At 39.6% G+C, this 288,358-nt stretch overlaps 1 protein-coding gene across 8 annotated transcripts; it reads left to right on the forward strand.

The window, feature by feature from the left end:
* The first annotated feature begins 29,349 nt into the window (after positions 1-29,349).
* Positions 29,350-226,983, forward strand: adgrb1a (adhesion G protein-coupled receptor B1a). Of its 8 annotated transcripts, none has more exons than XM_063488506.1 (32): positions 29,350-29,918; positions 79,508-80,411; positions 124,529-124,687; positions 125,401-125,505; positions 127,570-127,737; positions 128,124-128,288; positions 128,915-129,079; positions 129,614-129,778; positions 129,906-130,007; positions 130,120-130,226; positions 130,466-130,660; positions 132,720-132,788; positions 134,059-134,167; positions 137,793-137,936; positions 154,640-154,715; positions 157,775-157,877; positions 157,970-158,013; positions 170,766-170,892; positions 184,501-184,604; positions 188,851-188,953; positions 189,165-189,315; positions 189,650-189,719; positions 189,968-190,034; positions 198,464-198,549; positions 201,343-201,402; positions 212,640-212,811; positions 214,037-214,132; positions 214,903-214,942; positions 216,778-217,439; positions 219,462-219,497; positions 219,638-219,796; positions 225,173-226,983. In XM_063488506.1, exons 2-32 carry the CDS (start codon positions 79,676-79,678, stop codon positions 225,365-225,367), a joined length of 4,740 nt encoding a protein of 1,579 aa, XP_063344576.1. In that variant the 5' UTR covers positions 29,350-29,918; positions 79,508-79,675; the 3' UTR covers positions 225,368-226,983. The 8 variants fall into 8 exon arrangements, with proteins under 8 accessions (XP_063344576.1, XP_063344574.1, XP_063344575.1 ...); XM_063488504.1 differs by lacking the exon at positions 201,343-201,402 and adding an exon at positions 206,641-206,739; XM_063488505.1 differs by lacking the exon at positions 201,343-201,402 and adding an exon at positions 206,641-206,739 and having other exon boundaries at positions 127,573-127,737.
* Positions 226,984-288,358: the final 61,375 nt, after the last annotated feature.

The raw sequence follows: 288,358 nt of genomic DNA on the forward strand, positions 1-288,358 counted from the left end.
TGTGCTTCTGAGTTTTTACGTGTTTTGGAGTTTGTACGTGCTTTGGAGTTTTTATGTGTTTTGGAGTTTTTACGTGTTTTGGAGTTTGTACGTGCTTCAGAGTTCGTACGTGTTTTGAAGTTTGTACGTGCTTTGTCTGTAGGGGCCACCGTAAATATACTTTTATTTATTCACTCCACATAAAATGTAATAAATAAATCATATAATACAAAAACCAACTATTCACATTTCAACTTTTAACTATTTAAATTTTCAGCTTTTTCCTTTTACAAATTTAAAGTGAAACAACACAAAACACTGCAAACCACAAAACAATTAAATATAAATTAAAATATGAAAACAAAAAGAAGATGCATATTCTCTGTCATATGGGCCTGCATGAATAAACTTTCTGAATCCTTTATCATCTGCAACTGAAAATAGTTGTGGATGATTACTATACCTCTTTCTAATGTGACGTTGTTGTCCCTGGCTCTCTTTCTCTCTCTCTCTCCCTCCCGCTCTGTTCCTGTGCTACTTCGAGTGTAACTACCGCCCCTCCCCCCTCTGCCCAGCGCAAAGCACAACGCTCGCGTGCGGAGTGAAGCGGAAAAAAAGTGCGAGAGAGAGGGTGAGAGAAAGGGAAAAAAAACTCGCGTCGTTCACGTCAAAGATCCGGCTCTAAGAGCCATTTCGTTCGTGACCGACACATCACTATTGTACATTAGGCACTAAGCATGATAGGTGCATCACTTCATCTCTTCTTACCTTGATGCACCCATCACTCTGGAACAGGGTAAATCTGGACTCATCAGACCACATGACCTTCTGCCATTGCTCCAGAGTCCAATCTTTATGCTCCTAGCAAATTGAAGCCTTTTTTTCCGCTTTGCCTCATTGATTAGTGGTTTTCTTATGGCTACACACCTGTTCAGTCCCAATTTCTTGAGTTCCCTTCGCATTGTGCGTGTGGAAATGATCTTACCTTCACTATTAAACATAGCCCTGAGTTCTACAGTTGCTTTTCTTCGATTTGATTTCACCAAACGTTTAAGTAATCGCCGATCACGATCATTCAGGATTTTTTTCTGGCCACATTTCTTCCTCGAAGACGATGGGCCCTCACTATCCTTCAACTTTTTAATAATGCGTTGGACAGTTCTTAACTCAGTTTTAGTAGTTTCTGCAATCTCCTTAGATGTTTTCTTTGCTTGATGCATGCCAATGATTTGACCCTTCTCAAACACACTAACATCTTTTCCACGGCCACGAGATGTGTCTTTCGACATGGTTGTTTATGAAATGACAAGCAACTCATTGCACCAGTTGGGGTTAAATAACTTGTTGCCAGCTGGAAGATAATCACCCATGCAGCAATTATCCAATAGGAGGCTCGTACATATTTGCTTAGCATAGCTGAATATGTTTCCAAACCAACTTCCCTTCAAGCCAAGCCAAATACTAGAAAATATGGTGAAGCATATCCTGCCTTTGGCTTCACCTGCACAAGTGACAAGGTAGGTATCCCCGACAGAATTAGTTTCCCCTGCGTTAGGAGCACGTGCTGGGCTGTCCAAATCAGGGACAACCAGTATCCCACATTCTTGATTTTTAGTTCACAAACACTTCTTACTTCTTGACTAACTACTCCTGAAATTTTCGAGATGTTAGCTCTTTATACACTAAAGTTACAGTGGGATACAAATAATATCAGTCTGCAACAGTTTGTTCCCCCTGTCCAAATCAGGGACAAACTGTCATGGTCCGGAGTCTGTGATTCCGTGTTTATGTTTAAGTTTATTATTATTCTGTGGTTTTGTTTATTCTGGGGTTTTGTACTGTCCTTTTTCATGTTTCATGCTCCTATGTTCTGTGTCCCCCAGTCTGTGTTTAGTTTGTGTGTGCTGCCATTGTAGAAATTCTTCTCATTCTCATATAAACAACGTGGCACACAGCGTGACGTGAAAAAAGGCACATACCTTTGACGTTGTGTGACAAACTCCGTATTCCTCGTCCACACGTAAACGCAAAAACTGAGTTTAAAAAAATCTCAGTTTTCGGTGATTCGAAGATTTTCTTGTAAAACAAAGGGGGGCCTAGCAAAAAAAGTTTGGAACCACTGCTATATGCTGTCCTTATTTTCTCCCCCCCCCCCTTCAACAGGTAGTGGCAGATGGCTGCCCCTCCAGGGGTTTTTTCCTGTGCTTTCTCATAGGGGTTCATCTGATTATTGGGCTTTTTCACTGTAATACAGATTTTTACCTTGCTACATAAAGCACCTCGACCTTGTTTGAAATTGGCTTTATATGAATAAAATTGAACTAAAAATTCAATTGAACTGAAATCTTGGGTGTCTGGGTGACTCTAGATCACACAGTGCATCAGGTTGCTGCTTACTCTGATTAGAACCTTTCTGCAATGAAAGTAAACTGGCACACAGGCATTAACGCGACAATTGCAGTAGTCAGTAATATTTATTTAATCATGGCAGAATTGAATGATTAGTGTTCAAATGGGCTCATTGATCGCCAGCCAAAACCAAATGGTCTGCTCTGCCAGGATTTTTCAGACAAGACTGTTGTCATTCGATGAGACACCTGCTGTGGCTGTATATTCTGCAGAGATCCCTGGGTGTTGTTGTCAGAGCTTTCTGATTATAAATACTGGGTAGTAAATGTCAAACTATTTTGGTTACTCCATGCAGTGATGAGCCAGTAGGCAATGACCGCCTATGACAACCAGTGGCACCACTACCAAAACTATTTTCATTTACATGCCATCAATGCACTTTGGAACGTATCAGATGTTTATGATTATTCTTCGCTATATCATTAAAACATGCAAAACACAATCTAAATACAATCCCATTTCCAAAGAAGTTGAGATGCTGTTGAAAATGTAAATATAAACTGAAAGCAATCATTTACAAATGTCATAAACCCATATGTTATTCATAATCAACATATTAAATTATTTAAATGAGAAAATGAATCATGTTATGGAAAAAATAGTAATTTTGATTTTCACATGAACAGGCCACATTTACCAGTGTAGGGGAAAGGTCTATTGGTGAAAGGTCTGGACTGCAGGCAGACTCTTCTGCTACAAAGCCATACTGTTATAGTGGATGCAATATGCAGCTTAGCATTGTCTTGCTGCACAAAGCCTTCCTGCAAAATGATGTTGATTCGATGGGAGTTTGATATTGCTCTAAAACTTGTATATAATTTTCAGCACTGATGGTACCTTTTCAGATGTGCAAGCTGCAGGCTTTTAAACCAAGTTCTGATTAAAAAGTGTAATGGACAGGTACTATAGGGTCTTATGAGAAGCTCATATGGGAAAAATATGGTCTCTAGTTTCAGTCCAAGTACTTTTGCTAAAGCATTCTGGATCAACTAAAACATTTTTAGGTAGATTTTAGAACAACCTGATAATAAATTTAATAGTCCAGCCTAGAAGTAATAAATACATGAATTCGTTTAACAACGTCACTTTGAGACAAGATGTTTCTAATTGTAGAGATACTGCTCAAATGCAAGACAATAGTCATACATATTTGGTTAATATTCTAGTCAAAAATGACTCCAAGATTCCTCACAGTGTTCCTGAAGGCCAAGGTAATGTCATCCCAAGTAAGTATCTGGCTGGACAACATATTTCTAAAACTTTTAGGAAAGAGTGCAATAACCTCAGTTGTGAAAAGGCAGGAAATGTAAGGTCATCAGGCCTTTGCGTCTTTAAGATATTGCACTTCAGAAAATTACTTGCCAACCACTTTCTTGGTTTTGGCATTTCTTTATTAAACATCACTGATCATAAATGCCGTGTTTATGTCAGTGTGAAACTTGCTGCCTGTTCTGATATTGTTTCCTTTCTCTAGTTCCTGTCAGTGGAGGAAGCTCTTATTCCCCTGATATCACCCCACAGAATGCTTGCTTGTAGCTGAGCACTGGGCCTCATCAATGGAGCCATTGTCAACTGACAGCCTGTGCACATGCTGTAAAACCCGAAGTGCCAAAGAGATAAAAATACGATAAAATACTTGTAGTGAAAACCTTTGTCCACAATTCTATGAATTTGTTGTGTTTGGTGACAACATGACTGCTCCACATAATCTGCTACCAAAGTGTTATAGTAGCAGTAACTTCAGACAACACAATATGGATATGCAAAAGAGGCCACCTGAAAATTGCTTTATTACTATTATTATTATTATCATCCATTAACGCTTGTGTTGTGTCTGGAAACCAGTCACGGTTCACCACAATCTCTATTTAGAAATTTATTTTTATTGCATTTTCATAATTGCTGAAAAACGGTTACAGTCTTTGTCAAAGTCACTTTGGAAACACCTTGTTAAATGTCTTAGGCAGTTCAGATACCTTTGTCCTAGTTACTGCTAAAATTAGCATTATTTTTTTCCTATTATTTCCACATAAGGAGCATTTTTTTGTTACACCGTTTTAAGATGCATACGATTTTTCGTTTGTAGCTTATAGCAACAGTGGAACAATTGTTACTGTAGTAAAGGCAACATTTCCTCTGCTATGTAGGCTTTTACAAGCTTCACCTCATGTCACTAGCTTGATGAAGAAGCTGGAACAATACAAAAATTAGATCTTTCGTATTTAAAATTTTTAATATGAAACAAGTCTGAAATGATTTCAACAAAGGTGAAAAAGCAGAGGGAGAAAAATAGTTGCACATCCTGTACCTCTGTACTTTAGCTCAGTCATCATCTCTTAAAATGATTCTTCTTAGGACAGATGATGGTAATTTCTTCTTTTGGGAAACCAGGATAAAGTAGAATAGAATAGTCCGTTAAATAAGGTAAAAGAGTTTTTCCCTATATACGTAATCTATCCACCAGAAATAGTTATGCCTTTTTTACAAGAGCCAGCAACTTGATGTTCACTACTGATATAACATTTGATAAAAAAAAAAAATTAAAAAAAAATGGAGGCCAAAATGAAAAGCAGCAGGGAATTAAATACCTAGAAATTAAGTTGCCCTTGAAGCCTTATACATATATTATATATGATGAATATGATGATGAAGAAAGTAACCATGAAAGAAGAATGTAACACATCAGGATTCAGGAGCAGCGACATAGATCAGGAGCAGAGTTTGTGGAGGTTGCTTTCATGCAAGATGTTCTCCAAGTGGTTGTGTGAAGTCTTCACAAGGGAGTTTGAGATAACCTGACATGTTCCTCAGCAAGTCTCTCATATTCACTTATGTTTACTGTTTTGTCTTATTTTTATCTTGTCCATGGGGTTTGTGTATACAATGCAGCTCTCCAGACCTTGACATATCTCACTTACATCTCTCCAGTCTCCAGAAACTAGAAAAGATGCAGTCAAATGTGTCAGTTTACTGCAGGGGTAGGCAACTCCAGGCCTTGAGTGCTGGTGTCCTGCAAGTTTTAGATATCACCCTGGGTCAACAGACCTGAATCAAATGATTAGTTCATTACCAGGCCTCTGGAGAACTTCAAGTTGCCTACCCCAGTTTATTGTTATGTTAGCTGTTGGGCTGCTGCAACTGCACCATCAATAGCATTACCAGCAACAACTAATAGAATAGAATGCCTTTATTGTCACTATACAGATGTACAATGAGATACAGATTTGGATACTATAACCTGGCAGTTCCGAGACACTGCTGCTGGTAGCACTTGCAATGGAGAAGTGCATCCGTGCAAAAACTGAGTGAGGAAGAGATGGAGAAAGGTTTAATTATCATGGACAGATTTAAGTAAAAATCATATGACGACATAAAAAAAACCCGTCTTCCCCTCGGTCTATCCCTCAAGCTTGGATCCTCTACCACAGGCCTGGGAGCTTAAGGGTCTCGCACAGTATCTTTGCTGTTCCTAGGATTGCGCTCTTCTGGACAAAGATCTCAGATGTCGCTCCTGGGATCTGCTGGAGCCACTCACCCAGTTTGGGGATCACTGCACCAAGCACTCCGATTACCACTGGGACCACTCTTACCTTCACCCTCCGCATCTTCTTGAGCTCTTCTCTGAGCTCTTCCTTGGTACTTTTCCAGCTTCTTGTGTTCCTTCTTCCTGATTTTGCTGTCATTCGGTATTGCTATGTCTATCCCTACAGCCGTCTTCCGGTTGGTTAGCCATGACCGTTTTGTCCATCTGTATCTGGAAGTCCCACGGGATCTTAGCTCGGTCATTCTCAACCACCCTAGGCGGCGTCTCCCATTTTGACCTCGGGACTTCCAGGCCATACGCGGAACAGATGTTTCTGTATACAACGCCGGCCACTTGGTTATGGCATTCCATGTATGCTACCATCTTGCACCCTGCTATTATGTGCTGGATTGTCCCAGGGGCATCTTTACACAGCCTGCACTTGGGGTCTTGTCTGGTGTGGTAGACCCCACCCTCTATGGATCTTGTGCTCAGTAGTGATGGGATTTCCGGCTCTTTTTAGAGAACCGGCTCTTTCGGCTCGGCTCACTAAAAAGAGCCGGCTCTTTCGGCTCCGAACCGGCTCTTCAGGTTGTTTTGTTGCTTTAATTAGTTTAATATTACAATAATATAAAATTATGCACAAAAGGAATTACTAATGTGAAAAAAGTGGTTTTATTTATATATGTTTATATATAAATATATACAGTGGCACCTAGAGACAAAACACGTACAAACTCCAAAAAGCACGTACAAACTCTAAAAAACATTTCTAGCGTTAACTGAACTTCCAAAACAGAGCTACCTAGATCACTTAAATTACACAGTTGAAAGCATATGTGTATTGTTTGTGTATTTATACACAAGCACTCATATATATTCAAATAATTAAAAAAAAAGTTCATTTACCTCTTACTACCACACACCAGTCGTTGGTACTTGCTGGCTTGTGTAGCCTCTAGGTAACAAAAGCTCAACACTGCGCCTAGCATTCTGGAGCACTTCTGTTGTCTTTTGTACATGTTTTGGATTTTATACGTGCTTCTGAGGCTACGTCCACACGTACACGGGTATTTTTGAAAACAGAGATTTTCCGTTTTCGTTTTAAAAAATAATCCCATCCACATGTAAATGCAGAAATGAAGGAAAACGCTGCTAGGAGCATGCCAAAGCAACAGGTGCCGATATATTCCTAAACGTGTAGAAATGTTGGCCAATCAGAAGTCTAGAAGCCTCGGTCGGAAATAGTAAACAAAGATGGGGCGTAGAAGCAGAACCGAGTCGTATGTGTGGAGGGACAGTAACTGTGTGTGTATATGTAACCATTTAAACACTGCAGAGAGTACAATTAACAGTAACAGTATTGTAGAAATTCATTTCACCGAAACAAAACGTGGCGCACAGTGTGACGTCAAAAAAGGCGCACATCTTTGACGCTGCGTTTTCTCCGTTTTCCTCATCCACGCGTAAATGCAAAAACAGAGTTTTCAAAAATATCCACCCTGACAGTCGTTTTTAGAAATCTCCATTTTCAGTGACCGAAAACGCCGTTTACGTGTGGATGAAAGGCACAAACGCATAGAAAAATCTCAGTTTTCAAAAATACCCGGGTACGTGTGGCCGTAGCCTGAGTTTTTATGTGTTTTGGAGTTTTTACGTGGTTCTGAGTTTTTACGTGTTTTGGAGTATGTACTCTAGGGGCCACCGTAAATATACTTTTATTTATTCACTCCACATAAAATGTAATAAATAAATCATATAATACAAAAACCAACTAGTCACAGTTCAACTTTTAACTATTTAAATTTTCAGCTTTTTTCTTTTAAACTAATTTAAAATGAAACAAAACAAAACACTGCAAACAACAACACAATTAAATATAAATTAAAATATGAAAACAAAAAGAAGATGCATATTCTCTGTCATTTGGGCCTGCATGAATAAACTTTCTGAATCCTTTATCATCTGCAACTGAAAATAGTTGTGGATGATTACTATACCTTTCTAATGTGACGTTGTTGTCCCTGGCTCTCTTTCTCTCTCTCTCCCTCCCTCCCGCTCTGTTCCTGTGCTACTGTGAGTGTAACTACCGCCCCTCCCCCCTCTGCCCAGCGCAAAGCACAAGGCTCGCGTGCGGAGTGAAGCGGAAAAAAAGTGCGAGAGAGAGAGAGAGAAAAAAAAAAAAAAACAGGCTCGCGATAAGGAGCCGGCTCGCGTCGTTCACGTCAAAGATCCGGCTCTAAGAGCCATTTCGTTCGCGACCGACCCATCACTAGTGCACAGGTTGGTTAGCCTAGTTCTGCAATCTTGGCTGATTGCTCAGTCTACCAGTAGCTGGTGTTTTGCGCCTCTGGTATTCTGTGCCCCACTCATGTATTGACCCATGTTCCTGTTCATCTTAGCTGCTATAATGTCTGACAGGAGCTTCCATGCAGTACTAGGGCAGGTTATTGGCCAGTAGTTGGATGGGACTGGTCCCTTCTGGAGGCCCTTGAGGATCAGAACTGTCTGGCCTTCAGTTAGCCATTCCGGCTGTCTCTGGTCAACTAGCAGCTGGTTCATTTGATTTCAAGATTCAAGATCTTTTATTTTTCACGTGTATAGTTATACAAGTACAACACACAGTGAAATTTGTCCTGATACGCTCCTCGACTGTGCAAAAAGCGTGAGAAAACATTATATACAGTAAGTACATATATACAAAGAGGACATTATGTGCAGTAAGTGAGTGAATTATATACATTAAGTAAATAAAATAAAATAACACAATCTGGAAATTTACACTTTGAAATTCAAGAATGTACATTGTGTTAAACGCTCGTGGAGTGCAGTCAGGTTCTTCAGCCAGGAGGCGTGAATCATGTCGGGGCCTGGTGCTATTCAACTCTTCATACTGTAGACCCTTTCTTGGATGTCTGCCACTGTGATGGTTACTGGACCCTGTTCATAGATGACAGTAGCCACGTTTCTAGCTCCTGCCGTTTTGTTAACGGCCATTATACAGTACAAAACTGAGCTTAAAACTGCTCAGTGCTGGCTAGTCACATCATGGAGTGAGTAGGAGGTATTGTCTAGCAAATGTAGGAATAAGGCAAAATATAAACACAGATATTCCAAATGATTTAAGGTCACTTAGGACGAGTATAGATAGAAGTGATTTGAGTATAGCTAGCATGTTGGGAGCTGTGGTCAGCTGATGCCTGGAAAAACGTGGCCTGGTCTGATTAATCTGAATTACTGCTGAGGCTGACAGTTTGGGACCAACAGCATATATTCATGGACACAGCTAGCCTTGAGTCAACAGGCCAGCCTGCTCCTGCTTCTGGTATAATGGTTTGGGGGATGTTTTCCTGTCATGCTTTAGGCTCTTAATATCAATGCATTGTTACATAATTTCCTTAGGGATTATTAAAGTATTCTGATTCTGATATCATAGTTTGTAAAGCACGGCCTGACCATATGCTCTCCTTAGTTTGCTCTCCTTAGTTCTAACAGCCACTTGCAGGTAAATAATTCACCATGATGTAATAAAAAGTAATCTCAAGGTTTTGTGAACATACAAGTACATTTGTGATATGGTAGAACGAGAGACTGACAGCTTGAATTTGGAAACAATGAAGAAATGCATGTGATTGTAAAATTCCAAGCTTGGACTGTTAAAATTTGCATATTTACAGTGTGATTCAAAAACTGTTTGGTCTCTGTTGCTAATTCCACCTTCCATAGCAACTGCACAAGCGTAATGTTTTGTTTTTTTTTAATTAGGGGTGGGACTCATTAAAAAATAATCTAATTAATTAGAGACCTTGTAATTAATTAAACTTGATTAATTGCATTTAATTGCGCGAGAAAATTTGCCCCAAAGTGCAAATGCTTTTTTATTTTATTTTAAAGGGTTTTAGTAGGCGACAGAATAAATAATAGAAATGTACATGAATATTTTAAACTCAAGCTCTTTTAATTTATGGGAAAAAAGCATTTAAATTGCATTTCAATGCAAAAAAGAGAAAAAAAATCCATGGGCAAAATTGGGCAGACTTAAAAAAAAAGTGTTATTTTAAGTACTTTAAGTACATTTTCAAAATGGTATTGTCTTTAAATGTTAATAATAATAAAGCCTTCAACATAAAGTCAAATTCAAATTTTATTTAGCACACACACAACCATACACAGTGGTGTGTGGTGAAATGCTTATTGCTGTGCAATGCCCAACCATTAAATGACAGTAAGAATGACAGTAAGATTTACAGATTTCAAGATTACAAAATTTACAGATTTTAACTAGTGCTGTCAGCGTTAATCTTGTTAAAATGACGTTAACGCCATAACTGCATTAACGCGGCAAATCTCCGTTAGTGAGTTAACGCAGATCGCCCTGTGCATTAGGGCTGCACAGCGCTAATGTGTTAATGAACCGTGCTAACGCGTTGACGCCGTGCAGCCCCACGTTTGTCCACCCATGGCTTCTGGTTGGGAAACGTTCGGATGATAGTTCTTTCCACTGTGTCATCCACTAGTTTCCCGATAAATCCCACAACCGCTTCCGTAAACATGTTGATATAATCAGAACTGTGCCGAAACATGCCCCAGTGTGCGTCATCCAGTGTGTCCTGCAGCATGGTCACTGAGTGGTCCGTCCAGCATGCGACCTCCCTCCTGATTGGTGCTTGCTGCTTTAGCCTAAGGCATAAGGAAGATGGCAGCATGGTCCGATTTTCCAAATGCCAGCAGAGGCTGAGCCTTGTAGCAGTCCTGTGCAGTTTTTCTTCTTAAAAGAAAGAAACATAAAAGGTTTTTTGACCAGCTTCACCTTTAAACTCTGAGTAACCTTAGCCAACATTATTTTGTGCATGACGCTATAACAGTGTGATCATCAAACATTTTAGTGCAAAAAATAACAAGCCCATTGGAATCATAATACCTCCATTCTTATTTACTGTCTGTCTCTTTCAGCCAGTCACTTAGACAAACTAGCCTGTTCACATTTTCAGAGCTCAAGGCAGCTCTCTTTTTTGTTACTATGCAACCTGCAAGTGAGAACAGTCTCTCACATGGGACAGAAGTGACAGGACTAATCAAGTACTTGCAGACCAGGACAGACAGCTGTGGGTGGGTCCCTGCTCGACTGGACCACCACTGCAGCGCGCAGTCTATCTTGCTGATGGTGGATTCTGCTCTGTACAAACTCAGGGGATTAGAAAATGTGCTACAGATTCAGATGAAGAAGCCTTGTGTAACAGGGCCCTATCTTCTACAACTGATAGTGGTCTACAGTCCAAAGCAATCCACTTTGCAAGAGAATTTGTGAGTTTTTCCAATGTTGGCGTACTAATTTTGGTCCTGAAGCCAGTCATTTCATCAAGTCTGCCCTGCCGACACCTTTTGTTGGTACTCGAACTGCTAGCTCTAACAGCTCCCACAGTTTCTGTGCCCGCTGCAACATGTTTTGCATTTAGATGGTACCGTAAGGTTGAAGTGCTTCGGTGGTATGCAAACTCCTTTTTGCACAGTTTGCACAAAACCACGGGTAGTCTTTAGAAGTGAAATTTTTATATAAAACACCCATTTGAACTTGAAGTCTTCTACTTTTTCAGGGCATTGTCACTTTCATTGACAGGTTCCTCACACAGGCAGTAATAGTAACCAGTTAGGGCTAGGTATCGTCACTGATTTCTAGAATCCCGATTCAATTTGATCCACGATTTGATTCGATTCAAATCAATTTTGACTCAGACAGTCAGAAATATTATAATTCTGATAATTTATCAGTACTGACACTTGTGAGACTTCATCAGAGTGTAAGCATCACAGCAGATGCCTTTGTATCAAAGTAATTGAGAATAAAACAGAGAAAAACATGAAAGAGATTTTCCTGGCCTGGCTTTTTATAGCAGACAACCTTATAAATATTGCGCAGTAGATCAAAAACTGTACATATGTACATTACCTGATGCTGCTAAAGTGAAGCAGAGCAATGTTACAAAGGTTTTGTTAGAGAAGGGTTTTGCCATTTGGCATAGTTTAAAGTTTAAATTTCTTCGGTATTAAACAGCAGAAATGAGGCTTTCTTGAAGAAATAAAATAAAAAAACAGTGGCTGACAGCGCTGTAAACAATGGTAGACTGGTGGGTAATAAGCAAGCGAATAATGCAGAAAACAGAGATTTGAGATGGGAAACTGTTCTTGAACTACACTGAGAGAGAGAGAAAGAGCTGTGCAGGAAGTGTGATTTTATCGTGGTGGAAGCAAAACAGCAAAAGTAAGAGGGAATTCATGACAATATTTATGTGAAGCATCGTTTGGATCTTCTTTTGCTGCTGGTTCAGTAGTTAATTTTGGTTGGAGAGAGACAAAACCTGGAGCTTCAGAATATGTCAGATGTCAGCTTTCTTACCCGATAGCATGTACACAGACACGCCATCGGTGCTAAAAGTTGACAGATGTGTCGGGTCCTCGCTTTGTATTTACGTGTTTTTGCAGAATCCATTTACCTGCTCTCATTTACTGTTTTAGCTGTTTGGTGGTTGTTGAAACAGTTTTGTGAGATTTGTGAGATTCTGGCGTTTCTGGCAAAATACATTTGTATTTAAAAATCGATTCCGGATTTTAATGAATCAATATCACTTTATTCAAGCTAAAATTGATTTTAATTGGAGAATCAATTATCAAAACCCACCCCTATAACCAGTTGCCTGCTAGGCATCGCCTCTGTTAATTAATGCCAGTTAACTAGACTTCCACTGAAATGCTTTTAAGGGCATTAAGAAAGAGGGGAAGTAGTATCTGATAAATAACATGGTGCTTTATGTTGTATGGCCCATCCAGGAAGTTTGTGCTTCAGTTTTGGTGAAATGAGCAGATATGTGTCTGTGCCCTGTGTGTGGGTGTTGTATATAAATGACACACAACGACCTATACTTTAAAAACGTTCCTTTAAACTGTCTCACTGACAAATCTGCATTAATACAGGCCCAAGCAAATGTCAAGCCAAATAAAAACAAACTGATGGTGTATGTCTGTACAGTGTATGTGTGAACTTTGGTTCTAATAATCAAAAGTCAACACTGCAGGACTGATGTTTGTCTGAAGTCTGGCTTTTATCCTGCAGACTGGTGGAAAAGCTGGGAAGTCTATCATCATGGGTCAAGTATAGGTTAATATCTAAAAATAGAAAATGCAACTATGAAAGCTGAAAAGTGGGTGAAGCCATTCCAAGGCACTTCTCACAGTTCTTTACATTTATTTTGACATTATTATTGTATTGGTCAACAGTTTCAACACTTATTGGGATAAAAAAAAAGAAAAACAAACAAATTTCAGCTTCCTTTTTTGCTTTGTTTTTACATAGACATGGAGTTGGTCAAGTTGCGTTCAAATAAAATATTATAGTAATATTATAATATAGTTGTATACAGGTAAATATGTCATGACCACTTCTCAGCATCGGTAATAGCTCTTAGATTATCCCACACAAACATACTCTATCCCAAATGTAGTTTGGTGGAATTTGCTCACCTGGAATTTGTGACTCTGCATAATTATAAATATATCACTGGTGCAATTTAAATGAGAGCATGCGTTGACATCACAACCTGCAGAGGAAACACCATTTTTGCTACATGTAACACATGACATTGTGTTCTGTGCAGCGTCAAAAATGAAATGATTTATTACAGCAGCAGCAGAATATAGTTTGAGTTTGGCCCCTAGTTTTTTTTTATTTATTTTTTTTACCATGGGAGTCTATGGGGATTTACAAGCTTTGCCACTTAGTCTCAAGTGGCCCTTACAGGAAGAGGTGGGAAATTTTAGGAAATGGATAACCAAACTGAGAGCGTTTTGTTATATGAGAGGAGGTGAGCGAACCATGTTCTGTGAGTATACCTGTCTGCCACTGTATAACTGGATAATGAGATTAAAGGTTTGATGGTGAGTAAGTGTACCAAATCATAGGACTGTTTTGAATGACATGGCAGCTGGAATCAAATGTTTTCCACATACTGTAGCTTTAGGGAAGCTGTTCCTAACTGGGTGAAATCGTACATATGCTGTTTTTGTATGCATATGTGTTATGTGTGTGTACAAAAGCTAATATTAATGTGTGTGGAGTCAACTAAATTTGGGTATTTTTTCCAGTTTGTTATTCCTGTGTGAGCACCACCTCCAGGCACACTGACATGAACACATGAAGCACATGTTTAGTTCCTGGGGTCATAACCTGGGGGGTCGTTTACAGAACGGTTCATGATCGAGTCCGCTTCTCAAATATGCAGTAAGGAAAACATTAAATGGGGCACAGCAAAGAGTCAGCTGACTGACAAATTCAGCATATGTCAAGAGTGAGGAAGTAAACAAGCTCAACTCTGCACTTAATTTTGACCTCTGAGTGTTCTGCATCCACACCAGGTATAGGAAAATGAGCTTTTGACTTTTTGCCTAATACTTACTGAATTTGCCCACAGAAAGCAATACTGAGCCCTGAAAGTGCTTTGGGATCAACAATCGTGTATTTCTTTGGCTTTAGCTTTTTAAGATGAGGGAGCATTTAAGGATGACCATTGTTTCCAAAAGTACTGATATTTTGGACTGATTCAGAATAAGACTTACAGCGAGCAATCTTTAAAAAGTTTAGTTTCCATTCATACTTGCTGTCTGTTGGTATTGCATTTCTTTTTAAAAATTTATTTTTATGGTTTATCTTGCACCCCCACCCCGCCACCCCCCGTGTTCCCTCTGTCTTGTTATTTTGTTACTCATTTACTGTTTTATGTTGCTAGTTAGTTCTCTCCTGTTTTACTTCTGCTGCCTTGCTGTCATTGATTTGCTTCACCTGTTCCTTATTGTCCCCTGCTGCGATGCTTTCCACACATTAGTCTCCAGTATATTTAAAGCCTTAGTTTGCGTGTTTTCATTGTTGTGTTGTACTGTTTTGCCTCCTACCTCTTGCCCTGTGTGTCCTCTTTGGCTGTTAGATTTTTGTTATTCTGCTCCCAGGACTCTCTTTTTGATTTCTGTTTGGACTTCTTTCAGCCTAATAAATGGCTTGTCTCTTGTTGTTTGAATGCTGCCTCTGTGTCCTGCACTCTGGGTGCTCTTTCCTCACACTCCACCACATGACGGAACAACACGACCAGACAATGAACCCAGCAGATTCAGTGTGCGGTGATTTATGAGGGGTTTTCACTTCGAGTTGTTGGGCTTTATGGACAATGGTATTCTGTGCTTGTGTCTGTGCAGAATTGGGTAAAATAGTTCATTTCTGCCAACCAAAATTTTTTCGTGTAATTACCTAATATTACGAGGGACTTTGGTGCAGCTGACCATATTACTACCACACCACCCAATTTACTTCTCAAGTCAGCTCAAGCAAGACAGCTCTGTTTCCCCTCCTTTCCTCCATCTGAAGCTCTGGTGATGTGGGTGGTCTAGCTAGGCCCACTGGGAATGCATTGACCAAACCCACCACCAGCCAGCTCCAACCATCACTGCAGTAGCAGCCCAGTATCCAGCAGCAGCAGCTACAGACTGCCTATTTCTACCATTGCCCCAGCCAAAGACTGAACATGACCCACCACCCCTAGAGTTCAAGGACCTCACGCAACCTAAGGAGCCAACGCCAGCCTCTAAGGCTGCATGTCTGGCAGGGGGCGTGGTCTGTGGAGTGGCTGTGGCGAAGGCAGACACACCCTGTATTAAAAGACTGAACTAGGTCCTGACTGTTATTGTTGTTATGGTAAATGGACTGGTTCTTATATAGCGCTTTTCTACTCTTCTGAGCACTCAAAGCGCTTTACACAACTTGTGCATTCACACCCATATTTTCTTCATGCTTTCTGACTAACATTCACACACACATTGATACACTGATGGATGCATCGGAGAGCAATTTGGGGTTAGTATCTTGCCCAAGCATGCAGACTAGGGGAAGCCAGGAATTGAACGACCAACCTTCCAATCAGTAGATGACCTGCTCTACCGCCTGAGCTACAGCCACCAGTGTGTGTGGATGTGAGCTGCAAAGCTGCAGCCAGTGTGTAAATAGCAGCTGTAAGAAATAAAGTGTGTGAAATACTGAAAAGCGTAGAGGTGTGGGCAGTTCCGTCATTCTCCTGTCACAGCGCTGTATAGTATAATCATGATCAAACTATAAATGCACCCTGCCTCTGCATAATGCATTCTGGGTCAGTGCTCACACTTCACCTCACATGACAACATGATTATCCTATATGATATTGTATATAGCAACTTGTGTTATAATGTTACTTTGTAAATTTGTTTATCAGGAAAATGACAACCAAAATGACTGACAAAATAATTTCTGTACACAACTGTACAAACAAGTCTCCTGAAGTGAAGAGCAAGCGCCTTGAAATGACAGAAAATTCCCTTCCATTCGACGAGACCTTCAAAGCACCTTGGAAAAGGATCATCTGTTCAGAAGTGATGTTACAGTATCCTGATGGGAAGCAGACACTAAAAAAAACCCACAGAGGTAAAAGAGGAAAAACTCTCAAGGACATCTACAGCTTACCTAATATGACCCAGCAGGCACTGGGAGTGAATGTGCAAGAATGAGTCAGAATTGTTGTAGTCCCAGTACCAGTCCAAATAGTATTACTGCTCTTAAACTTTCACAAGAAACCACAAAACTGAAAATCAGGGAGGTTTTTTGACACTTTATCACATCTATTGGATTTAAATGAAAGAGGAACTATTATCAGCTTCATACTTCTGGACTGAGGTAGCTATGCTTTGCTTTGTTTTGCTTTTATGTTTCAGTTGAAAATAATTATTGTTCGTCTACTGGGCCTTAGGGGCACAGCCCCTAAGTTTATCCTCTGTCTATCTTTCTTTAACTATCTTTTCACTTTGTTAAATTGTTGCCTTTTACAGAAACAACAAATGCCTGGGGCTTCGGCACTCACACCCAAAGCTGTGTGCCTAAATATACCCATACCAGTATACCCACTGCTTTGGTCGCTTATTGCTGCGCTGATCACACAGCGGAGCGTTTACAGTGACGACACAAGCAACCACAGCAGTATTGTGCTGAACAATCGGTGTCGCCACTCACTCGCCAAATCATCTACTTCAGTGCTGATTTCAAACTGTTAACATTTCCTTTTGTGTCATCTGTGAATTGGTGATGTTGTATCAACATATCAATAAATCTGTGGTAAAAAAGTGGCACAATTCTACACTTACATCTTCAACTCAACCATTCACCTAGCACTGTCTGGCAGGTATAATGGCACCCTAATGGCTCAGTCATAGTAGAGTGAAAATAGGACTGCTGCCTCCAAGGTGATTGTCCAGCTCAAATGTTTTGGTGTTGGAAACTTGACTTGAATTAGTTGTGGTGACCAAATGGTCACTCAGAAGCAGAGTGTGCAACACCCACAAATTTTGAATGAAATGCTGAACTGCAAGTTGAAAGTGGTTGCTAAAGTGACTCTGTGAGACAGAATTCAGTCATGAGAGCACCTCATCGGCTATACATCTCTTTGCAATATGGAACTGGTATTCTGGTTATATGCTTACATAAAAATTAAGGTTGCTTAGCACTTATGTCATTTTGCAGTTAAATTGCAATCCTGCAGGAATATTTACACTGTTTGTAGAGAAATGTTTTTATTTCCGTTTTAAAATTCATGAAGTTCTGGGTGGACTCTGGATTTAAGTAGTTGTAGTGCAATCATTCATTTCTACTTATTTGAATTTCTATTTATATAGACAGCAACAGAGCACAAATTATAAACTTTCTTTCAGTTAATGCATAAGTGTTATGCATCTTTCAGTTAATGCATAAGCCACAATCTTTCTGCACGCATGCATACACTGGTGCAATCACATTACTCACTGTATGCTTCATAAACTGACACATATTCACATCTCTGTAGTGCTTTCTTACGCTCTCAGCAGAAACACGACTGGGGGGTTGAGATGTGAGCCGTCATGATTTCTCTGGCACTCAAAGTCCCAGCCTCGGCTGCACAGTTAACACTCCAGCCACAGCGGAACTGGACCAGCGCCAGGTTCCAGCTCAGCACGCTGGGCTCGGCGGGGCCTGAATGCACCCGGTCACTGAGGATCAATGTATCACTTAAAATAAGCCAGCATGTACAAAAGCCGGCCTTTTAAAAATAGCACCATGTGATGTGTGATTAAAGACATGGGGAAAGGAGCTGGAGCCAAATGTGGAAGGTTATTAGGTTTGTGTTAGGTTTGGACACTCTGCCCTGCATTAGAGGGGCTCTAAAGCTAATTTATAAGCAGCTACTGAGCAGACTCATGAGGAGATCCTCACAATGAATGTGGCTGCCTTTTTCTGCTAGATGAAAGCAGCAAAAAAGGTCACACTCAAAATGGGGTTTAATGTGCCCGACAGCGTTATCCAGCATGAGCTGTACAAATCCAAATGACATGGGACTGCATCCCCAGATTAGATAGCAGTTAAAGTTCACACAAAACAAACAATTTAGGCAAAAGAAGATTATTTGTGTTCACCAAGAGATGTGAGCCGCACTGGTTCTCTGTATAAAGTTCACATTCAATTATTAAGTCCTTGTGGACCCTTGTCAGATCTGACCTGGGGCACATCTCAAAGATGGCAAGGAACGAGAGCTACACTGAGCACAGGTAAGGTTGGAGCCAGCTTTCATTGCCTTATGCATAAATACTGTGCAGTGGTTAGTGTGAGGTGGGTGGATGGTCTATGCCCTTATTAAATATTCAATTACACATTTGGACTCTTTTGGCCATGTGCTGAATTAGTCATGTCTGATAATGGTGTGCAATGCAGATGACAGAGCTCTGCAGCCTCCAGAATCCTGCCGCCCGGCCTGCTTGTCCACATTACTGAAGAGAAAATAGACCTTCAATGTGCTAGAAAACAGTCTGATGACTGGTTGTAGTTGCATTTAAAGGAAATATGCTTGTGTGATGTAAAACCTGGTACCAAAAGGGAAAAAAAATCAATATCAATTTTGTTTTTGTGTGTCCAGCAGAGAGACACCTCCAGGATGTTTAGACCAATGGAGCCTAGCAAACAAAGCTGGAGGCAGAGACAACAGCTATTCATGCTCTGTCAGATCCTAACGTTGTGCCTTACGAGGACAGAAAATCAGATTTAGTCACATAATGAAATTATGTTTCCAGAGTCCATCAAAAAAACTTTATCCGCTGCATCAAAGTATTCAAACCTGCCAGAATATGCGGCCCATTCTCATTCACATCGGTGCACAATTTACGTATAATTTCATTTGTTTAATGTCATTGGAGGGCAAACAGGAACGCGTGTAGATAGTCTTTTATGTAGTGAAGTGGAACGAGATGGAATGAGGATGTGTTTGAGAATGCTGAGAGGATAGATTTCCTTTAACTGCAATGCCACTTTCAACTTTGCTTCTGGAGACTTCAGTCGATGCTTCATTTCAGATACGATTGGTCTTGGCTTTTTGACCTCTTAACACTCCCTCAGCCAAGTGAAATCTCTCCTACTATAATTTCAATAGCACTGGCACATCTTGAATCACACTGACAAACAACATATTGCTTAAAAGCACAAAGCATCATAATTCAAATTGTGTAAATCATTTTAATGAAAGTTTGTACAGAACCAAAACTGTACCTCGTGTCAAAGAAGCAAGAGTAAAAAAGCCTTGGACCTGCAGATGCATCTGACTAAAAGGACAACTAACGTATAATGTCTAACTGCTTAATTTATGGTATAGTGGTTGCATCTGTTTGTGTAGATATTTTTCTTTGCATAGTCTACAGAGAGGGCTTTTATACCTAAGTAACTGTGCTTGGAAGCACAAAGTGTAGGTGACTAACTCCACTGAAGGAAATAAAAGATTTTTATTTCCATGTACACTAATTTCTTTGATGGAAATATGGAAAGCCTGCAGGATAACTGTTCTTAAACTTTCGTACCAGAACAACTCTTTTCCATTCATCAGACCTAACCGTCTAAGATTGTGTTAAATAATCTGGTTAAAAAGCCCACTGTCCTCTCTCCTAGATGTACATCCACACATACACCGTCTTGACCAACTGCCTTTCTATTTCTACTATTCACAGTTGTCCTTACTTCCTTGTGACCAATTGCCTGCACTTACTTAGTCACTCTTTCTTCTCCCGGTCCTCTGCTCATATATCGTTTCCTCAAACTCCCCTTTGATTTTACGTTAGCACATCATCATTGCATCTCTGTTCTTAATCACTTGGTGGCTTAATCACCTGATGTACATCCTTCCCTGTGTAATGTGTCCAGCTAATCAATGCAAGTGTCCAGCCTCAGTAATTCAATTACAATTATGTTGTGTTAAAAATGTTCTTCAGAGCAAAATAGCGGAACTATTTGAAAGTCTACAACTTTTTCAGGAGTGGAGATATGAAAATTACTTTTATTTTTATAGCACAAAATGAACAAAAGCATGATGATAAAATGCAAACAACGTTCAGGGCATAAACAACTGCACTATACTGCCAACACAACAAGCTCTTTGCAAGCATCTTCACAGATAGCTTTAACATCAACCTGGGATCATCATTAGCTCTGTTACCATCCTAAGTCCAGCCCGAGCCTGTTCTGCAGGTAATAAAGGCACTGAGCTCTTTACCATACAATATAAAGCAGCTAAGGCGACTGTTACTCTGATTTGGTGTTATATAAATAAAACTGAACTGACCTGATTTAAGCTTTGCATTTTGTTGTTGCATTTCATTTGTTGTTGTTGTTAGGCATGGCGGTGGGCCATTTAACAGTTACATCAAACAGAACTGATGCAGTAATAATAATCCTCACGATTATTCTGTAAAATCTATAACTTGGACACAGCTTGGTCTCTTAAGTGGGCAATGACCCTACAAAAAAATGAATAGCTTTTACAGTGTCCTGACCTCAAATCTTTAAAAAATTCAGACTATGCTTGAGAGTAAGGTCCCAGTCTGAAAGGAGGTGCTCAGGTATCCAACCATTATGTCAGAATCTTGTTATTGGCATCTGTTCAAAGTGCAGCTTGCTAAAATACATACATTACAATCAATATAATCATTTTGTTTCAGCAAAAGATCATTTTCTTTCTGGCATTGAACTTCAATCATGAGGGTTTTTTTAACCTAATGGGCCCCAAAGGGCACACACACACTCAAAATAAATATGCAACAACTGTGACTTACACAGATGTAAAAATATTACCACACCAATACACTGAGGTTATAAAATCATAAGCTCAGTTAAAGCCATTCTCTTCCCCTTATCAGGGTCACCTATCCTAGTGAACACAGAGCAAGAGGCAGCGTACACGCTGAATCTGAGGCATGAAAAACCACACAGAGAGAGACAACTATTCACACCTATGGTCACTAACCTAAACCCACTAAGGCTATGTCCACACTAATGCGTTTTTGTTTGAAAACACATCGTTTTCTCTCCCTTTTGGCCTCCCGTCCACACTTAGATGGCATTTTCCCCAAAGAAAAACGCAGCGTTTTGAAAATGCTCACGAAAACGCATACATTTGAAGACGGTGCTTTCCCATGCAGTGTTGACAGCGAAAACGGAGACTTTCGAAAACGATGACGCATGTTAGTCATATGATGCAGTCATGTGACCAACTAAACAAAGATAGCGGAGGGCATTATACAGGAGTTGTTTTGTTTGCTCTCAATTTTGACAGCCCTATTAAAGATTAATATCAGTTTGCACATGCTCCAGATAGCTTTTCTTCAAATTCTTTAATTCTCACTCGCTTTTGCAACTTTGTCCTTTTGTGTTACTCGCAGCAACAACTCCACCTCATTGTTAGTCCATTTAAAAAACTCGGTGCTTTTCCTCGACATTTTGCCGCGACGTTTCACCGAGCCGGAAAGTAAATAAGCGGCAGACAGAAATGAGGCAGGTCAAATCGTCTTGCGTTTCACGCATGCGGACTACTGGAACGTAAGCGTTTTTGGCCGTTTCAATGTGGACGCACAATTCTGTGAAAACGACTGAAAACGCTATGGACGCGGAGCGTTTTCAGACGTAAACGCCATTTTCAAATCTATCCGGGCTAGTGTGGACGTAGCCTAAGTGTATGTCTTTGGACCAGAGTATACAAAGAGAGCACGGGGAGAATATTGAAACTCGACACAGAAAGGCCCTGGTTAGATGGTAGATTTGAACTCAGAACTTCTTGCTGTGAGGCAACGGTGCTAACCGCCACGCCACCGTGCTGTGCCCAGTCAAAACTCGATGCTCCCAGAATTCCAGCATGGAAAAGCCAGTTGACAGGAAACATTTACATCTTGGCATTTGTATTAATTAAACATTAATGAAGTTCTCGTTAATGTCTCCATGTCACTATGAGGCATTAGGACAGGGGGTGTTGCTTTTAAATGCTCTTTTATGAGTTCAGCTGCTAACGCAGCTGCTTTCCCCTCGCACTCATCCCTGTGCTCTCCCTGTGCTCTTGGACTCTATCTGTTCATAATTCCAACACAAAGGGCCTCAGAAAATGCACTCTCAGCCTCCTGTAAATGCAATTCATGACGAGGCTGCATAAGACTTTGATTGTGCCAGGAATTGGATCGCTTCGTGGCTGCAGCAGAAAGAGGGAGTGTTGGCAAGCACATTGGGACACATCGCAGTAGTATTCTACAGCTTGAAGAGAAAATGACTGAAAAAGGCTTGCAAACATGATCAGACATCAGCAAAGAAAAGGTTTGGAAACATCAACGTTTCATTCATCCAGTTAAAAACCAACATCAAATATTCATATGTGATACAGCTTGCTCATATGTAACCAGAGAATGCTGTTTGCTAAGTGGTCTCGAGATGGATTTTTGCATCCGTGTGTCCTTATATGCACTTGCACATGCCTGTTTGTGTTTGACTGACGAGGAGACAATGAGGGTGATGGAGAAGACATATTTGTTTGTGCTTTCGCCTCTAGAAGCATCTCAGATCTCTCTGGGTTTCACATCAGAAGGGTTTCCCAGCTGTGTGGCCGAGCCCTGTGGCAAAACTAGCAATGCGTGTGCGCATATGTGGTGGGGGTGATTGAAAGGGTGACGCCTGAATACACATATCATCTGCAGCTTGAAGAAAGAGAGTGTGAGACTAAGGGGACAGAAACACACTGAAATATCACTGCTGTTTGTCTATGAGGATTCAGGGTCAGGGGACTTTATTGGACATCATCTACCGCTAACACGCACTGGCTGAGATCCAGAGATGTATATAGACTGCATCTTCAGACAGCTAAAACTCGCTTGAAGGATTCTTTACTATTAAAATCACAGCCAACCCAGCAAATACACAATGTTACATTGTTTTTGGTTCTCAGATGAGATGTTCCCCAAAGGATGTTTCATAATGAATTTCATGACTCAATGGGTTTGATCTGATACCTTCATCAGGCCACAGTTTCCCATTATCAGTTTTTTTATAGTAAAAAATAATTCAGCATTAACAGTAATGGTAGCAACTCTTTGAAATAGTCTTTGCCTAAATGAAGTAGTTAATTCATAAAGGGCCCCACATTTTTCTATATATTTTTTTCTTTTTTTCCCCTAAATTCTAATTCTAAACAAATTAACCTTAGATGACCATAGTTTAAGCAAAAAAAGGATAATAACTTAAAAAAAACACTGAGCTGGTCCTTTTATTTGTGGCTCCGGTGACAACTGTACCAGAATATTCAGCCTTTAAAAACCAGCCAGGTTGCCAGTGATCTGTGAAGTGTTAATTTCACTTCTACCCATTTAAATTTTCAGCTATTCAGCATACCAAAATCCCACAACAGAAGAACGGTAAGGCCCAAATACCTTAAGAAAACTTTGCCAGCGGATGTTAAGCGAATAAATGTGTACTACAAAAAAGGTCATCTGACGGCAATCCCTCCAAGTGCATGATGTCCATGGAAGGTGTTTTTCTGAGCTAGTCAGCCAGTCACTGCCTTCCAAAAGACGTCACTTTATATCAACATTTGTTTCCATAGTGATCAAAGGTAAAAAGTTGTCTTTTCAGGCTTATACAGAGTGTTTCAATGATTCACCAATTCATGGTTAACCACTGAGGCATTTTCTTTTGACTAGAGAATGGTACATAGCTTTCAGAGATAAGATTAGATTACATTTTTGTTGAAAGAAGAAAACAAAAAAGTTGAAGAAGAAAAACGTTACTTTTTTTTCTTCCACCATTTGACAAGATTTGGGGGGTAAATGGACTGATTCTTATATAGCTATTCTCCTGGAGTACTCAAAGCGCTCTCTACAACATGCTGCATTCACCCATGTACTCACACTCAGTGCTTTCTAACTAACATACACTCATTCAAACTCCAATGGATGCATCGGAGAGCAAGTGGGGGTTAATATCTTGCCCAAGGATATTTAGTATGCAGACTGGGGGAGGCAAGAATCAAACCACCATCCTTCCAATCAGCAGATGCCCTGCTCTACCTCCTGAGCTACAGCCACCCCACTAGGTCAGTTTTCAAAAGCCAGAAATCATATTGTGATAGCGTAAGGTCAGGCTTAGGGATTAGGGATTAAGGAGCTGTCAGATGTTGGAGAGTATTAAAAACACAGACATACCACTACAGGGAAATGTGTCATAGTGTTAAAGTATGTGATCACCAAGCCACTGTACATATACACATGAGAATAACAACAGCTGTTGTAAAGTGTTATGCAAGAGGTACTCATACACAGCTGAGAAGTCCTGAGATCATCTACTGGCAACGGAGAAAATTCATTTTTGTTTCAAGATTGTGAAGGTTTAACAGGCAAAATAAATTCTAATTTCTTAAAGAAAAGGTAGACTACGTTCAGTAACAGGCAGAGAGACAACATACATATGTGCCCAACTTGAGCTTTTTGAGAGGACATGACAGAATGATGGGAAATGGACTGTGAGGCAGGTGACAAGTTGTATTTTGGAAACACGGGGTTAGGGAAAAACAGGGAGGTGCTGAAATGAAAGGGAATAAAGACCAGGTGGCACACAATGGAGCTCTCCTTTGGTCCTGATCTATGGCTGTCTACAGCTCTCAAGTTATACTGGCTGTTCTTTCTAGAGCACTGCAGTCCTGGCCATTCACTTGCCTGATCCTTAACCTTTTCTTTCATTGCCTCAGATATGCAGTCCTGGACTGAGGATGTTGTCATAAAATGCCTTTAAAAGCATTTAAGTTAAACCAAAATTACATGTCCTGTTCTCTTTTTGGCTGAATACATGAGTATTATGAGTCTGGATAAATGTCTGGGCTTGTAGTCAAGGTCCAGAATGAACCTGAAAGCTTCCACAGGACTTACTCAGGTTAGTCTTAATTAAAACTTCTCTCTCACTGGGTCTTGAAGTTAAATAGGTAGGAGACTGGAAATCAGCACTGCAACACTGCAAAGCCCTTGAATAGTCTATTAACTGATAGTTCCAAACACAACAGCACTAACCGGTTAAAGTGACGATAAACTCAAAATCTGATCATTCATTTACAAAAAACAAACACACACACACACACACACACAAAAAAAACACTTTTAGAATTTGACCTGGACTTGACCCTGTTCCCGACTGACTGTCCTCACTTATAAACTGATAGAAGCCTTCCAACTATGCCAGTCTGTAACTGTTGAAGTGGAAAGTTTCTCACAGCATATTCAGATTTGTTAAATTAGAGGAGTGAATCATAGACGAGTGGGATCCTGCCAGTGAGTGGTTGAAGCCAATCTATAAAAACAGAGTATGTTGAAGCATGATGCACTTACTTAAAGGTAACCCATTCTGCTCATTTCCGGCTCCATACTTTTAATCTTAGTCTTTACTAATGTAACTTTGCATAATTCAGATGCCAAAATAATACATATTAATCCTATACGGAGCCTTGGTGCAGCCTTTCTTTTCACCCCAAAACCCACCCCAGTGCTTGAAGCCTCATGATGTTTTTTCTAAGCCAGAACTGACCATGTTTGGACCAAGCTAGTATGCAAAGTTATCTGCCTGTGCTAGCAAGATTGGCTGGCAAGCTGTATGCAAATGCTATACTGGTGCAAAGCACATCCAATTAGTGAGAGACTGAGATGGCCAAAAATGAAGCACAGACTTCTTGGATGGTCAGTGACAAAAAAAATATGGCCTACAGTGAGGTACATACTGTAGTTTCTTTAGAAATACTCTAAAAATCAAAGACAGCACAACTTTGGTAGAGACGTCTCTTTCACGTTCTCCAGTCAGACAGCAGTTGACTATAGCTCCATGATTCAGTTAAAATAGAACTTTATCCACCATCAGCTGTAACTGTGCCCTCAAAACTGTAGCTGAAAGAGCAGGGCTTTTCCCAACGAAGAGCGCTGCACAGTAATGTGTGTTTTCCATTTTCACCTCCATGTGGCAAAGCTTAATGTAATGCTGAGGACTGCCTCTTATGTCAGTGATCACACTTCTGTTCAAGGTGAGATTCAAATCACTGCATATTATTTACACTCCACTCTATCCCAATACGGTGAAATGACTTCAGCATGTGGTCAAAATTACACTGGTTATATAAAATGGGTATCAACAGGTTGCTCGACAATGCATGGAGGCGTCAATAACATAAGAGACTGTCAAGGATCAAGCATTCCAAGTCACATACACATACACAGTCTGTTAGATATATCGCATTTTAACATGGCTATTACATTTTACTGACAGGATTTCAGGGTTCATCAAAGGGTGGAGAGGCTTAAGCTAAAATTCAAAGACTCCAGCTCCATAAATTCTTGAGTTCTCAGAATATCTTAATTTTGAGGTTGATGTGTTTGTGGCTTCATCACAAGCTGTTTGCAGTTCAGTATAAAGAGTGAGATGAGTCTGCATCTCTGAGCCTGTAGCTATGGTCCCTGCCCCCAAGATCCAGTGTTTCCTCCAGTTAAATACATTTGTGTCACATGGACATTTTAACAAACGGGAGCATTAGACCCCATCAGAAGTAATGCATACATTATACCAAGCTGCTGTGTTAAAGACGTAGAAAACCAAAACTTTTAACTTTAACAGTCAACGAATGATCCGATCTTAATCTAAGGCTGCAAACTTTTGTAATGACTGAAAACTGAGATTATCAGCATCAATGGCTCTCTTCCACAGCATGTCTTTATCCTGTCTTCCTTCTCTCACCCCAACCAGTCACAGCAGATGGCCCCGCCCCTCCCTAAGCCTGTTTCTGTCGGAGATTTCTTCCTGTTAAAAGGGAGTTTTTCCTTTCCACTGTCGCCAAAGTGCTTGCTCATAGGGGGTCATATGATTGTTGGGTTTTTCTCTGTATGTATTATTGTAGGGTCTACCTTACAATATAAAGCGCCTTGAGGCGACTGTTGTTGTGATTTGGTGCTGTATAAGTAAAATTGAATTGAAACTGAAATTAAATTGAAAAAAACTAGGCTTACTGACACCTGCTCAGACATCCAAGAAAAGCTTAGAATACAACAGCTTTTTCCAGTTGAAAGCAGTTATTGGAGGTGTTTGGGGCATCTGACCAGGCATCCATAGAACGTTTTTTGGAGATGTTGTACAGCTATCCCAAAATATAACCCGAAATATACTCACTTGAGTTGGGGTCGTCACTGATGAGGAATGGATTTCCTCATTTTATCATGTTAGAATTTCTTTCTGTCAGCAATTTTTAGCACACTGTTGCCACTAATTGTTGTTTGCATTTCAGTATATATATGGGTGAGTAACTGTTGTCATTGTGCATTTCAGCTGATGGGTTCACATTCAGCTCAAGGCCTTGAAATTGCGTGGGTCAGAACTCTTTCAAATTATCCAATGTAGGTCAACACAATATCTTGCAGAAATGCACACAAACGTATTTCCTCTATGGAAATATAGCTGCACATAACACATAATACATGTTTTGCACAGTAAAACTGACCAAAACAGGCTGTCTAATTAATGTCTGTAATTACATTGTATTCCATGTATTCAGAACACAAGACAGATTAATAGTGAAAATAAAGAGAAAAATCACTGTTTTGATATTTATCTTTGAAATAACTGACACATTCTCATGGCTGGATTATCAACACCCTGGGGCCACAACTCCATGGAATCCCAGAAGCCATGTGGTACTATTACAAAAGCAAACTGCAACTAGGAGCATGAACTGAAATAATGTTTTTTTTAATAATTCCAGTTATTAACTTGCTTAATTTTTACTGTAAATATGTGGCACTCGAGCACATTATGAAAATATTAAGATAAAAGAAAGCAAACATCACACAAGGAACCAGTTCATTTTCTTAATATTGCAGCACTATAGCACTCGTTGTTTATGAGTTCACTGCAAAGAAAAACTAAAGTCGTGTCTCTTGGTAATAAACCTGTTACCATCTGCCAGGTCACCAGCAACCCAGTAAGGTTATGGAATATGTTCGGGTTTATTGTAGCCACAAGTTTAATATGCATATTTTTAGAAACTAGTATTTTAAATTTCTAATGACATCCCATAAATGTTGACATTACAGTTTGTTTTTTTTTTGTCTCAAATGCTTTTCAATGTAAGTATTCCAAACAGGTGAAAATTCTATGGAAAGCATAACCAAACACAAACAATACCCCTGATCCAGGTGTTAAGTGTGTTGATATTAAGAGGTTAAAGGCATAATTTCAAAGGGGCGGAAACTGAGATTTTCCCAGAGACTAATAGTAGCTGTAGATAGAGTGTGTCTGTGTGTGATGCGTCTATATTTATTGAATATATATAACCTGTTAAAAAAAAAGAAATGTATGGCCATTTATTAACATTCCCTCTCTGTGTGTTAATGTAGGTGGTGCCACTGCCCTGACACAACATCCAATTGAGGCTGTTTGACTCCAGAAGAGGGGGCTGATGGGTGAATTTTCTACTGAGTGACCCCCCACCCCACCCGTTCCCCCTCAGCTTTGAACACAGTAAAGACAGAATCTGGCAGGAAAGTGGATGCTTTTACCTTCAATATAAAAGCACTCCCATGGGGAAACCTCAGTTTATTGTAGGATTTAAAATTTTTTTTATAAAGGTACAGCTGTAGTGTGCAACAGAAACAAGATGTGTTTTGGGATTTCAGTATTGAAAATGCAATTTGGGAATGTGAAAATAATTGTGACTTTTTAAGTAAAGTCAGTAAAGTAGTTTTTTGAGTGTACTTAAGAATACTTATATCATACACACATACATCAGAAACATCCATCACAAACGCGCGCACACACACACACACACACACACACACACACACACACACACACACACATTCACACACACACACACGCGCGTGTGTATTAATCCAATCAACGTTTTCGCGTCTATTTATCTATTTTATTTTGAAAGACTTGCCTGGAAGTCATGTTAGTACAATTTCAAACCATTGACTGCAGCGCGAGCCCCGGGCTTCCAAATAAGGAATCCGGCTGTTGCTGCGCGCGGACACACAGGCAGGCAAGGACGCTCCAGAGCCGCGAGCTGGGGACGGCGGTTCCCGAGACACGCGCGAGCCCTCTTTGATGCGCCGCTCCATTCAGCGATCACATTCACCTGGAAGGCTGCGCGACCTGCGGACGAGAGAGAATTTCAGATTTGGAGAATAACTTTTTCTCAGAGGAAATCATAGAATTTGTGGAATTTAACTAAGTAAAATATCACTGTCTTAAAAAGAGGATTTTATTTTCACAGTTAATGAAGAGCGGGGGACGTTATCTATGGGAACAATGTAAGAAAATAACAGCGGCAGTCGGGATTTTTTGAACCTGTTTCGTGCATTGGGCGCGCAGTCGGAACTAGCAGACATTCAGAACTCCTGTCTGAGTTTTAACCTCCTCTTCATCCTAGTAACGTCACATGTATTGGGCTCATTATAGGAAGAGATTTCCGTTCATTATCATACGTTTTGTGGACTTATCTTAGGACTTACCGTCTTTTGGAATTGTCGAATCCCCCGTGAACGCACCGAGCTCTGACCATTGTCATTATGCATCAGAAGGACTGGTAACTTGCTCAAGGTAAAATCTTTCTCTGTCCTTTAAAAACATATAACTCTTGCTGCTAACTATGAAGTTTAAGGCACACATATGTCATCAGCACAGCTAGTTTCGACGTGTGTGCGCTTCTTGTTTTGTTTTGTGAATTCACATTAGGCGTTTTTTCCCCTTTTTTGTTGCCACAATAAAAGAAGAAAAAAAAAGATACCGAACTCGCAAAATACCTGTAGATTTATTGTGTGTTGCAACCCCCTGTACTGTCCAGTGTAGTTGAGGGTAGCGCTGTATGCTCAAGTCACACCCAACCGTGCTGCGCTCAGGGAGTCGCACCGCTGTGGACAGTCGCTGTCTGAGCTAGTTGGTGAGCCCCAGAGGATGGAAGAAGGCGCGTTCCTCTAGGGAGGAACCGCCACTTATCTCCATGTAATTTAACAACTGGTCGCTCATTCACAGAGGTTAAATTGGAGCCAGAGCCTCATTTAGGGAATTCCGAGAATGAGTAAGGACAGCTCTTATTCTGACGATTAATCTCAGCAAAATAAATTTTTTTTGTAAATATGCTTAACTTTACTTGACTCGTTGCACACGCGCGTTATTGAACACGTATTCTCAGTGTTATTTTTTAATGCATTTGTAGATACTGCGATGTTAGAACCACCAGCTGAAATACAAATCTTATGCATTTCCAAAGCAGTGTGAAGCTTTGTCAGTGATTTGAGTTTGACATTAATGTTTTCAAACAAACAAACAAAAACAAAATCCCCTGTACCTATCCACAGTGCTTACTGGAGTCTGCCTTCTTTTAACATTATGGTATGAATAAAGACACAACCGGTCTAATCATCTGCGTCCCCTTTTTGACATCATCTAGCCTATTTGTTTCCTCGAGCCAATTTTAATCCTGGATATAATAATGAATCTTTTTTATGCTTTATGGATTTTACTTGCAGTAAAACACAACATATGTGCTCAAACTGTGTTTAGTAATAGGTGATGATAAAGCAGGGTGAAATTCTAGCAGAGGTGAAAGCAGAGACGACGCAGGCACATGAGCACTTTGAGCCCATCTCTGTGGCAGTCAGCCTGCTATCACTCACTGACCGCCAGCAGTCCTATTTGCCAACAAAATGGGTTGTCATTCACTGTCCCCTTCTGGTGCAAGGAGCCTCCCTCATCTCTGCTACTGCTGCAATGTCCAGTCTTGGATATGCAGCATGAATGGTCGGATGCTGTTTCTGTAAAACTTCAGAAATTGCATTATTATTATTATTACCGTTATCACTGGATTTCCTTTACTTTAAAAATAGTTAAAGTGATAATTGCTCTTCTCTGGATATCAAAATATTAAACTCTGACATGTTAATTTTTCACATCATACTAATGGGGGGCGCTCTAAAACACAGCCCATCCTCGGATAAGACTTAAGTCATGAACCACACGACAGGGAACATATAACCCCCACCCTTATAAGTTCCCTGTCCCTGAAAAACTGTACTGTATATTTTAATTTAAAAAAAGTGTGGCATCTCAACAAGTGATCTAAGGTTGAATGACGTTATTGAAAAACAGCCAAAAAACTGTTGATACTGGGAATTCTTGAAGGCTTTGCACCTTCATATGTTTTATACTGAAATGTTGTTTCTACCCATGAAAATATCCGAACTCAGCGATTAATATGAAAGATTTGTATCAACATTTCTGAGCTTGAATCAATAACTGTTCAACAAGATATTGTGTAAAAGCCCTAAGGCAATAAAACACCATTAGAACTCAGAATAATGAAATTCTTGTTGGCTTTGAAAAGCCCGATGCTGCGTATGCATTCCAGGTCAGATGCAAACAGTAGGCTTGAAAAGGTCACATTATATTAAATACACCCTTGCCGTGTTGATTGCAAGTGTCCTCTGTGCATTATCATTTTAAACTCAACTCTCTGCTCTCCTTTATTGATGCATTTAACACATGTAAAATCCCCATCACTGTCAGGGACTTTAATTCAGCCCATGACCCCTCCAAGCTCACCAAACCTTACTTTGAACCCATGCCACTATGTCTGTTTAAGACATGTTGCATTCTCCAAAATCTCATGGTTGTTGTTTTAACACATTTTGACCTCTTCTTATTCTTGATTTTTAAGTTAAGTGTTCAGATGACTTAAATTTGTTGGCTCAGGTTAATAACCCTGGGAGGTCTATATCATGACTGCCAATGACGCCCAACCATTGCCACAACTATATGATTGGATAAAAGCAAAATATACTTTTTGGATTTTTTTTAAATGGGTCAGTTAGAATCATTATTAGTTGTGCCCTGATTGTCAAGGTTTGGAAGAAAAAAAGGGTTAGTAACAAAGCAAGCAATTTGTGACTGTGGAGAGGAAGAACTACCTTTTAACAGGAAAAGGCCTCCGTACACTACAGGGGCAAAGAAGCAGAATTGAGGGTCATATGTCAACACAGAATTAATTCCACTAAACAGTTTAACTACAAAAGAAACAAAATGGTTGTTTAGACCTTCCAAACACTGACTGTGTTTTTCTTTTGGTTTTGTCATTAAAAGACAAGTACGTGTTTATGTGACTGTGCCAACAAATCCTCCCAACAGGTGCCACAAAACTCAGCCGAGAGCCAAGTGTGTGATCCTTTGTAAGCATATGTATTTCTGAGACAGCGCCAGGTCTGAGAAGTCTTGTCCCACCCCCTCCCAGGTAGCGATATTAGCGGTCAGCTGTTTCTTCTTCGCGGGAAAGAGCGCAGATAACAGAAATAGACTCAACAGTAGTGCCCTGGCAGGCACGGCTGGCTCCGAGCCACAGGGATGAGACAAGGCAGCAACACAACGCAGGCCTTTTCAGAAGCATTCATGCATGTTTTTTTAGCCTACATGTCTTCCTTTGTTTCTGCATTTTAGAGTCTCCTGCAGCTTTGGAAAATAACCGCACTGTCGACTTGTTCCCCTTCCCTAGTTCTTCGCATCCACTGATCGCTGTCTTTTCAAACAAAGCTGCAGTGTCCAAGGGTGTGTGTTCTATCAGAGAAGCTCATATCTGAATTTGTGACATCAGAGGGATGAAGAGGAAATAGTGAGTCGAGGGGAACAGAGGGAGCCATTGAGAGGGGAGATGAATAGATGGGTGACGAGGAGACAGTCTGTGGGACGATAGAAGATGCATTAAAGGCGAACTAGAGACAGAGAGCTGTGTGACGTAGACACACAGTGCCTTTCTGCTGCCTCGGAGCTCCACAGATCACTTTTTGTGTGACACCCATTACGTTTTGGAGTAAATACACAGCAATCAGTCAGCAATGACAGGCTAGTCACACATGTCAGCATCCAATGTCCTGAAAGTTTCTAATGGCTTCTCAACAGTACTGTGGGGAGGATATCTTTGCTTGGAGTGACTTAGAGGTTGACCAGATCCTGCAAAACCATTGGTTCCCCTAATTAGGGACAAAATGAGGAGCTTGGGAAGGAGCTTAATGAGCCTTGGCCAATGTGTATGTGTGTGTGCGTGCGAGTGTGAGAGTGAAGGGGGAACTGGCTGACAACCATGTAACCGCCACACTGACTTAACACAACGTGTGAAGCAGGGCTTATAAAAATAGTTGGCTGACTTGGAGGTAGGTGTAGCTGTAGCTTGGAGGTCATGGCAGTGTGCTTTGTGGTCTGATGATTAGTTTGAGGCCAAATGCTGGCACTGACACCTTTCTCAGACACAATGTTTTTTTGTACATGATTCCTGACAAAAACAAGCACACTAAATAAAAACTTAGAGCAGGCATACACTCAGTGTATGACTTTTGACAAGCAGTGGGTATGCAGTCACAGACTCCGTTTTATGTGGTGGGGTCTGCCTGTTCTGAGGGAGATAATCACCTTACTTTTTGCACCTAAATTTAGCACCAAAATATAAATTGGATATAAACCATAAAAGGATGCTGTAAAATATTATTTTGATAGATATTTGCACTGTTTCTGCAAAGCTTCAACTGGTGATGTATTGAAATGATGAGAAAAAAACCAAAACAACAGCATGGTTTGTGATCTGAATCGAGAACCGCTTCTTACAGAAAACCAGTAGTCCAATTCCTTGGACTTGTCTGCCTGTCGATCCTGCTTATTGGTTCTTGCACTTGTGCTGCAATCAGCTGATTTCAGTTCACGTTTCACAGAAAAAAAAAGTGACAGTTTAAAGTGTGGATATGGACATTTATTTTTTTTAACTGCATCCAGAACACAAACAACCACATTATGCTGCTAACACAACTTTGGTTCTTTGCACAGGCAGCATGCTAATCCTAAGCTAGCCAAGAACCCAGAGTGAAAGCTGAGTGCATGCTGACCCAAGCAGCCAGACCCTGAACTTTAACAGGTAACAAGCCTGTTGAAGCAGTCTCCTGCTACAGCCTCTATTCATGTGTCTAAAGCAGAATCACTGTGGCGATCACTTTTTTATGCTGGTTTTGTTTCACATTTGTGTCTGTGGTCATAATTGTTGCTGCTGTGCAAAGTGTTTTAACATCACAGACTGTCAGACTGTGTGATTGGATATTGTTTTCAGGGTGAGAAAAGTCCTGCTTTTTAAATGATGAGTGTTTATACACTGTACCCCTGTTTATTTCTCTGCTCATTTACAGACAGAATGACAGCCATCTTTAAAGCAAAGGCAGCGTGTCGTAATCACTTAATCATTCCTGTGCTGAGGTGTAAAAGCAGGAAGAGGTATCTGTTGTCTGTAAACAAGTGTCTGAAGAACAGAAGAGCAAAACTGAACTTAACTAAACTTCACTCTTTATACCACGAAGGTCAGCATCGGTGCACTGGTCACCAAATTTGTAGATTTCCTGAGTTTTTTTAAAAGTGCGTGTTGAAATGACACAATGATACTACTAATATTAGTGATATTATTAGTATTATGATTACTACTACTAACAATAATAATAGTAGTAGGAGTACTATGCCCAGTCAAGGGCAAATGGCAGATACCTAAACTCCAATAACCAAAGAGGATAAGCAATGAACTAAAGAGAGAAGAAAACAGCATAGTACTGGTACCGCAGACTTAAAGGCGGTCAGTGGTATAATTAAGTCTTTGGTTAGGAAAGCATGTTTTGCAGTACTGGTTTATTGATTTATCCAAGGCATTTGACACTGCTCACCATTCCAAAGAAAGAAGGCTTCAGAGTATTGAGCTATCTGAACAAGCAACAGCATGATTTTACCACTGCCTTTCACACTGAGGATAGTGTTGTTGAAACAGATTAAGGGCACCTGAGGCTTCAGTCTAAGTGAAACACAAAGCTGACTGTCCTGGTGTTCTTTATTTTTAGGTCATTAGTTATATAATTGATGGGGAGAGACTCACGACTATGGAAGCCACCAAAAAAATTGATGAGGACTTTCTGAGTAAACTGTGAATTCTTTTTTGTGCCTAAATCCAACCAAACAATAAACAAAAGCAAAATTAATTAAGTGAAAATGAAATGTAAACAAAAAAACCCTCACTTTTGCAGAATCAGAACTTGAAGACCTGGAGACCGATTAGGTTAGGCAACTGAAACGATGAACTATATTTAAGTAAAATAAAACACAACCACAGGGACCTGTACGTGGTTCGATTTATTTTATTGGGAATGTTAATGATGACATGATTATACACTGCATATCCTCTGTAATTGGAGGCACTTCCTCAGTTGCTACAGTTAGACAAGAACAAGTTCAGTCTGTCCTTGAATCCAGTCAAAAGAAACTAAGTGCAGCTCTCAGGATATACAAAAGGCTGAATAACTGGTAGATTTTAACATTGCAAGCCAAACCAGCTGCTGCATGCTTTCTTAAACACTTAAAAATTCAAATGAATTTGCATTAAAGCGACTGGACTACTTTTTACATTTTTTGAAGATGTTTCCCTCTCATCCAAACACATTAAAACACATTTTTTCACAGGGTGAAATCTTCAGGTGCATTTTGAAAAAGTGCCACGCAGATTCAACACTGGTAGCAAATGTTTAACACATCACTGCCATTAATATACACTGGTTGGACATCTCTTTATATGCAGTAATAGGTTCACCCCCTACCAGTTATTTATAAGGCCATGCTGGAGTTGTCTAATTATGTGTCTGTTTCAGTCTATGCTTTCAGTGTGATTTAAGATTAAAAGACTCCTCTTATCTGTCAGAACAGAACAGTTTTGGGTTGTTGTTTTTTTTCAGATAATGCTGAGCTACATGGTGGCATTCTGTCCTGTCAGTGTTTGTTCTTCTTGCTTCCTTTGGCAGGCCTCTCCTTTAAATGAGTTTTGGAATCTTAGTAGACTTTTTCCATTTTTAGGCTTCATGCTCTTTAAACATTTAGGCAGCTCTCTGGAAAAGGTGTAGCCTTGAGGTGACTTTCAGTGTCTCTGTCCTAAAGGACATGCTGCTCATGAATACAGGAGCTGTTTTAGAAAGATGGGCAGTTTTTTTCATACACTGGGGGTAAAGTCAGACCAGTGCTACGCCCTAGACCTTGTTTGTTTTAGGCATTAAAATGATTCAATTTGACTTCTGGTTAACAGCCCATATTGGTGGAACCCTTGTGTAGTAGCAGTTACAGTATGTTGGATCTGCACTGCATAGCTGTGAGCTAAGGTCTTCAATTAGCACGATTCTCTTGGTTGATTGCTATTTTTATCTTCATGTTAGCAAGTGTGTAAGAGAAGCAGAGGAAACACCTTCACACCTCAGTCTGCTTCTTGGAAAACCTGTGGTGACAAAAAGACCCAGCAGACTCTGTTTAATCCACACACACACACACACACACACACACACACACACACACACACACACACACACACACACACATACAGATAGATAGTGTAAAAATAAAAAAATATTAATATTAAAGGCTTAGCATGAGAGTTTTTTCTGTTTAGTCATTTCAGGTCAGAGCTGCTTGATAACTTGTGTTAAAGCCATCATTTTTTCTGAATTTATATGTTTAAGTATGCTAATGAGGTATTATCCAAGTGTGTAAATGTGTAAATGAATAAAAATGCAATTTCTGGAAGTAAGTGTTGCTGAATTGAAGATTCTGTAGATTTTTACTAACAAAAAAAAAAGAAAAAAGAATTTGGTGATATCACAGTTGATTTCTCACATAAAAAGAGTTATTTTATAATATTTTTAAATATGCAAATTAGAAATGATTAAATGGCTGCGTAGTTACTAATTTGCACAAATATCCAACAAACTTAGTGTTATATATTAATGTAAATTTGTATTTTGGACATTTTATTTCCACTAATTAAAAAAAAAGAACAAAAAACAAACAGATGCCTTAAATAGGCAACACAAAACATCATAATGGACCAATGGAGAACGTGGACTTTGGACATACTGAGATTGTTACCCAACTGCATCAACATATATGCAAAAAATGTAGCATCCCACATGTGAAAAGTAAGTACAACAATGGGACATGCTTTTTGTGTGTCACAGTTTGATTTGAAACTGAATTTTCAGCTGCTCAGACATTAAGCTGGGGTTTGAATATTATTTTATAATGTGAGGCTTCTGTTTGCACTCTGAGACTTTGGGACGTTGTGAAATCAGAACATCGGTTTCTTCAATATTTCTCTGTTTTTATCAACCTTATTTCTTCGGTTTAACCTCTTGGGTAGTCGGGAATTCAGACATATGTGGCTCATTCTTAAAATGTCTGTTTTCAGTGTTTTAATCAATGCATGCCTTTTTTCATTCAAAAGGAAATCACAAAAATGTGAAGAAAAGCTTCTGGCAAAAATCTGCAGGTATTAGCTGAATGTTCAAAGGCTTCATTATAACTGAACAGACCAAGCTTTCAAAAGAAGCCCAACTTATCTTCATGACCACGGCATCTCTTTCCCTCTGTCGTGCTGCAAGTTAAAGAAATGCCACAGAAATGAGCCACATGCACGTAGGCCTGTTCATGGCATTTCCCCCCCACGCACATACTGCACATACAGACACCTTGCTTGTGAATTCACAGATGGTTCACTCTGCTTCCTCCACAGCTTTCTCAGCAGTAGTGTGACCCTCCTATTGGCTAAAAATATGAGTTCTTATCAACACATTATGCTGCAATTTCTGCACTTTCCAAAGTCCTGGCACTTCATTAATTAATTCATTAAATAATCATAGCTCCATGCGTAGTCTCAGAAGCATTTTCATAAGCGTTTTGTTTTATAAATCACCTCTCTGGCTCATTTTGTATAGCCACATATGAAATAATGATCATATGTCTGCACATATGCGTGTGTCTGATGTCTGTTTGCTTAAATGCAGACAGCTCTGCTGATCTTTTTCAGCATATCTCAAGAAAACAGGCACAGGTAGTTTCACAGCATGGGATGAAATGATCTTTTCTTCATCCTTTGTGATGAGACAGAGGGAAATCTTTGATCTGGAGTGGCTAGATAATCATCCGTAGCTAAGCCCTGATTTCCATCTCTATTCAACTCTCCCCTGGAAGCTCCACAAGCAGCCATCAACACTGGAACTAATCAGGGTTATTACCACTCTCCCCACTGAACGGCACACTTCTCCAGATGTAGGATCAGCTACGCAGCACTGAATAGCAGCGCTATTGTTTTTCACGTTGATGCTGTACAGCACATTGGCTATTTGCTGAACAGTCAGGCCGATAAGAAAACAAACAAAGAGGTAGACGATTTCTAAAATATGTTCTTCCTGCCTTGTTTGAACGTTTATATTTCTATTTATTACATCTGACATCTGATCCGAGAGTTCATTGTAGAGTAGTTTTACCTTCAGTGAAGATTTGCTCTGTTTTAAAACCTCCTTTAAGTCGAACTTTAAGGTCTGACCTCGAGTGATGGTTCTCCTTTTTTTTGTAGCTCGTGCCAGTATTATTTGTGTTTAGGGGTAAGGAATCCTAACAAACCGAGAGGAAAGGATGGCTTCCAAAGTGTAATTTAGATGTGAACTAATGTAAGGATATTTAGCAAGAGTCCACAGCATCAAAGTAGGCAAATTCAAGTTACATGATTGCTTAAGGCAGGTCACAAGTTTCAAGTTGGATTCAATTTACTCAGGTCTCTTCTACGAGTCCTCGTGATCAAAGGGTTTTACATAAAGGACAATCAGAGAGTGTCCCAGCTCATGTGTGGGATATGTTAGTGTATGCTTAAAGTCAGCTCTCGTGTTAGAAAAATATCATCTTTACATTTGTGTCCACCTCTCATATCTAAAGCTTTAGATTTACACTAGATTTATGCTCCTGTTTTGTGATGTCATTTCATGTGAATCTTGTTCATTTAATCAATATTAATAGTTTAATACAATAAAATGATACCCCAGCTATCCCACTCTATTCTGACCAAACTATGCCATCCTCATGGAGTCTATTTCTGACAAAGGCCCAGCATCCTTTAGCCCAGAACTACAATGTATGAAACGATTTTGGAAAATTAGAAACATATGTGTTAACTGATATGAAATTATCCATGCATTTAATATTTATTGTATCTTTTTAAAATATCTTAAGAATAAATCTATAGAGAATAGGCATTTCTATGAGTTTGACTTTTCTCTAATTTTACCAATTTTTGTCAATAATTTAAACAGATGGTTTAAAAAACTCTGTGAAATTATAGTAATTATTTGGAAAGTGTATTAATTCCTGTAAATGCTGTACTCTTTTTTTGTGGTGAAAACAATTAAATACATTTATGTAAAATCATAGAAACTATATTTACTGATATCTTTTTCTCATTGCATCAAAATTCACATATTGATATATACAGTATTAACTAATATTGTGAAATTACATATTTTTTTTACCTTTTTGTTTTGTTTTACAGCACAGGAAAAGCGCACAAGTTCTCCTAGCACACATTTAGAGGTCATCTGGCAGCAATTTGTCATCTTTGGAAACTTTTTTGTCTTTTCCAAAATGGAAAACATGTGGCCTTAAAGCGCTGACTTTCCAATCTGCCATTGTCAGCTGTGCTGTACAACAGCTCTGCTGAAATGAAGCATTTATTTGTGACCCCTCCACGTTTCACCTCATTACATCTACGATGTTGTTTTACTGCACTTACACGATGCTGCAGTTGGATACTGAGCTCAGCATATTTTGTCTACTTGAGCACTTGTTAATTTGCTGTTATGCCCCTTCATGTGGAGCTAACAGTGGGCTAAGAAAGACAATTAAGAAAACAGGCTAGATCAGTTTGAAAGAGCGCAAAATAACTGACATTTCTTATTTCACTTTTGTATTTACTTATTTTCCCTTATTTAATTTCTTATAAATCAATTTGTCCTTTTCCCCCACAAAATTTTTTTTTGTACAAATATCTCATTTTCTTTGCTTTCCTCTCTTGTCTTCTTAAATTTCTCTTCTCCTTTGTCTTACTTCTTTACTTTCCCTCTTCCCCATTTTTCTCTTAGATCTATAGTGCTTGATTTAGCTCTCCTCCTTTTTCATCATCTCCCTCTTCAACCTCACAAGTTTTCTCTTCTCAAATTTTGATCATCTGTGCTCTTTTCTTCTGAGAGCCATTGCTCTTAATGCTGCTTTCTCGTCCTCCCTTGCCCTTTCATCTTCTTCCAGCTCTTCTTCTCTTCCCTCCTTTCCTCTCCTCTCCTCTCCTCTCCTCTGCTCTCCTCTCTGTGTGATGGATGGTGTGGGTCAGCATGTATCCTCTGACAGTGATAGCCTCTGTCAACTGTTCAGTGTCTGTGGCCCTCAGTGTTTTCCCTCTTTCCCTCCACAACTTTATCGTAGGTCTTTTCAGGTCATTGACTTAAGAGAAGTGGGAGAAGAGTGTTATTTGCTACTGTCTCACTTCCGTCCCGAAGAAACGGGAGATTTAATCCTGAGGGATGGTACAGCCAGTGGCTATAGACTCGGCTTCTGTTACAGTAAAAGCTGCTCGCTGCAGCTCTTTCCTGTTTTCCCTGAACAATTCACATTAACTCCAGTGCGTCCAACGAGACCACAGTCTTTCAGAAAAAATGCAAATTTGAGAACAAACTGGTAAGATTGTTTTAAAATAAACAAACAGCAATTTGTGAAATTATGCTTGTAGAGATATTTAAGGGTTTCATAAGGTTAACTTTAAGTACCAACACCAGAAATATTAAATCTACTCTATTTATTTTGTTGGCTTAAAATAAGGAATACAGCGATTAAATCTAACTAAATAAAATTTAGTAACACTGGCGACCTGTAAAATAAAAAATAATTTTTAAAGAGTAAGTTCACCACAGCTGCAAATGTGAACAATTGTAAGAACCAGAAAATGTGTAATTTCATTTTACCTCAATAAAAATACGTAAAATAAAGTACACAGTGTTGTCAAACTGAACAGCTAACATCTTTCTCCCAGTATACCCAGTATCTCTCCGCCGCACATGTCCAAACCAGCTCAGTCTCTCCTACTTTAGCCCTTAACCATCCAACCTGAGCTGCCCCTCTGATATACTCCCTACTAATCCTGTCCATAATAGTGGCTGTCAGCAATGGAGCCAAAAGGTCACCCTGACTCTTCTTAACCATCTTGCCTGTCTTGCCTGTAGATATGAGGCCAGATGCTTTCAAGTTTAGGGCATGTGGTGACTGTGAATATGAAAAAATTGTGATGAAAATAGCATGTGTATGTATATGATTTTGTTACAGCTACTGATCTGAAAAAAAAGGCATAGTCATGATTTCCTGGACACATTCCTGGGGTAACAGAACTGCAAATAGTTCATGTAAGGCCATTAACAAATAACTTGAATTTATGTAACGTGAATAGAATTCATCTATTCATCTTGAAGACGCAAATTTACTATTTTTTTTGTGTGTGTGTTTTTGGTCTTTACCAGCTTGCTGGTGAACTATGATTCTCTAAGGCTGCTGAAGACTCTGTTAGTTTTAGCAGCTAGTCTCTAATGTTGCTGATGTTTGATGCAACATTTTTTAAGAGAATTTTCTCAGAGCCATCTGCCATTTGACATGAGGTTAATGAGAGCAGGCTGGAAACCAAAACAATCAACAAAAAGTAACTGTTAAAGCTCTTATAGAGTTATTGTTTTGTGCCCTGCAACACTTCACACAGTTTTCAGTTTTCCATTAGCACGTGTAAAACTGGCGGTCTTAGCTGTTGTCATGTTCAGTGACTAGTTAGTCAGTGTGTTTTAACAACCCTAGACTTCAGGGGGATGTGATTTAGATCATTTGTAAATAAAAATCTCAGATCCAACAGTCCTAAGTTAAAGGCTCTCTGCATAAATATCTGTAAAACTGTTGATGGCACCTGCAGGTAAAGTGCACCTGTGGTAGCTAGCATCATCCAGAACAGCTTGGTGTATTACATATTATTGTATACGTATGTTATTGAGGATTCATGTGGCGTCATGATAATGAGAAAAGAATTATACAAAAAACATCACATAAACTAAATATTTTGGTTGCTAGAAACAGAAAAGACTTCATTAAAGATTCAAATTTATTAATTGCTTTTAAATTTTTGTAACATTTAATATTATTTAGTAATATTCTATTAGCGTGCTATAATTAGTAGCTATATTTTACCATACTGGATTATCTAAAAAAGATATTAAAAGTAAAATAAAGGTCAGGTATATTAAATGTTCATTTTATAAATATTCTCAGCAAAATACAGATACTTAGTAAAACCCAGGCCATATTCACAACGTTAGTTAGCTCACAGTTTTTTGTGTTAGCTATCACTAACCAGAAGGAACCTAGCTTGGGGATGGTTCGATTCTAAATCCTCCGTAAATCATGCCCTTTTCCTGAAATTTGCTCATCAAAAAATAAATCAATCAGTTATCTTTGTCAACATGGAATAACAGAGAATTAGCATTGGGGGCTATATGAGATAGACTCCTTTGGGTCATGTTAGCTAGTGTGGCTGGTAGCTTTTATGCAGTGAAAGAGACACACTACAGAAAGAAGAGAAAGAAATCAACCTTGAAATCTAAGTGTAAATTGAAAATACACATAGAAAAATGGTAGTCAACAGCGACTCCTCTGTTTCTCTGAAAGAACATCTTGGCTAAGAAACTGCTCGTGTCTGCTATTCCACTGAGAATCTGCTGAGCTATTACATCTCTGCATGGTTCACCAGCTGCTCCTCAGTAGACAGGAGACACTCCAGAGGGTCATTTTCACTGCTCCAGAAAATTGTTGGCTGCCCACTTTTCTCCCTTGAGGACATTTACAGCTTTCAATGCCTCAGTAGCCAGGAGCATCTTTAAAGTCTTGTTTCACCTGGGACGTTACCTGTTTGAAATGTTGCCATACAACACTGGTCTATCCAATCAAATCGACTAGACTCAAACACAGCTTTTAATCTGAAGGGGTAAATATGCTGTAAATTTGCATTTACAGGTGAACAATATTGAAAAGAGCCTTCTTTTTTGATCAGTGTTGTAAACAGTGTGCCTCTGATCTCAGCTACAGTAGTGACAGCTCTGTTGGCTCCCCAGAGTTTTAGACACCAACCTTCTGTGGAGCAAAATATCAAATTGCAGTCGTGAGCATGACTCCAGGTCAAAGAGAGCACCGTGTGGGCAAAAAGTGACAAAAGGCACCAAATTAAGAATCTGTTGTCCCGCTTCCCCCTTCTCTGGTGTCTAATGAAGACTGAATGTGTTGGAAGTGATTTTTGTTGTTGGCCTTTATTTTACCCTCTCCACCATCTGCCCTCTCTGGAGTCGTCTCTGAATGCTTCATCTCTGCCTGTGCTGAATGAGCAGATTAGATTTTTTTTTAATGTTGATGAAGTTTGAGTTTCTGCAGCTGGCACTGTTTTCACTGTCTGTTCAGCCACTGCTCATGCTAACTACCCAAGTCTTTCATTTCTGCCAAAGAAATGGGAAACAACATGCCTCACTTGCTGCACACTCAATGATTTTTCTTGGTGAAAGAACCATTTTCAGAACACCAAATGTTAAAAGTTTTATGAGCTAGCTATACTTTCCATCAGCATAAGAGCAGCAAAACAGACTGTAATTTCAATGAAAATACCACAGCCCATTACTTTAATGTAGGGTCATGTAGCAGAAATAACACACGGACCAAAATAAGGGTTTTGTAAAAACGGAGAAACTGAAAGTTTGGGGCAGGAAACAGAGACGCAGCTCACTGTAAAAAGAAAGTGCTTTGTGAGTAAAAGAAGGGTGCAGGTAGCTGCCACAGGCTCACTATACATTGATGAAGTGGGCCTGTCAATGTGTGTAATCAGCCATGTACACCCTGGCCAGCCATCAGGGACACACAATCACAGAGTGATATAACACACACACACACACACACACACACACACACACACACACACACACACACACACACACACACACACACACACACACACAAAGCCATGCACAAATTCTCACTCAAGATCCATTAATTCACTGTAGATATTAAGCATCGGCAAGGCCTTATTACCAGCAGGGCAAAGTGCCCCGAAGCCTGTAGGAGCCCCAGGTTTGAGCTTTCTTGCTGCATAACTCGTCTATTCCCAGATTTCATAGACTTTATTTGGGTATGTCCACTCAAATATATTTACCAACTTACACAGACAGTACAAAAACCAATACTAACCACGTATTGATTACTGATGTTGTGTTATGAAGTCTGAACATTTCCACAGTCTCCGTCTTGGTGGATCCAACTAGCATGTCAGCTATGGATGTGGCCAGTGACCATATCACGGACAACACCCTGTCTTACAAAAATGAAAAAATAAATTTAAAAGAACTTACAACCCGTCTGTATGTTACGCATTTGGAAACATGAGAACTGTTTGGAATGAATCTACACATGTACATCTATTTGTACACCCTACATTTATTTTACTTTCTCATCATGAATCACTTTGGAAAGAACTATCTGATATGGTTAAGGTTGTGGTTAAGGTTAGGATTAATGTTAGGGTTAGGGCTGGAATACACGCCTGGAACCGTGTTACCGCTGGGAGCGTCACTTTTAGCGTTCCTATGGGACGCCTCGGGACGTTTCTGGGTTGCCCCTGCTGGCCAGTGGAAAGAATGCATGTTTAAGTGCTTTCATATTGGCATCAGTTTTCAGAACCTGAAGATATGCCACTGATTTTACACTGCCTATGCCAACTCATTTTCACTTTTTAAAATTTTTTATATGAAATAAAAATGTGAAACTGATTTAGTACCTGTCAATGAAAGCAGCCATACCTGTAGGGGAAGAGCTAAAAATAAACCCACGCCATATATTTGTTATGTAGGGGTAAATGATTGCATAGCTGCAAGCAATAAATATCTTTATTAATAGTGTTTAACATTTTTCAGTAAAAGTGAGTGATATTTCAGCCAGTTGTCAGTTCCAATGCTTCACATACTTTCTCAAGACTTGCTTGCTCCTCTGCCCAATGGTGTCGGTGGAGTGAGCCACAGGCTTCTGCAAAATCAAATGTCAAGAAAAAAATGTCCTACTTGAAGAGTGACAAAGCCCTGGAGTATCTTTTTTAAGCAACTATCATCAAGATCAAGATTAGACTTTCACGCTCAGATATATGAGTAGAAAGAGCCAAAGGACTACAGTAAGAATTAACAATATGCTTCAGGCAGAAGATAAGTTACTATTAATAGAGGCAGACATGGGAAGTTAACAGTGCAACACAAAATATCACAAAATAAATTACAAACTTGTGAGATGTTAGAAGGCAACGAATCTCATACAGTGTCAAGTAAATGTAGATTTTATATGAATGCCGTCAGTGTTATATACTGAATATTAAAAGTGTGCATGACCCTGTGTGAAATGCCTGTATGTTGTGGGACATGTTTGGTTAAATGAGTCAGGAGGTGCTCAGGGGGGTATGTGTGAGTTGTTTATGTATATTTAGCCAATGGGTCCATATGGAAGGTTGAGAGGGTATCATAAATCCATTACTTGGGGGAGGGATGTGCTGTGTGGACTTTCTATCCCCTTCCCTCAGGAAATGATTGTGGAAAAACTCCACAAATAGTAGCTGGCATTGGGTAATTGTGCCCTAAAGGCGTGTTGTGGTATTTTATTTTATTTTTTTATTTTATTTATTTATTTATTTACTTCTGCGCTGAAGAATCACACCAACAGGCCGCAGGCGTTTAAAATGAGCGCAGCATAGACAGCGACTGCAGGGGGATAGATAGAGGCAGAAGAAAAAGAGATGACAAAGACAGAAAGGAAAGCGGTGCTGAGAATCGTGTGACAGGTTTCCAGTGAAACTCAGTTGTCAGCTGGGGTGACGCATTCATTTCAGCCTACTAGTGGTAATTACAGGGAGGACATGCTGGGATTGAGGTGTCCTGATGTCTGCTGTTATCAACAATGAAGATGTGCAAACACAGTCACAGGGTGTCATTACCCTGTGGACACTTCTAAATTCCACTTTTAACCCCCAACTTTTAGTTTTAGTCCTCTATCAGCATCTGGGAATTGGCAATAACTGATACTCTGTAGTTCATCTTTAACTGTTAGTCTACCTTAAAAGTAAATACTACTTTGCAGTAAACATATCTGTACTTTCCTCCTTATGTTTTAAGGTGTTCTAACTCTGTAATGAATCTGTGGCCCAAATGTGCCCCTCACCTGTAGACCAGTGGTCCCCAACCTTTTTTACGTTACGGACTGGTTTATGTCCAACAATTTTTTCATGGCCTTTAAGGTGCTGCGGATAAATACAACAAAATAAAACCAGTACTGATACCACTAAAAAGAAGACTTATTCATAACACACGGGAAAAGACTCAGGGAAACCGAGTTAATGATAAAAACAATTAAAACGATAACAAAAAAACCAATAAAAAACCTGAAAACCATAAATTTCACACCCGGGCCTCAACTCTCGCGGCCCGGTACCAAACGTCTCACGAACCGGTCCCGGTCCATGGCCCGGGGGTTGGGGACCGCTGCTGTAGACCACCTTTGACCTTGACTGGCGGTGCTGATCCGGAGTAAGTGTGGCTGCCTTACAGGTCCACCTTATATTGCCAGTTGTGAAATCTGGCCAAATCAGGCCCAGACAGCAGTTACCATAAGCTATGAGCTGGGATATGGCAGTCTTAGCTTTAAAACACCCAAACTGGAAGAGTGGCTCCAGCGTATTTTAGACACAATCAAAGTCCTTGGAACAAATAAAATATTTCTCAGAACTTTCAAACTCCAAGGTCTGTGGAGGAGGACTCAAGTTCAATGCATAAAACATACCACCTCTTGGGAGGTGATAGGGAGTTCATAATATGTCCATCCACCTAACTAAGCATAACCACTTTGCAGTGGGGGGTTAAGGTGGGACTGGGCTGTATCCCAACTGTCATAGGTGGCACCTATGACAGCTGTTACACCTTGTACAGCTCACCAGTTCATCACATGCTCCACACAGAGATACAAACAAAGCTATTAATGCCCTTTTTATGTGCTTATGTATATATGTTTAGGTGTATATTCTAAAAGTTAAGGACAAATATACTTTAAAGATGAAAATATAACATTATTGCATTAATTATTACATTATGAAATATGGAAATCTGTGCTACAGTTTTTGAAATTTCTGTCCAGCTTAAATGTTTTCAAGAGACGACTGAGTAAATCAGAAAAAAACTGAAAAAGAGCAGAAGTTGTTTTTTTGCACTGACTACACTGAAAGGCAAAAGTTTCAACTACTAATCAAATGTATGAACAAATATTTAGGATTAGTTTATTTCAAGCCAAACAGGTAACCAGTGTTACTTTTCCAGATCTGTAGCTCTATTTGTGGTGGGGAGATATCTTTTTTCAAGCAAAATGTATTATTTGTCTCATTAGAAATGACTTCTTGTAAACCAGCATCCAATGGTCAGAGCCTGCCAAGTGCTTCACTCCAAGCTACAGCAAGATTACAAATACATTTTTCATTAAGCACTTTTTTTAAAGCTGTAAAAGTGATATAAAAACTAATTAAATGTTGTCAAAAGGTCACTAGGTTTACAAGAATGAGGTCAACTGAAATATGACTATCACAGCTGGGAATTAGAGGGACAAGCTGAAATACTTTTCATATTTAACAAATGCACAGCCTGTAATTACCTTGAACAAAGACACAAAGAACCTCAGACAACATGCTTGTGTCTAATTTTGTAACAGCAACAGAAAATGGCTTGAATGTGACTCTAGTTATATTTATATGTCAATTGATTACAGATTTAAAAAAAAAAAAAAAAAAAAAAGGTAGAAGCAACAGAAGATCTTCCTTTTTTCTCTCAGGTAGTCTATAGCTTTTGTGTGGGGAGCTCTGTTAGCAGTGTTTTCTGAAACAGGTTTATCAATGGGTCTGAAAAGTCACTAATGATGAACAAGTGTGATGATTATTATAACACAGATTCCATGCATTAAAATGAGATGGTAGATGTCTTTCACATGGTCCCTTCTGAGATATAGGTCATCATACTGTAGAGAAAGGTAGGGGTAAAACAGACCTTCTTGAGGGGAAAGACATTGGGAAAATAATTTAACATTGCCTAAGGTTAGAGACAAATTTGAGGCTGTAAACAATGATGAGGGTTAAAAGCCAAAAATAACGTATAGAACAGGGGTGTCCCAACTCTATTTTTATTGTGGGCTACATATAGTAAACCCTACTTTGATATTAAGTGGGCTAGATCAGTAAAAGTTACCTTTTTCTCAGTCTACAGATGTTTATTTGAACATTTAATCCTGGCGATCTTATAGGGAAAGAGACATGATAGATAAATAAATTCTGCTGTAGCTAATGAAAGAACTCTATCAGCATGACATTATAGGAAATAAGCAAAATTACATAAACAGTTCTGTTAGCTCATTGTCCAGACTGTCCTGTAATTATAAAACTGAAACTTTTTAATAGTACAGCAGATTGTTTTTTTAGACAAGGTGTAAAAAAAATCAGCCAGTAATTTTTATAATAGATAAAATAGTGAAAAAACAGGAACTTTTCTGTAATTTAATTGTTTATGTATTAATTACTTACTTTGGTGTGCTATGAATAACTGTGGGAGATGTCTCTACTTAAAGGAAAAGCAATAAAAGTCCAAAAGGAAGGAATACCCTTCCTTCGACGACTGATTCTGGCCCCTGGGCCCCTGAGCAAAAGAATATCCAATAGTTATACACCCTAGTATAAAAGCTACAGTGGTGACACACTGTTGTGGCATTGCACAGCATTTAGTTTAAGTTCCTGGGCAGTGAACTCAGCCCACAATATTTTTATAGCTGCCGTGTACAACATGCTTGCTAGTTAATTAAAAAAAATGCTATATAAATTCAGTTCATTTGCTTTTGCATTAACTTTAGTAGTTGCATTTTTCCTCAGATTTGAAACTATTCAAATAAAATTATCCACTTTTTTATTTATTTATTTATTTATTTTGCCTGAAACATATAGTATATGTTTTGCTTAATTGACATTTAATGAAAATACGCCGTATGTTGATTGCATTTAATTTTACACAAGGGGCGAATGTTGTTTCACCAGTTTTTATTTAGGAAATAAAAGTTGATGTGTCCTCTTCCCATTTCAGAAGAGGTGACAAAGGCCCAGTGTTCACTGTTAATGTGTTATAATAACTTAATTTGTCCCTTAATTATTAGGATTTAGATTAAGCAGGGCCAATGACCAATGGCAACATAGTCCCCATAAAGGTAAAACAGCCAGTCATGCACATTCCACTGTCTTTAAAGCAAACCTGCTGATTTTGATCATGCAAAGAAATGTAACAATGAAACACTGCAGTGTCCTCACAGAATGACAGAATGAATGAAGCACACAGCTACAGATCAAATCCACCAAGTCATTTATTTCTCTGTGCATATCCACTTCGTTTGGACTCTTGCTTCCACAGGTGCCAGCTATAAATTCAGCTCCACTGATTTGTAGTACATATGGATTTTTTTCTCTGCCCTAAAGCCCCAGCCTAAAATAAGCTTTGTTTGGCAGCCTGTGCAGTTGTAAATCTGTCTGTGACATTTTGATAGTGGGTGACATACTTGTGGGAGGGGGGGGGCGCAAATCTCATTCAAATGAGACTGGATTAAAACGTGTCACTCAAAGAGTCTATTATCGACAGAACCAGCATAAGACACACAGAGCCAGTGCTGATAGGAAGCTCAGTCAGAGGAGCGAAGGAAGAAGGAGAAAAAGGAGCAGCAGGGCGGGGGGGTGAAGTTTTAGGAAAAGAGAAGGGATGGGGGGGTGGGTCTGTCAGTCAGGACGTCCCTGTCAAACAGAGTGGTAAATATTTCAGCCGTCACAGCCGAGAGTAGGCAGCTGGTCCCCTTTGCATGGCAATGAGAGGAAAGGAGGCAAGCCCGTCTCAATGGAGCCCTTCAACCCTGGGAAACCTCCACACACAGAGACACACACACACACACACCAGCTGAGTGGGGATCACAGGACAGTGCAAGTCTGTATTCCCTCAGTCAGAGCCTAATAATCAGACACAACAATGACACAAATATGTTCTTAGTAACCCTCTGAGGTCTAAGTCATCGTCAATGATGACCCCATCCCTACATCCAAGCCCTAATCAAAAGTCTGTGTCCTAGAGAAATCCGAAAACTACTAAATGTTAATCATTTCTGATTTGTTTCCAGTGTTGGGAAGGTTACTTTTAAAATGAATTCCACTACAGATTACACAATACATGCCCCAAAATGTATTTTATAATGTATTCCGTTATGTTACTCAATGAGAGTAACGTATTCTGAATACTTTGGATTACTTAATATATTATCATGCTTTTTACAACTACATGAATGTACTATTGCTGTGTGATTTATTACTGTTACTGAAGGTTACTCGCCATACCAATAAAAACTAGATGTTTAAATCTTAATATAAATGAGTAACAGTAGGGTGGACATTAGGTAAGGCTGCACTTTTTGCAGCGATCTCGTATAGAAAACTATTCCGCGCGTATATAAAACAGGTCCACGACTCCAAACCATAGTAAAGGGACCTCTGGCTAGTACGTCGGGTTCGTGTCGGGCTCGTAGCCGAAAACTAGCTTTACTTTGTTGTTCGGGTCAACTTTGCTAGAGAGACAGAGAGAGGCGTTGAAAGGCTGCTCCAACTGAACTTATTGTTTCGGAGGAAAACACGAACACAATGTACAGTCGAGTCTTAATAGCTTACTTACAGCTGGGCTCGTCAGGCACTCTTTTTGGCTGCAGTGGTTATTATTATATTTACATGCTTCCAGCTCCCGTTTCTGCTCGATGACAGTTCGTACTTTTCCACTCTCCTTTTTCTCCCTCCTCGGGCTCACAGACACATAACGGGTATGACAGTCCATTCTTCCTGCAGCACAGACTACACTGCCTATCAGGCTACATTCTTTAGGGCGATGCCTGTAACACTCTGCCTATTGCCTTCATATTAAATCATTTTTTTAATAATTTTTAAAAATATTTCTTCACGTCATTATGCGGGCAGCAAGTAGAGGTGACATGGGTCGCGAGATTGAGACACAGACATTAGAGCCTCTTAATGCGTGTTCTGTTTGGGTTTCCACCAGCGTGGAATTACCAAAAATAGAGAGGGCATAGCCTAACATATGAAACAGGAAAAGACCGCCGTGTAATCCATTTATTTCAACAAAGTAACTGTATTCTGAATACCACCCTTTTAAAAGGTAACTGTAACGCAATACAGTTACTCATATTTTGTATTTTAAATACGTAACGCCGGTACATGTACTCCGTTACTCCCCAGCACTGTTTTTTTCACTTGGAATGATTGATTTATTTTTGGGTTTTTTTTAATTTATTGTATGTTTTTTTCTTATGAAAGACTTAGGAAAACATGAAAAAAACATTAGGGTTGGGGGTCATCACTGATGGGGATTAATCCACTGAACTACACAGGCCTGGATAATAAAAGAGGCCTAACTGGCTCTGACTTCCATCCATTCTCTTCTGCTCATCCAGTTCAGAGTCACGGGGGGGCTGGAGCATATCGCAGCTACCACAGGGGGAGAGGCTACACCCTGGACAACTCAGCAGCGTGTTGCAGGGCTAACACAGAGAGACAGACAACCATTTACACTCATATTCACACCTATGGGCAATTTAGGATCCCAACCTTTTTGTTTTGAGGCAACAGTGTTAATCACTGCACCAGTGTGCTGGCTCTAACCTGTAGGGAATGATATCTTTTTACAGATCCTTATTCTATTTATTTACAGTATAATACTTTTGTGGCCAGTAGTGCTTTAGTAAAGAAAGTGAGGTCTAGTCACCTTAGACTGGATAAGCAATAACAAATTAATGGATGGATGGTTTAGGAACTTTGTCAGCAAAGACCAAGTTGAGGTTTTTCCTTTGTTAAGACCAGGCATAATGAAAGATCACCAGTGCACACAGAGCCTTGGAACTTTCTTGGTTTGAACACAGAGATGAATAGAATTTGATCAAAGATTTGTTTCTAATTTTGTTTTTTTTCCCCTTTTTATTTGTGTTGCATGTTTTAATTGAATACAGCATAAAAGCTGTAGCACAGCTACAGCTTTTGTGCCAAACAATTATCACAGTCAGATAAAATTTGGCACACAGGTCAGTAAAAGCTTATCTACAATGGCCCAGAGAGACCAACACACCGCACCATCAAATAACACATGCAGAACAAAAACAAATTAAGAAAAAGTACCAATCTTGCTAATCTTATGACACAGGCTGTGTCGTAAGACATGGTTGTGTGTAAATAACACAAATCACAGTGGCGAAATGTTTCTGTGGGTGCAAAAAAAGGATGCACATGCCACAAGTAATGAAGCTACTGAAGTCAGTGATGTTTGATAGAAACTTTAAAAAACTAAAACGTTTATGTTTTTATGTGTTCATATGGAAACAGGTTAGTGTGTGCTGTTTGAGGCATTTTTTTATTCATTTCAATTTCTTTCTAAAAATTTGTAGTTGTCAAGTTGGTAACATTTTTCTTTTCAACTTAATCTACATTGGTTGCATGATACTCAGAGGGAAATAGGGAACAACTTGCAATGGGTTCACACCGTCTTGGTTACTGTAACCATACACATTTAGGAGATACTTTGTCTGTGGGGCAGTAACCTCTAAAGTACTGCCTTTGTGCCTAACACTGGATAGCCACTTGTATTTTGGACCTCACTTTAATTCCACAAAAAATGTGTCTTTTTAAAATTAGGTCCAAGGTTACCCATTAATGTATTTTATTTCGTATTCATACACACAAACCTTTGAACTGGAACAACATTTCTGTTGTACTTTCTGATCTTACTTATCACTGAACAAGATTTATTTGTCTCACATCTGCACTAGGGTGCATGTCTTTAGTCTATGAGAGGAGACTAGATAACCTGGAGATAATTCATCAGTAACTGAGGGAGAGGCCCAGGAACATTCAAACACAGTGTGGGTATAGACACAACGAAACTGAAACTGTTGAATGAATCGAATATTTTTGATTTAATTAAAAAAATAGTAAAAACTTTTACTTCTTCTTGTTCTGTTTGGCCAAATACTTTAAATATGTATATTTTTTGCTGGAAAGCTATAAGTGTCTTTTCAGAGAACAAACACAAGAATTAGCCCCAGAGGCTACATTCATTCTAGATCTATTTCTGAGAGCGTACATTTTGTCAAATGTTAGCTACACACATACACATGCACATCCTCCATATGCATAAAATATGGTTGAAATAATACTTGCAGTGCTATGGTGGCAGATAAATGTTGTAGGTTTGTGTAACAGAGGAAAATACAGAAAAGCAACAAACACAGTGACAAGTAAAAGGATTGAGTAAACTGCTTCCAGCCAGTTGTCCCTTGGTCTCAAACTTGGGCTTTGAGGGTTTGCTACTGTGTCTTCCATAGCTGCAATGCTACCAGAATGTCTCCACAGACACACTGAGACACATATAAACAAGTCTCAAAATACTCAGTGCAACCTTTATGTTGTCTGTCTACGAGTCTTCTGTAATGTTACATTGCTTGTTGGTTTCTATAGTATCTCTCTCTCTCACACACATACACATATTGGCATGCCATCTCAGCTGATAATCATTTGCACCCACACAGTGTTATTGGTAGCAGTGTATCAGTATATGCACAAGTCAGCAGGACACTGAACATTAACTGACAATGCTGCAAACTTCTCAAGTGTAACTAATTAAATTTTTCATCACTGTCATCATTTTTCCATTAACAGTGTAGCAATCCTCTCAAGTCTTGCCATGTTTAGCTTTCCTTACACAGAGCAAAATCAGATTTTATCATATAAGTTATTCTCTACTTGTTTCCTGATGGATGCTCTTTTTGAAATGCTTTTGAATTCAAGTTCACTAGCATAATGGTTTAATCTTATCTACTGAGAAAAGTAACACATTGTAGTATTGTTTTTCTTTCTTTTTATTACCAAAACTACATAACCTAAGAATTGTGCTTGTTGTTTACTTTAGCCAGTTTGGGTACTCTCTTTAACACATTGCATAACGAGTTAATGTTAGTGGCATTTCCTCCACTACACAACCACAAGCAGCTTTAGCTAAAAACTAGCCATTTTGGTTTTGGCGCTGTAGCACTGGCATCATTATCCCCACTTAGAGCCTCACTGCCAGTGTTGTCAAACTGTTCTCCGCTTGCCATTGCTTCTTCAAAACAAGTCAGTCTCAAGCGAAGTTATCATCCTGAGCAAAATAATGTGAATACTACAAAAATGTAAAGACCATTCTCTCTGCCATCATGTTGGCTGACCTGACACAAATGTTGATTGAACAGCTGTGCTATAACACATTTAAATTGCTTATAAGCTGAATTGCAATACTGTTAATACAAGTGGACAAAAACATCAGATGTTGGAGTGCATTACACTACACATAAAAGCCTGTATATGTGAGTAATCCCTTCTGCATGTACACGTTGGAAGAAATCATTTTTTATTGTGACCTTAAGAAAAACACAGACACTGTGTTTTTAATAATGAAGCAACATCATATGGGTGCAGTGCTGTAGAAAGAGCTATGCTTACTTAGATCTTTTCTCTTCAACTGTGACTAATATTTCCAGGCAGAGGATGAATGTGCTGTAGTTGGTAGATCAAAGCAAACATAATGATAACCTGTAAGCACAGGAGCATGTGCAGTGCATACTGGTAGCAAGAAAAGACTTTTCTCAGGGCTTTCTTTTAATTGCTTGTCTCACCTGCATGTACAGCTACAAAGAAAAGAGGGAAAAAATTTCTTGAACAGTTAATTTCTAGATGTCATTCTTCTTATGTTACCCATGTAAAATTTCTTTCATTTGGTTTTTCCCCTTGCTGTGGCAAGTCTCACAAGCACATCGTTGCTCTTTTCTGAAGCTCCACTACACAGACTGTGTGTGTCTGGGTTTCTGTGTTTGGTCTTACAGTAATAGCCTAGATCCAGAGTCTTTATCACTGTGCTTGAGCAGAATAAGTGTCATTCCTCCTGAACTCATACACAACACACACAGATGCATCACAGCATTCGCAGTAAATCTGTGGTGTATGTCAGTGGAACAGATCCTGATATCCTGTCTGACGCTGGTTCCGTCAATAATGGAATACACAAAGGGAGCGATGAAGTGTGTGAAATACGTGTCATTATTCTGAATTTATGATTGGAATTTTAGATATGAACATTTTAAAATCTTGGCAGAACTGTAAAGTTGGAATTCAAAATGTACATTTCATGTGTGGAAAGAAGCCCCCTAATTTCAAAGTTTATAATTGAAAATGTGTTTCAGTTAAAAGAGGGTAAGTAGAATCTAAAGGATACTTCTTTGACCTGCCATATTCCTCATTTGTACCGGTACAGCAACACATATTTGCAGTCATTCATTTTCATTTCATTTCATTTATTCATTTATAAAGCACATTTAATAACAACAGGGCGTTGACCAAAGTGCTGTACAACATGACAATTAAACAGTGACATTAACAACAACAACAGATATAGTTTAAAAGCAGATTAGGATAAAAGAATTGGTAACTCTCCTACAGTTTCGAAAGCCAGAGTAAAAAAATATGTTTTAAGATGCGATTTAAAAAGCGTAACAGTTGGGGCCTTTCTAATGTGGAGAGGTAGATCGTTCCACATTTTCGGTGCCACAACCGCAAATGCCCGATCTCCTCTATGAACCATCCTAGACTTATGTAAAGTAAGGAGTAAGTGATCACTTGATCGAAGGGCTCTAGAGGGCGTATACAGCTGCACAAGGTCAGACAAATAGTCCGGTGCCTGGCCATTTAGCACTTTATAAGTTAAAAGTAAGATTTTGAATTTAATTCTAAAACGCACTGGAAGCCAATGAAGGGAAGCAAGCACCGGAGTAATATGTTGGTGTTTCTTCACACGAGTCAAAGGGCGAGCTGCAGCATTCTGTACAAGTTGGAGCCGGGCCAAGCTGGACTGACTAACACCCACATAAAGTGAAATGCAGTAGTCCAGTTGAGATAAAACAAACGCATGAATTGCTCGTTCCAAGTTTCTAAAGGATAGAAAAGATCTCACTTTGGATAGGAGCCTTAATTTAAAAAAGGACCGCTGGACAACTGAATTAATTTGTTTCTCAAATGTAAGTTTGCTATCCAAGAAAACCCCCAGGTTTTTTACATGCGTTTTAACAGCACATGTTAGGCTACATAAGTCCAAATCTGGGGCATTGAAATTACAGCTTGGTCCAAAAATAATTACCTCTGTTTTATCCTCGTTGAAGGTAAGAAAATTTGAGGCCATCCAGGTTTTAACTTCGTCGAGACATTTGACTAGCGATTCCAAGGGCGTAGAGGTGTTTCTATTAAGCCGAAGATAAATCTGGGTGTCATCGGCGTATGAGTGAAAGCAGATGTTATGCTTCCTAAAAATTAGGCCTAGGGGCAACATATAGATTGAAAAGAGAATTGGGCCTAGTACGGAGCCCTGCGGGACACCACAAGTAAAAGGGGCTGGGGAGGAAATACAATCATCAAGGCTCACAGAGAAAGTCCTCTTGGAGAGGTATGACCTAAACCATTCCAAGGGGATGCCTTTGATGCCACATTGCTCCAATCGGGAGATCAAAATGCTGTGGTCGACAGTATCAAAGGCTGCAGTTAAGTCTAGGAGCAGGAGCACAGCTGGGTCTCCTGAGTCAGTGATTAATAAAATATCATTAAGTATTTTTAAAAGGGCAGTTTCTGTGCTGTGGTGGGTTTTGAAGCCTGACTGGAACTTCTCAAAAATATTATGACTGTTTAGAAAGGATTGTAGCTGCTCAAATACAATCCTTTCTAGGATTTTTGACAGAAACGGCAGCTTGGAGACAGGTCTAAAATTAGTAAGAACAGAAGAATCAAGATTCGGTTTTTTAAGTACTGGCTGCACTACAGCGTGCTTGTATCCAGTTGGTACTACTCCAGAGCTGAGACTGCTATTAAAAATAGTTAAGATGTCAGAACCGACTACCTTAATAATCTTTTTTAGAAAATGGGTTGGGACTCCATCTGAGGGGCAGGATGATGTCTTTATGCTATTGCAAATCTCTTCTACCTGGTTAAGACATACAGCCTCAAACTGATCAAAAACAGTTGAGGGGGTATATATTAATGAGACATTATACAGAGCTGGGGTAGACGTAGATCGAAGCCTTTCTATCTTATTAATAAAAAACTGCAAGAATCTATCGCAAGTTTCAATAGAGCTATCTATATGGAACACAGGGGAGGTATTCAAGACCGATTCAATAACTGAAAAAAGAGTTCGGGAGTTATTAGAGTTGGTCTCAATAATGCTTGCGAGAAACTTAGATTTTTCGGCTTTCACGATGGCTTGATATCTAGATAGGCTCTCTCTCAGCAGCAGGAAAGAGACTTGTAACTTGTCCTTTTTCCATTTTCGTTCAGCCTTCCTGCACTGTCGCCTAGCTGAACGAGTTGAGTCGTTTATCCACGGGTCTGAGTGAGCTGTTGATCGCACTGATTTAAATGGGGCGATCTCATCAAGAATAGTCTTACATTTATTATTAAAATTCAAATCCATCTGCTCAGTGCCATCACCAAGAGAGGAATTCGACAGTCTTTCAAAGGCAGTGGAAAACTGTTCTGTGGAAGTTGGTTTAAAAGCACGATAGCGTCGTGTTGAGGATGTAGGTTTAAGATGGCAATGAGATAAAAGTATATTAAACACTAATGGACAGTGGTCGGAAAAGATTGCATCACTTATTTCCAAGTTAAATATTGATAATCCAAGAGACAACACGAGGTCCAACGTGTGGCCCTGTACATGTGTTGGATCCAATACATGCTGGATGAGGCTAAAAGAGTCAATCAGATTTAAAAAGTCTTTAGCCAGCTGATTGTGGGGGCAGCATACATGGATATTATAATCTCCTACTATTAGAATTTGATCATAACTCGGGATGATTCCTGCTAAAAAAGTAGAAAAATCTCGAATAAAATCTTTGTTATATTTTGGAGGTCTGTATTACTCCAACAAGTGTTGGGCGTGGGTTCCCCAATTCAAAAAGTAGAATTTCGAAGCTTGAGTAGAAGTCTGTTGAAAGTTGTTTATATGTTAGTGTCTTCCTGAGGACAGCCGCAACTCCGCCCCCACGTTTGCCCATCCTCGGCAGATTTAAATAATCACAGTCAGAAGGTAGGAGTTCCGTAAAACAATTGAGCTCACCTGGTCTAAGTTTCCGTTAGGAGCATCAGATCCAAATCGCGGTGAGTAAAAAAGTCCTTTAAAATAAAGGTTTTATTAGCTAACGAGCGGACATTAGCAAGGCAAATCCTTAGTGAAGTGGAAGGCTTAGTACTGGAAATAGGAGCCCGTTGAAGCGTCTGCAGGTTCTGGAAATTTATTCCTCTCTGACGATGTCGCGGAGGTCGCAGGCGTGGGTTTATTGTAGTAATCCCAGCGACAGGAACCAAACAGGGGTAGATCATGGTCGGGGAGGTCCAGTGTTTGACGTAATCAGATCTGGCCGCCTCAAAGTATTGATCATTCCCAAGACGTAAGAAGGCAGCCTTCAGTCTCACCAGTCGACCGCTTCGTCTTCCCCGGCGCCGGCGGTGCCTAGTTGATTGGGGTAGCTTCGAGGCAAAGCAAAGGCAGGCTGGGACAGGAACACCGGGCAGAAACGGTGGAGGGAGAAATTTCTGATTTCTGTAGTTCCAGCAGGATTCACGTCTCAAACAAGGTAATCTTAAATCTAAAAGCGTTTGGCGATCATAGACACACAGAGAGTTAGCATCTTTTGCAGCGAGTAAAACAAAGACAAACAATAACACTGGGAGGGACAGACGGCTGGCCGTGAACACTGGCGCCATCTTGCTTCATATTATTCATGTCAAAGCGCTTCACAAGTACTCAGGACGATCAAAGATTAACGGTGGTAAAGATTTGAACTTGTGACAGTTGCTTTTAACTGAGTGTTAAAGAAAATAACCTTGCTAGATTTTGGCTCCGTTGACATGTAAAATGATTCCTCAGAGTGCCGCAAGCAACAGAAGATGTCTAACTTTTTTCTCTGTCAGTCTTGCCTTGCTGCCTCCTTACTCACTGGACACTTCTTCCTGTGCCGGAGAAGGCAGTGCACTTTTCTTAAACTTTTTAATAAGCCTTTAATAAGGCAAACACAAAGCAAAAAGGTTAATGAAGTGGCTAAATCCAGCAACACTTACTAAGTGGGCAACAGTGCAGTGATCTGATACATAATAATCAATGCTGATCGAAAAAAAAAAAGTAATAAATAAATAAATACAATTAAGGGAAAAACCTAAATCAAACATCAGCTTTCGGCTCTGACATACATTGTGTTGAGTTGCTGAGAACAAAATAATGTATCAGTTAGTGAGTGGAAACTCCTCTCAACTGTTTTAGAGCTGGATTCAAAACCAAATGTAGTAGGCATATAGGTAGGAATTATTTCCTGTGGCTTTTTGTGGTGCATCATAGTTAAATGAGTCATTTGTTACACATGATGTCATTGTCAATCACGAGATGGAAGAGGGAGTAAGAGGCTGCCCAACACTGATCGTAAATTTGACAGTATCATCCTTTTTGATCCCTCTGTCCCCACAATTACAGTGGTTTTGGAAATCAGTTTATGGAGTCTGTTGTTATCCCCGCAGTCTGCTGGCCAAGCACACTACAAGATAGTGGATGGCAGTGGCCACCACTACTCATAAAATATCCCGAGCATCATCTGCCACATGTTAAAGGACCTCAATCTTCTCAGAAAATGAAAGTCCACTTTATTGTCAGTGTGCAGCATTTTTAATCTCCACTCCAAGCATGAATGGAAATAGGAGTTCAGTGTTCTTGTCCTTCTCATGTATAGAACCGGTTCATTTTGTCTTTCTCAGGTTAAGCTGCAGATGGTTTAGCTCGGACCAGCCAACAGAATTTTGCAGAGCCATCAGAAAACTTGTAAAGGTGGCAGGTCTCTGTGCAGTAGCTTAAGCCCGTGGTAGTGGCTAGTGAGGCACATATATCGTCTCCCAGTCAGGTAGTGAGCTATCCAGGTTGCTAGAGAGGTATCCACCTGCATTGCCGCCAGCTTATCACCCAGTAGAACCAGTCTGGTGGTGCTGAAGGCACTGGAGAAGTAAAAACGGGCTTGCTGGTTTCTCCATGTGGATGTAGACACAGTCAAGGCAGTTCAGGCACCTGTTCCTTCTGGGTGCCTCCTAGTTGAGGTTTCCAGGCGTGTCCTACTGAGAGGAGACCCTGGGGTAAACACAGGTCAAATTGCAGAGGTTACATCTCTTGGTTGGCTTAGGAACACCTTGGTGTTCCCCCAGATGAACTGGCTGGAGAGTTGCATTGACTGCTGCCCCTGTGATCCAGCCCTGTATAAGCAGCAGAAAATGAGTAGATGGGTAAGACTTCATCCCTGATTCAACTTTTTAGCTGAATGTTTAGATTTATACCATTCATAAGACTGACTGGGTAATACACTGGAAATGCATTGGTGTAGTCACAAGTCTACTAGGACAAGGAGTTTGTCTTCATGTGTCAAAGAACAGCCAGAAACCTTAATTCCCAGCCTTTTTATTTGCTGATTGTGTTTTCAGTCTTCCTCCTTCATCTGTAGGGGAATTGCAGTGATTCATTCATTCCCAAAATAGACAGGCGCATTAGAAAACCCCAGGAACACAATCTGTGAAATCTTCTTTCAGTGTCTGAAATAGTCTGAGGAATTTAGCCAGCATGTCTGCTTGTTCAACATGCAGTTTTGTTCTCACTTGCTTTTTCAAAGTGCCATGAGCTATTTGACGTGTAATGGTGTGATGTCACATTTTGCTTTCTCACACACTGTCTCCTGATTCAACTATTCTCACATTGTCACTGACTATACTTTTTGGTCTTGATAGAAAGATTCACATGGAATGTTTTTGAAGTCCATATTGACACACATGATTTTTAAATGACACTCTTAAGAACTGAAGACCACCTTTGAAAATGATATAAAACACCTGATACACATAAACTGACATATGAACTCTTTTATTATTTTACAGAGCAAAATGGAGACAAAGATCCTCTAGTTCATTTAAGAATTATATCATCACATAGCTTGTACAGCAGAAACATCAATATTGATCATGTTTTAATACTAGATAAAAACATCAGGAGATGAAGATCTAAGTCATCATCAGTGACAACTCAAACCCTAATGGAACAGGGTTATGGTCATCACCAATTATGTTTCATGTTCTTTTTTTGTTTGTCGTAAAAGGGTAATACACATTTATCAGCATGAGCACTTAATCACATCCAAATCACATGGCCGATTTAAGATGATGTTAGGAGCAAGATGAAGCCTCATTGAGTTTCACCATTTCAGCTCGTGGGCTTCAGACTATACATTAGTTTTTAAATTGTGATATTCAAGGTAAAACTTTATGATATGTAATTTAGACCAGCGGTCCCCAACACCCGGGCCACGGACCGGTACCAGTTCGTCAGTAGTTTGATACCAGGCCGCTAGAGTTGAGGCTCTGGGGTGAAATGTATGGTTTTCAGGGTTTTTATCGTTATTTTTTTATCATTTTTATTGTTAACTCTGTTACCCTGGGTCTTTTCCTGTGTGTTATGAATATATCTTCTTTATTTTGGTACTGGTACTGGTTTTATTTTGTTGTATTTATCCATGACACCTTAAAGGCCGGTCCGTGAAAATATTGTCGGACATAAACCGCTCCGTGGCGCAAAAAAGGTTGGGGACTGCTGATTTAGACCATGCATTTTGTCCCTCAGTTGTAAAAGGCTTGATGGGATATTGTCAGGCAGGCAGGCATACAGCGTGGACACCTAAATGATACCATAGGTGTATCTATCTACTAGGTGTAGGTGTAGCTACCATAGATATATCTACTAAAAATGCCAGAGGAGTACGAATCTCACTGACCTTGACTTTATGGTCAGATGTCAAGTTTTATGAAAATCTTGTGAATGTGATAGATCAAGAAGGAAACCTGGGATTACGTGGGATTTTCACATTTATAGCATAGCTGTGTTTACTAAAAGTGACGTTAGAATCTCAGTGACTCTGACCTCATACAAAAACTCACACACTCATCATACAAGTACTTTCTTTTTTCATACTCCAATGGATGCATCTTGAGCAGCGTATTTGGATATTTTACATAGCAGACTGGAGCAGCCAGGGATCGAACCACTGCCCTTCCACTCAGTAGATGACTTGCTCTACCTCCTAAGCTCCAGCCACCCCTCCTGAATACTGTTGACATGTTCAGTGCAAGAAGAACCAGTAAACACTGGATTGAAACCCCTCGCCCTTTCCTACTGGTGGAAAAATGTCAGCCAAGAAAAACTACATGACAACACGCGGCATTTGGTTGCTTGGTAAGAGGGGAATTTTGTAGGAGTGACTGCAGTAAGAGTGAGCGAGATGGAGATTTATAGCAAATTTTGACATGTGAAAGATTTGTGACATTTGGAGTGTATAGTTAGTGTGTAATTCAGTTTTTTGTTTGTTTGCTTCGTTTTGGTTTTGCATGTGTGTGATTTTTAGGTCCATTGTGTTAATGCATTATGTCAAAATTCAATTCAGTTCAATTTATTATTTTTTTTGTATAGATCACAACAATTGCCTCAATAAACTATATAAGCATAGGTAACCTCATCAGGTTAAATTCATTACAAGTCATTTCCTGACTGTCAGGACCAAATGTCATGACAATTTATCTAGCGGTTTTTGATTTTTCAAGAAAAACAAAACAAACTATAAGCAAATGTGTTTGAATAGGTCTTCACTCTATAAGTGAAAACTGGGACAAGTCTCAGTGTGAATAAAATTTCATAGAAAGTCAAAAGTGCTGAACAATGCACAGAGCCCAAGTTAATGTCTATCCAACAGTCAAAAACCCATGGACATACTCATTTTGAAGAAACATCAGCCAATATAGGTAAAATGAATGGCAACACTGAATTCTATTTAAAGGAGACAATATCACGACTAAGTTCCAGAGACATTGGTGTAGAATTCAGCATTGCAGAGCTGTTGTAAGATACATACAGGCATCTGTGTGAACTTTTTTCAGACTGCAAGGGCATGCGTGGTCAGTGTGTTTCCTCGTCATCTTCTAAGGTCGCTTTCACAATTGGCTATTGTGCTATCATGCTGAATCATTGGTGCCATTTGCCTGTGTGTGTGTGCGTGCATGTATGGATGCATTATGCACACCCCAAAACAGACAAAATTGCTTTGGACATGAAAATATGCATCTCTGTGTGTATGTGTCAATGTATAATTTTGCATATGTTTGCATTTGGGTGTGAATAATAATATGTGTTTGGCACAACAGGCTCATCATGTAATTCTGCTCCCATACATCACTAATGATGGTGTAATGGGCAGAATAATTTTCATGCTGCTCCTCCGCTTGACAGCACTTAACCTGCAGCTGATCAGGAATCTGCACTCGATTGATGTAGAAGCAGCATGAAAAAGACACATTACCTTAGATGGTTGTAAAACTAAGCAGGTCTAAAAGTGAATTAGAAAAGATGCATGAAATCAGCAAAATCGTACTAAAAACCGCACTAGTTGAGAATCTTTTTGTTAAAGGTATTAGAAAAGTCAGTAGTTTAGCTGAAACAGTTGTAATGGGCAGCCAAGCTCCTGTTCATTGCTCCCAAGGGTTTTACTTGAGTACTCACTGGAGCATTTTCAACATTTAGATGCCCCCTTACTTCAAGCATGAGTGCAATGTCAAAGACATGATGCATTTAAGTGTTGGTAACAGAAATACAATTGACTCAACATCATCAATCATCAAGATAAATAGTTCCTGTGATGCTGTTTCATACCGATTACATGGACATTGGGCTCTCAATGTGTTGCAACTCAGATCAAATGCTGTGTAAGATTTGCTTTCAGTGGTTAGTAAGACTGCACTAAAAAAACATTATATAGATGCCAAACATCACATCATCTCACTAAATGTTCTTATTCAAATTGGTGCTGGGCTACCATGAGTTTTTAGAAGAACTCCAGTGCTCCGTGGAAGAACCGGAGACAGTGGCTTGGAGAAAGACACTCAGTGCAGATTTGAACCTGAGCCTCTGCTTAAGCCTTACAGCATGTAGCTCACTTGTTCAACCCAGCGAAGTATATCAGCATCCTCTTACTTGATTATGCCGCCTGGCATTTTGTGCATTAGTCATTTGTTTTCTCCATCCATTAGGATGTGACATTTAAGCTTTATCATTATCAGTAAATATAAAAGCTCAAGTAGTGGCTGCTGGGAAGAGTTAATGTTTTTCACAGTAATTGAAAATATAGATGTATGCTCTTATTTAAGTAAAATGACCAGCAACAATTTGAATAATTTCAGTATTGAGGACTTTTATTACGTGACCTTCAGTAGACCTTTGTAGAGACGATAATTTGAGTCAGTTCCACTTGCCGGTATTGAAATTCCACATAGCGGAGTAATAATAAAGAATCTCAAAAAACAGCAAAAACAGAAACCAGTCTTCATGCACTGGAAATAACAATAAAACCCGAACAGACACTCAAACTCAAATATATTAACCAAGAATCCAAACTCGAATATACAGAACCTAGTGAATGATCATGACAAACTCATTCAAAATTTGCTGTGATGACCTGACTTGCAATAGGACTTCATTTAGGTGGTATTGAGTTGTTACTTGTCCTGGTTTTCCACTTGATTTAGAACTTAAATCTTGAGTCCTCAGAACTGACTGCTGAGCTGGAACTTGGGTGGTTTAATTATTATTAAAAGTCACTGGTTTTCTCTCTAAACTATATGCAGATTTCATCTGTGGTCATTTCTAATGACTTCTGTTACATCCATATGACAACATTTGATAAGAACTGTCAATTAATGCAAACTGAAGGTTTTGTCAGGCTTAATATATGGACTGCTGGAGGAAGATACTTAAAAATTTGATCTCTGAAGAGCTCCAATAAAAAAATCAGTCCTAACAAATTCTTCAAATGTCATTTCAGGAACCCATGTAGGTGCATATTTTTAATATTCGAAGAAGGAATAAAGCAGGTCTCTTAAATCTAGCTGATTGATCACAGTGGTTTCACATTTCTTTTGTAGACTTTCAAAGCTCTACATATAATGCATTTATAGCTGCATGTAACACAGCTGAAATGACATTTGAAAGAAGTGAGTTGCATATGATGTTCTCTTTCAGTTTTAATCCCTTTCACTTTGTGCAAACACATAGCTTTTCTGATTAACTCATTTTCATCTCAATGCAATCTGGCTTGCTATCCAAAGCAATTGCCTTTCATATTAATGCGATTATGTCGTAGAACAAAGCAACCATTATACAGAGACTTATGGTGCTAGTTGAAAAAAGGACCATCACATTGCCATCAGTAACATCCCTACTGAGTATGGGTATTAGGAGTAAGAGATAACAGTCACATGCATCATGTCTCTAATCTTGCATTGCTTTCTCTTCTGGCTGTGGGCAGAGCACCACTGTGACTGCAGCTATGAGAGAATCCCAGCAAAGCTGAGGATCAGTTATCATTTTAAACCCATTAATTTGCTTAAAAACACTGATGCTGTTTGCTCTATATGTTACAAGAGTGTAATCTGGGGTTACACATGTCATAAAGTCTCATCTCTGTAAAATCCAATTAAATCTGTGTTTAACTCTGGATGAACAGCACAGCCACTGTCTTGTGTTTTTGGAATAATTGCTAGTTGTCTCTTCTCTTTGTCTCCTTATTTCATTTCACATTCAAGGACAGAGCAGCATTCAACACCTACAGTACAAACAGTCTGTAAAGTAAATCTAATATTAAACCTGTTATATTAGACTCATGCTTTGTTAAGTGTTACAGTGTTATGAACAATACTGACATCTGTTTAATGTCTGTACTCTACATAATGATGTCTGACTGACACTGACAGCCTGGCATGAGAATAGCTGTCAGTTTAGTCAGCTGGTCTGTCTATTGAACGCCTCAGTTTGGAACAAGATATCTCTCAACAACACAGACGTCTGATAGGGTTGTCACTAACTTGCACTTTGGTTCCCATTAGTTTTGCCAGGTTACCAGTAACTTGTTTAGAGCTAGATTCACATCTAAAACCTTTCTTTAAATAATGCAATGTAAATCTTCAAATAAAAGGTTGGTAAAAAATTTTTTTAAAATGGTGTCAACTGCACTGCATGAGGAAGTCAGGAATGTGATGTGAAGCTGGTGCAGAACATTCATGAGGACAAAGACGTGAGGTGTGCAGTATGGGTTCATTAGTATAGGGGTAGGATTGAATCAGGGATCTGTGCTGAGACCCTTTTTGTTTGTAATGGTATTGGACAGGTTGACTGATGAGGTCAGGCAGGTCTCTCTATTGGCTGAGATGCTTCCGGACATTACAGTGACCTGTAGTGAGAGCAGGGAGTAGGTTAAAGAAAGCCTGGAGCGGTGGAGGTACACACTGGAGAGAAGAGGAATGAAAGTCAGTAGAAGCAAGATGGAATATATGTGTATAAATGAGAGTGAAGCAGGTATAAAAGCAAAGATGCAACAAGTAGACATAAGGTTAGATGAGTTTAAATGACTGGTTTAGCTATCCAAAGGTGAAGAAGAGAGTGCAGTCACGGTGCAGTATGTGGAGATGATTGAGGGTCAGGGATTAGAGACAGAAGAAAAGCAGCAAGAGTAAAAGAGAAGATGATAGCGAGAGCTGCTATGATGTATGGTTCGAAGGTGGTATCAATGCCAAAAACACAGGAGTCCAAGTTGAGAATTGAGGATTTTAAGATTTTCATTGGGAAGGACCAGGATGGACAAGATTAGAAATGAGTAAATCAGACGGATGGCTCAGGTAGAGCAAAGTTAGAGAGGTGAAGATGAGATCATTTGGACATGGATAGTGGATATACCCAAACTCTAGCCTTATTTTCAAAATTGTTGTATCCTCTTTTCCTTATTTTAAAACAACTACTGAGATCGTGCTACAATATATTTCAGTAAATTTCCACAATATATTTGCATAACAGAAGCCAGCGGAAAGAGATATTAACTTTTATTTTATTCCGCGGGTTCTTGCTGAATGCAGTTTTACTGTTCTTGCATGAAACACACACACACAGGAGAGTCATAAATTTCTGTCAGAAGTAAATAACACACCAGACCACTTAAAAGTTGGCTAATGCAATTTCTAATTTATTTGTAGACAGAGCTTCTGCCTTCATAAACACCTATTAGGAGATGCTGCAGCCTCATAACAGCATGTCGGCAGCACCAAAGCACAAGATTAAATGCTGTGGTAATGGTGTTAACGCAATGCAATCTAAGGCAGACTCCAAGACCTAAAGAACAAGATCCTTTTCATGCAAATTTTCAGGAGAACTGGTGCCACTGCAGGCTGCCCCTTTAGCCCCATTCTTAGAAGAAAAAAAAGACAAACAGGTTGCATAGCAGAATTTCTAGAATGTTGAACAAAACAGTGCACACAATGCCAGTATGATAAGCATATATGCACATCGTTTCATTAATTGTTCATCCCTTTTTTGCAATCCAGTACTGCCTGCACAGTGACTATATTCTACATCACTTTTTATCAATTAAACATACCCCGCCTTAACTGTAAAACATTCTGTTGAGCTCTGCGGGAGCTGAAATGAAACATGTACCTGAATGATGGTGAACGAGTGTGTGTATGTCCGTGTGTGTGTGTGTGTGTGTGTGTGTGTGTGTGTGTGTGTGTGTGTGTGTGTGTGTGTGTGTGTGTGTGTGTGTGTGTGTGTGTGTGTGTGTGTGTGTGAGAGAGACATATCTTTCCTCTGCTTATTAGAAAGGTTTTGACATTTACCGCAGTAAACACATTCATCAACAGAGACAGATGATTATCTGTTTAATTTTGGAGCCTCAGAAGATGTCACAGGTTTTGTTATAGCAGTCGTCAGGGTGCAGCTGCACAGAAACAGCAGCAGTTTGTTGAGTTCTCCCCTAGCTTGTTCATCTATTAACTTTTATAGCTAAGGACAGCTCTGGAATGTATTATGGAAGTGCAGAAAATGGGCAGATTGAAGAAAGATATCATGCAAAAGAGATTTGCAATGAAGAATCCACAAAATGTTACTGAATACTATACATTTTCTAATTGTACTGCAGCCATCAATAATGCTTTTAAATGCACTCAAACTTTCTGCATGATCTGCTGTTGTAAATGCAAGCTTTAAACCTTACAGATTTGGGGTATTCTTTGTAGTTAACTATGGTACAGCTGTATAATTTTACTGTTACTATGGTTCAAGGTTCAAGGTTCTTTATTTGTCACATGCATAGTTATACAAGTATAACACACAATGAAATGTATCCTGACACGCTCCTCAACATGTGCAAAAAAAGGGGGGGGGGGGGGGGGGGTAGAGGAATAACATTATAAATATATATATATATATATATATATATACACATTGGGTGAATGTGCAGTAGTAGCAGTAGTACACATTCAAACTTCTTTCTTTCTGCAACACTGAATTTGTTAAATTGTGCTTTAAATCCTTAAAGGTAAAACTGTTTCCTTCATCCTGAGTTAAGATATGTAGTTGTTTGAATGTTATTACACCTCTTTTATTTCTGTTCACTTCAAAGTTAAAACTTCTCAATGGCATGAAAATTACATTCCTATAAAACAAAATAGATTTTTCAATAACAGTTTTGTGCATTGCAATTTCTGCCTGGATAATACTATCTAAATGAGCTGCAGATTAATGAAGTGGTTTGGAGTCAGCAGGAGTTAGTAGCTGTAGGAACAAAAATGAATATTTATGAATGATGAATTTGAGAGATTAAAGATTTGAAAGATAAACTTGTACAAGTTGTTTCAGAGTCAGATGTCAGGTGTTACTACTGTAATCAAGTAAGTCATACTCATTATAACTTTCTATGTCTTGAAGGTTTTCAGCCATCCGGGTCATTGTAGTCTAAGGAGCTTGGAAAGAAAAGCGTCTGGACTTCTTTAAGTTCCTTGAAGACATTTCACCTCTCATTTGAGAAGCTTCTTCAGTTCTAAGAGCAACAGGTGAAGAGTCCCAGATTTTTAAGCTCTATTGGGAGTGTCCCTAAGAGGGTTGTGGAACCCCTATAGATCCTCTGCCTAATCACATGAGCCAAGGCATGAAAACGGGTGTGGGTCACAATCAGAACCCATTGTGAGACCTTGCCCCACCCAATCATGTGACGTACTGAGGTCAAATAACCCAAGATGTAAGTGGGCATTAAGGCATCTGGGAAGAGATTTCAAAACTGTATTATAGATCCCAGACAGTTGGCGTCGCAAGCCACCCCCTCTGTTCAAAGATAGACAGATACATTGGAAGAATCCATGTATGGATTTCTCACAGTGAAAGAAGCCATCTGTGTCCATGACCCTCTTAGGGGCACTCCTCTTAGGGCTTAAAAATTAGCTGTTTGCGTGGTGATGAGAAGGATTACTCCATGGCCGATGTTTGTTTGACTCTAGGTAGCCAGACATTCCTCTTGTCAGTGGGTTTAGCAAACAAGCTGCCCTGTTTTAGGTCTAGATTTTCCTACAGTGTTATATGGTAGGATTCCACTGATACACATTGAAAGTCTAGGAGATCTGAATGCTGCTTTTGTTGTTCAGCTAATGTCTTCAAGTTAGGAAATGAGTCTGTAGATACACTTAGAATTTGCAGTTTCAAGTTTGGTTACCATGAGAGCTCAGAGGGGACTCGGTGAAAGAGCTATCTTTTTATTATAAGAACATCCAGGAGCAGATGGAGAGGATATTGTGGCTTATGTGCAGAAAATAAAAGACAGACTGGAGAAAATGACCACACTGGCACAGCAGAACATGAAAGTAGCTCAGAAAACCTGGTACAACAAGAATGCCAAAGGAATGACTTTCCAACCAGGACAGCAGGTATTGTTGTTGCTCAATGCAAGTGACAGCAAGCTGCTGGCCAAATGGGCTGGGCCTTACAGAGTACCAAAATGCCTTGGTAATGTCAAATAATATTACATACCTGATAGGAAGAAAGAAAAACCCATCAAGTATTTTAATGTTAATCTTTTGAAGGAATTCCAGCAGCCCCCACAGCAGCCCATGTAGTGCTTTGTTTGTGTGGCTAAGTATGAAGTACAGGGAAAATAATTATTTCCTACAAGCAAAGCAGAGCGAGATTCAGTAACTCTTACTCATGCCCAGCCTTCCCAGTAGGAAGATATAAGACCTTGATCCACTATTGTTATAAGAAAAGTTAGTTTCATAGCTCTGTTGAAGTCTCCCCGAGGAGCAAAACTCTACCCTACACAAAGTTCTACAGAATTTCTGAATGCTTGTTGCCACAGCTAAAGAAGGAGATTGACCTACTGTTGGCAATTCAGATACTTGAAGCATCAACCCAATTATGGTGTAGATGGCTCACTGAGGTTCTGCATTGACTAAAGATATCTCAACTCTGTCTCCAAGTCAGATTCCTATCCAATGGCTGGCATCAGTGAAGAGAGTGGAAAGTGGGGAGGAGCAAGTTTATCACCACTCTTGACCTAAACAAGAGTTTTCTGCAGTGTACTTTGATGACGTGGTGGTAGCTAGCCAGACCTGGGCAGAGCATGTGGCTCACTTCACCCTACTGGCAAAAAAGCTGGTGGAGTATCAAGTCAAAACTCAGCTGAGGAAAGCGGAGGAAATCCATGATTATCCAGTCCCTGCAACATACAGGGAGGTGTGTGTTTCTGTACAATTTCACTCACTTTGCAAAGACGTTGCCGTCACTGACTTAACGAATGCGTGACAGGGTTTCTCACACTCTGGATATCACAAGGCCTTTCAGGGACAGGGATAGCTCAGTAGGTAGAGTGGTGGCCCCATGATCGGAAGGTCCGAATCGACTGAACGGCTGCCCTGAGGTATCCCTGAGCAAGGTACCGTCCCTACATACTGCTCCCCTGGCGCCCAATGGCTGCCCACTGCTTCACTGTGTGAATGGGTTAAATGCAGAGAGGAATTTCCCCACGTGGATCAATAATGTATACATTATTATTATTATTACACACCAGACAGATGCCTCTGGAGTGGGCATAGGGACAGTACTGCTGTAGGAGGTGGATGGAGGAAGACATCAAGTTATTTTCTTCAGAAGAAAGCTGTGGGACAGAGAGTAAAGATATTCCACTCTAGAAAGTGGAGTGTCTTCCAATGAAATGGGCTGTGGAGTCATTGAAGTACTATCTTCTAGGCAGACACTTCATCTTGGAAACAGACCGTCACACTCTCCACTGACTACACAAAATGAGTGTAGCTACTTGAGAGTATCTCTTTGCAACCCTGTGACTTCACAATGTATCAGTCAGGGAAGTCTAACCATGGAACAAACTGCCTCTCATGTATGCACAGTTGCGGTCAGAAGTTAACATCCACTCATCATGCGCATGAAGGCAGTTTTAGGCGTTTAATGATTTCTTTCATTTCTATGATTTCTATCCTTTTTCTGTGATAGAGTGATTGTAGAGCATAGATCTTTAATGACTTAAAAAACAGTAACTGGGTGCACAAGTTTGAATTCATTTTGGATTTTCCCTAGTTACTTTACTGTAGGTGACTCCTCAGCATCTTGTTTTAGCCTTACCTTTCTATGATTCCCACCTTCCCCATTTCTTCTGTGTGTGATTGCTCACAAGAGCCTTGTATACATGAAATGAACAGCCTTGGTGATTTGTATCCACCAAATAAAGACAGAGAAAGGTTGTCCCTGCTGACATATTTTGCATGTGAAAGAATTTGCTGGCACAGAAGAGCAATTTTACTCACTTTTTGCTACAGAGAAGAGGAAAGCTGCCAGTGGCTTTCTGCCTTGTAGTTTAAATGGCAGTGTGGCAGCAGGTCCCAGAGGTACTCTGCTAATCAGCCTGTAATCCCTGTGCTGCTGATGTGAGAACTGATGCTCCACGCGACTCTATCATTTTCTCATCAGTGCTCTCTTTGTCTGTCTCCATCGTTCTCTCTGTCTCTATGCATTTCTGTCTGAGGGACTGTGGCTTCCCTTTGATTGAGCCATTGTTCTGACTCGCTCATAGAGTCAGCCTGTTGGGCATGTTTACATGGATTCATGCTCCTAGGTTGCTGGCTAATGCAACAACTTTGTTCTTTTAATTGCTTGCTGTGCTAGCCACAGGCTGAAAGGAATGAATAATTCCACACTACAGAACACTAAATTTTGTACCCAGTAAAGCATTTTTTGCTCTGAATATGGATATACTCTTTTAGCGGTGTACAGGACTGAATCTATACTTGTACAGGCATTGTCATCAATTTGCAACTTCTGTTTCTGGAAAAGTGAAAAAAATGGGAAAGAAATCCTTCAGTGTTCCTTTGGGCATTTGCTAAACATATGAGTGTCACTTAAAGAACTGGCAGCTTTCACTGTGAATTGAAATATCTGCCAGATTTGGTGGGAGTTTGATGCTGATGGCAAAAAATTACCTCCAGAAGCCAAGATATTAAACAGAAACTGTGAATAATTAGGAAATGTGCTGTTAGAGGGGGAAGGTTTTGCTTTTCTGTCATAATACCACAGTAAAGTTTCAAATTATTAAGGTCAGCATACAGTGCTTAACAAATATATTAGACCACCTGTCATAAAAACAATAAAAGACAAGTAATTTCTAAATAGGTCAAAACCCTATTTAAAACTAAAATTATATTGTTATTTATTAGGCAACATGACTTGACTTTTTTTTTTAATACCCAAATTTAAGCCGGCATATTGGACTGCTGAGTGGAAGTCAGAAATTAATCTAGCACAACATTCAGCCATTACTGACTTTTAAACAAGTAATTTTTCTGTTCAGGAATGCAAGTAATTATCTGTACCTGGTACCTTTATTTTGTTGGTCTTTTTCAGCTTTATTACAGAGTGCAGTGAAGAGTGACAGAAAAGCTGGGGGGCATCAGATTCAAACCAGGCCAGCCGCTTTCTACAAAGTGGTGTGTGGTCGCCTGCTTGTCCCAGTGAGCTAAACTGGCGACCAGCAATTGGCATCTTATTAACAAAACAATGTGCTTTGCTGTTTTTTTTCTGTTTTTTTTTTGTAAAACACTACATTTTAAAATTATAGATAACAACCATATTTATATTTTAGGATTAAAAATATAATTTGACCTTTTTAATTATCTTACAGCTTGCACATACTGGTAGAATAACCATTACATAAAAGGGGGACGATACATAAAAATATGATTATCATTATTACCAATATAGTATAATATATTTGTTTATTATACCATGTATGTTCAAGTTGTACCTCTGAATGAAAAGCTCAGGCTTTAGGCTGATCTCAACACCTTTCAGACATCCGTGCGATAGCAAAGCTTTCTGTTTGCTGCAGGCAGACATTCAGAAAAAAGGTTGGCTTAAAGGGACTGGTAGTTTTACACAGTGGTATAAGATAAATAAGGATTTGAACTTTAAACTTTTGGACTTTGAACTGGGAATCATGCATAATCTAGTTGAGTCTAAGAATAAAAATAAGGCACTTAAGGTGTTTATAAAAGGTCCCGTTTACTTTTATTATTAGGCAACATCATTTTTGGAGCTTCACATATCTGAGGACAAGCCTAAGATTTATGTGTTAGACAAGTAATGACAAATGACTGGTCCTGTTAAATTTGGTAGACAGACAGATACAAAGACATAAAAAACAGTCAAAATAACATCTGACAATAAATAAAAATAAAAGACTAATAAAAGACTGAAGAATCACTCAAATGTTTTACATCTGTCCAGTAGACATACAGTGGTGTGAAAAACACTTTGGCCCCTTCCCGATTTTTTTTTGTATGTAACCCTCTAATTTAAATATTAGAAAAAGATAACACAAGCAAGATGCAGTTTCTAAATGAAGGTGTCTATTATTAAGGGGAAATAAATCCAAACCCACATAGCCCTGTTTGAAAAACTGATTGCCTCCTAAACCTAATAACTAGTTGGGCCACCTTTAGCAGCAAGAACTGCAGTCAAGCGCTTGCAGTAACTGGCAGTGAGTCTTTTACAGCTCTGTGGAGGAATTTTGGCCCACTCATCTTTCCAGAATTGTTGTAAGGGAGGTTCGAGCATGGACCGCCTTTTTAAGGTCATGCCACAGCTTCTCAATCGGATTCAGGTCAGGACATTGACTAAGCCACTTCAAAGTCCTTCATTTTGTTTTTCTTAAGCCATTCAGAGGTGAACGTGCTGATGTGTTTTGGATGATTGTCCTGCTGCAGAACCCAACTGTGCTTCAGCTTGAGGTCACGAACAGATAGCTGGACACTCATTTTCTGAAATGCTGTGTTACTTTTATGCCAGATGTAATGGGCGTAAAACCTTCCAAAAAGTTAAACTTTTGTCTCGCAACAAAGTATTTTTCCAAAATTCTTGGGGATCATCATGATGTTTTGTGGAAAAACTGAGATGAGCCTTTATGTTCCTTTTGCTGAGCAGTGATTTTGGTCTTGGAACTTTGGCATGCAGGCCATTTTTTGCGCAGTCTCTTTCTTATGACGATGTCATGAACCTTAACTGAGGCAAGTGAGGTCTGCAGTCTTTGACATGTTGTTCTGGGGCTTTGTGACCTCTTGAATGAGTCATCACTGCGCTATTGGAGTAAATTTGGTCAGCTGAACTCTCCTGGGAAGGTTCACCACTTTTCCATGTGTTCACCATTTGTGGATAATGGCTGTCACTGTGGTTCGCTGGAGTCCCACAGCTTTAGAAATGGCTTTATGACCTTTTCCAGACCAGCTGATTGCAATGACTTTGTGTCTCATTTGTTCCTGAATTTCCTTGGACCACACCCTGATGTCTGATTTTTGAGGGTCTTTTGGTCATTCTCCACATTGTCAGGCAGGTCCTTTTAAGTGAGTTCTTGATAGAGAACAGGTGTGGCAGTAATCAGACCTGGGTGTGGCTAGAGAAATTAAACTCAGCTTTTCAAAGATGTAATACACCACAGTTAATGTAATGATCTGAACATTTAAGTGTGATAAACATACAACAAATAGGAAATCAGGAAGCGGGCAAACACTTTTCGCACCACTGTAGATTTGAATATTATGTCAAGTCATGAATCTTTATTTTTTGGTTCTGTTCTGCCATATCTGTGTGCTTTTCGTGCTCATACATAAGACATAAGAAAGAAAATGGGCTTAACCATTACACACTGGACCACTTTTCATTGAATGTATTATTACTTCTACCAAACGACGACACAAGGTTTAAAAATACATAAATTATTTAAATACTCCATTTTCTGTGTCACCATTGCTAAAGTTTGCGAATTTAGAGAATCCCTAAGAAAACCAGTGTTCGTATCTTGTTCTGTTATTCTGTGGGAAGATAAAACACTCCCTGTCCATAATGCAGCATGTAAAAGAAGAGATTCAAAGGGGTGTATTGATTAATTGACAGGAAACAATGAGATTAATCCTCAACTCTGATTTCTTTCACTGCCATATCTTATTCTTCTTTACACCAGTAGTTGAAAGTGTGTTAATAGCTGCTCTGGGTCTGCAAGTTTTTCAAACACAAAGATCGATATGTGACAGTATGGGGTCTGTGTGTGTGCCAGGGCTGGGGTTTGAAGAAATGGCAGGGTGTCAGTAATGAGGGGAGTTTTGACATGAACAGGCAGCTGTGCATTGGGTAATAAGATTTGTTCATCGCAAGTTAAGAGCAGGAGGAGTTGGAAATATAGGTGGGTGAAAGAGGGGTTGGAGAAAGAAGAGGTGGAGCTGTCAATACCAGGTCTTTATCCTCCGTTAAACGTTGATTTAATACACTCGTGTCAGGTTTGTCTAGTGAAAGAGGTTGGTGAAATTAGAGAGCCACCAGACTGAGATGGGAAAAAACAAGGTGAAACAGGACAAGGTGTGAGGAACAGCAAGATGAAAGGAGACTAGAAGAATCACTGCACCAGAGGAGCACCATTTAGTTATAAATCTTTTAACATCCATAAAAAGGCTAAAAAAGAACCCCAATTACTAATAATAAATCTTCAGTAATTTTAAAGATTGATATTTTGCCATAGCAGAGGTTTTTTTTTTTTTTAATTTACACCCTTGAACTCAACTTTGAAAAAACTTATCTCAAATGTTCTGTTTAAAGGAATGCTGACAAATGTAGGAAAGTCCAGTATGTCATGAGTGACAATCCAAGAATACAGATTGCAGTAGCCACGGATAAACAATGATTAGCAAGATAAAGTTTTTAAGGGTGTTCATATGCTGTTAATATACAGAAATTCCTGCTATTTCAGGATTTGGAGAAATGCCTACTTGTTAGGGAATGTGGTCATTTTGTGTGGTTAAATCAGCTTATGGTATCTTTCCTAATTTAATGGGCAGCTATAAAGTTGCTACGCAAAGCATTTAAAATACACCATGAAATATAAAAGCATTTATTTTTCTTCTGTACAAATCATCATCTTCATCATTTATTTACTACAGTGATCTGAGATCTGTGAAGTTCCAAAGCTGTTTGGAGTGGCTTCATTTTTATCGTCAAAGAAAAAATGCTCTTGTTTGACAATGCCAGCTGTATAGTTTGATTATGGTTTGCTTAATTAACATTGCTTGGAAATGAAACTCCATTCTGTAGAGACACTACAGACCGCTTTCTAAATTTTCTGTTTAGATTGTGTTTCATTTGTTATAATAGCTCATCTTTATTGAGTCCCAACAGCTTATTGTATCTTTAATGCTATCCCACTTCAAGCCTCCCTATAGACAAACGCAGACACACACAGGTCATTTTGATTAATCAGGCACAGGTTTCACATTGTGCTAGTTTCCTTGGCTACACTAAACAAAATTGCTGTCAGGATCTCCCTGTGTGAAATCCATATTGAGGTCCACGACAGAGATCCAGTTGTGCCTGCTATCAATTTATAGTGCCATATTTACCTTGTTGTTGTTTGAATTTACATCTGAGAAATTGGTTTTAATAATGTTCTTTATTTTGGTATTATTCGGCTTTTCAAAGACATTTTTTTTCATACTCTGCATCAGTCTCATTGTCTTAAGTCTGTGATTTTGCAACTGCTATGTATGCATCCAGACAAGGCGCAAAATGCCAGCTACACTCAAGAACACCAGGGCCAGCGCAGATTTTGGCACAAAACATCTGAACGGAGTCACCCAGCTTTGAAATAAAATGTTTGAACAGATAAAACCAAGATGCACTTGTGCCAGAATGATAGAGAGAAGTATGGAGAAGGAAAAGAACAGATATTGAGCCAAAGCATTACGCATTGCCTCCACCATGTTTAACAGGTAATCTTATGGGCATGGGCATTCATGGCTGCCAATGGAACAGTGCTATGCAACTGCTGATAGAAGTAGTGGGATGAATTCTGCAGGGTTACACTTTCTGCTGAAGTTCAGACAAATCAGATGGCATTTTATAGTGCAAATGCATTACGACCCAAAGAAAACAACAAAAGCAACCCAAGAGTTTCTCAGTCACACGATCTCAGTCAAGCAGAGCGTGCTTTTCAGTTACTGATGACAAAACTGAAACCCACAAACAAGCAGCAGCAACTAAAAGCGGCTTCAGTGAGGACCTGGCAGAACATCTCAAGGGAGGAAACAGCATTTGGTGATGTCCATGATTTCCAGACTTCAGGCAGTCATTGCCAAGGATTTTCATCCATTTAAACCAATCCTTACATGCCAATCTATGTTCATTTGTCCAGTTACTGTTGAAGCTCTGAAAATGGAGGACCATCTTTAAAAATAGCTTTAATTCCTAAACCCTTAATACATGACTTTTGTTAAACCCCTTGAATTAAAGTTGAAGGTTTGCTGTTTAATTGCATATTGACATTTGATTTAAAATCCACTTTGGTGATATAGAGGCAAAATAAAATGTAAGAAAAAAGAAAAATTTGTCATTTTCCATGGATCTAAACTATTGCCACAAAAATACCACAATAGATTTATATTCATTGTGTTTCAGAAAGCAGACAATTGCCAATAGTGTTGCCTTTTCTTTTTATAATTTTTATAATAAAATTTTGAAAATTTGCTGACAACTGGGTCAGTCTGGGGGTTTATGACAAACAGCAACTGCTTTCCTTTTGACTGCTAGAATACAAAATACCGTGAAATGTATATGAAAGTTTTTACAACTTACACTTGAAGGTTGCCGAACACATTTCTATCACTTTCTTCAAACTTCTATCAGTTGAACCTGTTTTCGTCATGTCTTCACATTATTGTGTTGTTTCTTTGTTCAGATCTCCCTTGAACATTCTGCCTTTTGTTTTTCATTGAACACCTTAAACAATGGATTCAACAATTTCCTATAAAGCACCCGTTTGAAGTTAATTTGTTTACTCAGCTGAAACGATTTAATTTTCACTACAAGAGGAATAAAGCAATGTAAATTTGACTGATGCTGTTTACCATTCTAAAGCTGTTTTCCACATCACAGCATTTCAATATGGTGGTACTGATCTTTAACTACTAAAAGCAGCAAAGCTACTCAGTGAAACGCAGTCCTTCATATAATGTAAAAAAAAAAAAGAGAGAGAGAGAGAAAAGAGTTTAAAAGAAGAAATGGGTCAAAAGTGAAATACACTCCAAAGTGTCTCAGACAGCAATACATAAGGTAATTGTTCTGGCTTTAATAAGCAAACACAAGTACAAGTAGTGATCATAGCATTTCTGTCTGTTGCTGGGCCCTGATAAAGTGGATTAATGAATGACTGCAGGTGTTGCCTTTTTTGTAATTAATAGTCTTATAATTGGACAAATTAATGTGCTGCCGGATGAAATATGGGAGCAGACATGTGAGGAAAACAGTTGTCTCTCAGGAGGAGACCAATTTGAACTCACATAATGAAGAAAAACTTAAACTAAATCACAGCTTCCCTCCTTCCATCTGCTGCTGTTCGTCTTCTTGTTTCTCTACAGAGCCCAAGTCACCACAGTCGTTCTCATTTTGCAGCATAAACAATAATAGCTGAGTGAGATTTCTCATCATGCAGATAAACAGAATAAGTATAATCCAGTACCATTGTGTGATCAGATTTATATCTTGTCCTTTCTCTTTTTGCAGGTTCCTGTGACTCTCGGGGTCGACTGACGCAGCCATGGGCCAGTTACTGCCTTTTTGAAAGAATCTATACTCCCCCTCCTCTTCCTTCTTCTTTCCTCACCACACTGAGCTGGAAGTTGACTCATCCACAGTCAGAGAGAGGTGTCTCCTTCTATTCATCCACACACCATGACAAGCATTCTTCTTCTGGTTCCTGGCCAGGCAAGGTGGCCACTCCCAGTGCTATTCTTGCATATTGCCCTTTTTCTGCTGATGAGGGGTTGTTGTCATGCAGCCCCCTCTGGCCCAGAGTCTGATTCGTGTTCCACATTAGTCCAAAGCCGCTTTTTTGGCTTTTTCCTGTCTTCTTCAGTGTTTCCCGCCGTGCCTTGTTCCTGGACCCTACAGAACCCCGATCCACGACGCTACACAATCTTCATCAAAGTGACTAAACCCACTCAGCACTGTATGGCGCAGCAGCTTCGCACATTCCAGTATGATTCCTTCCTGGAGACTACACGCACCTACCTGGGCATGGAGAGTTTTGATGAAGTTGTGAGGCTTTGTGATACATCTGCGCCTGTGGCCTTCCTGGAGGCTGGGAAACAGTTCCTACAAATGAGGAAAGGACATCCTAGGGCTGGTATGGCAATCACAGAGGGAAATGGAGATTTCAAGACAGAGTATCTGGTGGTGGGGAAGCGCAACCCTAGCATGGCAGCCTGTCAGATGCTGTGCCAGTGGCTTGAGGACTGTTTAACCTCCAGTACATCCAACAGACCCTGTGGCATCATGCAGACTCCATGTTTATGCTGGGACCAGCCACCACTACTGAGTGAGGGTGATAGCTGCTATCACAATGGAGTTTATCTTGAAAACTGTTTACCCAGTGTGAAAGAGAGTGGAAAAGATGTTGAGATAAATGGTAAGTAGAAATGCGTTCACGGTTGTTTAACTTTGCTAAAAGTATTTGATTGCCATTGATACATTGTTAAAATATCAACTGCATCTCTTCCCAAAAAATCCCTGCCTTCCTGTAAAATGAGGAGAAACAAGGAATGCTTTCAAGAAACTATTTGCACTAGATTGGTCTGTGTTATGGCTGAACCTCAGTAGGTCATCGGTGGTGTTTAACATGGTGCTCCCTCCAAAGTAATGGAGAATGACATCAAAATGACATCTTCAGTGGCAATCAAGCTGGAGAAAATGTTTATTATTTGTGAAAAGTGAGAACAATTGTCCTCGAGTGCACTGGCTATAGAAGGGAGAAAGAGGCAAATGGAAGGTTTAAGGTGTCATCTGATGTAAGCAAGATCTGTGACCTTGCACCATATTTCATCCTTCTGCGGTCCAGAAAGAGACATTTGATCGGCCTCCGGGAAGCTTTTGGGAACAGAGGAGAATCAAGTGGTGCTGATACTGGATAGCTTTGAGGATACCCAGAGCTGGGGGGAGGGGGAGCAAAGAGGAAGAGAGATGGAGAGAAAGACAAAAATGTATTGGGCTGGCTGAGGGCCTGTGGCTTGAAGTGTAATTGTCTGCTGCTTGAACCCAGCCCCCCCCCCCCCCTCCCCCCCTTTCCCCCAGCAGACAGGATGTGGCCTGACATCTCTATCCCGGCTTCATCAGGACTATGGCCAGAGGGATGGAACATTTCTCACCCCCTCCATTTCAACCCCCTAACCTTTCCTCCATCTATCTCTCTTTTTTCTCTGTTCCCTCACTTACTTTCCCTAATCAGCCTGTGGCCTTATTTCCTTGGCCGTCCTCCTCCCACTTCTCCTCTGAGCCACCATTGCTGCCTCCCCATCTTTCCCTCCCCAGGCTGATAGTGGGCTGATACTGAGCCAGTCGTGGGAAGCCAACCAAGCAGAGAAGATGTTGCGGTGGGTATCTCGTGCCTTATCCTCCTCCAGTCTCCGAAGCAGCTAATATCCCCTTGCCGCTCCAGCCTCCTCTTCGCTAGTTATCATCCTTATATAATCCTGCTTATGGTGCTCATCAGTGGGGTGTGGGCTGTTTGTGCCTTAAGGTGTGAAAAATAAAAAAGAAATATAACATCCACTGTTGGCTTCTGTGGCGATAAAGAAGGACACATTACGGCTTTTCTCCCTGTTTGCTTCAGCCCATCCTGGCAAAGCATCTCATAGATGATAATCCTATGTTCAGAGTGAAAGAGTGACATTGGAACCGTGTGAGACCTCAAATGGAGGAGGCAAGCAGTCTGTGAATATTTGGTTGGATTGGTGACTGGTAGAGTGAATTGGAAGATGAAGATAAAGAGTGGCTGGGGAGATGTAATAGATTCTGTGTGAAAAGGTCGGACTGTCAGATGGTTATGGCCAACTGCGCAGCAAAGAGGGGACCAGGGGGGTGATGGCTGTGAATGATGGATGAAGGAAAGACAATAGATATAGAGATGAGAGAGAGAGGGGTTAGGGGAGGATAAAGGAAAGTATAGAGGCTGACAGGTGAGCTGAGAGGTGAGATATTTGAGATGGACGAGGCTTGATTAGGATAAATGTTGTTTGCAGCTGGACCTTTGTAGTCTCAGGACCTTCAGTAACCAAAGACTTCCTAGATTATAATCTGTGTTCCAGCTTCCTTCACTCCCTCTCTGCAGGTGTATGGAAGGTCCTGTCCAGCAGCACACAAGCTCTGCTCATGTCTAGCTGATGGATCCTAGATGAGGAGTTTGGCTTCTTATAGAGGGTTCTGAAGCATTTCCTTGTCCTCATACAGCCATAAGCATAAAAGGTCACCAAAGTAAAACTACAAAGAAAAAGGGAACTTATCTGATTGTCCTGGTAGCTTGTAATCCTTTAATTCTTGCAATTTAAAAGTTTATGCAAAGCCCACTCTTTGCAATGTTTGAGAGCTGTTATCTGCTGCCTCCTATGGGTAGCTGTACAATCTCAGTGTGTGCTGTTCGCAGTCAAAACATAATCCCACATTGCACATTGCATTTTACCTCGCAGAGTTACTGTTTAGTGGTACTGCAGGAAATAGCTTATTTATTGTGTAGTTAAGCAGAAGGCAGAAGGTGGGTGTGGAATTCATCAGATTTTCATCAGGGGAGGTTTGTATTCCGATACAGATGCAAATGATGATTGCCTTGAAGTTAAATTTAGTATAAGTAAGAATAATCTTACCCAATTTTAACCCTTACTGCCCTGGAGGCAGCAAACTCTTATTAAAACACAACTGTAGAAGTTGGCAAAGTGTATCACACTAATGAAGAGGGCAGCAGGAAGCTCACGGAGCTAGCAATTTTTGCGTTTCACTTTTGCATTTTAAGGACAGAGTTTTAAGGACAAGTTCCAGGAGCTTGTTTATTGACTAAGAATCTTTCTGTCCAGTTTACTTTTTCCAAATCCGACTGTGGCTTGATGATATGAAGACAGACTTTTATTTTATTTCAAAAGAACAAGGTTTTTTGGCCTTATACTTGAGACATAAAAGGCCCTGAGGTGTAACCATGTTCTTTTTAAAAAAAAAAAAGTAGTTATCGATCTTCACACAACAGCGATTCCTAAAAATTTGGGTTTGAAATATAAACCAAAAGATAATGCACTAATCAGCATAGCTTATAAACCCATGTTATCATCACAATAGAAAATACAAAAAATATGAAATGTTTAAACTGGGATATTTAACTGTGTCTTGAAAAATATGACAGCAACCTGTCTGAAAATAGTTGGCACAAAAGACTGGAAAAATAAGTGATATTAAAAAGAAAAAAGCTGATGGAAAATCTTCTTGTCAATTAGGTTAACTGGCAACAGGTCAATAGCAAAAAGAGCATCTCTGAGAGGGAGAGTTTCTCTGCAGTAAAGACAACGAATTAAATTTAATAGATATTTCACTACAGTTGAACACATGCAGTTTGTTGCAATGAATTTCAACAAACTGTATCTAAAACAGTTTGTGGAACAATTTCATAATTCTGTTCATACTAACAGTAATGTAAAATTGTGTTGACTTTGATTATGAAAATCTGGAGGAATCTCTGTGTGCAAAGGACAAATCAAATTTTAAATCCTGTTTTTGGAAAACATAGATCCTGTGTTGTTTTCAGTGCTCAATTCAAAAGTCTGCATCACTGATTCATAGCAGAAGAGTCCAGGCGCTGAAATGAGCTAAACAACAGGTTGGGCAAAATGTTTTCCTTCAGCCCAATCTGCTGTATATGTGTTGAATAGAATATGGGTTTCCGAGATGTGCAAACTCTACACTCTACTTCGATTTACATTTTGCATACAGTCCTAACTTTTTTGGAATTGATGTTTTATTTGGCAGGTGTGTAAGACTTTTATTTAGGAAAAGGTGGCTCAGCGGTCACCTTTCTACACATCCAGTTTTATATAGGACACCCTTTTTAAGCAGCTGCTTATGAAGTCATTTTGCAACTTCCCTCACCTTTCATGCTGTATCTGTCATTGTGTCTGGTGTTACTGATGGCTGCTCTGCTCTGTGTTGCTGCTCCCTCCCTGACATTGGCTTTCTATGTATGCATATGAGAAGGTGGGGCATTATCAGAACAAAGCAATGCCACCAAATATATATTATTGCATCACTGCAGATTATAACGATGTTAGTTTTAATCTGGAAACTTTCTCTACGCCATTTACAAAATCGTTTATGTAGTCATTCTTATCCAGGCTCTTTTTGTGGATGTGTATGCGGCCATTTTTCTCTCCTTATTTTTCATCGTCCTAGCCTTTGTCCTGCATTCAAAGCTTGATTTGGTTGACTACATTTGAACAGGGGGAAACAACCATAAATCACCAAATCTGCTCCAGATGTGGGCTGCAATTCAGTGGTTTCAAAATGAAAAGATGCATTAATGAATGTTTTTGTCATCTTGACGCCACCCTCTATGGTGTGGATCAGATGCAGGAACTGTGAGATTAATGGACTGTGAGCCGCCCATCCGACTGTACTGGGCTTTCACTGGGACTGTTTTGTTTTTTGTCATATGTATGCTGTTAGTCTCATTTGAAAGAGGCTATAATAAAAAAAAGGTGTGATTAATGATCGTTTTAAAGATGTTTAAAGAAAAGATTAACAAGGAAATTGCAGAAGCGAGTGCTATTGATGCCTCTTTTTATTTGTGCATTCAACTCCCATCGATAGTTCCTTCTGTTCAAACTCGATGACAAATGAGTGTGGATGACCTCTAGCAATCACTTTACTATGTCAACACTATCATTAATAGAAAGCTCTTAAACTGTAGTGACTGGGATGTGACCTTTTGATCCAGAGTAGAAAGGATGTCAATCTGAGAGAGTCTCACTTTCCCTGTGACCATGAATATTGGTATGAGGTATGAGCTTCCTCAGTTTAGAGAGAAAATGTTATTCTGAAATCTAAATGTCTTAACACAAGAACAGTTAGGAGTCTGTGTTTTACACATAGGAAACTTGCTGCTTCTGCACTATGTGAGAAATCCTCAACCTTTAAGATGAGAGGACTGATGACTTCAGGGCTATTTTTGGAATGTTGTAATATTCAAACGGTCAAAGTTAAAGGTTTTGCAACAAAAATGATGCCTGTCGGTAGCTTCACTGCAGTGATATTGTCCCTGAAATTCCATTTTGGTAGAACTCCAATAAGTGGTTGTGCATGTGTGGTGGCAGTGTGAAAGGATTCATTTGTTAGCCCTCAGTGGACAGCAGGGGAGGCAGTGAGTGATTAAAGGATGTATTGGAGCGATGTGAAGAGATGAGAAAGCACATGACTCAATTTGAACAAAAGAGACACATTTGAGAAAGTGCCAGAAGTGCCCAATAAAGTTAACTGAAGGGAAGGACAACAAAGGCAAGTCCTCTGTGATGCCATGTGATCATCTGAGTCGTGACCTTGGTTGCACATCATGCACTCTCACTTTCAGCTTTTCAATTTTCAAGCGTGAAATATTTAATAAAGCAGAAAGGCTTGAAAAATAACCAAACAAGGACACGGTGTCACAGATGGAAAGCACTCTGCACCAAGACACAGAGAGGTGGCTCAGTCACAGTGTAACCCAACTGAAAATGTTCAGGTCTGAAATCAATATTACAGAACATCTTAATACAAAATTCATCAGTTTATCCACGCAATGTTATGCTAGATCTGCAAATGAATTATTCAAAAGTTGCATTTCTTCTTAGAATTCATCAAAAACCATTACTGTGGATGGATCTGCTTCAAGGCACGTGTTTTGTTACAATGCTAGTGTGTACTGATGTAACTATTGCAACTCGAACTCTCTTGCAGTCACTTGTGCACTTGATCATGTTAAACCAGCTGTTCATAAATCAATCTGTCCTTCCTCACTACTGGGTAATACCATAGTAATTACTAATGTTGGTTGCACTGGTGAAACGTGAGGGACATTTTGCTAAGGATTAGTAAGTGGATTTGTGCATTTGTCAGCTTTATCAGTCTGTCTTCTTCTCTGGACTAAAACCTTCAGCTGCATAAATATCCATAAAATTAACTGTTTACATTTTGTTCCCCCCAAAAAAGTCTTATTTGATGTTCTCCAAGATTCGGAGGTTGGGGATGGGGGTTTTCACCAATAATGAAACACTCCTCATAAATCATTTACTCAGCTTAGGGGCACAGATGGCCTTGAGCCGATTTCAGCTGTCATACAGTCAGATGCAGACTACAACCCAGAAAGGTTTGTCAGTTTGTCACTGGGAAAAATTAGTTACAAAATATACATAAACGTTCGCTCCAACGTTATCAGTGACGACTCTGTTTTATCTCTCCTTGCTGTCTGTGGGCGGACTGAGAGGTGCTTACCACTTTTAACCAGGAGTATTTTCCAGATAATTGTATTTTCTTTCAGTTGAAGTGTAGGGTATTTGTATATGGAAAAATACCAAGTGTGAGTAGCTGTAATAAACTTGTATGGTTTATATTTACATTGGCCCGATGAATCCATTGGTAGCTGATCCCTACCAGCTAGAGATCAGGTGGGTTAACAGCTGATGTCCAAAGGCAGTAAGAAAGATTACTGCATTCATAAAACAAGTTGACAGAAGTGAAATCAGACTTGAAACGTTTTTCTTTTTTTTTTTTCATTTTTGCCTTTTCCTTTTTTTAAGTTTACTGCTTCAACTGCCAGAATCACCAACTCATCAATTCCACAACTCTTATCACACCCTAATCACTGCTGTCTGGTGTATTGATTGTGATGGATGGCTAAAGAAATAATAAAAGACCAGAATGTCTAAAAAAGTGACAACATGTGGACACAAAGTGAAGAAGAAATACCTTTGGAGCCTCCTGCTTGGCACTTTTTTCTTCTGTTGCTGGCAGGCCGGCTGTGGGTTAGGAAGATGAATGTGAGCGCTGTGTCTTTGCCTCTGCATGCTTCTGCGTGGCTGAAGCACATTGTTGCTAAACTAAGGGATTTCCAACCCACCTCCATAGGAGCAGCGAGGAATCCTAAAGCAGAGATAATGCATTAACTCTTCTTTACACCCATATTCATTAATGCATACGTCTGTGCATGCAGTTGTGCGCTGCATAAAGCACGCAAACACACATTCATGGTGAAACGTCTCGCCAGAAAATGGCACCTTGTGACTGGGTGTGGGTGGCTGACTGCGGGAGAGGATAACGGTGGTTTTGTGTATCTGTGTGACAATGAGTGGAGAACGAGGTGTGGTGTTCACTACAGGGGCGCCGTGTGGGTAGGAATAAACTGAAACGAGATTGCAGAGAGATGCTGTGTTCTGGTGTAGAGGTTGTTCTACCTGCAGGAAGCCCCGAAGTTGTTTTGAGAGTGTTTTCTTATGGACTGAGGGAAGGGAACGTGATTAGACAAACGTGTTGACAATGTTTTCACTTCTTTAATAGCAGGTATAAGGACAGTGGTGCAGTGCAAGGGGTTGGTCACCACATTTATTTCTGAACTGTTTAATATTCATCAACAAACTACTTTGCAGTAGGATTACATTGCATTTTAGTTTAGCAACAAGCTAAACAAGCATGTTTCAGAAACTACAAGATTTCAAATGAATTCTGCTAGTAATAAAGTATTATCCTTTCTGCTGTAAGATTTCCAAATAGGTATACAAATATAATGCTTAACAGATTTATTAGCCCACCACCCAGTATAGGTTTATGACACAGTAGGCCTGATAATTACCCGAATATTTTGTTATGTTTCTGTAATGGTTGATCCACCAGTGAATCAAAGTTATAGTTCTCATTCTAAAATATAATTATTGTTGTTATTCAGAAAAAAAACAGAAAAAATAGTAAAGCACATTATAATTTTTTGATTAGGGTGCCAAATTACATTTAGTTACTTTTATTACTGAACAAAAAAAAAATAAATAAATAAATAAATGAATAAATAAATAAAGAGTTTTGCTGTTTGAATCTTATGCTTGATTCATTTCCATCTTCTCACTGGAGTCCAGTGTGACGGCTAATATTTGGGAATAAAACTGTGAATTGAATTTATTTGCCTAATAAATAACAACAAATTTTTATTTTGAGCCAAAAATGTTTGAGTTTAGTTGTTTTTACTATAAATGGTCTAACAAGCTGTTAAGCACTTCTAACCTAATGATACTGAAGGCCTAAATAGTTCAGTGTGAAGAGGTCAAGTCTGGTCAGTTTGGTTGACAATTTTAACCAATGTATGTTGAAGTGTTATAACATCTGGAATTCATCAAGTTGGAAAGATTGAGGAGTGTTGAGTATCTGGTATGATTGCAGCTTTACTGCTTTGCTTTCTGTTAAAGAGCTGCTAGATCATCATATACTGCTGCTGCAGGGATGGTGACAGTATGAAACAGGCCAGCATAAATGCTGGAGCCATCACAAAATATGTAACTGTACAGAATAGAATAGAATAGAATTGCCCTTTATTGGCGTGTACATTGAAATTGTGGGTAACCTGGATTAATTAAATATCTGGCCTTTAAACCTCCCATGTCTGTGACCACAACACTTATTTTATAAACATGTAGGTTAGCAAACATTACCTCTGATTATTAGCAGGATAAAGACTCTTTATCTCTTTATTTGAATATGAGTTCAGCTCTGTAGCTCCCAGTGCTGAAAGTCTAAAGCAAATACATAAAGGGTTACTGTAAAGTTGGCAATGTGATGTACAGTAAAGTGCAGCAGTAACTCTTACAAACGTATCTACTCTCTGCTCAGTATTTCAGCTGAACTCCTAGTTTTTGTATACCGAAATGGAAAAACCTACAGAAGAACTGCAAGGGCAAAAAAAAAGACTTTATTTGGAATGAAACAACTTTAGGAAACTGTTTGCCCTGAGACCGTAAACAGACTGTTAACTTTATAAAATTGTTTTTGTCGTTAACATTAATTTGATTTTATTTATCTTCCACCTCTGATGTTAGGCACTGCTTTGAAAAAATTACCTCAATAACTACAAATGCAGCTGTTACAGAGCTGGTTTTATTGGTTGTTTTTCTAATATTTTCTAATAAGCTAGTAATTTAATAATGCTAAATAATAGTTCACTCTTATTGCCTGTTCTTATTGTCCTTATCTTCAACGTTATGCTGCTCTGTTGTTTGTTAATTGCCCCTTGGGGATAAATAAAGTCTTCTGATTCTGATTCTAATGTAAACCCCAGAATAATCAACACTATAGTCCTTTTGCTGAATAAAGACTTAATTCAATAGTGGATGATATTCTGACTGTGCATCCTTTTTTGGTTTTTTTGGTGAGGGGTATTTAATAATTTACCCTAACTGATGAATTTAGAGTGAAAAGCCAAAGCTCGTCCCCTCGAAACTGATCAGAGTAGGACACATGAGATTCACCACAGTGAGATCATTACCATCAGTACAGTGAGTACATCAGATATCTTTCCTGTAAATCTGTGCTCCTCTCAGCCTTCACTTCAAAACTATGCACTTCATTTCATTAACTATTCATCTATATCTTTTACTGATATAATAGCTAATACAATAGGTCATTTTTATAATTATAGTAGCTCTCATTATATTGAAGACAGTGAGAAATCTGAGGTAGTTTTTTTTAAAAATAATTTTTATCCAACATAGCTGCAAAGGAGTTAAATTGGGTTTGGGAGTTTTAATTGGATCTAAAACATCAGCTGATGTCAGTTTTTGCTGTCAGTTCCTGTGAGCTGAAGAACTTTCCTTCAAGGGTCACCACTTAAAGTGTTCTCAGATTGGACTGCAAAATTCTGACTCATACAAAAGAAACTGAGAGAAAGAACGGGAAAAATAGAAGTAATAAAATCCTTAAAAATAAGCAGTTTTTAGACTAACTCTATACAGAGATTCTAACCTTAGTATAGCAAGTTAATAATTATCTGAACAGATAGTCGATTGTTCATTTTCTTAATCACTTATCCATTTCAGGGCCACATGGTGCCTATCTGTGATTGGATGAGATAGGTTGACAGTCTATGGCAGTGCCAACACAGACAGACAATGTTCATACCTATGGCCAGTTCTCAGCAAGAGAGTTCCAGGTTCAAACCCTCTGACCTCTATGTTACAGCCTGTGATAGACAAGCAATCTGTCCGTGGTAGCCTCTCATCCACTGATGCTTGAGATAGGCTCTGGTCCCGCCGCAACCCTGAGTTGGATGGATGGAACTACTGGACTGATTGCCATTTCACTTTGGCTATCCCTGTTGCCCAGAGGATGATTTGATGATTCTGTGATCTTCCTGCCTTTTGCTCTGGTGCTATCATACAGTGAGTCTGATTTGTGTGTTTAAGTTTTTTTTTTATTTTTGCTAAATGTCTGCTTTTAGATTAATTTCCATTTAATCTAACCAGTCCCCTCAGTTTTGTGGATAAACCTGTTTGCAACATCTTTTTTTTTTTTTACATGTTTGCAGTATTTTTTTTACTGTAACTCAAAACTGTCAAATAAGTCAAATAAGACACTGACGAAAAGCTCAAACCAAATCACTTTCCCTGTTGGTTTCTCTCCTTCCCTCTTGTGGAGAGAGCGCTAACTAAACAGGTACTCTTTTCCTTGCCCATAAAATGCAATGAGGATTCACACTAAGCTAAAATCATATGAGTACAATTCTGACTCTCATATTTATACCACACATGCATCTATTAGAAGGCTAAGGCTGTCACTATTTTCCTTTGTTCGGTTTTAAATTATTTTAATACTGACTCATATCCATTCAGTAAATGCACAAGCCCAATAGGCCACTGTGTAAAATGTGCAAAATATAAATAATGTAAATAAAAAATGCAATGAACATAGAAGACATATCAAATGTTTAAAGCGAGAAAAGCATAGACCATTTTAAGAAAAATATTTGATCATGATCTAGTTGTTTTCATTTAGACTTTTTATTAGGGTCATATACTTTACAGTATCTGCAAAATTTTATATTACAAAGTTAGAAAAGCAATGCTCATGATATACTTAATGTCGCCTGACATATGAAAGAATTATTCTGAATGTTTTCTTCACAGTGTAGAATTAAAACTATTGATTTAACACTGGTGTTGGATCAGTACTCATTAGATACTCTGAGTATTTTTTCTTAAATATCACCAAAGAGTTCTGATGCTTAAACCTATAAACACTGATTAAAACTGAAGGTAAACAGGGTAAGGAGAATCTAAGTGGAAGTAATTCCCATACAGGACATGAACTACAGTCTGCTTCTTAAGTGATATAGTAAGTAGGCATGTATACAAATGAAATGAAATCCATGTCTATACTTGTGGTTACATATTTAGCTCAGAAGATGACACTCCCAGCCATTACTAAAGTAGCAGTTTTAAAGTTCAGGGCAGTAACCTAGCTGCTCGTGAAGTTTCTGGCCTTTACCAGCTCCACCTATTCTTTATCAAAGGACTCACTTGCCCTTAAATTCAGCATGAAGCAACTTGAAGAATTGTCTGTCTCTTTCCTCGGGGCTCCTCATCAGTGGATGTCCTGTCTCAGGTCTGTCTTCACAAAGCCCGAGGGTTTATTAAACATTCATGCTTTAATTAAGCAATTTTACCGCTGATACTTATGGGGTGATGATAAAAGCTCTGCTCCAGGATGGAGCTGTGTGTGCGTGTGTGTGTGTGTACGCGTGTGTGTGTGTGTGTGCACAAAAAAATTGTCCTGGTAAGGCCATTAATTTCCTGCCATACGGAAAATTGTGAGGATTAGAGAAAAGACAAGCTGAACTTTTTTCATCTGCCCCAACAGCCATGTGTGACTGAGTGGGAATAGTGGGCCGGTGATGTTAGGAAGTGATAGGGATCCCTGTCTATTCTGACAGGCAGCACATAGCCACAGCTACTCTTTCTCTATTTTCTCTTCTCTATTTTACACTTCATCTCACTTTTTTTCTTCTTTCTTTTTTTTAGAAATCCGTTAGTCCATTAGATTTGAAACCCCTTTTCTGCCTCAGCGAAGTACTCTATTATTGAGAGACTGTGTTGTATCTTCAAAGGGTGAAATTGTGCGTGTGTGTATATGTGTGTGTGTGTGAGTGAGGTAGAAAATAGAGAATTAGAGTGTGTCTTCATGTTGCCAGTCTCCTTGGCTGTGAGGACATTTAATGCTAGTCTAACTGTCTTGCTGTCGTTCTTCAGATTTGATAACTTGGACAATGAAGATGAATTACCTCGGATCTTGCTGCAGTGTACGGGTTTACTGCTCCTGTGCACCAGAGCTGGATGAATCTGTGTGTGTGTGTGTGTGTGTGTGTGTGTGTGTGTGTGTGTGTGTGTGTGTGTGTGTGTGTGTGTGTGTGCGCGCGCGCGCGTGTGTTGATTCGTCAGTGTGCCTTTGTGTCCTTGTTAATAGCAGGCGGTGGCTCTGCGGGATGGCTGTAAAGGCTGCTCTCCTTGGCGGTATCGCCTGGAATGACACCCAGAGGTGACACTGTCAGAACACACCCACACAAGACGTGGGGCACACATACACACACAGAGACACACACCTTCAATAAATACAGAAGACCTTGGATAACGCCTGCCAGGTCCAGGAAAAGATCTCATTAGTGCAGACATGTTCCACAAACAGACACAGACATACTCCAAGGCACATGTTGGGGATCATGGTGTTTAAAGCAAAGCTTCATCTAAAATCATGTTTGTACTTTTACAATTAGCTGTTAGATGTTTATGTCTTGATGCATGCTCAGTTATCCAGGTAAGTAAATCCCAAAATGTTGATTCTCTTCATCTGGATGTAGAGTTTTCAGTGGGAGAAATGTTTCGTCACTCATCCAAGTGACTTTTTCAGTCTCAGCTGACTGCAGGTTTCCCCAATCTTATAAACAGTTCATTGCATAATGACTGAAACTAGCACCACTGAATGAACATTGAGCTGAGAAGTCAGTTCCTTGATCATTAATATGCAAATTGTCATGAGCATTGATCAACAATCACAGATCAAAGCTCATTGATCAATGGCCAGTGAGTACCATTCACAGAGAGTTGGAGAATGGCTGCAATCACAGGAACTGACCTCACAGCCCATTGTTCATTCAGTGGTGCTATTTTCAGTTATTGTGCAAATGTACTGTTTATAAGGTTGGGGAAACCGGCAGTCAGCTGAGACTGAAGAAGTCACTACGTCCAGATGAACAGAATCAACCTTTTGGGATTAGGTGTTTGTCTTGCAGTTCACCTAGCTCCTTGTTCTTGTTTTTGGATAAGCATAAAGTGTGTGACTTCTCTGAGGTGTTTTCTATACAGCTAATAGGTGAATTTTAATTCAATTTTCCATTCAATTTTATGTATACAATAATTTTATTTTTAGAATAATTTCCCCTCAAAATATAACAGCAGACAGTGACTAACACAGGATTGGTGTCCCTCACTGAAAAGAAGCTTCTATTCAATGTCACTGCTTCAAGTGGGTTTGGACTGGTGATGGGATTGTTTCAGTGCATTCCAAGCCCGTCTTTGTAGACAGTTAGGTAATGTTTTTTTATGAGCCCACTCTTCCCATTTAACAGTTTTACACATATGCAATAACTTGAAAAAAATTAAGTAGTTATAAAAGGAATTTAAAACCATGCAAATGGTAATGAAATAGATTGTTTGACCCGGTAAACTGATATCCATCCATATATGTAGAATAATTAAGCCAAACAAAAGCATTTGTTTCTGTAGGTGAAGAAGATCAAATGTTGTTATGGAAGTAGGAACTAAAGTCCCGTCTGTCTCCCTCCTCTGTCCTCCTGTCCTCCTGTGTTCAGAGTGCACATATGCAACTCCACTTGGTTTCTGTGCCACTGTGCAATTACCGATTAGTATTACAGCATGTGGGTAGCATTACATTGAGTGCAACATTAAACTGCACCAGTGGCATTCTGTCAGGACAAGCAAAGCCTAGTCAAATATAAAAATAAACATCAATCAAAATATACCAAGGGGAAAGAAATCTTACCACGTCTTCTTCAATAGCAATCTGTCACGAAGCTTCTCTCCTGTTTGCCCCCCTGCTTTACATCACTGCCATCTTGTGGCCACAATTGGCTATTGTCACTACAAGCAGGCTTGCCTTGGATCCAATTGGAAACTGTAGTATGTCTCCATTTCACAGGTGTGTCTATTTCCCATTAAAAATGGATGGAACTTGTCAAGTTGAGAGCCCAGCTTGTTTGTGCAAGCAGATTGTGGATAAATCGCCAGTCTCTGATGCAAGACTGGTGGGAAATTAGCATGCTAGACAAGCTGACACTGTCTCTCTGAAATCAGTTACAAGCCACGCTATGTATGAAAACAGAGCCACCATTAACAAATAGATGTGCTTCTGTGATTTATCATTGTAACATATAGGTTTTCTCTTGCAATCACCTTGGCTAGCATGTGATTTAGAGAAGATGGAGTGCAGTGTGAAAATTAATAGTTTGTTTAACACATTAGCAAAAAAAACCTTAATAATGGTCTTCAGATCTGGTTTCATAAAAACAGAAGAAGGGCACAAGCTCTGCTAGCACTTTCAGATTAGTGTCTTCGAGAAATCACTGGGTTGGATAAAATGCGCACAGTTCAACCACCTGTTTGCCAAAGCACCACTTTAATTTTTCATTAATATTTTAGTTCCCCTCTTGGGACCTTTGAACTCTGACCAGCCAATTTTCTGAAACAAATGATGCACTGATGTTGCCAGAAATCCATGGCAGCCAACTTGAATGGAAAATGAGGCTGCATACCAACCTTTCACAATCACCTCATCAGTCAGGTCTTGGTAGTTGGCTTTCTTCAGATTTGATAGCCTGTCCTTCCAGGGCACAGTGTGGTTAACTTCAAAGATGGTTTTCGTGTACCTAGACAAGAGAATCATGTCTGGATAGAGCGTGGTTGCTGCTGTTTCTTTTACGAAGACAAGCTTCTCTCAAAGATCAACTTCCATCTCCCAGTCGGAAGCTCAATCCAACTTAGAAGGAATGTTTTTGGCAGTTGTTCTTGCCTTTGTCTACATCCCTTTGAAACCTTATAGCTCCAATTATTGAAGCCTGATGTTTATTGACTTTGACCCTGTGGAAGTCTGTGAATTTGGCAATTACTGTGAGGACCTGATTTGTGCCTCTACCTGTAACAGCTTTCTCCAAGTGCTTTGGGGCAGCCATTCTAGTTTTTATGGGTTATTTTTATTAGGCTGTTCAAATCCTCAAAACATACAGTCCACATAACAGCAATTCAGATTGAGGAACAAAGATGATGATGGTTTGTGGTCTTATATAGGACTTATTACACTACAAGCTACATTCAACGACTTTTAATATATGTATGCAGAGCTTTAACTAAACTTTAAATATCATAAAAAAAACAGATGGATGCATTGGTGGCAATTTGGGGTTAAGTATCTTGACCAAGGTAAGTTTAACATTCAGAAAAGAGAAGCTGGGTATCAAACTGCCAGTCTGTAATTAGTAGATAACCAGTTCTTCTTACTGATTACTTCTTACTTACTTACAGTTACTTCTTACTGAAATGCCTTTTTTCTTTGGACACATGACAATAAACACTTTGAATCTTGAATCTTGAATATGATTCAAGAAAGAAGCGCACATATCAAAGGTCCCTGGTTAGTACCAAACATCGAATACAATGTTGTATTCGGCTCTTTTTTGTACTACCAGACAAGATAACGGTCATAAGAAGTATTCTTCTTGTGTATCACTTTCTGTAATGCAGTGAATTTATGGTCAACTTTTAAGAGGTGTTTGTCGTTTCTCCTCAGTTTATATTGATTTGTTTACCACCTTATTTCTCATCAAAGCATCACAACATGATTAGGGTGTGCCTTTTCACAGTTTAAGTGCTTGATAGACTTCTTATCTTTTCATTACTTTCATATCCGCTAAAGATTATATTGCTCAATCTAATCTCAAACAAAAATTTCAATTAATTATTTTTGGACATTCTGAAAACACTGAGAAACACATAGTTATTTCAGCTCGGGTGCCCAGAGGCTCAACTCAGAGTAAATCATTTTTAGTCTGCTTCGGCTAAATCAAATTCTCTCTCCCCTGCAGATTGTAGCTCTTCTCTTCTCTCAGCGCAGTGTGGCAGAAAGATCACTAATGAATTATCTTTATCTCTGCTGTTAAGAGTGTTGCGTCGCGCTTCTGCTTCTGCTTCTGCTTTCAATTTAGGTGATAAATGTGGTTTTAATGCTTTGATAGTTTGATTGTTGAAGGTTACAAACTCTTTGGACGCAGCTCTGTGATTGCTGTCATCAGCCATCATCCATCACCTGTGCTAACCACAATTTACTGAAGAAGATCAGTGAAAAGAAGGGTAAGCTATGCGCCTGAGACAGCAGCTGACACTGATATTAAAATGTCATTATTTAAGGAAGCCATTTCACTTTTTCATAGTTTGTAGCAACAGTTTGAGTTTGTCCCTTCCCTGATCTAACATAGCAGTGCACACAAGTGCAAAGCCAGCTCCTTCTTCATAAGTGATGGATGCTGCTAAAATATCATATATGTTGACATATTAGTGGGGAGGACAAGTCGCACTTTCCATTTGATTGACAGCAAAAGAGGCGTACTCTTGTTGTGTTTGAAAATAGTCGGAGTGGGATGGATGTGTGGAGTTACAGACTTGTGATACTGATATGTGTTGCAGGTGGAGGGGTGTGTCAATATCTAAATTTGATTGACAGGAATTATAAAGGGTGTGGTCCTCTGCATCTGAAAGAAGCTGAAAGGCGTGGTGAGCTCTGTGCATCAACAGAAGTTTTAGTGGGCGTGGCTCTCTTTTTCTTTAAGAGCACGGGTCTGTGTTTGACAGCAGCTATAAAGGGTGTGGCTCTTTGTCTTCATGTGAGGGCAGTTTTGGGGGGTGTGGCAATATCTGTCTTTGAAATAGGAGGTATGACCGTAGCTGAAGGAGTTTTGTACTCTGATTGACAGACGCTTGAGGGGTGTAGCCACCTGTGTTGTATTCACACCAGAAAATGGACTACCATTTGTATAACATTTTCTTTGACTTGCTGCAGATGTGAAATAACTTTATCTGAACCACCAGGGCCTCAGGCAAAAGTGCTAACACTAACCCGTCTAATACTGAAAATGTGTTTTTATCAGACAATACCAGGAAAAGTTTAAAAAACAATTAATTAAAATAGAAAAAAAAACTTTATTCCTGTATTAGTGTATATGCAGCCTCCAACCTGCTTCATTGTAGAAAAGATTCATCACCTTTAGTCATTAGAGAAAATGATCTCTTGTGGATTTTCTGAGTGAGTTGTAATGTCACCTGTCTAACTTAGTAACATCACTTGTCTGTCTCTCGATGCTGTTAACTTGCCAAACAAACAGATTCTCTGCTTGCTTTTCATGTTCATGAAAATGTTTCAAAATATGTTCAGCCTTTTGAGCTGTTGCACACACACACACACACACACACACACACACACACACACACACACACACACACACACACACGCACACACACACGCACACACACACGAGTCATTACTCTTTGTAGAGAAACTGTATTGTTGCAAAGCACTTTATACCTCAGTCAAAATGAAAACTCAAAAACCTTTTGCAAGATTTCATGCTGCTAAAATGTGTAAACTAATGTCCACCTAGTGCTTCCCGCTGAGGTTTCCCTTTGCAATAAAGCTGCAAAGGGAAAGTCCACTTTGCTGTTTTCTTTTAACATAACTGGGTTTCTGTGGTTTTTCTAGAGAGGTGGAGAATATAAAAAAGAGCAAACTGTCTCAATATCTTTTATTTCTCTATTGATTATAAAACATCTCTAACATTGGTATAATACAAGACGTTTAAATACCAGAATCCAGCAATTAATCTGCTTTAAATGCTCCTTAAACTTCATAACATTGAATATAATTTAAATGAATTCTTAATTTTACAAGTGTGAATGTAAGTTTGAGTGAAAGCTTTAAATAAAAAGTTGAGATTTTGTACAAGCAGTCTTTGTGAGTTAAAAGCTGAAGCTTTATGCTGCTTGAAAAACTCAGTTTCAGGCAGTTCTTTTTTCTCTATTTTTGGCTCTGTAGGATGGCAAAGAGAGCAAACATCCTTTATATGGTAATCTCAGGCACCGCTCTGGCTGTGAGTGCAGATGTCCCACTCACTTTTGTGGAAATCAGAAGAAGAAGGGTTAAAGGAAGGTTTGGCTTTAAAATCATGTAATAGAAGAGTGTCAATTTATTTGGGATACTAGATGTAGCCTCCAACCAAAAGGAGTCAGCCTGTGGCAGGAATTTCATAGCCTGCATTTTCATTAGCCTCACCCTAAGTCGTGATCTCACTGAACTCAAATCATTGCAGGATTTCCAAACATCCTGGGAACAATTGATGAAATATTTATTATCAATCCCTGGCATCTGAAACAGAACATGTTTTCCACAAAAGGAAGCACTCACACTCAATTAATGTGCAAGTGGTTTACAAATACACAAACATTATAACCAACGTTGTGGCAAAATATCCAGGGTCTGTTTATAAGGCTATGGTAAGGTCATTGACTGATATTGCCAAACCGGAAACCTCTGCTGTCAGCTCTTGTGTCTGGGTCACAAGTGCTTGTGCATCACCTCACATGTCCCATCATATGAGCTGGAGTTGACTCACCAAGTTCGGCGAGTTCCCTTGTAATGTCGATGTCTGCATTTGTTGGGCTTTGAGTAATTCCGCGTCAATGTCAGCGGGGGCTAAGTTTGTTCATCTGTAAAATTCATGCTGGAGCTGTGCTGCCAGTCTCCTTAACTAATGCTTTGTTGTATGTAGTTGTTGATTTTGATTTTGAGATCATCTCACCTTTTTTTTCTTTAAATTTCTTCAATGGAGCGCTCTTTCCCACACACTGCATTCAACCAGTCAATGAGCAATAGTCATTATATAGCTTCATGCATAGACTATGTTGAATTCTAGGGACATTCAGTTATTATTTCTGAGAGACTGATATCATACAAAAACTGGTGTTCATGCTATCAGGAGTCTGGCAATTAACCTGTTGAACACATTCAGTTCCTCACCGACAAAAGATGTTGATGTGCAAAAAGGAAAAAGAAAAATGCTGTGAAGTAAAACCAGCTTTTATTCTAAGTTAAAACAAACAACTCCATTCAAGCACCTGCCTAGAGGTCTTTATGAGAAGAGTCCCATTTTTAACTAATGTGAGCCATTTCTGTGTTCTCACATAGCATTTTAGTCATGAGCTTCTTCTTTACTAGCTAACTGTCAAACTTTTTTTCTGTTTCTGTCACAGTGTTTCAGACTTCCATGTTACTCTTGAATTATTTTTTCATACAAATGAATGTTGCCTACAACAGAACAGAGGAGATGGAGTTTGGGAGCTTCAGTTGTACTAATCGAGAAATGCCAATCTTACAAAAAAAATGCAAGTTTGTTTGACGTTAAAGCATAATTATGACTGGTAGAAAACACAAACAATGGTTGCCTCTCCTGTTCAATATAGCAGTCAGCAAGAAGGATCAGGGTTTGAGTCTTCCTGGCTGAGGCCTGCTGGAGTTTGCATGTTCTCCCAGCATCTCCGGTTGTTCGTTATTTAACAAATTTTGCATCTGCGTTAAAATTGTTGTTTCCTCTCTGAGTGAACAAAGCTTGATGTATTGATGTGCTGATGGTGTGCTTGGTTTTTGTCTGCATGACTCTGCTATGATAATTTGTCAAATGTTTAAGAGGTCAATGCACTGGCACCACAGAACCCTTGAATCAGGCTGAACGGATGCTGAGAAAGTCCATCTTTATTCAGAATAACTGAGTACTGAAGCCATGTTTTCCACTCTTACAGTGCTGCTTGGGAAGACTGCAGGCTCAGTCTCATTTTAAACAAGTGAAAAGTGGCTGCAGTTTGATTTACTTGAATAAGCCCCAGATGCTGACTTGTCAGACTCAGTTTAACTGAGGGCCACACTGGGAACTGAGAATCACATCAGGGCCCAGACATACATAGTTTACTGATATGCTTTAACGAAGAATTCCTGTATCACATGGCCCACATGCAGTTTGGTCCCCATCAGTTTTAACCAGAGAACAAGAATGGTTTATTACCCTTTATCAAATTTACCAATAAATTTTGACATTACATGCCTACAAGAAGACTACCACACAGCCAATTCACAACAACCAGTTTCACAAGCCTGAATATCACAGCTACTACCAGATATTTAGTAAACCAAATACATCCTGATGTTTAAGCAAAGCGATTAGTCTTTACATTTATTCTTGGTGTTTTCATTTTAAAAAGCCAGAAGTTGTAATCGTTTAAAGAGCTTTGGTCGTGTAGTTTACCCGTACCATACAGCTGCCTTTACGGCGCCATTACTTTCATGAGAATCACAATGTCCTGTCTCCTTTTAGTTCAGTGACTTTCTGCCAGTGCAAATGATGTTCTTTGCTAAGAGACTATTTCTGTTTTCAGATGGATAGACGAAACACTCTGTACACGAGGGATGTGCAGATCCAACCTTTTCTAATTCTTACAAGATAGCAAAGGAAATCTTTCTTTTATGGTGAAGGCCACAGAATTACTGTAAACGCAAAAAAGAGTAAAATTACTAAATAGAAATGTATCAATAAAACAATTACCAGAATCAAAATAAATTAAGCAGCTGTTGTTGTTCTGTCTCCTGCTGTCAGTGCAGTGCTGCTGACAAAGAGAGGTCATAGAATTGATAAGAAATGCTCAACACTGTAAATTAGCCTGAAACATGATCCAAATAGCTCTTTACTTTGCACCTGGTGAGGATGTAATGCCAGTGTCAATTTGTGTTAACTAGTTTATTAGCTTGGTGGTGATGTGGACTTGTGACTGTGTAGCTTTCTGCGTGGATGGGCAGAAATGTGTTTAGAACCTAACACTATGTATGGATCAGTTTTAACATTTTTGAAGAGCCCCGCCCTTGACTTTGACACATGTTCGATCAATGGAAGGATTCAGCTGAACTCTTTGTGCAAAAATGATTAAAAAAAAAAAAAAAAAAACTTGGGCAATATCACAGGTCAGCTTCAGTTTGAAACTGAAATATTTTACATGTCAAAACCTCTTTCTGATCATTTCCAGGTTGATATGAGCATGCTAGAGTTTTAAAAGTGCTCTTGGACTTTAGAGCCTATTGTATACTTGAGAATCTGTTAAAGGATGTCAGCATGTCCTTAGCATGTGTAAATATGAAAAAAGGTAGTTCACATCTATGCCTACCTAAGTGGGGGTTGGTGGGGGCGTAGTGGGGGGAGTTCCATTTCCATACATATGTATGACCCACAGTGACCTGTGAGGCTCTTCCATCAGCGTGAACCTACTCATCCATCTCTGTTTCTTTTTCTCCCACTCTGTGTCTCTGTCTCTGAGTCACAATGCAGTCACCATCCCACACTGTGTGGGGAGACAAGGGCTTCTGATGTATGAGAGTGGTAGAAAGCGTGGGAAGAATAAATCGCATTGCTCAGAGATTTGTGTGTGCGTGTTTGCTTCTCTTTGTGTATGTGCCAGCGGATCTTACAGGTTAGTGATCCCTGGACACATCTGAATATGTTTCATATACCAGAGCATGCCGTACGGGCTTTAAATGGAGCAGTTTAATGCATTCCCAAAGTAACTTGGAGAAACACTGTGAAGAAAAACAATGAGGCATTCATCAGCTGCTGAGGGAACTACGAAGCTGCAGAGAGCCGAGGACACAGCAGAGCGACACAGCGGGGGCGATTTTCAGCCTTAATAGTCATGTGGGGGAAGGTTGAGGAGGTGGGGAATCCACTCAAGTCTGGGGAGGAAATAAATCCGGAGGCTCATGGCAGTTCCCACAGGAGCACTTTAGCCTGATGCTCGACACGTTAGGGGACTGGGAGGAAGACAACCTGTAAACAGTCAAAGTACTTTTCAACAGCACTCAGCAGTTCTTTAACTGTTGTGGAAATCAATCAGACACACACACAAACATGGCTGAACTTGCAGCTCTGCTGGTGGAGTTTTCTAAAATAATTACACTGAGCTGTCTGACAAGCAAAATCACGAGGAGTCGCACAAGTGCCATCGAGGCTCTATCAGCAGTCGTCTCTGGCAAAGATGGATGTATGTCGAGTAGAAAAAAAAAAGAAATTTAAAAACCTTATTTCACTGAGACGTCTGTCAGAGTGGAGGAAAAGTAACAAAAACCATCTGATCCCTGTGGTGAAAGACCTTTTGAGGCTTTTCTTATCGTTCCCTCTGAAATGGGGCATCCATCTTCGGAATTGAAATGTCTGGTTGGCTGACCTGCACCTGAAACCAAACAGCAGTCCTCATGATATGTATTTATAGACATGGGGTTTGAGAGGAGAGTTTCGGGGATGGCGATGCTGCAAAGTCGAGGGGTGTAATGGCTTGAGCTCCTCGGTAAAGGAGATAGCAAAGGCTTATGCTGATTCGGATCTGTTAAAGTGTGAGGGATTAACAGTCTAATTGGTTTGTGAGTAAATTTACAGTGGGAGCAGAGTAAAACCTGACTTTGACTAACACATGATGTACTTGCTCTTTTCTGACGCGCATCACTGAACTGTGCTGGCAGTTTCACACATCGGTCTTATATTTGAATAAAAGTCTGAGTCACATTCTGACAAAACTGCATCTGAGTAGGCTGGACACTGAACATTTCTGATACACTTCTAGTACCGCTCAACTTCTTCTGAATCCCCACAAATTATCAGGAAAAAAAAAACATTATGATATATACCAATCTGAAAACATTCTGACCACTGACAGGTGGAGAGAATAACACAGCATGGTACCTGTGGGATATATTAGGGAGCAAGTGAAAAAGATGAACTTCCTTCCATGTTCCAAAGATGTTGTGTTAGAACCAGGAAAAATGGGCAAGTGAAAAGATTTGAGTGAGTGGGACAAGGGCTGGGCTGTGATCGCTAAACCACTGGGTCAGAGTATGTTCCCATTCTGCACTGATCAGTATCTGTCAAAGGGGTCAAAGGAAAGAACAGTGGAGACCCAGTGACAGGGTCATCGGCACCTCATTGAGACACGTGGAGTTTGAAGGTTGGCCTGTGTGGCCTGATCCAAATGACAAGCTATTGTAGCTCAAACTGCCAAAAAAAGTTCATGCTGGTTCTAATAGAAATGTGTCAGAATACACAGCTCTACACAGTTTGTTGCGTATGGCCTGCATAGCCAGAGAGCAGTCAGGGTGCCTATGCTGACCCAACAATGGACATGAGAACATCAGAACTGGACCACGGAGTAAGGGAAGAAAGTGGGCTGTTTTTTACATCAGGTGGACGGCAGGATGTATCTGCACTGCTTACCTCAAGAATACCTGGCACCAGGATGCATGTCAAGCATCTGAGGGGTGTGCTGGACGAACAAGTCTGATCCATGGAACCACCCACCTCACAACTTAAAGGAGCTGTTAGTAACATCTTGGTACAGATACCACAGCACACCTTTACATGTCTAGTGGAATCCATTTCTTTATGGGTTAAGAGTGTTTTGGCAGCAAAAGAGGACTAACACGATATTAAGGAGGTATTATAATATTATGCCTCAGTGTATATCTAATTTATATTATTTTTATGTACACTTTTAAATCACCTTTTTGACTCAAATAAAGTAGCTTTGTATTATCACAGTCCAAACTAATCTTTCTTTACCTTATACTGGACCATTGTGCAGATCTTCATTTTAGCCTCTGTGACGAGCTGTTTTAGCTTCGCTCTCTTTACAGCCATCTCCTTTAACCTCTTGATATTCATCAGGTTGGCATTGATCTGGTTAAAATAAGGTTCAAAACTCCTCGTGCATAGTATTATGCTATTTCACCTTAAATAGAGATCTTCTAACAAAAGTCCAAATGCATGTAAGAAAGATGATTTAAAAAAAAAATTCTATTCCTCTTCTAGTGATTCACACTGTTTGTTTAACATGTGGCTAAAAGGTGCAATCTAACCCTAATCATCAGTGGTTTGCTGGTTATCTGGAGTATGTTAAGGGGCTCCTTTATGAACAGACAGTTTAAACAGCACATGGCTGGGCTCACAACCACACCTGTGTGCTTGAGATGACCACTGTGATGTTACAGAGAATGTGAGTAAAACGGTCTGAAATAGAATGTTTAGGAAGGATTGAGATACGGAGCGCTCAACACTTGACAGTGAGTTTACTTGGCATGTGAGGGGAATGTTTGCTAGTATGACTGTCATAGCGACAAATCACTCATGAAGGAAGCTAACAGAGCTTGAATTAACCATTAGTGTGAGACAAGCTAGCTGCTGGTTACTATCTTAGTTCATACAACAGGGTGCTTCCTCTCCACAATGATAAATGTCCTTTTTATTTTGATACTGAATGAGATGCCCCACAAATAAACTTACTCTGTCGTGATATTTTCATAATGTGCTTTGATTGGCTAACAGCAGCAAAGGAGCATTTAAACAGACAAAATTTGGTTGATTCACTTTGACAATGCTTGATGTCAACCCATTCAAAATGAATGAGGGGTAAGAGCGCAAAATCCTGAAACACATGAAATCTTTCCTTGGAACAAGCCTTTCAGTTCACAGTGATTAGTCGCACACACTCTGACCTCATTATTGAAAACTTTGGCAGCGTTTCAAACAACGATGCATTGTGCGTGACAGTTCCAGGATGTGTCACGTAGCCCATCGTTTACGTCAGTCGTCTGTTTCACACACACATAAGTTCATTGCTCTCTTTTCACTCACGTCACACATTCAAACTTCAAGTTTATTTTCTTTTGCTTCATTTGTATACCTGCGGTGAATGTGATATGGGCTACAGCTAAATCCGACACAAAGCTGCTGTTTCTGTCATGGTTGCATTCAGACTGATATAATATTAAGGCAGGCTTGCAGAAATCATATGTGCCAGCTTGGGAGTGAGGTGTTAGGATAGCACACTGGTAGTCCAAAGATTGCTAGTTCCAGAGTCAGATTGTTAGATGCTGGCATGTATGCATGTTATTCTGCATAATGTGCCATATTTGGAGTCAACAGTCTTAATTTTGTTAATGCTGGGCATTTAGTTTTAGTTGGATTTGGAGAGAAGTCTTTGAATAAATGAATAGAAAGAACACCACCTGTGTCTGCAGGTGCTTCAAGGGGATTACACAGTGCCCACACTATATGCATACAGTCATAAAAGAAGGTGTACATAGTTATAAACTCCTGAGATCAAGAAGATGACGTGTATAACACTGAAGCACAACAAGATTGAAACAGAATCAAAATGCCAGAACTTTAAAATGGAAAGCCCCATGCAACAAAAATCAGAGGGCTTTGGCAGGGGTTTAATGGCATATAAGACTAACAGAAAACACAGTTTAAACTCAAAGGCAAGTGACAACAGAGACATTATCAAAAGGTCTATTTAATAATATTATAGGTGATGTCATAGGTCTTTCTGTAGATGTCCAGAACAGATGTCCAGACCAGGTTATGTGTCAAAGAATGAGATTTTTACATTTGTTTTATCCAAAGCCTCAGGCAGACTGAATGGAAATATTCCAGAAAAGGAAGAGCAGGTCTGAATCAAGCTGTCACTTCTTTTTTGAAAGGGATCTCAGAATATTCAAGCAGGTCTTCTGTAAAATGGCAAGACGCTGCTGCTGAGGTTGCTGCAAGTCAGGCTGTTCTAAATGTTGTTACAAGAAAACGAATAGATAGAAACCGAGTATCTTCAAGCAGAAGTTAAAAAAAGATAGCTCAACAGGGGTCAAAAGTAAAATGTTGGTAGGGAAAGAGAAGCAGAAGAGATGTAATGAAATGAAGAAGAGAAAGAGAGGAAGAGAAAGCTAAAATCATGGCTGAAATAGAGGAAGAGCATCCTTGGAGGCAGTAAAAGACCTCACTGCAGCACGTGCGAGAATGCTGGAGTCTGACCAAGTGAATGTCATACAAGAGGAGCAAGAGGACGTAATGCAACTTGAGATTTCTGTGGATAATGAAGTGCATGCTCCTACAGGCTCTTTGCCCCTCTTTCTTCTGTGCCACAAGTTGTGGCCACTTCTTCAAAGGAAAGTCTTGCAGAACTTGTTTAAGTGCTGGCAGAAGCTTTTAGTGCCAACAGAATTCCAATTCCTGAAACTACAATATTCAGTGGAGATCCACTGAAATACAGTGAACGGAAACTCCCTTTGAGATGCTGATTGACCAGAAAAACATTCAAGACAAAGAGAAAATCTGTTCACTTTACAGATATGGGAGTGGATAAGCCAAGAAAGCAATTACTGGCTATATCCTCCTTTAGCTGAATCAGCTTATGTTACTGCAATCAAGATATGAAGATATGGACACCTATTTACAACTGATTTACAGCATGGAAGATAGAGACCAAATCCAAGCATGGCCCAACTCAGGCTCCAAGATCAGCTTTGAACTTAAGGAGTTTGTTGACTCACGTGCAGCTGTGAGGCTGCCATGGTCCATAAGGTACTGGAAATCTTGAATGACTGTAAAGGAATAGAAACATTCTGTCAAAGTTCCCTGATTGGCAAAATGGAAAATGGAACAGACAAATTGACTAACCAATTTTCCTCCTACAGCCAATCTGTGAGGTTTTTGCTGAGAGAGGTGAAAATTGCTTGCAACCCTCTTATACTGCTGCAAGCACTGAAACAAGGTTAGGCTTAAAGATAAAAACCTTCAAGACATTTGAGCTTTTCAGCAAAGGTACTCGTGAAGTTTCAGTGAAAAAAACACTGCAGCTATTGTATGTATTTTTTGTAAAATGACTGAGCATACCTTCTCCAAATGTAGGAAGTTGACAGAGAAAGCACTTGCTGACAGAATCAAATTCATTCAAGCAGAAAGGTTATGCTTAGGTTGTTTCAAGCATGGCCACCACTCAAAGATCTGCAACATTAGGAGTGTTTCCTAATATGCGCCACGTGTTGTGTGAAAAACAAACCAGAGGCAAAGAAAAATCACCACAAGCCAAGCAAAATCAGACTTAAGAAAGAGTGCAATCAACTGAACATCAATAAACACCGACAAATGTTACTTTAAAAACAGTAACTTATCATGGAGCTAAAACACAAATAACTGCAATAATTTCAGTCCTGCATTCATTCACAGCACAACTAGCACAAGAAATAGCAGAAGTTTTAAGTCTCAAGAACTACACATATAAGAGTAAATTATCTACAAGTCGATAGATTTTACTGTATTCCACCAAAGGATCTCTTTTCCAGCAGCTTGCATGTGACTTCATTTCAGCCAACAGAACTCACATACTAACTAATAAAACTGTAAGGGTATGGCCTCATCTAGAGCACCTTCAGGAAGAAATCACACCGTTGGGTACAGCTGCTCACAGCCCCCTAATTCAGGCAGAAGCTGTACGTGGCAAACAGTATCAGCAGTATCAACTGATGCTGAGTCTCAAGAGGATCTGAAATCTTTGTCAATGTTGAGAGAAAACACTGTGCAAAATAATCCAAGACTGACATTACCTAACAAAATGATATGTAGTACCTATCTAGTACCTATCACCTGAAGGGTCTTTGAAGGTATTACAGAGGACACATAAACTTCATGATAGACATATTTCACATGGTGATACAGAAGAGGTCCCTGAGAGAAAATGACAACAGCTTGGCTTGCTATATTTCACATCATGGGGTTTATCACCCAGGGAACATGCATGTGATATTTGACTGCTCTGCTTAGTAACGTCTTTCGGTAAATATCTCTCAACAATCATCTACTCACTGGTCCAGTGTTTACAAACACATTGGTGGCTGTCCTTTGACACTTTCAGTCTCAGTTTCAGCGACACTGAGACAATCTTCCACTAGTTTCATATCAAACAAGAATATTTGAGATTCCTGTGGTGGGAAAATGGCAACTTGTAATATGCTGTTTATTTTAAAGTGGTTTTCACCTTATTTTTAGATCTCCTAAGGACCAGATGATTTAAAAATATTTTTTAAATTATCCTTAACTATCCTTAGAATTGAAAGAGGGTTTACTTTCTTCTTCACAAATCTACTTTTCTGAGACAAACTAAAATTGTCCTAGTAGTAATTTGCATTCTTATTTCCTTATTACCTTATTATGTTTGCTCCACGTTTTGATGGAGACCAGCTCAGTGTTACCATTGTATTATTGTCCTCTATATTGATATGCAGTATTACACAGCTGATGTCATAACCTGACATGAATCTCTTGTAACTGCACTGTCACGTCGATGCGGCCAGCAACTACTCTGATTGGCCTGTTCGGTACTGTTGATTCCTCCTACGCATTTCCTGCCACCTATTGAATTTACCAGTGAGAGATTAACAATCACTGTCTCAACGTAAAGAATAATAATCATTGCCTTAAAATAATGACTCACAGATGTCAGCAAATCCCTGGGGGAGAGTGGAAAAACATGAGGGACAAATATGTTCCCGAAAGAGAAAAATGTCCCAGCATTCTATTTGTTTCTATCATGGCTGAAACCGCATACATGTCATATATCACACATCACTGCTTTATTGTCCAGTGCCAGTGTGAGCATTGTGGCTCTTGATATGTCTTCCCTGTCACGTTTAAACAGAACCCTGAAAATACTACTTTACTGTGATGAAAAAAAAATCTGTGTTTTAATATTCGGCTAGTGTTCCTCCTCAATTGCATTTAGTTACTGTGTTTGGATATCATTTGAACATAGCTGACAAGAAATGGCTCAGTGTGGTGGGAGGAAATTGTGTAAAACCAGCAATCAAAGATACCTCGAGGAACTGTTAACACACCTAAAACAATTTTAGCTTTCAATGAAAAAGTTAGTGTCCCATGATTCTCTAAATGCTGTTTCAAAGGCCCTTTATCTCTGAAAGAGTGGAGGAAGCCAGGTGAGAAGTTCTTGTCCCTGTGAGTGTTTGAAGCATTTTCACTTCTTGTTAGGTGATTAAGACTGTAGATATGATTATTACAGGTTGTGACAGTTATTTTTGTTAAAGCTGGCTGACAGTGCAAAATGTCACTTACAGTAATGAAGAAACAGAAAGTTATCAGCAGAGATGAGAGTTGAGAACTGGTGTCATTTAACCCTTTATTTAAAGGGCCCAATTTTAAATGATAACTCCATAACAATTTGGGCAAGAGACAAAATTCAAACAGGAGAATGTGAGCTTTGCAGGCATATTTGGAGTATCATTGCAGCACAAGGCATCCACAAAGAGGATCATGGACAGAACATGGACAGAAAAAATCAGCTGTGCCTTGATGTTACCATGTGCACTTCAAATCACTGTACTTCTCAACCAGTATAAGAAATTTCAAATGAGTCCTGTGTGATGAGAATTTTTTTTTTTCATTCTACAGCCAAAACAACGAAATATGTCTGTTAGGCCTGTATAAATCTTGGTCAGTTTAAACTGCTTTTTGATTCCAAAATAGTCAAATCCATCAGCATTACAAGCTTATCACAGCCTTTTTTTGATGTTGCTATATTTTAGGAACAATTTCGCAAAACTCACTTCTGTTGCTGCTCAAAACATGATGACACGATGACATCAAAACGTGATGGTTGAGGTTTGTTTCCTTCACATTGAATGGTTAGATTATATGGATAAATAGTGTCTTTACTTTTCTGCAACAATTACTCTGTTGTGTTTGATTTGATTAACCACTGTAGACAGTATTTCAAGCAAATATGCATCCCGGGTCTTTGGTGTGTTAGAACAGGAAGCTAAAGATTTTACTTTTTGCTTTTATTCATTTATTTAAATGCCTATGAAGCCTAACAAGTCCTTGCCAGTGACGACAGAAAATAATCCTCATTTCCAACCATAGTCCGATCTCTTCTTGCAGTGTCAAAGACATCATTTCCACACCCTTGCATTCATGAAATGACAGCTGGCTCTAGACCCAAGATCTCTATTGCTGTTCAAAACCTCTAAAAACCAATACCTACATACACTGAGACAATTCTGTTTTGATTAACATTTGCTACAGAGGTTAGAGGTCCTTCTTTTCTAAAACAAACAAACAAGACCAAACTTCAAACTTTTGCATTTGCTTTTTTAAAGACTTACACCTGAAACCAGGACTCGGAGCAGAATGCTGCTGACTTGCCATGTAGGTTACTGCTTGCTCAACGTCACCAGAGACCTGGGACTGGCAGGGGGAGCTGACTGGGTGCTGGGGGGCGGGGTTCAGTGCCTGGTTCACTAACAGGTTAAACTCCTCACTCTACAGAGAGAGAGTGATAAATGTCTTAACATGCAGTTGTGTTAAGAGTTTTATTTGTTGGGTTTATTATTTATGTTATGTAGAAGGCAAAATTGTGCTAACAGGGAATGCATTAAACAGTTTGAAAAAAAAAACCTATTTAATAATAAAAACTATTTAATAATAAAAACTATTTAATAATAATCGATTGCTAAATCTTTATTGCTCTTAACAAGGAAATGTCATATAAAATAATAATAAAGAATAACAAAAAAAACATCACACTAGTCCAAGTCTAGTGACTCTGTGGATAAGTGTGTGTGTGAGCTGCTGCCATCCCATTTAGATGAGGCAGAAATCATTTTTTCACAGGGAATCTATTTGCTGTTGCATGTATACAGTTACAATAGTTCATGCTCATATTAAATACAGTCAAAGATTCAAATCATGAGGTAACAGGTAATCCCCAGAAGACAAGAGTTCAGGATCCACCCAGAATTCCTAATATAGCATCTCAGGTGCGCATCACTTGTTGTGAGAAAAGTAGCTCCACCAACTTGCTTATCAAACTTGTTGTGTAGAATGAGCAGTTGGCTTAAATGTTGGGGGACGAGAGGTAAAAGTGCTCGTTTCAGACAGAGGATGAACTGAGGAGCTGCATCAAGGCTAAATGCAAAATAAGGATTATTTGGAACTATTAATGTTGCTCGTGCAAAGCTACTTTAGTGGCAAAAAGATCGAACTGGAAATTAGTATAATGTTTACAATCTTTGGCATCTGAACAGACACCAGACCACCAGCGACACATCTACAGTAGGTTTAGGGGCAGGATTACACCCAAACACAAAAGCTTTCAGCAGAAAACCTGTAATACCAAAATAGATGTATGACATATTCTAGTTTCTGAAAAGTTGCCTATTTAGAAAGTGGCTAAAAACACCCCAACCTTAATGGGTTGCTAATGCCATGGTGGTTATTATGAGGTGCACATTTGTACCTGGATGATTCTTAAGACCTGCATTACAGTTCAAGTTTGATAAAATACACAATCAGAGCTTTAATTTCGTAATGCGAAGGTTTAGAAATGCTCCTTTGACACTGTGATACAAGCCCTTTGTTCTCCCTTTCACAGGCCATGTGTGAACCATTTACTTTGGCAAACGCCATCCTATTCATTTAGAAAGCCTCTGTTAATTATTGCAATATGCAGTCGATTATAAGATGTAGTTCACGTTGGTAATGCATTACAGCCAGTCAGAGCAGAGCGTCAGTCTGCTGAATTTAACAGCATATTGTCTCTAAGAAATATCACATAATGAAAATAATCTCCTGCAGCTGCAAATGAAGACACAGTCAATAAAAATAAATGTGGGAGCATAATTCCCTGTTTTATGAGAACGCTTTCGCATGCACATTTTTATTCTCGTAGGATTCTCACACGGTGACAGCAGCCTACCATTCTCTCCACTCCTTTCATTTCCCTTCTTTCATCTTATCTGTCCGAACATTTTTTCCCCTCTTTCTGTTCCTGTCTGCCTTCATCTCCGTCTCTCCTCCCCCCTCCGCTCCCCCCTTTCACCGCCTGTTATCTCTGCCATGCAGTTGACTGCTTCTGTCCTCTGGGTGTCAGCATTCGCCTTATCCTTCATTCAGCCACACAGCTTTGTGTGAACCCTTCACCACATTTTTCTGCCTGAGTTTCATGTTTTCCTGATTATTGCCTCCTGTCCTCTTGTCTCTGTCTTTCTTAACATTTTCACTCCCGCTCCCTGACCCCCACCCTGCAGCTGCCTACTTGTTTCCTCAACAGCTGTCAACATCATATTTCTATTTTTTTCCTTTCCATCACAGCTCTGTGCACACATGCACATACTTCTCAATCAATAAGTCTGCAGTAACTGTAGCCATAAGACCTTTGTGTGTGTGTGTGTGTGTGTGTGTGTGTGTGTGTGTGTGTGTGTGTGTGTGTGTGTGTGTGTGGTTAGTGGCAGCTATTGATGATTCCAAAGGTGCAGAAACTGGAGCTGTAACAGGAGATGCCCATCCACTTATCCCATCACTCCAAATAGCAGGTGAAGGTGACTTTCAGGAAGTTCATTATAGACCCAGCAAAAGCGCATGATTCACATGCACGGAACTGCACGGCCACCCATACCCCCCAACACACACACACACGAGTGCAATGAAGGGGAACGTGTGTGTTTTTGGAGACAAGTGAAGGTCAAAATAAAGAGAATGTTTTGGAAGGAGGGGCGAGTTTAAGGAATACGGAGGTGAGTTGGACTCTGCAATCAGTCCTGCTACCAGGGAGCGTGCTGACAAAAGACCCCATCTGAATTATTGAGAATATAATGAAATGTCCTTGCAGAGGGAGAAAGACAACACTGCATTACTCTCCTCCCATCGAACCCACATCCCCAACCGCACCCCACCCCACCCCCGCCTCACCCTTTCTGACTTTGATTACTGGGAAGGAAAGAAAAAAGGAAAAAGAAAAGAAAGTTCACAGTCTTGTCATTTCTTCCATTTTTTCCCCCTGCAAAAGAATGAATCTTATCTGTAAATGGACCCACCCCCCTCTTTTTCTCTTGCCTTGACAAAGCCTTCATTCGACAGAAAAAACGCGCCAGTCCAAACTGCAGTTCATGTTTCTCTGTATTCATGAAGCATATTTGTTCACAATAAACCCAAAATGATTCAGGAGAGTAGCTGAAGGTTATTATGTTTCACAAGGCTTGCTTTAGTCCCCCAAAAAGAAGGACTTTGAGAAAAAAAGTGAGCGTTTGGTTCTCGTGTATATCTGCTCTTTGTTCAGCAGGGACACATACCAAATGGCTAAATACCCAAGCTCTGTCAGCTTTCTTTCTTTCATTTGGCAACTAATGACAAAGAATTTAAGCACAATTAAAAGCCAAAAGTCATCTATTAGAAAAGATTTGGGAAGCGTTAGGGAGCTTATCAATGAAGCCTTCAAGTGCACTTGTAGTTTTTAGTTAAACATGTATATTTTCCTAATCCTGTGTGGTTTGTTGGTCACCTGGTAGATCAATCATTGAGTCGGTACTCTTGTTGGATTTGGTGTAAATGTACCGGCAAATAAAAATGAAAAAATAATGACTTTAACAGGGAACTTATTTAGGGGGATCAAATAGCAAGGTCAGGGAACAGAATTTCAGAGTGCTACGAGGTGCTCATATGAATTTTATATGAGGTCAGAGGTTTGCTCCAGTGTGAAAAGAACTTGGAGACACAAATAAAGGTTAATAGATTATCTCCTGAGACGATCTATCAAAAAAATAACAAATATGTAGTTTTATTCTTTAAAAACCAAAGCTCAAGGTTGCTAAAACGGCAGGAATTGATGCGTTTACTGGGGAGTGTTTTGAGACACAGATTAATGCACAGTGAAGTGAAGTGTGGCTTACACAATACTGTGGAGCTCTGTGACACAGAGAAATAAGATTATGTATCGGGATTTGATATATATGCAGTACTTGTTAGTAGATAAATTCATTGTTGCTTTGGCTCCTTTGATTACTTTTGTTGGTGATAAGAAAACTACAGAATGTTATCCTTGAGTAGGACAGCATGCTGTATGAATCAGGCTCACTCTGTATCTCACTTTTTATTCCTCTTTGAATTCTGTTTTCTTCATTACTCCTTTTTCTTTCCTTACTTCAAATATGACATGTTGTCTCAGGCGTTCATGCGATAACAGCCCTAGATGACGGCTACATCTCGTTGTCATGGTAATGACATTCCCCTTCTGGTGACTGGACTGGCACAAACACACAATGGCAGCTCTCTTAGTCTAGCCTTCTTTTTTTGCAGCATTTGCCACCTACTTTACACAGAAGTGCACTAAAAACCTCCACAGAACACACTTAAACTGATTACATGTCATCACATGAAAGGGGTCAGCCGAACCCAACAGAGAGCATTACATGTTCGAGTGGACAAAATGCCATGTTAGCTCGTCCTGTGGAATGTCATCAAGTGTCATGATTTGGGGTGTCTGTTCTGCCATTTCCTGTTATACCGTGTAATCCCTGCTTTAATAGGTTACCATCAAATTTTTAGCTAACCTGTGTCCTGTGAGTTAATTACTCAGCCCAGTATAAATACTCCTCTGTTCCACACAAACCCTCTGGGCATTTCTGCAATTCTGTGCTTTGGTCATTTTCTAGCATTTTCTATTCCTGTTTGGGATTTCTTTGAATATTGTTATTTTGTTGTGTTCCTAGTCTAGTTCTTGTGACCTTTTGCCCTTTTTTGGACCTTGCTGGAATCACCTTTAGCTCATTGCACTACAGATTTACACACTGGAGCTGGTCCCTGGTCACCTGTGTCCTGTGTTTGGGTCCTAATCACTCTGAAGTTGTTACATGAAAACATCAATATCTGATTGTGCTCATGTGCTCAGTCAAGTTTATGTATTTTTATTCCTTCTTTTTCTAAGGCCTTTAATGTTTCTGCTCTTGTTAAAGTGCACATACACTTATGACTATATGTATCCAGAACTGCTGTTTAGTTACCTAAGTAGTCGTTGTAGTAGTATTCTGTTAAATTTATTAACCAGATGGAGAGTTTCTAATAGTCCACTGGACCATTTCTGAATTAACTCAATTGAGAGTTTAGTCAGTTTAAATGGAGAAAAGCCTGTGAGCTAGTTTGGGCAGATCTGGCGCTACACACAAACATGCTTCACTCTCCTCACATCATGTTACCAAACACCCCCTTCCAATTTGGAGTCCTATTTATGCTTCAAATTTTCCATCGCTTCTTCTGACATATTAATGTCATGGTTGACCTGCATTGCTCCACGCTGCCTCAACCCCTCCACCACCCGAGCATCCACCTGTAGCCTTCAGGGATGTTTACTCATCACACCCCAGTTTCTGTATATATCATATTTACAGAGTGATGAGCTTGAAGCTAAAAAGCAAACTAACTTCATTTTTCTGCTCTAATAAAATGTGAATTGTGTGACTCAACTTTATCATTGCTTGACAAACAAACTCATTCCAAAGCAGTGCAGTTTTCCAAAAGTAGTTAAGAAAACGTATGATACATAAGAATCATAAAGACAGCAACTTTTAACCCAACTCTTTATTTATAAACTATAAATAATAGAATGAAAATGACATGCTATTTATGTAGGCTTGGCAATTTAAAGAAAAGCTGCATTATTTATGTACCATCATTCATGCATAAGGTACAAACACACAAAGTGCTAGTGAACAATGATAATAGATATAAGCTGTGATATGCCCTGAAGTAAGAGTACAGTCAAATTTATTTTCCTGTCTCCACAGATAAATGGAAAATCCAAATGAATGGGTAACTGTACATCCAGTTTTGCACCTTCTTTTTTTTTATATCAAAGGTCTTTGTAGTGTTACATTAAGGAATAAAACTATCATTGAATGTTCAAGACAATAGTGTACCTCCTGTGAAGAGTATAACAGCAGTGCCTTAGTGGATACTGCCCCAGTGACAAGCAGTTGTAGTTCTCATTAAAAAAAAAAAAATCTGAAAAGCTGTTTCAGCTGTTTTAAACCGAGGATAACGTATCTCTCATTTTCTGTGCTTTATGGAGTAAGCACATTCTTACTCCAGAGACACGTGTGGTATGGATCTATAAGATCTTATTTCTAATTCTATCTATGCATTAAATATCCTAAATTGTTTTTCATCCTTCACACAACCCCATATCATGTAGATGCAGATCATTTTGTCCCCAGTACTCAGATACATCCCAGTATGAGTTAAAATCTTCTCTTTTTCCTTTCTATTGACAGTCACCTTTGTGTCACATTACACTTTGTGTTCTTCAAGATGAATCCCTCTAACTGGTTAAGTTCTGGTCTGGTGTCACCAGTCATATTGATGTGGGTATCAGAAATGCAGTCTCCACACGGTGTCTTATTTTGGAAATTGACTGAGTGCTGTGTGCATTCCTGGTCTGATTTCCTGGCTAGCTAATCTGCTCCATGCAGGTTGTCACAGCAACCTCAAAGACTCTAAGCAAAGCAGCACTTGTGGGATTGCTTCTGAAATGAGCTGAGGCATGTCATGTGGAGTCCAGATCACTGCTTTAATGCTCAGTTTCTTTCAGTTTGCCTTGCAGTTTGTCATTGTGGCTCATATACATGAATTAATGTTTACCATAGTAACAGAATGGTAGCCCTGCTTGTAACGTGTATTATTTCATGTGTCACACAACTGCCACTCAAATAACCTGAAGGGGGGTAAATGTAGCATGTTAACATGCACAGAAGAATCAGCATGTTGGCTCAGGGAGTTGGAATGACTTTATTACTGATTGGCTGCACTCCAAATCTTAGGCCATGGTCCTCAGCAGGAAAAGGGTGGAGTGGCCACTTCGGGTCAGGGATGAGTTCCTGCCCCAAGTGGAGGAGTTCAAGTACCTCTGGGTCTTGTTCATGAGTGACGGGAGAACGGAGCAGGAGATCGACAGATGGACTGGTGCTGCAGCTGCAGTGATGCGGTTGCTGTATCGGTCCGTCGTGGTGAAGAGAGAGCTGAGTGTAAAAGTGAAGCTCTCAATTTACCGGTCGATCTACGTCCCTACTCTCACCTATGGTCACAAGCTGTGGGTAGTGACTGAAAGAACAAGATCATGGATACAAGCGGCGAAAATAGGCTTCATCTGAAGGGTGGCTGGCCTCTCCCTTAGAGAACGGGTGAGGAGTTCAGCCATCCGGGGTGGGCTCAGAGTAGAGCCGCTGCTCCTCCACGTTGAAAGGAGTCAGTTGAGTTGGTTCGGGCATCTGACAAGGGCACCTCCTGGGTGAGGTGTTCCGGGCATGTCCCACTGGGAGAAGGCCCTGGGGCCGACCCAGGAAATGCTGGCTGGCCTGGTAACACTTTGGTGTTTCCCCGGACAAGCTGGAGGAGGTGACTGGGGAGAGGGAGGCTGCACTGAGTTGAGTTGAGTTGTTTTAAGTTGTGTTCCAGTACATACTGTGAACTGCACTGAATTGGTTATCCACTGAATGAGTGCAGTCACATGATCAAATCCAGTTTCACAGCCATAAGTGAACACTTGGACCCCACCCGGTCAGGCTGCTGACAGCAAACAGATATTGACTGTGATCGCTGGTGCTGCTAATTTCATCTTTGAAGGGAAAGGAAATCATTTACACTTTTTTCACTGCAATCTGTCTCCTTCAATCCATAAAGGTTGACTCATAACACTGTCATGGTGAGATGACACACAGCTGTAGAGGAATCGAGGTGTGTGTGCATGTGTGTGTGTATATTTGACTCTTTCGACTGAATCAAGCGCTCTCCACAGTGCCCTCCCTCATTCAGGGCCTCACCCTAAAGGAAACTGATTTGCAAGTAATTAAAAACGTGTGTGTCTGGATGTTGGCCAACTTCATGTTCTATTCATGCAGATTAATACATATTTGCCATCGCCTGAGGGGGCTGAAAGGCATCTGTCTGTGCCGTTAAACATTTATGAGCATGCAGGACACACACAGTGAGAGAAAGAGAGACAGAGACATTCTGACAGTGCTCTGCCTGCTCCTCCTCATATCAGCACACATCTTAATGGAGCACATTAAATCAGAATGGCCAAACAGGGAATTTCAGAGTGACAATGGCATTCATCATATCTCTGTTTTAGAGGAAAACTCTCCCCTCAGATTCTCCTTAGCTGCTAGATATCATCAGTCTGATGCAGGTTACTTTTTTGTGTGCTTAAATTGCGTGTTTTAATGCTGTAGCCCCTTTTGGATAAACCAGATCCTTCATGTGTATATGGATAGTTTGGCAACTAATTCTTGGAGATCAGACCCTTGACAGATGGTGACAGTGACTCTTATTTCCATTGCACTGTGGTCTAATGATGGAGGACGTGTATCTACACCTGCCTGCTATATGTTCTCCCCATATGTCTGATGAATGCCAAGGCACAGTGTCCAAAAGAGATCCACACAGACTTGCAGTGCAGGACTACTTCAGGCAGGCAAAACATTGCCCAAACGTGTGTGTCCTGTACGACATAGCCTTGTCAACACATGCCGTCTGCAGTGGCCAGTCCAGGCTTCTTTTGTATAACGACCCTGTAATGTAAAATCCTAACATGTATCAGTCATACTTTGTTCCTATTGGTAGCTGCTTCAACTCACCTTACAGTTGAGATAAAGAAAAACAAATTGAGACCTGGGGAGATCTTCACAAAAGATTATTTTGCCTGTCACCTTTGTGAACCTGGCTTATGAGACTTGGACCCTGGAACTTTCCAGGGAGGATTGTTTTTCAGTAGGTTGTCCAACTTGGTGTGCTGCAATATCCTGAAGATGCCTGGACGTCAGTAGTTTATGTGTTTTGTGCATTCTTATCCGAAGATGTCAGTTAATGTTGTTTTGTCAGATGTCGCCTGTATCTCCCTACAGTGGCTTGCAAAAGTATTCGGCCCCCTTGAACTTTTCCACATTTTGTCACATTACAGCCACAAACATGAATCAATTTTATTGGAATTCCACGTGAAAGAACAATACAAAGTGGTGTACACGTGAGAAGTGGAATGAAAATCATACATTATTCCAAACATTTTTTACAAATAAATAACTGAAAAGTAGGGTGTGCATAATAATTCAGCCCCCTGAGTCAATACTTTGTAGAACCACCTTTTGCTGCAATTCCAGCTGCCAGTCTTTTAGGGTATGTCTCTACCAGCTTTGCACATCTACAGACTGAAATCTTTGCCCATTCTTCTTTGCAAAACAGCTCCAGCTCAGTCAGATTAGATGGACAGCGTTTGTGAACAGCAGTTTTCAGATCTTGCCACAGATTCTCGATTGGATTTAGATCTGGACTTTGACTGGGCCATTCTAACACATGGATGTGTTTTGTTTTAAACCATTCCATTGTTGCCCTGGCTTTATGTTTAGGGTCGTTTGTCCTGCTGGAAGGTGAACCTCCACCCCAGTCTCAAGTCTTTTGCAGACTCCAAGAGGTCTTCTTCCAAGATTGCCCTGTATTTGGCTCCATCCATCTTCCCATCAACTCTGACCAGCTTCCCTGTCCCTACTGAAGAGAAGCACCCCCAGAGCATGATGCTGCCACCACCATATGTGACAGTGGGGATGGTGTGTTCAGAGTGATGTGCAGTGTTGGTTTTCCGCCACACATAGCGTTTTGCATTTTGGCCAAAAAATTCCATTTTGGTCTCATCTGACCAGAGCACCTGTCCCCCACATGGCTTGTGGCAAACTGCAAACGGGACTTCTTATGGTTTTCTGTTAACAATGGCTTTCTTCTTGCCACTCTTCCATAAAGGCCAACTTTGTGCAGTGCACGACTAATAGTTGTCCTATGGACAGATTCCCCCACCTGAGCTGTAGATCTCTGCAGCTCGTCTAGAGTCACCATGGGCCTCTTGGCTGCATTTCTGATCAGCGCTCTCCTTGTTCGGCGTGTGAGTTTAGGTGGACGGCCTTGTCTTGGTAGGTTTACAGTTGTGCCATACTCCTTCCATTTCTGAATGATGGCTTGAACAGTGCTCCGTGGGATGTTCAAGGCTTGGGAAATCTTTTTGTAGCCTAAGCCTGCTTTAAATTTCTCAATAACTTTATCCCTGACCTGTCTGGTGTGTTCTTTGGACTTCATGGTGTTGTTGCTCCCAATATTCTCTTAGACAACCTCTGAGGCCGTCACAGAGCAGCTGTATTTGTACTGACATTAGATTACACACAGGTGCACTCTATTTAGTCATTAGCACTCATCAGGCAATGTCTATGGGCAACTGACTGCACTCAGACCAAAGGGGGCCGAATAATTACGCACACCCCACTTTTCAGTTATTTATTTGTAAAAAATGTTTGGAATCATGTATGATTTTCGTTCCACTTCTCACGTGTACACCACTTTGTATTGGTCTTTCACGTGGAATTCCAATAAAATTGATTCCTGTTTGTGGCTGTAATGTGACAAAATGTGGGAAAGTTCAAGGGGGCCGAATACTTTTGCAAGCCACTGTATATCAGACAAAATGATGGCCCTGTTTGGTGCCTTCAAGAGCCTTTCAACTTTAGGTACAAAACTTGGTTAGATCTGGGGAGACATGACTGGTTGTTGTTTCAGTAAAACCTGCCTCTTCACAATAGTAGCAGTAATAGCAGTTTTGTCTCTATACGTTTCTTTTTCCTTTAAGCACCATTAAAATAAGGAAAAGCCATCCGAGCCAGAGAATGGATGGCTACACATTTTGTTCAGTAAACATCAGGTTTGCTGTTATTTTTAATATAAAGAAGAGAGGAAGTGAGTGCTCTGTTTACACCTTCATTATACTCCTACCTAGAGGCCTAGTAGTGATTTTATCTGTTCTCAACAACCTACAGTGCTGCTCATATTACACATACAAATATATAGATAAATGAAAGAACACTGTCAGCTGTTTCAGTATTAATTAATAACATTTACTGTTCTTGCTGTGAGTTGAAGGGAAACAAAAGGTTAGGAGGTAAAGCAGAGGATCAGACCTTGCTCTCTTCTACATAAAGTCCATGTTGCTAGTTGGAGAAGTTCATTTGTCATAGTGAACTCAAGGTGGATGGACCCAGGCACAAGAGTTTGAGCTTTACATGAATAATGAGTTACATGAATAACAGGTAGGCAAACTCTTGAGTGGGCAAGAAGGTTAATTTCAAAGTCCAAGTGCAGTCCAGTATTGAGTAGCAAGTCCACAAAAAGTCACACTGGAAAAATCCTGAAGACAGAGACGGCAATTTAGTCATGAAGTGAACATAAAACTAGAAAGTGAAGCTTAACATTACAACTGCAACTTAACAATCTGGCGAAGGTAGATGGAAGAAACCACTGTGATGAAAGATGACAATCGGGTTCCTGATCACTGTCACTCCTTCTAGCAACCAACCAAATACTTTCCTAGGGGCTAGGCTAGAGGTTACAGGGATCTATCTAACAGCAGGTTCTTTCAGAGATTTCACATTAATCCCTAATTGTTAATCAATCAATGATAGAAAAACCTTTGCTCTGCTCCAGAATCACTTAGAGCCTGCAGGGTTTGCAAGTTTTGACCAAAACAAACGGTTGCTAGTAACTGTAAACTTGGTGGGGGATTTGCCTTAGCTCTGCCTGTCAGTACAGCTACAGTTTCTGATGGGTGTGCTCTTTTTTGTTTGACTGGTCAGGTTGCAACAAAGTGAACGGTCTTTACCACTACTGCTCCCTGGAGAGGGGAAAATTTCTTGGGGACCAAGCATCCTGCAAAGGAGGTGGTGAAGGCTTCAGTAGAAGTTGTGGTTGGAGGTTGAGGTGAAGTATTGTCAGCAGCTGGAGGTTGGAGCTCTGATTTAACTCGTTTGGCTCTCAGCTAAGGCGGTCGCACTTTTCTCCTCTCCTCCTTCCCCTATCTTCCCTGCTCAGCCGCTTATGTCCTTGTCTTGTCTCGTGTTTTTCTTCTTACTTCCTTGGAACACTCTCTCACAGCCTGTGTCTAAAACCTAAAGACAACTATGGATGTGATCAACTGGTCTCTGAATGCTATTGACACCCTCTTCTCAACGAGAAGTTTGGGCTCGGGAGAGCCTGAGTGCCCTGGAGGGACTTTCCCTGCTGGATACACGATGGACGGGTGGCAGAAATGGAGGATCGTGTGCCTGGCGGGACTGTCGATCGAGGACGCTGAAGATATCTACCTATTCGGAACCATGATAACAGGGTTCTTGCTGATCGGAGCTGGCTTGGCCCTGGCTTATCGGAGAATTAAGACAGCGGAACCGGCTGCTCAAACCCCCACAAAGCTGCCCGCTGAGATTGAATTGACTGGACGAGGCGCGGCTTCTCAGAAAGGGCTCACAGACGGGGACATGGTCAAGAGCTTGGAGGCTATTGCGGCTGCAGTGAATACTCAGAATAACATCTCTGAGCGGATACTGGGATACATCAGGGAAGAATCAGCTCAAATCAACAACTATGGGCGGAAGCTGGAAAACATCACGGATCAGTTGGCTACGGTCGTGAGGTCTCAGAATCTGCTCTGTGAGCAAAAGATTGACAAGACCACAGAATTGAAGGTAAACAACATCATGGAGAAACTGGCGGCTATCCAACGGGAGATGGAGAGACCAGTGTCGGTGTGCTAAAGCAAAAACAGCTCGAAATTCTCATGAGCTGTTGGAAAGAAATCGCCATCTTAATGCGGCTACCCCTCCGGCGCCAGCTGCGGGCTCAAGGCTGGAGCCGAACAAAACAATCCCTGATAACGACTATGTTGACACTGTTCCTCCCCATTCTATGCGGCCACCTGGGTTGGCTGGCAGACTGTTTACTTAGCCTGGCAGGGCGAAGGACACTGTCTCCGCTGAACTATGGACACGCATACACATACACTTACACTGATAACCACACACTCATCCCCCTCCCTTTCCAAACGCCTTCGATGCTTGTTTCCTGTGGGGGAACATGGCGGGTCTACGTGCCGCGCTGGATAAGATAGCGCTGTGCGAGGCGGCTGCTGGGTTTGCTTCACATTGCTCCTTACCCATTACCCTATCGTGTGGCTTGTTATGTCTTCCCAATGTTGGGTTGTGGACATTTATGTGCTTTTTTTGTGCAGAGGAGTTTTTTTTGTTTCCTGTTCTCATGCTGTCCTACCATGGAAGCACAGCATGAGAAGGGGTCTCTTTTTTTCCTCTTGTACTTTCCCATTGTAATGTACATTTCAATGTTTTTTTTTCTCTCCAATGCTACCAATCTCCGACTTGTATCCCCATGTAATGTCTATGTGTGTATGTAAGGTCGGGGGGGTTCCCATTTCACTGCAGGGCCCCCCTGCATGTGACGAATAAAGCCTTGATTGATTGATTTGGGCAATGGGCTTTTGGAGCGTCCTGAAATATATTCTTTTTGCAGTGTTTTGTTTATGTCAGCTAAGCATTATTCCCTGGTTAGTGCTAGCATTTTGAACTGTTGTTGTGTCTGCAGAACCTTAGCCTGTCAGAACCTGTCTGTGAAGGTTCTCAGTCATCCAGGTCATCGTAGTCTAAGGAGCTTGGAAAGAAAAGTGTCTGGACTTCTTTAAGTGGCTTGAAAAGCAGCAGGAGGTAGTAATACAAAGGATAACTATTCTGACAGCTAATCACTGTTGCAACATCATGAACTCTTAAGTATTAGAAATAGACAGAATTTTAGAGATTACTTTAAAAGCTAAAGGTTATAGTAACCACCTTAACACTGTGTAGAAATGTAACAAGGTTCATTGCTGATTCTAACAGCGCCTGTCTCGATCCTAGCTCATTTTCCCGTGTTTTGATGTCATTTTGTATTATGTTTCATGTTTAAGTCATTTTTGGTAGTCTTAAGTTGATTCTCTAGTGTCTAGGTTGTTCCTGTTTAGATTTTGATTATTTAGGATTCCCCCTTGTGTCTTTGCCCTCTGTGTCTTCCTCTGTGTGGCTGTGATTATCTTTATTGTGAGTTCTTGTGTCTCCCTTGTGTTTCATTCTGTGTTCCACTGCCTGTCATGATATCAATGCTTCCCCAGTCATGTCTCTGTGTGTCTGTCTGCGTGTCTGTCTGCACGTCTGTGTGTGTTCCCATTACTTCCTGTTTTACTTTGGGAGTCTCCTGTCTGTGTGTGCCTTGTTTTGCTTTGTTTCTCTTATTTTGAAGGTACCTTGTCTCATGTGTTATGTGTAGCTTTGCGTCCTCTGTCCTCTGATGTGTGTAATCTGCCCCAGCTGTGTTCCCCATGAGTTTCCTGTTCTCTCGTCATTCCCTGTGTATTTAAGCCTTTTTCTTTTCTTCTGTCCAGCGTTGCGATCTTCCTCATACCTGTCTGTGTGTTCTGCCTGCCAAGCCTATTTTGTATCTACTAAACTTACAGTTTAGTAGAGTTTTTCCTAGTGTTCAGCATTAAAGCTGCTTTTTGAGTTACTTTTCACATCCTGGACTCTGCATCTGGGTCCTCCATTCCTGCCTGCCGCACACAGTTTATGACAGCGCCAAACCTTTCTCTAAATCACACGGGGTCAAAATTCTACATACATGCAAACCTTGTCATCACAGTATGCTTGACTGACCTAACTGTTGGAATGTAGGCTTCCCAGTATGAGGTAGGGCTGTGTTAGGATCATCATGGCATACATTTTGCATCTGTTTTTGTTTGTAATTTCTTTGAGATTAGAGATTTTCAGCTCCAAGCTGTGTTTCTTCCTACACAATATATGCCTTGGCAGCTCTTCAAAACTGAAGCTTTGCACAGAGGATTGTAGGATTAGAAGATCACTCTCCATTAGATGAGCTCAACAACACATGGCATTACAAGTTAAAAACACTGCTGCTAAGAAAAAAACTTGTATCTCAGAACAAAGGTTAACAGTAATTCAGTTCTTTATAAGTAACCACTACTGTCTGTGTGTCTCCAGGTGGCTGGAGTGTGTGGGGCCAGTGGGCACAGTGCAGCAGCGAGTGTGGTGGAGGGATCCAAACCCGGATTCGGACCTGTCGGTCACCTCCGGAGGAGTCGTACCTGTGTGAGGGCATAGTGGAGGAGGGCCGGCCCTGCAACTCGCAGTCCTGCACTGGTGAGCTTCATATTCTTCGTGTTCATTTTTCTATGTCTGTCAGTGAGGGTGCTTTAAGCTCTGTGGGTAAATACAAGTATGTGGTGTGTCCAAACTGTGCTTTTACAACTACTTTTTTCTTTACCGTTCCTTTCTTAACATCTTGTTCATGTGCTTATGTATCCATTCTCTGTAAGTCAGAGTTGTGACTTAAAGAGTGCATGTTGGAAAGGGGACTTTGATCGATGAAAAATAAGAATGACATGGTCAGGTTTTTAGGCAGTATGTCAACATCATTAGCCCACAAATGACTAAAGGGACATGAAAACAACATCTGAGTTCTGTTTTATTGAAGCCATTTACCAAGAAGTGCTTTCGCTGCAATGTTTCACTGGTTAGAGCTTTCTTTATTTGTACAGAACTGGCGGTGCATGACTGACAGATAGCTCAAAAATCAGATTACACTCATTACTGTTGATGTTATTGCATGTCTTTTCTATTTAGTTATGCCATCACAAGGAACATTATACAACAGCTGACAATATAAAGAGACTACTGTGCACACACACAGCACACTAACACAGACAGCACAACACAAGTCCCAAGTTTGGCTGATGCTGTTCTGGGTGACCAATCACGTCACGGTTGTGTCCCAAATATAAGGCATTAATGAAGGAGCTCTGGTTGCTAACCCCCGCCCCTCCTTCCCCCGGCCTTGCCTCACCCCCCTTTAGGCAAAGGTCGCCATCTCTCTCGCAGCCAATCGCTTCGCTCGGTGGACAGCCGCAAGCGTGATGACGTAGACAAGCCCCGCAGCGGACAGCAGAGTTCTCAGACAGGTAAGACAACGGGACGCAGAGGGATCCCATGCATCAGTCACTGCGGCAGCTTGGGTGATAGCAGCATATCACACAAAAAACATGACACCCACAATAGAGAGAGTTGCATTCACTTACAGCACATCTATCAAAATCTCCCACAGTAGTGCCTCGTCCGCAATGGACTAATTCCAACATGGACCCTGCCTGAACATGGTAAAATTGTATTTTTGTGAAATTATGGCAGGACATGGTGCCCTGTCTGTAAAACAACACATCAAATGAAGTCTTCCTTCTTTGTAAAAGTGATACTCCACCCAAAAGTTCAACAAATTTGGATCTTATTCATGCTTTATTTGTGAGGAAGACAAATTTCATTTCTGTCCTTAACCCTTTCATGCACGAATTATGACAACCTCAGTCAGGATTTTTTTCTTAAGTATTTTTATTCATCTTTAGGCATGAAAAAAAAATTTTTGAACTTCATTTTTTTTAAACATGTACTTTTCAAAAAGTTTTGAACATGTCCACTTAGGTGGACAACATACGTTTTGACTTATGAATTTGACAAACGAATGAACAATATACGCTGTGTTGTGTTTATGTGCAAGTATACCATCAACACTGACACAAATACAAGAAAACAGCCTTTGAATAGCTGTCCACTGTAGTGACCACTATGCATGAAAGGGTTAAAATATGGAGCTGGAGGGTAGCCTAGCTGAGCAGTGTTGGATAGAGTTCCACGTAAAAATAGCAGGTTGCATTACAAGATTATTGCCATTTAAAAGCCCATCTGTTATGTTATGGTTTACATTTTCCTCCTGGTGTAATGACTTTATTTCATTGGATAGTCAGTTTTCATTTCTTCCTCCCACATAATGGGGCAACAGCGAACAAGGAAACACTGTAACATATTTATTTACTATATATTAAAAAATAATATATTTAACTGGTTGCTTATTTGAACATTCAACTAAATCACATTATTACAATGCGTAATCTTACTTTGTCATAGTTATACACCCACCACTGTAGCATAGCTTGTAAAATTAGAAGTCAGTGGCAGACACACAGTATTTAATTACTATGGTGGAAGTATTTCCCCACGAATTCCAAACATACACGGTGACATTAATATGATATTGTAACCACAAACCTTCAGGAAGTTCCTGCACTCCTGGAAGCTGCTCTGGAACATAACTACATAACAAATGTTTAGATTTAACTGGATCTCAACTCTCACTGCTAAACTGGGCTAATCACCTCCAGAGTCCACCTGTGACTGGGGTTGTTGAACCCTGACCCAGCTGTCACAGGGCAAAAGACATGGCACACCCTGGACCACAGCTATTGGTCTTTGGAAAACAAGACAACATACAAAGCCACTGAGATCTGTTGAAGATATGGGGGTAAAATTTACAGCAAAGATAGGTTTTGAGTGGAGTATTACTTTTATTTGCTAATTGATTCCCCACTTCCTGTTTACTTCTTTCCCTGCTTCCCACCTGAGACTGCCCACTTTTCCCTTATTGGTAAAGTGACCCACTGAAGAGGCAGTCGTGGGCAGTGAAAAGATCGCTGACATATCCAGAGTCATGGGCATTAATTTCCACTGGAAGTCGATGCCAAGGATATGACATCAGAAACTCAGATAGCAAAGGAAAAGACCAGCAGCAGACCAAAAGCTGGGGCCCATTTCAGGGGCTGCCTCCACTGAAGGACAACGTTTGGGAACTTGTGTAGAGCGTTAGAGATTTAACTTGGACAGGAAAATTTCCTGTTCTTGTCTCTATTCTGTAGTGGATTTGAAGACTGACTAGGCACCATTGTCTTTGTCTGCTAAAGAAAGGACATTTATCAACACCTTTGGAACAGATTCATATACTAGTCAGGAAAAATTACGCCTTTAATGGAGGCAGCCCTTAAATGCAGCACAGCGAGAATGTACCCTTTATCAGAGCACAACCCTTCCTCTTTTGGCCACAGAGGCTAGATCCTGCATGATAATTAGTTATGGTCCTCTCCTTTCCTTTCGCTCCTCTTTTTTCCCCTATCCTCCTTTACCCATCCCTTCCTCCTCAGTAGACTCAGCTTCAGGTGAGGAGTGGTCATCGTGGAGTGTGTGTTCTGCCACATGTGGGGAGGGCTGGCAGAGTCGCACTCGTTTCTGTGTGTCCTCCTCCTACAGCACCCAGTGTAGTGGGCCACTGAGAGAGCAGAGACCTTGCAACAACTCTGCTGTTTGTCCAGGTAAGCCCCCACCCCCCACCCCAAAATCCCTCCTGCTGCCTCCCTGTGCTCACCCAGCCCTCTCCAGGACCCTGCCTCACCCTTACGAGACCCACATGATTCAGCGCCACAGTTGTAGCAAGTCTGTGGCCTATGGGACAACGTACACCTTCACCTCACAAGCATGACTGGGTTTGCGGTTTTAGAGATTTTAGGATATTCTCACACTCTCATACAAGCAGAGCAGACATACTGGGAGACTCCTCAACTTTGAAAGTACAGTGACCACATTGAATTAGCACAGATTATCCCAGATAACTGCCCACAGTTCACTGTGGCAGTGAAGGTATTGTGTTGTCTTGGTGTTTGTCTGTCTATAAATCATACGCTAGCTGCTCTGATTGCAGTGCACGGTGCGTGGGACGAATGGTCACCATGGAGTCTGTGTTCATCCACCTGTGGCCGAGGTTACAGGTCTCGAACACGAACCTGCACCCCTCCGCAGTTTGGGGGAGATCCATGTGAAGGGCCAGAGAAACAGACCAAATTCTGCAATATAGCAGTCTGTCCGGGTAAGGACCTCAGATTTGATTTGATTTCTGAAGATTTTCATGGTAATGTTAATCGTGATTTAGGCCACTTATTAGATTATTTAACATAATGCCAAACCCCCACCCACTTGCACTTATGTACAGGTGGGGCATAAAACATACAAATTTAACAATCACTCCCACCTCACACAGCAGTAAGCCAAGTGTGGGGAGGTGAAGAATAAGAAGAATTCAGGTTATCTTTATTCCTTAAGCAAAAAATGTAGTTGCTGTATCTGCATGTTTGTGAGTGTGAACATGACATTATATTACATTATCTTACATGTGCACAAAGGTCTGACTGTTTCAAAAGTCTGCGACTATGAACGCTACTGGGCATGCCGTTTTAGAGTTCTGAGCACAACCCTGGAAACACAAAACTAGTTTACCTAAAACATACTGAACCTGTAGTTTGTCTATTCAAGCAGCTATAAGATGCTCCAGTAGAAAAATTCATGTTAATGTGAAAAGTCTGCTCAAGAATTGGAACGGTACAACCCTATTTATAAAATGTGTTTGTTGTATTTTGAGTGTTATAGTATTTCAAACAGATAGCGTTCTCTTTTGCTCTGTTTTCTTGTTGCTGTGGTGACCTTGGCCTCTCTCAGTGGATGGCGTCTGGAATGAGTGGTCCAGCTGGAGCTCCTGCTCTGCTTCCTGTTCTAATGGGACCATGCAGAGAACCAGGGAGTGTAATGGCCCCTCATATGGGGGTGCTGAGTGCAGAGGCGAGTGGCTGGAGACTGTCGACTGCTTCCTTGGAGAGTGTCCAGGTAAGAGAGCCAGATGCTAAGTTGAAGAAAGATAGTTACTTAACTCCACATTTACTACAAATTACACAGACCTTCAGATTACTAGCATTGCATTTTATAGTATTTCGTAATGACCTAAATTCAGAATATTTGATTTCCTTTTCTCACTTCTTTAATAAAAGAATTTGGGGTTTTGTTTTTTTTTTTATTGGAGAGCTTATTTTCAACTCCATGTTTTTATTATGAGGCTCTACTAGGTTATCATTGTGACAGAAGAACAACAGCGTGAGTGAAAGTAAAGATTGACAAGACAGCAGTGTGACCTGCTGTGATGTACAGTTTGGAGATGGTAGAACTAACAAGATGGCGAGATGGAGGTGGACAATCCACCATGGCGATCTCTTTTTCAGCCAACTGTGCTAAATGAGATTTCATAAATATAAAAACAGAACATTGTGGTCCGTATAATGGTTAAATTCACTTCATTGATAGCAAACATGTAAAATTTACATGTTCCTGTTGTATTTCATTATTATTATTCACTCGTTCTCTTAGTGGATGGCAAGTGGCAGACCTGGTCCTTGTGGTCGGGTTGTTCTAAAACCTGCGGAGGGGGGAGTCAGCAGAGAAACCGGATTTGTTATGGGCCCTTTTTTGGAGGGCAGCCTTGTCCTGGAGAGCGGGAAGAGGTCCGCAGCTGTAACAAAAAGAGATGCCCAGGTCAGTGGGTGGGCGCAGTTTGCTCCACTACATCAAAGACTGAAAAGTGCACTACTTAGACAGTCTATCTCCTGGTTATGTGGTTAATACAGTTGCATGACACACTTTGATGTTTCTCTGGTAACAGAACCACATGAAATATGTGGAGAAGACAACTACTCTAACGTTGTGTGGAAGATGACTCCAGCTGGAGATACAGCAGCAGTACGCTGTCCTCCCAATGCCATGGGTGAGCTCTTCCTGCATGTACAAAGATTACATTTGCATGTCCTGTAAAAGCATGATGTAACAAGGGCTCACCAAATAATTGAGGGTTAATCCTCATGTGTTTCCCCATACAGGGCTTATCCTTCGCCGCTGCACCCTGGATGAGGAGGGCATTGCCTACTGGGAGAATCCCACTTATATGAAGTGCATTTCTAATGACTATCGCAGTATACAGACTTTAGTGAGTCTAAATAACTTGCAAAAAATGCATATGAAGATATTGCAATGTTTTAGATGTGTCTGGGTAAAAATGTAGGACACATGGCATACATGTTAATTCTTTTTTTTCATTAAGTCTAATGCCTGGGTTACATTGAACTGTTATTACGCTGTGTTATCACTTTTGAAAAAAAGACATAGATACTGCTGCTGTGTTGACCACTAACTGTGAAAACTAACAGAAGCCACTTTCTCTGCTAGACTCGGGAGCATCTGTCCAAAGCGCAGCGTGGCCTTGTGGGAGATGGAGTATCAGAAGTAATGACAAAGCTGAGGGAAATATCCAGTGATGGAACCAGCTATAGTGGTGATTTGCTGGCCATTGTAGATGTGCTGAAGAACATGACAGAGATCTTCAGGAGGACATATTACAGCCCCAGCAATGAGGACACGAGGGTGAGCTGGTACACGGTTTTACCACTGTGCTGCAGTGTGTAATACAGTGTGGAAGTGTCTTCTTCCCTTACAGGTAATCTCTTAAGATCCAAAAGGTCACTGGCAACCCATCTAGGGTTAGAGCTAGGATTTTTGTCTTGTTGTCTAACTCTTTTGTGCCTCCTTCTCTCACACCAACCTGTCACGGCTCCTCCCTGAGCCTGGCTCTGCTGGAGGTTTCTTCCTGTTAAATGGGAGTTTTTCCTTCCCATTGTTGCCAAAGTGCTTGCTCATAAAGGGTCATATGACTTTTGTGTTTTTCTCTCTATGTATTGTAAGGGTCTACCTTACAATATAAAGCGCCTTGAGATGACTGTTGTTGTGATTTGGCGCTGTATAAATAAAATTGAATTGAATTGAATATTCCTTTTATAGAGTTTTTGCCCTTTTAGAATACCCAAAAAAAAAAAAAAAAAAAAAAGAATACCCAAATAAAAAAGTATTAAACAGAAAAAAAAACCTACAAAGGCTACATATAATGAGAAACACTGGTTGGAAACTGTGGATTGAGCAGGTTGGTAATTACAAACAACCTCTTGGCTGGAGGATAGCCATGTCCCTGCAAAATGACTTGGGCAAATAAGGCAACCTTGTTTTCATGCAGGATTATAAACAGAATAGAACCAGCAGAGTTAAGTCCATTAATCCAAAGAGACGTGGTTGCTTTCAGACTTGCATGCAGACTGACTCAGACTGACTGCAATACACTGGCAATCTGTCTATGTTTCTAAGTTAGACAGCAGTTATTTGCACACCATTTGAGTTACAGCAATCACTGGCTAATTTTTCCTAGTTTCAAGGAGATTGCTGTCTTATTTCTGCTCTCATGTGACTGAGTCATAATAAAAAAATCCAGTCCTAACCTAGACCCTAGACAGGTCGCTGGTGACCTGGTAGAGGTGAAAGACACAGGATGACAAATTTATACATGATGATATTCTGTTGATGCCTTCTGCTCTCCAGCTGGGAAAGGCTGTATTCCCCTACCCACCTAACAATGTAAATTGACTGTTTCATATATAGAACCTATGTTTTATACTACAAATGTATTGAATAAGAGGAATAAAAAAAGATGGATGAATGGATATTCTATTTCAACGTGAAATCTAGGCTACAAAGTTCAGTTCAGTTCAGTTCATTTTTATTTCAAACATATACATTCACCAACATTTCATAAAATCTTTCCATGCAGTTGTTTGAAAAGGAGTAGGCAGAAGTATATACTTATTTAGCCCTACCCCCTCAGGTTTACATCCTCATCATCTAAATTTGAACAACAAAAACGTATACAATGCCTTCAACTTAGAACATAACATCACAAAAAATATTTTTCTCATATTCAACTAAAACTATATTTAGATTTGCTAATTTGCAGAAGAAAATAAACATCACTTTGACTGCTGTCTTGGGTTAATTGCATTTTCTTCATTCTTATACTTATTTAAAAAGTCTTTTTTGAGTTTTATTTTAAACTGGTTACTATCACTACTGATCTTTATTTCTTCTTTTAACTCATTCCAGAATTTAACTCCCGCTACTGAAATAGACATCCTTTTCAATGTTGTTCTTACTCTTTGTAATTTTAAATTCCACTTCCCTCTAAAATTATACCTCCCTTCTCTTTCTAAGAACCATTTACTTATTTCGATTGGGAGCATCCCTTTCCTTGCCTTATATATTATTTGCACTGTTTTAAACTTCACCAGATCCTGGAATTTTATAGTTTGCGTCTTAATAAAAAGCACACATTAGTAAAAGTATATTGTAAAATATGTAGTTAAATTTTTTTGCTGTTTTTACTTCTTACTGATGAAGTTATAAATCCTGTTTTGTCCTTTGTGAGATTTTAAAGATCCTTTAGTCTCTCCTTGTCTGAATAGTAACAAACTTATAATTTCTGGCTAAAAACTGTCCAAATATTTGTCCCTCAGATTCTGCTACATAACCAAGTTGGCAGCCACTAAGAAGGGTCTAGAAGGATTTCAAAAAACTGAATGCAAATCATTTTTTTCCTTTCCAGAATTTTGTGCAATCAGTCAGCAATCTGTTGATGGAAGAAAACAGGGAGAGATGGGAGGAAGCACAACTGGTTAGTATCAGCCTCTCTTTCTAAAATAGGACCTGTCCTTGTCTGTAATTGCAGCTCCTGTTGAACTTTGTGAGCAATAATAACTTCAACAATCAAGGAGAAATACTGATGGCAGCAGAGATGACAAAGACACAGGTGGACAAACAGCCCACCTGTGTCTTTATAGACAGAGGAGAAGCGAAAGGGGAATGCGAGAATTGCTGAAAGACAGAAATAACTACAGATAATGACGCAAACACCCACTCATCCATCTGCTGCACTTATTCACTCTGTGCCTCCAACAAGCTGTCCAGCATCCGCCTGTTCTCAGGAATTTCAGCATGCAGACAGAGAAATAATGCTAAATAAAACAAGCTGCTCTACTCAAACTGCTTCAGATGTCTTAAAATGGAAATGGCACACTCTGTGTTCCCCCAGCATGGTCTGAATACACGAAGGAGAGCGAGCATTAGCATTTCAACCACTTTACTTTACCATCGTTATTATCTTCAACATTGGGGAGTAGTGAATCACATCTGATTAAACTAAAAAAGATGCATTTTGCATTTTCATGCTGATAGTTCATTCATATTTGCACTTTTTAAATAATTTTTGTGCCATTTAATACTACAAGCAATATGGGGTTCAGATTCTTTCATATTATTGAAGTCCCTCTTTGATCTAGGCTGTGGCGAAGGCACTCGCAAACGTTCAGAGACCTTTTTAGTCTGAACTACTTTTGGCCTCTGACTTAACTAGCTTTACAGTAGCACAGCCATTTCTGTCAGCGCTGATTAACTCCAACCGTGGCAGCCCTGCTTAGAAATGTAAGGTTTTCTAACTTATTTTGCCATTTTAAAAATAAATGTGATTTGATGTAATAGCAGATGTTGCATCACTGCAATGTATTTAATCAAAAAGTCAAGCTTTTAGCCTTGAGGCCTTTATCACAGCCATTTATTTCTCATCACCTGCATTCAGTAGAACCGTGTGCCGTCTTTTTCTTCAGTATTGAAAATAAGAACAAAGCTGCAGTGTATTTCCTGTCATCAAAAAGAAAAAACGGTGATGTACAAACTGTAAATGTTCATGTTGGTTATAGTAGTGTGGGCTATAAGACATCGTGACACTGAACTGAAACAGGAAGCTATGGCAATACTTGTCTCAAATTCCATATTTCCTATAAAAGGCCTTTTGTGTGTCAAGTGCTCGAACAGCATTTCAGAATATTCGCCTCAAATCCATAATCCTTTTTCTTTTATTCTGCTCTCATGTGTCTCTGTTTTCTCAGCTGGGGCCAAACATCAAAGAGCTTTTCCGTCTGGTGGAGGACTTTGTGGATGTCATTGGCCTGAGGATGAAAGACATTCAAGACATGTGTGAAGTCTCCGATAACCTAGGTCAGTCTTATCTCCATCTAGGAGATTTCCACACCTCTCCCTTTTTATCAAAGAAATTCTCCTATCACACCTATCTTCTCTGAAGATAAATCTCCATAACTGCAATAGCAACCACTAAAAGTGAGGACACAGGATGGCAGCCTGATGGTTAAAGACATTTCCTTTGGGTTCAGTCTAAAAAAAGCTCCATCAACCAATGGCTATATGCCCTGTCAGCTAAAAGACAGTTTTAAGTTTCAATCATCAAAGCGGATTTTAGCCCATATCAGTTTTTTGATAGAGGCCAATAAGTAACAGGAAACTGCAGAGATAAAAGACATATTTCAGAAAATAAAGAACATTACTATGCTTTTTTTCTTTTTTGAAAAAAATGTCAATAATTTTTGATGCATTTGATTTTTCTGGCTCTTGACTGACAAGAACAAGGAGAACCTTTTTTCTCTGATAAAAGACAAGACACGGTATTATTTCTGCAGCCTATCCCTGGAATACAGCTTCAAGCAAAAAGTCAAGCAGACGTGCTCAAATCTATACCACAATCTTCTTTGATAAGACAATAGTGCTAACCAGCCTGCAATGAATTTATTTTAACTAGTCTTTGTTAAGGAACATACACTATACTGCATGTACAGTAGAGTACAAAGAAGGCAGCACACATTCCAGCTGACCTGGACATTTGCATTGTCACATTCAGTTCCTCCTGGTAATGTCTGCAAAAGTTCAGCTCTACAGTGCATGTGTGAAAACAGCTATAGATAGAACTAACAGAAAATGAAGCAGTACACTAGGAATAAATTGGTAGCTATAGCTGGTATCCCCAGTGGTAAAGCTTTTTAAATGTCAAATATTAATTCAATTCACAAGCTATTTTATTTAATTGGATAGCTATGTACCTCCAGCTTTCAGTGATTTAAAATTGCACTTTTGTAAAACTGGGCTTATTACTTTCACTCGGGGGTGAAGGTTGGTGTTGGAAACAAAACACGTAAGACAGAGATGTCCTAGCCTTGCATCTTATGAAGCTTTAGTCCATCCATTTGTTCTCTTTCACTTATTCAATACACATGGCTTGAACAATTTCTCTTCCACAACAGAATCCGATAAAAACCGCTTGCCACTCGTACCTACAATCCTTTGCGGTTTTACCCCAGAAATGACGTCACATTTTCAATCTGTATTGGATCTGAAAATGTTGTGTGATACTTCAACCTGAAACGACATATAGATTGCATTGGCCTGTACAGGAGATAAAGAAAAAAAATTAACAACAGCTGTGAAATGGAATAGTCCAAATTACCAAAGTAAACTGGACCTGGGCTTGTTGCAGGAATCTGAAGTTACTAAACATTTTGTGAGTGTATTCACTCACACTTAGGACCATATAATAATAAATATGTGCGTGATGAAAGTTGGGCAGCACGCTAACGTCTTTAGTCCACTCTGTATGCTCCTATGGGTCTAACCCATTCACTCCTTTGATTTTTTTTCCTCATACTTTTTTTTTGCCTTCTTGTCAACTCTGTCTTTGTACGGACCTGCCGTGTTCTCCTTCGTTTTGTACATAACTGTTTTTGGGGCAAATAAAATGCAAGTAGGGATTAAAACCGCAGAATTAATGATTACCGGTGCTGGAAATGCTAGCGATTGATGCAGTGTTTTGATTTTGCTGCCACTCGTACCTACAATGCAATCCGCGAAAGTCATGTGGTCTGTCGATCTCTATTAACCTAACCCCAGTGAAAGTAGACATCACAAAGGCTCCAGAGTACCCAGAGAGAACCCACACAGAAAAGTCAGATGGTGGATTCAAACTCAGGGCTTTCTCGCTGTGAGGCCACAGTGCTAACCACTGCTTCACCCTGATGCCCTTGCCACCACCCTTTGTTCTGCAAATTCCTGTTTTTCCTTAACTGTGAACCTTGTCGCATCGAGGAACAGCACAGCCCTCATTCTAGCCTTCTGTTTCTGTTTGCCTTGTTCTTACATGAATAGAATAACTAAGGCTCATTATTAGCACTCCTCAGGGCTGAAAGTCTTTAGATGTGTCTCATGACACATCTACACATTCAGAACCACCTGCTGCTTCCCTCCATTGCCGTAACTGTTAACTCAACTTTCTTCAAACATAGGAAAAACACATAGTGTAGTCATCACAAAGACTCCGAATCTCTCTGTGACCTCCGGATAAAAACGAGGCAAAGTGTGTTTGTTGAATCAGGGGAGAGTACGTGGGAATTGAGGGCAGATGAGAGGTCCCGTTTATAGCGATGCTGCCTCTCTGTCTGCAGCCAAATAGCCGCCTACACAAGCACTGCATCCTTCCCCTAAGCGGCTGACCTCCTCTCTGCTCCCACTCCTCAAATGGGAGCAAAGTCATGCAGGGAAATCTACCATCCACTTCCAGCACAGAGTTTGATCAGACATTCTTCTTCTAAACGTGTAAAAGTAGTGAAGTTAGAATGCAGAATTGTGCCAAATTTGAATTGCAATCTTTTCTTTTAAACTGCATTGACAATTTAGCTAGTCTATTTTCAGAAGTATTCTTTCATTATTCTCCTTGGAAAATTAGACTATGAAGACTGCATAAATCACCTGCATATGTCGTTTTTTTGCTGGCCTAACTGCATGAAACTTTGGAGCATCTTATCTTATTTTTCAGAGAAGAAGAAGAAATTAAATGAAATCACACCAAGTCCACCACGTCACTGGTGAAACATCTAGCTTTAGAGATCATGCCAGGGTTACAATTTGGGGTAGAACCAAATACCTTCAGTATAAAGAAATGTCCCCAAACACAGGAACACAGGATTTGTACTTGTTATACAGCACAGAGCCAGATGATTAAAACTAATTGGTTTATTAGTTGACTTGTCTGTCTTATGAATTTAGGTTCTGGTAAATGCTGATATGCCTAAAATGATGGATGGACTGAACCTCTGGTTCTTGAAGATGTTTCACCTCTTATCCCCCTCGCCTCACCACCTTCTATAGTTCTGAGAGAACATATGTATGCTGAGTTAGCTTGTCTTTTTTGTCTCTCTGTTAAATCCTGAATTAAAATCCTTCTTCTCAGTCCTAAATGATCAGGACCCATCATATCTTAACAATAGCAGACACCCATATAATCCCAATAGGTATACTACTACTACTGAGGAACTTCCTATGATGCACTGAGCCACAGTTTCATATTATTAACTGTTGCCTATCTTTTTGAATCTTTATCTGTTAATATAAAGTCCCTTGAGAGTGCTTTTTGTTGTGTACTGGGGGTATTTATATATAAAAAAATTTATATAATTAAATTTTACATTTTCAGAAAAGTAATTTACAGGAGAAAAATGTAATGCTCACACATATGATAATAATAATAATTATAATCATAATTACAATGTATAATAATATGTGTATATATAATAATAATAATAATATAGAAATATAAACTACTAAGGCTGAATACTACCTGAGTGTATCCCAAGATAACATAAATGAAATGCATCGCCAGCTTTGGTTTAAAATGAGCTCCTTGGCTAAATAAGTACTGATATTAAACTGCTTTTTTGTTCTTTTTTTTATCTCTCACTTTCTCCCATTTTCAAGTTCACAATTTTTTTTCTTTCTTTTACAGTTCTCAGCATCCATAAGCGTCCAGTAAGGGGTCATGGAGGCATCAGCTTTCCTATGAAGAGCTGGAAGTGCATGGTGGACTGGGCTCTCAGCCCTGAGAACAAGGTCAACATTTCTAACAACATCCTGTCTACTGGCAAGCCAGGTGAGAGCTGTCAGAATAGGAAGTTAGCAGAAGTATGAAAATAACATTCTAAACATAATCACCAAATGCTGATTGCACGGAGCTTGGCTTCTGATTGACAATTCAGGAACACACGCTTGAATCTGTGAATGTTTGTGTTTGTTTGTTTGGTTGGGCAGGAGCTGTCAAGATACAAAGGCGAAATGGGGAACAGCAGTTGATTTATAAAACCGTGTTTACTGCCATTAATCTGCAAAGCAAAGCACCCTGCTCAGACAAATGCATGCGGAGATGCTCGTATTTAATGTCGCAAATAAAACATGCAGGAGAATAAAATCAGTTTTACATCACCCGCTGTTCAGCAGCTGTACGACAAAAAGCCACGTTGTCTTCAATAAGGCCTGAGTAAGTTTCATAAAACGTTAATACAGAGCCCATCTGCTTTAACAATGTGATGGCACTGAATCACAAGCAGGAGCATTTACATACTGACTTGTGTCTTATAGTAAAAGGGAATTACACAACACTGTGGTTTTGGAGGAGGGAGGCACCATGACAAAGAAAATGAGCAAATTATGTGTGTGTGAAATATGTAATGTGTTTATATGATAGATATTTGCCTTGAGTCATTTTATATTAAATTATAAAATAGGTCATTAACATTTATGAAAATGATTAATCAATACAGGGCCTAGTGCCATATAACCCACAACTAGAGCTTCATTTAGCAATATTTTTCAGACTTCAGTCAAAGTTTGCAGTATCCCAAAGCAAACGGAGCTTGTGAAGTTGTAGTTCCATGACCTCTGACACCAAATCCCAGCTGCCAAGCAAACAGAGAGGAAAATAGTGATCCTTAGCCTTTAGAAATAATGTTCCTAAGAGGTTTTAAAGGGTTTCCATCTGGAAAAAAAATAGGAGACACCAGAGACATAAAGGACATAAATCAACACTATGGTGACTGTGGTTCAGGAGGTAGCCGTATTGCCTGCTATTCGTAAGACAACCCATCAATATTTTAGAGTATCAAGATACTAAACCCTGATTTGCCTTGTCAAAGCTTTTAGGCTTAGAATAAAAGAGCTGTATGAATGTCTGTGAATGGGTGAATGAGGCTTATAGTAAAAAGCACTTTGAGCGCTCAAATAGTAAAAAAGCAAAAATACCAGTCCATTTTTTAAAAACATTTTAAGTTTTGAATCATATTTTTCTGTTGATTCTTTGGAGTTCCCAGTTTGTATATCTTTGTGGGAAAAAAAAGTTAGATAATTTAGATAATATTTAAAATAACCGCCCAGAGGTGTTTCAAGATCGCAGCTGAGACTTGCTTCTGATTTTGAATTACACTAACAAGTCCTGTTCCCTGTGAATTACATTTGTGGTCCAAGTATTTTTCCAGGATGGCATTTGTTTGTGATGTTTCCAAAGTATCTCTGTTATTGGCCAAGCTTGGCCATTTTCTTTTCAATTATATATATAATTGAAAAGAAAATGGCCAGGCTTGGCCGAGAGAGAGAGAGAGAGAGATAACAACATTAAGCTAAATCCTTATGGGTTTTTCCAACATTATCAGTCTCTTCTCATGGGTTTACATACTTTTGCTCTGTCAGATGCCACTCGCATTTCAGAGGTTCTTATGATTTGTGCTCCTACAAGTAGCTCAACAGACCATTTTCAAGATTTTCAATTAAACTAAAACAAAACAGTGGTACACTTTCATGGTGATTATTGTATTGACATATTGCCTTGGTCCCACTACAAGAAAAGGTTTATTCTTTCCTAACATGAACTCTAAGCATAGATGGTTCTCCGGTAATCTGATGGATGTTAAGCAGTCAAACATATCTACAGTATTCTTGAATACGTTGTGTTGCATTATCATTTATGAATAATAAGATAGAGGATACTGAAATAAAGAAACAATGAAGGATAAAAGAAGTGCATTTTCAGCTTCTATACAGTTTTTGAGGGTATACATGACAGTGACTGAATATTCTCTATGTGCTACAAAAACTAGCACAGATTCAGCACATCTTCTCAAGATGAGTATTTAGCCATGGACTTCTTTTAATGCTGAGACTCTTCCACAGAGATGAGTGGTAATTCATTGGTGGAGTTCAAAGATGTTACCTTGGCCAAACTGAATGCACAGTACAGTAAAACCTTGCCAGAGTCTACCCAGGGAAACCCTCCCAGGTGGACAAAGTATCTGCAAGTACCAGTATCTCAGGTGGCTCATTTGGTGTCAACCTTTGTGATGTCACAAAGGTGACCATATCCTTAGTCAAAGGTTTGGTTGATGTAGGATGAATTTAATGAGTTTCTGAGCAGTCAACTCGACCTGTGGACATTGTACCAACCTGTTTGGATTGCACCCTGAATTCAAAATGACACCAAATGTATTTTTTTTTAGTGTATGTGTTCTGCTTATAAAGTAGTGGATTCAGATATTTCAAAGCTATATATAAAAACCTCATAAAAAAAAGTCAAAAAGACCGGCAGAGTATCTGTTGGAAAAGGTAGAAAATCCTAGGCATGTCTGTATTATTTTGCTGGTCAGAGGAAAGAGAAGAAGAGAGACTTCTCGCCCTGTGCCATTCTAACAGTTAATGGGGACAAAACCAGGTGGGCTTGACTTTTGTCTGTAGTCAGGTGCTAGGTGCACGGCTTTCAATCACAGCAGGGCTATTTGACAGCCACAAAGTTTACAACAATTAAAGACAGTACTATACTGCTAGCATTCTAGTGAGGCCGTCGTTCCTAATCAGGAGTCAACAGGAGCCAATCAGGACTAATTAGAGACAATTTTCTCTGCAGCTAGAAGTGTCTCCCAACAGCAATGTCACACCAGCAGCCAGCCCTCTTTATGCATACAGCGTGGACTTACTTACATTGATTAAAACAGCTCTCTGATCCCTTGTTTGTGCTGATTGATTGGTCCCTTCACACAGCTCCAAAATTTTCTGAAATAAGCTTTATTCTTCATACAAAGGAAACTACAAATTGCATGCTTTGTGAGTTACAGAAAAAACGAGAGGAGTGTGAATAGAGTTAGGGTCCACAGGCAGGATTTTCCTCTTCTTTGCAATGTGTAAGCACAAAACAGCACAACACTCACCTGTAATTTTAAACATGAAACAATTTTATCAGTTTCTAATGTTTATGTTAATTTTACTCTGCTTTTAAAAGTTAATTTAATTGTTAAATTGTGGAAAAACTGCTAAAATAGAAAAATAATTCTTGTAAATTCATTTACTTCCCTCTGAACGCAACTTTCTGTTTGACATAGTAAACTACCTAAACTGAAGTACAGGTTAATTTAAAGGTGTGTTCAAGGCTCCACTCTATTTGTAGGTAGCTGGTGTAACTGGTAAATAAAGCAGCTGTTAGCAAAAATTCATTTTACATGCTCAAAATATTATCGGACACATGGAATTTGCATATTCTGTACTCCATGATCGGCATGTGTGCTTCTGTAAAGAGATAATGGAGTTTATTAGATAAGCACAAGCACACATTCATTATTAATGGGTTTTCTAGTCCAGTTCCTCTCACCACTAACAGGTTCAGATTCTGAACAGTCCACAATATGGCTCTAAAACTGGAGCCATATTGTGTGTGTGTGTGTGTGTGTGTGTGTGTGTGTGCGTGTGTGCGTGCGTGCGTGCGTGCGTGCGTGCGTGCGTGTTTATGAGCAGAGATTTAGCTGTTTAGCAGATGTTTAACTGTTTCCGTTCTTACACACACATAACTATTGTCCCTCCAGGCTAGTTCTTACTGAGCACACACATTCTGACTAGCCTATTGGTTAGGCCAGCCAAAGCGTGTATGAGTAGGACAAATAATAGTTCAACCCCCTCACACTCGCACGTCTTTCTCGGTTACCCCCTGATGCCCATGGGAGCTCAGCTGTTGCCTGGGAGCTAAAGCCTTTGCCTGCTGCCTGGCACACTTCTGTGTTCTCTCGAGCTGCCATGTAGTGTGCTGGAGCAGAAGATTTGGAAGTATTCAAATGTCCCAGCAGATGGAGTTATATGTGAGAGAGAGTGCATGTTTGTGTGTGTGTTTTAATTGTTATTAATCTTTTTACTATTATTTGTAATATTATTTTGCCTTTGACACAGCTGCCAGATAAAGAAAGCATTTCCTTCCCTCAGGCCTGTCTGTGACTTCATGTTCTCCAGCAATTGAGTCTCCTCACATGTTGGCACTACTCTTCAGCAGTGGGGGTTCACCCACAGAAAGCTGCATCCACAGATTTTACAGATCAATATCGATGGAAACAAAAGTATAACTTGGTGTTCCTGAACCACACATTTGTTTGTTCTTATTTATCCACTGTATATTTTTGAGATTTGGGAAGTATGACCAACATAAATAGATGGTAGCTTTGGTTGTTGTTCAAAAACAAAAAACTGTGAGAAAGGTTCATACAGTAATTGAGATAGCCTGCCAACATGACTTCTTTTACAGCTTAATGAAACAAGTAAAGCTGACATGCTCATCAACATTCAAGTTTATCAGATCTGTGTTGTCTACAGTGTGGCTTCCAGTGAACTCACAAGAATGCTAAAATCTTTCAGTGTGTTGGCTGTTTTAATTCAGTTCAATTCAGTTCAATTTTATTTATATAGCGCCAAATCACAACAACAGTCGCCTCATGGTGCTTTTTGTTGTACAGTAGATCGTACAGTAATAGATACAGAGAAAAACCCAACTATTATATGACCCCCTATGAGCAAGCACTTTGGCGACAGTGGGAAGGAAAAACTCCCTTTTAACAGGAAGAAACCTCCGGCTGAACCAGGCTCAGGGAGGGGCGGGGCCATCTGCTGTGACCGGTTGGGGTGAGAGAAGGAAAACAGGATAAAGACATGCTGTGGAAGACTTCCGGTTTTGACGAGCATGGGGTAGTCACACTTTCCCTTAGCTCCCGCAACTTTTAGTTATTTGAGTGAGCCCGCCTAACTTATCTTTTCAGACAAATATCTTGGTGGTTTGGTGAAGCCGTCGGAACATTTGATGCCCTGTCATGTCGCCTAAACCTGCGAAGTCGAATGGCAAAACAACCGAATGCGCGGCTGCTAGCGTTCCCGCGAATGTTAGCAAAGCCGACATAACGGCACTGCTAGCGGAGCACCGTTCGGCTTTACTGGCGGAGCTAAAAGTCAGCTTTTTTGATGACGTGAATAAAAAGCTGGACGGACTACAGAAGGCATCGGACAACCATGGTGAGCGCCTACAATCTTTGGAGGAAAGCGCCGAAACGCTTGACCAGCGCCTTGCTAAAGTGGAGGATACCTGTGAGACACTACGGGCTGCAAATGAAAAGCTGAAGGCTAAGCTATCGGACATGGAGTCGAGAAACAGACGTTGCAATGCCCGCCTTATCGGCCTAGAGGAAGGGATTGAGGATCCACAACCCTCTAAGTTTTTCTCACAGTTATTGCAAGACGTTTTTGGGAGAGACATCTTCCCCTCCCCCCCCCGAACTGGATCGTGCACACCGTATTTCGGCCCCCAAACCGGCCCCCGGAGGTTTGGGGGCCTCCGGGGGCCGCTACCAAAACAAGGAGCTGCTAATACGGGAGGCTAGGAGGAGGAACGACCTGAAGTATATGGATAAACCATTCCGGGTCTACGAGGACTACAGCCCTGAGGTGGTGAGCCAGAGGAGAGAATACAGGTCGGTGATGTCACGCTTGTACAAGATGGGTCTGAAACCGTCACTGCTATACCTGGCGCGACTACGCATTGTTAAAACAGATGGTGTACGCCTCACATTTGGCTCTGTGGCTGAGGCCGAAAGGTTTGTGCGAGACTCCATGGAAGATTGAACTTTTTTGAGGCGTGTGGAACACGGGACTGCTTCGGACGACTGTTACGGCATATTCATGATTACTATGTTGATTTTCGGACATTTGACTTCATCTCTTTTTCTTTATTATTTTTTGGCGTGACAGTGCAATTATTTGCATATACTTTGAATGGTGGACTTCACCATTGTACACCTGGCGGGTCTTATTCCGACCTTTACACTATGCGGGCTTAAGGAGCTTTAGGTAGGATAGTTATGGAAGTTTTTCAGTTAGATTGGGTAGGTGTGCTGTTTGTTCTGACAGCTAGTGTCACCTGGGGGTTCAGGGGGTTTCTGGGAGGGTTTTTGTGTTCGACTGTCCAAGTTAAGAACCAAGTGTTTTATGTTTCTTGTTTGAGCAACCAGCTAAAAGTTTTGATATATTTTCAATGGTTACCTCTATTGACTTAGTGACCTGGAATGTTAAAGGCCTGAACCATCCTATTAAAAGAAAGAAGGTTCTCACTCACTTGAAAAATATGGGTGCTGATATAGCCTTTATCCAGGAAACCCATCTTAAAATGTCAGATAGTGCTCATTTAAAATGTAGTTGGGTGGGGCAGCTCTTCCACTCACGTTTTGCAGCGAAGGGGAGAGGTGTAGCAATATTGGTAAATAAAAGGGTTCCTTTTACCCCTTCTTTGACTCTAGCTGATTCAAACGGACGATACGTTATAGTGACTGGATCAATTTTTAATATTAATGTTACATTAGCAAATATATATGCCCCAAACTGTGACGACCCCAATTTTTTTTCACGCGTCCTCGGCCTCCTGCCTTGTTTGAATTCCCATTTACTTATTATGGGTGGGGACTTTAATTTGTGCTTGGACCCTGGGATGGATAGATTGTCTGTAAGAACTGGATACTTGACAACAAAGTCAGCTTCTTATTTACAGTCCTTTTTTTCAACCTACGGCATCTCGGACATTTGGCGTTTTTTACACCCACAAGACAGACAGTATTCCTTTTTTTCAAATGCTCATCAAACCTACAGTAGAATTGACTATTTTTTTACTGATAACAAACTAATCTCTCTTGTTAAGTCGTGTGACTATCAGCCTATTGTAATATCTGACCATGCGCCCTTAATATTGACACTGCATATACCCGGAATGGAGTCTCCTAAACGGATGTGGAGATTTAACTCTCTTTTGTTAAGTGATGAAAACTTTATAGAATTTATTTCGGATCAAATTACCTACTTTTTGGAATTTAATTTAACTCCAGATATTTCTATCTCGTCAGTCTGGGAGGCTCTTAAGGCTTATCTTCGCAGCCAGGTTATATCGTTTACAGCTAATAAGAAACGCACTTCTACTTCTAAACTAAAGGATTTAGAGAAGCAAATAGCAGACTTGGATAATAGGAACTCTCGGAACCCCTCACCAAAATTAAAAGAACGCTTGAAACTGGGTGCAGAATATGATGTGCTCGCCTCACATTCTATAGAATATTTATTGTTAAAGAACCGCAGTGATACCTATGAGCACGGAGATAAGGCGGGAGAGATTCTAGCAAGACAGTTGAAATGTGCAAGAGCCAGGCAAACTATTAATGGGGTCACAACCCGAGATGGTGGAACTGTTACAGATCAACAGGGGATAAATGATGCTTTTCAGCATTATTATTATAAGTTGTATAGTTCCGATAATACCAATGATTCTAACTTCCTCTCTGATTTTTTTAGAGACCTAAAGATTCCAACATTGTCCCCAGATGAGGTTTCCACCCTGGATGCACCTCTGCAGCAGCAGGAGATCATAGCGGCAATAAAATCATTACAGTCTCGCCGATCACCAGGCCCTGATGGCTTACCGACCGAGTTTTACGCCGCCTTTGCTGGGAAACTAGCCCCTGTGTTAGCTACGTTATATACTGACTCTCTTGCCAAAGGTGTTTTGCCTGATAGCCTTAACCAAGCTTGTATAACACTACTACTACTAAAAACCCTTTGGAATGTGGATCCTACAGGCCGATTTCACTCCTGAATTCATACTATAAAATACTAGCGACGGTTTTGGCCAACCGATTGGAAAAAGTTTTACCCAACATAATCTCTTCAGATCAGACTGGTTTTATTAAAAACAGGCACTCCTTTTTTAGTATTCGTAGACTACTCAATATAATGTACACTCCCAGTCAAGCTGCTTCCGAATGCCTTCTCTCCATGGATGCGGAGAAGGCTTTCGATAGAGTAGAATGGGAATATCTATTTGAGACCTTACAAAGATTTGGGTTTGGAAGTTCCTTTTTATCCTGGGTGAAATTACTCTATGCCTGTCCTTCAGCTATGGTACTTACTAATAACCATTATTCTAAACCGTTCCGCTTACATCGTGGAACCCGTCAGGGCTGCCCCCTCAGCCCCCTCCTTTTCGTGTTAGCTATTGAGCCGTTGGCAATAGCTATAAGAAGTAATCATGCCATCCAAGGCATTTCGCGGTATGGAACTGAGCATAAATTATCTCTCTATGCCGATGATCTCCTGCTGTTTGTATCCAAGGCTGAGGTAACAATTCCCTACATTCTTGAACTTTTTGATACGTTTGGGCTTGTGTCAGGCTATAAATTGAATCTACACAAGAGTGAATTACTGCCTCTAAATATGCCTCTTTCCACATTAGCAAACATTACTTTTCCCTTCAAGATTGCAACACACAGCTTTGTCTATCTAGGCATAACTGTGACGAAAAACTTCGGTGATCTCTTTAAAGAAAATTTTACTAAGCTACACCTCAGTATGCAACAAGACTTGTCGAAATGGTCGCCGCTTCCTCTCTCGTTAGTTGGGAGAGTGAATGTAGTTAAAATGTCTGTATTACCCAAATTTCTTTATCTGTTTCAAAGCCTCCCTATATACATTCCGAACGCTTTTTTTAAGAAATTGGACTCTGTAATTACATCATACCTTTGGAACAATAAGAAACCACGTTTGCGTAAAACACATCTGCAAAAGTCAAAGCAAGACGGGGGCCTGGCCCTACCGAATTTCCGTTATTATTACTGGGCCTCCAATTTACACTGTTTGACCTACTGGCTGCACTATCAGCACGATTGCAGTGGACCTGTATGGGTAGAAATGGAGAAGCTCTCTTCTGGTTCTTTCTTGCTATCATCTGTCGTAGGTGCATCTATCCCGTTACCCAAAAGCCTGACAATTGAGAATCCTGTAGTTAATAATACTATCCAGATTTGCTTTCAGTTTAGAAAACATTTTAATCTTCTGAAGATCTGCTTAGGGAGCCCAGTAGCTTCCAACTATGCTTTTTCCCCTTCAATGTCTGATGCCACATTTCAGGGCTGGCAGAGGCGAGGGCTGAGATCTTTAAAAGAACTATTCATTGACGGCATGTTTGCCTCATTTGAACAGCTGGCTAATAAATACAACTTACCCCCTTCTCATTTTTTTAGGTACCTACAAATACGACACTTTCTTTCAGGCTCTATCCCAGGGTTCCCAAATGAACCCCCTAATGATGTAATGGATGACATTATGTGTTTTAACCCGGCTAAGAAAAAAGCCATATCATCACTACTTGTTCTGATTTTGCGCCTGGGTTCTCCTTCTGTGTCTGCAATTAAGCGATCCTGGGAAGAGGATCTTAAAATCTGTATTACTGAAGCAGACTGGGGCAATGTTTTAAGTAATATTCACTCGTCCTCCATGTGTGCAAGACATTGCCTTCTGCAGTTTAAAATAGTGCACAGGGTTCATCTTAGCAAATCAAAATTGGCAAAGATGTATCCCCAGATTGACCCAACGTGCGAAAGATGTAAATTGGCAGAGGCGACCTTGATCCATATGTTTTGGTCCTGTCCCAAAATACAAAAGTTCTGGACGGATGTCTGTGGGGCTTTATCATGCATATTTGGGATAAGAGTGTCGCTTAATCCACTTTTATTTTTATTTGGGGTCAATTCCGATGGTCTGGCACTACCAGCAGGTGGTCAAAGACTTATTGCCTTCTCTACACTACTGGCAAGACGTCTAATACTTTTGAAGTGGAAGGACGCAGCCCCGCCCACAGTTTCGCATTGGGTTAAGGATGTATTATTTCATCTTAAATTAGAGAAAATTAGGTTCGTTTTGAGAGGCTCTGTAAATAAATTTAATAAGGTCTGGAAATCCTTTTTGATATTTTTTGACCAACCATCTACACAGGTTCAGGAATGACATTTATTTATTTGTCTATTTTTAATTATATTTGTTTGCTTATTTTTTCTTCCTTCTTGTTCTGTATACCTTGGCTGGTGTTATTTTGCACTGATTGTAAGTATTTTCTTTTAAACTTTTGATTACTTGACAGCGAACAGGGGTGTTGTTTGTTAGGGTGGGTTTTTATTTTTATTTATTTATTTTTTCTCCCCTCTTTTACTTTTATTTGATGCCTTGTATTTTTGTATTTCATTGTGGAAAATAATAAATATATTAAACACCAAAGACATGCTCTGGAAGAGAGCCAGAGATTAATAACAGATATGATTCAATTCAGAGAGGTCTATTAACACATAGTGAGTGAGAAAGGTGACTGGAAAGGAAAAACTCAATGCATCATGGGAATCCCCCGGCAGCCTTCGTCTATTGCAGCATAACTAAGGGAGGATTCAGGGTCACCTGGTCCAGCCCTAACTATATGCTTTACCAAAAAGGAAAGTTTTAAGCCTAATCTTAAAAGAATAGAGATGTCTGTCTCCTGAATCCAAACTGGAATCTGGTTCCACAGAAGAGGGGCCTGAAAACTGAAGGCTCTGCCTCCCATTCTACTTTTAAATACTCTAGGAACAACAAGTAAACCTGCAGTGTGAGAGCAAAGTGCTCTAATAGGGTGATATGGTACTACAGGTCATTAAGATAAGATGGGGCCTGATTATTTAAGACCTTGTATGTGAAGACCAGGATTTTGAATTCAATTCTGGATTTAACAGGGAGCCAATGAAGGAAAGCCAATACAGGAGAAATCTGCTCTCTCTTTCTAGTCCCTGTCAGTACTCTTGCTGCAGCATTTTGGATTAACTGAAGGCTTTTCAGGGAGTTTTTAGGACTTCCTGATAATAATGAATTACAGTAGTCCAGCCTGGAAGTAATAAATGCATGAACTACTTTTTCAGCGTCACTCTGAGACAGGATATTTCAAATTTTAGAGATGTTGCGCAAATGGAAGAAAGCAGTCTTACATATTTGTTTAATATATGCATTGAAGGACATATCTTGGTCAAAAATGACTCCAAGGTTCCTCACAGTGTTACTGGAGGCCAAGGTAATGCCATCCAGAGTAAGAATCTGGTTAGATATCATATTTCTACGATTTTCAGGGCTGAGTACAATAACCTCAGTTTGATCTGAATTAAGAAGCAGAAAGTTAGCAGCCATCCAGGTCTTTATGTCTTTAAGGCATTCCTGCAATTTAACTAATTGGTGTGTGTTATCTCGCTTCATGGACAGATAGAGTTGGGTGTCATCTGCATAGCAGTGAAAATGTATGCTATGTCTTCTGATGATACTGCCTAAGGGAAGCATGTATAATGTAAACAGAATTGGTCCTAGCACTGAACCGTGTGGAACTCCATAGTTGACCTTAGTGTGTGAAGAGGACTCTCCATTTACATGAACAAATTGGAGTCTATTAGATAGATATGATACAAACCACTGCAGTGCAGTACCTGTAATACCTACAGCATGTTCTAATTGCTCTAATAGGATATTATGGTCAACAGTATCGAACGCTGCACTGAGGTCTAGCAGGGCAAGCACAGAGATGAGTCCACTGTCAGAGGCCATAAGAATATCTTTAATGAATATCAATGGTAGCTGTAGATAATATTACATCTGTGAGATGATTATTGGTAATTTTTTCTCTAATGATTAAAATTTTATTTGTGAAAAAGTTCATGAAGTCATTACTAGTTAACGTTAAAGGGATGGTTGGCTCAACAGTACTCTGTTTGTCAGCCTGGCTACAGTGCTGAAGAGAAACCTAGGGTTGTTCTTATTTTCTTCAATCATTGATGAATAGTAAGATGTTCTGGCTTTGCGGAGGGCTTTCTTATAAAGCAGCAAACTATTTCTCCAGGCTAAATGATGATCTTCTAAATTGGTGACACGCCATTTCCTCTCCAGCTTACGAGTTATCTGCTTTAGGCTACGTGTTTGAGAATTATACCACGGAGTCAGGTACTTCTGATTTGAGGCCTTATTTTTCAGAGGAGCTACAGTATCCAGAGTCGTACATAGTGAGGAGGTAAAATTATTAACAAGATAATTGACCTCTGTTGGAGTAGCGTTCAGGTAGCTGCTCTGCTCTGTGTTGGTACAGGGCATTGAAGATGATAATAGTGGGTGGATTATATTCTTAAACTTAGTTACAGCGCTTTCAGAAAGACATCTACTGTGATAAAGTCTACTCCCCACTGCTGTGTAATCAATTATTGTAAATGTAAATGTTATCAGGAAATGATCAGACAGGAGAGGGTTTTCAGGAAACACTGTTAAATGTTCAGTTTCTATGCCATATGTTAAAACAAGATCTAGAGTGTGATTAAAGTTGTTGGTGGGTTCTTTTACATTTTGAGAGAAGCCAATTGAGTCTAATAATAGATTAAATGCCATGTTGAGGCTTTCTTTTAGGAAGAAAAGCAACTGCAGTCTGAATTTGCAAAAGTTATTGCATTTAGGTTAAAGTGAAACATCTCTGTCCTGATAGGAATAGTCTTTTCTGGATTAACTGTCTAATCCAACCCAATATCAAAGCAGAGCATGTAATAAACATGCTGCTCCACCATGTCCTAGGGCTGCCAACCGTCCCTTAAAAAACGGAATCATCCCGTATTTAGAAACAAAAGTACACTTCCCGTATTGAGCTAATATGGGACGCACTTTGTCCCGTAATACAGTGAGAATCAAAAGTAGTCTATAAATGTTAATGGAATTAACGCTTTGTTTGAAAACATAATTCCCAGCCCCTCTCCTGCTTTGTGACCAATGAGCTGACAGCACACTTATGACAATTCGAGTATGACCGTTCAGATTACCGCTTATCTCATTGGTCGAGGAAAGGTCGCTTACGGAGAAAATACCGGAAGACAACAGATGACCACAACAAGAAGCATGGCCAACAGGGAAACAAACGCCGACGCTGCGGTGCAAGTCTCAGACGACAGTACACCTAAAGCTGGACATACACTGTACGATTTTTTCCAGTCATGTTATTCAGCTCCTGCTCAAACTGCACTATTGACTCGCAGGAGCTATAAGTTCGTAGGTCACGATGCCGGGTCTCACACTATACCGCCCGATGCTCTGATGCGACCTGAGTGCTCACACTGTGCCTCCATAAAATGAAGGTTATAACAGAAAATCTGTCGCTCGCTCTCCCTCTCTGTCTTTCACTCACGCAGACAGGCACACCACCACCATCAACTTTGCTAAATTGTTAATGAAAAACATTGATCAGGCAGCTGTGATTGAGCAGCAATGTAAATCCAACTATTTTCACGGTTGTTGTGGTCCTGATAATTTTGTGAGGCCACATCGAAAAGGCTCGGATGAGCTTTCCAAAGTTCTACAAGTTGTGCCTCCATCGCTTGTGTCCAGATCACACGCTGCACAGCCGTGCTGCTCCGTCTTTTTCACCGACGTTTACGTGTTTGCGCATGAGCAGTGTGAGCGGCTGCGGTGACACCCTCACGAGCGATTGATGATCGGGAGCTGGTCGTGAGGTGTTAATCGCTTCTCGTTACCCCACGTATACTACACGATGCAGGCCAAAATCGGGCCGATCACCAAATCGGTCACACGACTCAAAAATCGCACAGTGTAAGCCCAGCATTAGACCAGCAATGTTTGTTCCCCTCAGAGAAAGAAAAAAAGGCTGCAAAAGTACAGGGAGGAATGGGAAAAGGAAAACACCTGGCTGGAAAAGTGCACGACAACACCTATAAAGCGCACTGCACTGTGTGCCGGTGCACTTTTTCCATAGGCATGCTTCTAATGGTGGGCACATGAAGAACATGAGGGGCGTGAAAGCTCGGGGAACCCTTAACCAATTTTTTGTCCACCAGGCCATGGCAAAAGCAGATATGGTATGTAAACATTGGGTTTTTTTTTTTAAACCCTCTGGTTAAGGTTAATATGGGCATGTGCAGTGAATATCAGCGCTATGTGGCCAGAAGTGTGATAATATAATTTATTTTGTGTAATAAACAACTGCAAGGATAGATGATTACAACAAATAGATGACTAATACATAAAAGTAATACATAGATGAATAATGATGATGAGTTATGATGCGTAATCATGGGAACAAGCGGGTTTACAAACGGCAGCAGCTGATTAGCATTAGAAAAGCTGAAATAATACCTCAACTGAAGCCAGTTGTACTAAATGTGCACTGTTACAAGAATGTTTTTCGTTCTATTGTTTTCTATTAATTTATATAATTTTAAGTTAAGCAGGACAGAGTTCTTTTAAAGAAAGATTTACTTATATTCTCAAAAGTTAAGCATGACAGGCTTCTGTTTAAGAAAGAGACCTGTTTTATTGTGTTAATGTTGTCATTTTGAGCTAAAAATAAATGGCTAAATGATCATTTGTTTCCCATATGGTCATATCACAAAGAATATGCATCTACTTAAATCAAATTCAAGTCAAATGGTTAAAAAAATAATTTCACACACAAAAAAAAGAGCTACAAAATTCACCACACTGGGAAGGGTGAAGACAACTGGGTTGCCCGGCCCTGGCCACGAGGTGTCCCTTATTTATTTTTCAGGGAGTTGGCAACCCTACCATGTCCATTTTATACTTTCCCTGTCCAAAGTGAGAAATGGGCATTTAAGCAGATGTTGCAGTACCAGCAGGGGGAGATAACATATTTAAAGCCACAAAGTCGCTAGTGACCAAAGGAGGAATTAAATGCATTCCAGGGTGCGTCTGTGCCAGAAGCATTTAAGCTAGGTGGCTAATTTGTATTTACATGTAAATGTGTTAATATATCTATTTAAATGCTTTCCCCTGATTATTTTCATGTTGGCTTGAAAAAAAATGTGTCCCCCTGCTGGTGCTGCAACTTGCAACTGATCTTTTCCTAAGTTTAACCAAGCGTTGAATGAAATCCAGTGAAACTGAAATGTAAAATTACTGCAAAGGAAGGATTCAACCTCAAAGACTATAAGCCAGGCAACTTGAGCTGTGAACAGCCCTATACACCAAGCAGCCAGTTCAAGAGAGTTACATTTGGAAGACACACTTTCCAGTTTAGTTTCAGGTGCAAATATAGAAAGAATGAAATCACAATAATTGTTGTAAATAATGTTGAAAATAGCATTTTATGCAATAAAATGGGGGGTGTTTGAGAAGCACATTTGTGTAGCAGCCCCGAAACTTTCAAACCATGTAAGAGTTTTTTAGTTCTCCAAGTGAAATTTATTTTAAAAAATGTTATTATTTTTCCCAGAGTGATGACAGTGTCGCTAATGTTGCTATAGTCTCCTGCGATTCAAGGAATCAGTTTGGTGTCAGACAAAAATATACAAAGACCATGGACAATATTTTGTATTTGAGCTTATAGTGTGTGTGTGTTGCAGTTTTTAACAGAAAATTAGCTTTGGTTTCAACTTTACATATCTGTCTGAGCATGTGCATGATTGTTGTTCTGTGTGCACAGTTGTGTTTGCATGTATCTGTGGGTGTGTGTCTAACAGTGTGAGAGACAGAGTTCATAGCTGAGTAGTCATGTAGGCCAGCCCCACTGTAAGTGCTCTGGGGGCTGGAGGAGTGGAGGCAGCGTGGCTGACCTGCATTCTGTAGAAAAAGCCATTGTGCTAGCAGAGACTGAGACATTCAGCCTGTCTCATTGGCCTGGACTAAAGTGGGGTGGAACAATCCAGAACAGGGATCCAGCACCTCCAGTTAGTGAGCATTAAATCTGTTAGGCAGGTTAATCCATATTACTGTCTGTCTGAATGGGTAAATCTTCATGTGCTGCCTGGCGTTTCTTTCAGTGATGGCATTGAGATACTTGCTCAATAATAAGAGCATAACAAACAGCTCACTTACAACCTCAACAAATCCTTTTTCCTGCTTAACCCTGTGATGCACTCAAGGTGAAGATGTAAAGTTGCATTCAAGGTACTTTGGTGTCTTGCTGGAGATACAGAGCTGAACATAAATTATCTTTTTTAAGTGATGGGTCATTTCGGTAGCAACTTTCTAAACAGCTCAATAAATTAAAAGACATGCAAACAATTTTTATACGGTTCATTACAAAATGTGTCCACTAACTAAATGTACAAGTGAAGTATACTAAGTATACTTTGTATGCTATACTATAAGTATACTATAATAAGTATACTATACTTTTGTGTCATTCAAAGGTTGTATGAAAAGATGTGATAGACAGTTTATTGTAGGCTAAATTGGTTGGTTTGCAGTAGTGTGGTGCAGTTTACAGTGATGCACATTGTTGGACTGTACTGAGCAAAATGTAACATTTATGTTGGGCTACTTCAAGGGGCAGACATCGATTTAAACTAAAAGTAAAGATGATGATACAGAATCGATTCTCTCACCAAATTTGACATTTTATACGTCTTAAAAATTAACCCATTCAACAGTCATATGGATTAACCTGCCTAAGAGATTGAATTGCTCACTAACAGGAGGTGCTGGATCCCTGCACGTTTTAAGTGCTACATCCAGATGAACAGAATCAACTTTTTGGGATTTCCATATCTGGATGATTGAGCATGCATCAAGATTGTTTACTGCTACACCCTTGGAGGTCCCTAAGTTTGTTCTTAGAGTTCCTCCCATATGCCAAATCCCATGTTAATCCTTGTCTGTACCTCTGTTTCTTTCCTAATGCAGATCCAGATGATGCCTCGACATTCATAACTGGCATTGCTCTGTACAGAAACCTGGGCAGCATTCTCAATCTGCAGAGGTAAGACTGCTCAAGGCTGCTTCTGAAAGAAGGGGGATTTGGGGAGGTGGATTTCAGACAGGGAATTTGATAATGGGTTTGCATGAATGCAACAGAATGTTTTATAATTGGGACCAAAGAACCAGGGCTACTGGGTTTCACACAAAAAAAGACTTTCCATGTGTCAGTGTAGATATGACTTTGTGATAGAGGATACTTTGCCATTAGTTGTGGCACAGAAGTTCTCATAAAATCCATTCATCTCAGAATTCCTTTTTTTTTGTTTCATCTGTCTTTTTTATTCCTGGAGTTTTTGGTTTTATGTAATGGTTTTGTTCAGCATATGCATTTTGTAGTTATCATGAAGGCAGAAAATAATGATTATTAATAAATAATAATTATCAGTTAATGAAAAATGCTTATATAGCCTAGGGTCAGAATGGGTCTCCATGCGCATTACTCTGGGATTTTGTTTTTTCTTTAGGGAACACTTACATTTGATTTAAATGAGTCTGTCAGTGAAGTCACTTGAAGACATGCACTGGACTTTGTATCCATATTTTTTGTTATACTACTAGTGTTTCTAGGGGTGTTAAGTGGGTTTGTCTGTTCACCACTTTGTTATAGACTAAAGACATATCCAAATTCATGTAAAAAAAAAAAAAAAAGCCTTTAAAGTTAAAAATTCTCAGCAATCTTCTGTTTGTTTTTTTCATTCTTCAACATCGGATTAAGACCACATAGGCTTAACAGAAAAGGGTCAGGTTATTAGCAGTGATGGAGATTGGACTTTGTGTATGATAATTTTTCTCAGTTTCTACCTGTTAAGGCACAAATCAAATCCTGGAATATTCCAGCTAAAACGGGCTCTGCAGAGTTTGATTTAGTTTACGGAACTCTGGTATGTAAGAGGCAGAAAGACACTCATTGCATTAATTGCACCTTTATTTTGTTTCATACTGTGATGCAAACACATAGTTTCAGTGAAACTTCCTTGACACAGGTTACCCACGTGGCCAAATTCCCTGAAGGGAAATTTGCCAATAAAGAATAATAGCTTCTCTGGCCACTAAACACTGCAACAGTGTTGAAGATAAATGGTTAATTTATCTCAGGTGAATCTGGGTCATACACTGAGAGGTAAGGTAACAACAGAATCAAGTGGAATTAAACATTTGTCTGAAGTCAGTACTGTCCTTAATAGAGTTAGTCCAATCTTCAAAAGTTATAAGATAAACTCTCCTAGTATATGTTGCTAGAACTCCCTATCAAGAATTCCTCTGGTCAGCGATGGCCAGTAAAGCTTAAGTTATCAAAAGTGTAGAAAGGTATTCTGAATTAATCCAACTGCTTTAGTATTATAGCCACACAGAGCACACACACCATTTAACAACAATGCTCAAGACGTTTAACCGTGTTTCAATGCAGCAAAACTGTGCTGCCAGGCCTTTTAGCATCAGCTGCAACAGTAAGCACTTCTAGCTAAATGAATGCAAGGAATAAATGTAGGAGTACTATTCTCGCAGTGGGTGGCCCCATGTACGTCTTGTTTTTGGGGTAAAGGCATATCTTGGGGGTAAGTTGCAGTTGCTGGTAGCATGATGATTTACATTTGTTTTAATAGAAACAGCCTGCAGTAACGTTGAGAAGGAGTAATGTATTATGATAATATGCTAAAAACACATGAATTGATAAAATAAGAGAAAAATCAAGCAGACCCTCACCATCTGAGATCTATATTTCCGCTCTTCTTCACTCTTCTTTTTCTCCCAATTTTATCTTTGTCTCTACTCCTTTTCTGTTTTTGATGCCTCTCTAAAAGAAAATGAGAGAAGTTTGAAGCGAGAGACTAGGTGACACAAAAGTTTAAGATGAGTGATTGTGTTTTCAAATGGTGAGAGGGTGATTGTGTGTTGTGGATACAGTGATGATGTGAATAATCAGGAAACAGAGCACGGGCTGTTGAACATGATTGGCCAGCTGGAAGCTTTCGATGTCAGTTCTACCAGTAGCTATTCACTTTTTTCTGATTGTCTGATTCCACATGATTGATAGTAGCTATGGAAAAACAGAAATAGCAATGCATACTAAGCAGGGATACAGAATTTAAAATAAAATGTCTCAAATGTTATAAGATACTGAAAGACAATGTGCTTCAGTTACTGGAAAAGAAGGATTACTAGATCCATTTGTTCTGAAGTAGAGCACAAAGATTCTGGCAAATGGCTGTAAGATGACTGAAGTAGAAATGTGGTACTTATCATCCTGCTGATTAAGAAATCATGGCTGGTCTGGATCTCATAAAAAATACAACTGAACACAAACTATCAGTATTTAAATGAACTCTAAGTGCCTTAGCTTTTTGTGGCAGCTACATAATATTTGCTAAACTAAGGACAATGTCAATATGTCCTTTCAAATTTCATTTGAACAACAGCCTTCAATATGACTTTGTCATCTGTGGATGCCATTATTGGTAGTATATTCCCCAAGTGACCTTAAAGATATCAGGACTGTGAACTTAATCAGGATCAAGGACATAATTTTAGCTAGCTTAAAGTCAAGTGTCATTTGATGTTCGATGAAATCAAAGAACTGGAGTCAGTAAGACCAGTGATCTTCCAGATAGCAATTCATCCGTTTGTCTATGCTAAATTAGTTTTTTCAATTTTCAGTGTTGAAATGCACTTCTGTGTTTGTAGGGCTATGTTTCCTCCATACATCTATTTATATTTTGTTTGTCCAGACATTCCGAGGAATCTTCTGCCCTCTGTCACACCCACTTTGGGATGAATTAGATGAATTACATGCATTCATGTGTAGCATCTCCCAGTTGTATTAGCTTTAATTTCCAGCGTTTTGTTTTGTTTTATTTATGGTGTATATTAAATTAGTTGTCAGTTTATCACTTTTATAATGAAATATTTTTATAGAAGAATCCATTTCATATATTAGAGACTTCAGACAAAACATTGGCGTGCTTTCATCTACATCTGAGTATCTTGAAATTTTAGGTGCATTTCCACTGCAGTATAGATTGACAGTTAAAGGTGACAGTACTGCCTTTTCTCTTCTTGTAGAAACAGCACAGTCCTCAATTCCAAGGTATTGTCAGTGACCATCAAGCCCACCCCTGCTTCCCTCACTGTTCCATTTGTGGTTGAGTTCTCTCACCTTTATAATGTGAGTAAAAAATAAAATTTTTACAGTTATAAAGCTGCTGCAACTGATCCTCTTTCATAACCATGTGGTTTCTCTGTTCTCCATTTATGTAGGGCACCACCAACCACACCTGTATATCCTGGGATGAGAGTGACAGGTAAGGCCCATGATATTTCTGATATGACATTTGACAGCACACACAGACTTATTAATTAATATTAATCAAATAATAATTAAATATTAATTAATTCTTTGTGGCATGGATTCAGCGGGGTGTAGGACATTTCAGATGTCATGCAATTTAATTCCTGAGAGATTTGGGGCCATATTGAAATTAGAGCATTAGGCAGTTGCTGAAGATTTTTCAGCTGCACATCCATGATGCATTCCACCACAACCAAAGATGCTCTATGATCTAGTTACTGTGGAGGCTATTTGAGAACAGTGAACTCACCGTTGTGTTCAAGAAACCAGTTTGAGACGATTTGAGCTTTGTAGCCTCAGTTTGCTTCGTGGCATCTGGTGTTGCTCATCTGCTTCAGGGTTTTACATGCATCAGAGATGCTCTTATGCATATCTTTGTTGTAATGAGTGGTTATTATTGCCTTCTTTTCAGCTCAAAGCAGTCTGTCCCTTCTGATTTGATCTCTGACATCAAAATGCCATTTTCCAGCAGAAACTAACACTCATTGGATACTATCCCAGTAGATAAGCAGTTTCTGAAATAATCAGACCAGCCCTCTGGCACCAACAACCATACCATATTCAATGTCACCTGAATCGCCCTTCTTGGTTTGAACTCCCACAGATCTATAGGCCTAAATTCAGAGTCCATGCTCTGAGATACTTGTGTAAAGAAGCAGCTGAACAGGTGTACTTAACACATTGGCTGGTTAGTGTATGTATACACCTATATATGTGAATATTTTTTATGGTGAAGCTTTAAGATAATCTGAAGCTAAAGAAGCTAATTATTGCAAAATTATTTTAGAATGTCTGGAGCTTGCTCCATGCAAGACAATTAATGTCTGGATTACAGTCTGTAATCCAGTATATTAATAAAAAATTAACTGGCAAGTTAGTATGCATGCACATATGTAAATATCCATCCATCCAGCACAATTGCCCCTCACCCAAGGGAGGTACTCTGGGGAAATAATGACCAAAATTAACAATTATGTCATTATTTACTAAGATCTTTAAAAAAAAAAAATTATTCTGTGATTGCTCAGGTCTTTTCACTAACTACACGGACCCTCTGTTTCCATTTCTTTGACACATTTTACCACAGCTAACAGTGACGAGTTATCATAAATTTTACTATATTTCTGAAAATCTCTACTGAAAAAAATATACTCCAACTTTTAATCCATATCTGGGAAACGTAGGCTTTGGTGAATGATTTAGAGCCCAGAATGTGAACGTCGCGCATTGTTTGCATATTATTATTATTAAAAAATAATTTAAAAAACAAACTGCATCACCCAGTTACAAGCTATGCCATGTATTAAAATCAGACCCACATGCATAGTAATACATGGCACCTAAGTCAAGTCATTAGAGACGCCATGCTCCCTCTGAAGTTCTTTGGCTAGGCACAGTGTTTTTAATCTTGACAAAGTCAGTGAGCTGCTCCCCAGTGGAAGGTGCTGAGTATGCTGGACAGCTTGGTTGCTCTTGTCTGGGACAACGTTAACCCAGTGCTATCACTGCTACGACACTGATGTAGCGTGTGGAAAATTAAAAGTGTCGCTCACTGCTTTCCTCCCTCTCGCAACCCACGCACAGTTATCAACATGAACGATAGTGAGCAGCTCAGAGTCTACTGAGAGAGGAGAGAGTGTGGAGGAAAGAGAACGAATAAAAGATACGTATTGAACAGTTCGGTTTTACAGCCTCTACGGGCAGATTCAAAGCAGTACTCATTTGCTCCTTGTCTTAAGTGCCCTATTTGTTTAAGACTGGAAAATACAAAGAAACTATGTGAGCACTGAAAGACGGACGCGGACAGGGAGGAGGAAAGAGTCGAACATTTTGTAGCCTTATTGCAATGCAGGTTTGGACATTTGCATTTAGATGGGTGCATAAACTTGTGTTACAGAGACAGAGAGCAGAACATTCATCGCCTCAGTCAAGGGATAAAAAGAATTTTGGTTTGGTGTGTGGAAACCTGGGGCAAAATAAACACGAAAGCATACGCAGATTATTTTGCCAAGTCTTATCCCCAAACCAATTTTAAAGGAAAGGATACATGTTAATATGACGGTATTTTGCAATAATTTTCTGAACAGCTTCTTAAATTGATTATTTCCCCTGCCAAAAAAAGACATTTTCAGTTCATGGAAACAACTTTTCTAATTAAAATAATCCTGCTTCTTTCTCTAAATAATTGTATTTTTATGCACGAAAGTCAGTGCCTCCTGTGCAGAATTTCTGTTCCCAGTTTTCACACAGCCCTGAAACTAAATTTGTTTAGACCAAATTCTTATGTTATGAATGCAAGCTTTAATGTGATAAATAGTGGTACATTTTTATCTGTCTAATATCTACTCAAAACCAGCATCTATAAGAGTTTCATTTTGACCAAACTGATCATAATCACCTCGTAGATATCGCCATATTCAGCAAGCTTAAATGACGACAGAGACAAAAGCAGGAACACAGAAAGGACAAAAGAATCCAATCTTGTGGTGTTTGGGTGCGGGGTTGGGGGAAGAGACGTTCTATGCGAAATTAAAATCCATCTTGGACAGGAGCTATGATTAATGACTTAATATTTGGGAGAGAAATTGGAATATGAGGAGACGTCCTTGTCATGTTGATAAGAGCGTTGAAGCTGCCTGGGCCTTCACTTGCATCACGCTTCAATCTCCTGGAATCAATAACAAGAACATCAGCAGTCTCTGTCTCCCTGTCTCACACATGTTGGCATTAATACTACTTTGTTTACAGTATACTTTTTCCTGATGTGCTATAAATACTAAATATTAATTGGCATCAGACTAATATTGACGTGAATGGCAGCTCAGACACTCTGCCAGTGATACACACTGTTCACTGTATTCTCCTGCTTGTATAACTTTTCTATAAAGTGGAGTGGGGCAGGTGGACTTTCAAAAAAAAAACTGAGCATCTTCTTTTTCAATTAAAATTATTATTTTCTTTGTTCTTTGACTTTCAAGACCCTGGAGAGCATTTAATTAAAAAATGAAAAGGCATTACTTATTCTCTTATTGCAATATCGCCATGCTTATTGTTATAGTGTTATTTTCTAGGTGAAGGATAAGAGTTGAAAGGTTGTTGGACCTCAGAGGGTTGAATAGACTGGCCAACTGGAAGCGTACAAAAAAGGCATTGAGGAAGATACAAGTTTGTCTGTCTGTATCTGAAAGCCCCACAGGATCTTAGCTCGGGCATTCTCCACCAATCTAACGAGCATATCCCATTTTGATCTCAGCACTTCCAAGCCATACTCATACTCTACTATGCCAGACGCTTGGTTATGGCATTCCATTTATGGCCCGCCTGCTCCAAACTTCCGTCTTGTCGTTATGTGTGAGATTGTCCCAAGGGGCATCTCTGCACAGCATTCACCTGGGGTCTTTTCTGGTGTGGTAGATCCCAGCCTCTATGATTTTTGTGCTCAGAGCTTGTTCCTTTGCTGCATGATTAGTGGCTCTGCTATATTTCAGTCCACCTTTGTCTAGTCACTAGTACGATTTCTCAATATCAGCCACTTCTTCTGTCTGTCGGTGCTAAATACTGTGCAGGGGCCTGTCCTTCTATGATGGTTCCTCTTCTCTTTTTGGTTTCTGCTGCCTGAGATATTCATTAAGTACATTGTCTTGATGTAAGTGGCTTCCTATCTCTTCCTTTGGCCAGCTTATTATCCCAGCAGGGTATCTCGTCACCGGCTTCTTCATGGTTCCCATTTGCCTGTGGGATTCCCAGGTATCTGTAGCTGTCATCAATGTCTGCAGTGTTTCCTTCGGGTATTGCAATCCCCTCAGTTCTGACTACCTTCCTTCTCTTTGTTACTATACGACTACACTTCTCCAGTCCCAGTGACATTCCCTTCTGTAGATCCTAGTGGATCAGTGAAGGTGACTGATGATTGCTCTATTCCGCAGTTGGTATCCATAGCCAGTCTTGTCAGTGATTTCACTGAGGGGCTTCAGGCCATTATAGAAAAGCAATGGGAACAGAGCATCTTTTTGGTAGATCTGCACTTGATAGTGACTTTTGCAACTGGCCAAAGTTGGCCTTTAGTGTTTTTTGCCACATCCCCATTGACTTCTTGATAAAGGCTCTTAGGGTCATGTTGATCTTTTATAATTCTAGGCATTGCATGAGTCATAGGCTTTTTTTTAGTCAATCCAGGCAGTGCACAGGGGACAGAGAGAGAGGGAGAGAGATTTATCTACAAGGAAATTTTCTTTCGTAGGGTTATGTGTTATTGTGTGCCACACAGTAAGCTTATTTCCTGAGCGTTTTCTGACAGTCAGAACTTCATCCCACATGTGAATGTTGGTGGGTTTCAATTGGCTTGTTAGAAGTTTGCAGAGGTGTTGAGTGAGAAAAGTGTCTTTTCACTGTCAACCAGATTTAGAGGAAACATCTTTTTCAAAATATCTTTGCAGTGACCTGTGAAGGCAGCTTTCCAGCTTTCAATTTCCCACCAAATCTCAACTTTTGCTTTGACAAGTCAACAGTCTTTCAGTGTCTTTTCACAGAAGTTTTGCCTGAGGGGGTAATATGTTGAAAAAAAACAAAAAAACAAAAACGTGTCTAGTAGTCTATATAGTCTATAGTCTAGCTAGATTATTTGTCCAGTAGTTATTATTTCTCTGCTAACACATTCTCCATTTCTCCATAAAATATGGAAATTATTTTCTGTGCTGAAAAGAAAATGTAACCAGAAACTAGACTGGTGCCTATATCTGACCAGACTGGAACTGAAAACAATACTAAACAGCTAATAGTCTGAAGATTTTTGGAATGAAAGAGCATTTTATGTTTGAATTGTGCAATATATCCAAAAAACAAAACAAAACATAAAAACAAAAAAACTTTAGCTTTACCTTCAAACATTCACAGTAACACAGGAGAAAAGATTTTTTTTTTCTTTTTTAAATCAGAGGAAAGAGCTTTTAGTGTGTTGGCTAAACACTGTTTACAAGACTCTAGCCAATAAACACTAACCTTGCTTTTGACCATACAAATCAACCTTGCCGTCTCAGTTAATTTACACAGTTGATGCTGATGTTGAGCAGCTGCCTCAATTCATCAGAGATGTTGGGCTGGAGTTTTCATCAATTACTGTAATACAATTATGGAAGGGAAGGTGAAGATTAGTGGATATGGGTAGGGGGCATATTTGTTTACATGTGTCTCTGAATAGAAAGAGACTGCATTACAGGGAACACACTGTTGTGTTTATATTCAGAACATGCTAATCAAGCGTGTTCTAAGCATGCCAGCCAGCTCATCTTCAAATTGTTGCCCTCCACAACCCTAGTTGGATTACTGTGGCATGTATATGGTCTGTATAGATTAGATCATTTACTTCTTAAATTTTCATTAATTGGCCACTTAAGACACCACAACAAGGTACAACCACAAATGTTATTGACACCAGATCCAGTTGTTATGTGAACATATCAACAAGATGTAGCCTGAAGACACAGATGTAACCTAAACTATTTTGAAGCTCTGTGTTGTAATCTGCACTGCTATCTGGTGTGCAGCTCCCAAGAAATGTAAATGCACATTGTGTCAACGTGGCTGTACAGGTATAAACATTAGCAATGACACTGCTGTCTGTGCAGATCCCAGAGTTGTATTTTTTTGTCATATATCACAAAAGTTTTTTTCCCTATTATTCGGTTTTTAAAACCTTGTTATTCTTAATAATGTCGCATTATTGTTTTCTGTTTCTGACTGTTAGTCCAGTCAGAAGTACCCAGTTTTGCCTATTCACTTTTAATAAATGGAAGTATTTAATTTTCAAATTTTTGCCATGGCTCCTCAGTTAAAGTATTATGCAGTATCAATAGGGGTAAGGACACTCTGTCAGTTATTTTGAAGAACAACTCCATTGCTGCATTCATCATGGTGATGTGGAACGTCCCAGCCTGGAAGTTATCAGAACATTGGAAACACCACCAGATCTACCTGAGACAGTTGGGGTGTACCCTGGTTACGCCACACATGAAAAGGAGAGTTGATGCTGCTACATTGTTAGCCCTAATCCAATCACCAATGACCTCCTGGGAGTGAGGAAAACTCTCCTTACTTATGTGACTGTCTAATACTCTGCTGGACAACCTACTTGAAGTGTTATTGTTACCTTTGGTACTGAAACAAATACAGCAAGGTAACAATTGTTTGTTCCTCCGTTCACAGCCAGTATGCCCCGAGTATAGCATGGGGCACAGTAGAGCTGGGCGATAGAACGATAACGATATGTATTGCGAAATAACTTTTTCTCGATAGAAAAATTAAACTATTGCGATAGACCTCGTCTCTCTCTTGCTCTCTTAAAAAAAAGAAAAGAAAAGAAGAACAGCCAATCCAAATTAAGTAGCGCAGAGCCGAACCAATCACAGCCACAGCGTCACGTCACGTGACTTGTTACGTACAGCACAAGTGCCAAGCCGCACATGTGTAGTTGTTTGGGAAGCAGCCAGCCGCCATGTCGGTCGCGAACGAAATGGCTCTTAGAGCAGAATCGTTGACGTGAACGTCGCGAGCCGGCTCCTTATCGCGAGCCGTGGGTTTTTTTTTCTTTCTTTCTCTCACCCTCTCTCTCGCACTTTTTTTCCGCTTCACTCCGCACGCGAGCCTTGTGCTTTGCGCTGGGAAGGGGGGGGAGGGGCGGTAGGTACACTCGCAGTAGCACAGGAACAGAGCGGGAGGGAGAGAGAGAGAAAGAGAGCCAGGGACAACAATGTCACATTAGAAAGGTATGGTAATCATCCACAACTATTTTCAGTTGCGGATGATAAAGGATTCAGAAAGTTCAGAAAGCTATACAACAAGGAGAGATTGAAAATTTCCTTTTAGTTCTCAGTTTATTTGATATTGACAAAAGTTAGTCAATTTTGTCTGTTCTTCTGTAAAACAAACTAAGATTTATTTTTAGAATTAATATTTTGTTTCTAAGTGGAATTGACAATTTAGTAGTCTGTTTTGTTTGTTCTATTTTGAAACTTAAACGCTTTAGCGGCTGCCTTTTGTGTAGTTTGCAATATTTGCCTTTATTTATCTGAAAAGGTCTCATGTTCCTTAAGTACATCTACCCTGTTGAACTTATTATGGGAAATAAATATTAAAATCAAGACAAGCTGGTGATTATTTCACATTTTACTTGTGAGCAACGGCACATTTAAATCTTACAAATATAGTTATTTGGCTTATATCGTGATATATATCATTATCGCCTGAAATGAAAAAAACATATCGTGATATGAAAAAATCTTATATCGCCCAGCTCTAGGGCACAGTTGTGTGCTATAACTGCCTGTAGTTTGTGCTTAGCTTTAGTTGGTTTTAGTTATTTCCAGTCCCACTGCAATTGTAGTGAGAGTTTGATTGGCATTGCAACCAAGAAGTCTAATTTGTTCCTGGTGGCTGACAATCCCTATTGTCTTGGCAATCAGGGAACAAAGAAAATAATAAGGAACGGTTACAGCTTATGATAGCTTAGTCCTCAGAGCTTTAAGCTAATGTATCCACTGCTGTGGAAAATACCATACCTTCCTAATTTCTTATTGTCTTCCATAGTTGTCACACATACGTGTTTCAAATCATCAAACAAATTTTAATATTAGACAAATACAACCTGAGTATGTACAAAACATAATTTTATAATTATTTTATTCATCAAGGGAAAATAGCTATTTGAAGCTATCTGATGCAGTGTGAAAAAGTAACTGCCCTTTTACCTATCAACTGGTTGTTGATGGTTCTTGTTAGCAACAAGAACTATAGTCAAGCATAGTCAACTATAGTCAACTGTCAATGAAATTGAACTCAGCTCTCCAAAACAATGTAGTAAATCACAGGTAAATTTAATTTAATGTAGCAAATCAATTCCATTGTACCAAGGGGGGCAATTACTTTTTCTCCCAGAGCCAATTAGGTTGGAACTTGCAGGACCTGTGATAAACTTTCCAGCAAATGACTGAAGACATTACCAGTGAGAGTGAAGAACACCATTAACTTACATATGACTAGCTAGTAGATACATTAGAAGGTCACCTGGCTGAACTGGAGCCAGGAATGTCTGCAAATGACCAGCTGGCACCTTCAAAGTGATCCATGACAAGCGAATTGTTTCCAGGTTGTACACAGCTTTGGAAATGCTCATTCATCTACTGTCTTGTGTTGCTCCCTCATTAGCCTCCAGAACAGCTTAATTTTGCATAGAATGGAATGGAATCTAGTACGGACTGAGATCTGGTATCTGTGACAATCGCAGATTTGTCTTCCTTTAATGAGTCAACTGTACAATAAATATTCAAGAAAAAAAGAAGAGAGAAACAAGGCTGCATTTTGGCCACATGCTAAATGCGCACAGTTAAAGAGAGATGTTTAAAATCAGAAATAAACTCTCTCGCAGACATTTGTGGCTTACAGTGTGTCTGTTATTGTATGGCAAATAGGTATGCTGAATGAAAGTGAAAGGACAAATGAGAGTGTGAAAGAGAGAGTGTGTGTGTCTGTGTATTTGTTTGTTTGTGCGTTAGCTTCAGGAGGTGACTCAGTGCTGACATTAGCACATCACCTCTAACAGAAATCCAATATATTAGGAATGAGTGCAGTTTCTTTGTGCAGATGATGTGATTAAGTCTTTCTGTGAGTCGCACCATGGCCTGCGGACAGTTTTGCCCCCACTGTCTAATTGGATAATTTAGGTGCTGGTCCAGCAGCCCTGCATGGAACAGTGTCCTCTGCCAAGAACTGGCCACATGGATAGTAAGGTGAATGCCAGCATTAAGAAAATATGGAATGAGGAAGATGTTGTGTTTGTATATAAACACAATGGCTCGTTGTTAGACACACTTTAATGTTAAAGTGATTACATCGCACTCCTCCACTTCTTCTCTAACCTCCTCATTTGCCTGTTTCACAGCAGCACCTCTGGCCTAAAGGAGTAATAGCAACCATAGAAGCACAGTACATTCAGATTCAGTCTACATAAGCTTGTACACACAACAGAAGCCATGGTTTTGAGAATTCTATTTCACAAGGAAAGGGAGCGCTACCACCAAGTGACAAAAACCCAGTTTCAGTATTAGGGATAAGCAACTTATATCTATGGGAACTTTTCAGCTACGCAATCATCTATCAGAACATGTGTCGAAAAGATGAGATCAGCATTATTTAGGACTAATTTAACTCCCAGTTATACTGCGATTAAGACCATCTTTTCCTAAGCAATGCAACAAATTAACAGGTTATCACATTACAACCACAATTTACCTAAGCACAAACAACATCCATCAGCATCTTCTCAGGAAAAAATACATTTATTATATAACTGGGTGTTAAGTCACACATTGAAAGTAGTCCTGATCACATTTTGTGGACACATGCTGTGCCAGCTATTGTGCCTTATTGTGCCTCTCAGTCTGTACACCGGATCTGACAAGGAAAGAAAACAAACACGGGGGACAGTGACAGTCAGCTGGTCATCCTGGTGAACCACCAGTGAACCTGACTCAAACACTCTCCTCCACACGGTCCCCATTTATAAAGTTCTCTGCAAACACTAACATTACTGCTAAACTAGTGGCTTTTCCCCTTTCAGAGTAGCTAGGCAACACTGAAGAACCACTTTTTGCTTGGGAGAAAAAAAGTGAAACAATCTTTCCTCAGTTTTTAACATAAAAACTTTTTGCTGCAACACCAAAGTGATCCCCACAAACTCCTTTTTAATATCAACTTCCTTGTTTGCCATTTAGTTGCCACTAACCAACCCAGTGACGTCATATTCTGTACTCACACAAAATGGTGCTACTTGTGCTCTAATAACTGTAACTTAAAACACTTATTTTTTTAAATCCAGCTTTAACCTCCTAAGACCCGAACTCTTTCATGGCGTGCATTTTTTATTTCTCTTTGCTATTTGGGCTGATTGGGACCTGATGAATGTAAAAACAAAGAATTACCTGATTTTTATTTTTTTTTTTACCTGAACTTTGTTTCTGATAAAAATGACATCCACATATGAGGACATTCACTTTAAATTTTAAAATTTAAATACAAAGAAATGAACAGTTTCTAATATTTATGGTACTTTAATTTTATTGGGGAGAGAATATCAACTAAAAGTAAAACCAAAAAAAAAAACACATTACATGTAAGTTCTAAATTGATTTGTATGCTATTGAGTGAAATTAGTATTTAATCCTCAAGGAAAACATGACTTAGTTGGCAAGTGCAGCAGTAAGATGTTTCTTGTAGTTGGTCACCAGGTTCTCAGGAGGGATTTTGGCCTTTCTTTACAGAAATGCTACATAAAATGTTAAGAGGTAAAAAAGAAAAATAACTTAAACAATCAATAATTATTGATATTGGTTTTAATTTATTTTCTGCCAATTGACAGCTGTAGTTTGGTGCTTGGTTTCCGTTGATCATTCTTAACATTCAGCTGCTTTTTCATCAGTTTGACTGTGTCTAAATTTCTGTGTGCACTGAAGCAGAGTAACATAAGGCTGGGCTTTGTCAGGAGCCTGGTCAAATGGAGTTTTGCTATCTAATTACCAGAGATGTCAAATTATGAAACCGTGAAGCTAGAGTGTGTCAGACTGCTTTGATTTCACCAGCAAAACATCAGCCTTTTGACACTACTAACATGTTCAAAATGAAAAATAAGTGGGTGGAGCTTGTGTTCCTTCCTATCCAACACGAGTGAGAACGTGTTGCCCTATCCTTCCCTGTGACATCATACAGAACCAAGAGTATAACCGTTAGAAACAGTGTTTGCAGCAGAAGAAACTTTAGATGTGAACAAATCAATAATCTGATACAGTCTTAAAAAGATGGAATTAACTGGCCAACTCAGCAACACTAAAAGGCCCAGACATGAGAAAACTAAAGTGGATGATCACAGAATTCTTTCCAAGTTTAAATAACCCCTCCCACAACATTTAACCAAGTCAAGTCCACTCTCGAAGAGGTAAGTGTGTCATCAAAGTATATAGTTAAGATACTTTCATCCTTTCAGGAATGTAAATACAGAGGTGCATATTAGACTTCACCTGAAAACATCTAAAAGAGCTCTGAAGAACAAATCTCTTATATATTAAACCAAGATTTATTTGTAACAGAATGATAGGAGGAGAAAAATATGGGGGAGAGGAACAGCTCATGATCTGAAGCATACCATATATTCTGTCAAACAAGGTGCAGGTAACATTATGCCATGGCCATTTTATGGTTGCTGTTGGATAAAAGTCCCTAACTTTTACTGCTAATGTGACTCCCAGGCTTGGTGCTTCAAATTGTGAATAGATGTTGACCCAAACCATACTGCTAAGCAACCCAAGAACCATTACAGGATTAAAAAGGATGGCAGAGCAACCCACAAGCAAGCTGCTAAAAAAATAACTGATATATTTTAAGTTCACATTTAGAATAAATTTATTCCCAACACTTACACCAATGCCACTCTTTGCATATTTTTGCAGTATGATAGAATAACATATACATTTCTGTTTTTATGCTAGTGTAAAAAAATTACATTGGTGTGCCCACGTGTACTTTATATCAGCTATTCCACATTAAAATACTTCGTCGCTACTTTACTGGCCCTTTTCCTGAGCAGGCATTCTGAACAGCCATGGCAGGAAATAAGCAGGTGTAACCATTGACTGTAGAAAACAGTCAATGGGTGTAACTGATATACATGTAATGGTCAGTTTTCTTTCTTTTTTTTTTCTTTCTGCTTTGATCACAACTGTGAGCAGCTGTGACTCATTAATGTTACTGGGAGAAAAGATGCAGTGGTATTGATCACTGGGCCAGATTTCCATGATAGTGGCACTGCTTTCTGCTCATGCATTGGTGTACTTTTTAATAACAGGCTTTCAAATTGGATTATCGTTAAACAATAGGGCCAGAAAAAAGAAAAAAAAAACATTAACGCAGCAGGCATTCACTGTAGACAGGAATGAGCCGCAATATAACTTAATACAAACGTATTTCACATTAGGTATTAAAATAATTCCAGTTGTTTCCAAACTTGCCACTGATCCACCGTCATAGGGCACTGATCGCTGTATTAATTAACAGTGATCTTGATCAACAGGCCATGTTTCCATGTTTGCAGCGCTGCTTTCCCAGCATGCACCAGTTTCCCATCAGAAATTGCATAATTTGTTGCCTCTTTTTTATATGAGGCATGCATGGGAATTTTAACATTATGATAAAAAAAATTACATTAAATAAAGAACTCTACTGTATATACATTGTGCATAGTAAATATAGCACAGTATCGTAATGGCTAATATTTAGCTCACTTGAAACAACGCGTAACTATTAATATTATTATTATTATTATAATAATGATAATAATAATGATAATGATCCCGAGTGTTGGCAGTGTGTTTCTGTAATGTGTCCGGGCTGAGAGCTGCAGCACGCCGCCTCGTAGCGCCTCATCACCGCCTTCAGTCCGCTGTGTGCGCGTGCCTGCTGCAGCGGCAGAGATGTAAAGTGGATTAAAGAGCCGGGGTAACGCGGTGGGATTTGAACCGCTGTTTTTTCTTTTTTCTTTGCTTTCTGTCTTTTGCCGGGGCTCTCTTATATTCACCGCATCGCTTTTCTCTTTGTGCTTGTGTGTGTGTGTCTCTCTCTCTGTGTGTACGTGTGTGTGTGCGCGCGCGTGTTTCTCTCGTGCAGCTCCTCTCTGCTGGGATCCTGGTCTGCCAGGGGCTGCAAAACCGTGCTTGTCGACTCATTCAGAACCAAATGCTCTTGTGACAGACTGTCCACCTTCGCCATTTTAGCACGGCTAAATCCCGAAATGGTAAGTCCGACAACCTCCCATGAATTCCATAAAGGTATCGGAGACGGGGTGTGTTTTTGTGGGGTTCTTTGAGAATGCATCAGCTGTTTCTTTTTTTTCTCTCTCTCTCTAAAGGGCGTCATTGTCGTTACATATCAACAGATCCTCCCTCTTTCCCCCTCCTTCCTTTTCTATGTCTCGACATGCCAAAGCCATGCTGCAAAAGGTTATTAAAGGCTTGCCAAAAAAAAGGATTTTATTTAGGGGGTGCCTTTACTTATGTGGCTGTTTATCTGTTCCAAGAGGAGAAGCAGCACCGTGCTAACCTGTGGTCTCTGCTCTCAGATATTCACACACATGACACCATGAGTAGGATTTCAAATCATGTTAGAGCTGATGATCATAACTGCATGCCCCTCAAATTCCACACCCCTCCTTAATTTTCTTATTTTAGGTAAACGCCAACAATTGGTGTTCACATTAGCATATTTTCCCATAATAGCCTGTCAGTTGTGTCTCCATGGTTATCACAGGCCCAGTGGAGAAGGTGCTGCATGGCAATTCCATAATCTGTACTACAACAACAAGCAGCAGGACACATTTTACCCAGACTTGGAGGTACAGCGGGACACAGAACACAATGCCCTTCCATTGTGGCTGCAGCTGGGCTCAGCAGTCAGCTATGTGTCTGCAGAAATCACAGCCGAATCCCAGTGACTCAAACGTGGCCCAGTTTCTGTGGGCACAGGGCCGTGTCTTTGTGGCAATTTTTCATTTAGACCGATTAGTTATTATTAGACTGGAAATTGCCTCAGAAGCAGTTTGTTCACTAGTTGCCCTGGTAACAACATGGGCACAGAGGCTTTCTTAAAGATACAGGAGGCAGCAGGCTGCCCGTCATGCTGCCTGAACGATTTAGAGAAAGAGGCTAAGCCAAGGGGAAGAGCTGAAAAAAACAGCCTGGCTATAACGCAGCCACCACATATAAGTTAATTCAGGTTTTGATTGAACTGGGAAGAGCTGGGATGAAAGGTGCTGATGGAGTGTGGTTCTGGTTAGTTTAGCATAGCTTATTGATATTTAAAATTGTAATAGTAAACAAAAGTCATGTTGGTAGGTACCTTGGTTTGGGACTCTGTTCATGTGTGAAAGAGAAAAAGTAATATTTTGAAAAAGTAGTTGTGCCCATTGGGCATGATTGGGCATGGATACTTGCTAACTAACTAACAGACTAATAATTAAGCACTGCTTGAGACGTGTAGTTCAAAGGCTAGAATAAGCAGGAGAGTCCTAGTGACTTTAAACCTTACTGGTATCTATATGGATGAGTAATTAAAACCTATCTTTTATAGAGCTGTTATGAAAAGGGAAACCATTTCTTTTACAAGGACTGACCCTTGATGCGAGGGTCATGTATCCAATGGAAGAAGTCCAGTTTTTGGTACTTAGACATTGACTGCATTTTTCTGATGCATCACAGCCAGTCCAGTAATGATAGAGATGCACGGTGTTGTTGACCAGGTAGAATTTTCACACTGGAACATCCATTAAATTGCAAGTTTTTGATAATGTCTTTTAAATCAGTTGAATCCTTTGTGTTCAGTAGAAATGTTTGACACTGCTATATTTTTAATATAATATAATGAAATTGCTTTTCTTATTTTGTAGGCTTGATGATTCATGTTATATTGCAACTTGATCAGTACAGGGATCAAAAATGAGAACAATCTATTCGCTCCTCTCCACCTCCAGATGAGCCGTTCAGTTATCTGGACAGGACCTTGGCTGAGGGAGGAGAGGAGGAAGAAGCAGGAGGTCACACCTTGATAAGTTACAAGCTGACACACTGGGCACAGTGCGAGTATGGAGCAAACCGTCTTGCTTAGGAAGAAACAGTAGAACAACAAAAAGGCCTTAAGAGTCGATTGGTTTTTTGACATCCAAGTGTGTCTGTGGAGACATGTAAAAAATAGCTGTTTAATATGTATTATCTGAATTAAACACATTGTAAAAATGAGCTTCCATTTTATTAATTTAGTCCTGAAAAAAGGCCAAGTAGTTTAAAAATCAGTTAATAATTTAAAACATTTAGTTGATCAACATGCCAAATATTCACTGTCCAACTTGTCAAATTTGAGAATTTGCTACTTTGTCATTAGAAATGTGCTATCTCTGGGTCTTAGACTTTCAGAATATATATAAAAATGTGAGAAAATTTGTTAAATTGAGTGAGATAGTTATGTCTTTTTAACTTTTTATAGATAAAATAATCTCTCTGTGTTTGTGTACGTAAAAATAGCACACCCTGTGTAAATGTGTATAGGAGAGGTAATTGAAACGCTATGAAACTCATCTTTTAATTCAATATTATGCATAAATATTCAGCTGGAGATTTTTATGATTAATCTGGTAATATTTTTTCAAATAATTAACTGTTAGTTACTAAACAATTACAGCTATAATTAGAAATTGGGCCAAGAGCTCTCCTTTTAGCCAATAGACAGTTCTTTACCCCAAAATATTTCTTTTCAAATCAGCGAGGCAAAGACAGTTAATCATTTTGTTGTTTTATTTTTTCCCTTAGTGGCATCAGCAGGCAGAAATTATAGGGGTGAAGAATAGTAATGACACTGAGGATCTGAGGTCATTTCTTTAGTCCTTCATTTATACCTTGAATTATGATGGCTGTGGACTGGTAGTCATTCTTGTTCTAGTTCTTTGCTTGTTTGCTTGAATGGCACATGGGTAGTTGGTGCATTAAAAACTAAAAGCCTGTAAAATCCTGAGAATTTTGTGGACACATAACATTCGAAAGCTGACGGCCATCTGCAGAGAGCCTCGCACTCATTGTCGATCTTAACTCCATTTCACATATGACATGGCTCTAGTAGTGGGGCAAGTTTCTTAACTCAAGCCATTAAACTACAATGCTACCACACTGTCCACATGTACTGTAGATATTAGCTTTCTATCTCTGGATTTATAGGTCATCTTTTAACACTTTTCTCAGTGCTGTGCCATATAATATTGTCTGTTATAACACAGGTATAATTATTATGTGATATAAAACTTACATTTCTGGATATCAGTGCTGCAACAACATCGTGCAGCGACAACCACGAGACAAGCTCGGAAACGTTGGGGAACTTTTGATGACAATCTAGCATCTGAAAATGGAGCTACTTCAGCAACTTCCAATCAAGCATAGTGCTTTTCAAAATAAGAACAGTTCCTAAAGGTGGAAACAACAAACATCTCTGACAATTCAGTCAAATGCAAGAATGAAATAAACGCAGCTGATGATGTGTGACCCAAAACTAAACAAATATCTCAGCTAAGCATCACTGAAGTACTCACTAGTTGCCTTGCGTATGACAGGAAGTGCAAACAGTGGATGGAAATCACTGATGCATGACGGTAAAGGAGGGCTATAAGTAGCTAGTTAAAACACTCCACCCTATTATATGATAATATTGCACACTCTCCTGAAAAGTTACCAGATAAAGATAATTTACTTTTCATATATAATTTACTTTAAGTGTTAAGCAGTCATGTAGCGTTATAGTTACTAATAAGTTGTAATATTTAATAATTAATATGTAATAAATTCACAGGAAACTACTACAACCTTTTTTATGTTTACATTTGGCATAAAGCTATTATTGCTCTATAATTCTGCGGCTGCTTCTTCTGGCACCTTAAAGCAATAGATCACACTTTCAATTAAGCAGTCTGTGATCAATGACAATAACTCTTCAGAAAAGAAGGATGGAAAATGCCCTTCATTTTGTTTGCACTGCTAAATGTTGCTCCCTTTAATAAGCTGATAAAATGCTGGTAAAACAGAAGTTTTGGGTTTTTTTTCTATATTATTAGAAATACTGTTGCAAATTTCTTTGAAATATCATAATATAATGTAAAGGCTGTATTGTCCACCCCTGTTTCTCCCTCTATCATATGTCAATCATTAGTATCCCTCACTAGCACAAATCCTATTGCAGAATGGATGAGAATGGAAAACCAGTATAGAACTGGTTCCCAGTAGTTCAATACTTTGGAATTGTTAGATTCCGGTTATCAGTTCCACTTGCACTTGTGCTACAGTCTGCTGATTTGTTTGTGTGCCAGAGGGGGAAATAGTGGCATAGTCTACAGCATGGATATGGATATTACTTTTATTTTTATAGCATAAAAGGATGAGAGCGCAATGCTAAAGTCCAAACTGCATCCAGGACAGAAACAACCGCATCATGATGCTAACACAACTTCGGCTCTGTATGCAGGTGCTTGCAAGCACCTGCATACATACTTAGCTAACGCTAAGCTAGCCAAGAGCACAAAGTGGTTTTAAAGCGGAGTGAATGACGAACCCAAACAGACCACACCATGAACAACAACAGGTAACAAACTGATGATCAGTCAGGCCAACCTGTTCATGTTTAAAGTAGAATCACCTGACGATCACTTTGAAGTCTCTTTGTGCTGGTTTTCATCTGTGCTTTGTGCTGTCACCTTTGTGTTCATACCTAAACACTAAGAGTAAGATGATCTATGTGATTTGAGTTGATGTGTGGAAGTGCAGTATTTAGGTTTATATTATGAAATGGTAGTTATGAGGCTGAACACTGATCACAACAAAGAGGGGAAATACCTCCAACACGCACAAACATTTGACCACACAGCATGTAATTAATTTGAGACATTTCAGGGATTTTGACTCAGTCCGCGCTCCAGATGAGTTAATTGATAATCGCGTTAGTTGCGCGTTAACGCTAACAGCACAAAAAAAAATATAGAGTCTAGGGCTGCCACGATTAGTCGACTAGTCACGATTACATCGACTATCAAAATCGTCAATGACTAATTTTATAGTCGACGCGTTGTTTGAAGCTTTGTAAGATCCCAAAAGACGCAGGAATAAGTAGTAGGATTTAAGAGTGTAATAACGGACTGAAACAGAACATGGCAGCACTGCATGTACAAGGATGCCAGCTGCCGTTAAACCCCGAAGAAGAAGAAGCAGTGTCCGGTATCGTAGCTGTGTCCAAATTCAGGAACCGCATCCTCCTGTGCCCGCATTTGTAGGCTGATTACGTTACAGCGACACGACGAAGACTGTCCAAATTCAAAGACTCCGACAAATGCGGCTGACAAATGCGCCCTTCATTTCCCCAGATTTGAAGGATGGGTCGGGTGTATACTTCGTGGCCCAACCTATCCCAGGTTGGCCCTGCTCAGTTTCCAACAATGGCGGCAGCTAATTAGTTTTAATATTACTCTTATTATTCTTTCTGGGTCACAAAATAAATGTTTAACATATTTTCAGGCAGTAATGTAGCTGTGTAAATTTCAAATATCTGCTCAGTTTATCAAGACACCACATATTTTCAAAAGCACTCCGACGTTTTCGGAGACGTCTGTTACCCACCAGCTCGATAGCTAGCCGGGGTTCAAGGCTCACTAGAGCCGATGAGAACACCGGACTCTCGGCAAATCGTTTTCAAACCCACCGCCGTCTTTCGCTACTCAGGTTAAACATGATATATAAGTCACTTAGATAACTTAAAAAATGTTATTGTTTGGCTTTTTTCAGTATTTTATTTGTTCCTGAGTAAATTGGTTTGGCTGAGATTAAAGTTATAGTTTTTACACAGCGGAATAAACGTCAAGCAGACAGCTGATTATCAGAAGTGTGAGATGCTCGAGAATATACTCCGGTGTCCTGTTGTATTTTAGATAGCAAGGAGCAGACGGCTGAGTTTATTAAACTCCGCCGAAACAATCTGCAAATTTCATTAAAATTTTATAAACTAATATCTTGTCTTTATTTTTAGTTAGCACATACCTTAAACACTTAAAGCTGTAAGCTAATGATAGTTATATAGTCCAATGGACGCATGATCTGATTAGTCGACTAATCGCAAAAATAATCGGTGACTAGTCGACTATCAAAATAATCGTTTGTGGCAGCCCTAATAGAGTCGTCAATTTGGGATTTCTTTGGCTTTAAACCAGATGAAAGAGGTAAACCTAAGGATGTAACCAAAGCGGTGTGTTACTTGTGCAGACGTATAGTGCGAGCAAAGTACTCAAACACGGCTAACTTGCATGAGCATGTACGTGTCCACCATCCGGCTGAGTATGCTAGGCTATCACCAGCTTCTGCAGCTCCATCGACAAGCATTTGGGCGCACTCTGAGGAGGGTGCATTTCACTCGCAGATGAAAGAGGGTGCTGTTAAAAGAGCGCTATTATTTTTTCCTGTTGACTGCTTCTATTAGCTCCATCATTAATAGCAAACTTATTCATGGGCAAATAAATAATTAAATCGCCCTTGTAAAAACTATCGACGATAGGCTATCGTGCTGGCTATTGTTGATAGTCAATATATTCGTCCAATCGCCCAACCCTAGTGCATAGTGTTTCCCCTGGGTTGCTGCTGGTGTGTTTTTTTTAAAGCCTACCAAAGACAGGTTAAATAGCTTGTTAATGATACGTTCACCTATAATTGTGGCTTCTTTTTTCAACTTTTCCCAATCTTCTCTCCAGTCCCTGTATCTGCAGATGTCCCATTTGCAAACTTGAAGGGAGGCGCAATGGTGCCAGAGTTAGAATTGTTGCCTCATAGCTGGAAAGTTCTTGGTTTGTACCTGCTAGCTGGGTTCCTTTAGGGAGTTTGTGTGCTTTCTGTATTTCCGGTGGGTTCTGACATGCTTGTTAGGTCAATTGAGAGTATGTGGTTGTCTCTCACCGTATGTCAGCTGTAGGGATGGGTATCGTTTAGGTTTTATCCAATACCGGTGCCAAACCCGTACTTTTGAAACGGTGCCGGTGCTTAAACGGTGCTCGAACCGGTGCTTAAAGAATGGAGAACACAAACTTTGTTCAAAAACCTCTCATGTTTAGCTGTTTTTTTGTAAAAAGATAACAATGTTAGCCTTTTCTGCAGCTATAGGGCATATATGGTATCACTCTTGGCTGGAAGAAGTGCTTAAACAATGGAAAAAATACAAACTTTGTCCAAAAACCTCTCATGTTTAGTTGTTTTCCACTTTTTCTTTGGTCATTTTAGCCTTTTTGGCCAGGGTGAAGGGAGCATCTGCCATCAAACAAGAAGACAGCCGCATGTAACTACGATGGTGTTTGCTAGTTCACCTTACATACATTAATTTAATAACGTGGTTAGCCTACTCAACGTAAATTACACACGAACAACATTAAGCTACTCACGCAGAGAAGAATGGCTGCTGCTGCCATCATCACCCGTCATCATTTCTGCTACACTGGCAGGGCTAGGGGCCAGGACTCTACTCTTCGGGTTCTTGGGGGATGTTGCTAACTCAGTGCATTTCTCGGCTTTTAAAGAAACGCTATGCGTCGCAAGGTTCGTCGTCAGATTCAAGGTGTTACCTCCTTTGCACAGTATCACAGTATCACCTTAAAGCACTTGTTGCAGGCTGCTGAGTTTGCATCTTTTGCTGTGAAGTACAGCCAGACATTTGACCGCTTCGCCTTGGGCATTTTTAATCTGTAGCTCTGCTCTAAAAGAACGTACGTACCTGGGCCCGCCTACTATCCTTGCAAAGGTAAAATGATTGGCTAGAATCCAAAGTGTATGACATCTCAGGAAAAAAAAAAAAAAAAGAAGCACCGAAATAAAGCACCAAAATGTGCGCTGCTTTTCGGTCTGGTTACTACCGTTTATGTCAGAACCCCGGTACCCATCCCTAGTCAGCTGGGGTGTTCCACGCTTCCAGTTGTACTACAGGATGGTCTGAACTGCTATACTGTTTCCTGAGAGAGGATAAAGCCTTATGTTCGTATTATGTTTGTCACAATACAAGGAACATGTTGTGGTTGTGTTGGTAGTAGATGACTTACACTCTGTTCGCGATTTGATCATTTCTACTGCTCTTGGTATTATGGACCATGTTGGTCATTATTGGCTTTGTCTGTGTTCATTAATCGGCAAATATAAAGTAGATCACTTAAAGAGCTTTCTTCTCCTGTTGGTACTTTATTCCCCTGTTGCCGTCTAATGCTAATTTGGCCTTTAGTTTTGCTCTGTTCACATGTGTGACATAACGAATTAAGCTAATAATTACCAGTAAACTAATATTGGCGTATCCTCAACGTGCTGCAGCCTCCCTGCAGCCTGCCTCCACCTGTGCAGATGACAGGCTGTTTGAATTCTGTTGTTTCCAGAAAGCATTGTGTCTCCTAAGGAAAGCTAAATTCCCGCTTGTGCTTTTTCCAGAAATTTCAGCTTTTCTCATTTCTCATGCCCTTCTTTTTTCCCTTTTTCCCTATGTTCTATTATTTTGCGAGACAGCCACGGCCGCCATTCTAATTATTCCTACTGCAACACATAGCAGCTTCTAAATGGCCCAGCCTCTGTCTGCAGCTAGCCTTCTACAGCCTCAGCATGACAAATACCCCAACCTCTTTTTTTTCCTCTGTCCCCCCCCTCGCTCCTCCCATACTTCCATCTCTTTCTTCTTTACCCCTCAGTCATTTCATCCCACCATTTTTCATTCTCTGATGTCGCATCACATTGTAGTTCTGCCTCTTTCCCTCTGCTTACTACATCATTTACTCTCTAGCTGCCACCTCTCGTGTCCGTTTTGCTCAGTCCAGCTTCACTGCAGACTTTTAGAAGGAAAACAGGGAAAAAATTCACTGCAGTCAAAGGCAAAGCCCTCTGAACCCAGTGTGCTACCATTGGTAGACCCGTGTGCAGTGTAGGGAGAGAGGATGAATGAATGTGCTTGTGCTGGTATCAACTGGATGCTATAAGCCTGGCCTCTAGTCGCAGTGACAAGCCTCACGCCAATTAGCCCATTGTAGGAGTAACAAATGGGTAGATAGTCTGAGGTCTGCAGGGCTGTAGGCTGTTAGAGAGGCAGCATCTGTTGATGTTTTATCTATCAAGTGGAACTAAAGTTATGGGAGTCATAGCTGTACTCTGATTTGCACATCAAGATGTCTTGTGGTCATATGAAAACATAAAAATAAATAAAAGGAAAGCAGATGATCTGATGATCTGTGAAAGAGAAACCTTATGTGTTTTCATTTTTTGACTAAGCCACTTTTTTGTGATTGGTTTTCTAGCCAAGTATGTGCAGGTTTATTATCTATTTCCAGCATGAAGATAAAGTAGAATGTGTGCAGTGCAGTGAAAAAGCATTTATCTGATTTGTTAGCTTTTTGCATACTTGTCACATTTAAATGTTTCAAATTTATGCAAACAGTGGTGTGTTTAAAGTCTGCTCATGTGGAATTATGTGGTCTGGTCATTTTCTTGTGGACAGGAATGCTCTCATCTGGACTCTGTGTGAGCTTTGGTACGAGGCGAGTTCTGTCGTTAGCTGAGGAGGAACTAAAAAGTTTGTCTGTCTCAGCAGACGCCTTTCTGTTTCACTGCACTTGTAATCTTTTTTTCTCCCACTTTGCTTTTAGAGAAGGAACTCAGTGCAGTGCAGATTAATCAGAGGGATTTAATTAACTTGGCCCCGGCACACACATCAAACCTGGAGACAAGACAGGCTATAAACTCAGCCAATTATCTTCTGCTAGAGGGGTGGGGGTAAATGTGAGGGGGTCGGAAACCCCTCGCGTCCCGGTCCCCTCAGGTCCAGCCATCCTCCATCTGTGAGCAACTGCAAAGCCTTTTTTCACTGCTACTACTGCACCCTCATCTCACCTTAATCTTCTTCACCCGAACACAGCACAGCATTAGCGATGAGCTGTTCCAGCTACTGATCCAGCCACATTAGGTTTGGATGATTACTCCAGCAAATAACTTTGTATCTGTTATTAAAACGCAGTCCCCTGCATATTCACTGAAGAGGCCGCCTACCATGACGAAATGGGTGTACAATTGTTTCGCTTCATTTCTGTTGAATCAAATTTGGAATTTTAGTGCAATCATAATAACGTCGGTGTGTATTGACTCTTTGCTGTAAATGTCTCTTCTTCCTAGAGCTTTTGGTTTATACCGACTAAATATAGGCGCATTTCAGTGGGAAATGTCATTAAAATGCCTTTTGTTTTTAACTGAACTTCTTGGCTTTAATGATGGTAATCTTGCTGTGTCTCCCCATTGCTTTGGTCCAGTTTGATCTCTCTCAACAATGCAGTCCTGTTAGATTGACATTTATGTTTCCTGAAATGAGAATCCTACACTCTTTAGTGATACTCTAATTTTCAAATTTCATGTCATCTTGGTTTTTTTGTGGAGCCAGTTCTAAAAAAACATTTCAGCTCCTCCCTTGTCACAAGGGATTGCCACTGATGGTAGCTCCTCTTATTTATGAGTAGTGGAGTTACATCGGATGCACTTGCTGACACAACCATAAAAGGCTTAGGGGGTCTAGCTCCAATCAAACCACAAAACTTTCACTTGCCAAGCGAATATGTAAACCTCAACTTACATATCTTGGTGTATCCTGAGAACCAGCTCACATGTTGAGAACTGTCTATGGTAAAAAAAATTCCATAGACTGTCTATTCTGCTGTGGTATTAGCAGTAGATGAAATACACTCCAAGGAAAATCATGGCACACTGAGTTGTTGGGTTATGCATCTGGAAATCATTGATTGCTGATGGTTGCTTTGTGCTGCCATGCTGCTGATAGCTTTTGGTAGAAATGAATGACGCTAATCTGGTGGTGAAGGCATGAGAGCAAAATATTTTCACATGTACTAAAGTTTTATGATGCAACAAAATGTGATCTTCATAATCCCTCAAATGTATCTGAGCACTCAGCCTGTAGTAATTTAAAAATGTTAACCACTTAACTTCATTGAAATACTGTGAACATATTAGATGAACTGGTATAACATTTCGTACAAGTAGTCATGCTACGTACTGACTTTTATGATTCTTTTAGAGTTACTATGTTGCAACCATTTGTTTCACATTTTTAGAGATATTTGTTGAAATATTTACAATGTCAGATAGATTACTGTGAAATTTGCCCTAGATCAGGGGTGAGGGAACTCCAGGCCTCAAGGGCCAGTGTCCTGCAGGTTTTAGATCACCCTGGGTCAACACACCCGAACCAAATGATTAGTTCATTACCAGGCCTCTGGAGAACTTCAAGACATGTTGAGGATGTAATTTAGCCATTTTAATCAGCTGTGTTGGATCAAGGACACATCTAAAACCTGCAGGACACCAGCCCTTGAGGCCTGGAGTTCCGTCACCCCTGCTATAGATATTACTGTAATGGGCTAACCTTATCGCCAGATGTGCTTTGATCAGGCCAAAGCATTTTGGCTTACAACTAGGGAAGGGAATAGAGAACCGGTTTTGCAGAAAACTAGTTCCCAGTAGTCCAATTCCTTGGAATTGTTAATCTGCCTGCCTATCAGTCCCGCTTATCGGTTCTTGCACTTGCAGTAGAATCAACTGATTTCGGTTCACGTGTCAGAGGAGGAAAATAGCAGCGCAGTCTAGAGCATGGATAGGACAAGATAAATAGTAAAGTGGAAAACTGCATCCATAGATCTCATAGATCTGCTGCTAAGCCTGAACCTGGTCAACTTGCTTGTTTTATTTGACCAGGCATTGTCACTGAACCTCATGTACTTGCTAATGCTAGCTGTGTTTCCATACAAAGCACAGATCATAATTGAACTCAGAGCAGTGAAAGCAGAGTCAACAACAGATTGCCTGACATGCCTCACACAGACATAACTTGTGAGACAACTTACCCCTGGTGGAGACGATGCTTCTTTTACAAGGTTTTACTTTGGCCCCGGCACACACAAATAAAATAACTGTTTCCGATAGATGTTTGGTCGACTCTGACTCGCCATAGCCATTTTTGTTGGTTTTCATTTTCTGTGATGAATTGTTTGTTTGCTCTGTAGATGTTTTCACATAGCTCTTTAGCCCTTGTCATTGGTTAAAAGTGTACATATAAAAATGAATAAAAGTGAAATGTGGATCATACATTTTCTAAACTCAGTTGAAAGGTATATGTAATTATTGTTCCTGTATTAAAACATATGTGATATGAAATAAGAACACTAGAGGTTTAGACACATAGTTCTAAACCTAGTTATTTCTAAACAGCTGCTGCATGGTACATGGTTACATGGTTGCTATGGTGACCAAGACAGTGGCGGACAAGGTTTTGGGAATGAAAAAAGGCGAAGGTGTCACTTCTTCATTTTCCTTTATTTTAATTTGTCTGTTCAATATGGAAATTGACTTTGTATGCATAAATTGTCCGTGTGTGTGGGTGGTGTGTGTGCATTTCTGCTGATTGGAAGTATTGTGGTTTCTTCCTAAATCACCTTCAAGTCACCTTACTGTCAAACTGAAAGCAGAAAAAAAGCAGGAGCATTCTTTCAGAATCTCTACGTGTGTGTGTGTGTGTGTGTGTGTGTGTGTGTGTGTGTGTGTGTGTGTGTGAGAGAGAGAGAGAGAGAGGGAGAGAGAGAGAGTGAGTGAGTGACATCCTGCTAACCTTTACACCTCTAGTAACTACCTACTCTACACCTCTCCTAATCTTATCCTGTGCAGCCATTAAACCAGGCTCAAAGTAGGGCGGTGTGATATGACCAAAATCTCATCCTGATAACAATATATATCACAAAATAGAGCATTTTCTGTGAATCTCAGGGAACTCGACTTGTGTGAAGTGTTTTCAGCTGGGCCTCGTGTACCTGGAGTCGAGTGTTTTGACTGATGCATGAAACTATATATGAGTATTTATTACACGGCGTGGTGCGGGGAAAAGCCGGTTCTAACGTTTGAGTCTAAGGATTATTTTCAGCGCTCTTTTTTGCTCCTCATCTGTAAACTCTCTCCATACTCTTTCACATGATTCTTGCGTAGATGGTAGAAGAGGTTTGTTGTGTTGGAGTCTGTTGTGGGGACCTGTTTGCGGCATAGTTTGCATAGTAAAGTTTTCTGGTCCATGTCAGACTTTTCATAACCAAACCAGGTCCATGCTACAGAGGTAGCCCCTCGTTTAGGAATAAGGTCCTCAATTTGTTTTGACTGGTCCTTCTGTTTCAAGCTACCTGGTTCTGCCTCACCTTCACTGGCCATGCTGGTATTCTCTGAAATGATGAAAAAATATTGCCATAAACAGTGGATTTTGTGACACCACCAAACAAATGATAGCGTATAATATTAAACGACAGATGTTTTATTTTCGTCATCCGATATATTTCGTCATATCGCACAGTCCTAGTTTAATGTTTTTTTGCGTGCTGGGCCACCTGCTTTATTAGCTAGAGTTACACATGATAAAAACTAAATCCATCCATATTACATATAAATTTAATATAGATAGTGGCTCTTTAATATATTGGCTTACACATTTACCTAACAACAGGAAAATGGACTCCACTGAATTTGAACCATGGATGACCCAGTTAGGAGGTGAAAACTCAACAAATCAAGCCAACATGGATTTTTCTTTTCTGCTGTCAGCTCTCGTCAAATTCTGTGCACACAACAGATCTGCAAGACCCCACTGACGAGTCCCTCTGACTTTGTTTGCAGCAATGGGCTTTTTCATTATTCACTTTTCACTTTATCAGATAAAGTGGAATAGATCTTGATTGTATTTCACATTTTTCTTTTTTCCTCCTTCCTTTTATTTGCAGAACATGGATAAGACACAACTCCCGTCTGTGACACTGATTGTAGGCTGTGGAGTGTCTTCACTGACATTGCTGCTACTCATCATCATCTATGTGTCTGTCTGGAGGTGAGATATTACAGCTTGTGTTAAAAATATTAGCACAGGGCTGTGATTAATGTGAGGAGGAAGTGTTAACAACAGACTAGCAGCTCATCAGGTGGGAGGATATGAACCATCTGACTTAAATCTATCAAGGACAAAAGGACAGTGCTACTAAAAGCATGCTTTCCGCTGGTTTTAAGATTTTCAAAGATTGTGTTTAATTTTATTAAAAAGCCTACAAAATTATTAAAAGCTCTTAAATAAGCAGCAAAATCTAATGTAACAGTGTAGATTGAGAATGTAAAATCTTCTACTTTTCAAAGCTGTACCTACAGTACCTTTTCCATTAGTAACTACTTGGATCGCCACAGTTTTCAGAGTTTTCCATTAGGTCATAGCACCTGATACCAGGTATTTTTTAGTACCTGCTCGCCCGGGGTTCAAAGCAATCCGAGCACGTCCTAAAATGTGACGTCGTCAGACTGCATGCCACCGATTGGCCGGTTAGTAGCATCACTTGATGAGTCGTGAGAACTAGGGGTGGCTTTTTCCTGATTCAAATTGATTTTAGTTTGAATAATGCAATATCTATTCATTAAATCCTGATTTGATTTTTAAATGTAAATGTATTATGTCAGAAACGCCAGAATCTCAGCGTAAAGCTCACAAAACTATTTCAACAACCACCAAAAAGCCAAAATAGCAGGTACACGGATTCCGCTCAAACATGTAAACAGAAAACGAGATCCACGGCACGTACGCGGACATGCCATCATCTCACAGATTCTGAAGCTGCAGGTTTTTCGTCAATCTCCAACCAAAATTCACTGAATCAGCAACAAAAACTTTGTGAGCAAAACTTTGGCAGTTTTGCTCACACCATAATAAAATCACTCTTCTTTCACAGCTCTTTCTCTCAGTATACTTCAAGACCAGTTTACCATCAAGAATCTCTATTTTCTATCTCTATCTCTATTAATCGCTTGCTTACTAAGCACCAGACTACCGTTGTGTACAGTGTTATCGGCCACAGTTTTTTTCTTGTCTTCCCGCAAGAAAACCTAATTTCTGCTGTTCAGTACCGAAGAAATTTAAACTTTTACAAATTATGCCAAACTGCAAAACACTTAGCTGTGTAATTAAAACCTCTTGAACTTTGCTCTGCTTCACCTCAGCAGCTTGTTCATATGTTGTGTTATTTATTTTTTTTTTTTCAGTTTTTGATCTACTGCAGAATATTTTTAAGGCAGTTATCTGCTATAAAAAGCCAGGACAAGAACATTTCCTTCATACTTTTCTGTTTCATCCTCTGTTACTTTGACACAAAAGCATCTGCTGTGATGTTTAAACCTCTGATGAAGTCTCACAAGTGTCAGTTTTGTTTTTATACTTTTATCCAAAAATATGGATATGTACTGTTAAATGATCATAATTATAATATTCCTGACTGTCTGAGTCAAAATTGAATTAAATTTAATCGAAGCAAAATCGGGGATTGCATTGAATCAGGACCTTGTGAATCAGAATTGAATCAGTTATACAAATCAGTGACGATACCCAGGCCTAAAGAGAGCGTCTCATTAAAACCGAGCCTATATTTCACATTTGTTTGGATACTGAATGGGGAGAGTAATGGTGCCATCCTATCAAATCCTTAAGTCTCTTGATCTATGAGTCTGGACAGAAATGGATGTAAACTGTACCTGAACCAGTTGGTGGAGGTATAGAACAACAAAGAATTCTAGTTTTCCCCTTTTGAAGTTTAGAAATGGAAAAAACGTGAGCTTTTCTATCATGTACCACAGCAAACTTTGCATTTCTTTGTATCTTCCCTATTTTTGAAGTCACAAAATATATACCATGTTTTTCTTTTACTAGAGGACTAATTGGCTAAGCAGCTGAAATGTGATATAACACCTAATTCTAGTTTTGTTTTTTTGTTTTTTTTTTATCCATACTGACTTTTTGGAGTCCTCTAGGGAAAAAGTGTATTCCCCAAGCAGCTGGTCATTTTTTTTGCTGGAGACTGACTGTATGTAAGTGAAACCAGAGGCTGCTACACCAAAAACCTCTCTGCTCTGCGATTGTTTTGACTACAGCTGAACAAAAAAAAAACTATTTTTGGTTTGCATCGCACTTTTTGCTCTCTTTCTTTTCGCTACTGCTCGATGAGTAGTTTGTGAATGTTTGCAGACAAGTCAGTCTTCCAAGCAAAGGACAGGTAACCATGGCAATCTGTTAGCAACTAAAGCACCCTTTTTCAGTGAAGCACTGTATACCTCTTTGCAATCTATTTCGCATGCTGATTACCATCAACTACTTTCCAAAGTCTTCCCTTGTGAATGGTAGTGGCCAGTTGGGCCAATTACAGGTAGTGTAATGACAAGACAGGTTTTAAATGACATTCTACTGTATGCAGCATGAAAAATAAAAGTTTTCTTACCTCAGTGAATCTTGCACAAAAAGCATGTTCAGTGTATTCTGGAAAATTAATGTAAATTGTAGAATGAATTTAACCCAAAATATACACTATATGTATACACACATATGTATATATATATATGTATATATATATACACATTAGGGGTGCAACGATACACAAAATTCACGGTTCAGTACGGTTCGATACTTTGGTGTCACGGTTCGATATTTTTTCGATACAAAAAATGTTCATGCCTTTTTGTCATTTATTAAAATTACAAATATATACTCAAAAGTACAGTTTTTAAATTTAATGTTGCTGAAACAACAAAGTAATAAAAAAATTAATCTATCTGATCGAGAAATCACTCATCTTTGGAAAAAGAGAGTTTATTACAGAGAAATGGCTCTTTCCAAAATAAAAGCTATACTATACGCTTCTTCTGGGGTATATTCTCAGCAGCATATTAAACAGATCAGGTCCCCATAAGGAGAATCATGTGCTAACGGCTGTCTAAATGACTCTGGTAAAGTTTGTAGCATGCGTGCTTGTTGCTTTTGTCTGCTTCCACTTGTCTTTGCACTAGGATGATGTCGGAGTAAATGTGCAGTCATATTCGTTGTGTTCCCACTAGAGCTGTCAGCGTTAATCTCGTTGAAATGACGTTAACGCCATAACGCGGCAAATCTCCGTTAACGAGCTACCGCGGATTGCCCCGTGTGTGAGGCTGGACGGCGTCAACACGTTAACGAGCAAACTGCGCTAAGCACTAGTTCCCACCAATGTAACTGAGCATTGTGTGGCACATCCGACATACTGTTTTACTTTTGTCCATGACGTGCTTACCTTCAGGGTCATACTTCACATGAAGACCAAAATAGTTCCAAACGCCAGATCTGAATTAGGGTGGGGAAGGTTCAATTTGCCATGTTGCAACAGCTTAACTTCTGTCTCGCTAGCTTGCGCTGCGCTCAGTGGATCTGCGCTAGGCTGCTCCTGCAGCCTAGGCGGATAAGTCGAACGCAGATCCACTGGGCTCTCAACACAGACAGCATCGTCAGAAGAAAAGTTGATAAAATAAATTAAAAATTTTGTATTGTTCGATACATATGCATACCGAACCGAAAGCACTCTATCGAACGGTTCAATATCGATACGAGTATTGTTGCACCCCTAATATATGTATATATATATATATATATATATATATATATATATATATATATATATATATATATATACACACACATAAATACAGTGGTCATGTTGACTGATATTGGGCCTAATTGACTTTATTCACCAATGAGAGTGGTGACTGTCAGACTGGTTTTACGCTGTTGAAATATCCTATTATAGTATGAAAAACTTTTCATGCGTGCACGCTAAAAATAATAATAAAATTAAATAATAATTAAAGATAATTTGAACAAACTCTGTCAAATAGGCCTTCAGTCATACGCTGAGGAGAGTTTTACAGTTTGCTTCAAACTTGGTTTGAAAAAGTCAGCATTAAGAATCGCCTCTTACATAAGAGTTAGAGATACACAGATATTACCTGAATATTGGTATCGGCTGATATTGGCCTTATTGACTGTTATCAGTATATGAGCAAATAAAACATCATTTACATATCAGTGACAGATATGTATTAACACCTGATATATATTTCAGAATTATTATTACTTACTTGTGTCCCCCAGGGAAAAAAAAAGGGAACAGACAGCTAAAAACAGAATATACAGGAAAATACCACAGCATCTGGAGAAAGCCTTGAAGTTGATGCCCCGATCTTTTCCGTAGGTCTGACTGCTAGTTTCACTCATAGGTGTCTCTTTTATCCTCCTGCAGGTACATCCGGTCTGAGCGTTCAGTCATCCTTATTAACTTCTGCCTCTCCATCATCTCGTCCAATGCTCTTATTCTCATTGGACAGACACAGACACGGAATAAGGTAAGCCAAACTCTTCCCTAGTGAATGGTAGTAGCCAGTGGGGCCAATTAAAGGTAGTGTAATGACAAGACAGGTTTTAAATGACATTCTACTGTATGCAGCCATATGAGTGAGAGTCACTCATATGACTGCAGTCATGTTCTTTGCCAGAGTATGTATTAATGAATAAAGTCTCTTCATACTTGTTTCCTGTCTTCACCTGTTGTTTCAGATCTTATGCACCCTGATTGCTGCGTTGCTTCATTTCTTCTTCTTGTCTTCATTCTGCTGGGTTCTGACAGAGGCATGGCAGTCCTACATGGCAGTGACAGGCCGCCTCAGGAATCGCATCATACGCAAGCGTTTCCTGTGTCTCGGCTGGGGTGGGCTTTCTCTCTCACCAATTTTATTTACTTTCTTTCTTCTTGTGCTTATTCACCTTATTCATCCTGTTTTTCTTCCTTATTTGCTTCCTGTTTTTTTCTTCTCTTTTTTTTATCCCCTTTCCCTTTTTCCCTCATTGTTCACGTCAGTTCCTCCTATATCTTTTTTTTTTCTTACTTTTCCAGGTTACCGTCCTTTTCTTGCCTACTTTGTGCCTTCCTTCCTGCTGTTTTACCTTTCTTTACCTGTTCACTCTTTTCTTCACTTCCTTTTGTGTGTCTTGTCATCTACCTCACAATCACTATGTTAAAGTCCATTTTTATTTCCTCCCAGGTCTCCCTGCTCTAGTAGTGGCGATCTCAGTGGGATTCACCAAGGCAAAGGGTTATGGAACATCAAGCTAGTAAGCAAGTTGTCCTATAGATCTGTCATTGTATGCTACCTCTTCTTTAACTATTAATGGCAGAGTATTACACATGGCTGAAGGTTTGTTTGCTGTGTAATTCACCTCTCTCTTTTTTCCTGTCTCATCAATCATTCACTTCTTTTTCACCTCATTCAAACCCTTCATGTTCCTGCACTTTCTCTTCAAATCTCTCCCACATTAATTCCCTCTCTCAACCTCCATGTTTTCCTGCTTCTTTCTTGTAGCTGCTGGCTTTCTCTGGAAGGAGGTCTTCTCTATGCATTTGTGGGACCCGCTGCAGCCGTAGTCTTGGTATTTGTTCTCTCCTTTTTAGTCTATGTTTGTATTCAGTGCATTAGTTTAACCTGTAGCTATAGCTCCCATCATGTGCCAATTTCATGTGTGTATCTGCTTAATGATTTATTAAACCTAGTAGTCATTATAGTAGTTGCTATACATTTTAATCATTCTAACAGTCTTGATACTGGTGCTGTAAACGGATGATAAAAGTGCAGGATTAAAAGAAACTCAGAATTAAAATTGAAATATTGACCCAGGACAATAATATTATAATATTATTATTGTGTTTAAGCATTACTATACATCACCATTTAGACCTTTGGACAATGACTAGTGCTGGAATCTCAGTGTAACATAAAATAAAACATTGCAAACATTGCACAATTGGATATTCCCTTTCCCTGATCTTTCATTTTTTCTGTCTCCTCTTATCATGCTTACTTCCTCCTCCTTTTCCTGCTCTTCCCTATTATTATTTACCTTTTTTCCTTCCCTCCTTTTTTTCTTCCATTTCCCTGTCAATGTGCTTCCTTTTCATCTTTTCCTGCCCCACGTCTTTATTTTTTACTTAGTCTTTCTTTCCTCCTCTATGTCATCCATGGCACTTTCCTGCCCTTAATCCATCCTCTTTAGTTCCTGTCTTCTTTGTTGTCTTTTGCTACCTTCCATTCTTATCTTACTTCCTTCTTTAATCCCTCGACATTTGTCATATTTCCATGAAGTTTTTATCCCTTTTCTCTTTTCATCCCTTTTTCATCTTCTTGTTTTCCACCTTTAATCCTCCTGGATTTTTTTTTCTTGTATTGATTTGTCTCTTTTCTATCTCTTCTTTTTTCTAGGCTGTTTATTTGCCATAATAATCTCTGATGTTTATTAATTTTCCTATTAATTTTATTCTGCTTCATTGTCTATGCCTCATTTGCTTCTTGCCTTTCCTGCTTTCTATATTTTTACCTCATGTTATTTATGCTTCCTGCTGTCTTTTCTTTCTTTCTTTCCTACTTCCTCATTTACCTCCTCTGTTCCTCTCATCATTTTTCTTTGTCCATATTCACAGTATGTTCTTCTCCACCTTTTCCTTTTATCATTCCCTTTACTTCATTCATGGTTTTCTAAATACTGCCACCTAACTTAAAAGCCTTTTTCTAGTTTACAGCACATACACATTTATCATTAGAACAATAATAATTTACAGGTAATTCCAGTAAAATCTGGGTGATAGAAATGTTTTTGCTCATTCCACGTGTTCATTGAATAAGTCAAATACAGTGGCTTGCAAAAGTATTCGGCCCCCTTGAACTTTTCCACATTTTGCACATTACAGCCACAAACATGAATCAATTTTATTGGAATTCCACGTGAAAGACCAATACAAAGTGGTGTACACATGAGAAGTGGAACGAAAATCATACATGATACCAAACATTTTTTACAAATAAATAACTGAAAAGTGCACTGTAAAATATAACTTGTTGTTTCAACTTAAAAATATGAGGTAAAGGGCTGCCTTAAAATTTTAAGTTAAGTCAAGAAATAGAGTTTGTTCTTATAACACAACCAATTGTTATCTTAATGAAAAATCACATGTTGTCTAAACTTTCATCTTAGTTTAGTTGACTGAGATTTATTAGTCAGTTCAACTCCTTTAATTGTCATCTTTACTTGGGAAAACCCTTTCAGCTAAATTAAAATAATCTATTGTTTAAACTCTTGTCCTAGTTCAGTTGACTTGGGTTTTTTAGTTAATTCAAATACTTTAGTAGTTCTTTTAACTTAGGAATCTATTTTAGCTTAACTAACATAATCTGTTAGCTAAGTTGATTTAAGTTTATTAATTAACTGAGCTCCTTAAGGTAGCTGAGTGAACTTGTAAATCAGTTTCATTTTAATTATCAGAGTTGATTGACTGGATGTAAAGAAAAATGTGTATTAAACATCTTAAGTTTTGTTTTGTTTTTTTTTTGGCTTTCTAACATCCATTTCAGCAAAACTACCTGTTAGGTTTATCTTAGATCTCAGGTTTAAATATCTACATTCCTTTAAATTAATTTTCTGTTGTTTACAGAAAAAAAATAAAACCCCACAGATTCCATTAAAGTCTATCTGATCATTTCATACAGAAAGTTTGTTTTAAGAACATGACAAGACAATTACTCATGAGCACCCAACATTCACCATTTATTGTGCCATCTTAGTCATCTGAGAAACAGAAAAATCAGTGACGTAGCTCATCAGGCTCACAATCCATCAAAACTCAAAGGCTGCTCCCTGTGAAACAATAAATTTGAACTTGGTCTTGAGCCCAGTTTGGGTGAAGATGAAATTCTGACCAATACTCTAGGAGCAGTAGTGATTCTTGTGAAGTAACAACATAAAGTCTGCATTAATGTAATGTATCAACGGGACACTTGCTATTTTAGAAAAGTTATTCTTTACATTTACAAAATTTTTAAACTTCATTGTGCTCAGTCACACCTGTTAGCATAAAACTTGAAATATTAAAATAGTACAAAACCTTTGATAAGTGACAGTAAAGATCAGTTTATAATAACTAAGACATCAAAATCTTGTATTTGTCTTCGTTTACAATTGCAACAAATTCCACAGAACCAATATCTCTGAAAATGAGTGCATGCTTCTGAAACATTTGATAATATGGATATTTCAGAAACATTAGTTTGAGTCTGCTCAATTGCAAAACAAAGGAAAAACTACTGACTTGCATGAGATAAGCATCTGCAAAGTCCACCATTATATTGTTGTTCACATAAGTTTCTTAAACCATGAACAAATGAGTAATTGTCTAATCTGGAATGTAAAGTGTAGTCATTTAGTGACATACAAAAGTGAGAATGAGAACTTGCAAGAATAAAAAAACAAACAGTAAAATAAAAACTGTCCTTAACACTAAGGATCATACAATTACAGTTCTGCATGGCTTTCTGCAAGAGTCTGTTTCTTAGACCATGCACTAGTGAGATGCACTGCCTTCCACCAGTGTTCATTAGGATGTTCTGAATGACTTCAAAGATGTCCTTAAGTTCCTTTGGATAGTCTATGTTGAAGGCAAAAAGAAGGCCCATCAGCATGGAAATGGCACTTGAGACATCCCTCAGATTAGACAGGATTACTGCCGCCTCAAGGACAACCAACACATCGATGATGTCTTCTTCTTTCACCATCGCAATGCCAACTTTCATCCTCTTAGAAAACGTGTCTTCAATACCTGTCGGCTATAAAAGGGTTCAAAGACAAAAAAAAAAAAAAAATTACACAATTACAATTACACAATATCCCGTGTGCTTAACAATTCATGTCTTTCCAAAGAAGAGCCATACTGATGCTTTGGATGATGGTGATTGGCTTTGGGTAACACTTATTAGTTGTTAAAGTTTTTTCAGAATGAGATATGCACCCCCATGTTACAAATCCATTTCTTGCTTTAAACAAAGACCATGTTCATAAATAACTGAGCATGTCTTCAATTGCAGAATTCAAACAAAATTTTCAATTTAAATGGTAAATGGCCTGTATTTGTATAGTGCTTTACTAGTCCCCTAAGGACTCCAAAGTGCTTTACACATTCAGTCATTCACACACATGGGTGGATGACTGAATCGTGACTCAAGAGTTGACAGTTCGTCTTATAATTGGAAGGTTGCCGGTTCGAGCCCTGGCTCCGACAGTTTCAGTCGTTGTGTCCTTGGGCAAGACATTTCACCTGTTGCCTACTGGTGGTGGTCAGAGGGCCCGGTGGTGCCAGTGTCCGGCAGCCTCGCCTCTGTCAGTGCGCCCCAGGGTGGCTGTGGCTACAATGTAGCTGCCATCACCAGTGTGTGAATTTAAATCTACTTATGCTAAATATTGGCTGTGCTCTAAACCAAATCTGGCTGAGAATACATGAAATGTGCAAACTGCAGCTACACTACAGGATCAGATTATGGCTCCATAGACAATGCTTCTTTAATCAGTTTATTGATTAAAGTTTATTTTTTCCCCCTATATTAACAGCATGAAAAAAGAGCATATAGACATGGCTGAACAGGTTGCATAATTGGCACTGAATATCAACATCCACCTTTACCCAGCTGCCCAATGACTCTCGGCCAGTAACCTTTAATTGCTTACCCAGTCTACACAGTCTCTTTTCCAGGGTCCAGGACATTTCACCAAAGTATTGCCCCCCACAGCTGTAGCAGCCACTGCAGCCCCTTAAATATCCTAATATCTCTGCCATTACAATATACAATGTGAGAAATCAAACGTAAAGCTGAAGTGAACAGTACAGCAGCGAAATGTCAAAGACCCTGGTGAAGACATGAATAAACACAAGACACTAATAATATCAATGCTAGCTTGCCAGTTAGTTTCTCTGAAACCCAGACCAAATCCAGTGTCAAAGATCTTGTAATAATACATTTGGTGAGGAAAAAGTACACATGTACTTTTTAATTTAAAATCCACTGTGGTGCTGTCATTATTAAATTTACTAAAAGAAACAATGCTAACCTTCACAGTCTTGAAAGTGTGTGAGGGATCTTCCTTTAGAAAATGAGGTCCTCTGTCCTCTTCCTTTGTGTAGGGCTCTGGTCAAAGAAGTCAAAAAGAAAACAAAAACACTTTTTAAACAGTGTTTATGAAGCATGTAGACAGCTCCAAATTCACAGCTTTTTGATGCATAATTCCATCAATATATGATTATCATTGGAGATTTTGAATCAGGCTTATCAGGACATTCAAGTAGAATATGATATCCAACCTACCACCAATATACATAGATTCTGTAAAAGTTACCACACTAAATGTCCAGTTGTGAAATATGATGACAGACTTTACTTATCAGCTTTCTTTCAATGAGTTCATCAGTTGAACTGGATAACCTAAAACTTAAACAAAGGATTAGATTTCGCAGTTGAACACTTACATCATCTCCGAAGCATCTTATGAGCCTAGTTAGCCTTTCTATGCCGCTCTTGATTTTGTACAGCTCCACGAACCTCTCCATAATGGTCAAGCACAGCAAAAAGGAACCCTTTCAGGTCAACAGATGTAAGACGGGCAAATTCTGCTTCAACCTGAGCAACAGAAGAAGAGGGGTGGAGAGTACAGGCAGAATTAAAAAAAGATTCTTTGAGACCCAAATTTAAGCAAACAGTCATCTGAGGCCCATTAGAGAAAACACAAACACACAAAAGCAAACAAACAAAAAGATGCACTTTACCTGCCGTTCAGCAAACAAGGAAGTTCAGAGAACAATAAGCTCTGTCTTGAAATCTTTTAAAGTAGAATGATTGTGAAAATGACTTATGTGATGTAAAACTTTAGTAAACGTGCGATTAAAAGAACACTGAGTAAAAGGACAAGTAACAATTTCCTTATTCCTCAGATGTTTACCTTGATGAGCAATACTGTTTTAGTCCAACTGCCTCATTAAAGTTACACAACAGGCTTTTTACATTAAAGCCAGCAAGTCCATTACATACTCCCTTTTTAGATCTGAAATACTGTGCAGATTCTGTGTATATGTAGTGGACAGCAATTTACCCCAAAGAGCGCAAAGTTTGCAAGTCCACCTCATTTAAATGACAAAGACAGATGTGATCATCTAGACCTGTGAAAATAAATTAATGACAAACTTGCAGTTATGGATGTTATTACAACCACAAGAACCTAAACAGTCTGCTCCATTGCTTTTGTTAATGAATCATTTGTTGGTAACACGTCTGAATATTTAGTTTATGCCACCTGCATGTGATCATCAATAGTGCCATATTACTTCTTAAGAAGTACCCTGACACTACAATCTTTATATCATTTGTTCTACAGAGCTATTAAATTACAATATAATCTGAGGTGTTTCCAGTATGACAAAATGCACAAATTGTAACTTACCATTTGACTCCACTGACAAAAATAAATCCCCAGCATCAAGTTTGGCTTCACAGACCTAAAATAAGTAAAATAAAAATATATGTTATAATTATATTGTTTTCGCCATTTATTCATGTTTGCTAATTTTCTGACATATAAACAATGTTAGTTTTGTTACAATACAGAGAATGCAGTTTAATTAAAAGGTAAATTATTCAAAAAAAAAAAAAACTTCTGCAGTATACCATGCCAAAAATCAGTGTCTCTGATGCCAATTATTTTATCACTACAGCTCGTTTAGTATGGAAACTCACACAATCTAGTCATACTGATCACAAGAGTTCAAAAATAAGTTAAAATGGTGAGCTGTTGTTAAGCATAAAGCATTTCAGGGTAACAAATAACTGCACAATATAATTAAAGCAAAAAATAAGCACACTGGAGGACTATCTGATAAAAACTAATATAATGCTGGTTTGTAGACCATATTTTGTCTCAGTCCTCAGTGCACTCTTGCAGCTTAGCATGCAGCAGTTAATAACACCTTAAGTGATTACATAGGGATAAACAGATGACAACAAGCATCCGAGTCCTGCCAAAAAGCTCTTTTTGAACCCAGCCAGTTATTGGAAATATTGCCAAAATGAACTTCCACCAAAATACAACAGCCTGTGAACTTGAAAGAAATTTACAAGTACAGAGACAATATGAAATAAGCTTTATTAATTAGCTGAGTTAGCTTGCTAATATCGCAACAGGGTGAGTGCACAACCTTAAAGCTAGCGGCACAATACTTGTGATTTGGTCAGTGCCACATTAAACCCATAAAAAAGGCCATATGTCAGTTTATTAGGTCAAGTTTGGTCATGACACACAAGCTGGACCTTGTCGGCTAAAGTTACATTAGCTAAAGCAAACATTTCGGTAAAAGAGAAAAACACACGTCATGCCATAAATTCAAAACATGTTCCAACTTTTGTAGCTCTCTTTCCTTATAGTTATAACCAATGTTACTCACCTTGAAAGCATATTCCAAAGAAGACGATTAGAAAACGTCCAAGTAAAGTGAGCATGTCGTTAACCGCCAATTCCCCATGATGCACCTCGGTAGCAGTCACGTGAGGCAGTTTTGAATCCTGCTGTGCTCAACTTACCCGCATTGTCAAGTTCACATAAGTTTCTGATTTAGCTGGACATGAGTTTTCAAGTTAGCTTTTTTTGGTGTAATTGGGACGTTTTTAACTTGTAATTCTATGTTATAACAACAACTTCAGTCATCTATCGGCAAACTGATATAGAATAATATGTTGAAATAACAAACAGCTAGAATTACATTTTACAGTGTGGGGTGTGCGTAATTATTCAGCCCCCTGAAAAGATCTGAAAACTGCTGTTCACAAACGCTGTCCATCTAATCTGACTGAGCTGGAGCTGTTTTGCAAAGAAGAATGGGCAAGAATTTCAGTCGCTAGATGTGCAAAGCTGGTAGAGACATACCCTAAAAGACTGACAGCTGTAATTGCAGCAAAAGGTGGTTCTACAAAGTATTGACTCAGGGGGCTGAATAATTACGCACACCCCACTTTGCAGTTATTTATTTGTAAAAAATGTTTGGAATCATGTATGATTTTCGTTCCACTTCTCACGTGTACACCACTTTGTATTGGTCTTTCACGTGGAATTCCAATAAAATTGATTCATGTTTGTGGCTGTAATGTGACAAAATGTGGAAAAGTTCAAGGGGGCCGAATACTTTTGCAAGCCACTGTAATTAACCCAAGTTGTACTAGCATCAGAAATAGCAGTTTTAATAATCATATTCATATGCTATATCAGGTATATATGTAGAATTCGTATAAGATGTTAAACTTCCAGCTTCTCACAGCTGTTGTTGTACTGACCTATGTTAACCCCCCTGTAGTGTTTGGCCCAAACCAGAATTAAATCACAGACAAACTTCAGCAGAAAGCGCACTGCAGTGACACCGTCCTTGTTTTGATAATCAAATCTATTAGCTACAGTTTCGGCGATTCACTTCCCAATTTGCCTCTCCTCACCACAAGTGAACAGCTTGTTTGGGTGTCCTTATTTTCCACAAGCTGCTTCTCTAATAAAGAGCTACCTCTGCAATATGCAGACACGCCGGAACACTATCGAAGTGGATTGTACCAGAGAGTTTTATAGAGGGCGAATGTTCAAGGCAGTAAGACTGTATGAATTAAAAAACCACCACCTTTGATTTTGCAGAGCTCACATTTTATGTATTTTTTTTAGCGTACCATTTCAATTAAAAATAATGTCTATGTTAGTTTTCTTTTAACGTTCATTCTTCATTTTGTGACTAATATTTGGTCTGGTACCATTTAGTATTTGCAATGCTAAACCTACAGTAAGTACAGCTAATGTGCGATGTGACTAATTTATATGCATGCTGCTGCCATCGTCTCATTATGATGAACATCACCACCATTGCTTTCCATTACTGCCATCACCAGAGCAGTGCTGCATGCAGTGAAAGTAATGAAAGTGTCTTTGCTGTGCTTTAATCTTGTACCTCTTCTCTTCGGCAGGTTAACATGGTTATTGGGATTCTCGTTTTTAACAAACTGGTGTCCAAAGACGGAATTACTGATATGAAACTAAAGGAGAGGGCGGGGTATGCCTTATACCACACATCCATTTTACACAGTGACCTATAACCAGCCTCATTGCTCTAGGTAGTGGCTGAGACCGGTGCAGTTATCAGCTTCTAGTCTGAAATTGTCCTGGGCCATTATGTCATTGGCAAATTGGTTGAAGAGAACAACATTTTTAATTCGAAGAAGATGAAGTAAAAAGAAGATTCAGAAATCTGGCTGAATTCATGTTAAATGAACAAGCAAAAGAAAATATACTGTTTGTTTTCACACATGTGTGAGTCACGTGAGACTGCAGACAGAAGACAAATAAAATGTGGAGGCTGTCTGGTTATTGGTCCTGCACAGACTGAGCAAGATGATGTCTCATTTCATTGCTTTCCTTTTAAGTTTCAAATGTGTCACATTTTCCTCCAGCTGCTCTTTCTTTGCAGGTGTTGCTCTTAATGTGAAGTTCTATAAACCCATCCATGTCTTTTTTTCACCCGTTTGGTTGTTTTTGGTAAAGGGAAGCAGGGCCTTTAAGCAGCGAGACCTCACTGTAAAGGGAAAGCTGGCTTATTACGACTGGGGTTGTATTTCTAGCTCTGGCCACAATTTCTGTTTGTGATAATGGCATTTTAATCAAAGTTTTGGAAAGCATGGAAATGTGAACAGTGAAGACAATTCAAGTCATTGAATGAACCCAATAAAACAATACATGGAAATCATAATAGTGAATTTTATCTCCTTAGAACTTAATAGAATAACTTCAAATAGAGTCACGTCCTTTGAGGAAAGGTATAACTTGGAGCAGTGGTTGCACCCTGCTATCATGATTAGCATTGATATAGCTTTTTATTTAAAGAGATGAAGTGAAATGCCAAGCTTCTCAATTGCCAGATTTCAAACTCAGTGGCAGTTTCCAACAATTCATGGGAGTTTTCCAGCTGCCAGAAAAATTCATGGAAAACTGGTCTCATTTTATTTTGCTTCTGGAAAAATACAATGAGACGTGTTTCATTCACACTTTATGTGTATATTGTTATCATTACTGATAAACCCCTTGGCCAAAGCAAAAGAAATGAAACCTAGTAGTAATAAACCATAAATGTATTTCAAATTTACAATAACGTGAAGTAGATATAGTATTTTTTATTAATATTATTATTATTAGAATTAGTAGAATAAGCAGATAAATGCGTCTGATATTGTTCATAAAGACTCAGTGCAGCATTTTGGGAAATATACTGTAGCATTTGTTGAGAAACCTTAGGTGTGTGGACTGCCAACATAAGGATGGGAATTCTGGGAATCTGGGGGCAATACACCTTCCAGCAACTTCACAGTTGTTTGTGTCATGTGTCAGAGATCGTCTTCGCATGGGCCAGTTCCGGGAACTGGACCTTAACTGGTTCATGGTCTGTCACATCAGTATCACGTTTATTTGATGTGTATCCAATGATGTGACACAGCCCACTATGTCTTACAATGTTGCAATGAAGAATACTGGAGGGAAGGGGCAGGGCTACTGGCTAAAACTTCAAATGCAAATTAGAAGACTTATATAAATTAGACTTGACTGTGGACTTACAGCTAGTAAGGACGAACAAAAGGCAGAGGACGAGGTCAAACTTTAGTGCAAATTTGAATGATGAGCACTGGATGAGATTTTGTGTTTCTTAACCATTACTTGGCTGAGTGTGTGTAGCAGTTACTGTGGGTTTTGGAATGCATTTGAACTCTTATTTCAGCAAACACCACTCAACTCTTGGATTTACAGTGCTGTGAAAGAAAATATGTGCCATCTTCCTGGTTTTGAAGGGTTTTTTTTTTTTTGCATATTTGTCATACTTGCATGTTTCAGATGATCAAACAAAATTTTGTCCAGTCATCAGCACTGACCTTAAGAGAGGCCTACAGTTCTTCAGATGTTGTTCTGGGCTCCAGGATGAGTTCTTGATCACTCTCACAGTAATTTTTGTAGGCCAGGCACTCATGGCAAGGTTCCCTGCAGTTTCCTCCATTTGTGACATATTTAGGTGTCAAAAACTAAGAAATCAGAAATGAGGAAAATACTTTTTCAAAGCACTGCAAACTAGTTTTGTGTCCAGCTGGACACAGTGTGTTAATATGATAGCTTTGGAGTTGCTGGAAGGTGCATTTGTACAGTTGTCTAACATGTTTAATGCTGCTTTTAATTCATGCAAATAATTATATCAGTCCCATCACATGACTATTGGTTTGTCAGTTGACAAACTGCATCTGATAGATGGGCGTAATACCTTTGACACTACCTGCTGGATAGTGAAGACTGAAGCTACATACAGAAACATAGGTTTAACGTACTTTAGCATTGGCAACGTTTCTCTGACCAAGAGAATATGTCTTTCTTTTATATCCAGTCTAAAGCAAATAAGCATGCTTTTCAGGATGTTAGACTGTTTCTTAGTGCATCAGAGCCACAACCCAGGAAACCTGCTTGGAAAAATCTTGTTATGTATGTAAATGTTACAATTTAGTTTCTTTAAAAGATATGAATACTTAAAAAGTATATTTGCCTAGGTAGGTAGTGATGGCAAATGTCAGTAGACTGATGGTGTGGCTTCTAAAAATTGGTCAGAGCACAGAGCAGACATGTACCCTGCTGCCCTTTACCTCGCAGGCTGTTCTGTCCCCATTGGCCATGTTGGTGCATTCAGATGTTATTTTATTTCTCTCTCTGAAAAACATGTTTGCTTTCTTCAATGATCTCTCTGTTCAACTGTACTTGTTTTTATTCTGTCTGAAATGTCATGTTTGAGTTTGCACAGAATCCCCTCTCTCTCACTCAGGGCTCTCCAATCAGGGACACATCAGTCTCAGAAGCCCCCTCCCTTGTCATCGGTGATTGGGTAAAAAAAAAAAAATAACTGCCCATTCCACCCTCTCTGTAGTGTATGGTTTACCAGCCCTATCAATTGCCAAACCTGCAGAATCCTCTAGCAAGCTCCTCTGATTGGCTTACTATTATTTCCTGCCTATTCACCTCACTATTGATTTTCCAATTGATCCTGCCTCCCATTAGCTGGGTAGAATAACACAGTGCCTTAGAGTCTGACAGTTTCTGTAATGCTTTTTATAGAAAATGTCTTTTTTCCAATAACTCGTGCTAAATCCATAGCGGTAATATTAATCTTTTCTGTATGCTTGAATAGTATGAGAATGTGTGCGTGTACCAGATTAAAATGGTTGTCAGGATTTTATCTCTGTTTTTGTATTCCGTAACTGATGGCGGAACGCATAGCCTGACTGACAGCATGAACTGGTGAGATTGTGTCTTGAATTTCTTAGAACTTAATTGGGAATATAAATGTCAAAAATGAATATCTGGCAACATCTGTTCAGAGTGATCGCTCAGGCTATTTTGCTAAGCTATTTAGTTGTGGCCTAACAAAATCACAGAAGTAGAAGAAATTTATGTTATTATTTCATGTTTGAATTAAACTTGATAGCACAGACGTTTTTGACCTTGGAATGAGTCATTCTAATTTTAGTCTTGCTTGCTTTTGTTGAGCTTTCATCAGCATGCTCCAAGACGTGGCTCATATTGTGTGCTTCCATACTTGCACTTTACTGTTTTGAGTGCATAAATACAGTCAGGCAAGTATGGCTACATGATGTGCACAACAAATACGGCAGTGTTACGCTTCTCTCCCTCAGTGGTTGTAGATCATCAGAGATGAGAGATGAGAACCACGTCTGCTGGCGGGCATTGACAGTAGACATGTTGTGGTGTTTAGTGCTGTAACAGTTTTGCAGATGTTGACAAAATTAAGTGTTCAATTGGAGAAAACCCTACCCTGTTGAAATTGAAGTACTATTCTATTATATTTGTAACTTACCATGAGTATCTTGAACCACAATAACAGTCTTCATGTAACCCAAATACTTACATGACAAGAGGTGGCACTAATTGTAAGGGCACCATCTCCTTAAAGAATTGGCTTTATGTGTTGTTTTTTTAAGGATAGCTATATTGACCAGAACTGGATTGGACAATCAAAAATGTCACATCATTTATTCATAAAAGTTTGTTACTTAACAGGTAAATTATTTTGGTTTTTTTTTCTATCTATTCTAAATTTTTGGAGAAAAGATGGACGTAGCTGGTGTGACCTTATGTGTCGGTTTCTGAACTTGCATTTTAGAGTTTCAAGATAAACATTTCTAATTTTGCCATCTTGGTATGAAAGAAACTTGATATTATGAGAAGTTGCAGGCCTGACTGAAATTGCTTGTTCATTGGCTAATCGCTTGTGAGTGACAGGTTGTTAGCTAATGAGCAATAGCATGGCTAAACCTCCTTTTTCCATCATTTTTTATTTTGTATTATACAAATATGACTGAGACAATGAACTCGGGGCCAAAGTGTTTACAGAGATCAAGAAAGAAAGCCTTTTTTTTTTACCTCTTTATTACCAGGCTATAAAAGTGGTTGAATATTTTAGCATAGAGTCTATAGGGACTGCTTTATTCAAGGCTGTGTCCAGTGTAGATGTCAAATCATACATTGCCAGATGATTTACTTTGTGAACTTTTCATTCTGTGACTCTGAAATTTGTAGTTCTTTGCTTGGTAAGGTAGAACAAAATAGTAAAGAAGGATGTCTAATGTTCTAATCTCATTTCCATCACATGACTCTTCTCAAGCATCCAATCCAAAACATGTTTAATGAAGTTAATTTAATATGTAGAATGATTAATTGCACAGCAGGGTCCCCACCAAACAGGTCAGCCTGAACGTCAGATAGGCCTCGCCACTTTCCCCTGAAAATTAAAGGGTAATTCAATTAGAAAATTACAACAGACAAGAGAAGCCAAATCAAATCAGTGCTAGAGCTCCTTTCCTCCTTAACGAACACTAAATGGTTTCAGTCATCAGGCCGTATATTTACAGGTTGTAATAGAGGGTTAATTGAACATTTAGCTTTGAGAGCCTACCATTTGCTCTGAAATCTTATAAAGTCTATAGACAAAGGTTTATGTTTGACCAAAGGATTACCTTCCACCTGATTAATGTAATATTTGTCTGTGAGCTGCACATTATTTATTTACTGAGCTTAATGAATGTCACCCCACCTGCCAAATGGCCACCTTTTGCCTCTCAATCCTTAAGACCAGGGAAATGGTGTATTTCACAAAGTGTTGATTGCTTTTTAATATCACTGCCTGCAGTGTACATTTAGTGCCTGTATTGCCCTTTAACTTGAAATTGAATTTCTTCCATTATGTGATTTTTAATCCTGGCATCCATAGGCTACAAAAATCGATTCCCTCAGCTACTCCGCTCTAATTGTTGTTTAGCAGAAGGCCATATGGCAACAGATTAGTTTGTTATTACTTGTCAATATTGCAAGCATTGTAGTCAGTCTTTGTCTAGCAACAGCAGCGGTGGGAGAGCTGTAAGCAGAAGAATTTTGGGAGGAAAGCAAAGCGATGTATTTTCATGGTGATCACACCTTCAAATCAACTAAATTTGTTTTGTTTATTTGTTTGCTTACTTTTTGAGTGCATAATTATAGAAATACATGTAGAGAGTCAAAATCTTTAAGTAGGGATGGGAATCGATAAGATTTTAGTGAGTCCGATTCCATTATCAATATTACAGATTGATTCACTTATGAGAGTCAACACCATTGCTAAGCAGCAATAAAAAAAACTTCATTCATGTAAATTAATTGCATGCTTCGGGTCAAAAGTTTGTGCATGTTTGCTATTTCTCTGCTTTATTGTTACCAGTGTTGTTGTCATTACTCAATGTTATACAGAACACTTTCCTCAAAGTAATGCAGTACGTTACTTAATTACTCTCATGAAAATAATGTAATTCGTTATACTACGCGTTACATTGCTTTCATGTTAGTAAATAGCTGAAACATACGGTCTCATAATCACCGTTTAACAATATAAATCTGAGGCTACAACCCCACGCACTAATACAAATCCCTAATAAGGACACGCATCTCTAAAATCTTTCTGTTAGTAGAATACAAAGCTGACCGCACAAAGCAAAGATGACAACCAGCATAAAAAAAGCAGTCACTAGTGATTCAGATTTTATGATTAGAAACATGAACAGGTAGAAAAGGAGGCTGCAGTCTGGCTGCTTGTTAGCAGTTGATGTTAGGCTGCTGGGGTTCTTGGCTAGCTTAGCATTAGCATGCTGTTTGTTGCAGATGCTTTCAAAGAACTGACTGAAGAAGTCACTTGATGAGTGATGAAACGTTTCTCCCACTTAAAGCGCTACGTCCAGATGAATAGAATCAACTTTTTGGGGAATTCCTTACCTGGATGATTGAGCATGCATCAAGGCAACCGAAGCTGTGTTAGCAGCATAATGCAGTTGGATGCAGTTTTCCACTTTACCATTTCGTCCTTTTGTGCAATAAAAATAAATGTCCATATCCATGCTCTAGACTGCGTCGCCATTTTGCTCCTCTGACACCTAAACTGAAATCAGCCAAAGAATTGATAAGCGGGATCAATAGGCAGGCATTTGACTACTGGGAACAAGGACCAGTTCTCGATTCCCATCCCTAGCTTTAAGTGAACTAATTAAAACAGAAATCCACCCAAACATCACGTTTGACCACCACTGGGTCCATTTGATACTTTTGAGAATAACTTTGGCACAAACAATGTGGAGTCGCACTGATTAATATCTACTTGCTGTAATGGAAATGTAAGACAGGCAATGCTTCAATGATCCAGAAAATCAATGGTAAACATTTGGTTTTGGTTTCAGAGCCCTGTATACACAATCATTTCTTTACTTGACACTGACAGTCAAGAGGCCAAACATTTGAGTCAAAAACAAGAGTTTTGTTTTTGACAAAACCTGCAGACAGACAAAGACTTTGGCGAACATCAAAACCTCTAACATTCACCACCAAACCATTTAGGTTATCACCTTCAGTAACTAAATGATAACATTTTACATCAACGCTGTTTCATGCATTCTGTTATGAGAAATCCATGTGCGCAAAGTGATGTGTTTTTAAGCCTAGCCCTGAACAGGTTTCCTCCAACTTGATGGAAATGGTCAACATACATGTGTAAGACTTGAAATCTTAGAACTGGATTTGGTATTTCTAAATACAAGGTGCAACTTGTTAAAGAACATTTAACCAGATACTAGTGGGGGTGTATGTATATATTTGTGCATCCAATTCTGTCTTTTTCAAGTATTAAACATCTATGCTGTACAAATCATTCCACCCAGGAAAAAGAACATCTCAAAGAAATCATTAAATGCCCCAAATTACCATGGCATTCATGCCAAATGTAAGTGTAAGTAAGCTTACATGATACTTAACGTTAGGATATGCTGATATCTCAGCAAATTGCTGAGTGAGAACACCATTAGAGATATTTTCAGACAGTCTCAGATAAAAGACTTTGAAGAAAATGTCACTATGTAAAAATGTGAAATAGACATGACTTTGGCTTGCATTAACTTTGTAGCTCCGATTTTGGCTGGGTGGCCACGAGAACAGAGACAGCTTTTTGTTGACTTAAATCATTGTTACATACTGAATGCATTGATGACATGTAATCTTGACTCAGGGATTGTATGGAGCCAGGTGCGTTTGAGTGTGTCTGTGCGTGTGTGTGAGAGAGAGAGAGAGAGAGAGAGAGAGAGCATCTTTGCATACAGGCTTGGCGTTTACTCAAAACCAAGCACAAAACCAGCACGTGATCATGGTCTGAGCGGCAGTGATGTCAGTCCTGTTCAGGATCGGGCATTTGACTGAAGCTTTATGGATTACAATAAGAGCGTGCCAGTGAGCGCCAACTCCTTCAGGCCACCGACTGGTTATTTGTGAGGAAAATCAGACATTATGTTTAATAGGAAATGCTCAATAATTGATCAATCTTTGCCCCACCTCCCCTGCCCCTCAGCCAAACACGGGTAAACCCAAAACCATCCAACAACTGTACCATAGCCCTGAGAGAGAGACTGTGCGAGAACACTGTGACTCACTGTGCGTGCGTGGCTGTATGTGTGCTCACGTGCATCTGTGCGAGTCTGTGTGCAGGTGCATCTGTATCTGTTTGTGTATGTTACAGCGTGTTAATTTGACTTTGCAGTCAGATGACAGTGCCACTGTACAATATGACGCTCAAATGTGCCAAGTGCGGAGTTATCTCTTCGGCTGACGTTTCCACCACAGCTACCAGTAACGCCATGTTAGTCCTGCTAATTATTTTTCCTTAACTCCTCTTACCTCTGTTCTCTCCTCTACCTGCCTTCTTCTCCCTCACTTGATTGGTTCTCTGTCCTTTATCCTTCTGTCATTCTTTTTCTCCCTCGTGCACTAGCAGGGAGGATTTTGTTCTTGAGGGTTATGTGCTCTTACTCAAAGCAAACTTGTGTTAGCTGTACCCATGTAAATAGCTTTGCACATGTGATTGATTGAATGAGAATGAGAAAGCGCGTGTGTGTGTTTGTCTAAGAGGAGATAAAGAAGCAGATATTGAAGGGGTATTAGCATATACTTATATTTATTGTCTGTCTGTGTGGGTGGGTGGGCGGATGTGCCTTGCTGTCATCTGTAAGTTCTTAGGTTGACCATTATGTAACTATTGCCTGGGCAATAGTTTTCCGCTTTTAGAGACTGTGCTGATAGAATCTGATTAGAAAAAGGGAAGGTAGTTCTCCTCTTTTTTTGCTTTATGTCTGTTACACTTTTCTAAAATCCAGAAATACGACCAATAGCCACAGGCTTAAGGTAAACCCATTCTGCTTATTTACAGCTCTATATTCTACATTTCTTGGACACTGCTACATTTATAGTTCAACACAATCCTCATTTATGTTATACTGGACCTCGGGGCCACCCTTTTGTCAGAAACAAGCTGGTTTTGTTCTTCAAGTTTAAGCAAACTTTCTTCTAATTGGTTTGCTGCCCAGAGAAGGTTTGGAGCAGCTAGTTATTGGGACAGAGACATTATATTACAAAATAGCATATGTTCAGTACTCTGGTGGGATTAGCACTGAACTATTATCATACATTTGCACAGACCTGCCTATTCTGATTTTGAAACAAAGTCGTCCTCCTAAACCTTAAACGAAGCTAAGGAGGACATTTTTTACTCCCTCAACCAGCTCCATTCACATTTCCTGTAGTCTAAGAGACACAGTGCGTACTTCCAGCTTCTATGCTGAGCGGTTCTTGGCTGGTTTTGCTTTATTCTACTCCTAACCACTTCTGTTAGACTTGGGTTGTCAATTTGGAGGGCAGGTGATTAAATCAAGTACTTCATTTTCTTGATCAGAAAGTTCTTACAGTGCCCAGATGTGTATTGTTGCCTCTGTGCTGATTTTGAGATGCTTTACTTAAACTCGGGCCTGGGCTGTAATCACAAGTACAGGAATTTGTCCATTAATGTTTGACCAAAATATCCCATGCTAACTGAAAATTATTCCAGGTGACTACCTCCTTGAGCTGGTTATTATTATTATTACCAGCATTGTGTAAAGCTGCCATTGAGGCAAACAGTGTTTGCTTTTAGGATATTACAAATGACAGCCACTTGGTCACCAAACGTCTCATAACTTCTGTGTGTAAATTATCATTGGATTGTTGTAGAGAAAAAAGTAAGCATTAGGTCTTAAGTAAAGCTGATAGTTTATATTCTATAAATATATTAACACAATAGCATAGTTATTTTATAGAATGCAAAATCACATCATTAGTAATATTTAAAATATTATGTATTTGCACTGAGCAAGCACTTGGTGACAGTGGGGAAGAAGAACTCTTTTAAAGTGTAAAGTGCCTTTGTGCAGACACTGACGTGGTACAGTGATGCTGCACAGGGGTTTACTGCTCGCAGGGTGGAAAAGTCTCAGCACAATGGGACAAAAGAAACGTGTGATATGCTTCTAACAAAGCCCAGGTTATTACCAGAGGTGGAAATTAGCTATGCTTTTCCAGTTATTTATGGGTTTCCCATCATTGTACTTTGTTTTTGTTTTCTACGTTCTAAATATGGATGCCAGGTTTCATTTTGCAAAATATCAAGTTTAGAAAATATGAATGGTTGACCAAAAAAACATTAGACAAATAGGGAATATTTTATCCTGAGATAAAATGATCATACTGAACATTTTAAATAAACCCACTGTGTGGCTAGTGAGAATTTAGATATGTGGTAAATAATGAAAATTACCAGAGACTTAATTCCACTCTTGTTCATGATTTGTAGTGATTGTGTAAAAATGAATTGATTAGTCATGACTTGGAGGAAGTGTGCATCTGCTTTGAATGTTATTTTGTTTGTCACTGGCAAACCATTTAAGGGTAGAGGTCAGAGGTGGCAAACGTACAGACATTGTGTACTTAAGTAGAAGTACAGATACCAGTGTTAAAAAATAAAACTTCAGTAACGTTGAAGTACTGGTTTAATTTCTTACTCTAGTAAAAGTGAAAACGTTCCAGCTCTGAAGTGTACTCTGAAGTAAGAAAGTAAAAAGTAGCTCTTTGGATAAGATAAGATAAGATAAGATAAGATACCTTTATTAGTCCCACAAGGGGAAATTTGTTTCTACTAGCTGTTAGCAAAGCTAACTGAAACTTGTGCTATGTTAATGTAATAATAAAATAATATAAGTAGATGGGAATACAAACTTTATATTAGCCTGAATATTTATTAGAATTAAAATTCTAATAAATATTGTCATCTTGATTCAGATAAGCAGAACATGAGCAGAGTTCAAGGGAAATAAAAAATCGCTGTTTTCTGTTGCTTACATTAAACAGGAAATGAGTAGGGAGGAGGTTAAAGTGGGATTCAGCAAATGGGGGATGTTGAAATGGCTCAGCATAGGGAAGAATCATAACTCTTAATGTACAGGCTGTGATCAGCTGTTCTAAACCCATCACAGTACAGCAAACTAAGCTGTTTATCCTGCACTAACTTGCAGAGGACTTTCATGCAACCTTTAAATGAAACAGTGACACTTGTTTTGCAGCATGTCTCTCAATGTGAAAAAACATATTGTCACATCTACAGGCCCAGTATTTGATTTAAAAACACGAGGACTTACATGTAAGCTTTAAATTTCCAGTTTGTCAAATGCAACGGCGCAGTCACTACTTTTACATCTAACCTCTTAGCTCTCTTTCTTTTCTCTCCCTGTGAAATACAGCAGCTGGACCTTTAGCTAGCAACACACTGTGAGATAAACTGCACACAAACAGCTTGTTTTTTATCTGATGTTTGTTCAGCTAATAGAAACGTTGAATTTGGAGTTACCTGCCACAACATTTTACTGCCTTTATCCTTGCTCATCTTGGCTAGCTAGATGCTGAAGTAGCTTGCTAGCCGGTGTTGTGGCAAAAAGAAGGCAAACCTCCCAACTTTAACCCCTCACTATGGCACACAGTTTTTACCTCTTTCATCTCTTTTTTTGCGACGTCCCCTGGTGATTAAGACGCGAACAGGATTCCCTTTCATAATTTGTTTGATGTGTGAAGGCCTGCAGTAATATGAAACATTAGCTCGCCTCAAATGCGTTAAAGCAAAAGTAACAAGTCTATTCAATTTTATTTATGCAGCACCAAATCACAACAGTTGTTTCAAGGCACTTTACATTGTAAGGTTGAATGTACAATAATACTGTTTTGAAACTGTAAGGAGTGGAAAGTCCCACATAGCAAAATTGGTATGGCCTGGATCTGGCCCACACAATGTGCTTACACATGGCCCACTTACCGCAAAGAATGACGGCCCTTTGGTGGCCCAGATTTGGTTTGCCAGAGGTGGCCCACACATGGGCCAGCACAAGGCCAGTTGCAGACATACTGGTGGTCCTGTGCTGGCCCATGTGTGGACTACCTCTGGCAAACCTGGTCTGGGCCACCAAAGGGCCATCATTCTTTGCGGTATGTGGGCCATGTGTAAGTTGTGTGTAGCCACGGGCCAGTTACAGACACACTGCTGGCCGTGTGCTGGCCCAGAACAGTTTCAGCTCTGGCCCCAGATATCAGCCTAATGTGTACCTTAATCAAGCCATGTAATAACAATATATGCCGGAACATAATAGTGCAAAAGTAACACGACGAAACTCTGTTCAGACAGTGAATGGACTGACTCTTATACAACGCTTTCCTAGTCTCCCGGTTTACTCAAATGCTCTATACAGCATGCCACATTCACCCAATCACACACTTTCTCTAAACTGAGTGCTTCCTAATTACATTCATGCACATTCACACTCTTGACATGCAGACTAGAGGAGCCAGGGATCGAACCACTAAGCTTGCGATCAGAAGGTGACCTGCTCTACCTCCTAAGCTACAGCCACCCACTGGCAAAGATGAGTAAACCGTCACTAGGTTTTGGATAAAGTGTACACTCACAAACCTGTCAAATGTGCATTTGAAACGTTGGCTACCATAGCAGTATAGTATTGCAACATCGCATTTGGGTCTTCTAACTAAAATAAGAAAATAGGAACAGAAATAGTGCCATCATTGCCAGACCTGGCCCACATCTGGTTGACATACACCGTGCCATGACAGCGGTCAGTCAGAAGTGCCAGCTTGATGCCGGATCCCGGCCAGACCTGTTTTCTATGGGCCTGGGCCACATAAACCAAACCGCAATCGAGCCAGATATGGCATGCCATCACATAGACAGTGCCATCTATGCCAGGCCTGGCCCATATCTGGATGGCATACGTCTTATCATGCCAGAAGTCAGCCAGCAGTGCCAGCTTGATACCAGATCCGGGCCAGACCTCCTTGCTATGTGGGGTGTAGATATTTGTTTAAATTGTAGGGTGTAAAAGTAAAAATCTGTCAGAAAAAAAACCTACTTAGTTGCATTTCAGCCACATGCTAATGAAACATAGTTTCACAAGCTAGAAGATTTAATCTTTCAAATCACACATTTTGCTCTAGTTTTTCTGGTATAGGACATTTGGTATGCCAAAGGTGTAAATATTACACCCTAACCAGATCTACCAGGTGGCTGTGGAAGAGATTAGCTTGTGGTATTAACTGCAGCGAAATCAGGTATTTATTTTTTTAATCCATGTTAATACGTCTATTTAAAATAAGTCTCACACACATTGTACAATATTAATCAATAATCAATACCAGAACAAGTTGAAAATATTTTTTTTATTCATTTTATTCAGTAATGTTCACTGTAAGCTCAGTCTCTGGATATCAATTGAATCTGAAAGACCTACAATATATGAAGCATTGTTGACAACAGCTTAAAAATAATTAAAAAAGAGAGCAAAGAGAAAGTGGGTGTGAATTGCAACTTGGAGAAGACGTTTAGTTTAGTCTGACTTAGTCTTCAGTGCTTTTTTTTCCACCTCTGGGATAGTTTGCAATTAAAAGTTAGCCTGCTAATTATCTTCATTTGGAGGATCTGAATGAAAGACTGTTTCACCACATTCATTGCGGGTACAGTCGTTCCCAGTAGTTATTGTGCTAGTTTATTATCAGTATTTGCATTAGAAAAATGGAAGGAGTCAGGGGATAACACTTCTTCAGACTCTCTCTCTTTCTGTGTCTGTCCTCCTCTGCTCTGCCTCTTCTGTTTGTCTGCATTCTGTTTCAGCCTCATTACACTTGTTTTTTTTTCCCCACTGCTCACCTCCCTCCCTCTCTTTCCTGTGGCACTAGATCCTTTATGGTTTGACTGAATCATCTTAAACATACATGCATGTAATATATGTGAGTTAAAAAACATATATATCAGCAAATAATGGATGTATGTTTTTGTTTGCGTTGGTAACATAATTATTTGTTTGATGTTCTGTATTAGTGCATGTTTAGAGTTGTAGGCTAACACTATGCTAACAGGGTGAACAGGTCCAGTTGAGCAAAAGAAATCAGTTTAACCTTGTTTTTGTGTGTGTGTGTGTGTGTGTGTTTGTGTGTGTGTGTGTGTGTGTGTGTGTGTGTGTGTGTGTGTGTGTGTGTGTGTTTTATAGGGCATTGACTATAAAATCAGCTAATAATTCTAACTATCTTAGAATGCAATGGCTAGGAATCACTGTAGTCCTGCCTTCACGAAGTTTTGGTTGTACTGTTCTTGACTACAGTTCCCCTCCCATTCTGTAGGGCGTCACTGTGGAGCTCCTGTGTGGTATTGCCACTCTTGGCTCTCACGTGGATGTCAGCTGTCCTGGCCATCACCGACCGGCGTTCTGCGCTCTTCCAGATCCTTTTTGCTGTGTTTGATTCACTGGAAGGCTTTGTCATTGTCATGGTTCACTGCATCCTTCGCAGAGAGGTATATTATAGGAACGCTACCCTATTGTTTTGTTTGTAGCTGTGCGTCCTGTCTAGCACTTCCAGCTGAGATTCTTTGCTGACTACTACCACTGTAGTGGGTGATGTATTAATCTAATAGTGTGTTGATCTACAGCAAGCTACCATATTATACAATTCTGGATGTCACCTCAGCCAGGCGTGGTGATACTTTCCAAGTCCACTAGGGTCTGCTTGAGTCTCATTGACTTAAATTTTGCCATCGAATAGTGAACATTTAAGAGATGTGACCACGCTAACCCCGAAAGATGAATTTAGATTATTTAACAAGACATGGACTCATAAATGTTGGTTTCGACACATTTAGAGTAAAGCGTCATTCGCTTTTATACAAATGTACGTATGAAATGTGTAAAAAATTATCCCTTTCATATAAAAGCAGGGAAGTTATATTGTCATTTCCCACAAAATTGAAAAACCTGTAAGGCATCTCTCATGGAGAGTTTATCAAAGAGTGTTTGATAGCTGAAATGTGACAAACTGTATGATGTATACTTTATTATCTGGGAATCCTAAACTGACCCCACATAAGCCAATGTGGAGTCAGATCCGCTCTAGCCTGTCATCTTTATTCATTAAAAGCCTCTGCACAGTACTGTATATGTTTAAAAGACAAAAGTTTTAGGCAGGTAAGAAAAAATGGTGTAAACAAACAATGCTTTCAAAAATAGAAGTGTTAGTCATTTGATTTCATCAATTAACAAAATGCAGTGAGTGAACAAGAGAGAAATCTAAATCAAATCGATATTTGGGGTGACTTCTTCTAGGCACACTTGCACACAGTTTTTGAAGGAACTCAGCTGGTGGTTATTCCAAACATCTTGGAGAACTAAGCACAGATGTTCTGTGGATGCAGGCTTCCTCACTTCCTTCTGTCTCTTCGTGTAATCCCAAACACACTCCATGATCTTGAGATCACGGCTCTGTGTGCCGTACCATCACTTCCAGTACTTCTTGTTCTTCTTTATGCTGAAGATAGTTCTTAATGACTTTGGCTGTGTGTTTGGGGTCATCGTCCTGCTGCAGAATACATTTGGAGCCAATAAAGAATCATTTATATTTCTGAAAGCATTCTTTGTTTACAGCATTTTTTTTCCACACCTCCCTAAAACTTTTGCACAGGACTGTATGTCCTATTACTCTGTCTGTATTAAGATCGTAATCTATGCTCTGATGATTTGCCTCAGGTTCAGGAGGCAGTGAAGTGTCGTGTGGTGGACCGACAGGAAGACACCAATGGAGATTCAGGAGGATCATTTCAGAATGGCCATGCTCAGCTAATGGTATGAAGAGCTAAAATTTGGAGAAATTTGATATGATGTGAGAGAATATTTAAAAGAACTAACTCTATGGAATAATAAAGCCCAAAAAGGGGTACGCACTTTTTGCTCCATTGTTGAAATTTTAACTTCTAAGCAGCTTGAAAAGGTTCAAGACCTGTGTCCTCCAAATTCTGATCTTCTCATCTCAGAGCACGAGAGAACTAAAGCATACGTTTAATTTTATGGAAAATATACATATATATTTTTTCTTAAATTCTGCTCTTGAAAATATTTATAAAAACCCCTCAGGATAACTAACCTAATAGAAATTTATTAAAAATAATGAAGTCAAAGCATTGTTTAGGAAATGGCATCGTGTTAGAATCATGATTAGAATGAAACAATTTAGGAAGAGGTCAGAGTGACTTACAAGAAGAAATTCTACAAAACCCAAAGCTCTTTCTCTTCAGCTTGTATCCAAATAAAAAAAATATATAATAAAACTGATTATTAATGAATCTAAGTTTTGTTGATTAGTCTTCATTTTCTCAATGTTTATCTGCCTTTGCTTTAAAAATATACCATCACATTGACTTGATAGCTAAAAGTTAGTGTGCATGTGCCCTGAGCAGGTATGCCATTGATTGATGCAGGCTGGACCATTTCCCTGGTGTCTTTTCCCCATTTCCTGTCTTCACTGCAGTCGCCAAATAAAGGCTTAAAATCCCCCCATATGATATTTTTCCCACGTCTCCACACTTAATCTAATATTTATTGTTTTCTGTCCTCAGACTGACTTTGAGAAAGATGTGGATATGGCTTGCAGATCAGGTAAGCTCCAGGTTGAGCGTGTTTGAGTTTGTGTGTTTGCATTTGATTTGACTTTGGGGACTCAGATGCTACAGATGTCTCTTTGTGCCTCCTTCTCTGTATTTTGACTGCGTCAAATTCCTCGTTGTTGTTGGAACAGATGTGAGCCGTGTTCCCTCTCATTTTTGTGCTTGTGCCGTACAGTCAACATCACAGCAGCCTCCCTATGCCAAGGAGCTGTTTTGACAAGAGATGCAGCACATCACTGCTGCGTAACTCCGTTCGTCCCAGGCTGACGGGAGTGGGATGAATGTGTGCTGAGCAGTTATATGCAGATAAATATGGCTGTCTGAGCCTCTCCTACACTGATGCTGTGTAATTAAGTCCCTCCCAACAGCGCTGCATCAGATACTGGTTGATGCTCTAAAATCCACTGGGAGTGAAAATCTGATTACCTCTTGAGACAGGCTATCAAGAAAAGTGTCTGGAAGAGAAAAGCTATTCAGAAGCAGACAGGCTCAAGCAAGGGAAGACAGATAAGAGCAGAGAGAGATGAGAGATGTTTATTGTTTGTCAAGAGGGAGCAGGAACGGCAGAAAACGATCAGTGGATGTTTAGTACGGAGCATTGTCTGATGTTGTTCAGCAGCCTCGACCTGGTGCGGGATATGTTTGCTGCCATATGCCAAGAGCTGTTATTGTGAAAAAGCTTGGGCCACAAGGTCATGCCGTACCCAGCTGAATGTTACGTTACTCATGTCAAAACTGGTTACAACCAGTTTTCCAATGAAAATCTAGTGAAGAAATTCCAGGACTTTACACCGGAAAGAGACACAGAGGTCTGGAGGTTTTTTGTGCACTAAAGCAATACCTTTTAGAAGACAAGAGCATATTGAAAGAACTGCAAGCACTTGTATGTCCTCACGTGGAGAAAAAATACTATACTGTGTGGCTTTGTTTGACTTTCTTCACTCCAGTTCTCTCACGCAAGGATTTCTGGATGTGTTTAGCAGTTATTCAATGTAGTAATGATGGCAAAACTGAAGTCATAGGCCAGGACTTTATGTGGACAGACAACACAGGTATTTTTGACAAGTCATCAACAATACTCGATCCCCTTCTGCTCCAGTCTGCACGCCAAATGTCCTTGGGCAAGATACTAACCCCAAGTTGCTCTCCGATGCATCCGTTGGAGTATGAATGTGTACAAATGTTAGATAGAAGAGTATAGAAAAAAGTTGTTTGAATGGCTGTGTAAAGCACTTTGAGTGCTCATGGAGTTTAAAAGCTCTATGTAAAAACCAGTCCATTTACAAGTCACTTTAGCATTATTCTTTCTTTTGTCTTTAGTGTCATCCACAATTGAAAAAATCCCATCACTCTTAGTTTGGAAGTTTATTAGTTGCTACCTTGTCCTTCCATCTTGTATTTTTCCTACCAGCTAGGGGGCTGGCCGGGATATAATTTTCTGCTTCCCCAGAGAGAATCTGTCAGCACTGGAGTTTTTTTTTGTTTGTTTTGTTTTTTCTCTTTGCTCTGGTGACCCACTGTGATCACAACCTGCAGCAGTTAGAGATCAGGTTCAGGTGCACAACCAGATCAAGGTGTGTTGCTCTGAAATGCAGTCCAGCAGTAAAATAAGAGACTCATCCAGGATTGTATTGGTTGTCAGACATAGAGGGAAGAATCTTATAATTTCAGTGATTTAATAATTGATGTATAAAATCTCCTTGTTTCACACAGTGCACAAGTAATGTGTTTATTACTTACACACATTCCGCTGCTGGTTTCTTCCCGGGATTCCCAGGTGGAGAAATTGCATCTCACACAGCTTTTCTCTCTTTCTGGTCTCTTTAGGCACCATGAAGCGCTCATCCCTCCAGGGGGAGGAGAAGGCCTCCTCTGGGACCCTCGCTCTTCAAAAAGGTTCTAATTTTAACACCATGCCGGCCAGCATGGCCAAGGTTCACCTCCAGAATGTGGCCGACTATACGAGCCACACTTTGACGATGCGGAGGGAGAAAGGCGCCACAAAAGGAATCAGTACCGAGCTGCCAGGTGCCAAATCCATCTATATCTGCGACGGCGAACTCTTCAAGCAGCTGGATGGAGATCTGCCTCGAGGGAACGGTGAAGGCAGCAGCTCTGAGGGGGTTGGCAAAGGCCCGGGATATGTCATTCTACCGACAAACAACACGGGCACCCTGAAACCGTCCAAGGGGAAAGAGGAGCAGGCAGCCAAGTATAACATCAGCATTGAGCAGCTGCCTCAGACCAGGCTCATCCACCTGGCTAACCCTGTCAGTGGAGAGCCAGTGCCTGGCTTTGGGCTGAAGAGCCTGCCTGCTGACCAGGTCAGTGTGTCATGCTCTGACAGAGACTCACCTGCGCACAACCTGCAGAATATGCCCAGAGACTCCAAGGTGGCCAACAACATGTGTGACGGAGGAGAGTCTGGAAATTCTGGAGTGGTGTCCAAGAGTGAGACTGTCTCCACACTGTCCATGAGCTCGCTGGAGGTAAGACGGAAAAACCTCTTAATGTATTGAATTATCAGCCTCATAGTTCATATTTAACATAATACATGCATGCTGAGTTGTGTTTTGTGCTTATCATAAATTCTCAAATGAACAACCAGATGTAGGCTGTATCAGAGACTGGCATTTCATTATGATTATTTGGTGAATGCTCACATATTTGAGTGAGTTTGCTAATTTGCTAATATGATTTGGTATTGATAGTTTCGATAATATGAATTTAACAATCGAACAATTTTGCTATTTCCTCAGTAAAAGTAGAATTCTGTGTATTCCCATCAGAATAACAACAGTGAGACAAACCACTCTCTTCTTTTCAAGCGAAGCATTTGCCATCTTGTCTACCACTGCTAGGTTTCTGTCAATACAACTCTGCAAGGCCTTCGAGTACTGTAGCTCATACACAAAAATCCCTTTCTTTTCTGGAAGGGTTGTAATGTGAAACAGCCCCAGGACATGGGGACTTTTTGTAAACAGTTGTAGAGAAAGAACATAAAAACACATTTGGAATGAATTATTGAGAGCGCTTCTCAAACAGCAGGGTGGTGGGTACATGACTTTGTTGTTGCTTTGATGGGTTTAGTGATGTGGAAATGGACATCATGAAGAATTTATCATGTGTGATATTATGATTCACAAGTCTTAATGTTCTTTTACTGCCTGTTTGAGAATTTAGGGTTGCATCACTGTGGTGAATGTCACTTTCATTTTTATCACATCGATTTATTATAACTTTCTCACTAAAGGGCTATCAAACTCTAAAGTAGCTGTAGCTTTTTCCTATTAGAGAATGACGCCAAACATTCTGACTGCTACACTACTGTGTTATTTTGCATGGTCTGCAGCCATTCATATAGAAAAATTAGGAAACCAGTGACGTTTTTTGTATTTGCTTTCTGGAATCATTTACGTGGCATGGTGCGTGCCACATGTGGTGATGTATGACCACTACAGCATCAGTGATGCTCGAGTGGTCGAGTTAGGAGGATCGCCTAGGGGCAAAAAAGAACGATTTTGAATTTAAAGAAAAACTTGGCTGCAGCAAAACTTGGCTTTGTTTGTATACGTTGTTGTCTGTAGTCCAAGTTTCAGGCTGGTAGTTTTTGCTTTATCTGTTTTTGAGACGAAGCTAAAACTCAGACAGTACGATCTCCCAAAATTTAAACAAAGGGATCCTCATCCACCTAAGAAAGGAGGTCAGAAGGCTCTCTGGATTCCAGCTCGTCAGTAAAATGTGTTGCTGACAAACAGAAGAGGAACACTGGTCTGTGTAGTCCTTCAGCTGCATCTCACAATCCAACAGAAAACAAGTTGTCCCTTTCCCTGAGCTTCACCACTTCAGCTTCAATGAAATTGTGCTGTGTAGTTTTTGTGTAATTTTGCTTGCAAACAGATGGCCAGCATTGATTCTTCTTGTCTTGGCGGACTAATAAAAAACAACATTAATTAGGTCTCCACAGAGATGCATCGTTCCACATATCTGTCAGTGCCATTATAATCTCCGATTCACATCACAAAAAGTATCTCAACATTTTGTGACCCGTGTGATGGCGGCATCTTTGAAAAGGTTAGTTTTCATAGAGCTCCTACTGCAGACAGAAGTGGCGGGATAAGATCGCCACAGAGCAGTCAGGCATCTGCTTGCTGGTGTCTTTTCACTTGGGGGTAAAACACACTTCTATAATTTGGTGCGAGACGGCAGCTGCCACGGCAACCAGGCAGCCTGAAGGTCAGGTCTTCCTTTACCACTCTGTGACTGAGGACCGAAAGGTCATTCAGTCACAATCTGTTTACTGCAAACTTGTGCCAGCAGGATCAAAATGACCAGCAGCAAACCTCGTTTCCTCCCTCATGACTCACTGCTCTTCTCTGAGTCCCAGAGACGCCCTTTACTAACTACCTCATGTTCACATACGCAGTAAAAACTGCCGAGAAACACTTGCTACTCAAAAAACACACAATATCAAGACACATCTTTAATCTCTCTGTCTCATCTCCCTCCAGAGACGAAAATCACGCTATGCAGAGCTTGACTTTGAGGTAATTTTTAGTCTCTTTGATTCCTACAGAGCTGTTTAGACTTCAAAGCACAACATTTTTGCATACATTTATTTTTAAAGTAGGAGTGATGGTCGCCTGTGCTGTTTACTTTGTACATAACGTGCAATGTCCCTGTGTAGAAAATAATGCACACCCGGAAACGCCACCAGGACATGTTTCAGGACCTGAACAGGAAGATTCACAGTGCAGACAAGGATAGAGAATCTCCACCTGTTGACGCCAAAGCTGCCAAAAGATGGAGTGTGTCCTCTGCCAGCAGCGACAAGACCAACATGAGTGTAAAGAGTTTAAATTTATTCTGTTCTGCCCCTTCCCTCCCTAATATCTAATGTTCCCCTTTCCTTCTATAATTAGCAAAAATTACGACACTTGCTTGTTGATTTGTAAGTGCAGCCGTTTTCAAAATTGTCATTTTTTTCTATTGCAGGGGTGTGCTATTAATTTTCCCAAAGGAGCCACATGAGAAACTGGGAGGGCCACTCCAGTAAGCTTAAAAAGAGGTCAAATGATTAATGTGCTGTACTGAATTCTGTATTGGTTTTTCATGTGGATGGACCCTTGGGAAAATTCACTGCGCACCCCTGTTACAGTGTTAACTTATGCATAGGCATTATTTGTGTATGGCCATATAATCTCCAACTACAAACCGAACCGGATACACATAATATTGCCCAATTCAGATACCTCCGAGATACATATCTATGTCGTACACTGTGTAAACGACGTGATTAATTGTGTTGTGCATGAGTTTAAACTAATGAGTGCAGCAATTAGTTCACTTAACAAAATTGACACAGGATTTGACACTGATTGTCTTGTTACCTGTGGAATTTGCAATTTGTTGAGTCTCTGACTGCATATACCAAGGACTTATGCAGTAAAGACAATTTATCAACAATAACATGAAATTAAACCAAAGGTTGCACCGAGCTACCTAGATAGCAGCGTTTCAATTAATCCTTCTTCTACTAGCTGAAAATTCTTTGGTGTTTTCTCTGTTTTTGCTGCTTGGCCAAGGTGGCAGCCGCTAAGGAAGAGACATGTTCCTGTTTTTAAATATACCATTTGTGCTCATAAAAGTTGTAGATGTCCATGCAAACAAAATACTGACTTTTAGTATGTATGCAATTTTAGATGCAGCATCTCTTTCCAAGCAGTCAGTTTCATATGTAAATGTTTGTGACAGAAATAGAAATATAAAATTAAATTGATGCCATGAAACTGAAATTTAGGTACCACATCAAAGTTCTGGTAGTAAATGCAGCTTAGATATAGATTCTGAAAATAACAAAAAAAATATGTAGAATGGTGGTGCAGGATCTGCGTGCAACCCAGGCAACCCCCGCCTCCCTCCATACTAATGCAAAGATGTGAAACATTTAAGTGGGACAGATGATTTGTTTAAAGTACTTTGGTACTTTAGCTTGTCTTAAATATTGTGCACCCACAGGCATGAGAACATAAGAAAAGAAAGGTCGGCTTCAGCTGGCTCCTTTCATAAGGCCACACTCTGGGTGTAATGTTACTTGTAAACTTCTGATAAGCTTGGAAATATGGTGCTAGGAGCATCCCTAATTGTTGCATGTATGGTTGATAATAAATGCCCCCTTTTCATGGATAACGAGTTGACACATTTACAACAATGCCACTTGTTGCTGCAGCAGATAGCGACACATCAGATTTTAGTCACAACATGTTGAATTTTGGTTAAATGGGCTTCAATTCTTTAACTGATAATAAAGTTGACCCAGCCATCACAACCTTCATTGTGTAATAAAATGCCTCCCACAGAGGCTGTTTATTTTTTTAGGAATTGCATGAATGTCCCATGGCCCTGACCATCTTTCTTGCTTCAGTAAAGCATGAGCTGTGATAGAAAGGGTAGCGACTGCCTTTTTGATGGTCTTAATGTTTGGAAGAGTAAATTTGATCAGACGATTGTAAAACTGTCAAGCATGATGATGGTAGCATAATGCTTACAGTGGTACTGGTATATTGCATATTGAATTGAATAATGAAGAAGGACGACTACCTCCCATTCTCCATTTTTAAAGCAGGCTAACCTTAAGCTTGGCTAATGGCCTTCCCAAAGCGTCAAAACATGAACCTTATTGAAAATTTGTGGACTAGGCTTAAAAGCCAGGTTCAGTAAAGCCGTCAAAATTAAATTAGGGATGTCAAACCTATGGCCCGGAGCAATATCTGGCTCGGGATCCAGTCTGCAATATAATTTCATATATCAGTTATTAGTGGCTCATCATTATGTGGAAGTCCAATCTTCAGCCCTGCTGAGATCCATACAAGGCAGGGGAGGGCCGCACACCATGCGGCCAATCACATGCAAAGACAGACCGGGATCATACCATTATGTGAAAGAAGGACGGGGTGCAGATGTTCCAGAGACAAAACAAGACTGCAAAGCTGAGTACAGAATTTATAAAAGTGAAACCCGTTTTTATTTTCAGCCATTTTGCAGTGTGGAAGTCAAAAGGTTTCAGACTTGTCCAGGCCTTAGACCTCTTGTGTGTTCTCCATAGTCTCACAGGCCTGACTCAATTTATAATTCTTAACTTGTTTGATCTGCTGCTCACCACAAACAAGCACAAGCAGAAATTTTGGACTTTTAACTGCAGTTTTTCCTACTGATGAAAACCTCCCTTATGGTCGGTCAGGTTTTTTACAACCTGATCAGTTAAAACAAACAAAAAGCTGGACAGTCTGGGCAATGAGCTACCAGAATTTTTTTCCATAATTTTGCACATTTATTTCTTATAATTTAAGTCCAAAGAGTTGTGCTGACAGATTTCTTTCTTTGTCACAGCAGCTTTTTCTTTGCCATATAGAACAATTGTTAAATATGTAACTTCTTTACATTGACAGAATGGGGAGTTTCACTGGTCTGGCCACTTAAGGTCAAAGTGTGGCCCGCAATATAAAATGAGTTTGACACCCCTGATTTAAATAACTCTACCAGTTCTTCCAAGAAATATCAGAATTATGCCAAAAGCTAGTTGATGGCTACCAAATCATCTGGTCGAGGTGGAACTTGCTAATGGACGTTTAATGAAATATTAGTGGGTGTTTATGTATATATTTGACCTATATTTATGCTTTTGAAACATCAAATTTTTGTTTTTTTAAAGTCATTAAAAATGTGTGCTATATAGTCATTCCACCCTGAAAAAGAACAGTTCAGAGAAATCACTAAAAGTCCTAATTTACCATGATAATCGTGACCATAATAACTTTTGACCACAACTGTAATTAGACATTTTGCATCTACTCAGATTGAATCAACAATCTACGTCCATTCTGTGGTCATTAGAGGTATAAGTATAGGTATTGTTTTGGGAAGTAGGCGAATAATATATTTGCTTTTGCTAATGAAGTTTGGATAAGAACTCTCATGTGGCATTGTCTCACATTGATGCTGGAGCTGAGAGGTGATTAGCTTAGCTTTGCATAAAGAATGAAACTATGAGGAGCAAGTTTGCCACTGGAATCAAGCAGAGAGGTAATTCTGTCTCATAACTTCCCACATAAACAGAATTGACAGAATTGACCCCTTTGAGAGTGAAGGCTCACATGAGGACTCTGGCATCTACAGTTTGTTTACAAATGACTCTCTCAGAATTATTTCCAACTAATAAACTATAGGTGTGTGGCAAATTCTAAGAACAATTTGAAGCATCAACACCTACAAGAATGCATCTGTTAGGTCTGTTATGCTGTGGGGTGGATTTGGGTGCACTTGTCCTGATAGAGGGGACCAAGTCAATACACACTTGTCCTGAGTGGTCTCCTTTATCATATGATGAAACATTTCTTTCTGTCCTGGTGGGAGCGGTCTCTTCCAGAATAACTCACTGAACGGTGTTTCATCATTCATACCATTCAGTAAACCTACTGAATGGTTTGAATAGCATGCCATTGATGTGAATCATATACTCTGACCTTAAGTTACCAGAGTAACGTACTATGACACATGTAAGAGTTTTCATGTCATAAATCTCTTTTATACCAGATAAATGACTATGGCAACTTATGCACATAATATTTGCTCATGGCTTTGCAAGCAAGCGGTGATGTTTCTTCATTGATTCCTTTTATTAGTTGATTCTCAGAGAGAATACATGCAAACTCGATGAAGTATACATTGTACTTTAACAAACAAAGCAGTGCAGTACAGTTACAGCAGTGCAGACTGTATGTAAATAAGTAATGCAGAAAATATATAGGCTAAATATTCTGTTTGTTCCTGATTTGCTGCCAAGTCTATATGATGCTGAATTTCAGTAAATCAAACACAGATTACGGAACGGCTCCAATGTCCATCCGTCACATTAGAACAAATGGCAGCACAATATGATAGGCTGCTATTAATATAGTAATAACTTATTGATTTACAACAGCTTTGCTGTCTTGCCTTACTTGAATCCAGTGATAATTTTTTTTCTTTATATCTCTCCATGATCTGACTGAAGTAGGTGGACATCGATCAGTTCAATTTGAGTGGAAGACGAGCCAAACAATGCTTCAATTACTTTGTTTTATATGAGCACTCACAACGGTTGAAGCACAAAGCCTTGACTAACAAAGAAAATAAATATCCCAACCCAGGTTAAACAGCACTCTCCATTATTGTTATCCAAACACCAAATGAGAGTAAATGCTTTAAAGAACTCGTGTTCCACACTTCAAGTAGAGGTCAGAAGTAAAGAATCAGTGCTAGCATGTGGTTTTTATCACTGTATAGTGGCCTAACGAGACTTGATATTGTGTTTTTTCTTTGTCACCCATCTGCATGTAAAATTTGAGAACTTTGTTGTACACTTTAAATAACAATTATTACAGTTTATGATGTTCAGCTTACAAAATTGTGAGTTTGAAGGTTTTACCTCCAAATGCACATTGGGTGTTGTCGTCACCCTGGTGGGTGGGTGGGCAGGGAGTTTGGACACCCAAGTTTGTGAATGCGAAAACTCGAGAATGAGGCAATATAGGAGTTTCAAATTGATACCAAAGGTGTGTCCACTCAAAATCTCAGACAAGTTTGAATCTCAGTGACCTCGACCTCAAAGGTCGAATTTACTGGAAATCTTGTGAATTGAAATTACCTAGTTTAGGCTGTACGGTACCACTAGCTGCCGCCAGTATTTTTACATTTAGAAAGAGGTAGACAAAATCTTCTACAAAACTGTGCTACAAAGTGTCCTAATGCTAATCTCAGCTTCATTGGGGATCATTGGGGATCTTTAAGTAAGGGTTAGGGTTGGTTTTTTTTTTCTTTTCAACCTGTTAAATACTGTTTATGCCAACAGTATTTAACAGGTTGCATCCTCTATCTCCTTAAACTATGCCGTTTAAGGAGATAGAGGATGCATCTCTAAGTGAAGTCTCATACATTCATTTTGGCATGACTTTTTTTTATGTTGTTGTTTTTTTCATATAACGTCATATTAACATAACTCTGCCAGTAACCCTAGATGGGTCTCTGGTTGGACGTTAACAATTTGAAATGCTAGACTGATTCTGTAAGGGTATAATAAATTGACTGAAAAAGGTGAGGAAGAGCCCCCAAAATAGCTAAAGTACATCAGCGATTCTAAGAGATGAGACAAACCAACTTTTTCCTTATGTCCGTTTCTCCTCAGGACAAGCAGCAGACCCCAAGCAAGAGGGCGTGGGAAGGCATTCGTAAGACCAACTCACCCCCGTCTTGGGTGCGGAAGGACCTGGAGACAGTGGCGGCCTCCCCTCTTGAGCTGCAGACAGTAGAGTGGGAGAAGACCAGTGCAACCATTCCTCTTGTGGGCCAGGAGATCATGGACCTGCAGACAGAGGTGTGACCCAGATTCTGGCTCACACTACACAATTCCACTTTTGCTCCAGAGCTCTCAGACAACCAAGCAGACACACGACACACATACTGCCCTGCTGTGTACTTCTATTCAAAGGCTGGATGTAGCCGAGACCGTGAGGGGGAAAGGAGGGCAAGGAAAAGAGTCACGATTACAGAAAATCAAGTTAACGAATTAAAGAGAGAATGAGATAACGATGTCTCGTTCTCTGTTTCATTTGATGTTTTTGAAGCCACCAATTACTGGTCATCTTCCTGTATATGATCTGCAGGCTTACGCTGGAGACAGATTGCCAAAGTAGCAGACGAAGCTGCTATATGTGCATCATTAAGTCATGTAATAAACAGCATAGCAAAGGTAATCACGCGATGTTTACCCCTGTATTAAATGGTTACGATGTAATAATCATGATTATGTCTCTTTATTTTCACTGTTGAGAGTATTGTTGCATTGCTGTTCTGCTCTCTTTATTTCTGACCAAATTCTGATGTTGTATGCAGCTCAACATGCCTCTGAATTTCTCTCTTTTTCGACATAAGCCTTGGGAAGAAAAAATTCACACGGCGTTTGAGGAGGCAGACTGCCAAACATACACCCATATGTGCCCCTCAGTGCCGCTCCCTGCTCCCCAACAATTTACTTCAGTCTCTAACGCCTTATCCCACCCCTCACGATAGTAGGCCAAGGCTGGCCCTGCAGCGACAAGGAAAAAAACGGGGGAGAGTGAGAAAAAGAAATCAAAAACATCACGTTGAGCCAAAATGGAAAGTTGCCTTCTCATCGACGGACACCTCAGAGATGGTGGAGCGCTTGCCGGCGGGCTTTGCGCTCTGTTCGCTTTTCAACCTCAATGCCGCCTAAAAGAGGGACAACATGGACGTCCAAAAGGAGTACAGCAAACACGAGTTGGTTGGGTCAGTTTCTCGATGTACAAGCAGGCTTGATACAGTTAATGCAAACATGATGCTAAGGGAAAAAAGGTATTACTGTGTGTGTATATGTGTGTGTGCACGCACTGAAAAAATGGAAGATGAGTAAACCCATACATCTATCGATATATATGTTATGATGATTACAGATAATGACACGTACAAGGTAGAGTATTATAAAGGATGGTGGTTGCACACAGAGAAAGCACAAGGCTCATTTGGAGTCCTGATGTACAGCATTGTAATTATTTCAACAGAGTTCTACAGAATGGATTTTAGCCTATAAATATCTTTCTTACTGTGCTTGGGGATAGTTGTCATCATTATTGAACATGATTATTCTGATACCAGTCCTTCCATCCCCTCCCCCTGTCCTTTCAGGGTATTGGACTATACGAGTGTTCTGTATCACAGTGTAACAGTGTGTGTCTTGATATCACCGCCAGTCACTCCCTCAGATCTGTATTTGTCGAAAAAACCCTGACTGCCGACCTCTGAGCTCCTGCTTCCTCCGACCTCTGATTTGCGCCCCACCCTGGCACACACACACACTCTCCTCCCATCTCCCCTCACTCCTGTTTTTATTTCACTGGGGTCGCCTTTTTGTTAATGTACAGTTTTCAGAGCACAAAATGAATGTGTCTTATTTCTAATAAAAGCATATCTATATAATAAAATAACACAAGTCTGCTTATTTTCTTACACAGTCATTCATCATAATACATCATGTGATCTTACAAAATGATTTTGTTATTGTTTTGCCAACAGTCTTGTGAGCATTTGTGAAATACAACATTTAATCTATTTGTGTTCTTGAATGTCAATTTGTACAGAAATACATTTCTATTTTTAATGGCTATTGATCTGAGTCCATCAACTTAAAGTGAAATTATTCCCGCTTTCAAAGTTGAAAGTTATGCTGTTTTTGTTTTGGTGTAAGTCATTTTACTCATCAAACTTGAAACTTCAGTTTTAGTCCTGCACAGAGTTCATTAGTTTCCCATTTTCTGTGGTACTAAGATGCCATTACATGTTGAATTTGTGTAGGTGCGGGCAAAACACTTGATTTGATTCAGAAAATAAAACCTGAACTGACAATGTGGCATGGATATAAGAAAGCTACTTTATTGTAAATGGACTGGTTCTTACATAGTGCTATTCTACCCTACCTGAGCATTCAGAAAGCCCTTAAGCTAAATGAGGCATCCCTGACATTCACACTCTGATGGATGCATTGGAGAGGAACTATGTTATGAACTATGTTGTCCCAGGATATTTGGGATACAGAGAGGAGCAGACAGTGACTGAACCACCAACCTTCTGATTAGTAGAGGAGCTGCTCTACCTCCTGAGCTGAGGAGAGCCACATACTGTATATTAAACTTAACATTTAAACGAAACAAATGACAAATCAAAAGTCATTCCTGTAAAGCAAATACTTAAAAGTAGTTGTAGAAAAACATAGACAAGATAAAGATAAAAACAAAAATGACATGCAACAGACTAAGAGGGTGCAGGAGAGGAGTAAGACAGTAAGAGAGCAGTGAATAGGGGAAGAGCGCATCAAGCGTGTCAGTGCTTTTATGAAGCTGCATGTTATGTGGTTAAACCCTAAGTTTTTGCAAAATTATATACGCAATAAGTATATCCTAGTCCTTATCTATATCCATATGCTAGTGTATTAAAGAAGAAATATTTAAACATAATTGATTTCCAATGTGAGTTCAGTATTTCATCCAAGATCTGTTTGATTAAACATAATATGTACGCGCCTGAGGGCATCTGGTGGCTGGGCACAGCCCGAAAAAGGGAAATCGGACCATAAGGTTAAAAGATACCGGCTAGATATAGTCGGGCTTACCTCAATGCACGGCTTGGGCTATGGTGCCAGTCTCCTGGAGAGGGGCTGGACTCTGTCACAGTCTGGAGTTGCCCTTGGTGAGAGACTGTGGGCTGGGGTGGGTATCGTAGTATCCCCTAAGCTTGCTGCCTGTACATTGGGGTTTCTCCTGGTGGACGAGACGGTTTGGTTCCTGCACCTTCAGGGGTTAGGGAATGGGTCCTGACTTTCATCTGTGCATATGCGCCAAACACTGTTCAGAGTACCCAGCCTTCTTGAAATCCCTGGGCAGCTTGTTCGAGGGTGCTCCACCTGGAAACACTGTGGTCCTACTGGGAGACTTCAACACTTAATGTGGGCAACGACAGTGAGACTTGCACTGTGTAAAGCGCAGGTGGACTTTGACTGTCGAGTGGTGGAAGGAATGCTTCAAGGACCTCCTTAATTCCACTGGCACGGCTTCCATGGAGGAAGCAGTCTGGAGACCAGGGGGAGGTCTCTCGTCTGTCTCCGGGGGTGAGGTCATTGAGGTAGTCAAACAAACTCCTTTGTGGTAGGGTCCCTGGTAAATGGTAAATGGACTGGTTCTTATATAGAGCTTTATACAACTAATTCATTCACCCAAGAACTTTTTCTAAACTGTTAAGTGCTTACTGTCTAACATTCATACACATTCACACTCCGATGGGTGCAACAGAGAGCAACATGGAGCACGCAGACTGGTGGAGCCTGGGATCGAACCACCAACCTTCCGGTTAATAGCTGACCTACTCTACTACCTGAGCTACAGCCACAGTTACATGATTTACTCATGAAAGTGGCCACTTTCTCATTAATTTTATATATTGTTTTAGTAAGTATCCAAAACATACAAGTTTCATTTATATAATTTTTCTAGGGATCTTATATCTGTTTTCAGTCTTGTATGCTTTTCATATAAGTTTCACACAAGACAGACACAAACTTTATAAGATTTATATATATCTTTTCCATATGGGTAATTAGTGGTTATTTGTCAAGTGTTATGAATCGCAGTAACATGTTTGAAAAAAAATTTGTATGGGGCAACAAAAGGCTGGAAAACGAGGTGATATTTAAAAGAAATGGCTGGAAAAACATTTTTCAGGTCAGGTTAACATGATTGTGCATAAAAAAATATATTCTTAGGGAGGCTGAGTTTCTCAAAAATAAAAATGGGCACAGGTTCCTGCATTTTAAAATTGTGTAACTTTTTCAGAATAGTGTTCCTGCACATAAAATTGCCAATATGTTAAATAGCTCATCATCTGCATTATATAATCATCAGCAGATTCTGGGAAACAGAGGACATCTCTGTGCTGGAGAAACAGGGCTGAAAATCAATACTGATTGACCCTCGGGCATATCCTCTGACTAAAAAGGAGAGGGACCATCCAGCTTGCTCTCAGTAGTAACTTAAGCCTACATCTCTGATGGTATGGGGCTGGATAAGTGCCACATCAATGCTGTTATTTATACAACGTGTAATATTAGATCATATGTATAATGCTGGTGTAATACAGTAAAAATTAAAAAAAATGTTATTCATTTTGTATTCACTTGGGTTATCTTTGTCTAATATTAAAATGTGTTTGTTGATGTGAAAAATAGGGTGACAAATATGTAAAAAACTATGTACCTGGACGGGGGTGAACAATTTTTCACAGCATTGTTATTCTACATGTAGCTACTGTACCGAATGAAGTTTGTTACTCAGATGACTGACACAGGTTAAAACATGCTGTAGCTGTGATCATGACTGCAGCATTGGGGTGACATAACTGTGGCTGTGGTCATGATTATTGCAGTGACATATCATTTTATGGCTGCTGTAACACAAAATTTGCAGAGGCTATGTGTTTGTATGGGGAGTCAAGATAGGTGTGTTCCTGAACACTGTGGTGTGCTGCCTGTGATGTCTTATAAAGTGTATAGTGCAGCTAATGTGCAGCTTAGAATGTATAAAGGACGCAATGAACAATATATGCAATCCAGAATAACTGCCCGTTTAGTGTCATGTCATTTCTAATTTTTATAGTGTTTTCAGAGAGTTCCTCTAAGTTTAGCATGTGATGAAGTCATATTCGCCTGTTTACTTAAACATCCTAACTCTAATTCCGTTAAACTCTTCAAAGACTTTTTTTTTTGTTAATCACTTAGCTCCTCTGTATGTGTCCATATACACATTCCTGCTCATACTTACCTTAAGACATGGACTGAACGCTGTGAGCTAGTTCAGGCAGAAAACGCAAGCTGCACTGCATCACTCCTGCAGAATTTGCATTTCTCTGTGTGACATGTTAGTGCTGGTGTTTTAAGAAGTAAGATTAAACACACACAATTGGCACTATATAAATAAGATTGAATTCTAGCCATTCACTCTGCACACTATGTGCCCCAGCATCTGCTGACCTCCTGTGATTTTACATGGTGTACCTGTTCATGGCTGAGTTGCAGTCGTTCCAAATCCCTTACTTTGCTGATCAGTGCAAACAGAGATTCTTTATTCAAGTTAGGCACCGAAATCTTGCAATGCAGTCGAGTACTGAGATGTGAATTTGTCCTTGATAGACATACACTTTAGAGTAATAAAAAAAAATAAATAAATACCCTTAACAGACACTTTATTAGGTATATCTGCCTTTAACTCAGTACTTTCTCCATAAATCCAGCTTTTATAAAACTTCACTACTATTAAGGTACATGAAGGGTCATAGTACAAGGAATGCACAAACAACAATGTTTATTTAAAAAGCGACAAAGCACATAATTCATTATACAGATTTAGCCAGGGTAATTTTCATCTGCAGTTTTTGGACTATTAACACAAACATTTAAGTGTATTTATTTTCAACTTAGTTTTATTTATATAGTGCAAGATCACTACAGCAGGTGCTTCAAGGTGCTTTATATTGATTACCAACAGGTGAGTCCAGGTGCGCTGGCAGCAGAGGTGGGAAAAGAGAAAGAAACTGCCTCTGCAACAGAAGAGTGTCAAGATTAATGGACAAGAAGACTCAAGCGCAGACTAGAAAGAACAGTTCAATGCATTTATTTACAGTGATAAAGTATTTACAACCATGCAAAAATGTGCAAGGGAAAGGTGCACCAAGGGAAAGGGGGTCCAACGTGTCCAGTATGTACAGTGCTCACAATCACCAACTCGGGATCAGACTCACCACACAGGATTCCAAATACCTGCGCACAAACAAACAGGGTCAGGTAGTCCACACAGACGCAACAGAAATGATGCCATGCTTTTGCTAACTGCTTCAGTTCAACAAACCACTGAAGATTGAGCCTCAGCCACTGCCTTAACTAATGTCTTTGTCAACCAGGTGATCAGGAACAGGTGGCACTTCAAGACAGGTGTGCACAGTCAAGGACGGGAACACGTGATGAATCCCGCCCAGAAACAACAACCTTTGCGATCACCTGCGTCTGTGTTTCTAAATACAATTTTCAAATAATCTAAACTGTGTAACAAAACACAAAACACTTTACTTTACATCAATACTTTGGTCAGTACTCCCATGCAGCTTTCAGATAATCTTGAATCATGATTAAATTATGTCATCTCAACTTTTTATTTGACACACTGATCATCTTTTCACCAACTATTAATGTTGGACTCTGCTGTGAAATGAAGGCAGTTTGACCTTTAGAGATTTTGCAGTGCTTTGTTTGAAACAGTAATGTCTGTGATGACAGTTGTGTCAAGCACACCCACATATTCTCTTACTGCCTGTGAACTTCTGACTCATGGTGTAATAACTGTTTGAACTGCAATGACTTCACTATGATTTCCTTCACTTCAGAGACTCAGTTTTTGCCTGAATTGCTTTCAGTGGTGTGGGTATTTAGTGTGAGGAAGAAGTGGCCTGTAACATCATTAGTATACATCCAGACACATTAACCCCACGTTGTTAATTAGACTATCAACAGGCATTAGCCTCTGCTAGTGTTCCAGCCTACAAAGACCAAACAATGGGCATTAATGGACTGACACTCTGATAACATTCCGGTGATCTCTTCAACTGGCTGACAGGTTTCCGCAATCACTGATGATGGAGGAGGAAGAGCAGGATGCTGATGACCAGCAGCAGCTGCAGAGTTTGCCAACCTGAACGTTCACACAGGCAGTACGATCCTTCTGCTAAATGGGTTTTCCAAAAGGGCATTAAGTGCTCTGTGAACCATTCGACACTGCCAACATGGTCATTGGAAATACTACAAAAATTCTTAAAACACTTGTATTTCAAATGTACTCTCAAAAGGTATAGGATGTGCATCTGCCATTGTGTCTAAATATCCTTATTGTTAAAGGAAAGAATGTGTTGAGGTCAGAAGCCAAATTAAAAAAACCTGAGATGCTGTGTAAAAAAACACAAAAGAAAAAAAAAAAACAGGAACATTTTCAGAACAATGTTCCTCAAGATAAAATTTGAATATTTCATAATTTACCGTAAATATCTGTAACAGAAGTCACAGTCTATGAATAATTATGTATGAGTATATGAGTATATATATGTATAATCATGTATAATTTCATCATACATGAAGGTGTAGACCAAAGGCAGCTGTGGATTAACATGGGCAAGTGCTTAGCTTTACCTACCTGAGCACTTAACTGTGGACTCCACATTGGCCATTGTTGTTTTAACATGGGCTGATTAGGGATTTGTTCCAACCAGCAGACCAATGGCTGCACTTAAGTGATAGTCTCCATTTCTGTCAAACATCATTTTTGATGGTTATCGTCTGGAATAGCCAGATGATGTTGGTTGGCAAAATAATATATCTCTTTGCATCAAATTTCTGGGGTGTAAATTAATTAAAAACAAACATGTGACTATTGATTTTTCTGCACTGATGTCCTCTCCGTCCTCCATGTCGTCAGCTTCTCCCATGAGGTGGTTGACGGGCATTATCATACTACTTCGCATGCACATGTCTAGGTTGTAAAACAGGTGCAGTTGCAGTTGGGTCAGTTCGTTGATCAGGTGCTTTTTGTTTACGTCTTCTTCTTGATTTTCTTTCCAGTAGTTACTCATACACTGGACAGTAGTAGTGTAGCGCTGTAGTTTTAGCTGATCACATTGTCCAACACTAGAGGAAGGGTTCTTGGCACCCAGTGCCCTGTTATTACTCTTTCCTAGCCCTCCTATTGTCCTCAAATATTACTAACACATTTTACACCCCAAGGGATGTTTGCCTCCAGAAAATGGCTTACATACGATTGTTGACCAAATGTTTGTGACAGGCACTTTGCTTATTTATTGAATACATAATTTGGAACTCTAGTGCCACCATCAGGCCAAACTATTAATTTGGAATAAATGTATCTTGAAAAGTTTGGATTCAAATCTTTTCAAATTTACTGACAACATTAATGACGACAGGCGGATGAACCCTATTCATTTTTGGTGATGACACTATGGAGGCATGTGACACACGACACAGGAGCTCTAGTTTTTCACTCCAACTTTATTCACCTCCAAACATGAACTGAGCATATTGCGCCCAAACACAGCAGAACCCTTCCTCCCAGCTTGGGTGTAAGTAGAGCCCCCTAGTGGGTCGCCGCAACACGACCTTTTCTCTAGCGCCAACATCACATCAAAGTTTCAATTTTAGATTTTGTGAATCTTCAGAATCTTTCATCCATTTTTTTTTTAAATTTTGGGTGCACATCAGTGCCCTTCAGAATGAATCCTGTTGATTTTTGCCAACATAGACCCTTTGCTCTTCGACCTTCTCCAGGTTGTCCACCCCTCCCTGAAGCCCACCGAAGCCCACTTCAGTGGGCTATTTTCAGTCATTGTGCAAATGTACTGTTTATAAAGTTGCAGAAACCTGCAGTCTGCTGAGACTGAAGAAGTCACTTGGATGAGTGATGAAACGTTTCTCCCACTGAAAACGCTACGTCCAGATGAACAGATTCAACCTTATGGGATTTACTTACCTGGATAATTGAGCATGCATCAAGACTTTCTCATTGGAATGTTTTCCCCACCCTTTTTTCTTGTATTAACTTCAAAGGACCATCTCTGCACCTGCAGGTAAAGATTTTAGGTCACACAGACAGACAGACATGCTTTACATAGCTAAAACAACTTGGGGTCAATATGACCGATGTATGGAAAATGTGTACAGCTCATTGAAAAAATGTCTTCTGTAAAATTTTATGCTTAATCACTTGTCCCCATTAAATTAGGAAATGTGATGAAATATAAAGCCAAAAAAACAAACAAAACTTAAGTTTTATCATTTTTTGAATGATAGACATTGAATGGGGTCAAATTGACCCCAAGGATGATAGGAGGGCTAGACTGCATCTATGTCTTCTTGTACTTCTCTTTAATAAATTATTTGCCAAAGTTTCAAGTTGATCAGTTGTGTATCCTACGGCCTTCGTGCGAGCTTTTATATGTTTTCAATGTTTTATGTTGTCTAACAAAATATATGTTCTTATTCTTTGAGTTTCTAATGCTCCCTCCTCACTATAGTGTTCTATAGTGTCCGATTCTTTCACTTTCACTGCTACTTCCTTCTTCAATGCAGATATTACGTTATGTTATTTTGGTTACTTGTCTAGTTTATATATGTTTACTTTATTGTGTGTAACTTATCATTTCAGAATTATATTGTTATTTCATAACCTGCCTCTTGGCATATTTTATTCACAAACACACCCAATCTGTTTATTTTATAAGCTTCTGCTATCACCACCAGACTTAGTTTATTTTCTTTCCAGTTTATAGCTTTACCTATCAAAACTACTTTAAAGCATGTTCATTGTTATCTAACCTCCAGTCATATTTATATTTGCATACTCATAGATTTCTAGCTTCTAGCCACACTTATTAGTGGCTCAGTTTGTGTTTATAGCGAATTAGTCCACTGGGAGGTGAGTCTGATATTTAGCAAGTTTTCTTTTTTCTATGAGCTCAGTTGCTTATAAATGCTTAAGGCTTACATGTACACATCCTTTGATCCAACTGACTGCTTTTCAGTAAGGTCTCAGGATCAACTCAGTTCACTTTCCCAGTGATAGTCATAAATTTCAATTACACCTTTTCTCTTCCTTACTATTTAGATTTTTCAAATGTCAACTTATTATTTAGCTATTATATATGGCCTATTATTTCCTCCCTTTCTTATTTGCACAAATATTTCAATAGCCTCCTGGCTGGTGATGACCGATTTTGTTGTGTAAATTTTCAAGCTATTGCTAGTATAGTCAAAAACATTCAAAAACCAGGGGAGATGCAGCTTCAAACTGCAGACAAACTATGCACTTAAAGACAATAAACTCTTAGGGCGTGGGCAAATAAATGTAAAATAGGCAACAAACACCCCTGGGAGGTTAAGCCATCGACAAACAGACAGGAACACAGCCAAAGACAAATGCACCGGACTCTCAGGAATTTACTTATTTAGGGAGTGGCCTTCCAAGCTCACCATTTCTTTAAACTTCCACTCTTTGAGCTACTCTCTGGTAAGTGCTCAGAAAATCTGGTATTTTCCAGTTTTCTCCTGGTTAGATTCACTGACAGTCACTTCCATATATTGATAAACTACTGCTAAGTAAAAATAACTGCGTTATATAGTTTATAATTTTCAACAGTGTACTGTACAAAATAGAACAATATATGCCAGATGTGGTGTGACGCTTGTGTGTAGTATCATCTCTACTCTTTGGCTTGGCAGAGGGCAGCAATATCAGGAATGATAGAAAGGACAGCTATCATTGTAATCATCCTGTTTCAAATCTTTTAACTCAAGTATTAGAAATTATGTGGTATAGTAACATCTAGGCTGATGTGTTTATGGCAGCATTTTTTTTTTCACTTTTTTACGTATTTATTTATGCAAGTTTCAAAAATTTTTTACACATTCATAACAGCGGGACAGAGGAACACAGACAATAAGGACAAAAAACAAACAAACAAGCAAACAAAAAAAAAAAACCCAAAAAAACCCCAACAAAACAAAACAAACACAGCCAGCACGTATTAGGAACACCAGAGAAGAAAAAAGCAAATGGTATACATGTCAAACAACTCAGAATCCAGTGAGTCCAATCCACATTGAAGTTCGAATCCAGAGATCGTTAGGAGGAGCCGTTTCATAACAGCTATGGGCAACAGCTCAGAATGATAACAGTTAAAACAACATGGTCAGGACCCAGGGCGTGGACTGTCCTTTTTAATGTGGTCTATAAAGGGCCCCCATATCTTCTTGAACTTCTCCATGGAATCAGACGTAGAAAACCGAATTTCTTCCAGGTATAAACAGGAGACCACCTCCTCGAGCCACCTCTTGAAGCAGGGAGGGGAGGCAGATTTCCACTCACCCAGAATCAGACGTTTGGCAATCACCATACCAAACATAAGGGCCTGTTGCACAGCAAAAAGAAGTGCCAAGGAGTGGCTGGAGCAGCCCAGGATCACCATAAGACAGTCAGGATACAGTTGCCTATTGTAAACAATGCTATAAAAAATAAAAAATACTAGTCCAAAAGGCAGTAAGCTTAGAACAGGACCAAAAAAGATGGCCAAGAGTACCGTCCACAAGTTTACATTTATCACATTTGGGGGAAACGTTAGGAAAAATCTTGTTCAATTTGGTTTTGGAATAGTGCAGTCTATTCCAGTTAAATTGAATTAACTGAAGCCAGGCATTAACAGAGCACAGTTTTATCCGGCTTAACACTTCAGCCCATAAATCGTCAGAGATATCCAAACCAGTGTCCATTGTCCAAGCCTCTTTAATATGGCAAGAGGAGGTTGCCGAAGAAAAAAGGTTAACAAGCCGAGAGATTAAGTGTTTAGAGGTGGGAGGTTCGTTCATTATATTGTAAAAGACATGCTGTATGGGGATAGTATCTAAATTTGAGAATGCTTGCTTGACATAATTCCTAATTTGTAAGTACCGAAAAAAATGACTTGTAGGGAGATTGTACTTTGTCTGAAGTTGGGCAAAAGAGGCAAAATGATTGTCAATATAAAGATCTTTTATAGCAGTTAACCCTTTAACAGGCCATTGTTTGAAAGCAGCATCCATTGTACTAGGCTTAAAGCTAGGATTATGGCAGATCGGGGCAAAGGTTGACAATTCCGGGAGGTTCAAGATTCTCTTAATTTGGTTCAATATTTTTAAGGAGTTGCAAAGAATAAAGTCATCACATGTACTATTAATAACCGATTTTGAAAATAAAATAGCTGGTAAGGATGCTCCAGTGTGCTCAATAGCGGTGCTAAGCTCCATTTCGAGCCATTTGGGGCTGGACCCGCATCCCAAAGCATCACCGACTATAGGCAGATTCCAAAAGACCCAGGCTCTAGCATTACAGGCCCAGTAATAATGTTTGAAAACTGGAAGGCCCAGACCACCCTCGTCTGTGGGCTTTTGCAAGTGAGACTTCGAGATGCGGGGGGGCTTGTAGGCCCAAACAAAAGGCATGATAATGGCATCCAATGTTTTGAAAAAGGACGACCTGAGAAAAATATGAACGTTCTGGAATAGGTACGTGAATTTAGGGAGCACAACCATTTTGATTATATTGATACGGCCAATCATTGAAAGTGGGAGAAGTTTATGGCAGCATTTTAATCATGATTTTAAAGGGTGTGGATTGCAGGCATTGCTCTAACACTGTGTATAAATGCTATGGGGCTCAGTGCTGGTTCTTACAGTTTGAGCTTTCTATCCATCCATTCTCTTCCGCTTATCAAATTCAGTTCACAGGGGGGTGGAGCCTATCCCAGCAGTTTTAGGGTGAGAGGCAGGGTACATCCTGTAAATGGACTGGTTCTTATATAGCGCTTTTTTACTCTTCTGAGCACTGTGCATTCACCCATTCACACCCATTCGCACAAGCACATTTTCCTAAGTGCTTTCTAAGTAACATTCACACACACATTCGTACTCCGATGGATGCATCGGAGAGCAATTTGGGGTTAGTATCTTGCCCAAGGATATTTGGCATGCAGACTAGGGGAAGCCAGGAATCGAACCACCAACCTTCCGATCAGTAGATGACCTGCTCTACCACCTGAGCTACAGCCACCCCTGTACAAGTCGCCAGTGTGTCGCAGAGCTAACATGTAGACACAGACAGCATTTCACACTCACATTCAAACCTATGGGCAGTATTTACCAATACTCTAACCCCCAAAATGGTAGTTAGCTAGATCTTAAAAAAGTGGGACTGCATGCAGTCATAGAAATGCTACATGGGATAGCTAATCAAACGGTTAATCTCAAAGCTAATATATTTGATAATATTATAGCTAATCTGAGAGCTAACAAGAAAAAGGAATGCAGTAAGGCAATGGATTTGAAAATGAGGAGTGGAATTATCATTTTAAGAAATAAATCTTTGATTTTTGAATCCATTTACTTATTTATTTATTTTTTGTTGAACTGTATTTTAGAAAAGATATTGAAAATACTTTTTTAAATTTGAAATTTAAAAATGTTTTTTGAAATTAGGTTTCTATTGAGATTTTTTTATATTTCATTCCTAAATAATAAATGACTATAGTGTTTGGGAATGTTACTTTTAAAATGTATTCCACTACAGATTACAGAATACATGCCCCAAAATGTATTTTGTAACGTATTCCGTTACGTTACTTAATGAGACTACGTATTCTGAATGCTCTGGATTACTTAATATATTATCATGCTTTTTACAACTACATTAATATACTATTGCTGTGTGATTTATTACTATTACTGAAGGATACTCGCCATACCAATACCAACTAGATTTTTAAGTTTTAATATAAAATGAGTAACAGTAGGGTGGACATTAGGTAAGGCTGCACTTTTTGCAGCGATCTCGTATAGAAAACTATTCCGCGCGTATATAAAACAGGTCCGCGGCTCCGAACCGTAGTAAAGGGACCTCTGGCTAATACGTCGGGTTTGTGTCGGGCTCGTGGAATTACCAGAAATAGAGAGGGCATAGCCTAACATATGAAATAGGAAAAGACTGCCGTGTAATCCCTTTATTTCAACAAAGTAACTGTATTCTGAATACCACCTTTTTAAACGGTAACTGTAACGAAATACAGTTACTCATATTTTGTATTTTAAATACGTAATGGCGGTACATGTATTCCGTTACTCCCCAACACTGACTATAGTAATGTCAAAATAAATGAAGAAATTACAAAATGAATTCATAAATGAATTTACTAACATACTGCACGCAAAACTCTTTATTTTTTGATGCACGTGACTCTTCTGTTCACACATAGTTTGTAGGTGTCGGCTGCAATGTAATCTAACAACATGTTCTCATCCCATCGCGTAACATACTGACCACTGTGACAAATCATTGGTATGTTACGCGTTCAGAGGCATGAGATCGGATTGGAATTAATCTCTACATGTGACACGAAAATCTAATTAAAGTATTATGTATGTTAAATCTGTTCACTTTCAGATGCTGAATCACTTTGGAAGACACTGTGTTATAGTGCATGACAAATCAGTGGTATGTTACGCGTTGGAGATGATAATGGTCTTAATTTAAATATACAGTCTGCAGCCATCTCTGTGCAGCAATAAGCAGTGGTGGAAATGAAGGCACCACCACCTTCAGCTTAACTAATGATTAACAAATGATCTTAATTTTCTCAGACTATCGTGCGTGCACACTCACCATATCCTTATCTTCATTCAAGATAAAAAAGACTGGTCCCTTCCAGCTGTTTAGCTAATTACATTTTTTCATTTGGTTTATGGTGCAAGTCCATCTTCATCCTTGATCACCACCCTCGGGCGCAATCACACCAATTTGGGATGGGAGGCCTTGGACTGGATATGAGTCAGATCATCCTGGTTAAATACACCACAGTAGCCGGAGTGACGCAGGAGCTCTTTTAGTACATTTTTTCTTTTATCATTACAAGGACCTCAGAGGAACCTGAGGTTTCTGTTTCTGTTCAGCTTTTTGTTTGATTTGTTCTCACTTGTTTTGGTGGTAAATTTAACTAAACTATTTTCCTAAACTGAAATGCTAATCATAATAAACAAACAGAGATAAGGCAAAAAGAAAGCACACACAAAAAGAAAGAATAGCACCCCCACAGTAATAGATTCATTTGTAAATAACACTGTAAATACATTCTAACTAAAATGTATTCAGCAGTTTCCACAGCAGGGAGTCACTTGCTAACATCAGTCTGTCTTTGTCCCTAGAAAATCTACAACATTGTTTTCTTTCACTCAAAGTGTCAGTTTGTCTCCTCTGTCAAACTGAAATTATACTTCCAGCCAGCTGGCAGCCAGGCATACAGTCCTGGAACAGCAAATTCTGAAAATCTGTTGTTTTTTTTAAGTGTGTCATTACACCAAAAGCGAGCATGAGGTATCACACAGAGCTGACCTACCTCCATTGTTTCAACAGAAACATGGAAAATATGGGCTCTGATCACATCTGACTCAATTGGGAACAAAAATTATGTGGACATCTTGTTTTTGTTATAGCTCTAAAAATGATGGTAAATAACTACAGTGAAATTAAGGTGCCTACTTTTCAAAAATGATTTTGATTTTTTTTTTTTTTTTTTTTTTTTAGAAATTGCACATAAACCCATTCACACAAGGTATTCGGGTTTCTTTGGTTTATTACAATACCTGCTTTTATATGAAAATGCCAGCACAGATGTTAACACTCTGAATGGGCATTTGCCAAGGACACACAACAACCACAGAAAAACTAAACAAGTATATGGTTTGTATATTCTGCTGTGTTGTTTTAGACTTTTGAATACATTGTTTATTGAAAGCAAGTTGTTTGTTGTGTTATAATCAGAAAGTGCATCTAATTACACTAAACTGGATAGATGATAAAAGCCAACTGCATTTAGGAGATTAAGTAAAAGGTTATTGTTTATTCTTGTTTCGCTTAAGTAAGTAATTACTTACTTATATTACTACAATAAATAGCTGAAATGTAACAAGAGTGTGAAAAAAGGCTTTATTTGAAAACTTTGAAATTCTTTTTTCAGGGGCAAAAGACTCCATTTCAATTTTCATTTGTTTGTTTTTAACGAATAGCAAAAAAGAAAAGGAAGTAGTATCGAAGCAAAACTTCATCCAATAAAAGAATCAGCACCAAATTCAGCACTTAAACTGATTATTATACTGGTAAATTATCACATTGGAGAATCAAAGACCAAGCCAAAGTGTCCCTTAAAAGTAATTAAAATTTAAAAAATGTTCAAATCATTGTTACAAAGAACCATGAATAAAGCCTGATTCTTGTGAATAGCTTTAATCCTTTAAGTGAAGGATGGGAGTGGCAGACTCCGTAAGCTTGGTGGGGATCAAGTTCAATCAGAGTTGTCAAACCTTTAACCTTTAATAAGTGCTTTGTTCAGTTTTGTGTTGAAAAACACAAACTCAGAGTACATCCAGCACCCTAATGGTGACATGGTAGGTTGACTTCAATCTAGAGCTTTTTAACCAGTAGCATCACTGAATTAGAGAGAATTCCTGCAGCCAGACTAAAAGTGTGTTGGAAAGCCAGACGTCTGATGGTGTAAACAGGGGCTCTCTCCCTTCTTCTTTACCCTCCTCTTTACAAACATCAGATTCCCGATTCAACCTCACTATCACCTCCAGAAGTTCTCTGATGATACAGCCATTGTTGGACGTGTATCTGAGGGGAAAGATTTAAAGTATAGGAAAATCATCACTGGCTTGCTCTTCTGGTGTGAAGTCAACCTGCACGTCAACAACAGTAAGAAGTGGGAGATGGTGGTTGACGTCTGGAGAAAATGAATACCCATCACACAGGTGAACATCCAAAGTCGTGGACAGGTACAAATTCCTGGTTATTTACCTTAACAGTAAACTGGACTGGTCAGAAAACACTCATGCTCTGTAGAAGAAGGGCCAAAGTCATCTTCATCCGCTGGGCATGCTGAGGTCTTTGGGGGTGTGCAGGACATTACAGAGGACCTTTTTTGACATGGTGATGACTTCTGCAATCTTTTATGCAGTTGTCTGCTGGAGCGGGATGGAAATGGCTTAATTTACTGATAAAGAGGGTGGGTAGAGGAGAATCTTAAGGATGTCCGTTATGAACAACACCTCTCAACCCCTGCACGAGACTGTGGAGGCCTTGAGCAGCTCCTTGAGTGGTAGATTGTTACAGCCATTGTGTTCTTTATCTATTTTTCTAATATAATTCTAATTTATTTTTCTTTTTGATCCTTTTGCTGCTGTAACAAATGACATTCCCCAGTGTGGGATTAATAGAGTCTATAAATCTATCCAGAGTTTGGCATCTGGATAGATTGATTACTTCTATGGACAGCGGTCTTCTATACAGGTAACAAGTTGAGGAGGCTCCCAATGTCAGCTCGATATCTGTATAAAATACCCCAGAGAGCCAGAAATCTTGCTTATTTCATTCATGAAAATATGAATTAATTTATAACCTTTTTTGAAATGCATTTTTCTGGATTTTTTGGTTATTGATCTGTTTCTCACTGTTCAAATAAACCGAGCAGTAAAATTATAGACTGATCATTAGTTTGTTAGTGGGCAAACTTACAAAATCATGTATTGCATGAGGCGATACTGCAGTGTGTGCCATATGTACTAGCAAAACCACTTTTCAGCAGTGAGCTTGATAGAGACTGTTATTCCAGAGTCTATGTTGTTATTTATTTGACAGACATGTTTCCGTCACTATTAATTTATCACATCTAAAAACAGGCCTGCTGCAGCTGGACGTGGACAGAGTGAAAACAATGACTGGAGGCAGCATATTGCATGTTGAAGGGAGAATTAAATGAGCATAAGCCCCCTGGCTTTATGTCCTAGGTCGTCTGTTAATTTTTCATGGGTGCCTCACTAATTCATGAGGACATCTGTTTTTGCAGCTTCCACTTTATAAGCCCCATGTTCTGCAGTTATGAGCAACGCCAGCTGCAAACCGATTAGACGGGACTTCTAATGGAAATTCAAGCAGAGGAAAACTTTGCACAAACACTACAGCAAAACACAGACACATGCTGGCATATGTTGTCCTCTTACTCTCATTTGCAAAACTAAAAGTTACAGCCCAACTAGTACTCCCTAGAGGCCTCAACCTTCAATAGCCTATTAAAATAACCCTCTTTTGCAGTTGTTCACAGGCTTACCAGTGCTACTTATCCCCCTAGGCTACACTAGCCCGGATAAATTTGAAAATGCCGTTTTCAAATTTATCCGCGTCCATACTATCGTTTTCAGTTGTTTTCACAGAGTTGTGTGTCCACATTGAAACGTCTGAAAATGCTTACGTTCCAGTACTGCGCATGCGTGAAACGCAAGGCGATTCGGCCTGCCTCATTTCTGTCTGCCGTTTATTTACTCTCTTGCTCTTTGAAACATTGCGACAAAATGTTGAGGAAAAGCATTGAGTTTTTTAAATGGACTAACAATGAGGTGGAGTTATTGCTGCGAGTAACACAAAAGTACAAAGTTGCAAAAGCGAGTGAGAATTAAAGAACTTGAAGAAAAGTTATCTGGAGCATGTACAAACTAATATTAATCTTTAATGGGGCTGTCGAAATTGAGAGCAAACAAAACAACTGCTCTATAATGCCCTCCGCTATCTTAGTTTAATTGGTCACATGACTGCATCACATGACTAAAATGTGTTTTCGAAAAGGCTCCGGGTTCGCTGTCCACACTGCGACGCGAAAACGGCCTTTTCAAATGTATCCGCTTTGGAGAGAGTTTTCAAAACGCTCCGTTTTCCTTGACTGAAAATGCCGTCTCAGTGTGGACGGAAGGCCAAAACGGAGAGAAGATGCGTTTTCAAACGAAAACGTATTGCTGTGGACATGACTCAGTTGTGCTACAGAAAATGCTGTTGAGGTCATTATTTATAAAGTGATTTATTTCAGCTTTCAGCTTTGTGTCTAATAAGTGAACAGCATGGCCTGTTGGGCTGAGATCAGATGACTGACTTGGCTATTAAAAATATCAAAGATATTAAATATCTGTTCTAGGTAACAGCTACCAAATACAAGATCACCCTTTTTAATCAGCTACTAAGCTTTTATTTGCTTAATTTTTCATGGAATAATGAGGAAACATGCCTTATCTGATCATGGGACAGATTGCCAGTCAATTGTACAGGTGCTGGTCATATAATTAGAATATCATCAAAAAGTTGATTCATTTTGCTAATTCCATTCAAAAAGTGAAAGTTGTATAATGCATACAATAGTTTATTTCTTTTAATTTTGATGATTATAACTGACAACTAATGAAAACCCCAAATTCAGTGTCTCAGAAAATTAGAATATTGTGAAAAGGTTCAATATTGAATCAACTGATTAACTCACCTGCAAAGACCTTTAAATGGTCTCTCAGTCTAGTTCTGTAGGCTACACAATCTCGGAGAAGACTGCTGACTTGACAGTTGTCCATAAGATGACCATTGACACCTTGCACAAGGAGGGCAAGACACAAAAGGTCATTGCAAAAGAGGCGGGCTGTTCACAGAGCTCTGTGTCCAAGCACATTAATAGAGAGGCAAAGGGAAGGAAAAGATGTGGTAGAAAAAAGTGTACAAGCAGTAAGGATAACCGCACCCTGGAAAGGATTGTGAAAAAAACCCATTCAAAAATGTGGGGGCAATTCACAAAGAGTGGACTGCAGCTGGAGTCAGTGCTTCAAGAACCACTATGCAAAGACGTATGCAAGACATGGGTTTCAGCTGTCGCATTCCTTGTGTCAAGGCATTCTTGAACAACAGACAGCGTCAGAAGCTTCTCGCCTGGGCTAAAGACAAAAAGGACTGGACTGCTGCTGAGTGGTTGCTGAGTGGTCCAAAGTTGTGTTCTCTGATGAAAGTAAATTCTGCATTTCCTTTGGAAATTAGGGTCCCAGAGTCTGGAGAAATAGAGGAGAGGCACAGAATCCACACTGCATGAGGTCCAGTGTAAAGTATCCACAATCAGTGATGGTTTGGGGTGCCATGTCATCTGCTGGTGTTGCTCTGCTGTGTTGTCTGAGGTCCAAGGTCAACACAGCTGTATACCAGGACGTATTAGAGCACTTCATGCTTCCTGCTGCTGACCAACTTTATGGAGATGCAGATTTCATTTTCCAACAGGACTTTGCACCTGCACACAGTGCCAAAGCTACCAGTACCTGGTTTAAGGACCATGGTATCCCTGTTCTTAATTGGCCAGCAAACTCGCCTGACCTTAACCCCATAGAAAATCTATGGGGTATTGTGAAGAGGAAGATGTGATATGGCAGACCCAACAATGCAGAAGAGCTGAAGTCCACTATCAGGGTATCCTGGGTTCTCATAACACCTGAGCAGTGCCACAGACTGATTGAATCCATGCCACGCTGCATTGCTGCAGTAATTCAGGCAAAAGGAGCCCCAACTAAGTATTGAGTGCTGTACATGCTCATACTTTTCCAGTTGGCCAAGATTTCTGAAAATCCTTTCTTTGTATTGGTCTTAAGTAATAATCTCATTTTCTGAGTTACTGAATGTGGAGTTTTCATTAGTTGTCAGTTACAATCATCAAAATTAAAAGAAATAAACACTTGAAATTTATCAGTCTGTGTGGAATGAATGTATACATTATACAACTTTCACTTTTTGAATGGAATTAGTGAAATAAATCAATTTTTTGATGATATTCTAATTATACGACCAACACCTATATACGTATGAGTTATGTATAAAAAATGGCTATAAAGCAATAGTTTTGTTAAAGCCTTGAAATAAAGCTAAAATTCTGAACTTGATTGTTTAATTTAAAATCCACTGTGATAGTGTAGAGACAAAAGTACAAAAAGTTATTCAGTCATAACTTATAACTTTGTCCCTGTTTTTCCAAAACAATTTTTTAAACTCATAATTTATTTTACTGTCATTGTTACTGTTATCAGTATTATTCTACACCACTCCTGATTTCCTCATGCAGTACCATATTTCTTTAGCTCATCAGCATATGCGTTCTCTAGGTCCATAAAGATGCAATGCAACTCATTTAGACTTTTTCTATACTTCTCCATCAACACTCTTAAAGCAAACATCACATCTGTAGTGCTCTTTTGCTGCATGAAGCCATGCTGCTGCTCACTGATCATCACCTCTCTTAACCTAGCTTCATCAACTCCTCTCCATATCCCCACGGTATGGCTTATTAAATGTATCCCTCTGTAGTTACTATAGTTGTGTATATTATCTTTTTTCTTAGAAATTGGTACCAGTATCATCTCCATTCCTCTGGCACCATCTAATTCTTCAAGACTGTGTTTAAACACTATGGATAAAAACTCTTGTCTTTCCTAGACATACTATGGAGGGCCAGGAGTGACAAAATGAATTAATTAAATATGCTGTTAAATAATTATTTAAATGTTTTGAATAAGGGACACTTCCAATACGGCTTAAAAACCTGGGACTCTTCATCAATTGCTCTTAGAACTGAAGAAGCTTCTTGAATGAGAGGTGAAACATCTTCAAGAAACTTAAAGAAGTCCAGACACTTTTCCTTCCAAGCTCCTTAGACTACGATGACCTGGATGACTGGATGACAGACATATTACTCGCATGAAACTAACCTAATGGTCATCTATGAATCTAATTCACAGGTCATATCGATGTTCTTTTACAGATAATGATCCTTATTAGTGCCAACTATTCCATAGACGTGAAAATCTACAATAAAAAGAGCATAAAAATACAGCAGTCAAGCGCAACACTGATCTGTGACAAACTGAAATGTTTATCTCTTTTAAAACAAAGTGGAATGAATCAACTGGTTGAACAGGTGTTCTTGCTATGTATTCTGTGTCTTCTGCATTTCCATCAGCGTAAAAGACTCAGCAGCAGATTAGAATCAAAGAAAACAACATTTAATAAATCACCAAATTAATACACGCATGTTCCCGTGACCACTGCACTGTTTGCACAGTGCAGTGGTTCTCAAACTTTTTACATCATTCCCCACATTACAGGAAAAATTATTTTCAGGCCCCACCTAAACAAAACAATAACAGAAAAGTCTAGCTGCAACTTTATTTAGATAATAAACTCATTCACAATGAATCCTTCAGTAATTTTTGTTTTAAACAAACAACAGCTATTTGTAACATTTGTCACTAGACTGCTTCATTAGGCTGCACCACTTCTTCAAAAAAGCAACAAGTTAAACAGAATGTGAACATTTTCAAACATGGAAAAATAAAGTTCAGTCTTAGTCTTATTAAAAGAAAAAGGAAATCCAGAAACTTGTGAACAGAGATGAAAAATATATCATTTAGTGAGAGTTTAATATTATTCACTCTTAGTGGCTGAAGTGAGCCTGTTTTTGTCTGCAGAGCTGTAGCGGGGTGTGGTCTGCGGCGCGGCTGCGGGGGAGGCAGACGCACCTGAGCAGCATCACCAATCACGCCTTGCTGCCTTAAAACAGAATGAACTAGTTCCTGTTGTTGTTGCTGATGTGTGTAGACTGCAGCCGAAAAGCTGCAGCTGCGTATGTAAGTCGACAGCTGCAATAAAGAAGTGTACTGAAAAGTGCAAGCGTCTGGTCGGGTCTCTCGTGCCCCAAGCCTGGGTTTCGGCACCACTGCAAATGATGCACGTGGGCGTGTTTCCTGAATCAGCAGCAGGTGTTAAACAGCAGACAGGTGAGCAGGATGTATGCAAGTAAACTGAGGGTCCCTTGAATTGATCGGTGGTGCCGTGAGGAAAATAATTCCATAGTCGTCTTAAGATAACATTGATGCTTGTATGGATTTAGGAGATGGAGAGGATGGCGACCTTTTTTGCTGAGGTCCTCAGCAAACTACACACTAACAGAAAGAGATGACGTTCAGTGAAAATGAGAATCTGCGGATGCAACATGTGGAACACAGAGTTGAATGTGTAAACAAATCTATCAAATCAAATCTGTTAAACTAAAACAATCAGTTAACCTGGAACACTGGGGCTGTGAGCTCGCTGCACTCTGTCAGCTGTCTGTTAGCGGAGCTAGCAACATCTCCGAAAACATCGGAGCACTTTTGCAAACATGTTCTATGTTGACAACCTGACCACATATGTGAAGACTATGCCACTTACATTCTCAGCTAAAACAATATTAAAAGTATAGTTTGTGACAGAAAAATGGGGTATCTTAAAACTTCACTCACAGTTTAGAGCAGTGTTTTTCAACCTTTTTTGAGTCGCGGCACATTTTATAGATTAAAAATATCCTGTGGCACACCACCAACCAAACTTGCTCCAAAATGACACATTGTAGCCTAATACAGTACATATAATGGCAAGTTAGTCTCTCAGTTTGTTTATACTCACTCAGTGTGAAACCTGGGCCTGTCTAGATGAACACAAAGATGATATTCTGGCAGGAATTGAATAAAGGCATACACGAAGCTCTTCCTCAACATCTCTCTCTGTTTTTAGTTTTCTTTTCAGAGGTCTTGTCTTGACGAAGTTTACCATGCGCACAACATCATCCAACACAGGAGCTAGGTCTGCTGGTAAAGTTTTGGCAACAAGCGTAACAATAACATCTGGGTGTATCGCTTTCACTCTGCTAACGAAACCTTTGGTGCGCCCGACCATGGCTGCTGCTCCATCAGTGCAGACACTCGTGCAGTTTTCCCACTTAAATCCTCCTTGTTCAAGATATTCGGATGTAACCCGAAAAATTTCATCTCTTGTTGTTTTTTCTGGCAGTGCCTTGCAAAATAGAAAGTATTCTCTGATGGAGTCTCCATTCACAAAATGCACATTGGCCAAGAGTTGGGAATGTCCATTAATGTCCGTAGACTCATCAAGTTGCAATGCAAACTTCCCACTGAAGCGTATCTTCTCCAAAACCACACTTTCGATGTCTGCAGACATGTCATCAATACGTCTGGCAATTGTGTTATCTGAGAGCGGGACTTTGGCTATTTCTTTAACCACGTCAGGGCCCAGCATCTCATTCACAATGGCTTTGCAGTCAGGTAGTATCAATGTCTCTGCTACGGTGTGTGGTTGTATGGATTTGGCTATAAGTTCAGCTACTAAGTAGCTAGCTTTGAGAGCTCTTTCGGACACCTTTGTGTTTTTCTCATTAAAGTTACCTGTTTCTCAGCGTGTTCACACAGGCAAACAAAATAGTCTGTGTTCTTGTTTTGAAGTGAGGGATGTTTTGTGTGGAGATAGCGTTTAAGCTTGCTTGGGACCATGGCACTGTTTGAGAGCTTTTCTCCACACACGAAACATAACGGAGTCGGTGCAGTCGGATCTCCAGTGAAAGTAAATCCGAACGAAAGATAACTTTCGCTGTATTGCCTCGAGCTCACCGTTTTTGCTTTCTTTTGACTACCGCTCGTACTAGGCTGTTCTGGATCAGAATTTTGTCCAGGGCCCAGTTCAGAGTCCGCAGTTTTTCTTTTCAAATATTTATCCATCTTTGTTGTACATCTTGCAGCTGCCACGTACCGCATGCATCACTAACTGTCTTAACTTAACAAGGTGATATTGCGCTACCCACTGCCACCCACTGACATAAAAAAGTAATTACTCTACCAGTCACTGCATTGAAAGCACAGATGCCCAACAATGATTTTATTACTTGTAGTAATTATTAAATTGTAATTTTGGACCAATTAATTAAAATTAAATAATTTCCCACGGCACACCTGACGATCTCTCATGGCACACCTATGTGCCGTGGCATAGCGGTTGGGAAACACCGGTTTAGAGCACCACCACCACTGCTGCTTGTGTTTTGAAATGCGTTCTGGGATACCTGGCTGCCCCAAGTCCACCCTACCAGCAGTTCATAGTGATTGGTGATCGAGGATCGACCAGCCTTGACTTACTTTGCATGGTAACCAGTCAGACGTTAGGCAAGCTGCAGTGGCAGTGTTAACCCCGCCCCCTGACTTTGATGGGTGAGGCGAACAGATCAAATTAATTAATAATAATTAATTAATTAATATATCATTAAATAATGAATTTAATGTGCCAATAATTAATTCATTCAAAACATAATTAATTAATTAAATGTGTCAGTCATATAAAATTTGAAATAAATAAAGAAATAATTTATTAAATGTTTTAAATGAAAGGGATGGGTATTTAATTAATTACTGAAATATTTATGAAACATTTAATAAATTATTTAATGGCGTATTTCATTAATTCATTTTGGCACTCCTGGCCCTCCACACTACACATCTCTAGACCTCCACTTTTTGTCATTGGGACCAGCTGCCTTTCCACTCTTCATCCTCTTCAATCTCTTACTAATCCTGTGCACTTCCTATTTCACTAACTGCCCTCTGTCAGTCCTCTCTCTTGCTCTGATTTTCTTCATCACAAGGTCCTCAAAGTATTCCTTCCACTTTCTCAGCAAACCCATTATTACATTTATTCTCTGCTTATTTTCTGCTTTATTCTATGCTTCTCTCTGCTTAGCCAATCAATACAACTCCTTCCTTCTTTAGTGTCCAATCAAAATGAAACTCATGATAAATCTTTTCCTTTGCCTTTACCACCTCTCACTTTGCAATACACCCAATCTAATACTTATTTTAAACGTTGTTGTAATTATTCTTCCTCATTCAAGCCCTTGTTGTCTTTTCCTTTTTCCTCTGTTGAAAGGACACACAGAACACCATCTTGGCAGTTTTAGCACTACAGCTGTACTTTCCCAGTCTTCTGGTAACTGTCCGCTACCACCCAGAGCCTGTCTAAAATCCTCCCTGGTATCTCCTTCTTCACCTTTCACCATTCAGTCCTTGCCTTTGCCTTCATTTGATTCTTCTCCTTGATTTCCAAAATCATCCTACAGACTACCCTCAGATGGTTTGTCCCCTTCCACCACCTTGGAGTCTCTCTGTCAGTCTCTCTGTCCTTCTGAATAAGGTATATTCCCCATGTGTGCATCCCCCATCTTCCTCCACTCTTATATGTCAACCCGCATTCCTCCCTCTTCTGTATACCTCTTCTTTGTATGTGTTTACCACAGCCATTTCTATCCTTTCTCTATCATGACCATATGTCCTTCTGCATTTCTCTCCTTAATGTCATACCTAGCCAATATCTTCTCATCAACTCTGTTCTCTTCACCTACATTTCCATGGTCCACTGTGTCTATTTCATGGTTTACCTCTCCAAAATATGAAATAGACAGACATGCAGAAGTTGCATTACAAGCAGGGGGAGATAATATATTTAAGGGCAAGGAGTCGGTGGTGAACAAAAACATGTAAAGTACATTCCAGGGTCCTTAATTGGCAGAAACAATTCAGCTAGGCAACTAATTTGTATGTACATGTAAATGTGCTAATAATGTCTGTTTAAACACTTTCCCGTGATTATATTCATGTTGGCTTGAAATAAAATATCTCCCTCTGCTGTTACTGCAGATTACTGCAACTTCTGCATGCGTGCCTTCTTCTTGTGTGTAATAGACACGGTAGAGCGTGGTATCTATTACACGCTTTGGCGTGATACTGGGTTGGTGGGGCATACAAACTGACAACATTTACCAAAGCCCCCTTCAATTTGCAGCTTCAGACTTATAGTGCCATCTGATACACTCTTCTCCTCTCTTCATCTCTCCTGACCAACTTCAGATGATACCATACTATGATATCAACCAGGGGTCTCCCTTTACCGATCGTAGTCCCTACCCTCACCTCTACACTCCTACCTTTCATTGTCTCACACTGTGTGAGAACATCCCTTGCCCCTATCCTCTTCCTTCATTTTCAGCCATTAGCACTGCAGTTTCCACTGGTGGTTGTTTTTACTCCAAGCCCCTCCACGTTTTTACTTTTTACTCCTAGCCCCTCCTTGGGGCCAGCTCCCCTGCTGACCCCAGTAGGCACCCCCACTCTCTGGAAACCACCAAGGCCAGGGGGCCCAGGCCCATCCGGACCAGGGTCCACGGCAGCAGCACCCTCCAGCTCCACAGAACCCGGCCCACCCGACCCCACTGCAGAGGAAACTGTGCCCACCCCATCATCCAATCAACTCCCAGAAAACACAAGACAATAGACACCCAGGTTAAGTTCATTCTCCACCTCTCCTACAGCTCTCCCCCACCTGCAAAGTGAACCCCTGGAGAGCAGAGAACTCCTGCAAGGAGGTTTTTTTTTTTTTTTAGATAATAGCATTTTAGGAATCGCCTTGATGATGCCTGCCTAGTGGCAGTTTATTCCTAGCTGTTGTAAATGTTGTTGTGTTGTTACAACTGATGCTGAGCACGTCCAATAAAGCAGCATTATAAAGAAAGCTACCGAGTGGTCATTCTACACTTCTGGTAATTTAAAATTGTACAATCCATCTCTATTTTTGTTGATAAGATCATTTTGGTTCAAATGTTATTTTTCTGAGCACTACCTGAAGAGAGGTCTGATCCCCATGCCCAAAATTCTGCATGTTAAACTGCCCCTACAAACAAGGTTGACATGGTCGAAATCACATTTGTTAGTAGTAGAAAAAAAGAGCCACATTCTCAGTTGTGTCTCAGTTGAATCCTAACACACACACACATGCTTGTACACTACACTCTTATCCATGTCCAGCCTGATGGTGTAGCTGGGTTATTATAGCAGAAGGAGATAAGGTGGTCAGACAGGCAAGATGCAGTCCTGGGCTGTAATAGCCACAAGCTTATCTTAACACTTTCAATGACAGAGAACAGCTCTGACCTGAAGAAAACCAGCTGCTATTGTCGACCTTTTAATTCTTTGACAACAGCCATTTTAATCCCCCCACACATACCACATATCTGTGGTGTGAGAGGAAACTGCAGATTTTTCCTAATAACACCTAGCCTTTGTGTGTGTGTGTGTGTGTGTGTGTGTGACAGAGAGTGAGAGAGATAATGGAGAATATATTGGGGTGTTTATTGTGGTTGTCCTTATTGTTTACCTATGTTAATAAGCCTAAGGCTTAATAATGCAATGTAGAGACACTGGCTGTGTTCCCTCCACATGAAAAGACTAATTACTGTAAACTTAATCTGCAGGAGAGGCCTATATCCAATTACATGGAAATTAAAGCTCAGTGTGTTTCTGCTGTGTTATTAGTCTGACTGTGTATGAGCCGACATGTACATCTTCATCTCACTCTATGTTTCTTCCTGTACATCTGCGTATTCGCATTTTTCCCTAGACAGCATCCTTTGCGGGCCTTCCATGTGTGTTCATCAAACAGATTCAATAAGATACAGCTGAAAATAGTAGCTCCCTTCTTCATCAATATGATCCTGCTGACAATCTCTCCTCCACTAGAGTCAAAGGAATTAATCAAACGAGGAAGGTTGAAAGTGTAGCCTCAGGTCAAAAATATTTTCTGTCAGCTTTAATCACATTGCAGCTACATCTGTGTCTTGTATGTAACTGTGATCTGCATCAGTCTACTCATATAACAACAGATGGATTCTCAACAGTGATCTCATGGAGTCAGTTAAAGAAAAAAAACATGTTTTCACAAACTGTTAATTAATATCTGTGTTTTTTAGTTTTACTGTGTAGCTGCACTGAAAAAGACAATGTCCCACCAAAGGACATACAAAGCTGGCTATTGTTACGGCCCTAGCAGGTTCTCCTCCTGAAGTTGCCTGTGTGGGCGTGTCCTACCATCTCTCCTGCCTTACGTGCCACCCTTTTTCTTTTCTACAGCTGACTCCCATCAGCAATTAAAAGTGTTTAAGGGTAGAGAAAGGTGAGCTCTGGTGCCAGAAAACCATGTTGGTCTTTGCCGCTAGTGAGCTGTGTTTTGTGACTGTTTGCTCCTGCTCAGTAGAGAGGAGCGTATTTGGTGACTAACCCTTTTTACTTTGATTTACTTTTCAGTAGTACTGACCGACGCTGGGTTTTGGTTTGTTTCTTCAAATGGTGATAGCGGCTTGTCCGTATCTTTTAGTTGAGTTATTAATAGAAACCGTAATAAAACTTCAATTTAGCCATTTTGCCTCTGTCTCCTTTTTTTGACCTGGACACTTTTTGTTACTTCCCCTCATCGCCTGGACCCCCTTTTCAGGGGAACGTAACTACTGGGGGCTGGTCCGGGATCTGAAAAGGGAGTTTGAAATTAGTGGTGTTTGGTTTTTTTCTGCTTTTATGTAACGGTCGTGTTTCCTTTTGAGAAGAGTAGAAATACACCTTCCCAGTTAAGTTAGGTGAGTGTCCACCTGAGCTTTTTAAGTTCTTCCTTCGGGCACTCTTTTATTATTTGCCTTTTCTTGTTTTTGGAGTAATCCTGGGCAGGGATAAGTTTCCTGTTGGGGGTAGGCAATTCAGGGCTCCGGTTGCTGAAGCTTTGCCTTTCAAGTCGCCTCGAGCCCAGCACGCTCCAGAAGACAGGTAGGTATAGTTTGGTGTGCTTAGGAACTGGGGAAGTTGTTTAATGTGTATGCTGCAAGAGGTAAGTTGGTCAGTTAAAGTAAGTTGTTTAATTAACTATTAATCTGTTTAATTGTTGGCTAGCCTGTGAGAGAGTTGGCATAGGGGTGTGGCGGTTTTCTTCAGGCTGAAATGGCGTTCAAGTTGCATCAGCTGGAGCTGACGAGTACTGGGCCTAAACCTGTTCGTGAGCAGGTGTCTAGGAGCTCGTTTGTAGGCAATAATATTCACCTTGTTCCTGTTTTCTGTGAGACGCGTGTTGATTGTTTCTTCAATGCATTTGAACGCATAGCGACTGCACTGTAATGGCCTCAAGACATGTGGTGTGTGATGTTGCTATGTAAGTTGACAGGTAAGGCTCAGGAGGTTTGTTCTGGTATACCTATGGAGAACTTTTTAGTTTATGAAAAGCTTAAAAGTGCTGTCCTCAAAGCCTTTGAACTTGTACATGAACCCTATAGGCAGTATTTTTGAGGATTAGAGTTGACACAGGGTCAATCTTTCCTTGACTTTACAAGAGGGAAAACTTTTTGATAGGTGGTGTTCTGCAAGTCAGGCTAATGATTTGAGTTTGTTATGTGAGCTAATGCTTGTGGAGGATTTTAAAAACTCTGTTCCTGAGTGTATTGCTCCTTTTTCTGACCTGGACACTTTTTGTTACTTCCCCTCATCGCCCAGACCCTTTTTTTTTGTTTTGTTTTGTTTTGTTTTTTGTTTTGTTATTTTTGTTTTTTTGTTTTTAGGGGAACGCAACAGCCATTAAGACATTTTAGTGAAGTTGGCAGCTTCAAGTGCAGGCTTAGCTAATCAGCTAAGTAAGGAAGTAAAAGTAATTGTACTTAACAGAAAAATCGGTCTTCGAGATTAATGCTGATGACAATATCAAGTTCGAGCTTTAACCACTTTATATTCTGCTTGATATAGAGTACTGTATCATATTTTATAAAAACATATGTTCAATAATACATAATTCACGGCTCACACTGCAATGAGTGTCTCTTCCTCACTCACCTTTTGTCACTCACAATGTGTTTGTACACCACTCTGCATTTAATCATGAGTTATTATTAATCTCACAACAAACACGAGCTGCGGAAGAGTGCCACACTTCCTCGGTCACGGCCACCCGTCCCTGAGCCTGGTTCTGCTGGAGTTTCTTCCTATGAAAAGGGAGTTTTTCCTTCCCACTGTTGCCAAAGTGTGTCATGGTTCTGGGTCGGTGACCCAGTGTTTTTGATTTTTGTACTATTATTTTTGATATTATGAATTATGACTGTTTGTGTTTTGGTTTCCCAGTGTTTATTCTGTGCTCCCTCGGTTTTCTGTCGTCCCTGCCTGTGTATCCCCTCTAGTGTAGTCAGGTCTCTGTGTTAAGCTCACGTCTCTGAGTCTGTCTTTGCATGTGTGTTTCCTGTTTTATTTTGAAGGTCCGTGTCTGATCTCAGTGTGTTCAGATTACGCTTCCTTGTCTCGTCAGTTCTGATTTCTCCCAGCTGTGCCCTCCTTCTGTGTCTCATTCCCCTCGTTATTTCCCAGTGTATTTAAACCCTGTGTTTCTCTGAGTCAGTGTCGCGCCGTCCCTCAAGCTGTGTGTTTCCTCGTGTGCCTCTCTGCAAAGTGTAAGTTTATATTTTCCCAATGTAGTTTAGTTTTGTATGCTTTTTCCCCTATCAGCAAATAAAGCTGAGTTTGAGTTCACCCCTTCAGTCTGAGTGCCTACATCTTGGGTCCAACTCCTGCCTGCCGCACAGCAATTCCTGACAAAGTGCTTGCTAATAGGGGGTCATATGGGGTTTTCCGTTTTCTCTGTATTAACTGTAGGGTCTTTAACTTAAACTGTAACTGTTGTTGTGATTTGGTGCTATATAAATAAAAGTAAAATGAATTGAATGACTTCAGGTTTAAGACATTTGAGGGGAGTTGCTGTCTCCTATTACTGTTCATTCAGACGTCAAACAGATTTGAATCTCAATTAAAGGAAAATAAATACACAAAACTAGGTGCTTTCTGATTTTGGAGGGGTTTTCTGAAAAGCTAATCCAAAGATACCCTTAACCTTAGATGGATTACTGGTGACTGGATAGATGTTAAAGGTTAATATTAGCCATGGCCTATAGAGTATACCAGTGAAAGTAAAATCAAGCCGTGATTAGAGTTTGTATTGTATGTTTTGGGGATTTCCCCCCACAGCATTTACATTTTTATGTCACTGATTCGACAAACAAATCCTGATTTATAGCCTGTCACCCCAGGAGTCTTGACTGAGAACTGTTCCCAGCAGGGGCTGGACACAAACCCTTCCACATTGATCTCTGTCTGCTCACAGTCAATGATTAATGTTCCTGTCTGGAACGGTCTTTGACACAAACACACAAACTGTCCTACTTTTTCATTAAAACGATAAAAGAACTGGTTGTGTGAACTTTTCGTTGGATACAAAGGAAGACACTGCACTGCTAATAGTGGAACATAAAGTACTTTCGTCTGCACCTGAATCAATTTTTTTGAGTTGGGACTCCCCATTTTATAGTGTGGCCCAGGAGTCTCACTATCCTGCAGCTGAAAGCAGAAGTTGCACAGTGCTGGCATGCTCCAGAGCTGACTCTCAAGGGTAACTTCTAATGGGTATTATTGCTTGCATAATTGGAAAACTCGTTAAAAATAAATCAACAATTGTGCTTAGCTCTACAGTCATAATAGCTCAGCCATCAGTTGCCCATTCATTCGAGACATGATGGCTGCCGAGATACAGAAAAGTTTACCCTACAAAAAAGCATGTCACAGACATGAAAAATGAGCATGTCTCTTTAGCAGGGCAGGAAATTACAATACGTACTGGTGGGATTCAGACTGCACTTGTAGTATCAGTTCAAAGAAGCTCACCAGATAACAATTGTTTTTCTTAACCTTGATAAATTGGTGTGCAGTTGATTTAATCAAAGATTAATTAGGGTTCATACAAACTAAAGAGAGCTGTTTTAGTGGCACATGTTAAAAACGAGATACAGATCCTTCCACCAGTGACATGTCCACTGCTCTGGCATGCTGATGCATACTGATGTGTGTCTGCACTTGGGCGGTTTCGCTTTGGAGTGTTCCTGAAAAGTTTTCATTATAATAATGCTGATTAGAAATCCCAGAAATGATATGAGTCGCTGTGCTTCTGTGTTGGCTGATCACTTTTGTTCATTATAATAAGATCTAAATAACATTTGGCTTTTCTCAGCACTCTGTGCTCAGTTCAAGCTGAGGCCTTATACTACCAATACTACCGTACTGTCCACCTTTCATAGTTCATTATGTTTAGGACATAATGTGATCTACCAAGAGCAGTCAAGTCTGTATATCAAAACTTAAAGAAAAAGGAATCCATAGAGTTATTGCATTATGTGAATGATGAATGTCTTTCTGATCTCATTGGAAGTTTGCATGGGCTTGTTTTACAACTAATACAAACTAAGTGACCTCTAGCAGTAAACACATGTAAATAACATGTTAGGTCTTCTTCAGAAAATTGGGTGTAATGATACTGTCAGTACCCATACGTGGATCTTAAAAACCTCTGACTGCTTATGTGTACAGACTGAGGCAGCAATGATAACAAAAGAGAACTTGCTCAAGAATCAGTTCATTTTTAAAGTATCTTTATTATTAGTCTAATCTAGCGATACTTACCAGCATGTGCAATAATACACACAGTACAGTGTATCAATACAGGATTATAGGGAATTTGGCAAACTAAACTTTTCAAAAAAGGAACAAATGGCTACAAAATGGGTGTGAGTAGTCTGTCTCAATGTATCCATGGCAACATTATGCTTCATGTCTTTGAAACCAAAAATATTTATTAGTCCATCTTAGATATATAAAATTAATTATAATTATTCTCCTCCTTCTTGGTAAAGTTTTTTTTCCTTTGTTAACGGTAAATGTCATGTTATAAATATACCTGTATCCATATTCTGTGATCTGATTCTCACAGTTTAAAATTGGTTCCATCTTGTAGGCAACTGTTCATTATTCTTAACAGTTAACTATAATTGTATTGCCACAGCTATTCAATTTGCAGAGATGTTAAGAAAGATTATAATTTTCTATTGGACAATTAAGATAAGTTTAAATCTAAAGGGACGCTGAAAAAATCTCCATCTTCCCCCTTATTGTAAGGATTTTGTACTTTACCTTGGGGAAGTTGGGTGTCAGGGGTTTTGTGGGCAAAACAATTGTCCAGCTACTGGTGGTGCTGGAGCAATAGTTGCAAGCCTGAGGAAAGCTGTTAAGGAGCTAAGAGACGATGCAAGAAAGTAGGTTTTTGGCTGTGAATCTGGACGAAGGATGACAGTTGGGGGGCAACCCTAAAGCTGACCTGACACTGAATGATGTGTAAGGGGCTTAGCACCAAAGCATGATTCTTTTCTATTACATTATATTCTGTTCTTTTCCCAACATTTTTATTCTATTTAAATCTGCCCTGAACAGCAGGTAACAAAGGGAATGATGAGCACTCGGAATTGTAGCATAGTCTCAATTTCCACTTTTACTGTGTTGACCATTTAATTGACAATGTGTTTCAGGTGAATTTATGGAGTAACAAAAAAGTAATGCAACACGTAGGGTAACAAATCCCTTTTTGGGTGAATAATTAAGTAAAGTACTTGAGTATTTTAAGCAAGCCAAAATATTAATCTAGTTCAGTGATGTTTTATGGTCTTTCTGATTGCCTGTTAGGAGGCCATAGTAGTATACTCTGGCCTACTGAAAATGAAAAAGGAAATGTTCATCCTTATATTACTAATATGCAAGAACTTCTGTTGTAAGTTTTGTTGGGTGCAAAAACCTGAGTTCAATTGCTTTCATGTATGTGTTATTTCATGTGACCATTCCTGAGTGACCTGCTGTTCTGTCTGTGTATGACCAAAAGGCCCTAACTGGTTCAAATTGAGCTAGCAGATGAACTGCAGACGCAAACGCTCGGGATTTTTTAGACTCCCGGGACTCAGTAGTCTGAAATACCAAAGGCTTGACAAACAATATGACAGATTGATATATGACAACACTTCAGCCAGCAGTTGATGAGAATGTGTAACTCTATGAAACATGAAGGGGGGGAGATATTATTCTTGAAACATTCTCTAAACTTTTGCATTTTCATGGGACCTAGGGAATGGTTGATAGCATGACTATCCTCCACTAAGACACCTGCTGTGACCCCATTTGCCATCGTCCCCTCACCATACCTAAAAATGACACCTTACTGTTGTATTTAACGTCTTTGTTACATCAGATGTTGAGTTTACAAATAAAATCCACTACGCTTTTTGGCCAATGTTACAACTTGTTCCTCAGTCCTCCAGTTCCATGTCTAGCGTGTACACTGTTTCTACTAAGTCATGGATCTTCTGCGCATGTTGCTTCAGGTGCAATGAAGGAGTGCAATATGATTACTTTTTATCGGGTAGATCTCAGATCTTAAAGACCAATCACCTCTTAGAAGAATGGCAGTTTATTCTTTAAAGCAGTGTTTCCCAGCCACTGTGCCAAAGCACATAGGTGTGCCGTGGGAAATGATCAGGTGTGACATGGAAGATCATCTGGTTCCACCTGATTAGTACTCTAAGCCAGGGGTAGGGAACTCCAGGCCTCGAGAGCCGGTGTCCTGCAGGTTTTAGATCTCACCCTGGGTCAACACGCCTGAATGAAATGATTAGTTCATTACCAGGCCTCTGGAGAACTTCAAGACATGTTGAGGAGGTAATTTAGCCATTTAAATCAGCTGTGTTGGATCAAGGACACATCTAAAACCTGCAGGACACCGGCTCTCAAGGCCTAGAGTTTCCTACCCCTGCTCTAAGGGATCGGCGTGACTAACGGGCAGAAAAATTACATTCTCTTCCATTAGAGGGCAGTACAACTTCCTGCTCTAATTAAATGGGTTGCCAGTAAAATGGAAGAAGACGAAGAAGAAATTGCATACTAGTCATCCTGTGAGACGACGCAGCGCATAATAGCAATAGATAAATATTTGAAAAGAAAAAGTAGTAAATCTGACCTGAGTCCAACAACTGGCAACTATTTAAGAGTTTGTTGGTGCTTAGATTTGGTGTTAATTACAATTACAACTTCAAGTTCAACACATAATTCAGAAAAAACACAAAAACTATATAGGTATATAAAAACTATATAACTTATAGGTATATTCACCAATAAGGCAAAAATAACCATCTGCCTAATTTTGCATTTGTTCCCTTTTTGCTGCAAGAACAGCCCAGACCCATGAAAGCATGGGTCTGGGCTATCAATAGCATTTGACTCTAAGATGATAGCAGCAGATCAATTAAGTCCTCTAGTTCCGACCTGGGGCCTCCATGGATGGGACATGATCAGCACATTCCACAGATGCTTGATTGGACTGAGATCTAGAGAATTTGGAGGCCAAGTTAATACCTAAAATTTGTTGTCCTTCTCAAACCATGTTTGTGGCATGGCACATTATCTTACTGAAAGAGACCACAGTCATCAGGGAACACCCTTTCCATAAAAGGATATACATTGTACATGGTCTGCAACATTGCTTAGGTAGGTGGCACTCGTCAAAGTAACACTCACATACAGATGGCAGAACCCAAGGTTTCCCAGTAGAACATTACCCAAAGCACTGCACTGTCTCTGGAGGGTTGCCTTTTACCTATAGGGTATCCTGATGCCAGGTAAATGGTGCACATACATATGGCCACCCACATAATGTAAACAAAATGAATCAGACCAGGCTACCTTCTCTGATTGCTCGTGGTCCAGTTCTGGTGCTGAAGTCTGCAATGTTGGCACTTTTGGCAGTTGACTGGGGTCATCATAGGCAATCTGACTGGTCTTCAGCTATGCAGCCTCATAATTCAATTCAATTCAGTTTTATTTATACAGTGCCAAATCACAACAACAGTTGCCTCAGTGTGTTTCTTTCCTACCTGAAATATTTTTACCATATTATGCATTGTCATCCAGATATAAACTATGCTGTGAAAAATAGTGATGTGTCGGCCGCGAACGAAATCGCTCTTAGAGCCGACTCTTTGAAGTGAACGATGTGAGCCGGCTTCTTATTGGGAGCCGTGGGTTTTTTTTTTTTCTTTCTCTCACCCTCTCTCTCTCTCGCACATTTTTTTTCACTTCACCCCGCACGTGAGTCTTGTGCTTGCGCTGAGCAGAGGGGGGAGGGGCGGTAGTTACACTCACAGTAGCACAGAAACAGAATGGAAGGGAAAGAGAGAGAAAGAGAGCCAGGGACGACAACAAGAAACAACATCGTCACATTAGAAAGGTATAGTAATCATCCACAATTATTTTCAGTTGCGGATGATAAAGGATTCAGAAAGTTTATTCATGCAGTGAATCCTATGTATGCAATTCCAAGCAGGAAAACACTCTCCCAAAAAATCATCCCAGGCCTATATGACAGAGAATGTGTATCTTCTTTTTCGTTTTGCATATTTTAATTTATATTTTGTGGTTTGCAGTGTTTTGTCTTGTTTTGGAGTTTGTACGTGCTTTGTCTCTAGGGGCCAACGTAAATATACTTTTAATTATTCACTCCACATAAAATATAATAAATAAATTATAAAATACAAAACCAACTATTTACATTTCAACTTTTAACTATTTACAATTTCAGCTTTTTCCTTTTAAACAAATTTAAAATGAAAAAACGCAATGAACTGCAAACCATAACACAATAAAATATAAATTAAAATATGCAAAACAAAAAGAAGATGCACATTCTCTGTCACATAAGCCTGGGATGAGAGTTTTCCTGCTTGGAATTGCATACATAGGATTCACTGCATGAATAAACTTTCTGAATCCTTTATCATCCGCAACTGAAAATAATTGTGGATGATTACTATACCTTCTTAATGTGACGATGTTGTCTCTTGTTGTTGTCCCTGGCTCTCCTTCTCGCTCTGCTTTATCTCCAGGGGCCACCATATATATTTATATATAAACATATATAAATAAAACTGGCTCAGTTTAAACTTTAAACTTTAAACTTTTCAAAAACGATTTTAAATAGACCTATATATTAATTTGTTATATATTGTGATCCATGATAAAATATCATGTCGTTATTTTCAAACTTGCTTTTGATAAATATTTAACACGTTTAGTACATTTTTAGCATTTAAATACTAAGAAATTATTGTTTTTGAAACAGGTGGTTTAGCATGTTGCATAAGTGTTTCCATTTCATTCCAGACTTCCTGATGCTTGTTTTTAATCAGTTACCATGTTATTAAATTCCTGCTTATTACACAGAACCTGCCACAGATGTTTTCATTTAATAATCCGGAACATTAAACATAATATTTACGCAAATTTAAGCAAAGCAGAATGCGGGTAACCTAAGGTATAATTAATTAAAACATTCTAATATAGTAATAATGTTTGTGGATTAGAGAAAATCCAAAATAAATTCAAACTAGTGGACCAAATTTTCGTTTTTTGAAGTCATTAAGGATGTATATGCTGTAAAACCATTATATCCTCGTAAAAACACACCTGAAAGAAATTATGAAAAGCCAGTGAGTGCGTTTAAGCCTCTGAAAAGTATGTCTTATATGAACTCATACTTTAATGTATGTGTATAATATAGAAGCTGGTCCACTAGAAATGACTGTTGAATGAGGAATTTGATAAATGAGTGTACGTGTTTTTGTACTGTGACACATGTAGTCAGTGGTTAGTGGACTTCTGTTCTTATAGACATTACTGTTACTTTCACGAAGCTAAATCTGTTGTGGGCTTGTGGTAGCCTAGTTTAAGAAAATGTTTTAAATTTTCAGTTTGAGCTTAAAAAATGTATCCATTTTTCCAACCTTTGACTGGTCTTTCCTTCCATGGTGCTGATCAAAATATGGGACATCGCTATTGATGCTATTGATTATTGTGATAATATTTTTACAAAATGTTCTTTCTCTCTCTCATCCAGATTAATAAAGTTTGTGTGAACAACACAAAATGTCACATTAACTGCTCAAGAAAGCTGCCATTTCACCCATTTGATGTTTGAAAAGGTCTGTTGATTTTCAGGACATTGCTACCTTTGATTTCAGTGTGCCACAGAAACTGCACTGTATTGATTACAAATTCCCTCCCCTAACCTGCAGTCAAATGCATGGTGTGTGTTGGAAGATCAATGACAACTATGGCAGAACTCTCCCCCAGGGAATCTGTAGAGGTCAGTACTGATGTGGGGTGGTTGGTAGAGGAGAGAATGTCACTGTTTCTCCCCACAGGGTGTTTATATGGTCTGTGTGTGTGTGTGTGTGTGTGTGTGTGTGTGTGTGTGTGTGTGTGTGTGTGTGTGTTTGTAGCAGTAACTCATTGATGGGATTTGATCAGTCAGTTTCAGGGTAGCTGTACAGCTACTGAGATGGCTGCGATACTGCAGTAGCTGGGCTTTGTAGCTGAGATGATCAGCATCGATTAAATACCGTGTCAGGTGTATATATCATCTCTAAATGTTAGCCTCTGCATAAATCTACTTTTTATGTAACAAAGTAAATTTCATGCTTTTGAGAACTACTGCACATTTTGGGCGGTATGGTACATTTCCACCAAAGTCAATGCGGTGCCTAAACTAGAGCCAGTTACACTTATTTCCACTTTTGATCATTTTAGCTTTAGATTTAAATTACTGCAGTAATTTTAATAATTTTGTTTTTTTAACAGCTGTTTTTAACTTATTCATTCATTTAGCAAAGACTGCATAGCAGAAGAACAAACACAAGAAGTAGCATTGAGAAAACCCACTCTAGTAGATAAATCAACAAGGCACTTTGTAAGTGTTGTCTGATATTATCAAAAGTCAAATAAAAACTAAAAACACCCCTATTAAAATTAAAGTTAATTTGGGATACTATTTGGGATATTTCATACTACTTTGGTATAAAATAACTTTCTATCAGAATATGTCTTTTAACTTGCATCAAATAAATAACTTGGACTTGCTTTCAGTCCTCTCATTATTGGGAACATCCTGTCTCAGAGTGATGTTCATAAATTAGTCCATTCATTTCTTACTTCAAGGTTGGACTATTGTGATTCCCTATTATGAGGTTATTCTATGAAAGTATTGGCTGGAGAGAAACTAGATCATATTTCTCCCATATTAGCCTCTCTCCATTGGCTCCACCCATCCAGAACTGTATTTAAAGTCTTTCTTTTCCAAAGTAAAATTCCATCAGATTTTCATCTCTGCAGTCATCATTGGTAAGAAATTTTTTTTCTAATTAACATCCTTAGATTTTTTTTTCCAGAAAAGTGCCTGCCCTTCCCTGACCGATGGATCTGCTGGAGGCCCTTTTCCTTTCATAAAGGAATTCTTCCTTCCATCATCACCAAGTGTTTGTCCCCAACCCCTGGGCCACAGACCGAGTCGTTTGGTACTGGGCCGCGAGAGTTCAGGCTCGGGTGTGAAATTTATTGTTTTCGGGGGGGGGGGGTGTTCAGTTTTTATCGTTAACTCGGTTTCCCTGGGTCTTTTCCCATTTGTTATGAATAAGTCTTCTTTTTTTTTAGTACTGATACTGGTTTTATTTTGTTGTATTTATCCACGTCACCTTAAAGGCCGATCCATGAAAATATTGTTGGACATAAACCGGTCCGTGGCGCAAAAAAGGTTGGGGACCGCTGCTGTAGAGGACTGTCTGATAACTGAGCTTCTCTCTCTAACCCACATAGCAAAATTGGTATGGCCCTGATCTGGCCCACACAATGTGCTTACACATGGCCCAAATACTGCAAAGAATGACGGCCCTTTGGTGGCCCAGATCTGGTTTGCCAGAGGTGGCCCACACATGGGCCAGCACAAGGCCAGTTGCAGACACACTGGTTGTCCTGTGCTGGCCCATGTGTGGATTACCTCTAGCAAACCTGATCTGGGCCACCAAAGGGCCGTCATTCTTTGCAGTATGTGGGCCATGTGTGTGTGCAGCCACAGGCCAGTTGCAGACACACTGCTGGCCCTGTGCTGGCCCCAGATGTCAGCCTAATGTGTACCTTAATCAAGCCATGTAATAACAACATGTGCCGGAACATAATAGTGCAAAAGTAACATGACGAAACTCTGTTCAGACAGTGAATGGACTGACTCTTTCATAGCGCTTTTCTACTCTCCCGGATTACTCAAAGTGCTCTATACAGCATGCCACATTCACCCAATCATACACTTTCACTAAACTGAGTTCTTCCTAACTACATTCATACATATTCACACTCTTGACATGTGAATTGGAGGAGCCAGGGATCGAACTACTAACCTTCCAATCAATAGGTGACCTGCTCTACCTTCTGAGCTACAGCCACCCACTGGCAAAGATGAGTAAACCGTCAGGTTTTGGATAAAGTGTACACTCACAAACCTGTCAAATGTGCATTTGAAACGTTGGCTACTATAGCAGTATAGTATTGCAACATGGCATTTGGGTCTTCTAACTAAAATAGGAAAGTAGGAACATAAATAGTGCCATCATTGCCAGACCTGGCCCACATCTGGTTGACATACACTCTGCCATGACACCGGTCAGTCAGAAGTACCATCTTGATGCCAGATCCGGGCCAGACCTGTTTTCTGTGGGCCTGGGTCACATAAACCAAACCACAACTGAGCCAGATATGGCATGCCATCACATAGACAGTGCCATCTATGCCAGGCCTGGCCCATATCTGGATGGCATACGTCTTATCATGCCAGAAGTCAACCAGCAGTGATGGCTTGTTACCAGATCCGGGCCAGACCTGCCTGCTATGTGGGAATAATGTAGGGTCTACAGTTAAAGGCTCAGTTCAGTTCAGTTCAGTTTCAGTTTTATTTGACATATGCAAGTTAGCTCAGGGTCAGCATTGCAATGAAATGTGTTTGACAAGCAGAAGATAAGTCACTCAGCAGTATAGTATGATAACAATATTACTAATATTAAGAGACTAAATATATATAAATATATATTCACACATGTATAAATGAAAAAATCTTAAGAAATCTTAATCTTAGGCTGTATGAGATGATTGTTATGAATAGCACCACATAAATAAAAATGATACTGGGTGTACTATTGTCAAGAAATGAAAACATGAAAACTGAGATGAGATGAACTCAAGCTTAAAGTATGTAGTGTGGATGATATCTGTGAATTTAAAGCCACAAAATTATTCATTTTATCTTTTTTGTCTCAAAATAAATAAATCCTTCTTATCACGCTCAGGGAGTTCAACACATAGAGAGAACAGTACAATGAAAAGCCATTTTCGTCAGAGGGATTCTCCAGCACAGTTATGGACGCAGAAATGGACGACAAAGCGTCAACAGTATTCAGCACGTCTTCCTCGAAGCATTCAGTAGCCAGTGCCACTGCAAAAGCCAGAGCTAGCAATTTGGAAAAAGCTACACTTGAGGCAGATCTGGAAGCACTGGAGCTTGGAAAAGCAGCTGCCATTGCTGTTGCTAAGGCTTAGGTTTAAGAAGCAGCAGCAGCCATAGAATGTGATGATATACACAGCAACAGGAGCAGCATCTCACACTTGTTCATCAAACAGCAAAGCAAGGAAGATGAAGATCAAGCTCAGATCAGTTTGTAACCTGCCATAGATTCTCAAGACACACTGAGCCCTGTCTATGTTAGGAAAGCATCGCTGTCAACAAAAAAAAGAACCCCCAGAATCTAGTGTAGAATATCACACTTCACCCACAAAACCAGGTTACTCAAGCTAAGTGAGTATCAGCCAACTGCAGGACTGCAGCCATTCTTGCCTCAGTTAACCACATTGTGCCCTCACTACTTTTTTAAGGTATCTTCAGAACGCAGTCTACCCATGAGGCATTCAGATCCTATTCAAAGGATCAGCATACACCAACATTCCCAGACTCCATCTACAGGCATGTTAGACTTTGCAAAGTATCTGGCACACAGGGAATTAGTAACCACTAAAAACTAAGCTCTGTAGGCTTAGCATCCTTCCTTAGTGCCATTCAGGACTTGGAGCTGACAGCCAGTGAAGAGTTAGATGTGCTAGTAAAATGGCTTGGTAGGGAATCATGGGAACATGTAAAAAGGATCCGTGCTGCTCATATCACTCATATCATAAAGCTGCACTTCAGTTGTCGTGGCCGAGACTTTAAGAATGTTATGCAACCCCAGAAGTGATAGAGTGTGCTCCCTTTAAGCAGCTGGATGGCTTCCCTCACCTCACATTGAAAGAAAACATAAGGGAATCAAGTGACCTACTGATGGAGCTTTTGGCAGCCAAGGAAGATGGTTATTTACCAGGTCTTAGTTACTTGGATACTCTGAGAGGCATTAACCCCATTGTCGAAAAGCTGCTGGTGAACCTACAAGAGAAATGGCACTCTTCTCAAAGTATAAAGAACCATATAGGGTATGCTTTCCCTCATTTGCCTTTTTTGTGAGTTTTGTCAATAGTGAGGCCAAGGCTAGAAACAATCTGAGTCATTTTCAGTCATTGTTATAATCGCACTGAAAAACCCATTGTAAATCATGATGGTGGGAGAACTGCCATAGCTGTTCGAAAGACAAATTTGTCTACAGTAGCTAATTCAAACTCTAGATATAGAGAAGAAATGGGTGGGAGAGGTGCAAATGATCTTGCTAAGTACAGTCCACTTCACAACAAACCCCATCCTCTGGAAAAATTTAGTGCCTTTAAAACAAAACCACTCATGTAATGCATGAAGTTATTAAAGGACCACAGACGCCACAGACTAGGTGCTGCTCAGTTACTCGTGTTGCCAGAGAATGTCACAATGCAATGAATGCGGGAGTGACAAGCACTGCACTGCTCTTCATCTGGAGACTACACTACCAGAAGTGTCGCCTCCTGCATCAATGTCAGATACAGACCAGTGGAACAACTCCACACCTCCTTGAACGATCTTGTGCTAAGATCAGCCTGGTGCGAGTTTTTCCAAAGGGACAATGAGATCACTGAGTCAAAATTTATGTTATCCTTGATGACCAGAGCAATAGCTCACTAGATAAATCTGAGTTTTTCCAGCTCTTTGGCATCTGTAGCCACCTCTCACTGTACTTGCTGAAGAGATGTGCTGGCTGCATGTGTGTCCCGGTCACAGCTCCTTCCAGCATGGCCGGAGGTAAGTCACTGTCACGTTGCTCTCAGCTAATAAAAATTTTCTAAGGCCATAAGTTGTAATTTGAATGTGAATTTGTAATTTGAATGACGAACTGCTGCGTTTCGGTCTGTTTAAGATTTGACTCGTTCGGTGTGAGTCTTGTAGAGGGCTGAGTTTGCTAACTGAAGTTTTTAATGAGTTTTAGTCCGAGAATACAGCTGTAACGCTAGCATGCTAAGTTAGCCTGGTCAGTAGCGGCAGGTGAAAGAAATCGCTGCGGTATTTTGTTGACGGCATGCACTGTGTTCTTTTATCAGGAGAGCTGGCCTAGCAGACGCACGACACACACAGCTCATTGTTCTGTATTTATATATATTGCAGATGTTGCAGTGATTTACAGTAAAGAGCCCAGAGATCCAGTGCTGTCTTCTGCCTCTTATTTATATGCCATAACACACCACAACGATAGGCGTAGCACACACAAATGCGTTACACTGACCTTTGCTAAGTATTTACCTTTACTACTGTGGTTCTCAAAACGTGGCTATTAATGAACACCTGTACCTCTTAACTAAGTCAGCTTATGTGGAGTGTAACAACAGGTTACAAAGTAGCACATATTTAGATACATTTTCTTTGTTTTTACAAGTCAAGAAATACTTGCCTTGGAGTAGGATCACCAGTTATGTCACAAACACATAAACCCTATGTCCTATAGGTCACTTAATTGTTTTTGCTGGTTAGCAGTCACAATGGTTATATGTTTTGTTTATATATACATATATTTTCCCCAAAAATATGTTTTGAAAGGCAAAAGAAATTAAATTTGAGTGTTAGTGAAGCAAAACTTTCCACAAGCAGCCTTGATTCACAGTGGTTCAATTACAAAATGAATGGGATTCTAATAACAGTGCTTTTCTTTTGTTTATGTCCAAATACTCCAATTCTGATTAGTAAATGCGTGGTATTTTTTTTCAATGTTAGTGGAGGCTTTTTAACAGGTAGCTGTGGATCGAATATACTAACCAGATTTACTATTTGCTGGTCTTAAAACAGTCACTTAATAATAAAAGGAATAATATCAACAATCAAAATGACAAGGTTGAGGTTTCAAATGTAGAGTCCAGGAACTAGTTTATGACCAGCTGCAGCTATATTTTATTTCCTTTGCACTAAGTTTGCAATAACCACTCACACCAAACTGTAAAGGTTTAATTTTAGCCACAGTCACAATATAAACTTTTAAAGATATAGTAATTAATCTTAGATAGCAAAGTACTGTAATCTTCAGAACCACTGGAACATTGCATTATATTTTACATTCAGCTTAATAACAGACAGTCAGCTCACTGATTAACTGAACAGCTCTGTTCAATGCTGGTAATTTGAGAGCATAATTTGACATAAACTGTCACAACAGCTTGTCAGACCCTTTTAAATGAGAACATCACTCTATTTTTAACTGGATAGTGGGAGGACATTTCCAGTAACAATATGAGCCATTCCCTTTAATTGGATAAACTGTAATTTTATATACTGCTCTACCATTCACTCAGATACTTCTTAGATTTATAGCTTTTGTCATTTTAGATCATTCAGTTCAGTTATTTTATGTGACTTCACAAGGCACAATCATTGGTTTACATCACTTTTATTACAGTGTATTTTTACTTCACTGGTGTTGTTAGCTTTGAACATGTAAAGCTCTTTACAGTGTCTTTGTACCTTTGTTTCAACAGACTATGTACTGTATATACAGTAGATGAATTCTTATGAATTGAATTTTCATTCATTAGGTGATATTTTAAAATTATGGTTTCATAATGATATTCAAGTTAAAACTAAAAAGAGTATTTAAAAGTAGAATGGGAGACACTTCAGTTTTCAGGCCCCTCTTCTATGGAACCACCTTCCAGTTTGGATTGAGGAGACAGACACTATCTCTACTTTTGAAATTTGGCCTAAAACCTTCCTTTTTGCTAAAGCATATAGTTAGGGCTGGATCAGGTGACCCTGACTCCTCCCTTAGTTTTGCTGCAATAGGTGTAGGCTGCTGGGGGATTCCCATGATGCATTGAGTATTTTTTCTTCAGTCATCTTTCTCACTCAGTATGTGTTAATAGACTCTGCACTGAATCATACTTTTTATTAATCTCTGGCTCTCTTCCACAGCATGTCTTTTGTCCTGTCTTCCTTCTCTCTCCCCAACCGGTCACAGCAGATGGCCCCGCCCCTCCCTGAGCCTGGTTCTGCCGGAGGTTTTTTCCTGTTAAAAGGGTGTTTTTCCTTCCTGCTGTCGCCAAAGTGCTTGCTCATAGGGGGTTGTATGATTGTTGGGTTTTTCTCTGTATGTATTATTGTAGGGTCTACCTTACAGAGAAAAAGTGCCTTGAGGCGACTGATGTTGTGATTTGGTGCTGTATAAATAAAATTGAAATTGAATTGAATAACAAAATATCATAAAACATGCAATAGGAAATGGGACATATGTTTACCAGCTACAGTATGTGGAGTGCTCTCAATACCATATAGATAGGTAAAAGTAATGAGCTTAAAGCAAATGGGAGGGTAAATCTCCTCCTTTGTGTGTGCTGCTTGCTATTTGGAGTGTGTAGATCAAATTTACAAAGGATTATCTGCTGGAGACTGCAGTGAAAATCTCTGATACCATCTGACTTTTTGCCCAAAGTCAAATTGTCAGAGGGATGCAATTAAAAGTTTTATCAAGGCTGTCACAGCATGTAATTGTATAGGCTGAAATGAGATCCACTGGGCTGACTCTATCAGTGGAGAGGGGCAGTTCTAAGGTTTTATTGGCCTCAGTTTGTTGCCCTGATTGCTGTAATTCAACAGATCATTACTATTTACTGCAACCTTGAGTGTGACTTTATTGTCGTGTCTAAACAGTGAAGAAAAAAGAATTAAGAAAAGAGTGTCTGCTTACATGAATTGTAATCAGGAGAATATGGCTATCCATCCTCTGCAAGGCAGCAGAGGAGGTTATCCAGCCTACATAAATGCACAATCTGTAGCCCAAATGCACAAAAAAACCCTTCAAAAATAAACAAAAGCATGCGTTAGAGACAAACACGCACTAAGATTCCTCACTTCCAACATAAATATGGAATATATCACAGACTGATTTAGTGAGAGACTACCAAACTGTGATGTTTGGTTTATTTCAGTGTTTTATTTATTACTGAGCAAACCAATCCGACTGATATTATTGTTCAAAGTTTGTTGTTTTAGTCAACTTTATTGTGTTGACAGGATATTTTGAAGTGAATCAATGACTGCCATTATATGTTGATTTAAATTATTATTATATTACAGGACTTAAAACTTAAATTATTATTATTAAATTATTATTAAATTATTTCATATTTTGATAAATTAATGACAAATGTAATTAATTATGTAATTATTTATTTATTTCATTTTGCCCCTTTGGTGCTACACAATTATAAGCCGAACAGCAATAATTGAATTAAATCATAAGACTTTTTAACCTTAGACGTATAATTCTACTATATGTTTCTGGTTTTTCTGTTTAAAATATCACATCTGTCTCTCCTGCATTCTTTTTCTGCCATTCCTGCACACAGCTGAGTGTTCCACTGTCAAAAATAAGGTGACCCAGTCAGAAATACTCTTTTTTTAACTGTTTTGCCCAGTTCACACACAAATTAATTTTCAAATTTAAAAATAATTTCACACACACACACACACACACACACACACATGTCTGGTTTGCTATCCTCGTGGGGACATCCCATTGACATAATGCTTTCCCTAGCCCCTTACCCTAACCCTAACCATTAAAAATGAATGCCTAACCCTAACCCTTACCCTAAACCTAACCATAACCTAATTGTAACCCTGACAGTAAAACCGCATTTTGAGTGTGAAAATTGCTTTCAACCCCGAGGGGACCTGGATTTTGGTCCCCACGGTGCAGAAAGTCCCCACCAGGATAGTAAAAGTCAGATTTTGGTCCCCACCAGGATAGTACGAACCCGTACACACACACACACACACACACACACACACACACATACATACATATTGCTAGTTGCTTCTGTAGAAACCAGCACCTATATACCTTACACTTCTTTTTGGCTAAAATGAATTCACCAACACATCATAGACCTAAAAATAATCTTAAGTAAGAGCAAACCTGTCAGTCAGATCAGTCACACCAATTTGATAAACAGCTTATAAACTCAAGACTGATATTTAATACATTAGATTGGTTGTCAAAAAACACAGTAGGTACACAGCTTCTGGCTGGTACCTATAACTACTCAGTTACTTACAAGTAACTAAGTAGTTGAACAACACTTTAGGAGGAACTTAAAGAGGTCAGTAAAGTTCCTGTTTCAACAACATTTAAGTATTAAACTGGTATCATAAATGTTTACCTGGCCAGTGTACACGTTAACATTAGCTATTTAACTGTTATCAGTTAACCAATAGCCACATTAACCACCTATTACCATTTATGTAGTGGCTAGCAGACTGCAGGATTATTGAGCCGTAACAGAGCAGATTACGGACACATGGAGAACTGGGTAGGTTTCTGGCTGTGCTGAGCAGCTGGTCTAACAGCTGAATCAGACAGGCTTCGGGCCTGAAGAGCACAGCTGACGATATAAAGCGCTGCAGACTGAGGCACACACAGCAGCATGAACTCTGGATGAGAGAGAGGCTGCAGGCAGATGATAAACTTTAACTTTTCTACTTTTACGATAATATTAAAATTTTCTCATTGTGTCCTCTTTACTTTAGTATAACTAAAAACACACTTTATTCAAAATTAATTTTGAAATAACTTTTCCATAATGCTCTTCTTCTACTAGTGATTTAGATGTAAGGCAGGGGTGTCAAACATAAGGTCCGGAGGGCAGAATCAGCCCAGCGAAGACTCCAATCCAGCCGTCTGGACGACTTTGGAAAATATGAAGGAGGGCATACATTTTTGAATTAACTATGCTTTATTAGTTTTACAACTTTGCCTAATGATAAAGATCTCCTCCATAGTGATTCATACTACATCAGAGTAGTAAAGTAACAGATAAACAATTCAATGACATAAGTTGTTTCTTTAGAAATTTTTCATCAATCAGCAAAAGAACTTTTTCTAAATATGGGACAGTCTGGGCAGTAAACTACCAGAACGTTTTCAGTAAATTTACACATTTATGATGGGTTTTTTTCTGGTTAACATTGGCTAAAGATTAGCTAATAACGAGCATAATACTAACTGCAGCCACATCAGAGCTGTTAGCATGTTGAAATGGTGCTGCATGTACAAATAGGTATACATAGGTAAACAGGTTATTGTAATGTTTGTGTTTTTCTACAATGAACGCTAAAAAGAAGTCACAGTGTATTTTTATGCCTATGTTTATGGAGGGGTTAATTTGTTAAAATGCCTGAATTTTAAATAATAAACATTACTAAAAAATATAAGTTCTTTAATAAGCCTTTTAGTGGTTTAAATATTATGTCACTATCCTTTTTTTAGGATAGCGTTGCCATATAAGATGTAGAGTTTAAGTTGGCTGCCAGAGTTTAAATATATTAACTATACATGTTCATCATCTGTTTATTTCTTCTATTGTGGGGTAATTCATTAAATTAATTATTTAATATTATTTTAGTGGTTTTAATGCAATACGTATGTCTTGCATTTTGCTAAGTGGATTAAAAAATCTTCAGTCTGTAGTGGGTTAGCATCTGTCCATAGAATTCCTATAAGGTTGGAATGTGTAAAGACATAATGGAATTCACTTGTCCCCCTTGTTTTCACATGACACAGTTTTCATGTCTTTGAATTCCCCTTGTTTGGATGTGCTGCACAGCATCACTCACACTCATTGACCCAACAAGTGAAAGGTTCAGATCACAAACCAGTCCATCTGCTCAGATCAACGAAAGGTTGTGACCTTCAAATTGGTATTTTACTGACTTTCATGCCACTCTCCTCCAAAATAATCACCCTGTTTTTCACACAGCCACAGCAGATCAGAAAGATATCCCACCAGCATCACTTCTGCAAACAGACTTTATTTCCTGGACAGTGTTATTTATGAAATGGCTTTAGAGAAAAGGCTGTAATTGCAGTGTGATAAGGTGCACAAACTGTGACTGTAATTGTCATTTTCCACTTAGAAAGCACCATGCAAAACAAAATCTGACAGATATAATCTAGTTTTCATGAAACTACTTACCTGCTTCCTTCTCTGTGCTCCCACATCAGGTATGATCCCTGGGGCTGTCAGTGTTGTGACAGGCTGTAAAGAAATGAGTCTGCCTGCCTCATTTGGTCAATATGTGGCAACATTAAAGCAGGCTGCAGGAAAGATAAAGTCAAAATCTTGACTGGGCATACATGGGCGTTCACCCACACGCACACAAACACACAGATCATGGAGTTATAATGTATCAATATCAAAGGCATAATTTCCCTTGAGGGCAGATTATCTGTGCTTGCAACAGGACATTAATAACATTAAAAAAAGGAATATTCATAATGCAAAGGTGATCTTTTACAAATCACTGTATAATGTTGTCAGCAGCTCAGACAAGATGGTTTTCTGACAGAGAGAGTTGATGTTGGTCCATTTGTAGAAAAATACAATGACGGATCAATTTCTTGAAAAACATTTCATGCAAAACAGCAGGATGACTGGCTTTACTTTAAGTTTACACAGATCAGGCATAATACCACCTGCCAAGTATTGTGTTGGTTGCCCTTTTCTGCCAAAACAGGCCTGCGTGGACTCCCCTAGACACCGGAAGGTGTGCTGTTGTAAATAGCACCAAGATGTTAACAGATCAAGTCCTGCAAGTTGTGAGACGGGGACTCCATAGATCAGACTTGTTTGTCCGGCACATCGGCACACGCACATACACACACACACATATATATATATATATATATATATATATATATATTCAATTCAATTCAATTCAATTCAATTCAATTCAATTTTATTTATATAGCGCCAAATCACAACAAAAGTCGCCTCAAGGCGCTTTATATTGTACAGTAGATAGCACAATAATAAATACAGAGAAAAACCCAACAATCATATCATATGACCCCCTATGAGCAAGCACTTTGGCGACAGTGGGAAGGAAAAACTCCCTTTTAACAGGAAGAAACCTCCGGCAGAACCAGGCTCAGGGAGGGGCGGCCATCTGCTGCGACCGGTTGGGGTGAAAGAAGGAAAACAGGATGAAAGACATGCTGTGGAAGAGAGACAGAGATTAATAACAGATATGATTCGATGCAGAGAGGTCTATTAACACATAGTGAGTGAGAAGGTGACTGGAAAGGAAAAACTCAATGCATCATGGGAATCCCCGGCAGCCTACGTCTATTGCAGCATAACTAAGGGAGGATTCAGGGTCACCTGGTCCAGCCCTAACTATATGCTTTAGCAAAAAGGAAAGTTTTAAGCCTAACCTTGAAAGTAGAGATAGTGTCTGTCTCCTGAATCCAAACTGGAAGCTGGTTCCACAGAAGAGGGGCCTGAAAACTGAAGGCTCTCCCTCCCATTCTACTTTTAAATACTCTAGGAACAACAAGTAAGCCTGCAGAGCGAGAGCGAAGTGCTCTAATAGGGTGATATGGTACTACAAGGTCATTAAGATAAGATGGGGCCTGATTATTTAAGACCTTGTATGTGAGGAGCAGGATTTTGAATTCAATTCTGGATTTAACAGGAAGCCAATGAAGGGAAGCCAAAACAGGAGAAATATGCTCTCTCTTTCTAGTCCCTGTCAGTACTCTTGCTGCAGCATTTTGGATTAACTGAAGACTTTTCAGGGAGTTTTTAGGACATCCTGATAATAATGAGTTACAGTAGTCCAGCCTGGAAGTAATGAAGGCATGAACTAGTTTTTCAGCATCACTCTGAGACAGGATATTTCTAATTTTAGAGATGTTGCGCAAATGGAAGAAAGCAGTCTTACATATTTGTTTAATATGTGCCTTGAAGGACATGTCCTGGTCAAAAATGACTCCAAGGTTCCTCACAGCATTACTGGAGGCCAAGGTAATGCCATCCAGAGTAAGGATCTGCTTAGATACCATATTTCTAAGATTTTCAGGGCCGAGTACAATAACCTCAGTTTTATCTGAATTAAGAAGCAGGAAGTTAGCGGCCATCCAGGTCTTTATGTCTTTAAGACATTCCTGCAGTTTAACTAATTGGTGTGTGTTACCTGGCTTCATGGATAGATAGAGCTGCGTATCATCTGCATAGCAGTGAAAATTTATGCTATGTCTTCTAATGATGCTACCTAGGGGAAGCATGTATAATGTAAATAGAATTGGTCCTAGCACTGAACCCTGTGGAACTCCATAATTAACCTCAGCATGTGAAGAAGACTCTCCATTTACTTGAACAAATTGGAGTCTATTAGATAGATATGATACAAACCACTGCAGTGCAGTACCTGTAATACCTACAGCATGTTCTAATCGCTCTAATAGGATATTATGGTCGACAGTATCAAACGCTGCACTGAGGTCTAGCAGGACAAGCACAGAGATGAGTCCACTGTCAGAGGCCATAAGAAGATCATTTGTAACCTTCACTAAAGCTGTTTCTGTGCTGTGATGAGCTCTGAAACCTGACTGAAACTCTTCAAATAAGCCATTCCTCTGCAGATGATCTGTTAGCTGTTTGACAACTACTCTTTCAAGGATTTTTGATATGAAAGGAAGGTTGGAGATTGGCCTATAATTAGCTAAGACAGCTGGGTCTAGAGATTGCTTTTTAAGTAAGGGTTTAACTACAGCCACCTTGAAGGCCTGTGGTACATAGCCAATTATTAGAGATAGATTGATCATATTTAAGATTGAAGAATTAATTAATGGCAGGACTTCTTTGAGCAGTTTTGTAGGAATGGGGTCTAAAAGACACGTTGATGGTTTGGAGGAAGTAATTATTGAAGTTAACTCAGAAAGATCGATTGGAGAAAAAGAGTCTAACTTAACATTAATGGTACTAAAAGTAGCTGTAGACGATATTACATCTGTGGGATGATTATTGGTAATTTTTTCTCTAATGATAAAAATTTTATTTCTGAAGAAGTTCATGAAGTCATTACTAGTTAACGTTAAAGGGATTGTTGGCTCAGTAGAGCTCTGACTTTTTGTCAGCCTGGCTACAGTGCTGAAGAGAAACCTGGGGTTGTTCTTATTTTCTTCAATCAGTGACGAATAGTAAGATGTTCTGGCTTTGCGGAGGGCTTTCTTATAAAGCAGCAAACTATTTCTCCAGGCTAAATGATGATCCTCTAAATTTGTGACACGCCATTTCCTCTCCAGCTTACGAGTTATCTGCTTTAGGCTACGTGTTTGAGAATTATACCACGGAGTCAGGTACTTCTGATTTGAGACCTTAGTTTTCACTGGAGCTACAGTATCCAGAGTCGTACGTAGTGAGGAGGTAAAATTATTAACAAGATAATCGACCTCTGTTGGAGTAGCGTTCAGATAGCTGCTCTGCTCTATGTTGGTACAGGGCATTGAAGATGATAACAGTGGGTGGATTATATTCTTAAACTTAGTTACAGCACTATCAGAAAGACATCTAGTTTGATAAAGTCTACTCTCCACTGCTGTGTAATCAATTATTGTAAATGTAAATGTTATCAGGAAATGATCAGACAGCAGAGGGTTTTCAGGAAACACTGTTAAATGTTCAGTTTCTATGCCATATGTTAAAACAAGATCTAGAGTGTGATTAAAGTGGTGGGTGGGTTCTTTTACATTTTGAGAGAAGCCAATTGAGTCTAATAACAGATTAAATGCAATTTTGAGGCTGTCATTTTTAGCATCTACATGGATGTTAAAATCACCCACAATAATTATTTTATCTGAGTTGAGCACTAAATCAGATAAAAAGTCTGAGAAATCAGAGAGAAACTCTGTGTAAGGCCCAGGTGGACGATAGATGATAACAAGTAAGACTGGTTTCTGAGTTTTACAGCTGGGGTGGACGAGGCTAAGCATCAGGCTTTCAAATGAATTAAAAGTCTGTCTTGGTCTTTCGTTAATTAATAGACTGGTGTGAAAAATTGCTGCCACACCGCCCCCTCGGCCTGTGCTTCGAGGTTTCTGGTAGTTAGAATGATTCGGGGGTGTTGATTCATTTAAACTAACATAATCATCCTGCTGCAACCAGGTTTCTGTAAGGCAGAGTAAATCGATTTGTTGGTCAATTATTAAGTCATGTACTAACAGAGACTTGGAGGAGAGAGACCTAATATTTAATAATCCACATTTCACTGTTTTACTCTTTGGTTCAGATGTGGATTCTGTATTGTTCTTTCTTTTTGATTTTTTATGTTTAAGTTTTTTATTGCTGGTTTTTGGTTTGTTTTTTGTCTGTTTGGGAGCTGACACAGTCTCAATGGAGATGGTTTTTTGGGGGGGTAGCGGGAGGAGAGAAGCTGCAGAGAGGCGTGTAAGACTGCAACTCTGCTTCCTGGTCCCAACTCTGGATAGTCAGATTTTGGGGGGTTTAATAAATTTGTCCATATTTCTAGAAATGAGAGCTGCTCCATCCAAAGTGGGATGGATGCCGTCTCTCCTAACAAGACCAGGTTTCCTCCAGAAGGTTTGCCAATTATCTATGAAGCCCACATCGTTTCTGGGACACCACTCAGACAGCCAGCAATTTAAGGAGAACATGCGGCTAAACATGTCACTCCTGGTCTGATTGGGGAGGGGACCAGAGAAAACTACAGAGTCCGACATTGTTTTGGCAAAGTTGCACACCGACTCAATATTGATTTTAGTGACCTCCGATTGGCGTAACCGGGTGTCATTACTGCCGACGTGAATTATGATCTTACTGTATTTACGTTTACCCTTAGCCAGCAGTTTTAAATTTCCTTCAATGTCGCCTGCTCTGGCCCCTGGAAGGCAATTGACTATGGTTGCCGGTGTCTCTAGCTTCACATGTCTGAGAACAGAATCACCAATTACCAGAGTTTGACCCCCGGCGGGTGTGTCGCCGAGTGGGGAAAAACGGTTAGACACATGAACAGGTTGGTGGTGTACCTGGGGCTTCAGTTTAAGACTATGCTTCCTCCTCACCGTCACCCAACCGCCCTCGTTCCCCAGCTGCTTGGGGTCTGCCGGGGAACAGCTAGCGGGGCCTACGCTATCTTCGGCTGCACCAGCTACAGGGGCCTGACTAGCTACGGGTGAATGAAGGGTGCGAAGCCGAGTCTCCAATTCAGTAATCCTGGCCTCCAGAGCTGCAAATATGCTACATTTGTTACAGGTATCATTACTGCTAAAGGAGGCCGAGGAGTAACTAAACATCTGACACAATGAGCAGGAAAGTGCAACAGGGACAGGTGAAGTAGCCATGGTGCTAACGAGTCAGCTACGAGCTAAGCTAAGCTAGCGAAACAGTAAAGAGACAGTGAGTGAATACTTTGGCTATAAATTAGGTAGTGAGCACACAGAAAGGGTGATTCAGATGAAGCACGTTAAGATTATACTATGAAAAAGGGATGTATCAAAAGATTTCAATTAAATTGCTAAGCAGAAAAGCTACTCAGAAACACCACTGTGTTTGAGCAGGAACAGGAAGTGATACTCTACCGCAGAGCGAGCGAAACACCAAGTGACAGCGCCACCCAAAGGAATCCCAAAGGAATTGGAATATATATATGCTCAATCATTCCTCAACTATTTTTATTTTGTAGCACGGCACATTATCCTACTGAAAGAGACCATCGGGGAATACTGTTTCCATGAAACTGTGTTTCATTTGCCAAAACAGTATATTACTTTCACCAACTTACCTTCTTCCCATAGTGCATCCAGGTGTCAGGTACTTTTTCAGTTAAGCGATGCACATGTACCCATCATATGATGTCAAAAAAAAAAATGTTATTCATCAAACCAGTCAGGCAACCTTCCATTTCACCTACAGGCTACAGCCTGTACAGCCAGGCTACAGGCTACCAATACAAATCCCTATCCTAATGAGGACATGCATAATCTTTCTCTTAGTATTTGTGTATGAAAACAAAGCCAACAACACAAATCAAGGATGAAAACCAGACTTTAAAGTGATGCCACATTGATTGATTAATGTAGAAACATGAACAGGTAGCAATGGAGACTGCAGCTTGACTGCTCATCAGTTTGCTACCTCGTATTGAAGTTTGTATTGAAAGCAGCTGGATTCATCGCAAATTACAGCTCACTTTATCACGGTGCTGTGTTGGAGTCAGCATTTACTGAGCTTTAACATCACTCTGGGTTCTTGGCTAGCTTAGCGTTAGCATGCTGTCTCTGCATGTCCTTGCGAAGAGCTGAAGTTGTGTTAGCAGTATGATGCAGTGGGATCGATAGGCAGGCAGACTAACGATCCCAAGGAACTGGACTGCTGGACTACTGGGATTCCCATCCCTATCGTTGGACGTTAAAATGGACTCTAACTCATATGTTTCATAGCAGTTTGATCATTAAATGTTTTGGCAGTTTGAGCCACTCCCCATGTACATCAGAGAACCTTGCCTGCCCATGATCCTGTGGCTGGTCCATCATTGTTTCTTCTTTAGAACACTTTTGAATTAAATCTGCAGTGGTCAGAACACTCCACAGGAGGTGCATTTTTGGACAGCCCTTCCTCAAATTTCCCATTTTTGCTGCTTTTAAAACAGATCAACTTTGAGGACAAATTGTTCACTAATATATCCCACCTACTGACAGCTGCCATGATGAAGACATAATCAGTGTTATTCACTTCACCTGTCACTGGATATAATGTTATGCCTGACTGGTGTAGCTTCTCCTGCATATGAAAAGCGGTTGTCATGAGAGTCGGTTCTTGTGTTGTTCAGATATATACATTTTAAAAAAAACCCTTCTTGTCTGTCAAATGGAATTGCTGTTTTCTTTAGGTCAAATGCACCAACTAACTTCTTTGGAGAACTCTGTGACGCCCTGAATCTACAAACACAGAATAAATACCTTGAAAAAAAGAGGAACTTACAAGTTACTGTCAGGTCTGTCTTGGTAATCAAGCATGTATGTAGTACATCTCCATTTTTAATAGGGCATGTATAAACACATACCTGGTTTTGTCTGAAATGCTGCCTGAATGTAACTGTTGTTTAACTTAGCCACCAGGTCAACATCATCCACATTAATTCAGGGTTTTCGGAAGCAATCTTTAAGGTAATTTGGGGCATTGAATGTGACTTGGAAGTAACATTATCTGCCAGCATTGCAATTAAGTAGCAAGATATGTGGTGTTTCGCTAATGTAGCATGCATTGGGAGCAAGAGGTGTCTACAACCAATTCTGCTCACAACCGCAAAGCTCTCCAGAGAGTAGTGCGGTGTGCTGAACGGATAATTGGAGGTGAGCTTCCCTCCCTCCAAGACATCTACAGGAAGCGGTGCCTGAGGAAAGCGGGGAGGATCATCAAGGACTCCAGTCACCCCAGCCATAAACTGTTCAGACTACTACCATCAGGAAGGAGGTTCTGCAGCATCCGGTCCCGTACCAGCAGACTGAGAGACAGCTTTTTCCATCAGGCCATCAGACTGCTGAACACTTCACAGACACCTCACCCTCACTACTGGAACTTCAACATTATGCACTCCATACTGTATATAAATACCACTGTTTTGCACATACCAACCTCTGTATATTTTATATATCTTATTTTATTGTTTACTTTATTTCATTTGTAAAACATGTATATACATACTATATACACACTTAAACACACACACGTAGAAAAACATATTTAGTATACACATTCAGTAATGTATATACCTTTACATATTGTACATATATTTATTACTTTTTAGATTAGCCATTTTTATATTTTGCTTGTTTTACATTATTGTATTTTGCACAACTCTGTTGCTTGTGAAGCTCGCACACAAGAATTTCACTCACATGTACTGTACCAGTGTACCTGCACATGTGATGTGACAATAAAAGTGATTTGATTTGATTTTGATTTGATATAATGTATGTATTGTCCCAGAGAGAGCATAAAAATTGGATTTTTAATTAACAAATCTGCTAGGCCATAAAACTTAGAGGCTATGGTTTGAAAAATTCAGATTTGCCAGCAGTCAGTGGCAAAACAGAATGGTTATTCACTTCACCTGTCACTGGATATAATGTTATGCCTGACTGGTGTAGCTTCTCCTCCAATGTATTTACATTGGGGTTTTATTGTTACAAATCTATTGAAATGAATGCAACTATTGTGTTAGACCAGTGGTTCCCAAACTTTTTTTGCTAGCCCCCTTTTGTTTTACAAGAAAATCTTCGCATGTTATGGTGTAATTATTTTACGTGTAGGTTTTTTTTTTCCTGTGTAATAATATTCAACATTGCTATCAATACATTTTTCAAAAAATGCCTCTCTGTGCAAAATGGGTTAAAAAACATAAACAATTGTGGGATACTGTTTGTCTGTGATTTAGACAGGGGGAACAAATTTTGGCAGGATCAGCCTGATATTATTTGTATCCCACTGTAACTTTACTGTATAAAGAGCTAACATCTTCAAAATGTCAGGAGTAGTTAGTCATTACAAGAAGTGTTTGTGAACTAAAAATCCAGAATGTGGGATACTGTTTGTCCTGATTTGGAGAGCCCAGCACGTGCTCCTGACGCAGGGGAAACTAATTCTGCAGGGGATACCTACCTTGGCACTTGTGCAGGTGAAGCCAAAAGCAAGATATGCTTCATCATATTTTCTAGTATTTGGCTTGGAGGGAAGTTGGTTTGGAAACATATTTGACGATGCTTCATCTTCTGCTTTGCGTTTGTGTGGGAGCCCCGTCAAAAACCTGTCCATTATGCTAGCAGTGTCCAAGCGCCCCACACTTTGGGAACCTCTGTGTTAGACTAATGTACCAGTAACATACTTTTCAATTGAATCATAGTTTGCAAGAAGACTCTGTGGGTCACTATCTGTGCATGGCCACATTATCACAGACTATCACCTCTTTAATAGCGATGTTATGTCTGACACTGAAGCCTCGAGGCCTGTGTTGAGTAAAGGGTGTGTGATCAAATGAAGCTTGTATCAAGCGCTGTATCGTTTTTCAGAATGTCACGTGACCAAAGATAAATAAGGCCCTGTTTCTCTGAAATGATGCAACTGAAAATAGTTTTAATGAACTGAATCTGAGATTATTCTGAGGACGAACTTGCAAGGAGATTGTAAAGAGATTATTGAGCCACCAAAAAGGCAAAATTTATGAGGAGTTACGGAGTGTAACTCCCAAGGTAGTTAGTTAGTTAGTTAGTTAGTTAGAGGGATGTGTGTGTGCATGTGTGTGTGTATACACCCCCATATAAATACCCAGAATACCCATATGAGGCCCCCTGTATTCATATAGCAACTGATACATCATTGTGTTTACATATGTAGCCCACATGCATTTTTTCAGCAGGGTTGCCGATTAGCAGATGTCAGTACTTCCAAATGAGCCGTTAAGCACGATTTGTGTGATCTGCCTTTTGGCAAAGCAATTGTGGCTGAGAAGATTCGACACATTCATGGGGCTTATGACTGTGAAGGTTCTCAGTCATCCAGGTTGTCGTAGTCTAAGGAGCTAGGAAAGAAAAGCGTCTGGACTTCTAGTTTTCTTGAAGACGTTTCACCTCACATGCGGGCTACATACCAGTGGATATGTAAGCGCAATGATGTATCAGTTTTTATTCATGGGCCTTCAGAGTTATTATGTTGCAGAGTTATTGTTTGGTCACAGCTGTAACTACAAACCTATTCTCTATTTTCTCACTGACACATGCATGGTATTAGTAATTCTAACTTTTAGAAAGCATCAGGTCCTGTAAAAAGTGTAGCATGTTGTCATTATCCGCAAAAAAAGCTGTTATTATGCCTTTATAAATGCATTAGCCAAAAAGAAAAATGCTGATGTCCCTCTTACAAATCCACATATGCACACACTGAACTACTATAGAAGCAATTACACAGCATTTAGCAATCCGATCTTTAAGTGATGATGTGACGAATTCTGCTTCCGGGCCCAAAGTAGTCTGCATTTAATAAGGCTGTTGTGTTTTTAACATGTTTTAATGCTTTGTATCTTGTTCTATTTAATCTCAACAAGCCCCTAAAAACAGTCAGTGATCACTGTCGGCTTCTCTCGGTTTTTATTACCGCTAATCATTTTAAAGCTCAGTTTTTAAACCCTTACGATGTAACTACAGCCCAGCCCATGCAGCAGTATATTAATGACTAACCTCGTATTGTGGATGGATCATCTCGGTGGTTCTCCTGACTGACGTTTGGTCCGTTTACAGCATCCTGCCATGCGATTGCATTTGCCCCTAAGCCAGACCTTCCCAAAGTGTGGGGCCCGCCCCCTAGGGGGGTCGCAGAGCCATTGCAGGGGGGACGCGGCATGAAAGAGGGGGGGGGGAACAAAACGCTTGGACACTGCTAGCACGGGGCGGCCACAGAAACGCAAAGCAGGAGATGAAGCATCGCTGAATATGTTTCCAAACCAACTTCATTCTAAGCCAAAGACTAGAAAATATGGTGAAGCATATCTTCCCTTTGGCTTCACCTGCACAAGTGCTGAGGTAGGTCTCCCCTGCAGAATTGGTTTTCCCTGTGTCGGGAGCAGCGCTGGGCTCTCCAAATCACGGACAAACAGTATCCCACAGCTGTTTATGTTTTTGAACCCATTTTGCACAGAGAGACATTTTTTGAAAAATGTATTGATAGCAATGTTGAATATTATTACACATGAAAAAAAAAACACTACACGTAAAATAATTACACCGTGATGCCTCTGCCTTTCTAAATGGAGGGACAGTAACTGACAGCGTGATGTGAAAAAAGGCACATACCTTTGACATTGTGTGATGAACTCTGTATTCCTCGTCCACGCGTAAACGCAAAAAAGGAGTTTTAAAAAAATCTCCGTTTTCGGTGATTCGAAACGCCGTTTACGTGTGGACGAAACAGCTGCGTTTCCAAAAATACCCATGTAGGTGCGGACGTAGCGTAAAAGAGTTAGTAGTTTATTTTATTACTACCTGTAATTTATTGCAGATTACTTGTATTTGCTTAATTTTTTACTAAATGTTTGAGGTGTGAAATAAACCGCAATGGAGCAAAATATGGGTGTGTGTGGTTGGAGGATGTGTGCGCGCGTGTGCGTGTGCGTGTGCGGGGGGGGCAGCAAAAAAAGTTTGGGAACCACTGCCCTAAGCATTATTAGCACATCATTATATACCAGCTAGCCCAACTTCAGTAACCCTACAAATGTCACTGCTGTTTACTTTCCTAGTTTTCCTAGTTTCCCAGCTGTGGATCAGTCAACTGTTAAACTAACAAACTAAATCATTATTTTGTAGTGAGGAATTTTCAAGACTATTACTGTTACTGAAGACTACTCGCCACCGAGCTAACATTGTTAGCTGGTGCAAGGGCGTAGATTTGGTTCTGGCATTGGTGGGGACAGATGATTCAATCACCGAACCCTGCCCTGTTTCTTTTTTTTTTTCCTTTTTGTCTTTGCTTCTTGATTTAAAAAAAAGGAGAAATATACTTGCCTACATGCTTTTAAACCATTTAAAATTACAATTCATAGTTTTATATGTGAATTATATAATGTTAAATTACTATTAAACAAATGACTGACTAAGTATTTTAGACTTTAGTTTACTTCAGCCATATTCCATATAAATCAGGTATCATACAAAAATAAAAATAGCTTCAAATACAGTCATGACAATAAAAGAATATGACTTTAAGGACTTACCAACATTACTTCATCTCTTATATACAGGTCCTTCTCAAAAAATTAGCATATTGTGATAAAGTTCATTATTTCCTGTAATGTACTGATAAACATTAGACTTTCATATATTTTAGATTCATTACACACAACTGAAGTAGTTCAAGCCTTTCATTGTTTTAATATTGATGATTTTGGCATACATAACTCATGAAAACCCAAAATTCCTGTCTCAAAAAATTAGCATATTTCATCCGACCAATAAAAGAAAAGTTTTTTTAATACAAAAAAAAGTCAGCCTTCAAATAATTATGTTCAGTTATGCACTCAATACTTGGTCGGGAATCCTTTTGCAGAAATGACTGCTTGAATGCGGCGTGGCATGGAGGCAATCAGCCTGTGGCACTGCTGAGGTGTCATGGAGGCCCAGGATGCTTCGATAGTGGCCTTAAGCTCATCCAGAGTGTTGGGTCTTGCGTCTCTCAACTTTCTCTTCACAATATCCCACAGATTCTCTATGGGGTTCAGGTCAGGAGAGTTGGCAGGCCAATTGAGCACAGTAATACCATGGTCAGTAAACCATTTACCAGTGGTTTTGGCACTGTGGGCAGGTGCCAGGTCGTGCTGAAAAATGAAATCTTCATCTCCATAAAGCTTTTAAGCAGATGGAAGCATGAAGTGCTCCAAAATCTCCTGATAGCTAGCTGCATTGACCCTGCCCTTGATAAAACACAGTGGACCAACACCGGCAGCTGACATGGCACCCCAGACCATCACTGACTGTGGGTACTTGACACTAGACTTCAGGCATTTTGGCATTTCCCTCTCCCCAGTCTTCCTCCAGACTCTGGCACCTTGATTTCCGAATGACATGCAAAAGTTGCTTTCATCCAAAAAAAGTACTTTGGACCACTGAGCAACAGTCCAGTGCTGCTTCTCTGTAGCCCAGGTCAGGTGCTTCTGCCGCTGTTTCTGGTTCAAAAGTGGCTTGACCTGGGGAATGCGGCACCTGTAGCCCATTTCCTGCACATGCCTGTACACGGTGGCTCTGGATGTTTCTACTCCAGACTCAGTCTGGTGGCCTTCTGGACAGCAGTCAGGTCGGCAGTCTTACCCATGATTGCGGTTTTGGGTAATGAACCAGGCTGGGAGATTTTAAAGCCTCAGGAATCTTTTGCAGGTGTTTAGAGTTAATTCATTGATTCAGATGGTTAGGTTAATAGCTCGTTTAGAGAACCTTTTCATGATATGCTAATTTTTTGAGACAGGAATTTTGGGTTTTTATGAGTTATGTATGCCAAAATCATCAATATTAAAACAATGAAAGGCTTGAACTACTTCAGTTGTGTGTAATGAATCTAAAATATATGAAAGTCTAATGTTTATCAGTACATTACAGGAAATAATGAACTTTATCACAATATGCTAATTTTTTGAGAAGGACCTGTACATTAGCACTAAAGGAACACTGAATGACTTGGTGGTTTTGGTCCATAAAACTACTCATCTAAGATTACCACAAAGTAAAAGATCTCTCAGCAAAATTATGCAACATTTTAGGCACACTATACAAACATTACTCACTCATCAGTAATGTTTGTAGGGTGAGTGCATTTTTAAAACAATTTGTGCAAACTGCACTACAAGGTGGAATATTTGCAAAATCATGACTACCTCATGATATTTTGTCTCAAATATTAACCCTATGAATATGTCAGTACCATTAGAATGAAATTATTGTGTCACCAACATTTTAACGTTAGACATATAATTTTAACAGCCTCTGTAAACTAATATCCTGGCTTGCTCAAGGCTGCCCTTTTCTCTGACTGTTTCAATCAAAATTA

The sequence above is a fragment of the Pelmatolapia mariae genome, linkage group LG10_11 (assembly GCF_036321145.2).
Source record: "Pelmatolapia mariae isolate MD_Pm_ZW linkage group LG10_11, Pm_UMD_F_2, whole genome shotgun sequence".
Classification (NCBI taxonomy): domain Eukaryota; kingdom Metazoa; phylum Chordata; class Actinopteri; order Cichliformes; family Cichlidae; genus Pelmatolapia; species Pelmatolapia mariae.

Bases quoted from the DNA above. Each gene is read 5' to 3' on its own strand.
- adgrb1a (XM_063488504.1), top strand. From the start codon at position 79,676: ATGACAAGCATTCTTCTTCTGGTTCCTGGCCAGGCAAGGTGGCCACTC. The intron at 132,789-134,058 runs GTTAGTATCAGC...CTGTTTTCTCAG, and splicing joins GATGGGAGGAAGCACAACTG to CTGGGGCCAAACATCAAAGA. The intron at 158,014-170,765 runs GTAAGGCCCATG...TCTCTCGTGCAG, and splicing joins TCCTGGGATGAGAGTGACAG to CTCCTCTCTGCTGGGATCCT.